The following is a 248,551-nucleotide window of genomic DNA, read 5'->3' on the forward strand; positions in this document are numbered from 1 at the left end:
ATTTGTAATGCGAAGATGTCGTTCTCTCCATGAAAAATACAATGAAATATGTATAGCAATCAAATATTTTGCCCGTGACGAGATGAAGAAGAAGACGACTATTTCGCCATTCTCGTAGTTTTCACTCTTTCGACCGTAGAAGCTAAACGTTTACTTTATTAAACAATTTTATGGTTCGTTGCTAAAGTCAACTCAACAATGAGTAATACAATTATTGACAAGACCACACCCACCTCTCTCTATACATGGCTACGACACGACCCTGTGGAGCTTCGGCAGAATTTCATACAAATTCTACCTTTTTTGCGCCGATAGTAGAGTTTTGGTGGGTGAATTTATTTTATGGATTATAATACATTAACGAAAAGTAGCAGTTTACCTCTTCATCGAAATAAAACGATTGAAATTTGAAATTGCATTATACGCATCAGTTTACGCAACAATCAAATTTAAAATTGTTTTAACGACAGCTTTTCTTTCGGTCGGTGATAATTTGTTTCGATCCACCAAGTGCGGCCCTATATTGACAAAATACGATAATTATGATTGCGCTGTGCAACCGATGAATGACGAAGACAAAATGCATACGAACAAGAGTAGGTGAATAAAGAAAGTCTTCCAATTATCCGACTAGGGGGGAACGTATGATCAAATGTATCATAAAGGAAATCATAAAAGTGCACGTGGACAAAGATATTGGCAAAAGAACGCTTCGTATGAGACATACTTATCAACATATTAAGCATCTAGAATAAATGCGTGCGTGAGAAGACTGACAGGAAAATGGAGAGGAGAGCTGCGTCAAACTCATCCCAAGATTTTTCACCAAAAATGATGATGACACCAGATTTATTAATTTACTGAAAACTATTATTAAATAAGAAACAAAATTCCATAAACAAAAATTTACCAGAGGATTAACCTCGGGAAGGCAACTAATTGCCTTAATCGGTTCCTGAGGAGCCGATGGCCTCTTCGCTCCTTAGTCGCTACATACCCCTCAAATCACCCAGCTGTTATTCCGTCTCTTCTTTCAGAACTCTATCTCTTGCTTCATCCCTAAGTTACGATTTAAAAGACTTAAAACCATTTGAAGCGGGCTTAAGAAGTGTTAAAATCAGTTGAAATACACCCGGTAAAACGCCCCATACAATCGCATTTCTACTGTTCCCATGGTTCCTATTTCGGCAGATGACTATTACAGATAGCAGCAGCAGCTGTAGTGGTTGCCGTGGTTGCTGTCGCAGACGGAAAGTAGTCAACTTCAATACCTTATTTCGAAAAATTATTTTTATATTCGTTGAGAAAAGTATTAATCTTCTGATAAATTTAAAAAATATACGAATTTATCTCATGTATCAAATTCTCTCGCTCTTGGAGAGGATAAAGGTCAATATAGAATATTGACATTCCAAGTTACACGTCGAACACATGACTATTTTTTCCGGTTTTTCTGGACTTGATACATAAACGAAATACGTGGAAAGCCGGTGTAGTTGGTTGCTGACAAGGTAAAGTTTTTTGCCTGTCACCATTCACTGGTTATCATGGGTGAGTAAACTCTGTGTTTTTGGTTAAACTTACTTTGGGATCGGTCGTAGAATTGCATTTAGCCTATTAATCCCTTGCGTGACCAAACGGCGTTAGCAACTTGCTGTTCACTATCTTTTACATGTCATTTATAACCTGCAGGTGGATTACTGAGCTATTTTAGAAGCCTTATCGGCAGTAGGGAGATGAGAATTTTGATTCTAGGATTGGACGGGGCTGGGAAAACTACTATTCTGTACAGGTTTGTGCAACTTTTTAAGTTCTATGCTTTAAGCCTTTGAATCTTGTCACGATTCAAGTACTTAAGATTGCTTAAATTTCTGCAGGTTACAGGTTGGAGAAGTGGTCACAACCATTCCTACTATAGGATTTAACGTTGAGCAAGTTACCTACAAAAACTTAAAATTTCAAGTTTGGGATCTTGGGGGTCAAACCAGCATAAGGTAATAAAGTTGTTGCTTTCACGACTGCCATTTTGCCTCAAATCTTAGTGGGGGACTAATTTTGCTTTTATTTCTCTTTAAGGCCGTACTGGAGGTGCTATTATTCAAACACTGATGCAATTATATATGTAGTGGACTCAGCAGACAAAGATCGGATAGGTATTTCAAAAGATGAACTAGTGTACATGTTGGAGGTAAGTCACTGAATTTCTTAATGTGGAAATTAGTTATTTGTTAATTTTTACCCAAAGATTGAAACGAAGTCCATCATTGGTATCCCTGTCATGGATAACTGGTGTTAAATTTGTGCCTCTTGTTTGTTGGGGAAAAGTCTTCGATGTAGGGAATTGTTTTTTTTTTTCATTTTGGCTTTCGTTCTGCCATAGTAAATTCGCATTTTAGGATTCTACGTTTAGTCGATGAAATATCACACCCGCTGTCATTGTGAAAGTGATGAATAATCTGGGAATTAAGAAGTTATTCTGAGTCATTTGGTGCAATGGTGCTACTGTGGTTCTCATTGATCCAGTTATGATTATGGCTGTAGAGAAAGTATCCTAGGTTTAGTAGCTAACCGTTAATTCACTATTTGGATGTGTTATCGTAAAATTCGGATGGAAAGGAGTGTAGTATGTCCGTGAAGGGCCAGTGCTCACTATGCTTATAGATGATTCGATTGAAAAAGCACTAATGTCTCTGAAATTAGCGTATTTGAGTGGTGACTTTTCCGATTGCTTAAGCTTATATCTTATGGACAGAGTACTTTATGAAAATAGCATTGTGTGTCTGGGCACCGTGTAATCGATCATGATGGTCGCCAATTCAGGAGTGAATTAAACTGCTCCATGTAGAATAGAAGGTGAAATGAGAAGGAGTATGTTGGTTTATGTGGTGTTGCTATCATGATTTCTGTTGCGTGTCCAGTTGTTTGTTTTGGTTGCAAGGTAATGGTGAGAGCTGGTGAATAAGTATTCATTTTTTCTGTCATAAAGACACTTTGGTACTCGATTGGGCCATCAGCTTTAGTTTTAATTAGATATCACTCCATATAAGGAAGCTCATGAATACTCATTTATAGACTAAGGTATAGAAAATAATCAAATAAGATGGAGAAATTAGTCTGTTTGTATGCATCGCTGGAATGTTATGGATTTCTGATGGACAGGTGCTAAACTGTAGTTTTATGTCGGAGCGATCGTGGATGAGTTATTTCAGCAAAAAAATGGAGGTATCTGAGGAGAATCTGTGCTTGAACCTTTCAATTATGAATGGAGGAAACACTGTTAATTCCAATTTAAAACTTCTCCTCAGACTGTGCACTTCAGCAACATTATCAAGCATTGCCTTAGGTCTCGTGTCTGCCCACTTTAAGCGTCAGTATTTGGGGAAGAGGAGGGGGTTGTGCTGTGGTGAGGCAAGGGAGGAAAGACGAGAGCTTAAGAGTGTAGGCGGAGCAGAATTTTCATGTGTGAAAACTTGATTTATTTGAATCTTATGAAATAGTTAATCGTCTGATGGAGGCACCAATTTCTCTCCCACAAGTAGGGTGCCACAACAATTTTCCCACTACTAATAAGAGTTTTAAATGTTGAGGTGGAGGTTTTATCTAAATGAAAAAAAGCTGATTGCATTTGCTCATTTTTATTTGACAATGATATTACTTTGTCTGTCGTCTTTGTTCAAATCATGGTCCCATTTGTTTATTCGTTTGATTAACTCTCTTCGATGGTTGTCTCATTCATAATGCCTCTTCCTTGCATTGTTTCCAGATCTCTAGCACCCTCTCTTTTTGTGCTGTGAATAGGACTGTTTAAGTGGTTCGCAATGTCATGTTATCTTGCCATCAGCAATAAACAAGTGGAATGCATCGTTGTCTCATAAATACTGCCTCTCAAATTGAAAGCACAGGCATGGCCACCTAACAGAAAACTAAGAAACAAAAATATGTTATGGACACGCCCACCAGAGCATTGAACGTACTAAATCCAGCAATGTAATTGCCTTAAATAGTAGTTGAAATCTTCTTCATTTTATAATACATATATCCCCTCCAACACCTTTCATCATTTCTGTCCGCCTCTAAATCCCCAAAGAATTTTCTTTTGCAATCCTTTACCCCTTTACTACTAGCCACAGGACAATGGACAAGCAGATCTCACAGACAGACAAACACCCGAGGACTCATCTGCAAGGATACAGCTCTCAAAACCAAATTCCTTCATTGAAGAGATTCTTCCCCCCCCCCCCTCTTATCATTTACCTCACCCTTCCAATAGACCTCGTGTTCAAGTAATTGACTCACGTCTGTATTCGTCACTTTATCCCAAAAACCTTTCATAAGCCTTACCCCCTTCCTCCATTCCCATCAAAACCTTTTTCTCTCACTCCTGTAGATATATAACCACACCAATAGGTACTTGCTGTCAGTCAATTAGTGAACCATGAGTATGGCACTTATTTGTTGAAACCGCCATTGGTATTTGGACTAAAGTGTGGAGTATTGCAAAGTATCGTCATTTCATAATGAATATCTTCCACAAATGTAAGTCAGAAAGAATCTCTTCAATGAAGGAATTTGGTTTTGAGAGCTGTCAGTGGCGCAGCGAGGGGGGGGGGTTTTGGGGGATAAAACCCCCCCCCCCCAGAGCTCACAGAAATTTTTAAGTTAAATCAATTTTACTTAATTGGATTAATATTACTTTTAGAAAGTGTGAGGATTAATAAAATATCCCCCAAAAGGCCGTAAAAATCACCATTTTGAACTTCTTCGCCTTGAAGGCCTTCGCACCTCCCGCTTACCCTGGGGGGTATGCAATACCCTAAGCACCCCAGTATTAGTTGCACGTGAAACTCCCCCTAGCCTTAATTCCTGGCTGCGCCCCTGAGAGCTGTATCCTTGCAGATGAGTCCTCGGGTGTTTGTCTGTCTGTGAGATCTGCTTGTCCGTTGTCCTGTGGCTAGTAGTAAGTGGGAAAAGAGGAATACATTGAGGGCTAACAGGACAACTTCACTGTAAAAACTCCAAAGAAGAGGAATATTTGTATCCATATAAACATGTACGTTATGTATTGTAAACATGTATCTGGATATTGGTCCCCTTGGGTTTGTTGTCTGTATTTGGGCTCCAATTTGTTACTCGGGTGCGGGCTGTGTTTGGAAGTTCAGTAAGTGATCACCCACAATGAGTGAATAACGGCTCACTTCCACAGGAATGGTTCATTTTCGGTTGTTTCATAGTTGTGAGCAAGTCATTTGAAGATCCAATACGTCTCCTAATGTGGTCGTTTTCATTCGTAATCACACCCTGGCCCAGGGGAAGAGGGGGCCGGATTGTGGCCTCACCCGGGCCAGGTTAAATAAAACGAAAAGTCAAGTCAAGTCCCTCCCCGAGTGTGAGTGACGTCTCTTCGTCTTCTTTTTCTATTCCTTCTCTTGATATGCAACACTCTCTCCTCCATGCTTTCCGGCACATCTTCCTTATGTCATTTTCTTTGTTGCTGCAGTTACATATTCCATTATTTTTTGGCAATCTGCTTACCTCCTCCCTCGAGGTTCGTTCAATAAAGCCATAGAATTTCTGAGAGATTGCTCCCTTAGTATCAAAAATTAATTTTTCCCAGTAAGCAGTACTCTTGACTAGTCAGCTATATCTATCTCAGAGTTACATTGTCGTTACCAATTGTAGTGAACGATTTTCACTTATGTATAAAAATGGTTGGAAGTGAGTTTATTGCAATGGTCAAACACTTGTTTCTGAAAGGATTAATGCAGAAATAAATCAAAGCTAATTTGAATGAAGTTCATGAATGATCTGCCCCTGAGTTTGCACCTATTATTCATGAAAAATTGAATGTGAAAAAAATCTCGGCAAGATGGGTGCTCCGTTTACTCAGAGTGGAGAATGAATGCAATGGTATGGTCAACTCTGAGGCTGCTTTGGTGCTTTTCAGTTGCAATCCTGAGGACTTTCTGCATCGATTCATAACTGCTGATGAAATATGGATTCCACACTATGCTACAGAGACAAAAGAAAAGTCAAAACAAGGAATTGTGGGATTGAAAGTAGGCAATGATCGTGAAAAGGGCTGGCCATGTAATGGCAACAATCTCTTGGGATGCACTTGGAATAATCCGAATCGTTTGCTTGGAAAAGGGAAAAATAATGACAGGAGTATTATGCATTGCTATTTAGTCAGTTGACGGAAGTAATCCATAAAAGCATTCTCCTTTGAAACAGAAAAAGTTCCTCTTTCTACAAGGCAATGCACTGGTGCTCACGGGTGTAGTTGCGTTCATCAAATTTGCGGAATTAAAGTTCTAACTGTGACAAAATTTGCCGTATTCATCAGATTTGGCCCCCTGTGGCTTTTTCTTATTGACCATAACATGAAGAAATGGCTTGGTGGCAAAGGGTTATGCCTAATTAGGATTCCATCGCCCTAGCAAATGCCTATTTTGAGGAGATCCTAAAGTTCTACTTTTTGGATGACGACATGTTTGGAAAAATGCTTAAGTCTCCATTCAGCTAGATAAATTTTTCTAAGTCGAAAAAATAAAACTGACTCAATGTAATTTTTTTCCTCATTTTAGAGATAAAAGCCAAAGATTGATCTGCCTGTTATGTATGAGTGCATCTCTTATTCTTAGGAACTTAAAGTATTTTGTGCTCTTTAATTTTATGCAGCCCTAAGGCTTAAGGGAAAATTTCTGTACTTTGTCATGCGGTATTCGTTTTAGTTACACATTATATTATACAAAATATTTGTTGGCAAACATTTTTTGTCTTCTCTCCTTGTAGAAACTGAGTGTTAGAAGTAATTTAGTGATAAGAATTCATTGTCATTCATGGTGTTTGATTTCCATGAAATTTAATGAAGAAGCTCGGGAGATAATTAGTTCAACTTTTATTTTTAACATAACTTTGGCTTTAACAGAGGATTGTTGTGAGCCGGGGACAACCTGCATTATGATTGACCTACAAAAAATATTTGCTATTTCAAGTTCTTTTCTGTACTCCCTGAGTAATTCCTTACTTCCCTGAGAAGAGCTTACCTTTACAGAGTCACCTGTAATTGCAGACAGAGTGCAAAAATTCCACTGGAAAAATGATTTGTCTTGATTAGGATTCCATTCTGAATTCCCAGACTTCTTGCCTTGTTCTATACCACTTAGCTACCTAGGTATCTTATTCCTGTGCACTGGGGATCCATGTTGTAAGCACCGCTAAAGACAAATGATTTTTCGAAAGTAAAATTTTGCTGAATGTAAATTTGGAATGACATGGCATGTACTTCTTTCAACAATAATAAAATGTGTTGATTATAAATTATAGTCTCATTTAAATTTATTCTCCGAGGTCAATAAGAAAAGGCTGAGTGCAGGGCTAATAATTCCTTAGCATATGTATTTATGATTCTCATGGATTTCAGTGGGATGCATTTTCCAAGCTTTAACGCCACTTAAAAATTAAGGAGTAATAATTGTATCCATTTGGTGGCTAATTCCTTAACTTGTTTTTGATGTTTGTCTGGCAGGAAGAGGAGCTGCGAGGCGCCATCCTGGTGGTACTGGCCAACAAGCAGGACTTGGAGGGGGCGCTGAGTGTGGCCGAGGTGCATCGCCACCTGGGGCTCGACGCCCTCAAGAACCGTACATTCCAGATATTCAAAACGTCTGCGACCAAGGGGGAGGGGCTCGACCAGGCCATGGACTGGCTCTCCAACTCGCTGCAGAACAAGAAGTGAGGGGGTCCCGAAGGGAATGCGTCTCAGTTGCCACGGCAACGCCATCACAATCTCCTCCCTCCCTGAATACCTGCGCGCACAAGGGCTGTGGCAGGGTAATGTGCGCAACCAGGGCAAGGTAGAGGCCCTGAACTGTTGTGGAAGTGACCATCGCGTGCTGCCGTGCGCGTTTGCCCATTCATGTAATGCGAGTGAAGTGACTAAGTTGCGCGTTGCCAGCAGTGCACTTGACCCCCTTGCGCACTCATGTGTTTTATTGTGCTTGGGTGCGTATCCAGTTCACGGATAGAGAACGCATGGACACCCTGCTTAGACATCCCCTCCCCAGTAAACAAGGGCAGCCGCAAGATGATGGGGCCATGCGCAATGCAAGAGGGTCTCCCCCCCTCCTTGCCAGTGGAAGTGGTGGGCCCAGGCTGCGCAGCGTGCGCACTTCAAACTGTGGCAAATACATTTCTATTGTTTGCTATTATTTATTAGTACATGTGGTGCAAGTTTGTAATCTAAGAAAAATTCCCAGTTAGCAATTGAGGAATTCTAGTCTGTATCTTTAACTTTGGAAGATAAACCACACATATTCTTTATATTGCCATGTAGCAATTGAACAACATGTTGAAATTATTGTTTTTGACGGTCTCATTGAACAAACACACTCCAATGGCAGCCACATGTATCTCATTGGGCACTAATGATTTGAAATCTCATGTCAGAATTCACTAAAGATTGATTGTCCCATTGGCCTTCTTACCATACAGAACTATAAACTTCTAAATATAATTTTGAAAACTGTGTGTCATGGAATAAATTTATTTACTTGAATAAGTCTTTCAACTAGCAGTTTTTACAAACATTTGACAATATAGCTAGCTGTACAATTAAAAAAAATACTGGAAATATTTAAAAGTATCACAATTGAGTACCCCTTTTCGAGAACTAATGCAACCCACGTACTGGCCTCAAAGGTTGTGTCCTCCCTCAATCCGCTGATCAATCACAATGCAAACAAAATCTCCGCTACCAGCCAGGGTCACCGAAGCGTTGGATGACAGTGTCTTGGGATGCCAGATCCATTTGTACTTTCTTGCGCATGTAAAATATTGGGCAGTCTCGACTGTAAAAGGCAATAAAATATAAATTTTACACCATCCTTAGCTCTTCAGCAAATAAGGCTGAGAAAGCAAAATTACAGACAAAATCATTGGTGCAGCTGGCCAAGAGCATTTTAATTATGTAGTTATTATGGAGATGGTAGTACAAAGAGAAACCACAGTACATCATGGATCTAAAACATTAGAATGCATATACCGCAGACTACCATTTATCCGGGTTGTGGATTATTCATGCATGATTGTCACTCTCGCTCAATTTTTTCTGCGATCTTTATAAAAAAACAAAATCAGATGCAAAATCATGGGAATCACTGCATTAATGCGTGGATACACCGGGCTTATTATTTCCGTTAGAATCCCCCTTCGTAAAACGGAAGTGATGGTGTGCTAGTGCATTCCTGAAGCATTTGTGCAAACCACTTTACTGTATCCGTGATCACACAGCCACAGATGTGTGGTTTTCGAAACCAGGCCTTACATGGAGCATTAATAATACAAGTACAAACATGTTATCGCCGCTAAAAAGATAGCGAAATGGTGAAGAAAGCTCTCACTGAGTCCGGGAAGTACTCTTAAATAACAGAATAACTGCATAAATAATGATATATTGTTTGTTTTAGGTAAATTAATAACATTGCAAGACATTAAAGTGAAAGTTTGGGTCATTTGTGTTTTCCGATTATTAGTGCCGTCTCTCCCCCTCATTAGCCCATTACGAAAAACGGGAGTGTACTGTAATTTGAATGAAAGGCCTTGATTTGAAAAAAATTGATCTTTAGGTATTAAATGGTAATTGGGCAGTTTCCGACTTTTGGTAATCTTTCACAAAAGCTTACACATACATACATATCTGATGCAGCTGATTTATGAAATAGCTATTTTTTTTAGATCATTAAACAGTGAAAATTTCAATTGAATGATACGTGAAAGGCAATCTACTGCATCCCATTTTATCCCATGTCAACTGTAGCAAGGGAGGAATTGAGTATCTACAAAATAACATTGGGCGGAGTCGGAGAGAGTGAGAGCTCAGACCTTTCTCAGTCAGCATGGGAGCAGACGTAGCATATTCTCAGTCTTCCAAAAAGGATGGTACATACATATGTAGTGGCCTTTGAATCATCTAGCAACATAAAATCAGCCACCTAGAACAAACAGTTGTGCTCCCATTAATCACTGACAAGGGCTCAGGCAAGTATCAGCTCAAAAGACCCCTCCGAGAAATGACTGAGCCACTATAGGCGGTCACGCTCGAGGAAATTCCACAGCTGTTGTGGTAATTCTTTTGACCCCTCTTAATCACTTGTCCCCTCCAAAGTAAGAGCCAAGCTTCTCCTCCCCACTTGCTTGCTTACCATTTTTCGATTTCTTCATATTTACCCCATTTATACATAGAAAACCAAGCATGATATTTTTGAAATGTTCTTTTTTGTGGTTCTCTGCAGGCAACTGCATTATTCTTTCTAATTATCCCTCAGATGACTCACAAGTGATTTCAATTTCATAGATATGTACCAGGTCAAATTTTTCGGCAGCAATGCAAAACCCTCCAATTGGTGCAACACCAGCAGTAAGAGTTTCGAAGGTCAGATTTCACACATTTTGATCACGTGGCCATCTACCTTTGCCATGAAAATCATAGCTTTTGGATTGCCCTAGTAGAGTGATGATTCATATCGTCATCAAATTACCTCACACAGTTGTACATTTTATTGTGTTAATTCTCATCTTGAACCTTGCCGAGCTTCAGAAACAGCAGATGCAATAACAAACCCTCAAGCAGAAGAAGAGGACCAACAACAAGATGGAATAGGGTAGTTTCCTTCATCAAAGAAAACCAAAGGCATTGTTAGCGATTCGTTATCCACCATTAGTATATTCATAATATACAAATTATTTGGTTTTAGCATTCCCAGTTTAGACGAATGGCAATGGTCAATTTTAATTGCATTTCAAAAAGGCCAGATTGGCACCCATGCGATGCCACTCCACGTGACGTCACAGGGACCTAGTTTCTATACGAGTAGATAGGAGTTTTACATTGTCTGAGATTACCAATGCATGCATGAGGCACAGAGCTCAGGGAAACATGCCTTAATAATCACCTATTAAAACTGGCTAATGTCGGAAAGTTTTCTTCGTTTGATAAGGTATTAATAATCCTTATTTAAGCCAAGTGCTACCAGCTAGCAGGGTACTCTGCTACCTGCTAGCATCCTGCGTCTAATCAGCACTCAAAGCCTCGCCCCAAGGTCACCTCACTTGCGGCAGCGGGAACCAGAACGACGTCACACGGAGTTTTCCCGGCATTCATACTTAGCTGTCGCGTTTTCGTGCGCTTGAAAATTTTCACTTTTCATTTAATCGCGAAAAATTGACATCGTCATTCAAAAATCTAAAAGCGTGAAATATATACTCTAGGATTAATAATCTTTCAATTTAGGCAACAAAAAAATTACCTTATCTTCTAAGATATGGTATACACCTGCCTAAATACGTGGAAGACAGAGTGACATCCTTATTCCTTGCAGCAGGAAAAGATTTCCCAGATGTGGGAATCAAACCACAGACCTTAGGGTTTTGGGGCCAATGCTCCAAATGACCACAATGCAATTCAAAGCGTCTCAATTGCCATGATAGGTGAAAAATGAAAAAGCAGGATCAATTTCCACAATTTTTAAATTTAATAGTACTACCGGTTTTGCTTTTCAGCATCATCAAATAGCAAGTGCGCCACTTGATATTTTTGTACCTGATGATGCTGAAAAGCAAAACCGGTGGTACTATTAAATTAAAAAATGTGGAAATTGATCCTGCTTTTTCATTTTTCATTACGTCACGTTTCCACTCAATCTCGCCTGAAACCTCAGATTATAGCCATGATAGGTAATTACGAAATGGGATAATGTATGCCAGCACAGTGGCCCGGAAAGGCAGCAGTCCTTGGCTTGATTTCTTGTTCTTTTTCGCCTTGGCAATCAATCTAAATGTGTACTTGTGGTGTTACAAAGAAAGACTCTGAAGAGATTACATATTTTCAACATCCCTGAAATTGACAGGAAATTTTAAGCACTAAGCATAAATACAAAAAATACCATGGTGATTCACAGTATGGATGCCATGGTTGTCTTTTTTTCCAATAGGCCCACGTTACCTTGTGCAAAGAACCTCTTCATGCAGACTTCCCTGGCAACGCTGGCACTGAGTCCACAGCCGAGAGAAGCGCTCCTCCAGCGCTTGCATGCGCTCCAGTTCTGTCATGTAGATCTCAGCCTTGCGTGCAGTACAATGCACGCAAACTGGCCCCACGTGCTGTGCTGGGAGTACGGCCTTACAGCCAAGACAAGTCTCCCGACGCTGTGTGAACGCAGACAACGCACCCACCTTAGAAGTGACCACTGCCTTGGTGCGAGTGTGCTCACCACCTGTGGATTCAAGGAGTTTGCGCTCACATCCAAAAAATAGTCAAGATGCATTACGTGACATCAACTCAAATATAGGACTTAATTGTTTGCAGGCAAAGTTCTAACTTGGTATTTGAGCTTTGGGCACACTCAAGGGGGGGTTTCAGCCTCACTTCTCAAAATTTTTGTGTCCCCTTAGGTTGCCTGCCAGCTATGCATCTGCTAAAGAGACTGGTCAACCATCTATGCTCTGACACTCCACTTTTCACACATCATTTCATCAAGTCTGCCATGTAGCAATGACTCTTAGAAGAACCATCTATTATTGTAGCTCTAAATATGAAAGTTTTTTTAAAAAAATCAGGTGAGTTGCAATACCAAATGCCATTGGAGACCAACCCATTATAACTACGTGGTTTCTATAAAAAGCAGCAATGATAATAAACTTCAGCATTTTAAAACAAAATATATATATGTAATATATTTATGGCTTTTGATGTGTGCAAAATTACTATTACACCCATGTCTCGTATAGCGCAAGGGATGCGTTCCTTGGGGTCTTTGCGCTATACGAATTTGCGTTATACGAGAGCGTTTTAACATAGGGAAGATAGGGATGCGTTCCTGGTAGCATAGGTCTTTGGTATTGAATTTCCTCTAAAACATCTATATTCCCATAAAAAGCCTTAGAAAACATTATTTCTATTAATATTTATAGTTTAAAACATCTTTAAAGATAGTATTCACGCATTCAAAGACTTTTATTCACGTTAAAAAAAATTCTTACGTGCTTTCGAAATTCCATCCTGTCGTGCGGGTGGGCTAACATCTGCTATCTCAGGGGATCGTAATGCGTTGCCGGCAGTTGACGATTTTTCAAACTAGTCTAAAAATAACTGTTGTGTCACCCAGGCCCTTTTGTAGCTCATCGAAATGACAGGAAAATGCTACTTTAAATGCCATTTCATAGCTAGCGGAGTTTATGAATGATAAATCATTTTAATTTGAAGTCCTCCGAGTCATTAGCAGCTACGTGAAACAGTCTTTAAATGCCTTGAAACCTGACCCAGGTTTTCCTTCCCTGAAAATGAATGAACGAGAATGCATTCTTTTCCAAAAGAATATCGTCTCGTCAACACTAGATCTAGTTGAGGGGGAAAGGAGCCACTTTCAATAACAGCTTGGAGTTCATCAGAAAATGTTGTGGTGGCTGCGCTATCAACACTTGCAGATTCACCTGATATCGCCGCACTGAAAATACCTGCTTGCCGTTTAAATTCTGGAACCAACCGCTTTCACTAAATGTCTCGGAGCGATTACCACTCTCGTCTTTTTGTACTGAACTTTCCGTATGTGTAGACCGCGTGGTTGAAGTTGGTGCGGCTGAGGTCACTGATATTTTAGCTTCGTCTTTATTCAGAATAAGGCATCGTGAGTTTAAACTTCCACGCAATATCGCTTTGACGCTCTCCATTTTCAAAGCAATTGACCTCTCTCAAGTCCTCATCTAGGTTTATGGTTTTTCTTGATAAATTCTTGATTTTTCTACACGCATTCCTATTTTTTGCCATATTCTCTTGGTTTTTACTCTGTATGGCTCTATCTAAATCACCTTCTTCTGCTGAACTGTATTCCTGAGACGCAGAAGGCCTATGACTGCGGGGAGGGAACGAAGCCATTGTGTTTGAGACTCTATAGCGGACCCTTTTATGTGTTGATGCTATTCATGCGCAACTCGGCCACCGCTCCATTTCTCCCCCGTGAATACCGATGACCTTGAAGGCTTTAGCGTAGACTCTCTACCTGGAAGTCAATCGCCCGGTAACCTACGACGGGTAAAATACGTCTCAAACCGTATTGCTGAAAAAAAACTCATTTCCACTAGCCCCACGCTTAATTAACGATCTAAATTATTTATTATCATTCTGTTAAGGAGACGAGATAAATCTTCGGTAGGCCGGCTATCTGGACCCAATGACGAGTAATACTTTTGGCAATTGCACAGCAATGAATTTCGATTAATATATAAATAAAAAAGAAGATTTGAGGCAAGAAATAATATTAATATGCGTAAATTGATAGAAATTACGTGTGTACTTAGCGCAAGTTCACGTTTTATCACGAGAGCGTTTAAAATTTTTGATTAGGCTACACTGCGTTGCATTGTTTCCCCGAGGAACGAATTTGCGCTATATCGAAATTGCGCTAATCGAAATTGCGCTATACGAGACATGGGTGTATAGGCAATGTGCGTGCCATCAACAGCAAATTTCTGGCAATGTGCCGGCTAACGGAATTCTGCTTTGCCACCGGTTCCATCACAATTTCCCCTTGGCTGCCATTGACCATTGGTCAGGGTGAATGGTTAGCTAATAGGCATTAGCAGAGTATTTATTGCAAATATGGTTAATATACACTCTACAAACACCAAGAAACAAACCACGCTGATGAGATCTATTCAAGAGTGGGGGTTTAACAATGGTGGAAACCATCAGAGATGCAGAATACAAAAAAAAGAAAAGCTCTAGGAAAAGGATGTGGGCATAAGATTACATTAAGTTCAAAAAGTTTCAATCCAAATGAATCCGTTTCTGCAAATAAACTATGTAACTATCTTGGGTCCCAATCCTCATCGTTTATCCTAAATGCCATAGTTAAGTGAATAAAAATATTACCAGATGAGATATCCATTCATATAACATCATTGGCATTGTAACAAAGGTATGCAATTCACTGCGTGTATATCCTAAAGATAATGCACTAATAAAAGGTTAAAAAAGATTATTATTTCACCAATTCCTTAAAATTGAAGTTAATCATGGCAAACTGCAGGCAAAATATTTTAATTTTTTGCCAAATAAATGTTTAATTGAACAATGAACATCCTGGTGTAATTGGTTTTTCTGTGCCACTTTTCTTTATTTACCTTTTTACATCCTAAATTGAATGCACTTAATTTCTGTACCGACAGTGCAGATAAGTACTATGTAATATGTACTATAGTTCCCTTGACAAATGCTAGGATAAGGATCTCCAGGGGAAAGAAAACCACACACCCCAGAAAGCTAAGCCAAAGAACCTTCCACCAGGGCGCAGCACATGTGTGCAAAATGTGCACATGTGATGTGTACTTACGTAGGAGGATCGACTCTGCCTTGTTGTCTCCGAGGATGGGAGCGAATATTCGAAGCAGTGGTTTCGACAGCTGATTCTCGAGATAGTAGTTTGAGTCGATGGGTATGTTGTTCTCCAGCACATATATGGGATCCTGAAAAGCAAAACAAATATCATGACCACTTAGGCTGTCCCACATCTCTTGGATATTACAACTTTTTATTCCCGTTCTTTCACTAGTTCTCCAACATTTGAACAACAGTGCAGCCTTTTTAACCACAGCCGACATTTCACATAACCACCACAAAAAGTCATTATGATTAAAAACTTTTGGGCTATGTCGCCGCGTCAATTCTTGGGTGGCCCCAACGTTTCCCGACCGATGCTAGTCGCTTTTTCAAGGGATTCTGAAGAGATGGGAATTAAAGATCTTTTATATAGGTATCTGCGTCAGGTGGTGGGGGGAGGGGAGCCGGAGGTTGGGGGAGTGGGTTGCTGCTTGTTTTTTCTTATTACGGGTTGCCAAGTACGGCTAATTTTAATGCCGGTGTCTCTGTTTTAATTATTCTTATCTTCTTTGGATATTTCAATGGCTTCTCCGACGAGTCTCTGTTTAAAACCTTTAACTTTGGCGAGGATTTTGACTTCCTTGAGGACGATGATGTGGCCAAGCGCTGCGTATTGGGCTACCGCAGACTTTGTTGATTGCCAAGAATTGACTAGGCGACATAGCCCAAAAGTTTTTAATCATAATGACGAGCACCCACGAAAGTTTTAACGAAGAATTACACCACAAAAAGTGTTTCCCTCATTGATATTCCAAACTATGTATGTGCAGAGCTTATATTTAATACCTGGATCAATTAAAGAAATACCTAAATCGCCTATGCTATCATTTTACCAGCAGGTGGATTATTCAAATACAGGCTGATTCACTATTTTTCTCCTTTGCTTTTATTGAATACATAAAATGCAAAATTACATTGGAGCAGCAGATGCATTTCTTAATGAGTTTCATGTATTATAATGGGCAACTGGGGGTGAGATTACTAATAATGAAAATTTCCTGACTTAACCCTTTTGCTGCTTCAATAGATTTTTCATCGGTTCCATTATTTTGCCTATTATCCAGAAAAAAATGAATTGAATCATTCATTTGACGTCGCTGAATGTCGCCGCACAAATGGACGTAGTTCCGCTAGAATTTCGAGCAGATGACAGCACCTATGACCGAAGGGAGGGTTTTTCGAAAACGTAGATATTTACCTGCATGTCGTGTTGAAAGGAAAAGTTTTTTGAAAGTCGTAGAATATCCCCGCATGTCACAGGCAATAACCATAATGTTTTTTGCGGGTATTCCCGCTTGTAGCAGCGAAAGGGTTAAGAGGTAGACAAAATCAGTCGCTGGCCAACTCAACAATAGTGGCGTATTTATCGTTGACTTAGGGCTCTCCCAATCCCTGGTAAGCAACACCCTAGAGGCCAGCCCATCCTCAAGCATAAATCCTCAATTTGCAAGGTTGCCCAGGAAAAGAAAAATGCTCAGAAAGTTCACAAACCTGTGGCTTAGGGCTGTATTCCAGCATGTAACTCAAGTCTTGATCGTGACTCAATGGCCACGTTGCTATTACGAGACCTCGCTCAAGTCCCAAGTACTGACCAGACTACGGTCCCAACTCAAATTGAGTCACCAAGTTCCAAGTTGTACACCACCATCACCTCACGTTTTTCAAATGACATCCCTCATAAAAATATGTACTTCCACGCATGACTAACACTTTTTGATGAGCAGGAGATCATGAGGTACAAGAGTTAAGATGGACGAATGCTTTTACCACCGAATATTACCACAATTACACAGGTGCAAGTGAGTTGGGTTGAAGTCAAATTAAGGATCACGTACATCTGTTTTTCATTAGTTTCACTCTCCTTCCACGTTCTCCTCAATCTTTATGATAAATTACATCAGATACAAAAACACCAAATTAGAATTACCTTTGTAAACATAATTATTTTCTTTACTTGCTGACAAGGAATGTTTCAAGTTTACTTGGATGTCCACTCAATTATGTATAGACGATGAGCAACAGAAAAAAATGCCACTTGATCAATCCGAGAAGATTTCTTCAATGGACACCCAATGGCCAATGAAGAAAATTTTACTGACAATCTTAAAATGTATTAGTCACATTGCAAATGTGCATTTATTGCCACGGCCTCTCATGCAGTTGAATACAGCCCTAGGGAGCTGAATTTTATGTTGCGGTCAGGCATATTTACGTCGCGATTAGTCTAGGTCAAACATGGAGTAAGGGAATAGTGGAAATGGAATCATTGACAAAGGGAGTAGGGATGGTGCAGTTATGGCTAGGTGTTCGCCTGCATGGAGCGTTTGCAGGAGTGCATGGAGCAGTGGGAATATAGGTACGATGTTACAATGATATTATCACCACTAAAAAGATCAGCAGTCCGGTGAAGAAAGCTCTCAATGAGTCCTTGACACAATTTAAACAACAGACTATGAGCATAAATAATAATATATTTATTTTTTGACTCAACATAGCATTGCTGAGTGATCTTTTCCTTTTTCCCCATAACTTCCATTGCAACAGCAAAGGGTTGGGCCTGTTCGGACTCACCTCCGCCTTCATGTACGCGGGCGTTCCCTTGGCAGCAGCAATCAACACATACGGCACTCGATCACCCAGCTTGGGTGCTGCGGCTGGGTCTCTCTTGCGCATCTTGTTGGCCAGCTCTACGTGGGCCTGCTTTGCGGCATAATCTTGCTTTGCCAATTCCTTCGTCACCACCAGCTGTGAGATGTCGATCCTGTTGCACAGGAGGTCGGAAATCACCTGTTTGGCATATGCCACGGCACCCTCGGGATCCCTAGTTGGGAAAAAATAAACAATTTGAGGGCTCCAATCATAGTTAACATGCACAGGTAGTCCACAGGTTATGTTTGTGAGTCAGATTTGCACGTAACGGAGATAAGAAATGCAGAAATTTAATTCTTTCATGGGTTAAAGTTTTTTGGAATTCATTATCATCATTAGGAATATATCCTAGAAATGATTTGTAGGCAGTTGAGCACAAGACATTGAAAGAGGTTGCTACATTGGAGGTTAGCTGTTCTGGAAAGTGAAACGTTCAGTTCCCAAGGCGTAGTTTGACACAGCTAATTGAAAATTCTAAGACATCACACAAAAAAAGACATTTATGTATATTTTGGAGAATGGACTTCCTCCATTTGCAAATGCAAACCAGCATTCAATTATTCTTTGATGCTATTGCATAAAATAACAATTAAAATGTTCGATTTAGGCACTTAAGGCATATATAAATACGAAATACCAAAAATATACACGTGTGGATGAGGTTTATGCGGCAGGAACGGCATTTCGATCAGCATATGTGCAATCCAAATGTTCGCTTTTGATTACTAAAATGTAGCGATAACTCACCCGAGCTTTGGAGCAGATTATGTGAATGTCAACATTAGTTCGATTACTTTTACTTTGTTGCCTTGGATCACTACAAATGATTTATCATGGAATTTCCTAACTTAAATAGTACGTGCCCTGGTGTGTGACTCCACAAAGGTACATTACTGTCTACTCGATTGTTATTTCCTTGAATAACTTGGAAAAGAGAGTGATTCCATGGTTGATGACAGAAAAACCAATTGCCGTACCGAGAGATGTTTTTGTTCATAGGAATACAAATGACTTTGCAAATGAATTTGAGGTGGGAACGATCTGCTCTTTGCACAGTGGCTAATATGTAACAGCAAAATCCAAAGAGCATTTGTTTTCCACTGCAAGACATTACCTCTCGATGAGCAGCTTCTGAAGGCACGTGTTCATCATGTTGGCCACCAGGGGGCAGTTGTCACGCCTAACCGTTTCGATCCCTTTGCAATCCATTTTGTCGTATTTGTCTGGACGAGTGAAGTACAGTCCTGCATACCTCTTCTTGTTTATGAGGAGGTAAGGAAAGTAAACCTGAGAACAAACGAAAAATAATCATCATCAATGTTAAATGGCAAAAGTAGCTTTCAATGCAAATTCTCACTCAGTGTGATTAATTAGATAATAATAATAATAATAATAATAAGATATTCATTGGTACCACGAGATATGTAATACATATATAGGACCCGTCAAGAATATAAATAAAAGAAAAAAAAATATATACACATTTACAAAACACAAGAGATTCACAATTGGCTAAAAAAAAAGCACACACAAAAAAATGTATACATTCAGGAATTTAGATATTCATCAACAGAATAGAAAATATTACCTAAAAGGTACTGCTTCAATTTGGTTCTAAACTTGCTTGGTACTTTCTCATCTTTCAGAGCAGTTGGTAGTTTATTGTAAATCCTGCAACTCATAGTGGCAGGGCCAGTATTAAATATTGAGAGATTGTGATGTATGACCGCAAAATTATCTCGGCTTCTCGTACCGTAATCATGAATGTCGAGATTTTTGATAAGTGTCAGCTTGGATTTGTTATCTCTTATTAACATTACGGCACAAAAGATATATACGCAAGGAAGAGGAAGAATTTGAAGTTTTTTAAATAAATTACGACAGCTATCTCTTTTTCTGGCTTTGCAGATGATCCTAACAGCCCATTTTTGTAATTTGAAAACACAGAGGGCTTTAGGGGAGAGACCCCAAGCCAATATGCCATACCTCAGAATACTGTGAATATGAGCATAATAAATTGTCATAGCAGTTGGAATACTGGTTAATTGAATCATTCGTTTAATTATGTAGCATCCAGAGGCAATTGAGGAGGAAATATGGTTTATATGGGAATCCCAGGTGAGGTTTTCATTAATAATGAGCCCCAAAAACTCAGTATCATTGGCTCGTTGAAGACTGCAGTCAGAAAACTTGATGTAGAGACTATAATCAATTTTTTTTGCAAAGGATGGAAAAAAACATAAGCAGACTTGGCTTTATTTAAGGTAACTTTGTTGGAGGAGCACCAAGTTTCCATATCATTAACAGCATTTTGAGCAGTGACTGCTACATTTCCATCATGTTTAATTAGATGGTTTGTATCATCCGCACACATGAAAATACTTCCATTCAAAGATGAAGGCAGATCGTTTATGTACAGCAAAAAAAGTGGGGGCCCAATAATGGAGCCTTGAGGAACACCCTTAGTCACTTGTTGATATGATGATGTATGTTTAGCCATATTGTCATTTGTAACTGTTACTGCTTGGAATCTATTTGAAAGAAAAGATCTGATCAGGTTGTTAAAAATGCCCTGAATTCCGTAAAAGTGAATTTTTTTCAGAAGAATCTCTCAGTCAACTGAGTCAAAAGTCCTAGTAAACAAATTTCATGATGACTTCATGGCATTAGGTAAAAGGTTGAACTCCTCCAGAAAAGCCGGCCTTAGAGGGTTTCATAAACATTGCATCTTGGATAAATAAACGAAAAGAAGCTGAGCAAGGATTGGCTCCAACCATATGGACAAAATAATAATCCTACAAGTATTCCTTTTGTGTTTTTGTTCCCATGATTTTTTTGGCCCTCAATAACATGGTGTTGTGGTCTTATCGTTCTTCTTTGTAGATATTGTAGAGGACTCCACTCCAGGCTCGGTTATCTAAAATTGCCATGTTACACTCTTGCATAAATATCTTTCTTCAATTATCACAGATCCTCGACTGACGTTTAACATTATGTTCTTGATTTGTTACATGAAAATCTGGCTCTGCCACAACAACGAGCGGTGGAAATACATTTCCATTATCAGCTTCATACCATGCGATACATTGGTCACCTTTTCTTCACGCGCAAAATATCTTGTCAAGTAGAATGGTAATTCATGAAAATTTGTAAGAAATGGAATCGATCAATTAAAACAAAATTTATTGATTAACACATGACATACTTTGAAATTAACTTGTTCACATATTCATTACAAATTGTCGATTGCGACAAAGTCTGATGAAATGAATAGACCCATGTGTTTCTGTCTTAGGATCTGTGGCATAGTTCTAGTACTATTTGTCACGACTTTCCTCTGGCCGAGTGGGATAGTGCTCCTCCATTAACGCTCTCCTCCTCGCATCAGCCAATCAGTGGTTTACTGTGCTTCACACATTTGCAAACAATTCCTTCGTTCAACGAGCAATCCTCACTAAATTCAAAATTCATGAACTGAACACTAATCGCATCACAATCTCAAGGAGGGAGGAAGGGCATCGATTTTTGTGCTTTTCTAATTTTCTTAAGACTTGTCTCAGAATAGCACAATTACAACGATTTCAATTCATCGATACATACACATTTCCCTCCCAGCATACACACACCATCAACCAGTAAAGGACCACCCTTAAGCGGACGAGTGAAATAATGCTGCCTTGTCACCCATGGCAGTTCAGGGACAGCAATGATCCCCTCAACCCCAAGACAGAAAATTAACTCATTGCCTATCAGTACCAATGATCAACCACAATCGATAAGCACCATAATGAATTTCAGCATGGAGGACAGCTAGACACTCCAAAATGCACATAAGAGAGTTCTCTGACTGATTCTCAATTAGATTGGTAGTCCCAACTCACAGCATTGGCTCAAAGCTGGCTGGTACCAAGGCTCACCAATATAAATGGAACACTTAACCAAAAAAAATCACTTTGACTTGAAGATGATTGACATAATTATATATGACGCCCACCGACTGTCACCTAAGAAGAAATGCGCACTAAACAACACAACAATTACTCTCACCTTTTCAAATTCCAACTTGATTGGCTTCACAAACTTGGAGCTGACGTACTCAGCGGCCTCCCTTCCCAACGACATTGCCTCCTCCAATGACTTCACACCAAACTTCACCATCACGGAATCAGTGTCTCCATATATGACCTGAGGAGGAATGCAAAAAAAGGGAGTTCAGCTACATACACGCAAGGGACAGCTACACTGAGAGAAGATCTAAGTCACAGAAACCATGGTAAATGAAACAAACTTTCTACGAAGCTTTGTAAATACTCTGGCTCATGACTCAGCATCATTTTCAAGGGGTTGCCAGATGACAGATAGTTAAGCACAAGGCTTTCATGCATTTCCATGATGAGTGGGGGAAGGGGTCCAGCCGAGAGGGAGACGGATAGGGGGTGGGGTAGCCATTGATAAGCTTGAATATTAATACATAATGTTTCCTGCACATTTTGTAGCTGAGAGCACCCACACACTCACCGCAGGGGAGTTGGGTTCCATCGCAAAAGATGCTTCCTGCTCAGACAGTAAAATCATTTCTGAATGCTTTGCTCATTGACTCAAGCAGAAAATGGTTCCCAGATGAAATACACCCATGAACTTCGCAATTGGATGTGGAAAGAGAGGGAAAAGACTTACGAGGGCATCATGTGAATATCCCTGCGCCACGCAATACTTGGCCTCCACCTCCTGCTTTGTCTGCTCAATCATTGTACGCCCGTACGCCGTCACGCTCTGTGCAGGGAAGAAGACAAGATTGACACTCAACTCACCAAACACAAGCACTTAAATTCCACAACAGTGATTTCATTTCTCTTAGGATACTGAAAAATGTTCAATTGCGCTCTCATTTCAATTAATAAGCTTGAGTATTAATACATAATGTTTTGTGCACATTTTGTAGCTGAGGGCACCCACGCACTTACCCCGGATATTTCAAGGCATGGAAGCTTCCCCACTTGTGCACCAGTGAAACCATAAACGGAGTTTGCGCTGATCTTGAGCGCCAGCTGCCGCCCGTCCAGCACCTTTCTGCGCAAGGGGTCGGTTTCCTCCTTCAGGTCATTCTTGGCCTTCTTTCGTGCAGACAGCAAGTTCTCCAGGATCTCAGGCAAGAGGCCTTTTCGGACCGATTGACGAACAAAGTAGTTCCCAGCAGGGGTTTGGACGTACTCCTCAGCCGATAGACTGCGGACAAAAAGAAATATCTCCTTTGTTGCAAAAAATTGTTCCTATATGAATGGAAAGTAACTAGGGTTGAATAGTACGTTACCCATTATGTTGAAGATGTGACATTCAGTTAGCAAATGAAACAGGACAACAGGACATACAGGAGGATAAAAGTCTTCCGACTTAGAAGGATTACTCTCCTAAAGGCTGGGTCTACAAGTCATGGACTTTCCTACCCTGTATCCTAAAGATAAATTGGAGCTGGGCAGTGGTACAGACAGGAAAGAGACATTGTTGCAATGTGACTCTGGCTTAGAATAGGTTTGGATGAATTTTGTAAAGATGGAAGAATCTTGCACCCTCACAGAGGTGACTACATACATTAATAGGAAAAATCAAATTTAATGTTCCTAGCCAAAGTGAAGACAACCCTCCACAAGAATTTCCCTGAGATTTTCCTCTAGATCTCAGGACATATAGCGATCTGGTGAGAATGAATATTTGAAAATCACATTGATTGAAAGCATGAATCAGTGTTACACTCATGCAGTAATAAGTGACAAACTGCATGAATAGCCGGTGATATCGGAGATGACTAATTTCATTAGATCCACCACTGTAATTAAAACACTCAGTAAATTATTGAACATATAAAAATATGGGAAAATTTTGCAGTTGAAGGAAGAGAACATGGAGTAAAGAAACACCACTTACATTTATTTCACTGAAAAAGAAAGCAGTCGCCCGTAGTTTAATAGTCCCCAGTTTTACCATTAGCATTATCTGAACGAAGACAAAAGAAAGACAGCGTGGGAATGCATTCGAGTGCACAGCAAAACTATTTGAGTTGCACTTTCATTTGATTCAACTTTTTAAGTGAACGGAAAAAATATTGAAAAGACTTTAAATCGTCACATACATTTTGAAGCACACTCAATTATTTCGAAGAGAGCACAAAGTTTTCAACGATGTCATTCGCAATAGTCATAATATTAAAGTCTATCACAATTCCACTTTTCAGGCTGAAGTTCTATGCACAGATTTCCTAGGACATAGTATCATTGTGGAATTTATACCAACAAGTTAGATTTTTTCCCAATTTTTTAATGGATTATGGATTTTTTTGGCTATATCACGCATAGTGTATTGACTAAAATGCATACGCTTCAGTCAGTATAAATTTGAGGCCCAGAAATTGATTTTAGCCAGCATGAAAAACACACCTTCCTACTCATTTGTTTCACTTCATGCAATGCTTCCTCAACTGATTTCAACGATAAAATAGATACGATAAAAACGACAGAAGAGATTTCCTGGTTTGCAATATTCAACAATAATTCCTGGATTTCAAGGTTTCTAACACAGGTTGCGTGGCTGACACCCAGTTTTCACTCAGAATGGGGGCTACAAATGAATGCGCATAACTGGGCGCATTGTACTCACCCAAGCTTCTCCTTGGTGCCCGGCTGAAGGAGCGTAGTGTAGCACAAGTTATGCGCCATCATGATACTCGGGTACAGTGAGCTGAAATCCAGCGTTGCTATGGGGTCTGAGTAGTAGCCTCTAATTGGCTCAATCACAGTCGCACCTTCAAACTGCTCTTCCTGCCCAGTCCCTGAATACGTCGGGATCACAAAATCCTTCTCCTTGGCCTGCAATTACACACAGTTGGTGATGGTGAGGTTATTATGTAGACAGATGAGGAAAGAGGCTTTTAATGATTCTATTCAATGACTGCACGCCAGTGAAGTAAGTGGTGGAAAGTGAGAGGTTTGTGAGTTCTTTGTTAGGGTGACATTTCGGTCTATAGGATTTGTGAAGGATATACTTATGCAGAAGGTTGTCAGGATATCCTCAACAAAAAAGAGTCAGGGATATAGCAAATTCCATGGCCTCCTTGAATTTGACTGATGGCCTTGCTTGAACATTTTATGGCATTCTATGGCCTTTCTTATCCTAAATCTCCTCAGCCTCTGGTCATCATTCCAATCCCAAATTGTTCATTCCCCCTTGAGTAATGGTCGAAAATTTGAAACTACACGTGTGAGTGTTAATTTTATTTGTATCTTCTCTTGGCATTCATTCATGAATTTAAATTCTTTTAAAAACATGTTTCTATACAATGAACACAAAAAAGAACTATGCACAGGTAAAATTAAGCAACAAAAAAATCAAAATATTTTTGCAAAATTAAGTTGACACATCAAATGCAATGTCTTCACAAAGATCACACAAAAAACAGTAACTAGATTAACAACTCAAAATTACTTACATTCAAACAATGGAACTCGAAAACTTACTGAGAGCCAAAAGAAAGGCAAAATATGGTGTCAAAGTAAAATTTTTAGACCGGCTCACATTGCTGTGGTTTTTATGATTTGCTTGTCGTGACATAAACATTCCTCACATAATGGATTACCACGTACACAAACAACCATATCCTGGATAGGGACCACCTACCCAGGCAGGATTTGAACCCGCGACCTTTTGCTTGGCAGGCAACGACTTCACCCCTCCACAACTGATGCCACCAGGAAAGTTAAAGGAAAATTAATTTGTAATTGAATATTTCGATTGAAGAGATTTATTGAACTAGCCATTTGCAGTTCATGGTGATAATTTAAGTAACGTGCGAAAGATCCACAGAGAAAAAATCATTCGCCTTGACCGGGATTCGAACCCGGATCCCCCGATTTCCGGTCGAGTGCTTTAGCCAGTTAAGCTACTGAGGCGTCATTCTTCCCTGTGGACATTTGTGGACACTACCAGACACGGTTTGCGGGTGACTCCCGTAAAAGTTATCACCGCGGCTAGTCCTGGTATACTTTAAAATTTAAGCAACTTTTTCCAGAGTGACCATGTCATGAGGTTGACCTGATATTTTGCATCCTCTTAGGTTCCCTTGTTCTGAGATGCATAATTCCCTCGGAAATCACACACAAAGTGATTAATGCATTTTCTCATTCGAAATTCAGTAATTCTCTAGACTGGGTTAACATGATTTTCTTGAAGCATACTGGAGTCCATTTTTAATTAAATAGTAAAATTTTTATTAAATAATAAAAATTTAACAATTCAGAGTGCAAAAAGCTTGTGCACGCACCTTTCGCAGCAACTGGGAGACAACCTTGATTTGCTGTCCCCTGGTGAGCAGACATGAGAGGGGAACGCCAGTCACTCTCGCCATTTCCATGTAGTTGATGACACACATTAGCTTCTCCAAGAGACGCAAGGGCAAGTAGGCATCCTTCAGACAGTAAACAGCCAGCCTACAAAACGATGATGACCACGCATACCATGAAGGATCCTCCTTTCTCCCTCTTTCAGGCAATTTCAGCTCGACACAAAATTAGAGCTCACAATAATTAGCATATAAACAATCAAGCACAGTCAGAGGTTAACAAGATTTAATGTTTACATATGTACCGGTTTCCAGAATGGGATAAAAGTGAAATTACCACTGAAACAGAGAAATGCTTCCTAAGAAATACGCACAGGCAGGAGAGTAATTTGAAGAAATGAGAGAAAGAGGTTGATAGAGAAAAATGCTTCAGTCTGGAGGAGAAAAGAGAGTTCATCATAGGTTTCAAGGATCTGCGGACACTCAGAGATGGCAAATGTGACTCTTGGCTGAGAGCTGCCTTGCTGTACACTCGTTAGAGTGACTTAATTGAGTGGTTACAGAGTCGAGGTTGAGGGGGGAAAAAGGGTGGGGGGGAAGTTAAAAGGGATTACAGGGATGGGAGGGAGGGGTAATAGTGGATGAACAAACAAATTGGGAAGACATGGAAGGGAGGCAAATGCAAAGAGACCTGAGGAAAATATTCACAAGGAATACTTCACTACTTTTCCAGTTTAATAACAATTTATTGATCACTCTTACAAATTATCATTAAGGAACAAACACACCAAAGGATGAAGTAAAAAATATTTCACTCAGCCGGGATTCGAACCCGGATATCCCAATTGCTGGTCAGGCAGGTTAGCCACCACCAAGCCATTTTCTCAGAGCGAGCTTCATCCTTTGGTGCATTTAACTTTGCATCCATGCACGTGACTGTGTACAAAGTCACTTATTCCATGAAGTGCTTTAAAGAACAAAATCTGAGATGATATAGGTATCTCCAGAAAGTTTGATTTGCCTCTCAGGGATTTTTTGGCAACCTTTAAAAAAATAACATTCCCTAGTAACTTAACTCCCAAGACTAGACTCTCCCTAAGTGATAAACGTCCACCAAGGAGCGGTGCACGGAGGCGTGCAGCACAAAGACAGAGTCAGGGGAAGTAGGGGGAGTGGCAGCCAGAGGGAGTCTGAATCCTTCAACGAGAGTCACTCTTTTCTTTTTGCTGAGTCACACATTTGTGCTGACTGACTCGCAGTGTACTACTCTGGACACCTTATTTGATCCATCAGTGGAGATAAATGCTCAGAGGTCCATTATTACAAACAATATCAAAAAGCTGCTCCCACCAAATAATTTTTGCAGGAATAGACTTTTGAAAGATCGGGGTTGGGGCTTGATGCAACTGTGTCACACAGCAACATTTTTCCATTAGTTACAAGTCAACCTATGGCACCAGAGTTTAACGTCCCATTTGACGGACAGAGTGCTGAACTTGAAGTCTCCTCCACACAGCACCCAATCATAGATCAGGCTACCTATGAAAAATCTCTGCAACTGCCAGGAGGATTTGAACGGTGACCCAGGTGGAGGGCAGCCAATACCCCAAACCAATCCCCTCTACAAGCCCATTCTTAGTGCAAAGACATTTGTATCGTGCTCCTTTGCCTGCTGCTGATTGGAGCAGACCTCCTTGGCTTATTTTGTTTGCCTCTTGTTGGTGGTGAGCAGACGGAGAGGGCAGATGCTCATGAGCCTTTGTCAGGTAAACTTGTTATTTTCATATACATAAACAATACAGTAAACTAATTAACAATCAAGTTGATTTTTTCTTAGTTTTGCCTAATCCTCCGTTTTGAAAACACCAGCACCATGCAGAACAATATAAGATAAGTTTTATACAGAAGATCCAATATTGTAATTATGTATTAATAGTGTATTATTGCCATGAGCAAAATTCTCACCTTCTTCGTGTCTGCGAATTGCCATTTTGCAGATCAGTGATGATGGAATGCTGTACGTCCTCTTTCTGCTCACCTAGGAAATGATAACTCACCGCATTCAATGTGTATGACCTCAGCTTGTATTCCCTTAGAAGCACCTGAAAATTTTGAATGAACAGAGTAGCAGGAAGTGTTAAACTTCACCTCCAATCAAAGCTCATCACAAATGCTATACATTAGGAAATCTGACTGAGCAACTTGGATCTCACACATTGATGACTCAAGCATTCTGAAATATTTTTCCGTCCAGTACATTTTTTTAAATAAAGACCTCTTTCACTCAACATTTCCACAAAAAAACTGGAAAAATGAAGCATTAAATTTGATTAATAGTTTTCTCCATACTTGAAAGATTCATCAGCACAGTCATTATGACTATTTTCTTAAAAATAAATTAGATGGTTAGCTTCAAAAAGAAGCACCAGGCGATAACCAATTCAGAAGCTGTCTATCTTAGTAAAACTTATAGATTTCATCAAAGCCTCCGAGAGTCAATGGGTGAGGAAATATTGTGATGTATCAAGTATGGTGAATTGTATTTCACCATTATTTATAACATCTTGTTTTTGGGATATTCCCATCTGGCTAATGTAATGTTCAAAATCAAAATTCAAGAACAAAATTTAGTTGTTATAGACTGCCACTCTTTATGCACCCAGTCCCTTGTTTTTCTTGTGGGCTGAACGCTTTACTGATAACAGAAGTACAGAGGAATTCAGACAGAAAAGTGACAGAGGAAGAAATCCATCAGAAAGCCTCAAAAAGACAGAATAATTTGATTGGTCCCATCAAAGGACATGATTGAGGCCATCATCACAGGAGAGGCAGAAGACGGCAAGAACTGAAAAGAAACCTCTCAAATGATCCACTTGGAGGAAATACTCTCATCGTGGATGTTACAAGACTCAACGTGTCTTTTTCCATGCAGCTAGAATCCCTGGATGTCAACCCTAGTGAGTTGCTTTCAGATGACAGCACCAGCCAAATCCTTAGCTATCCAGTTTGGCTAATTATTTAGGTACTTCCTCTCACAGCTTATTTTCTTCAAAATACATTGCTACTGCTTACAGGGATGCCGACTTACAAAAAAATATTGGGGAGGCCCAAACCAGGGATCTTGCCCTGAGAAATTTAATAAGTAGTGAGTTTTAAGTTTTTTAAGCATTTTATAGAGTCACATGATCAACATTAGAACCCTGATAACTCGAATCTCAATATCAGGACCCTCTGGACACCCCTCAGGCCCCATGGAGTCGGCACCACTATTTACGTTCCTTAGTGGACATGTGCAGTTAAGTCTGAAAGCAGGCTTAAATCTCTACAGTGCTCGTACAAAGACTGTGCTGCTGACCAATGCAAGTACTGAGAGAAAAATCAATTTACATCTTATATAAAAGGAATATTATTTCTCTTGGACGAGTAACTTCCAGTATTCTTTGGTACCATTTCTCACATCACCTCAATAATAACTATCATCATATTCTCCCTTCCAAAAGCCATCCATCTGAGAAAGAGTCCCCCCACCATTATGTAACGGGGAATCTGACACCATGGAATTGATTTCCTATGCAGTTCAAAGCAATTAGGCAATTCTGCCAAAGGGTTGTCTTTACTTCCTCTAGGAACATTAAATCTGATTTTGCTAGCATTGGCTGTAGTCACCTCAATGTGAGTTCCAGGGGCAGATTCTTCAATCCGAAATCCATTTATTCTCTGCTAGAGTTCTTTGTGTAGGGTACTTCCAGAGCAACAATCTGTCTGTTGGATGGGACGTTATGCCGTGGTCCCCTTGGATCCTTTTGCTTAAAGCGGGCCAATGCCAATGCCGGGATTCTCTCTACCCTTACTCATTGGTCCATGCAAATGATAAAAGCAGTTGGTCACCTCCTCTATTTACCATTCCATACTACTAAACATATATTCCCTCTGTAGGTGAATTCTTTGTTTCCTTAATGTTCAATATGGTTCCAACAGCATAGGATGTCAATCCCACTCTTTCAGGTTCCCTGTTTCATGAATGTTTGAAACCCTTTCTGACATCTCATCTGAGAGTTGGATGGTTTTACAAGGTGTACCCTAGCCCTAAACCCACACTCAGTTAATCCTGCAGGTTGGTATTGATAGGTGAGGATGGAGCTCATCCCAGATTAAGCCACAGGTGTGTGAATATCACACATCGAGGGTTGGGGGTCAGTTCCTGTCCCTGGGCCGCTTTGCACTTTGAGGATTTTGTTATAGGGTGTCTGGAGGTTTCACCCCTAACTGTGAAATAAAATCCTTTCACTTGTAGTCCCAGACTCTGAAGCGTAACCTTGCAGGGAGAGAAGGCTCTGCGGACCAATGCAGCCCTAAAAATAAAGGCCATTTCACTCACCATGAGCAAATCAAAAGCCACCCTGCCTTCTGCGTTCATGGACTTGTTCTCCCTCCTTCCCATCTGCTTGTTCTGCATTATCTGCTCCTTGATCACAGACCTGTGAAAAGGACACACACGCATGAGACAAAGCAATAGAAACAGCAATCTCTAGAAGACTGGCAGGAGCAGGCCAAGACAGCACCATCAGATATGCCTCACAACAAAATGCAACATACTAACGATGCAAAGGCCAGGAAATACACACATCAATACTTCTCCAGTAAAGATCATTATTTCACAAAACTAAATACAGACACAATGCCCCACTAAGAGGCAAACATGTCTAACGATTATAAAGTTATAATTTAGTCAGTCTTTGAACAAGTAAATAAGCTAATCTTTTGATTTCTTTTGTACATACGTACCGTATATGTCTTTATATATTCCCCCCTTTTTTCCGAAAATGCCCATGGTAAAAGTAACGGGGGAGACTACCGTATAAGCGCGTGTAAGAGGTGCACCTTTTTTCCGAGACATTGCAGCCGAAAATGGGGGTGCGCCTCTTACACAAACTTCTTATCTTCCCCCTCCCCTTCCCCGGTCGCAAGTCCAAGGGGAACTGAGTGGCCTTGGTTTTCAGCGTGAGTCAGTCATCTGAAACCCTGGGTCAAAATCAAGCGGCAGACAGGGGAGTTTCTCCCTTAGTGACGTATTTTTAAAATGCTCCTGTTTGAATTTCTTGCAAGAATCGCGCCGTCACGTCGGTACCCCAGAGGTGAACATTGAAAAGATCGCTTCGGAGCGCACGCTAAATTTACTGCCACGAGGGGGCATCCCGCAGCATTTATACTTCATATAGAAATCGCTTGTCAAACGTATAGAAACGCGTAGTTTTGAAGGACATACCTGGTTAATAGTCAACATCTGTCTTGCCGAGCAATTTCTATTACGCTGAGCACCTGATTTTTCAAAAATTATCTTCAGACGCTTATATGAAGATTATTGCAACTGAAAATTATATTGGTGTCAAAACCTGCGGTTTAAAAAATTCGAACAAGTGTGATCATCGTTGGACTAAATTGTGAGCGCTGAAGGAGAGGTCGAGTGGAAGGAGCGCGCTCCCTCCCCTCCGTATTTCAAGCTGTGAGGCTATGAGCGAAGGAGCAAGGGAAGAACACGTCCGATCTTGCATGTGACGTCGTTGCCTTGAAAGCGAAGGGGCGAAGGCGCAGCAATGTGATATATGCAGTTCGCGTTGCCTCAAGTTTCTAGTCCGTCTCGTCTTGTTTGAATGCGCTTATGCTACGCTTGTTTCTTCCGAAATTGTGCTGTTTGGACTATGTTGAATATTAGTAGCCTTGTTTTAACTATAAATCTTTGCGTCAAACAATTAGAGCTTAAAAAATTTAAATTCTGTCAGATATACGTCGCGTTAGGTCTAATTCTTTTTAGAACCTCGTGCGTGTCATACAATTGCTGAAAGATATCGAGATATCTTCGATCTCAGAAGGTTACTCACCTAGCATTTGACCTCTAGAAACTCGGACAATTGAACCTGGTGGACTGAAAAAGGTCAGTTGGTGAGGTGGGGTAGGGATGAAACACGTTTCCATTGTTCCCCTGTAACTTGATATTTTCCTATTGAGTCTCGGAAAGGAAAAAAAGGGCAGAGGCATTGGCTGATGGAGGGCCGATTTTAGTTCCGTTAGGCCCCTTGCACACACACCGATTTTGGACGGCTGGTAAAATATCGACCGATATTTTACCGGCGAAGCGATGCTTGGACACACGCCGGATTTTTACCGGTCAAACGATAAGTTGCTATGTTTTTGAGCCGGCGCCGGCGATCCAGTGACAATGGCCGGCAGCTAACCGGCATTTTGCCGGTGCCGTCGCGTGTTCGGTACGTGTGCAAGCTCCAATGCTCTCCCATTGTTCACTATTGGAATGTGGACGGCCGATATTTTACCGGCCGTCCAAAATCGGTGTGTGTGCAATCTACGACGTGGTTATTATCCTACGGTGCTGAAATTGCCCGGATTGTTGTCCAATCTCTTGGGAAGGTTCATGCTATATGCCTGTCGTGTTTTGCCTTAAAATTTTCCACGGCTGCAATTCTATTGCAATACTCCTGCGAGAGCTTTTAAACAAAATTGTTCGTGAGTAGGACAAGCAACGTGGAGCGATGGCGTATGCGAAGAGAGGATCGGAACTCTTTCTACTCCCTCTTATGCCGCTATTACCGCCGCAGTTATCAAAATTTCCTCTTTCAAATAGTATTGAAAGAGGAAATTTCGATAACTGTCGAAATTCCAGGCATACGCCTGCAACACCGCACGATAGGATAAAAAAATGCTGCTAAATTTTTTTCTTCATAGCTTCGATGCTCAAAATAGGGGTGCGCCTCTTAAACGTGTGCGCCTCTTACACACGCATATACGGTATATTCAAATGCGTTTTTTCAACTTTTCTCGAAACTGAAGCCTCAAAATTAGGGGGGGGGGGGGGGGGGGACTATATTCGGAGAAACAATAATTTGTTTTTTTCCCTTTAAAAAACTTCTCAAGGAAATTATGGAGCCTTGTAGCCACTGTTGGGTCCTTCAAAGGCCAATGAAGAGAATGGCAGATTACATTAAAGCACGGCATTTATTTACTTGGTATTGCTAACCACGACCAACTATACAACTTCTTTCCTTCAACTGCCTGGTTGGTCAGCCCTGTATTTAGCAGCTCTGCCCTCCCCTCTACCTTACGAATATCAGAGACCCTAGGGGGTGGTCTCTCCCCCTACGCACAGCTCCATCTTCCATTCTCACCTCCAGAGGGCAGCACAAATCCGTCAACAGACCCATGTACTGGCCACCTCAACCTTAGAGCACAATACGTTACCACAATGACAGGGCAAACGCAAGGATGCCCTGTTATTGCTTAGAGTACACATTTGCAAAAGAAACCTGCAAAGCTAGGATTTGACATTTCATTGCCACACATTGCAATCCCAAGTAAGGTCAAAAAAGCTTGAATGATGGGCAATTTCACTTACAACTCCACCAGAGTGTCTCTGGAGGGGAAAGAACATTACATTGTGGTTAATTTTTCTTCAACCACAGTGACATTATCTAAGAATGGAGTTGGGGTGTAACATGGGGTAAATGAATGCTCTATTGAATTTCTACACACACTGATTTCAAGATTACCAGAAATAGAAAGGTTTTACTGAGAGTGTAGCATGGTTATTAATGGCCTAAAATCCTTCCAATTGCACAGATTTAAAAATTAAAATCAAATGAGAGAATGTAATTTTGAATGGAAACATACTGAAAAGTAATAAAAAAAAGTGTCTAAAACTTTCAACCTAACTCTTCTACTGTCTGTGCCCCTCTCCAGATAATCAGCACTCAACTGCATGCCAAATAGTGGAGACAGCATCAAGGAATATCTTCCGTGGTTTGCGAGTTAACCTCAAGTTCGTTAGTTTAAAGTATACCGGGACTAGCCGCGGTGATAACTTTTACGGGAGTCATCGACAATGCACAATCGTGCGAAAGATCCACAGAGAAAAAAATCATTCGCCTTGACTGGGATCCCGGTCAAGGCAAATGATTTTTCCTCTGTGGATCTTTCGCTCAAGTTCGTTGTTAAATACAAAGTTTATTCTATTTATTTATCCATGAAAAACAAGGAGTGCCCACCATCAGCCTGCAATAGCCATCTCCACTCAAAACAACACAATATGAATATTCATATTTTGAAGTAAATGTTTACAACTCACTTGATATTTTTTATCCTGCCGAGGTAATTGAAGTTCTTGGCATTCAAATGGTTGGCACGGTTAATGAGGTAGGGAAGATCAAAGTTGTTTATGTTGTAGCCAGTGAAAAGATCGGGATCAACCTCTCGGACAAATTCTGCCCATTTCTAGAAATAAAAGAAAACAAAAGGCCAAAGGCATTTGGATGACATTGTATACTATCAAAAAGAATGACTGAAGAAGTTACAGAGCAATTTAACACAGGATTGCAAGATTGAAATTCAATGCTAAATTATTTTAAATCAATGACTAATAAATAAAATAATCTTGCAACAAGGAAATACTAAGTTTTGGCAGCAGAGCACAGAAAGCCCAGCATGGGCCAACGTTTTTCTCCACATTAAAAAGTAGCTACGACATCAGGATATGAGTCACCAAATATTTTCTTCATCTCAAGGCAAATCATCCTCCTTCCATGGCAAAACAGAAACCCTAAAGCCATCTAGCAATACATACATGCAACAGTTTACAAGACAAATTGCAATTTTGTAAAACTAGAATTTGAAAAAAGCATGTTCACAGGGAATTAGGTAGAATTAAAATAAAATAAAGTACAATAAAAGTATGCATTCTCTTGTTCTCAAATTTATTAATTAAAGACCAATAAGGACATTAATAGTCACTGGACTGGGTTTCATTCATATTCAAAGTTGACACAAAAAATAACTAGTAATAAAATGTCTTTACAGTTTCCATGAGTGCCAAGAAAACCCTCGAAAATCTCTGCACAATATTTTCCATTCTGTATACATACACACTATTTATTCTGTTTCGTGTATTTTTTTAATGCTGTCATTTATTAGTTGATTTCTCTGTTCACCTAACTTTTACTGACATGTACTGACAAGAATGATATGGCACTTCACTTCCACATATCGTCGATCATTTGAGAAATAAAATTTATTTATTTAATCCAGTCCAAAAACAGCACGAGGCCAATTTCAGAGGACTACAATAACAGGATGTAAACAATTGTTGCCCACACCCCTTGCACCACTGGACCAACAGCTCCAAAGGACCCCTTCCAAATGCTCTCTCCTCATCGTGAGAAGGGGGGGGGGGGAAGGGAGATGCCTCAAGAGCATCATCAAACCACTCACCTCCAGCATTTCCCTCTCGTCCTTGAAGCTGAGCACTTGGCAGCCGACAATGGGAGCGCACGTGTCAAGAGTGAAGACGTTGCGAATGAAGGCGTCTGTTTGCCCCTGCCGGATCACCATGTTCGCTATCTGAATCACAGGGTCCTGGTTTGGCTCGGGAAATATTCCTGAAAGTGAAAAGAATGCATACTTTCAGGACACAAGTGCAGGATGCCCAGCAGATAACCTGTATTGGAGTCATCCCCGAGGGTGCTTGCAGAGCAAACATTCCATGGTGGAAATATTGCTCGCTGTGTATGTACTGAAAAAAGCAGGATTCCCAGAATTTACAGTAAAAATAATAATTACTGTATTTCTCTGAATATCAATATACAATACACGTGAGTCTTATTCCTAAATGTCCTGTCATGCAAGGCTGCTCTCAGAGACAACCGGTTCATTCCTCATCCAGGAGACTTGCTTTACCTCAGGTGTAGTCGATGGGGGTTACATTTTGGGTACCATTTAACCTTTTCCCTACCGTACACGTATATATACGTGTGGACGTTTCCTGACCCGGGAGACCACGGGCGTATACGTACGTGTGAGATTTTCCCGGTCAAGAAAACGAAACCCGTATATATACGTTTTCTAGCTCTCCCCCTTTCAGGACGGTCGTGGGTTTAGGTCGCCTTTGTCTCGGGACCCAACGCTTCGGGGTTTAGGATTAACCCTCCGAATCCGGGAGCAGGTACCCGGACCCTTCGCCTTTTATAACCCCTCTCAGCGGTAAGGGACAGCGGTCATACAATTGTTTATAGAGTCAATTTTCGAAATAAATATTTGTTCATTTCTCAAGAAATATAAACTAAGAATTGAATTGTTTGTCTTTTGAGCAGCGTTTAGAATTTTTAAACGAAATTCTACAACAAATATTAACTTATATCTTGAGTTATGTATAAACATCAACATGGAAATTGTTGCTGCGTTAAATGCTTTGATAATGGCCTTAGAACTTTGTTTAAAATTTGACAATGCTCAGATAAAAATTAGGAATTATATTCTATGTATGTAATTTACGTGCAAACAACAATTATCCATTTGCTAAATACATATAAGCAATACATAAGTTGACCGCGAACCAATGCTGCAGGTATGGTCGTAAACCCGGAAAGGAGGGAGCACAACTACTCTCGGAGTCCGAGATAATGCGGAGTCCCACCGTGGAGGGGTCGAAAAAGGTTCAGCGAGACCCTTCTTAACGAATGCCCTCCAAAAATGCTCCGTACCACGAGAAAGAAGAGTCTCTTGGGGCTCGGTACAGCAGTCAAGCTAAGACGAAAACTCCGCGGTCTCGAAAGAGTTAAGGAAGCTGCTGCTTACCGTGTATGTCTGAATATATTCCCTATATATATATATAAATGCCCAAGGTAAAAGTAAAAGGGGGGACTATATTCAAACGCATTTTTTTAACTTTTCCCAAAACTGAAGCCTCAAAATTAGGGGGGGGGGGGGGAACCAGCTTAAATACCTAAATGCCATTATGATGATAAAAAAAAGTCTCATGTCTATGCTTATCGCAATTAAAATTAATGAAAAAGTTAACGCCGTATGATCACAATGAAGACAACAAAATATACAGCCATCATGAAGCCTCGGACCCTGGCCCCCTGGGTGGTAGCCGTAAACGCTACCAATACGCCACCTGACCCATCTGCTGAAAGGTGCGATATCATGGAAGTATAACCGGCTTGTGAAAAGTACAGCATGAAAATTAATTAATTACAGCCAAACTAAGGCCCATTCAACGGAACCACTACTAGTTCAGGGATGTGTTCACCATTCCGAAGGCCAGAAAAATATGTCATTGAAAAAGATGGAGCAAGTTTCGTGGTCTCCCCTTGTTAGCATAAGACATTCATCCAGCATCGCCTGAGGCTGTGAAAAATATTTTCAACTAAGATTAATATAATTCTTAAAAATGTTAATAAATTAACTAAACTCACTGATTTATTAAACAAATTAATAGTTTAATAAATGTTGTTTGCATTATAAACATTCTTTAGTCTTCTTTCTATCATTTCAACGATTGTTTAAGCCCATGAAGGGGATAGTTTGTCTAATTGGGGCAAAGTGCACCTGTCCCGATGTGTCCCAATTAACCGGAATCTACTGTAAATCATTGGTAGACATTAAGAAATATAACTATGTTTATTAAGAAATGGAGTGTCTAATGATAGATTCTCCTGGGCTACTAGTCTCCTTAGCAGATGCATTGCAGGTAGTTGCCTGGAGAGAAAAATTCACCCCCACCCCCAGAATATGGGCACGTCAAGAAACTATTGGTACAAAAATTCTTTGCCAGGACGTAAAAAGAGAACAAAAAGAAAGTGATCATATTAATGTCCAAACCTTGACAATTTCTTCTATGAGCTAAAGAGAGAAATTACGTAGTATGGGGATAGAAGTAGCCAACACACACTGTAAGGCCATTATCAGTCTACTAGAAAATCAGCTTCTTTTCAGATGACATGTGGTTCTCAGGATATTTTCCTACAAGGGAAATAAAAACACATAGATGCAGACTTCAAGAGAAGCGATGGGCCCCACCATAGAGCAAAAGGAGGAATGAAGAAAAAAGAGATATATACAAACTTCAGAATTGTTGGCAAGTTAGTCGAATTGAACATTTGAAGACATCAAGCAAGAATTATGTAAAGTGCCACCATTCAGGAATTAGAGGAAACCTACTAATGCTGTGACTCTGAGTGAAGACAGGAAGACGACTGCACATGTTTATATTTCGTTGAACGGAGCCCATTCAGCCCCTCCAAAAACATTTTCCCTCATGGCAATTGCCTGTGATGGATGCACTGAGGAGACAGGGGCAGCAAGCGTGCCTCTATATGTAGTATGTGTGGTGAAGGAACGAAGAGGTCTGTCTACCTTTCCTGCCGGCACACTCAATGTCAAAGCTGAGGATGCGGAAAGGCGCCACCTTGGCCCACTCGCCCTCTGGGGCGTGTGCCACCATCTCCTCCCACGACACGTCCACTTCCAGCTGGCAACGCGACTGCGGCTGCTCCCCCTTCCCCTCCCTGCTGCGAATGCGCCACTTGCCCCTCGGCAACTCCACCCAACTGCACCCCACCAGGTTCGTGTCCACCATGAACCTACAGGAGAGAGCGAGAAGTACTTAATAAAGCATATTCAGAATTCATAACGCATGCATTATCACAGTTAGTTGTATTTTGTTCTCGGGAAAGTCCTTGCCCAATAAGTATATTGCGATGCTATACAGTTTTTTTTTACGTATCCTTCCACCACTCAATCAGTTTGTTGGGAGAAAAATGTTCACAAGCAGGTAGAATAAGATTTCTGAACTGTGTTCATCTATAATAGGGTGGTTTCCTATTATTTTTTTATTGCTTTAATCGAAAGATTATTACTCCTGGAGTACGTATTTCACACTTTTAGATTTTTAAATGACAACATCTATTTTTCGCGATTAAATGAAAAGTTAAAATTTTCAAGCGCGCGAAAACGCAACGCTTAAGTATGAATGCCGGGAAATATCTCCGTACGTCGTATTTCTGGTTCCCCCTCCCGCCCGGTGAGGTGACCTTGAGGCGAGGCTTAGCGCTGATACGTCGCAGGATGCTAGCGGATAGCTGAGTACCTTGCTGGATGGTAGCGCTTGGCTTAAAAAAGGTTTATTAATACCTTATCAAACGAAGAAAACTTTCCGAACTTAGCCAGTTTTAATAGGTGATTATTAAGACATGTTTCCCTGAGCTCTGTGCCTCAAGCATGCATTGGTAACCTCAGACGATGTATAACTCCTATCCTCTCGTGTAGAAACTAGGTCCCTGTGACGTCATGCGGAGTGGAATCGCATGGGTGCCAATCTGGCCTTTTTCAAATGAGGATAAAATTTGACCCTTGCCATTCGTCTAAACCGGTATTTCAAAAACCAAATAATTTGTGTATTATGAATACACTAATGGTGGGTAACGAATCGCAATCAATGCCTTTCGTTTTCTTTGATGAAGGAAACTACCCTATTGTTAATGTATCGCCACCAGGGCCTTACTCCCTGCCAAGGCTAAAACCATATAAAAGTCGGTTCCACAAATATTTATAACACTCAAGAAGAGAGATGTTACATGTCAACACAAAACCTTTCAGCATATAAAGCCGTTCGGGCTGCACGTGCAAGGATTCAAATAGATAAATGAGATTGAGCAAGAATTTGAAGAACATTGTGAATCTTGAGCAAAATCTGAGATCACGGAAGATTTGGGTCAACTGGAACAGCAACAGAGACAAATTTATCCACCGATGTTATATTTGCACAATTAGACGCTATATTTTCCCTTTGAAGTTCTGGCCACTTTTATTTCTCAACATATATCTAATAGCATATTTAATCATACATCCTTTAAATCATTCCGTACATACGCCATTTAAACATGGCATGAATTTTCCGACACATCTTATTCGGCAAGTTGCTAACAGGGATCTACGGTATGTTGCTTTTTTCCTTCTACTCTTCTGAAAGCCTGTTAGATGTGTCTCAGTCTGTTTAATTTTCAGTATTACTTCATTATGTTATGTTCACCTACCGAATATCAAAGTCAATGTTTGACTCAAAAGCTTGATATGAGTGAACCCCGAGTGCTCCGTAGATGACCTCCTTTTCTAGCAACCGCTTGGCTGCCGGAATGAGTTTGGGCAGCGCCAACGTGACCTTCACAAAGGGAACCTTCTTTCCACCGCGGTAACCAAAAATATTCTCCTTCAACTGGATCTCGACAGCCAACACAGCTTCCATCACATTGTCTTTGTTCCCCCTCATGTCAGCAATGAGTGCCTTGTTTAGTGCTTCCTTCAATGAAACAACAGAATAACAGAAATACAAGCACACAGCAAGCAGTGAGAAATATGTACTTATTACAGACAAGACGGACGCGCTTACTTTGAATGGGCCACAATGATCCTCGGTGAATGCCTCCGGAATTTGCACGAACAAGTAGGGAGAGAAGCCGTGAACATGGCAACAGACAGAATGCCCCTCCATCGTCACCCCATACATGCGCATCACAGGCACAGGACCAATTTGTGCACCGGGCATTCCTTTCAGAGGCTGACCTGAAAGGAAGAGCATAATTTGATGCTCCGACAATGTTACATCAATGCCATGAAGGTATACCACCATGAATATCAGCAATTATGAGAGCAACACGTAAAAAAATGAAAAGAACGTTAATGACAGAAACATGTTTGTATAGTCAACAGAATTATTATAGGTTGCAACGACTTGCGTCATTTTATATGTTACTTGTTTCAAGGTTCCATAAATTAACGCCACCATTAGATAAAGTAGAGTACACCCCATCTGAATTCAGCAACCAAGAGTTAAGCATAGCATAGCACAATCAGGTAAATCCTGCAGGGCAGAGCTTACATTGGGAAAAGTACCTTGAGAGTGTAACCACTAGAAATCTGGAGGTCAAGGTTAAGAAGTAGTGTATGGTACAGGAGAGGTTAATATCATAATGAGATATGATCATTGAAGAGTTCAATAATTATAATAATACATATCTAGCAGAGGTTAGCAGGATATACTCCGTTTGTGTCCATCGAGCAGACAATTTCCCTGGCATTGCAGGTGGCTTCTTCAGGGTGATGAAGATTCTGAGTGGTGGTGAGCATCCACCTTCTTTTATAAAAATTCAGCGGAGTCAGGTGTCTTCTCATTGGTCCATCTCCCCTGTTGCTTTTTTAATTCTTTTTCTCCTAAGTTGGCCTAAGCATTCTTTTCCACAAGTTGGATGGCCGCTATCTGTCTACCCTCTTTAAGTTACAAGAGACTATCTCCGGCTGCAAATCCTAAAATGACCCACCTGTGTCACCATCTGCACTACGCAAAGTAGGGGCACTACCTCACATTGTAAAATGTGAAAACACATGACACTTAATCTTGCGCCTCACTCATTAATTGACTCATGTTTTAATGTACAATTGTCAAAGCTACAATCAATAATCATTCATACGACTCACCCCTAATCTATTATCATGATATCATTAAGAAATTTTAAGTGTGTTCAGTGTTCCTTTTTTTTTAATGTATGTTTTTCTTATATTTCATTTCAACTGGCGACGGAAAACAATAAATGCTTATAATTATGGGGTATATTTCATTACATGCAACGATTCTTTTGATTAAGTTTATGAGCAATAGTTTGAGAATGTACAATTTGCCTGCAATAAAATATTAGTATAATAATCATAGCTATAAAAAATTACGACCGCTGATGTTAGTCAGGTTTAGATAACTGAACATCCAGCAAATCCCATCTATTTCTTGAATATTCAGGCTAATGCCTCCACACCATTCGCTTACGACAAGGGAAATTACTAAAAATCAGTTTCAGACTTACAATATGAAAGGAAGTCGGTATTGAAACGATTAAATATGAACAAAGATACGACATATCAATCCGAACATAGTATGTCCAACATGGAAAAACCTTAAGATTTAACTACTCTCAACCTTACAATTTCGACAAATTACTTATCAAATTCATACCAGTGTAATGATCCAAGTCTAACTGTTGGAAAATGAGATCTTCTTCCTCAGGATTTAGTTTAGGCAATGGTGGCCTGCTCCATTTTACCGACGTCTGCTGAGTTTCTGGACCCTACCAAAAGGATTTTAGAGTTTTGAAAATTATACACGTCCATAAAAAATTCCACTCCACTAATAGCTACGGCTCGTACCTCCGCTTGGGCATCATTTGCATCTGCTTCGGCTTCGTTCTCCATTAAATCCATGTACGCCAATTCGGCCTCAAAAGAACCAGGGACATCATCATCGTCATCTTCTGCAGCCCTACGAGCAGAGATCAATTGTCTTATACTAACACTTGTAACACATAAATTACATCATTCAGCCCATACGTGCGTAGCTACAGTACCTTGATTTCTTAAAATTAGGCCCCGTCGAAAAATTCTCCTTCCTTTTGCTAGCCATCCCTTAAGAGGTATAAAACAGTGCTCGATGGGTAAACGCCTCTAATTATCAACTGAAATCTAAATTCATTCAAATCCGATCACTGGGAAGCTGTCATGAGTAAACATACAAACGCGAGATTGGTACTTTCACCAAAACAACATTCCCTCCATTCCTTGTCCATTAATCGTTTGTCAGCTGTTACTTTATTTCGCGGGAAATCTTGTCCTTCCCAGGGAGTGCGTTTGGCAGCCAACAGATGACTCTAGTAGGATTATGTTAACCAAATTTGGCGGGCTTTCAAAATTATCAGCGGGCTTCCATTTTGTTGTTTTGTCAACTTGGAGATGCTTATTCATTTTCCTTTTTGAAAGACATTTTTTCTCCATCCTCATAATTTTCTATTTGTGATTACCTCAATAATTAATTTCCCTCATCTACTTGCCCTTATCCCTTTTCCTTGCAGTTCACCTTGTATCAATCATATGATGAGCATTCGCCTTTTTTCGGCATGAAAAATGCCCACTTTGATCGATTCATTAAATATCACTGTCATATTATACAGCTAGGTTCCAAATTACAAATTGGATATCTATCTTTTAATCTGCGTAGTTAATTAGAACACATTGCAAATGCTATTCTGCCGAATAATTTTTGAGTTAGCTTTTGGCAGAAGGGATATTTGGGGAGCTGATTCTGAGGTTAACAAGAATAAAAAAATTGTTAATTTTCGTTTTTGAATTTAGAAGTTTGAGATCTTGTCATGAAGAACTTCCTAATCCTAATATGAAAGTATTTTAACTTTCCTATAAATTTTACACCCTAGGCTTTAATCAAGGTGCATGGAAGACATCCCCTAAAAACTGTTCATCTGTGTTGCTATCACTTCTGCACAGCTTAGGGATAGTATTTGATTTCAATACACATTAGGGAACTACTGGCCAATGGATGAGCCTAAGTGACTCTTTGCACATACCCCTATATTGAATCAGTGGTGTAGCCAGGAATTTCGTTTGTGGGGGGAGGGTCCAAAACCAGGGAAAATGTTTTTTTAAAACATGGTACTAAGTAAGGGGCTTTAAACTAATTTTAACACTTATCATAGTCAAAAAAACTGCATCTGTTAAAAAATATTTTGAAATTCATGATTTTTATAAATATTTTGTTTTCTTTTATGAAGGAAAGTGCTTTTATATTTGGGGGGGGGGCGGAGGTTCCGGACCTACCCCGGCTATGCCTCTGGATTGAATTGATTCTGGTATGCCTTAGTGGAAATGCAGTTTCATAGTGAATGAATAAAAAAGAAATTATTTATATTCCACGCAATATTTCATAACGGACCCAGTTTTCAACTACATATGTACTCCATAAACATCATCAATAAAATGCCTACCGAGTAGATGAAACCTGGGTTGGTTATTACATTCATGAGGATTTTACAAAGTCTTTCTTTATGAATACCCTTAGGAGCAATAGATGGGCTGGCTAGAACTATAGGTTAGGAAGCATTAGGTACAATGTTTTTAATTTTCTTCTTTTCCTGAATTTGCATTAGCCCTCCTTAAATTATCCGAGATTCTTTTATCAAGTCTAGAGTATGTTCCACCTGTTTCTACCACTAGTTACCATTTGATAAGTGACTCATGGAAAATGTATCGCAGAGGATTTTTATGCAAGGAATGTGACATTGGAGGGAAGGTAGTGGAGTGAAGTGGTGATTGGAGATTCTGAGGGATTCTGCACCACAATCAATCCTTCATTATTAAGGTTGGCAGATACTCCTATTTCTAATTTCTTCCTAGGTCATTCTCGGTTTATGAATTCCTGAGATGACGAAGTTTGTAAGTCATTTTCCATCTGGTACAGCAGCAATTATCAAGGCTGGACACTGGAGAAACATCTGAGAAAAATACCCCACCCAAGGAAAGGAGTTCACTCATTTTTGAAGACAGAAGTCCGCAGTTAGTGAAGTTTTCTAAAATTTTATGCCTTAAGAAACTTGTTGATTTATTTGTGAGCAGTCAGTACCCGTAAAAATCATGGCACTATATATTACACCACAGTTTAAAAAAAAATATTTATTCTATTTCATAAGCAATTCGCCCATATGTGAGAGTGTTTTCTCTTTTCGAGTTGTTTCATTATGCTCAAGATCAGTCTAATTTAACTGTTCAGCTGCAGTCGGTAGATGGCTTACAGTCCGTGCAGGAAAATTTGACAAGGAGGCCAAAGACTTTTCTACTGGGAGGGACACAGCAGCTCAGTGACCCTAATAATCTCATCCCGATCCTATTCCAGAGGGCTCAAAGGGAAGAGCCCACCCACTACACGATGGTTTTGTGGAATATCAAATTCAATAGTGAAATTATTTCACTAATGGCCAAAATTTACAAAACAAATACTATTTCACAGTTTGTTCATAATGTACATTGTTTAATTTTATACAAACACCGAGGAAATCAGTTGATGTTAATCCATATTAGTTTACAATTATAAATTTGGGCATCCAGTCCCCATTGCACATTGAGAGGATAATGGAGGGACAGGCTAGCACTGTAAGGGAATTGAATGTAGCCGATAACAATCAAGAGAGGGAATAGTTTGGTTAAGAAGGGAGGGTTGGCAGTCATCCCATTCATGAAAGAAAGAGTCAAGGGCTGCAGAGATACGAAAGGCCGTGGGAGAGCGGACAAGGAAAAATGTTCACAATTTCCTGCATGATATTTAGCAGTCACTAGTACACTCTTACATTTACCCTCCCCGCAGTTGAAGGATTAGCAAAGTGCTTCTTCTTTTAGACATGCAATTAACCCCCATACCTCAATCTTGTGAGGTTATTCAAGGAACATCTCCTTGTGGACTCCTCTCACCAACAGATACCTCTGTCTTAGATATGGTTATGAATTCCACAGCATAAGGATATTCCTTCATACAAGGATCAAAACTCTCAATATGGAATATCCAACGTAAGGGAATTGACATGTTTTGTGGCATTTAATTTGCTTCTATGGACTCAATTCAAGGAGGACAAAGTTTTCTGATTCTTCTCTCAATATTGAAATGTTGTTTTCTCTAAAAGTAAAATTTAGGAATAATTTTGGGAATAAGACAGCAAAAATGATCAATGCAGCAAATATAAATGACAAACAGGGGGAAAATGAATGAAGGGTCTTAGGCGGCATTCTTAGACAAACACAAGAACAAGTGAAGGGAGTCTCCTGACTCATAATCTTGGTGAAGACCTCAGCAGTTGCTCACGAAAAGAAATGAGCAAGCCTCAATCGATGAATTTTAATGCCTGATTGACATTTGTGAATAATAATGGAGAGATCATCTGTTACATTTGATAATTATTTACTATTGGAGGCACCTAAATACATCCATGCCTCGCTTTGCACAATTTCGATTACAACCTACTTTCGGTACTTTTCTACAATTTGTTTTGGTTTTTCAGATTTGATTGTGGCAGTAACAGCGTTTTCTTCAACATGAAGACAAAGAACACACGGTACTCTAGAGGATGAGCACTATCATTGAAGTGAGCATAAGTTAACAGCACAAGGGAAGTGTTATGGAAAGTACGTCACATAGTGCATAGTAGCCATGGTAAAGGACAACAATTCTTGGCCTCACACATTCTTTCACCTTCCCCACTGTCCCCTCTCCTGTCATACTTGACACCTGATGAGCTGCCGCAGGTCACTACCTTGGTATGCTTGTCAATGAAAGGAGATTGCATTGTAATCTATAGTTTGACCTAGTTTCCACATCGTCAGGGAACACAGGCAGAGATGCCAGTCAAAAACACTCGGAAATATGTATTCATCACACGCAGTTGTATACTTACATTCAGTTTTCTCCTCCTTTGCATTTCTTCGCACTGGCCCATGCAGGAGCCAAACTGGATTCCACCTTTGGCTGTTTCCTTGAGGAACAGAAGTTCAATGTTCATGGATTTATGGCCTCTCCAGGAGCAAATGAATGATATGAAGTATGGAAATAGGTATAATTTTTCCTGAGCTGTTCAATGTGTGTACGCCAAAGAGATGGGAGGTGTGAGGTATATGAGGAGCTAGATGCTGGATCATCATCGTAAGTAAGATCATTGATTTTTAAGTCAGTGAGGTTTGCAGATGATCAGACGTAGATTCGCCACTCACTAACAGGCTTGCACAAGTAGGTGGGTGCAAGAGATAAACAGTGCAAGGAATATGGCAAGATGACAAATGACAAGAAGAACAAAGTCATGCGGTTTTGCTAAACATTCAAAGCAGGGAGCAGCCACTAACTGGATGAACAATTAAACTATTCGAGGAGCACATCAGAGGAAAACAGAGACATGGGTATTGGGAAGAGTATACATAGTACCTATTACAAAAGGAGGAATCTGTAATTAGGAGAGAGTAGACGACTGGAGCATAGCATAAGAGTGTAAAGAAAAGGCTAGCACAAAATCTGATGAGGAGCTTAGTTTTTTACAAAGAGGAAATGTCAGAGCTGAAGTTAGCTGATGATTCTGGAGATGGAGAGATTGCAGATGTTGGTGTGGAGGACAAAGTGGAATGGTTGGAGAGTAAAAGAGACTAAAAGCACTCAGCATGGTGGGTGGGGAGAGGAAACTTAAAAGAGATGAGGAGGGTTTGGATGGCTGCATACTGAGAGCAGGGGGGGGGGGGGGGACACTCCACAAGAGAGACTGTGAGTCAAGCAGGCAATAGGGGGGATATGATTTATGAATACGCAGAATGAAAGGGAGTAGATATCACTGCGAATCTGCAGTCTTTTGCTGCTGTTCAATCTCCGAAAGCCTTCTCCTGACATGCGGCAAAAAGGTTAAAATGCGTTTCGTGGGCCCATGAAGCAGGAACTTCAATAATGGGCGTGGTACACCCTCCAAAGGGTCGCTAATCCGGGACCTTATCCTCGACGAGCTCATCCACGCAGGACCGTCTCATCAATCCTACCAGCCTTTGGGGGGCCTCCCTCCCGAAAAGTGACCGCTCGGATTGTAATTTGAAAATCAATCCGATCATCAAAAAATGATTGTTTGCATCGCACTCCTGCCATTCAAGCAATCAAGTACGTCTTTGAACCCTCTATCTGCGATTAAAAATAATGATTTTGTTAACTTTGCTAAAAATGTGGCTGCGGACCACGGGAAAATGGCCATTTTAGCAAAGTTAATAAAATCGTTGCAGAAACAGGGTTCAAAGACGTATGTACTTGATTGCTTGATTGGCAGGAGTGCGATGCAAACAATCATTTTTTGATGATCGGATTGATTTTCAAATTGAAGTCCGAGCGGTCACTTTTTGGGAGGGTCGATGAGACGGTCCTGCGTGGGTGAGCTCGTCGAGGAAAGGGTCCCTTAGGGATTAGGGGCCCTTCGAAGTGCTTTTGCATGGCAGGGGGGAAGAAAAAGAAATACAAACACAGCAGTCTGCCGTGCGAACGTACGTTCACAGCAGTGAAAGGGTTAAAGACGGAATTTGCTATGTGGGAGGGGAAAGAGACAGGGTGATGCACAGAATGCTCCATAAAAACCCTCCCACACTGGTAGAATACGTATAAAAAAGTGATGTTGTGATATGAACACTGTTGGACATTGCCGCAATGTTGTTTGGTAGGTCCTCTGTATATTTGACGGATATCCACACAATGCTATTGGGATTAACATGGATATTACACGTATATCATACGTTAATGTTGTAGGGGCATTGATTGTTGCTTCAGTTGCATACCTTAGTGGGCCCAGGCTTTTGGAGAGGATTGGGACTCTGGGATTGAACAACTTCCACTCAGCATCCAAAGGCTACATAACCAGTGGAATTCCAACAACAAATTGACCCAAGTTCTAAGATCATAAACGTAACTGACACAAAAATTACTCTCAATTTTATATAATGACCAGATCTTTTTGCATAATGGGAAGATAGATGGTCATTGTTTGGTTGGAACAGGAAGAAAGTTGTGAATCCCAACATTGTGGGAGCAAAGCTTGCCCAATACATCATCATCACCTTCAACAATTCATGGACCACTTGTCAAACTAGAAGCACCTGTGATTTGGAATAAATTACTCAGGGGAATGAATGATGTCTGGAATCAAGAAACCATGAAATTCCACATGTGGCAAAATGCCATTCAATGTCATTAACAGCACACATACATTTATTTGCATCGCAATGAAGCACGTCTGTCACGGAAAACGCCACATTGGCAACATGTTCATGAGTCAGCACACTGTTTGACCTTGGTAGCACACAAAATGTACACTTCTCCATGAATTCACCTGTATCACCCAGGAGTCAAAGCGCACAGCCACAAGGAGCAGCACCAGCCAGCCAGCACCATTCCACACATACACACACTCACGCACACACGCTCGAAACACACGCTCACGCAACTCAGTCACTCTTGTCCACCCTGTGACGCATAAGTGCACTCTCTCTTTCCACCAGGTGGCAGCACCGGCAGTGGTGCATAATCTGTGCATACACAAGTCCAGCTTGCGCATGCCTAGCAGCCCACGCCATCCAGTGGCGGGCTCCGGTACTTGGCACGGATGTGCAGGTAGGACGAGGAGCACGCATCGTCCGCAGTGCCAGAGTCCTCGCCCTTCCTGGAGACAACGCGCACAGCGCATGGGTCGTGGCGCACCAGAAAGTGTTCGAGGGTGTCCCACCCTCCACCCACACGCACCATCATGTGGCGCCCTTTGAGCAACTGTGGATAAAAAAGAGAAACTCATCAAGATCACATTCATTGGAGGCTATACGACCCAAACCACATATTTGTCATAACATCAGACCATTTGGATCGAGTATCATGTATGTGTGTACATAAATTGTAACATCCATGATACACAAACCTGAGCCATAGGCAAATTAATTCTTCGCAAGCAATGTTTTCCTAGGCCAACGATATAAGTAGCTGAGATTGGCTAGCTTAACCTTTTCATGCCTACAAGGATACAAGTTCACATTGGCAAAACATCACCCGTCTGAACAATCCATTTTTTAAAGATCTCTATTAACATAGAAATCAAAGATAAAAGTAGGTACATACTTAATCCTAACATCTACAGAGTTAAAATTATTAACAGGTGATGGTTGTTTGGGCCCTATGGTATAGTTTCAGGGAAAACATGCAGCCCATGGAATTGCAATAATTGCCTCAGATCAATGCGATGAAAATATTGAATGGATAGGTGACTGAAGTAATTAAATTATTACAATTCGCACATTCCACACTTCTTTATCATAAAATCCACCTGCAGTTTAAATAACAAAGTGTCATAGACATGATCTGAATTATTATGCTATTCCTTGGACTCTATTTGTTACCTCAGAGCCTTGGCTTGAGCTATTCCAAGCCTCAAGGGAGTGATTTACTGATGCTCATCCTCAGTCCATAACTGCAATGAATTCTCCTAAATCACAACATGACAAACTGGAAATACATAACAACACATTCCCAGCCTTTGAGCTTAAATAAAGTGGTGGTCCTGTTAATAATGAATTGCAAAAAGCATCACCTCCACACAATTATATGGATGTTGAGTGTACGAAGGTCAGAGATTTGAACACAAAAATGGAGTAAAAGGTACCAATCAGCAATGTAATAAATTGTGTGAAAGTCAAAGTGTTCAAAAGTCTAAACTGTCTGCATTCATCTGTGCGGATAACATTGAGAAAGCACACATTGCTGTGTGTGTGCGCTCACCCTGATGAAGACATTTCGGCCAGCGATGCTGTACTTGCCCTCTCCCAGTTTCTTCACCTTGAGTCGGCTGCACTTGCCCGCTGGGCACTGGCAACGCCGCTCCGACATTCTCGCCACCTGTTGCACCTGCAGCAAGATCTGTTGACGGAGAAACCTTCTCATCAGCATCCCGTGTGAAGAAATAAGTCAACAACCTTTTTCTATTTAAATTACATCCGTGGGTACCAGTTGCATAACTATGGGGGGGGGGGAATAATCCCCCCCCAAAGGCTCAAAGAAAAAAAAATATTATAAAACTATTGCCTAGTTTTGATATATAATTATTGCATCTACTCAAAGTTAAATTTTAAGTACCAAAATGAAGTACAATGCATATCCAGGAATGTCATTTTTTTTTTTTTTTCTCAGACCCTGATTGCTTGGGGGGGGGGGGGGAGGGAAGGAGTCACCCTGTAGCCCCCCCCCCCCCCCCCCCAAAGCATATTTCTAGTTATGCCACTGGTGGGTACATATGCATTATCTAAAAGAAACACATCAAGCGAGTGCATACATATAAAGACAATATGTATTATCAAATTAAATCCTTACTTGAAAACCAATAAACCTAGCATGTGAACACTCCATAATGAAACCTAATTTCCCCAAGTGGGAGGCCTCCCTGACACATTGTCCATGCAAAATATACCATACTGATATGCATGCATAATTAATTAATGTGAAGTAATTATAGAGAATATTAATTTCTTATATCATAATTTTCCATGCTATATTCTTGGTTACATTTATTAACTAAATTTTAACAAGAGAAATCAATTTAAATAGGTATTTTTCGCAGAATATACAAGAGGATTGTTGGAAGAAGCTTTCCCCTTGGTCATACATATTTATATCAGTCAACACAAATTAAATACACTTGTTGATGTTGTTGGTTATTACATTTGTAACCATGAGGAGATGCATTAAGGCCGTTTTACACGGGGCACGAACTTGCACAATCTGACGTGTGTACAAAGACGTAGTCAAAATTGCGTCATGTAAAGCGGTGAAATGCCACAACACATGCGAGAATGTGTGGACGTGAGACAGCAAAATAGCCCCTGTTCTAATTTCATTCATGCATTCGTGCAAATACACGCCATTTTATAAATTAATGCAGTTCTAACCTGCACAATTCTGTGCCCCGTGTAAAGCGGTCTTTAGACCGTAACTAAAACATAACTCTCAGGTGACACTTTAGAATATACTGAATTTTTTAGAAATTTATAACCACTCCATTTTTGTTCCAGATAAGCAGTTGATACAAACAGCATTTATTACACAGATGTACAACCAGTGACATAACTGTGGGGGGGATGAGGGGATAGCTCCCCCCAAAAGCCTCCCCAAATAAAAAATCATTTAGTCTAGTCTTGACATTTGTTACTGCATTTGCTTAAAGTCAGGGTTACAAAAAATATTGGGGGACCCAAACCGGGGATCTTGCCCCGGAAAATTTTATAAGTAGTGAGTTTTTAGTTTTTTAAGCATTTTAGAGAAGTCATATGATCAACATTAGAACCCTGATAACTCCAATCTCAATATATGGACACTCCGGGGAAAATCGAAATGCCTGACACATTTTTTCCTCGCACCCATAACAAATTTTTGAGGGGGCTCGGGCCCCCTCAGGCCCCATGGAGTTGGCGCCACTGCTTAAAGTTAAAGATCATTCATTAATATCATGCAGCCAGACGAGTCACAGAATACTCACTGGTGACTAAAGAAACTTTTTGAGGTGATCTGGACCTCCTGTTGCCTGGGGTTGGGGGTGCGGTTTCCCCCCAAAGAATATTCCTAGTTATGTCACTGTGTACATCTATGAAGTTGTTGATGAAGCAATGCATTTTCTGTAAATGAAATCATAGTATCGAAGTTCTGCAGTGCCAAATACGTGCTTTCCTCTAACACATTCAAAAATGAATTATTTATCCAATCAGCTAGAGATAAAGAATTGTAAATTTGTGATGTAAAATTTAAATGTTGCTAAAACCATTACATTATTGTGCAAGAAGTCCAATTATTTTTGCATCCTTTGAGATGTGACTCACCCTTCGGTCTAGTTCGGTGATCTCCTGTTTGGGGGCGCACAGGTCCAGCCCCCGGGCTCCCACTGCCACCCCCGCCACAGACGAGGCCTCGCTGCCTCCGACCGACGAAGACCAGTCCTCCTCCGCCCCCGCCGCAATGGCCGAACCGCCGCCGCCCCCTCGCCCCCCGCCCTCGCTCTTGGCACGACGCAGGCGCCCGCTGCTGGATTGGCGGTGGCCGGAGGTGGCGCCACCCTCGGAGGACGCCCCGGGCGTCGTGGCGAGGCTGCGACGGTCGGCGGAGCGGGGCCTGCCCGGGGCGCGGGGCCCTGGGCTGCTGCTCGCGCTCCCGCCCCACCTGGTTCGACCCCCGCCGCCCGAGGAAGACGCCGCCGACAGTGCAGACGACGAACTGCAACGGAGGGAAGGCACGCGGTCACGTGGCACGCTTGCGTCACTCTGCCAACATGGCGACCGGCGCAATAGACCAAGTGACGAGCTCCGCGGTGAAATTGAATGGAAGCCGTCAACAATATGCCAAGAGAACATCAGGGAGATAGTGCCAGGGGTTTTAATCAGGATTCCCTGAGGGAAGTAACGGGATAAAATCATCTAAATGCGTCACAGCGTAGACCCAACATGGCGGCCAACGTAAAGACCGACGCGCGCGTCATATGACGTATACCACCTTGCACACACAGTGGGAATATTAAAAGGCAACCGACAATAAGCGACTAAAAGGATCACAGTGACGCAATGTACCAAATGATATTGACGGCGCTTCAAGGAGATGGTAGATAACCACCGCGAAATAAATATTTGCGAGGAGCAAAGATGGCGGACGGCACGAACGACCACGTGTCACGTTCCTGAGGGGAATTTAATGGAATCCGGCAAGAATAGTAGAAGAGAGCGACATTAAGATACTCCCAGAGATGATATTTTGGTTGCCTAGGGAGGCATGAGGATTACCCCCGTAAAATACGTCACAGCGCGAGCCTACCCGGCCGCCTGCCTGGAAGACCGAAGTAAAACACGTGATACACTTGGAAGAGTAATTGAACGGAAGCCGGTAACAAGGGACTCAATGAACAACCGAGAATCGAGGACTACAAGATGCACTGAAGTCTAAAAGCACTGCTTATTGGTAAAATTTAATTGTTCAAAACCAAGTTTTTGGGTTGAAGCGATAAAAAATTAATCATAAATGCCTAAGGGAGAGAGAGCTTCAGACCTGCTGTGTCGCATCTTGTTGGCAGGCCTGGGTGCGGGCGGCACGACGGCGATGCTGTGTCTCCAGTTGTTGTTGGTGTTGGCCTCGCGCTCCTCCTGCTGAGCTATCTCCCGCTCCAACTGGACGAGGCCCGGCGGCTCGAGGTCGAAGCGGGCCGCCAGTCTGGACACCTCCAGCAGACACAGCACCACGTTTCGGGGCTGACTGTGGAGCACTGCAACGCAATACCAGACCATGCAATGTAACACACATAATGCGCACACGACACGAAGATGCAACCCGACACCTTCTAAATGAGGGCTTCGCGAAAACAGAAAAATGTCTTCACTCCAGCAGTAGACGCAAGTATTCGCTAAGTGGGCAAGTATGCGCCAGGGGAAATGCTGGCAAGAGTGTGAATGAACTTACAGTTAAGCCAACAAAATTCGAGGCAGTCTGTTGTAGACGACTGGCCTAACCTAGACTCTACAACCAAAAGCCTATTGATGCATTAATGTGGTAGGAATCACTGAGCATATGGAATTCTCACTCAAAACGATGAAATAATGATGACCTCTACCCGACTTAAGTCACGAAACTACGAATCATCACGTCTTGAGAAGGACCTCGAGCATTGAGCGTCAATGAAATGCATCTCAAATAATGTAACTCTGATGCACAAAGGTTAAGAAAACACTTAGCTGTTTCACAAAATAAAATATATTGCGACCGGTTTCGATACAGCGTATCATCATCTGAGCATGATGATACGCTGTATCGAAACCGGTCGCAATATATTTTATTTTGTGAAACAGCTAAGTGTTTTCTTAACCTTTGTGCATCATGAAGGAGTTTCACCATGTTACGCCAACCACCATCGCATTTAATGTAACTCTGATCAATTTATTTCTCGGCTCCTATGATTTGGATCAAACAGTGGTTTGTGCTACCAAACATTGTGGCGTTAAACTACAACTGTAAACTACAAAGCACCATCTTCGCATTCGAACTGGAACTGCTAGTGCTACGGGCACACTATTCTGTAATTGATGACTATTGTCTTTTACAGACAAAAGGAAGGGAAGAACGGCCAAGGGAAGCCTAGGGAGAGATATATGGAGCAGGTAATTGAGGATGTAAAACTGAAGAATTAAGATAGCGAGAAAATATCAACCGAGATTTGAGAGTAGAGGACCAGGCCAATCTTCGGAGTGCTAAATCATGAATTCACGGTTCACTACCGCGGAGAAAAGCGTCGCTACCTGAGGCCAGAATCAGGCTCTTCCTTGGAAGAATCAGCTTTTCGTATTTAAGATAAATGTTGACCAGTGTACACTATATACTATGAAATTTCAATACAATAGCATTACGTTTGAACAAGCAATAAGTCACGAAATACCGCTGAAAAAGAGGTGATGCGTCGAGCGATCCCCAACCAAATAAAAGGAAAGAAAATTTTAGCGCCGTGTCAAAGTTACGCTCAGGAAAAAATCGTAATGAATACCATTTACGTCTAAAGAGCTAAAAAATTTCTTCTGTTTTCAGGAATGTTTTCAGTTCATAATCAGCTTCACCTGTTCGTAAGTATTCCTGGAAGAAATTTTGCCTACGACACTTATCCATTTCCCAGTTTAAAAATTCTTACGTAGTATTCATTAGTTAATAAAATGAATAAAATAATTCATTAACAACCATTATTAGTGTATTACTGTGTACTCTCTGCCATTTCTTTATCTTTTACATTAATACACGTGTTCTGATTGATTCAATCGCTCATCAGTCCAAAATACTCAACCAACGGCGACAAACGTAAGCCAACTCGTACCCCTCCTCCCCCATTGGGTGTACTTGCAAAACTTGAACGTACCATAATTAATTTTATGCTGGAATGTACATATCCCTGAACGTATGCAACACGCGTTGATAAGGTGTTGATCAGAGAGCAGTGATTCAGGGGCACCATACCACCAAATCGAGCCAACAGCAACCTAAGTGGGCCATTTCACTAAAATTACCACGCTAAACCATTACTATTTCATGTGTTCGTATTTTTATGGAGAAAATTTCCTTTTGAGAAAGGATATGCTCCCGTATTTTAGTGTAAACTGCATTGTAACCGTTTACTATTTACGCACGTTCAAACTCGGTAAATGTTTATTTTCGGTACGGACAATTTCCACCACAGTTCCCACGGCAAAATATGCTCGACATGACAGCTTGAAAAGGGACCAAGCGAACCCTAGGGCCAATAGAAAAATAAAGGCACACACTTTCCACACTTATTTTAATGATCGGCCATCGGTTTCGACGTATTCTACGTCATTCTCAAGCGCAACTGCCGTTTAACTTTAGTTTAACATGTTGAAAGTATTCAAATAAGTGTGGAAAGTACAAAACGCCTTTATTTTACCATTCATAACGTCCACAAAGTTAATTCACCCACTATCAACGTCACTAGGGCCGATAGCTGAGCCCATTCACCACATCATCCCCTGGCGACGTTGTCACACACGGCGGCCGCATTACTTTCCCTCTTAAGTTGCTTAACCCATTTACGGCCAACGTTGCGAAAACGCAACATTATTGAGAAATGCAAAAAAAAATGTTTCAATCGAATTTTATTAATTTAGAATTCGCTTTTTTCGATTAAAATTTATTTAAACTGATTTTTAGTGAGATTATAATGACATTTAAAAAATATTTCGATATTTATAAAAATACTCAAAATGCGTCAATTTTCTAGTCTCTGGTTAAGCAAGATAAATAATATTTCCTAAGAGTAACTATTACCTTTATTAAGTTTTTTATTCGTCCATGTGGACGTAGAAATTTCAATTAATAGATATTACAGCTTATATTTCGTCAGGTAGTCAACATTAAGCGAAAATCAGATCCGGAAAATAATGTTGCGTTTTCGCAACGTTGGCCGAATCCGGTATCTATAGGCAGTTATGCAACCCGCATTACCACATATTTCCGTCTCATAGGAATATGCCGTTTTTACTGTCGGATATAATCCTACGCCTTTTTATGACTCGTATTTGACAGATATCGTCATATTTGATAATTAAAATTCTTAGATATTATGTTTCCAATGAGATGCTGCATTATTTAACCTAAATCCAATATAAAATAGAGATGCATTACGGCTTGAAAGAAATTAGTCAAAGTGAATATTTTTACAGAAGATAACGTATTTTCCAGTTTTTAATTGATATTTTTATCACAGCAGATTGAATTACAACTAATAATGACTATTTATGAATTACATGAAAGCATTTCGGTGCAATGGAACACAAAACTTTGTACATTCAATCCGATCCATTCAATCAGTCCTTCCTTACTTCACGATTCAGCGATATCACCGACTTCCACAACAGGATATTGGGTGAATGCAGACGATAAGGCGTAGATTTGGTTCGGAAATGATTGAACCAAAACATATAAATAAATATATAGATAAATAGAACATATAAAACATATAGATAAATAAAAAATAATCTCCACTTTTCAGATAATTCCTGTCTGGACAAAAATGACAGATTTGTAAATTATGACCTCAATTTGACGACTTGAAATAAAAATTATTACAATACGGAATATTTACGCATAAATTTTGAAATAATGAGCAAGTGGTACCTTACTTTGGTCACTGCAGTGCATAAATGTTCTTTTAAAACAAGCTTTTCAGATTTTGCTTTTAACTTTGATGCTTATGTTATTCGGACGGTTTTAGGGTTCAACCAGGTGATAGAAAATTACTTCCATCGAAATTTAGGCTTGGAATCAAGTGTTATTCTGGAATTTCTCAAGGTTATCCCTGATCCCTCGAATCATCGTATGTTTTTCGATAACTTCTTTTCATCTTGAAGACTATTTATTGTTTTGAAAGAAAAAGGAATATTTGTCACTGGAGCCATCCGTGTAAATATAACGGAGGAGTGCCTAATAGAATATAATAAAACCATCGACATGAAACCGAGAGGAACATGAAAACAAACATTTGATAAAGCCGAAGGTCTTATTATTGTTCGATGGAATGATAACTAGATTGTCCCTGTAGACAGAAATACAAGTTTTTCGCTTCTATTGGGCATAGGGAAAAGTTTCAGCAGGAAAAAGAAAATACTATTTCACATACTTTTCTATTTTAATAAAATAAAATACTATTCGTGTTATTGGGGAGTATGATAAATACATGGGAGGTGTGGGCCTACTTGATAATGCAAATGCAAATTACCGCATTAGAATTTAGGGGAAAAAAGGTCCTAGCTTATCAACAGTGTTTGCACTAACGCCAGGAGATTGTACAGGTTATGCAACGGAAGTAAATTTCACTGGTAGACTTCAAATCGTATCTAGCAGGGACGCATCTAAAAAGTGAAGTGAATCAGTCAGTAGATGACGTACTCCTATACAATTCGCGTCCATAAACATCGAAAAAGTTAGGCCATGTAATTCATCGCGGACTCGTGAAGCATGAAAGGACGAATTTGGCAAAAAAATCCAGTAGTTGCCGAAACAGTGTAAAAGCCAAACTATGTATGAATGTTCGAAATTTTATGTTCCATTGCACCCAAAATGCTTGAGTATTTCATAATTAGCCATTAATTGTTGTAATTTAATCTGCAATGATAAAATTAAAGTCAATGAAAAAATGTGAAATGCATGCTCTTCAGAGAAAATTTTCGCTTTGACTATTTCTTTCAAACCGTAAAGCATGTCTATTTTATAGTGGATTTAGTTCAAATGACAAAAACATCTCCCTGGAAAGATAATATCTAAGGATTTTATTTATCCAATATGACAATATTTGTCATGCACGTGGCATAAAAAGGTATAGGATTATATCCGACAGTAATAACAGCATATTCCTATGAGACGGCAATGTAATGTATTGCGGGTTGCATAACTGCCTATAGATACCGGATTCGGCCAACGTTGCGAAAACGCAACATTTTTTTTTTACCATAAGCAAATTTTTTTGAAGGCCCATATTTTCAATATACCTTATTTAGCATGTTATTAGGTAAATTGAAGAGAAAAAATTATATATTTTCAAGTATTTCTTTACTCGGCCGGTAATGGGTTAATGAGTTACGGTGTGTGCGCGCACGTGTTCTTAGACAAGATATCTGGGTGACATGCGATGCCTCCACACCCTTCCTGCACAGTGCTAGCAGTCATCGGACTTCATTCGCCATAGAGTGGCTCTGTTGTTCACACTCTTGTGAGCAATTCCTTCCTCCAATGAGCAATTCTCTCGGAACGAGTTAATCGGCCGAAACTCTTTTGACGTCACCAACTCATTAGCGGTGGGCGGAAACTATAGATTATTTTTCATTTTAAAATTATGAGAGGAAGGCTTAAAGAAGAAGATTTTTTTCGTCGTGATTTATCTTACCTTTTGATCTAAGTTTGAGTCAGATATTCTGTTGATGAATTGCAATTTCGGGACTGAGTGAACGAATACATCATCCTTCACATTTGCCATCCTTTCAGATCATATCTTAGGGGATAAATCCATCAGTTACAGAGTACGAGAAAAAAACTTCCATACACAAGTTAAATGTTCAGTTTGCATCAATTAGTTGACAGTAGTACCCCTAATACAACGAATTCAGTGACTCGCAATACAAATTCGCATCATTCTCTATTTCTGTTTTTAATGACGCGACGAAAGAGTTTTTTCTGTAGCAGTTGTTAATTGGAAATTTAAAAAAAGGTATATCGATGCACAAATAATTTCAGCTAGGGAAAAAATTGCGATAAAAAATGCTTAGGAATAAAATTCTTTTTGCGAGTGGTATAGGAGGTGCATGTTTTGCTTTCCAACCGATGTTGTGATGAACGAGGTTTCCCGTTCGTGGCAGATGTATGGCAGGGAGTGCTCACCGAGGTCATCGCTCTCGAACAAGAGATTCTCGTGGACGCCCAGCTTCCGGCAGAACTTGATGAAGTTCTCCATGTTGTCCCGACAGAAGAAACTGCGCCGAGCCGCGTGTTCCCAGAAGCGAGGCCGAATGGTCGGAGCAGGCTGCAAAATAAAACAAAGAAGAAGCGATTCGAACGAGCACTTACTTAATCACTTACTTCTCTACCCAGCACTAGAGAGAAAATTCCCTTTTGGGCCGCACTGGATAATGCTTTTTATACTGGGGGAATTTTTTACTACGAAATAAACATCCTAATTCGCTGGTAAATGGAAAAATAACGAAAAATTACTTTAAACACCTAATGACATTATTATTCCAAAATTGCTGAGAGCGGACAGATATCATTACACAACTTTCATACGGATTAGATCGGTCTCCGCCAAATTGGCGTAATAGTAAATAAAGTTCTAAGCGGTGGGAATTCATCAAAAGCTGCTGCAGTCGAACGGAGGGCATTGCACAACTTTTCTACGGATTAGATCGGTAGCCGCTAGATACTTGGAGGTCACGAGCTAGGCTCATTCTACATGAGCAATTAAGAGAATATTTCTCTCACGGTAACATGGAAAACATCACAATAAAACCAAACTGTGTCACCAGGAACGACATAAAAGTTTAACGTTTTGCCCTCGAACAAAATACGACTCTAATCAATCCACTGCCTGGTCGAACTAAGGAAATTAAATCTCTGAAATTTAAAAGTGTATCTCCTAAAGCCAATTACAGTAGGAACACATGCATTCGAAAACGATTCGGTTTTTCAGGTGGCTGCGCAAACATTAACGGGGAGGCACATGCATGCACGCTTATAAATGTTTTCTTTTCAGCTTTATAATAACCACGTGGTAGAGTCGTCGCAGCCCGCCTTTGTTGGGCACATCGCTAATGGCGGACCGTGCTGAAGCAAAGGCGTCGGGACGTGTGGAGTTTGTTTATCTTCAAATTTCCGATAGAAAGTTAACAGAAATAGACAATTCGTCAGCAAAAAAATCCATTAACTCCATGAACGACTATCACTTTTTTCCGCCTATCCTGTTGTTATCACTTTTCAAATGCTCGCAGTTTGTTTCTTACATGCTCCGGAAAACATCTCCACTCGCCTTGAGTGCCCGACGGTCTTCATACGTTCATTGAATCTAAAAAAACATGGAATCTGTCAATTTCCCCATATGACGATAGGGGGAAATTCCCCCGCCTACCAATGGCGGACACCGCCTTTCCCGTAATGGACGCGTATTCATTAATTTATATTAGTCTGACCGAAAACATCATCATTGCTTATTCATTTAAATAGTAGGGCAACAACAAATAACAATGGAATATCACAAAAACACTAGCCCTGAATAGGGGTAACCAACCCAGGCGGGCCTAAAAACCCGCGGACTTCAGTTTAGCAGACGAGGGCTGTACCCCAAGGTCGGCGTAGGCGTCGACTCGAAATAGTGTTAAGAGTGCAATCTAGAGATTTCAGACAACTAGCAACTTTTAATTGGTCAAATCTCTCACAACCCGACCCTAAATTTGTAGTATCCTCTTAAAGCTATACGGGTCAAACATGATAGGTGATCAGTCATTCTACTCTATTCATTCATTCGTCACTGGTGGTTCGCAGGTGATTAGATGACCTTTGGTTCAGACAGACGCTTACCCCAGGGAACCTTCCCGCCTCGACGGCCAGTTGCGCCTTCTCCTGGATGACCTGCGCCAGGCGACACACCACCATGCCGTTGTCCAGCGCATCCAAAAAGTTCTCCGCAGTTATGTAGTCAATTTCTGGGAAGCAAGAGGTTGGAACGATCTCTATAACAAATAACGAGTCTGATACCCTTATTATCAATGTCCATCACAATGATTGCATATACATTTAGCATTAAATTGGTGCATTGGATGAAATTTGAATTAACTCTCATTTGTCCGCTTGCACAACTTTGCTTTTGCAATTGATACGAAAGAATTTCCGAGGAAGCCATTAAAAATAAATGATATGTCAGTAAAAGATTTTTTTTGTGATTCAGAAGTTTAGTGCGATTTGCATCCAGAGTTTTTGGAATTCGGCAGGTTAATTTGAAGCAGAGAAGTTTTCATTTTTTGACTGGTATTTTTCATATATTTATTCAGGTGATGTGATTTTATCTGGCTGGGTGGGTATGATCGACGTCGTGGGCCACGCACCGAGCGTTTTGTTGAGCCACTCGGCGAGGTCTTCTTTGAGCGGGTACAGCTGCATCTCCTGCGAGGAAAGGATGCGCTCCTGGTAATACTCCACGTACTCCTCCTCGGTCTCCGGGGCCCCGGGCGGCAGCACCAGCCCCGTCGAGTACTCCTGCTGCTGAAGGAACAGCCGCTGCCCGGGGCTGGACACGCCCACCTCCTGCCCCGGGCCCGCCACCGCCGACCACGTGGCCGACGCGGGCCGCGGACGACCCGAGCGCCACGACGTCATCGCCCTGAAACACGCAAACACGTGCTCACTGAAGCAGGGAGATCCTCACGTCACACAACAATCAAAGCCAGTGGCGGATACAGAAAAAACTCAAGGGGGGGGGGGGGCGCAACATATCTTGAGTTGTCTTTATTTTTATCGTAATAAGAGATGATCAAGTCACAGGCAAAGTATAAGACAATTTTATTTAAAGTGATTATAAACATGTAAAAGACAATGCCATCTTATGATATAAAAAAGTTACAATTGTGGTTTTGCAATGTTCGGCAATACAGCCGGACCCGCAAGGGGGGGGGGGCGCGCGCCCCCCTGCACCCCCCATCTGTATCCGCCACTGATCAAAGCCGGACCATAAAAGAAAAATAACAATAATGGGGTGCTCTCATAAAATTAAAAAGGTAATTTTTTTACATGTAACCTAGGTAAGTAAGTTAAATTTATTAACGTACGCGAAATATGACTTCACAATTCCCAATATTATTATTTCTAGAGAGCTTCAAAGTTCGAAAAAATTACTAAATTCTTTCGCGCTACAAGAACGCCCTGTGACGTCAGAAGGCGAGTTAGCAGACTCGCTCCATGGCAATAACAAAACAATAACGACAATAACAAACATCTACGATGATAATGATTCATAACTTGAAGGGTGCGTGAAAAAAGTTGTGAAAATGAAAAGGAGACTTCGTTGATTTCCACAGATTTATGTCGTCCGTACGACATGTTTCGACCATAGAGGTCATTATCAAGTACGCTACAAGAACCCTACAAGTACTTGATAATGAACTCTATGGTCGAAACATGTCGTACGGACGAAATAAATCTGTGGAAATCAAAGAAGTCTCCTTTTCATTTTCGTGTATTAATTTCCACATAGTTGAGCCTAATACAATTGAACGAAAAAAGTTGTGAATAGTTTAATGGTTTTACGGTGCGTGTATTGCGCAATGGTTGACTCCGACTTCGAAAAGACGCATTCTGGGAACATTCTGAAGGTAGATTAACATAGTCATTTTCTAATACTGTGGAAATCGCCGTAGATAAGGGTGATGCGCTATTTGTCAAGACTGTGCTGCATCTTTCAGCATGCATACATTCTTTAAACCTGTCAATTCAGGATATCAAATATTCAGGATAAATATTTCACATAACTGATGATGAAATTAACATATAAAAAGTAAATTGTACAGAGAGATACATAGGTTTTTCTAAAACTGGGACAAATAGTCCACTCTCTACTGGCACCACGTAAACGTATTGTTTACTGGACTCTGACGTTACGATCAGCCAACATGAGATGGATCGTTTGGAGCGCAAGATTCAAAGACAATTTTCAAATTGGAATTTTACGAATAATGCGCAGGTTAGAGAAGAACTGCTTTCACTGTAATTTTCAGCAAGAAGGATATTTTTCTAATCGCATAATCATCCATTTTCAGTGGAATTCCCCATTAAATCAACCTTAAGGAGTGTGAGATTCCAGCACTTTCAGGATTAATAAAATTAAAGGCATCATTCGCTAGGACAACTCATTACATCTTTATCTTTTTTCATTGCTCTAACCTTGCAACGGTAAATCTATTTACAAAAAAGAATGTATGTTTGTCGGTCCGCTATGCATTTCCATACGGAAGCCCAGAACGCAACCAAAATTGGTACGTAGGGGCATCTCATGATCATAAAGCCCGTAGTGCTACTTCTGGTTGTGTCCGACGCGTCCTTTGCGTTTTTTTCTCACTACCGGTTGTTACGTCACGTCATACAACTTCTGTGGTTGGACATCCTGCCGTGTAGGCACACCTCTTGACACGCTCAAATGAAAAATAAAGCTCGAAAGGTTCTATACCTCACTATTAATCCTCTTTGTGCAAACCTAATTGCTGGGGTATACGACCTCTTTGGTCTACGCATCCATATGCACACGGAGTGGAGAAAAAGTTCCGGAAATGGCAACAACGCAGCTATAGTCTATTCACTTTATGTCTGCGGGTGAGATTTCGTGAGAGCCCGGACACTCTCGGATGGCTTCGCTGATAGGGGAGGGTTAGACCCAAGACAGAGAGGAGGAGCGAACATAACGTTGCCAAATGTACATAGCCACCCTACTTTGTCACTGAAAACATGTGAGTCATAGGTGGCCACAGGTTTTTTTAACCCGGCGCCGGGACAATAACCTACTCATTTGGAAGTCATTGGGGATAATCCTTTCACAGAAGCCCATGACATTGTCAGCTACCGCGCTGAATGAGGCACCGTTGGTGGAAGGCATACTTATTGTTAGTCACATACAAGGAGAACGCGTGAGGTTTGGCAACACTGCTCCACGAGCAGATTCACGATGTTCACTCGGCGGAGGTCTGAGAGCGACTCACTGAGGCCACGCTTACTGTTTGCTGATTGCCAAAGGCAAAGTCGCATGTCGATAAACTTTCCCTCCCCTCATCTCCACTTGCTTTGGCCACACCAGCTCGCCCGCAGAGATAAAAGGAACAGAGTATAAGTAGCCATGCACTCAACTCATTAGTAACTATTTGTGAGTAGCAACTAGAGCGAGTGCGGTGGTTTGCTGTTAGTCCATACATGAATGATAGATGGCGTCCACTGCGGCGTGACCATTTTTCATAAACGGCCCGGGGATGATCGCGTCTTTCCTCTTCCTTATTAGCAGATGTGACATATGGGTGTCTGCCGGTATTTGCCTTAGTTTGGTGCAAGATTTTACTCTTCCGTCGAATGAATTAGACTTCAATCTAACTGATAAAAAGTGACAATGAGTGTAAATATTTCAGGGAAGGGATACGTACATTCATTATAACAAATACTAAAATTTCCAGCGGGGGAAGCCGCGCAAACACCTGCACTACAACTTACAGTTAGTCCCTTAGTACAGTGACGGCAGGGCGAAATTTTTAAGCCGATTCCCGAAAGGAAAGGAAACTCACCCATTGCAGATGAGACTAAAACTTTAGTGAAAATGTCATAAATACTTGTATAAACCAAAAATCCATCAAATAGATGCATACGATAAAATAATAAGCTCAACTAATGCAAAGGAATAATATTATAAATGAATAAAAACCCACGAAACGAACGAAATCTTTTCGATATTCTTCCACTAGAAGAACGAAATTTGAAATATTTTGCAAATACCTCCGCAAAAGTAGGATGTGGAGTACAAAAGAAGGTATTTTCTATGCTTATATCTTATATGTGCACATTTTTGATGAATGATGGAGTCATAATTGGCTAAAATACGAAAGAAAAGAGGTTCAAGAGAGAGAGAAAAATCCCATACGAAAAGTAAATGCGATACTTTGTGGTAAATCACAAGTAATCTTCAAAATTCACTACTTTTTTAAATATTTATATTTTACGCTCACATTGAAATCTTAAATAACGCATGCAATGATTTGGGCTCGCCGTTATCTTCCCATTTGTTTATGTAAATAAAAGAAAAGACATCTTTTGCAATCCTCAATGTAGAGATTCACTTATGAGCCCAACTTAAAATCCATATTAAAATAATCAAAATTCTTCACGTAGTAAATGACATGAATTTTAGTTACTTCTAAGCTGTCCATTGATCGCCCCCCTTGAATACCACTTTACAAATTTATATTCGCCAGAAAAACAGCAATTCCTAATGGATCATTTCCTTCACATAAATTAATGAAATTTTGTGCATTCATTCATTGTTTTCCCAACTGCCTTCCATGGCATCCCACATGAACCTATTTCCAAGCAACTACAAGTAAGTTTTTATCTCGATATTGAAAAGCATAGGATGAGCACTAAATGCTACATTACCCACTTTGGATTCTCCGCCAATGTTTACCATTGAGCTGGTCAAATGTATGATTACAGAGAAACCAGGGAAAGATTAATTAAATTAAGATTTAAAAGCTTATGGAAAAAAGTTAATATAGATTTCCGAGCTCCACTCTAAACATAGTTTAATCTGTGCATAAAATACTTGTCAAATCTCATGACAAACACTTCGAACGTTTATTTTGATATTCGACATTCATATTTCAAGATCCCGGTAAATTCCACGTAACTTTAGGACTCCCAAATCCAGATTTCATTCCCATTCCATTGTTTGCAACGGGAAGCTAACAGAGGATGCTCTGAACAATGAGGCCACCGGGTAATTACAGCCCGTTGTGCCTGTCATTGTGCAAAAACAGGAAAAATAAAATATTGGTCTCTGTTCCTCGCTCTTGCCTTGGGCGCACAAATTTGAGGTTCTTTCTGTTGGATTGCCTCCAGTATTCAAGGACGGAATAAAAACATTCTTGCCAGAGAAATGGTCCACTTCTTATTCGACGCGCCTGGAAGGCATTCAACTACTACTTGCACTGACATTCCACGTTTATGTGGACCAATTTTTCTTTATCTCGAGAATTTTGGGGAATCGCTGGCACCCGTGCCATATAAAGTAAAGCCTGAATCATACAATATTGGGACGAGTATTAGTAACATTAAACAAGGACTTCTGCAAGGTCAAGTACCGGGCGATCCCGAATTAGCAGGCTGGAATGAAATCCTGCATCATTGCTGGCATCCTATCGGGGCATTGTGTCATTACTGGCATCTAATCTAGGCTATTCGGGAATATCACCAAAGGTGAAATTTAGTCATCAATTTCCAAATTTTGGATGTTTGACGTTATAAAATGTCACTAAAATTTCGCCCCCGTATACACTTCGTTCACTGACCGGCTAGAATGTCAACAAAACCGCAGTTCATTGTCTCCCGCAAGAAAAAGTTGGCGCTGGCGACGCGTCGTGGCCTCACGCCCCGCCTCCGCGGCTGGTTTTAGCATCGCTTTACGTTGGTGTTTTGTTGACATTTAAAGTGTTGCCATGGCATTATCACGTTATTTCGCGACATTCGAGAATAGAACCTCTATTTCAATTAATAACGAATGTGCACTTTGAACTCGTTCATATATTTTCTCAAAGTACGGTATTCCATTAGGGGTGAAATTTCGAAAGAGGCATAGCGGAATCAATCTTTACTCTAATTACTTATTTTCGAAATTTTACCGCAAAGCAGCAAAATCTTTAATGTCCACATGTAAGGAATTAATCTTGTGGGGCTTGAGTCGGACCCATCATTTTTCGGAATAGGTATTGTACGGAATGGAATGGCAATGGAATGATTATGCATGTGCACAGCAAAAATATAAATATTTTACGTCCACGAAACAATGATGGTTTTTTTCCACTGATCGCCCGAATTTTCGTTGTGGCATACACCGAATTTTCCATCTAATAATTACATAATGAATAAATACCGTTGCATGTGCTGGATACTGCATATTTCTATCATTATAACGACCAATTCGCGGATTTATGGGCAAGGAATCAACGCTTAAACTCTCCGCCGTCCCATGAATTCTCTTTTCCTAATCACATTATTTTAGCTTTATAATCTCATCGTAATCTTAGGGTCCGATTTTTGAAATACCTCCATTTACTACAAAATCATAGAAGGGCCACGTAGCGGATGACATTGAACGGTATACAAAACTGAGCCAACAGCCCAAAAAACAGGGTCTTTTTACCTTTCATTGAGCAGCTCAATGAATGAACTTCAAATTTCCGTCGTTCATGAGAAAGGTGGCATTTCCGAATGGCCCGAGGTAGGCTAATTCTCATCATTGGTGCGCGGCCGTAGTAACATTTTAGCTCCCAGTTGGACCAAGCAGCCGTCCACCCGGCGATTTATACTAGGTTGCTCTCTTTCAAGCTTGAATTGAACCTGTAAACTGTTTACATCAACGTTTTCATTCCATTCTAGGAAAAGCACAGCTTCCCATCGCAACATAACTACAAAACCAAGCGAACCTCGAGAAATTCCAAGTATCGTTATTACGTGTGATTCCTTAAACGATGGTTTCAAGCATTACCGGTATAGTATTGAAAAATGTTGCCTTGCCAAAATTCCCTCGCATTGGCACGGCCAAGTACTGTGCGAAATTCAGGTTTAAGCAAGTGGTGGTACATACCTTGGCCAGTGGGTCACTTGGATGCATTCTACGAGGCACAATCATCGTTAAAATTCATTTCGATCCTCTGCATTTCCTCGTCATTATCGTCTCAAGATCGCGACAGTTTTCCTCGTGAAATTCCTCACTCCTTAAGCCCACACGAAGATAGCGAGACTGACAATCTCCAAGGAGACGATGATAAACAGGCGAAGAGCAGCGCGCCACTACAGTCAACGATAAGGAATACGTCACGCCGCGACAATACTCCAAAGGCAGCCACAGTAAACAATGGAAGAGGCGACACCGAAAATTAAAGTACATCTATGCTATTTTCATACCGAGTCCATTATCTATTTGCATGGCCGAGTCTTCCAAAATCTTTGCCGTTGTAATTCGAAGGAATTATCGTTGGTCCATTTCCCCACAGGATTGATCTCTGAAAGGCCGGAGGCACGCTTCTCATAATTAAGGGATTTTTCATTGTGTTATAAATAATAACAAATCAATCCAAATACTACAATAATATACTATTCTATTATTATTTTTTAGCCAAAAACGAACCAACACAGCTAGCTGAAAATTGATCCTTTTTAACGCAAGTAAATGCGTCCAACTATCTTATTATCCGTCGTATTCTTTTTTAGCTATTTACTAATTTTAAAGCACATTTATTCCTATTATACTAATTTATAACCACAATGTATAATAACTAGAGTTTTCCTTTTCAGTCTCATCATAATCGGCCAATTTAGAAATTAAATCATATCTTAAATTTACTCCAAGCCGTTTCTTCTAATACGCATTCAAATAAGGGACCAAGCAAACACTTCCGATAGCATATAGATCTATAACGAATTGTATTTCGTTGAGGCGATGAAGATTTTATCAGCGAATGCATTTCGATCCTCAACCATCGAAGAAACTTCGGTGAATCTACCTTTCCACGTTAATTTCGTCTTCTATGCGGAGAATGATAATTTATTTTTTATTAAATAACCTCTCATCAAAGATTCCATTGGCTTCGACAGCAGCGTGAGTCACCGATTATTGTTGTTTTTCTTTCGAGGCGGTATCAAGAGGAGAGGTCGAGTGGGGTAGCCAGGATTTTGAAATGGGGGGTTTACCGGGGATTTGGGGGCCCTTCCGGGGTGTACGGAAAACATCACAGGGCAAAGGGGGGTGCAGGGAAATTTTGAGATTTTTTGATGTTTAAAAACGTGATTTTTAGGACTCAAAAACTGCAATTTTGTAGGAGTAATTATTAAAACAAAGTACATAAAGTTTTTTTTCCGCCTCTTTGAAAAGCTCAAGGGAGGGGTCTGTACCCAGGAAACCTCCCCCCTCCGTGGCTTCGCCGCTGATCAAGGGGTTAAAATCCCCCCTCCTGCATTTTATTGTATGTACTGTCCAGAGTCCTATAGATTGCCTTGTACATTAACTGCGAAGTGGAGTCATTGCGGGCCACTATTATCTCACACAAATCACTAATGGCGGACTGTGTCGAAGAATAGTCGACGATACGTATGGAGTTCGTTTATTTTCAAAATTTCAATTGGAAATTATGAAATTATGAGAAATGGACAGTCGTCAGCAGTACCAACGTATTTATAACTGCATGCATCATTTTCACATTTTTTCCATCAAACCCATTGTTGTCACCCTTCAAATGTTTCTACTTTGGTTACAGCTTCCGGAAAACATCTAAACTCTTGATGAATTCCGCACGATCTTCATACATTCAATAAACCTATAAAAAGAAACAATATGATATCCGTCCATTTCCTCTCATAAGACTCTAATAAGTGTTATGCCTGATAATGGCAGACACGACTTGATGACTGAGTAGTGTTGAGGATGGAATATAGAGGACTCTTGCAGTGCCTTAGTACCCCCTCCAAGTGAATCCCCCCGAATTCATCGCCTTTTTCAAGTAAACCCCCTCGAGAACTTATTCTGCCCTTGCTCTCTTCGGAGATGATGACCACAATTCCCTCACCGATCGTCGTGCACTGCAATCAATACGATCTGACACTAGATCCTCATTCAATATAATCTATTTTTCCGCGTACGTTTTTTCCGTAGTACCTACTGTACCTCAAACAGATAAGGAAGTTGGAACTCTACATAACAATCATTCAAGTTTTTTTCGACGACGATAACCAGTATCACATGCTTTCAAGTGTATTCATATGAGTAGCGATATTATAATAAGATCATTCACTCAGATCCGAATAAGCAAACCACCAGAAGAATTTGATTGATTGAAATCTTCATTTCCCATTCACCTATTCTCGCGTTGGTTTGATGTTAGAAATGAGTCACCGCTCACTTTCAATGAGTTAGTGACGTCACTCTTGTTCATTTACTCGTTCGCGGAGAATCTTTCGGGAGAGGAATCACTCACTCGAGTGTGAACAGCAACGAAACATGGAAGGGGTAGCTAGGAAGCGGCGATCCGCTCCACAAGAGCTCGTTACGTCATCAACTTCATAAACATATTACCCACTTTCAGGCTTCACTTCGTGGAACCGCATATCTATGATCCAAGGAAATAAAATGACTTTGTAAAACTCTGTAGAAATTTATTTCACCGAAAGGTTCCAGCTTAATCAATCACTTTCCTTTATAATATTCATCTTCTATGCGAAAAAGCTTAAGGCAGTGAGTTGTCCTCGCTAATAGCGGGAGAATTAGGCTACGGATGGAAAAGCGAAAATGTGCGGGTGTCTTTATTTTTTAAACTCCATCACAATCGACTGTGAGGTCTTTCACCCACACCCCAAATCGCAATTTAACAAGATAATTTGGTAAACACATTGTAGAGATTATTTAGGACAAAAAAGTCTTCGTCCTACAGCCATTGTTCATAACGTGAAAATAAGAAAATGAAAAAGTTGCCGCCCCTGTTTTATGAGTTAGTAACGTCATTAAAGTTCTGGTTCATTAAGTCGTTCATAGAGATCCGATCATAGACGGAAAGTATCGCTCATTAGAATGTAAATTACAAGGAACCGCGTGAGGCAGTTGCGCGAGGCCGAGGAGCAGCGGAGGAGCGGTGACCCGGTGGCAATAGTCGGTGACGTCATGAAGTTAATTTGAATTAATAAAGACAGCGAAAGGGATATGACCGTCGATTTTTCATCGCGAAGAGCACGAGTGGTAAGAGAAGAGCCGAAACACGTAAAAATACGATGTATTTATTAGTGCGTTTCACAAGCGTGTTATGTTCGTTCTAACCGTAAATCTAGGAAGAAGACACATCGAATTGAAAAAAACGTGGATATTTTAACATGGAATTGAGAAGTTAAGTCCGGAAAAGAGATCGATGAGGCTAAGAAACAACTCAACTCCATTCCAAAACATATCGTGCGGCTGAGTGCTGTCATAGTTCTGCAGATGAATCATAGAAGACGTCCAGTATACGGTAATATTTTCCATGAACGCCCTATGCAGCTGTGAAGCTAATGTTTTCATTAATAGTAATTTATATTTTATACAATTCTATTCTAAAATCCGGCCTATACTTCGAAACTAAGGACGTTTAAATAAAGTTTTTTTTGCGTGGAACAACTAAGTAAGAATTTTCATTTACACGGGGAGGGAGAAGGCATTTAATCAACACAATAAAACCATCAGCGACATGTACTAAACGGGAAATTCACGGTAGAGAAATAACTCGATGAGGAAGACCAATTTGATTTCAGTAGAAACAGGAGAATCAATATTTGTCCTAAGGCTGCTCGTAGGGAAGAGAATGGAGAAGAACAAACCGACATTCATCGCACTGTTGTGGACTCAGAGAAGGCATTCAATAGGATCGCAATGCTTGCGATCGCGGAATAATTCGCCGTGTTCCACCATGACCGGAGTATTATCCACAATGTCTACAAAGACTAAGTTGTGATAACAGCCGCGAAGAAGCGGGAAGAAAGATGAAAAGCTTTGCTCTCCAATCCACGTAACGCTCGCGATACCTCAAACCTGCACTCGAGTAAATATGTCTATATTCGTCTACTAATCCGTGTGCAACGGCAAGCGGCGGAAATCTACCAAGCACCCTCGACGTTTGTAATCCTGAGAGAGAACGGAGCCACTACAGTGACCGGAAAAGTATCCACTTATCCACAAAAAGCAAGGAGTAGTGATTTAATCTGAGCCCAGTGCTAAAGAAGCAAGAGCAAGGAAAGTAGTGAGACAAGGTTTTTGCACTACCTCTAATAATTTTCAATGTATTCACCAGGAAAACTATAAATGAAATGAAGGAGGAAGCGTTAGGAGTGAATATTCACCATAAAGAGAATATCCAAAGAGAAGGATCTGAAGAAAGTTATATTTAAATCGTAAAGAACGATGACTAAGTAGATACAATATGAAAATCAACACGATGGAAACGAAAACAGAAGTCTGCCAGTCGGAATTTGTGCGGTTGACGACATTTTCCCCAGTGATTCGCTAATGTCGTCTTCAAGTGGAGAGAAGAATGACGGGGTGTTAAAAGATTAGCTGATACGAGAATTGGAGAATGGAGAGCTGCTTCAAACCTTTCTTCGGACTGTTGACTTTCGATGATGATGATACGGTGATGATAAAACTTAACATTCATTAAATCCGCATAATTTATGTTCACAACAAAATAACGTTAAAATGAATCAGCATATAACTTTGTGATTGCTAAAAGAAATCTTGCGTGTTCCATCAAAATGTATTGACTGACACTCCGAGTTGCAAATAAATCATAGGGGTTTGCTTGGTGACTTTTATCTTGCCCACACCATCCCAACCCATTTTTGGGTCAAGCGGAAAAATCGAAAAGTTGTCTTCTTCAAACCATTCCAAGAAGACTCCACCCATTCCACTGTCTTCTAATCACCCCCCCCCCTTCTCTGCTTCCATCGCCAGGGAGACCTCATTATTCACACACCCACACAATTGGGATATGCCCCACATCACAGCCGCTCATCTCCCTGACCCAATGCTAACAATAAAAACTGCCCATTGTCATAAATAGACAGAAAGAAATGAGCATAGGCACACTTGGAGATGACGTCAAAGTACATCTACATGATACCCCGCAAGCCGCCTCAATAGGCGTGTGGCAGGGGGTGTAAGGTACACAGCCGTCAGCAAATAAAAAGGATATACTCTCTTATCAAGTTCCGCTTAGAATTGATTGAAGTCATTTATTGTTCGAAGCAAAAATGAATGCCCATACATCGGCAAAATATCTCTCTTAATTTATCGCTTCCGTCGGACCTGGAAATGTAGTGGGATGATGTTCTCCTTGTCACTCTTAAAGGTATCCATTCTACATTTGTCAAGTAAATTAAGCCCAGCGCGCAGCTTTCCTTTGGATTTTATCAAGTTCACGGATGCAGTCTTTCTGCGCTGGAGACCATATGCTCGTATGTAGTGCCAGTTAATAAGTTGAGTGGACCTTGCGAGATTTCCTTTATTTGTAACGGATAGGTGCCAAAACATCTCACTTAAAACTATCGATTTCATTCGTACCGTTGTGATACTAATACTTCATGATAATCAGGGTTATATCCTCCTCTTTGGCAACTATGGCGGCCCTCCAAAACTTCATTGCAGACTTAATTACTAGAATTCGCGAAAGATAAAGATCTTGAGGTTCTTTGTACGAGACAGAGGACTGTTTCTTCGTATTTAACTTGATATATTTACGTCTCCTCTGATTTTCGGAGAAATGCACTTAAAGTTCGTTTTATTATTATTCACTTCATCATGGAGAAATCAACAATTGTGGTCCAGGAGGCTGGGGCTAAGTCCGTTGCTACGATGCATACTTCGCAGTTTTCCAGTTCAAGCCTTTATGCCACCACTTCCACATGCAATGCTTGCGCATTATGAGTCTCTATTTTTTTAAATGAGGTGACAATTTTCATTTGATGCGAAGTATCGCATCGCCGCGAAAACAAACAGGACGATTTTAATCCCTCCCTGTTGTGGTATGAAGGGGTCAACCGATGAGAGAGCGAAAATGCTGCTCTATGTATGGGATGCTACTCCCAGGAACTGGATGAATGTATGTACACGCGAAACTGGCCATAAACATATCACTCACCGTATGCACATTTTTAGTCATATGCCCATCATTTTCCGCACTAACAAGACTTTTAACCGCATACGGCTTCCAGAAATGTCGATTGAATGCTGAATAATTGTTATTCCTGGCAAATTAAGGGCAAAAGAGCAAATCTTGGAACATTAAATAAATCATTCCGGCCTATCTACTATCTCACTTTCAATCGCGCGTCCTTCAAATCTGCCTACTCACACAACTGGAATCAATAACGGATAAAGATAATAAGTAAAGAGACTAATGCACTGTCAACAATCTCACATTTAGACCAGTCACTGAAGCTATTCTCATTCGAATTCTAAGACTTTTGCCTGAAAATCGATTAACACTTTGCGTGCCATGGACGTAATATTACGTACTGTTAATCTTTCTGCTGATTGCCATGGACGTAATATTTCGTCTTTCTATTTAATTGGCTTTGTTTGCGTGAAGCCGTAATATTTCGCCCGTGGTACTTTTCCAGTTTACTGCTTAGTGGTTCTGTTTTTTCAAAAATCAACTGCTCGATGGAAAAAGAGTTCACTTTATGTCTTGAGGACGAGAAGTCCTCTGTAGCTACCGGCATCCTTATCTTAGGCCACTTTGGGCGAAAATTCTTTGGGCCAATGAAGCGTTCGTTGAGGGTGCAGTGACCCTTTTTGTCATCCAGGATTTATAATGCTTTGCTGGTAACAATGCTTTTTTATGGTTTACATGCTTTAAATAGTTCAAATTGAGCGTAATAAAAAATTATTATGCATGTTATGGCGGTATATCATATGTTGCACCTTTTTTTATTTATCAGAAACAGTAGGTTTTCGTTCTTAAATTATGTATTTAAAATTACAAAAGTAGTTAGTCGGTTAGAAACGAAAAATAATTTATTGAGAGCAAAGTTTAACACCTAGGTGCTGTATTATTCTGGGCACAAAATAAATTCACACACTCATAATATCTATCGGCGCAGCGGCAATCTCTCGAGAAACTATCCTAATAATTACCCTAATACGATTATATACGAAATATTAATCACTGATACGAATTAATAATTATCCTAATACGATGACGATGAAACGCATCGAAATAAAAGAAATACTTTGGACAGTGCAATTCCCTTGTTATTTTTCATCATACCAAGCGGTTCCACATTTCATCGACTGATACCGTTGACTGACTGAATGAATACGTTAAAATCACCATCATGCGAACATATGTGAAAATTTTTGGCAGGAAAAACTGATATCCGAAAAATAATGGCCGAACCCTAGCATCTAAAGACGAGTCATAAATCTGTCTCTCGTTTTGAAGCTTTTCAACAATTTCTCGGAGCGAATACAACTGGTACAGATATTTAAGATATTATTTTTTTATTGATCCATGCCTTTCGTCACGATTTTTTACATTAACTGTCGAAATTTTGACATAAAATAACAAAATCGAGCTTAAAATTTTTCAGCCAGGAGACCATAAAACAGCGTCGACTATACGGTGTCCCACACATAGTCATAAACTACTACTGCAGCCAAACCACACACTCATCTCATTTTCTCTTTTTTTCAGATCGGTTTGAACTGATTGTAAGACGAAAAGTGTAAACAAACCGCCATGTTGTTTGTTTAAATAAATAAATTAAAATTAATAATCGTAGTGAGGAGGCAATAATGGTAGTGAGGAACGCGGAAAGAAAAACTAATAGAGTCGTGTATGGAGAGAACTAAGAGATAGACGTGTTCTAAAAAGATCGGGAGAAAAGCTAACATAGTATAGTGTATTGAGAGAGCTGAGAGAGAGACGTGTTCTAAAAAGATGGGGAGAAAGAAGAAAAGGACGCAAAGAAAAGGGAGGCGCCTACGAGAGAGAAAGAGAGCGGAGGAAGAGATACGGCAGAACTCAAGTCAGTTCGTATGAATCTTTCGCCTTTTACCAAAGATTTCCGTGGCGGGAGCTCAGTTGTATGTATAGACAATTTTGATTGTGCACATTAGAACAGAAAGGGAAATTACGCAATACATTTGTATAATATCAGATTGTAAATTGGGCCCAATTAGTCTTCTTTACGACATTTTGAATATAATTTGTAAAAACTGATTTTGGGGCATGCTATTTCTTAATTAAGTGTATTTCTGTACCCCGGGGTAACACAAAATAAGAAGTGGAAGGTGAGTTCCGTTACAAAAGAGAGAAAGTGAGTCGACAACGCGACATTTACTAACACGGATCCATCCACACATATCCATCCTGCAGCGACCCGTGTGTTTACGTTTCGCAGCACGTCTCCTCATCACGTCTAGTTAATTTATAGAGTCTTAGACGCGATGGCATCAATGTTTCATCGTCATAAACACACACTATTAATGGAAAATTTAAACCGATATCGGATATTAGTGACTCGACAGTGAAAGGAGCGGCTTTAGACATTATTAGCTATATTGACTTATTAGCTATATAAGTAGGTTGACCTCTTTCCCTTTGCCCTTGCTTGACCTTGCCTCCCTCCGACCACTCATAATGGATTAGCCCAAATTTCCTCTCGCCAACATCCTTTTGGCTTATATATGTATAAGGATAGCCGTAATTCGAAATCAATGCGAGCCAGTTAAGGTTTCGCTCAATATAGGAACCCAATTCGAAATTGATTTGAAGTAGACCCGTAGATGGAAAGAAAAGATTAGCTATGACGGAAAAGGAACCTGCCACGTACAGGCCAGCTTTCATAGTGATTAAAAAGGAAAGAATGCGGAAGTTGGCGCCCTCTTTTCATGAGTTGGTGACGTCGTTAGAGGTCAGGTTGATTTATTTGTTCAGGGAGGCCTTTTCGTTGAGAAAAGGAATCGCTCAAGAGAGTGAGTGCGAGGGACAAGGAACCCTTCGTTACCAAGGAGACCGAGGAGGAGCCGAGGGGCGGAGGCTGACGTTGATTTTTCGCCACGAATGGCTGGCGAAGCACGGATTTCTTCACTTTCGAAAGTGAATAAAATTGGAGAGTGAGCATAAATAGGAGAGCAAGTCCATTAGGAAGGCGGGAGCGTCTCTTCCGATCTTTCAACCCGTTTGCTTCCCCAGCGAGCGAACCACGAGGAAGACCTACAAGTACGCCTCCACGAGGTGAGGGTCCGATCTGCCGCCGCGGCCCCCCTCCGCCCGCCCCTCACGCATAGCACACTCGGGCAGACACGGCAGCTCGCCCGATCAAGAGGAAATCTTAACATCGCCTATTGGACCCATTGGACCATCCGTGATTCAAATGGCAAAGACCGAGATCACGTGATGGCTCTGAATGGCCGATTACGACACAAGTGCTTCTTCCATGGAGTAGGCTGCATAAAAATTAACCAAATTCCCTGGGATTTCCAGGTTTTCAAGGGGAATGGCTTTATTTTCCAGAGGGTTATCCAGTCTTACAGTGTATAAATTTTGGAGAAAATATTACCTATTAGGAATAATTACTGACCACAGGAATGTATTCGTTAATCACCATCACTGGTCAAGAATCCTAAGATTGGTTTGACTCAGCAGCTCCCCGCTCGGATCTCCAGCCAGCTAATCTTTTCACACCTACGTATTTCTTCTCTGGAGTTCAGCCCTGTTCGAGTTCCCCGTTAACATATTTCTTTACGTGTTCCAAATATTTCGTTCGAAGTCTTTCTCTTTCGTTATTGCCATCTACTTATCCCTCGATGATTGTCTTCATCAGGCCATGATGTCTTCTCTTATGGCCAATTAAGTTATTCCGTCTTCTTATCAAGGTTTTCACGCGGCTTCTCATCTCTCCTATTCTTCTTACGACTTCCACATTACCTACTCGGTCGATCCATTTCATCGTCATAACTTGTCTGTTGCACCGAATATTTCGAGATTCCATACCCTTAACCCTTGATTTCTCCGTAGTTGCTAAGTCATTATAAATCCGTGCGTAACATGTTGAGATAATAGATATTTAGCAGCACAAGCAAGTCATCCCAATTCGATGAGATTCAGTAAACGATTCATAAAACTTCAGCTGCCGTATTAAACCAGGAGAAGCACAGGGAGTACTACAGTATCCTGACATTTGAATAGATTACCATAGAGAGAATTATTCTTTCCAACGTGACAGTGAATTTAACACCTAGAAGCACCTCTGATGGAAACTACAGTAACATGGAGCTCAAGTACTGAGCACAAACAGTTCTGGTAAAAAGGTTTCCAAACATGAGCTGTAAGATTGTGAAGAATAGCGGGATAACAGGAACTTTTTGCATTTGGCTCGTGTTTGGATATGGAGTCCTTTTCATCCTTTCAAACATTCTTTAAATTCAAAGAGAAGGTTTACGGAAAAATAAGAACAGAAATCTGACGGAAAATATTTTATTTTTTGATTTATTTATGGCATGAATTTAGTCAAAATCACGTAATTAAAATCGAATTTTGTGCCGGAGTGGCCATTTATAAGGTGATTTCAACGTGATGAGGATTTTTTAATGAATAACTTATACTTTGTTTTTCCACGGATTTTTTTGTAAAACACTACCGTGGTTTCTACGATTAACGTCATCTGGATCACAAGATGAAGTTAACCGTCAAAACCATAGTCGTGTTTTAATAAAAAAACTCCAGAGGAAAAACAAAGTGTAAGTTATTCATTCAAACTGCTCAGCAAATTCCACAAACTATTGCCACCAACAGTAATGAGGAAGATGATGGCTCTTTGGGAATTATTGGCCTTTTTTATGCTACTCGCATGCGCAAAAGCCGATGATCGCTCTTGTTTACAGTTGCTCAGTGGAGCCACCAGCCAGTCAGTCAGCACAACTGTGTGGAAAATACTACGGTTTCCATGGATATGCTCCCTCTTGTAGATACGGTATCTAATGCAAAGAAGGATTTTGCATAGGCATGGTATATCATATCTATTGCGAGGGAGCGTTTCTATGGAAACCACACTATATTTATCGCGTATAATATTCCATGTGTTAGCTGGGCATGCAACCCTTCTCCCAACTCTCTTCGGCGACAACCCCCCTCCCCACCCCCGCGGCGATCACGAAAGAAAAGAAGGGGTTGATAGATAGACAGATGTCTCCCTTCCAATCTCACTCGATGGGCAAACATCTGAGGAGCGGCAAGCAATATGCAATTTTCTTTTTGGACAGCAAAAGAAGTTCACGTACTCATGATATATCTATCGCTACTCCTACCAAGTCTCTCGGAAAAAACATCTGCCAGAGTGACACAAGTTAGCAAATACCCGCAGGACAGAAACCGTGTACGTAAGTAGTGCAAAATTGGCAGTATGAATTTCAGTCACCGAATGGCTATCAAAAGAAGTCTCCGCTATAAACTGGATATGAGAGGGAGAGTCATTCAGCTGGAAATCTCGTTGATATCTATGTGATTTGAGCTCTCATGAAGGAACTCGGAAAAGCCATCGGCATTTCTGCCCGAATGCCTATCACAATCACTATCTGCCAAAAACAAACGCATCAGCAAAGAGGAAACGAAGGGCGCAATGTAAAAGACCGTTGTGAGAGCAGACCTAACATATGTAGAAGGGACAAGGCTAGCTAGGACTAGCCAGGATGCCGACTCCAAAACCAGGAGGTTACATGAAACCACGGAGATGAACACTTTACGGATTTCTGACAAAACGTTGCTGAATAGAGAATGGGAGTGTGAAGCACCGTTGGGGAGTAAAATCAGTAAAAGTAATTGAGATACCGGTGGCGGTTACATTTCATTTACTTATAACTTGATATCTACTCATTGTTTTCTGAAAGTAATAGTTACTTATCGGCACACGCGCTACCGTAGCACGTGATTCAAAAAGCCCGCTCCGTGTGAGCGAGTGCATGTCAACGCGCCCAACGTTGCCAAGTTACGATAATAGGCGTAACAGTCAATATCCAAACGGCAAGAGGAAATGAGAAACTGGATATTTAGTCATTGGGACCACCAGTACTCCACGCTGAAATTTCGCTGCTTTTATTGGGTCTCAAGTTCCCAGCTGTTTTGGCTGTTTACTGAGAGTTTCTTGGCTATTTGTGGTTTCAGGCGTTTAACATTCTCGGTGTGATCATGGCATAGATTCTACGGCTTGATTAAGTGGGGGAGGGAATATGGGAAGGGATAAGGGCAGTTTTGGGGATTTGTGTTTAGCGTTTGCAGATTGGATATAATCCCAAAGAGTTTTCAGTAGTTCATTCCGTGTCGCTGCGAAGGATTTTTCAAACCGGGGGAGGTATGATTTTAAGACGGAGAGGAGTTATTTTCAGATCTTTCCTGATATTCTCGTTTGACACGAACCAGGGTGCCCCAACAATTTTTCTTACGATGACGTTTTCGGTAGATTGAATGCGTTTTAGATGGGTCGCAGCAGCGTGGAGCCAGGCCGGGGATGCATAAGACAGGAGAGGCTTGATGCAGCTGTTGTACGGGAGCAGTTTGGTTTTAAGGCTCAGCGGCGAGGTAGATATTAATAGAGGTCGTAGTGCTACGCGGATTCCTTTCGCCTTATTTATTGAAGATTTGATATGTTCGTGCCAGGTTAAACGTTTGTCCATGTGGACGCCTAGGAATTTTGTAGATTGTTGTTTTGGGATTCTTTGGTTTCCGTAGTAGAGCCGGTCTCCTGCCTTCGGTCGTCGGGATGAGACGACGTGGGTGCATTTTGATGCTTTCACGCTGAGCTTCCAGTCGGCCGCCCATTCTTCATATTCGTCGAGGGGGTCTTGAGCGAGATCAGCCGTTCGCTCCGGGTCGGAACCCTGGGCAAGGATGGTGGTGTCGTCGGCATAAAGGAAATGGAATTCGGAAGGTATTCGGAAGGGAGGGGGAATCGTTCACGTAAAGGTTGAACAGTACTGGGGACAGGATGGCGCCTTGTGGAACGCCGGAGGAAATTGGATAATGGGATGAGATTGCAGAATTTACGGTTACAAAGAAGGAGCGGTCCGAGATGAAGGATTGGACAATTTTCAGGAGATAGGAAGGAATGTTTAGTAGGGAAAGTTTATGGATAAGGCCCAGGGTCCAGTCGCGATCGAAGGCTGCCTCAAGATGTAGGAATACGGCATGGGATATCAGGCGCTGGTTGAATCCAGATGTTATGGCCTCGGTTAAACGGACTATTTGGTTAACGGTCGAGGCTCTTCGGCGGAATCCGGTTTGCTCAGGACGGATGATGATTTCTGCCAGGAGAACTTGGATGAGCCTGTGATGCATAAGTTTCTCGAGGAGCTTTGACAGAGTGTTGAGAAGGCTAATTGGCCGATACGAAGAGGGAAGGGTGGGGATTTTACCGGATTTGGGTATCGTGATGATTTTAGCCATTTCCAGGATGTGGGAAAGTAGGAAGTTGACAGAAGGAAGTTGAAAAGGCGGTGCAGGAAGAGAATTGTCGGGTTAGTTAGGTTTTTAAGGAGCCTGTTTGGGATATCATCCGGTCAGGGAGCTGATTTAGGTTTGAGGGTGCGGATGGTGGCCTCTATTTCTTTAGGAGTGATGGAATCTGGTTCGGAGATCGGGCAGTAATAAAGGCTCAGCCAAGTTTCTTCATGGGAAGACTGCAGATCGTTTGTGAAGCGCGTCTCGAGCATGGGGGCGAAGAGTTCGGCTTTTTCGGAATCTGTAGTGGCTCTTCCTTGTGGTGAATTATAAGGACGGGGGATCTCGCCTGGGGTTTTTGAGGGCCTATGTGATTGGCCAGATGGAGCCGTCGGGGCCACGCAGCGATTTAAGTTTGGAGTCCCATAAACTTTTGCCGCAGTTCCTTGAGTAGCCTTTGGACGAGGTTTCGTACTGCGTTGTACTTCATCTTGTCCTCGCGCTGTCGCGTTTGTTGCCACACTTTTCTAGCTGCATTGCGATGTTTGATGGTGGGACCACCAATAAAGAATAACGCTTGTCTATTTATAGCAACGTTTACTGCCTCTCCTATCTCATACTATGGGAACGAATGCAAATAAATATTTTTCCAAGCTCCACCCAGTTCCTCTTATTGTTAGCCGTACGTTAGACGTCTCATATTTTTTATAATGCTCTCCAGTAAATGTCAAGGAAAGAGTTTTATATTTTATTTTAACAAAACTCGTCCGATTGTAGTCTATAGGCCTCGCGTGACTCTTAAAAATATTCGGAAAAGTAACTGTAGGTATAGTTGTGGCTGTAACTAGTTACTTTTTAAAATTGTAACTGGTAGTCGTAACTGATTTTTTAAAATAACTGTTACTGGGCCCAGTTAAATCTCGTTGGTAATTTAATCATCTATGATAAGATGAGAGCGCGGCTTGGAAGATATTGTTCGTCGGAGGAGGGTGGAATGAAATGAGCAGACAGACAGAATAGATGAACAGAGGTTAGAGCACGTGGTAATGTTTCAACGGGGAAATGAGGTGCGGGTCGACCATGAGATGGAAAGGTAGAAGGATAATATGTCCACTATTGGAGATGTAGTACCTACTCTAGGAAACAGGCAATAGCCTCGGAAGAAAGGTGGAAAAAAAGAAGGATTCCGGTACATTTACGCAATATCCTGACACTCCTCGTAAGCCGTGTCAGTAGGTGTATGGCGGGGGGTGTCAGAACTCCACCCGTTGGCAAATAAAAAGGAAATGATCTATCGAGGTTCCGCCTATCATTCGTTAAAGTCTATTATTTTTCGGGAAAAATGAATTCCCATACCTATCCGCCCGGAAAAAAATCTCTCTTAATGTATCGTTTCTGTTGTACCTGGAAATAATAATGTCGTTTATTTTCGTTGGCACTGGGGTCCATGAGAAAAAAATGTACAGCTTTCTACATTTCAAGCATTGGTAGAAAAAAAGAAGAAAAGAAGTAAATAAATAGAATTACAGACAAATGCAACCAGTTGTGCAATCGCCAAGAGCATGAAAAAAAATTCAGCAAAACAATATTTTCAACCAAAAAAATAATTAATCGCACTTAGATATAACAGACTAATTACAAAAATTTAAGGTGATAATTCGTTATGACAATTATGTCAAACAAACAATTGAAACAAACAAACGAAATGGAGTGGGTTTTAATAGGATGTTCTCCGTATTCCTCCTAAATATATCTTTTATCAATTGATCAATCAATCTTTGCCTAGCACGCAACCTCCGAGTCTCTCCTCTCTCTCTGCCAGTAAAATTCGTTTAACGTGTGAGCACAACAACTTTCTGTGCAACCGTGGCAGTTTACGACGAATCGCGCAACTTTCCTTAATATTTTATTAAGTATGCACGGATTAAGTCTTACAGCGCCGTATCGTAGGCGCTCACTCCATAATCAAGGTGCGGTCGGACGAGAGTCTTCTCTTTTACTTTCTCGTCCGAAAATCTTCCCACAAAATGTGAAATCTTCCCGCAACATCTTCGCACAGTAATGGAAGCGAGGGTAGCGGGTAGAGTGCTAGGATAATGACCGGAGGATCCTCGGTTCAATGCCTTGGTGAAGCCTTTAAACATCCCCAACGTAAATCCCCGAAGAGAAAGAGCAAAGACTCTGGGAAAGCAAAAGCCCCACCACTACACCTATATAGAATGTGAAACATTTACACACCTGTAGCGTAATATGGCGTCAATTCCAATCTCACGTATAAACAAATATTCGGATTGAACCACTGAATTCAAGGGATTGCAAGAGAAATGTTTTTTTTTCCGCTGAACACCTATTTCCTATATTTCCACATGTCAAATTTCAAAGAAAAGAAATGACAAATAGGGTGGTTTCCTATTATCTTTTTATTGCCTAAATCGAAAGATTATTACTCCTGGAATGCGCATTTCACGCTCTTAGATTTTTGAATGACGATATCCATTTTTCGCGATTAAATGAAAAGTGAAAATTTTCAAGCGCGCGAAAACGCGACGGCTAAGTAGGAATGATGGGAAAAGTCCGTGTGACGTGGTTCCATTTCTGGTTCCAGCTGTCAGCGTGTGAGGTGACCTTGGGGCGAGGCTTGAGCGCTGATACGATGCAAGCTGCTAGCAGGTAGCGCTTGGCTTAAATAAGGATTATTAATCCCCTATCAAACGAAGGAAACTTTCCGAACTTAGGTATTTTTAATGTGTGATTATTAAGAGACGCTTCCCTGAGCTCTGTGCCTCATGCATGCATTAGTAATCACAGACAATGTAAAACTCCTATCTAATCGTATAGAAACTAGGTCCCTGTGACGTCACGTGGAGTGGCATCGCATGGGCGCCAATCGGGCCTTTTTCAAATGCGGTTAAAATTGACCATTGCCATTCGTCTAAACTGGGATTTCTAAAAACAAAATAATTTGTATATCGTGAATACACTAATGGTGGGTAAGGAATCGCAATCAATGCCTTTCGTTTTCTTAGATGAAGGAAACTACGCTACTGTACTATTCTAAAAATATTTTCTCCGGCTTCATTGAAATCATTTATCCCTTTAGTTGCGGGGCAGCTTAGTTTTCCACTGCGTCCGAAGACTCAGGCAATGAGGGCCAGGGAAGTCCTTTTTATCCCATTCAAACCCTTTTCTCGAGATTCAACGGGATTAGGGTACCTGACAGGTTAGCGAAACGTCTAATCATCGGATCCATTTTTTAAACATGCGTATATTTATAAAACATATATTTTATTCAGTTTTTTTTCCGCAAGATACTGACTGATTCGATATCAAACGCTCAGGAAATGAGATCAAGTTGGGCGACACCGGAGATTTTAAAGTATAATTGGAAGAAATGTTCGTGACCTCGTTTGTAGCTAACGGCGGAGGAATTGTAAGTGGCCTCCATTGCGCACAGGAGGGACCAGAGTCCTCTAGAGAGCCATCTAATGATTAAAGAGCGGAGTCGCCGCGGTCCATCGTTAATTAATTGGCTCATCATCAATGGCGGACTGTTTTGAACCAATGGCCTCCACACATTCGGAGTTCGCTTGCTTTCGATGTTTCAATTGAAAATTACGTGAAATGTACAATCACCAGCGATAAACATTTCTAATAACTCCAAAAATGAGTTTCAGGGTTTTCATTTAAGTTTCGCAGATCCCATAATAATACCTCTTACTGAATAACCGACGACCTTCGTACGCAATAAAAATTTCTATCTCCATACATCAGTTTCACTTTTTTCCACCAATGGCATTGTTGCCACGCTTCATATGTTTATAGTTTAGAGTACCCATTGTCGTGGCAAACAAATTTCTTCATACTGTATGAAGTCTGGCAAGTCGATTAACTAGATTATATTATACCATGAGAGATGAAGCAGATATTTCAGCTGAATCAACAAAGGCGCCATTTTTTGGAAAAATTATCTGATATCCTGGAGTAAGAGGCTTCGGAAAATATCTCAACTCATCTTTAATTCCCGACGATCTTCATATGTTCAATAATATTGTTGAAAAATAAAAGCATGATATCTGCCCATTTCCCTACAAGACTCAAGGAGGCGTTTGGCTTAATAGTGGCGGACATCGCATTTCTCATATTGGAAGCGCATGCGAACATTCGACTTGTTGACGAAGCAGTGTTGACTCTGGGAGCGACCAGTTTGTGCAAGATGGAAGAGTTGCGTGTAGAAGGAGGGAGGAAGAGCCACGGCCATGAAGATGAGGAGGGGCTGAGGGGAAAAGGTAGAGAAGGGTCGGACGAATAATCGAAAGGGGTCAGACCCTTTCACAATGAAGAGCATAGCAGTTAGAAGACCCTTTTAATCCCGAAAGGCTCTATTCCCTGGGGTTCCGCAGCTGTGAAGGGCATCTTCAAATGGCTGACTGGGTCAATTATTTCAAACCTCAATGTAACAGTCATTACGTAGAGCTGCTTTATTTTTCGTAAGATGCAGAGTGATTCGATACCATACGCCAAATAAATATGTGAACTACAAGTGAGAGCAACAGATGGCGTAAGGGCTCCTTTTCAATTTTTTTAGTTTCAGTTGAGAATAATGGAAAGAGACCCATATTTTTCCGCTCATTGATCCGCTGCCTGCTTCTCGAGCTATTCGCGGCGACAAACCCATGACATTGACCCCTTCGAGGATAAGTTGATGGCGTCAAGGAGTCCTGCCGATCTAGTCACCGCTTATTAGCTACTCCCCCTTCACCATCATCGGTTTCGCTTGGCTCATTGCAGTTGACACTGAGCAATGCTCTCTCTTAATGAGCGGTCCTCCCTCGACGAGTTAATTCACAGGACCCCCTGATGACGTCACCAACTCATAAAAAGTGGGCTGCAACTTTTCCGCTCTTTTGGCTTAAACTGAAAAGAGAGTGGCTGAATGAGGAAGACTTGTTATTCGTCCTCACTTATCTTTCTTTTCCATTTGCCGAAACCTTTTCATGGATCGCGTGTTCAGATTTGAGTGATAGACCTCATTGGAGGAAAGGTTGCTTGGCAACGGAATATGACCCCTAGACGGGGGTCTAGGAGGGGAGGGGCTAGTTTGGGTTTAATAATGGGGGAGGGTTGCCAATTGTCCCTATTAAGAGAGAAATAGAACGCGCCATAAAGATAAGAAGGGGCTGGGGAAGCGGTTAAGGAGAGAACGTAAAGTACTCCTTGATCCCGCAGTTACTCGCACTTAGGAACATGGACTTACCCGCAAGGGTTACAGAGAAGCCGTGGGACGCAAGTTCAGAAAGCGATGCACAGATATCAAAAGAATTAGGCTGGAATTAGGAATTAGAGAACCGCTAGAGACTCGGAGGCTGTGCGCTTGGCTGAGATTGCTTGAGCAACTGAGAATAGATATCTTTAGGAGCGACACGGAGAACATCATATCAGAACCCCAAACATATTTCCAGGTCCGACGGAAACGATGAATAACGAGAGATATTTTGCCGAATGGATAGATATGGTAATTAATTTTTCTCCCGAACAATAAAGGACTTGAATAAATGCTTGACGGAACTATTTTGGAGCATTTCATTTTTATTTTCCAACAGCTGGTGTCCTAACACCCCTTACCATGGGCGTACCCAGCGTGGGGCAGGAGGGGGCAACTGCCCCCCTCCCCCCAGAAGCAAAAATCGCAAATGCCTACAAGGATAATAATGTTTTTCAAGCAAATAATTTTAAAAACTAATAAAGAGCTGTTAAAGTTTCCTTAAAATGTTGATTTCATTCACCTTTTCCATGCTTAAATCTTACCTACAACTTGAACAACCATGGCTTGTCCACCCCCCCTAGTTTTGATCCTAGGTACGTCCTTGCCCCTGCCACACGCCTGATAAAGCGTAGGGATTAAGGGATTGCGGGGTAGTATGTGGATGTAGATGAAGATTAACTCTTCAATAAAAAGGACCTGGGAGAATGAGCAGTGCGAGGGAATTGGAAGAACATTCGGGACAAAAACGAAAAGGCTTTGAAGAGCGTTCGACAATGATAAGTCAACAGTATACGGCGAATGATGTTCAGGAACTGTTCCGGGGTTTTCAGCCGGGTGAATATCTCTAAGGTCTCCAACGTTTCGGCTCCCGACTCGGGAACTGTCGTCGGGGAAATATCTCAGCCAATCACGTGGCACCAGTCTAAGACGAGGAGCTATAAATACCGGCCGGTAATTCACTCTCGAACCTTCTTCCCTGAAGACGGTGCCCGAGTCAAGAGACGACACTTTGGAAGTCATGGAGATGTTGACGCGGCAGGACGCCCGGGAAAATTTATTGAAAATCATTCGCTGGGAAAGCACCAAGTGGCAATGAAGACTGAGACTTGTGTAACTGGGGAGGAGATTGGTAGTGGAAGAGAGCATTTAGAAAAGAACATTTATGGGCCGGAAGGAAAGTGCTGCAGCTGCAACACCACAGGATAAATAGGTACTTAAGCATACTCCACAAGATATCTTGTAAATTTTCGCTGCTCATGATGACATCTGGTGATCCCTCGAGCACAGGTAGAATTTTTTGAACAATTATTTGAGACAGTGTCGCCATGCACTGCTACGGGCTTCGTGAGGCATTTAGCAAACACCAATGAATCATTATAGAAAATGTAACAATTTTCGGTTGTTCCCGCGGCGGTTACTGTGGCGAAGACAACAATTTCGTTGGCAGCAGTGCCAACCGAACCGAAAATAAAGAATTTCATCGCACACCGCGGATATCTCCTATCCTGATTCACCCCAAAAACACATGCCCACTTAACTCCCACACGGCCTATAGAATGCATTTCAAAAATCACCCAAAATTTGCTGTCTCTCATGGCATTGCACCTCCAGCACATGATATTTACGGTTTCATCTCTCCTTATTCAATTTACTCTTATCCTCCATAAACACGTAGTGAACTATATTCAATGAGTTCTCCAGATCATCCTCTCTATCAGCTTCCACAGTGATATCATCAGCGAAGTGCAGCATGTTGATATAATCTCCGATCACCTTTATTCCACGTTTAACTTTTCCGTCACCGCTACCTTCATGTACATTGAAGAGTGTTGAAGATTTCTTCCTTCTTCTATGCGAGTGAAGTGTGCCCCGCTGGTTCCGACACAGCTGGTAGCACTTCCTCCGCCATTGATTTCAGCAATAGTATTGCCTCCTAAGCATAGTATTGCTGTTTTTTTGGGGGGTCCATTACTTTCAGCGGCGCCTCGTAGGAATTGGAATGTATCATTATGCTATCGATAATGCGTCAGAGGACTGATATTTGCAGGCAAGTGTCTTTTACCTTAAGGCATTCATCAATTACTTTTTTACATTGTATTATAAGATGGTGAAATTAAAACATTCAATGGAGATTGACATCTTTTCAATTATTCGAGAAGTTACTGGGTTTGGGGGTGCCAATCCTCTTATTCTGTCACTACTCCCATACATTCCTATTCGTTCTAAACCAAAATGGTTTTCTGAGAACTTCGGTGCGATTTTTCCGACTATTATCCGAATAAGGATTGCTTCTGGAGGTGCGTGGCACTCTTCGCATTTCTGAGTCCTTTCCTTCTTTGGTAGAGTCTTCACCATCATGCTCAAATTTAAGTCTTCTAGTAACTTGCCGGTTTCCTATAAAAATTGTTTATTCCATAAATTGCGCCTTGCTTTCTCAAATTCGCTCCTCAGTACATCTACGTCATGGATGCCAGCCTATAATTGGTCCTGGTCGTCCGTTAAATGCTTCTCCTATATGTATCGGTCCTGTCTACAGATCTTCAACCCACTGTTTCCATCATCATCAGCACTAGTCAACAATTATTCTGAGATTGGTTCGACCTATGTCTCCACTCAATCCTCCAATCTTTTCACATCAACGGGCGGAGGCCCTGGCGATAGCAACGAGGGCCCACAAGGTCCACTTGAAGGGACCTGAACACTCAATCCATAATAGGCACAACACACACACAAAACAAAAAGCAACACTCAAACAAATCATGAATAAAATGTAAAGTAAAATATGGTAAATTAAAATATTGATTAGGGTTGCGTGCTGAAAATGAGCACACACCACGAGTCCTGAGTCAGGGGAACTGTGGATGGAATGAAGATTGATTTCGCTTCCGAGTATCGACAGCCGCGGTAATGTAATGAAAAATAATTGATTTGGCAACCGATCCATAAAGATTGTTTTCTGAAAAAAACATCATTGCGTAAGATTTTTTGACTAGGGTGAGGCACCCGTTAAAATTCTAAGGATATTAAAGGCTAAAATTTGGCATTACTACTCTAAAATAAGTGTATAGTTTACTGCTTAAAGTGTGTTTTAAGTAAAAGAAAAACTAACCTACGCTACGGCAACATATATTGCCTACCGTATGCACTGAGGCACATTCTTGAAATCACCACATCCATCACATTATTGGTTTTTACTTCCTCTTGTCTTCTCACCTAATCAGCATCTGTCCATCAACATGGATTTTGAGAATCCCTCGCCCTTCTGAGCTGCTTCAATAATTAATTAGCTCCACCAATTTCTCATTCCTTTCAAAAGAATTATTCCATGCGACCCATTTCCAGTAATTCGTCGCTCGTTTTTTTCTGATCCACATCTTAATTGATTCCTAATTCGACTAAGCCTAATCTTGGTCGCCTGTTCTCATCTGAATTTCTCCCTGTTTACAAAAACTGCCGCCGCCCGCGACCCGCCGTACAATTGGGAATGGTTGAGTGCATGGCTGCACATACGAGGGTCCCCGTTTCGAATCCCGAGCGAAGCTGGCTAGGATACTACTGCAGATACAAAATTCACGAGATGGAAGTTTGCAATGAAAGGGAAAGGGACAGTTTGTTCCCCCACCCACTGTGAAATTCACACGCCCTTCACTCATTCCGGAGTAGAATCTACCCTAACCTAAACAAACATACCTTCATGGTGAATCTCTGAATCAGCGAGTGAGCTGCGCCTTCAAAAAATAAGAAACGTTTGATAAGAAAGGGAACTATAGAGCTCCTTCTCTCACAAGGCCATTCGTGTTGTTGCAGCCTCCACTTCCATCAGTCTCGCTCTTCGGCGTTCATTTAATTGGAGGAAGGAAGTCCAATGAATTTCCAACGCCTATCTTGTCTCCCTTGTCCTCTGTATTCTGCACAGAATTTTCCTCACCTAAATATTTGGACTAAGTTGTCATACCTAATTAAATGTCCGATGAGCTTTAATAAGCCAACATTCCCTTTATACTCCGTGTTGTGCAATCTAGCTGTTAGGTAATGACTAAGATTGCATTTGGTATCTATAGAAAGAAAATACAGAAAATTCTTCTGAGGCATTGGAGATTTCAAATAGGCAGGTGTAGTCAGTAAGAAGATGAAACAACCTAATATGCCATTGATACATGATGGCCTGATGAAGACAATCATCGTGGGACAAGTAGACGGCAAGAACGGAAAGGAAGACCTCCAATTCAGATATATTGAACAGTTAATGAAGGATGTTAAAGAGAAGAATTACTCAGCTTGGACAAGATTAGATAATGTTGAGCGGAGAGCAGCGTCAGAGCAATCTTAGGATTAGAGTTGACCACTGACGATGTGTGTCATTGCGAGGGGTGGAGGGTATCCCAAATGGCTCATACCAATATCGCATGAGGGCCCACGTGCCACGCGAATAGATCGATCATGGCCCCGGGGCCGCATGTGGTCGGCCGGCCCAATTCCCCCGGCGGCTATGCGCCAGGTCGATAACTCACTCAGTGAGTGAGCGCGGAGGGGTCCATTCATGCCGCTCCGTGATCCGATTGGACACGTGGGGGGCCCTCAAAGGGGGCCGCGAGATAGCAAGGGCCCCCGATCACGCGACACGAACACGTCACCTCGAAGTAAACAGACACGCCCCACTCCCTGTACATGCATACCCTGAACATCATAGTGGCATTTCGTCCCAACATCCACCCGAAGCACAGCAGGCTCACAGTTGTATTTATTTAGTTGCCACCGGTGAATAACATTCGCCATTCTCGTCAAAGACTACTTCTTACATTTTAATGCTTTAAATATTGTCAATATTGTAATTCTTCGACTTGATTCCCATCCCCTATCTTGTTATTTACCTACTAGATAGGAAATGCCTTGATAGTTCGATATAAATGAGGAGCAACCAGCAAAGATACGAATGACATTGGTAGATGTCGACATTAATGAAGATATGACAAGAAATGTTAATGAGAGTACATAGTGATTGCATAAACGTAATACCTCATGCACCTCCTCATTGGAGAAGATACTACTTGAGGAAAACAAGCGACATGGTTGGTCTGGTGCGAACTGGAAAACGATTTCCGAGTTCCTCACGGACCCATGCAAGGAGCAATGCGTTTGCCTTAGCAACGCCGCTCCCATGATCGAAGCAAATCAACAGCAACAATGAGACTCGGATCGATCGATAGTTGACTCACCCGCGAGGCAGCAGCACCGCTCCTCCCGCCGTCCGATCCGCGCCATACCCTGCACTCTCACCCGGATGGTGCGTCACTCAGCAGCAGCAGCAGCACCATGGTGAGTGAACCCGCGCACCGCCGGACAACACTCACTTCTGCCGCATCTTGTGAGGAAGAGACGCCCCGCGGGAGGCCCTCGTCGTCGTCGTGTCCCCTGCCTCCGTCCCTCTCTGCGTGGGGCGATCACGGGAGAGGGAGACAGACACGTGCGCCGACGAGACAGAGCGGCGGCGGCAGCAGCGGGAAAGAGAGAGAGGACTCATTTGAGGAGGGGGGGGGGTCGGGAGGGGAGGGGCACTGCGGCGTCGCCCCCCCTTTATATGTGTGCCGCCGCCGCAGTCTCTTTCCCCTCCGCCGCCTCACCCTCTGTCCCCTTTATCGGCCAGGGTCTGGGGGAGGGGTCAGGGATAAGGGACATGCGCAAGGGACGGGCTCAGCGCCGCGCCGCGGACGCCGCCGAAAACCATTTGCATACAAAAGTCATCTTCTTTCTCCTTCCTATTTCCCTGATTTCTAGAACATTTTTTTAAATTTCCCTTAATCTATAGCAATGGAAAGCAGTTGTATGAGAGACTTTGCAGAGAAATAGGAAAGTATGCTGTTGAATAAAATTTTTTTTTTCCAGTAATGTAACTTATTCCGGTCAAAATACATGCAAACTCTAAGCAGTCTATTCTTAAAAATCTGAGATTTTTTATTTAAAAAATATTTAAAAATCATTAAAACATTCCACTTATCCTAGACTTGCCTACTTATTTAAAATTACTTTACCTAAACTTAAATTTATCTTGCCCCCTAAAAAAATATGCTACATACACTACTGCTACAATATGTGTCTTTCTCTTAAGTTTTAGCCCAAAGTGATTAGTCAAGTTATCCCTCTAGTGATGTTTCTTTATATCAATTACATTTTAAAATATTGAAATTCATTGCCTTCTGCGGAGGTTGGAATTTTAACCATGCTAACATGCGGTGCAAAACTTCATGCAATGCAGAGTTACTTCATTTTAGAACTATTTTTTTCCTAGGAATAACTTTTACACAATATGTTAAAGTAGTTAACCCTTAGGCTGCAGGAGTTCACGATTTTATCTGCCAGCCAGTGTAGAAGAGACCCCTTTTGCAGGAGGCACCCCCTGCCACAAGGGCTGGTAGGACATAGAGTTAAGCCCCTTAGCGATCCTTATACAGCGAGGGAAAGTGCCCCAGTGCAAGATATCCAAGTAGCAATAAAAATTTTGGGTAAATGCAATTTTGAGTCAGCGCACAAAACGTATAAAAACGTTCCCACACACTAAGGATCAAAACGCAAAGAAGCCAACACGTGAATTCAATGGATTCGGCTTTTACTTTGTGAAAATCCATGTTGAAATGAAAATACACAACCCTGGTAACTTTACACTGGAAAATTAATTTATTTGCACTAGGTACTAGGTATAGGTACCAATAAATAATTTTCCAGAGAAAAGTTACCTGGGTTGTGTATTTTCATTTCAAGCCAATACCTACATTTTTCCCAATGTCAGCAGAGAGATAAACAGGTTCAAATCCCAGCGGTGACAGAGAATTTTCAGAGAATACCCGATCCCTGCTTTAATGTGGTGTGGAGGACATTTCAAGCGTAACACTCCGTCCGTTGGATGGGACGTTAAGCCATGGTCCCCTTGGAGCCTTTCGTTAAGAGCAGGCTAATGCTGACGCCAGGTTTCTCTCCATCCTTCCCACCATATTCCTTCCTTTGTGGTGCAAGTGACCTCAGCTGTCAGACACCTCCTCCAAATACCATACCAAACCATATGATAACCAGACTACCTAATCACTCTTGGCCAAAACTCAGCAGAAAGATGTATTATTATTATTTATAATAATACCACAAAGATGTGTGGAAAGGCACTCAAAACAAATTGTTGGGAATAACACCTGAGGAATGTATTAATGAAGCAAGCATATTAGCTTTTGTCTTTCCTTGCCAGTACAGTCAAATCAGCCAGCCCTTGTCCAGGCATGCATGCCTTCACGATTCAACTTCAGGGATTTACCGTATATGTCTGAATATAGTCCCCCCTTTTTTTCCAAAAATGCCCATGGCAAAAGTTAAGGGGGGGACTATATTCAAATGCATTTTTTTAACTTTTCCTGAAACTGAAGCCTCAAAATTAGGGGGGGGGGGGACTATATTCGGAGTAATACGGTACTGTCCATGAATGCCACACAATTCCACCGCAGATGGTTTTCAGGCCATCATAGAAACTCTGGGAAGAAAACCTTTTGTCTATTCATATATTTATGGCAACACCTTTAATTCTTCGCATACATTCACTGACTTTGGCATGAGTTACGGCTATCTCTTGCAGGGAATTCTGACAATCGTTACTCTACTACGTAAAAATATAGCATAGGCCAAAGTGTGGGTCTAGACTCTCCACTTTCATCTTTGCTGTTAACCAAGTATACAACGAGGATGGTAAAAGAGGCGGCGAAAGAAATGTAGCCGACTCAACCTGAGTAAATTGATGTTTATACCACTGAGGTTTGCGTACGATATGCCATTGATTTGGCAGGGGTCAAAAGGTCTTCATGCATTGGAGGATGCACAAAATGAACAATGTCATGAACACCACAAGAAGATGAAAACAACAAAGTCACATTTTTTTTAAAACTAAGAGAACATGGAACTTGAGACTCATCCATAGGTAAGGATTTATTCTTGGAGGTTCCAAGCATGCTCATGAGCCCCCATCACATACAAATTTAGTGTGAATCGAATGAATTAAGCCCCCTGATGTATTACAAGGTTTGGAAGTTATGGCTTTTGCATACTGCTTATCTTGGATTATTAGGATTAAAATTTATTGTAAGGCCATTCAGTGGCATAGCCAAGGGGGCCTGGGAGTCCGGACCCCCCTGAAATATAAAAACACAATTATTTTTCTTCATAAAAGAAAACAAAGAATGGAAAAATCATGAATTTAAAGATATTTCTTTAAAAAATGAAGTTTTTTGATTATGAAAAGTGTTAAAATTAGTTTATAACCGTCCACTTAGTACCCTGTTTTTCAAAAATTTCCCCCCTGTTTTTGGACCCCTCCCTCCCCCAAAGGAAATTCCTGGCTAAGCCACTGAGGCCATTCAAATTCATGCATAAGCGTGGTGTTGGTTATTTTCTATCTTGAACTTCCAAAAAAAAGAGTTGCTATTAAACGAAGTGGAAAATAAAGAAAAATTTTTTTAGCCTAAAAAGCTAAAGCTAAGTTATATATGTAGTTTGTTCGCTTCATCCAGGGGATCGGGTTGGTGTGGTGGCTGGAGTGTTGGCTTCCCATCCCGTGGGCTCGGGTTCAAATCCCGGCAGTGGCAGAGAATTTTCAGAGACTGCCCGATCCCTGCTTGAATACCGTGTGGAGGACATTTCAAGCGCAACACTCCGTCCGTCGGATGGGACATTAAGCCGTGGTCCCCTTGGCGCCTTTCGTTAAGAGCACGCTAATGCCGAGGCCGGGTTTCTCTCCACCCATCCTTCCCTCACGGCACAAATGACCTAAGCTGTCGGTCGCCTCCTCCAAACACCATACCATACCATTGCTTCATCCACCTAAATTCCATTAAGATACAAGATCCAAAAAATTGTTGATGTAATATTTTACAAAAATTAATTAGATTCCCAAATCTTACAATTTGTCAAGAAATTACTTGTCCTGTCACACAAGTGTGCAGAGAAAGACAATTTTCTGCAGGGAATAATATTGCAATATAAAGACGTCAAAACCTGCTGCCTGAGCATGTAGATGAAATGGTTTTTGTGCATGAGAATTTGAAAGGGTCCGATGGTGCCATGGTACGAAGGTGCCCGATGTTACATGATTCATTTACGTATAAAATATTTATTACAACTTTACAAATACCTTTACTCAGGGCTCTTCCTGGCAGATTGGATACATTTAATAATTAAATTATCGACATATTACTAGAGATTAACACATTTCAATTGTGCTTATGGAACTGTTTAAGACAGATTAATTTCCATTCATCTCCTACTTCTTACATAATTACCATCAATGTTCCTTATTATTTTTCCTTTTTGCGTCAGGCTTAGTATTCAGAATGGAAAATTCACTAGGGCATAGTGAAATTAGAATATGTTGGTGTATGCATTGTTGTATTGCCTGCTCTAGAAATTATCATACTCAACTCGAGTCGACTTGATACTTGCGAGTAGTTTTCAACTCAACTTCATACTTGACTCAAGATCAAAAAGTGCTACTTGCACACCCCCAGCACCTTTCATTAAGAGCAGGCGATTGTCGACTCTGAGTTTCTCTCCTTCCTCAACCCTACCTAATGGTGTAAATGATCTTAGCCATCGGTCGCCTTCTCCAGACACCATACCATTTCATATAGGCAACCTGCATAGCACCCACAAACCCCCAAACCAAATTTCTGGCTATGTGCGTGATGGAAGACATGAGTTGATGCTTTGAAAAACCAAAGAAGGAGGCAACAGAAACAGGTAAGAGGGGAGATCAGGGAAATGATGGGTTTGATTGAGATGAACAAACGTACAAGTAAAGCACAAAGCAGTTAATTCATAGTAAACATTGCAATCCTCAGATTGGTATGTACTACATCTATTGTAAACCTCCATTTCTCCTCATCTTTCCCATGCCAGTCCTTTCACCTCCCTGAGGTTCTTATCCTTCTTCATCTGTCTTCTTCTCAAGTCTTCCTCTAAGGACTTCTCCATCAATTTTCCCTTCCATAACATTTCTCTTGTGTCTGCTGGTGTATACTTCTCTGAGTTCACTCACCAGTGCCATCAAATATCTGGTGGCGGTCTTCTCTTCTTTTCTCTCGCGTAAAGTTAGGGGCTGTTGCTTCCAAAGGCCCTCAGTGGTGGACGGAGTGTGCCTTCTGGGCAGGGAGGCCACCACTTGTATTGCTGACCATGGGCTACTCCACTAGGGGTTATTCCGAAGTTGAGTGATAGGCGGTAAATTCCTACTTATGGAAGGCGGGCCCACGCACTTTGAATTTTGAGAAAAAATGGGAAGTGGAGGTGCTAGAAACTGTTCTTGGAATCAGTAACCAGTGGCAGCTCGTTAGTCAAATGCTCGGGGGGGCACACTTCAAAGGGGGACAATTGAATATTTTGTGAATTTTAGTTAGTTTTTAAGGCTATTTAGGAATTAAATTTGCTTAATTAACCCTTTCGAGACCGCGGAGTTTTCGTCTTAGCTTGACTGCTGTACCGCTCCCTAAGAGACTCTTCTTTCTCGTGGTACGGAGCATTTTTGGAGGGCATTCATTAAGAAGGGTCTCGCTGAACCTTTTTCGACCCCTCCACGGTGGGACTCCGTATTATCTCGGACTCCAAGAGTAGTTGTGCTCCCTCCTTTCTGGGTTTACGACCATACCTGCGGCATTGGTTCGCGGTCAACTTATGTATTGCTTATATGTATTTAGCAAATGGATAATTGTTGCTTGCACGTAAATTACAGACATTGAATATAATTCCTCATTTTTATCTGAGCATTGTCAAATTTTAAACGAAGTTCTAAGGCCATTATCAAATCATTTAACGCAGCAACAATTTCCATGTTGATGTTTATACATAACTCAAGATATAAGTTAATATTTGTCGTAGAATTTCGTTTAAAAATTGTAAACGCTGCTCAAAAGACAAACAATTCAATTCTTAGTTTATATTTCTTGAGAAATGAACAAATATTTATTTCGAAAATTGACTCTATAAACAATTGTATGACCGCAGTCCCTTACCGCTGAGAGAGGTTATAAAAGACGAAGGGTCCGGGTACCTGCTCCCGGATTCGGAGGGTTAATCCTAAACCCCGAAGCGTTGGGTCCCGAGACAAAGGCGACCTAAACCCACGACCATCCTGAAAGGGGGAGAGCTCGAAAACGTATATATACGGGTTTCGTTTTCTTGACCGGGAAAATCTCACACGTATACGCCCGTGGTCTCCCGGGTCAGGAAACGTCCACACGTATATATAAGTGTACGGTAGGGAAAAGGTTAAAAATAACATAATGTAAATATTTATAATGATAAAATTTAAACCAAAGCAAGGTATTCTGCAACACTGCAGCACCTAGTAGATGCCAGATTATAAGATTATATAAGATTATTATAGATTATTTGTCATACTCCTCTCTAACCCCATCCTCAGTTTTCCCAAGCCCCGTGACTGTACACCCTCCCTCCATCCCCTTCCCCCGCCCTACCGCCCACCACCCCCTCCTACCTTCCTATTTAAGCACAGCGCACTTGATATTTTTGTACCTGATGATGCTGAAAAGCGAAACCGGTCGTATTAATAAATGTAAAATTGTGGAAATTGCTCCTGCTTTTTCATTATCATTACTGACTTTTTGGTCAATCTCTCTCCCCTAATCCACACAAAAAAACACCTTATTTCAACGACAAACACAGTCTATTGATCAAAGGCTGCACCATAGGAAGCAGATTCAGCCCCTTGTATGCAATTTTATTTCTGCCTCCTGGAAGAATCTCTCATTTCCTCCTACCCACTTGCACGCTTAATTAGGCTCCACTTCATTGATGATATCTTCCTTCCCTGTCCTCATGGAGCAAACTCACTAGAGGACTCATTCATTTCAGCACTCTATCACTTCTCTGAACTATCCTTCACCTCCCATTAATCCTTCTCCCGAAAGACATTTACAGATGATTCAGCTTCCTTAGAAAATCAAAAATTCAACTCTTCAGTCCATATTAAACCCACCAATAAACAGCAATACTTGTACTACATTAGCAGTCATCCGCCACACACTATATAAGCTCTAACCTCCTCTATCTATTAGAGGCCATAGAATCTGCTACAACCCTAACTACCTACAATTTTTTCTTAAAAACCTACACCAATCTCTTCTTCATCAACCTGCCAGTGGGAGCCTGCACCCCCCCTCCTCTCCCCAGCTTAAATGGTATGTAGGTACCTACTTTGTCTGATAAAAGTATGTAACCTTTAAATTCAAGTACAATGAAAACAGAAACATCAAGAGCTTAAATACATTTTAGTCTTAGATTTAAAATGCTGTTTTAGAGGCTAATTTAAACATATTTTCTAGGGGAGGGCCCTTGGTAACCCCCATATCACTGGAGGATATTCCATAGTCCCTACACCCCCGGCAGGATTGCTGCCCTTCCCCCAACATAAAACTGTAAACTCTGCTCATGCTTGTACAACAATACATAGATAACATGCTTGTACAAGCATCGTGCTACACGGGGCTAACAAGAAGGCACTGGAGGACACTGTCTTGGGCCCATTGGCGCCCCAGCCATCCACACCGAGGCGACTCCAGGTCGCCCACAAAGCAGACAAGACCTCTGGAGCCATCTCCTCTTCACCCATCTTGTGGCCATTCCTGTCAAAAAGGTCAAGGCTTTTGGGCATTGAAGATGCAATGAATCGTAGTGCAGCCACTGCGACACTATTATAGATATGCCAGGGTTTGCGTTTACGTCATATACATTGTAATGCCTGGATGACTAAGGCTGCAGACCCAGTTCCTCCATCATCATCTCACCCAGAATAAGGGGTAGGTATTTTGAGTATGTGATGTGCTGTATCTCGGCTCCAACGATCCTCCTCGCCTCATGGAAAAGCGTCCTTCCAGTGCAGGCTGATCTTGGCCAACTCCTTACCAACGCGGTTTGGCTCTCCCATGAACAGTGTGCGCAGAACAATGAGGACACATTGTTCATTGGCTAAATTAAAATTAAAATGGATGACGAAGAATTCTTTACTTGTGCAACTACACTGAGTTATATCATCTTAGTATCATTTACCTGTATTTAAAAATGAGATAACGCTGTCATAATAATAATGTTTGAGTTAGACCCCGAGGGTTGGATTGCATAATGATAATGATCAAAACCCCACAAAAGAACTGTTCAGTGAACACCATAATATCAACAATCTGAGAATGGACGATAATACTTCTGACTATGTCCAAGTGCACTAGGTGGCCATTTCGTCAATAATAATATGAATATCCTCAAATTCAGTATACATAGCTATCTCATCAACTTCTTTTATAAGAGGTAATGCAAACCTATTAAATTTTATATAAGAAATATATTATGCACGATGACCTATTATACAATATTAAAGGTCTTTGTCGACTAACCTTCGTAAAAGATGTTTTTTACAATAATTTAGTGTAATACAGATCAATATAGACCTTAGGTTTTAGGTGTACTTTTTCTTTTTCCATCACAGCACCTTTCCTAAGCAGGATATTGCTTGCTATTGAAGTATTGAAGTAGAGAGTTTTCACAGCGTGTTCTAACACCAAAGACGATAAATTTAGTTTATGAAAGCGAAATTCTCTTCATCGCATGTATATACTTATGGATGAGCTGCATTTACAGATTTGTATTCCTTCTATCAAGCTAGTTCCGCCCGCCGCCGTTGGGAGCGTGCGCGTTTTCGAATCGCGAATCTCGCTAAAGGTGGATGGAGTACTGATATGTCTGGGTTGGTGTTGGCTCGCCTCGATAGGTAGTTGCCGAAGTGTCCCTTTGTTGTTGCATTTTCTGTGTGTTGTGGTGTAGTCGGGTGGATTGGGTATTTTTATAAACAGCTCACTTTTGCGGAGTGTTTTATCACCATGCATTCCATTTTAACAAGAGGGAATGCGATACTGGCGTACACGTTGACTGTGTTAGCCGGGCTGACATTTTGCTGCTTTATATCAACTGTATTTATCGACTATCGGACGAAAACAACTATGGATACCGTTAAAGTACTTGTGTACGTTATTGAATTATTTGAAATGCCTCTTAGAGAATCATTACTTACTTAAGATACTGTGTAACAGATGCCAATTTTGTGCTACGGTCTAATGTTTTGTTTCATCTTATTTAATTTTATATTTTTCAGGAAGAATGTTCCAGATTACAGTGCATCCAGAGAGAAAAACGACTTGGGATACTTAACGTTCGATTTACGAACAGATATCCTTTCTAAAATTTTGTGGATATACTTTACAATTGAAACTGTTCTTTGCCACGTTCAAGTTTTAGAAGGTGTTGGGCATAGTGATGGATGCTTATGCTTTCTTTGTTGAAATACTTGTATTACCTTAATTCAAAGCCTGCCGTGATAGCTTGATTTGCAGTAAGTGGAATCGTTCAGCGTATGATATGAAATTATAGTAGATTTAATCTTCATCTGGCCCTGCGACCTGCAATCATAGCAATACGATAACAGTAATGGATATACAATTACATAGGAACGGAAGTAGTAAATATTTTATACATTTTTTACAGATTAGTTATAATATTGTTCATCCTCACAGTAATACATTTCTCTTGTTAAAATTGCACATATCGTACCTGAATCGTGTAAAAATTAGATTTCAGAGAGCTTGGTATTTTGGGGCCTTGATAAAGCGCTTCGATCCTAAATTATTGTTAATTGTGACCAATCTGATAAACTGTTATCTACCACATGTCATTTTTTTCATGCTACTGTTTGATCGGAGCAGAAAAAGATTATTTTTACTAAAAAAATAACACACTGAATGCTCTAGGACTGAAACATCAAAATAAGCTTTGACTGACGTTTTTGTTACAAGAGAGCCTTATCAGCTCCCAGTGGAAACCTGATAAAATAAATTCTGTCCTCCATAAGGGGGTGGAAATAGTTGACTAAGAGCTAATGCTTTCCCGGCAAATATAGTTGAAGAAGGCTATTTGGACTTCTATGGAGTTATCTCACTCCATAGAGGGCTATAAAATCCAAATAGCCTTGTTTGATTGGTATATTTCATCATTTTTAGTGTTGTAATAGTTGTGGTTGGTTTTCCGGAAGCTCTGTGAAGCCCATAAAAAATAGTAATTAATCTTGAATAGCCTGAGCAAGTAAATTTTGTCTTATTTGAATCAAATGAAGTTACATGAATTTCTTGATAAATCAACTCTACCATTAGGGGTAAATACATTGTTTAAACGTGTCTTAACATCTGCTGGGGTATTCCTTGCAGTGTGGACGTGCATATTAAATACCAAACAATTCCATTATCTATTTACACTATGAGCATTGTGTGTGTTCTTACTGCACTTGAAAATTCTGAAAATTATACCTTCATGCTTTATCGCATAATTAAGGAAGGAATTATTTATTGCTACCAACAGTTACGCCATGTCATCTCCTTTTCCCTTTAAATGCTTGATTAGCTGAGATGGGCCCTGGATTTAAGCTTTCCTTTGTACCTGGTCCTGTGTGGGCATGAGAAAATTGAAGGGCTGGAATAATGGCTGGCATGTAAGGGCGAGTATTGAGCATTTAAATCTAGTGGGTTACATTTAAACTTGCTATTCTAGTTCAAAAAGCATTTAATCTCCAGTTATCTTGTGATTGAACTGCTGATTGGATAGCTCTTGAAATTATAATGCATATGTTATTGCATCTAACCCCTCTATCCAATAAATTGTCTCGTTCACTGTTTTTGCTGTCACTTTAAATGTTGAAACTGTGTGAATCACTGAAGAAACTAAATCTGTTCACTGCTGTAGCATTCATACTAAAAATAGGCCTGGGTCAGAACTGATAGCCGAGGGAAAATTATTTTCTTAGCAAGTTCGTCTATCTCCTTCCCATTGAAGACGATGTCCAACTGAGGATGTGAAGGAGACTACCAAAGGATAGGTATTTTCACTGTTGTGAGCTAGTTCCTAGTCAAGCCAGAGGTGCTCTACACTTTTTTCTCCACTATAGTTAATTTCTCATGGACTGAACCCATTCATTTTCTAGATATATCACTTTTCATCTAGCATTAGACTCCCAACAGTCTCCTCTTGGGGCTTTTCCACTAATGTTTCCTTCCATAACATTTCCCTCGTGCCTGATGTATTCCTCTTATGAGATCACTACATGGTGGCATCTAAAATTTGGTGGCTGTCTTCTTCTCATCTTTTCACTGGGGTCAAATTAGGGCTCTAAACCTTCTTCCTTTCTTAACAAAGGCCCTCTGTGTCGGAGGGAGTGTGCCCTCTGGGCAGGGAGGCTGCCGCTTGGATTAGGCACTGGCCATGGGCCACTCACTCCACTGAGGGTTATTCTGGAGTTGATTGGGGGGTAGGCAGTGAATTACCGTTCATGGAAGGGGAGCACACGACTTTGAATTTTGAGAGAATATGGGAAGGGGTGGTGGTAGAAACTATTCCAGTTCCTACAGAGCCCCCTCTTCCCATTCTTCCTGCAGCAAGGAAACTAAGTCTACTAAGCTGGCTTGATAATTCAACATCCTAATCTCCATGGCTATGACATGAGATCCCAAAGCCCTCCAGTTGCATTTTAATGATACCTAGGTGGCTTAGTTAGGTTTTGGCCCTTGAGGTGTGGTAACAGATATTACGAAGCACTACTATAGCACTGCATGAAGTATTGGTTTTTAAGTAAGCTACTGGTTATCCAGCAATATGATCGGTGTTGTGGATTATTATTTGATTTGCATGTATTTCACTACATCTAGATTGTCGCGTTTTAATGCAAGGATATACAAGGCTTATTGTTTTCATTAGAATGGGGAACTTGCATGAATTTTTTTTATTTCATAGGCGGACAGAAAATTATTTTCTGAATACAACAAAGAAAACCTCATGTAAATCTGAGTTTTCCTTCGCGAGATATTTAATGATAAATATAACGAATTTTAAAGCGCGGGAAAAACTCCCTCACCCCCCAAGCCACTGCCGACGAAGCCTCGATGACGTCAAAGGTGCCTAAACATCACGCGAAGCTATTGTTGTGATTGTTTGTAATAGTTGCCAGCAGTTGTGAGAGCTTCGTTTGTTAGACGTGTTGATTATTTTATATTTAAAGATAAATATCCGACGATAGAGGCTTAGAAGCCCTCGCATTTTGCATTATTTATAATATTAATATCTGAGTAAGGGCATAAAATATAAAACTGGAGCAGTTAAACCAAAAATTTGATAATACCTAAATAACATCGTTGTAGGAGTCTGAGCCACGGCCATTGGAAGGGGGATACGTTAATTGTAAGTTTATGTTATCGACGGCATATGATTCATTTAAGTATGTAATTAGAACGATTTTGATGTTTACTAATGTCCGCTTAGCTTTTATACACAATAAATTCATCCGTTTATTCGTAGGTACCGGAGAATTCGTCGTTTAGGACTGTCTGTGCTTGTATTATAGGGTGAATTCCAGTCAATGCAACTTTTGCTCGCTGATTGGAGACATCTTGGAACATTTTTGTGCCAAAATAGTGTTATTTTCAACGTGACATCTCCCGTTAAGCTACTGCTAATAATCACAGTGCCAGTGGTTGTAATGCACAAAGTTTGACAAGGTTGAAAAATATCGGCCAAGAGTTATCAGTGTTCCATCGTGATTGAATTGTAAAAAGTGCTATTACGCTATCGATAAATGTCTAACAGTAGTGTAAAAATTGTCAGTGGCGTGCTAATCTCCGTTGTTCACCGTAGATATGACATTTCACGATCACGCTATTGAAATAAAAACTGGGTGTGAAGTTTGTTATTCCATTATTTCAACGAATAGTAGTGAGAAATGTCACTTGTGTGGGCTAATTTAAGGGTTTAAATCAGTGAATAAATAGTTGTATTCATCATAACGAGTTCTGTTATTGTAAGTTGTACCTACGTGATGAATATAAGAATGTGATAGTGACATCCAGTTTTTGATAAGAGTATTTGCCTATTTCCCACTATATTTTAATGGTATATGCTAGTATATTGTTTATGGATTTACCTATATCATTGAAATAGGTTGTAGCTTGTGTGTGTGTTGGCAGCGGAACCGATTCGTGATCTCACATGTGGATTGTGTGCAGACTGTTTTGCTGTGAATTCGTACCGTAGGACGGATAGGACTACCTTCTCCGTTAATCCGGCGTTGCCAAATTCAACAGCACAGCTTACTCTAATGTCAACAGCACAGCTTACGATCGTTATCCTCCAGTATTACAAGTTTCTTTTACAACTCGATTTGCCGCCGACGTATAGCAATAATTTGTCTCAACAAATTCCATGAGGGTCGTGGCATCAATTTTTGGTGTCCTAAAAAAAGGCTGGTGTCCTAACACCCCATGCCACACGCCTTTTAGGCGGCTTGCGGGGTATTATGTAGACGTAGATGAATTTCAGGTGTACTATTGAGTGGCAACGTTATCATCCATTTTTCTGATAACCAAAACACACGAAGTGAAACGCTTGTACTTCATCATCCCGATGCCGCATTATTAATATCCCAAGTAATAATCTAGGCACAACAGCAATAGGAAAACTTGCCCAAGAATAACAGAACAAAATAAAGTGACGATGAGCGGCTAAATACTCCCTCAAAACAAATTTTACACCATGCGCTCAGCGTATTTCCCTACTCCCTACGGTTGTTTAGGCACCTATGACGTCACGCCTGGCCTCGGCAACGCTCGGGTGTCTTCGCGCAGTGGTCGGCTCAGAGAAATTTTTCTCGATTTTAAATGCAATTTTTTTATTTCCTTTGATGTTGAATGGAGAAACTGAAGGTATTTTTGCGAGCTAATGTATCCATTTGACTTATTCAAAATAGTTTTTAGAGCAATCTACGACCCATGCAAGTTCCTCATTCCCCTCGTAAAATTAATTACATACCTACTTTCTTTGCTTGTCTACAAGGAATGTTTCTAGTCTAGTCAAGGAATGTCTGCTCAAATATTGCTAAAGGGGATGAGTGGTAGAAAAAAACTGGATTAATTTTGTAAGATTTCTTCAATGAATAAACAATTTTAAATTAAGAAAATGATGTCTACGATCTGTAGATGAATTTTCCATAATGCAAATGCTCAATTATTGCCGCGGCCATGCATACAGCTGAAGGGAACTGGAGATTTTGTTGCTCTCAGCCATGGTTACGGTTGAATGGGAGAGGAACTAAGTATTGAATGTGAAGGCAGGCTCTGGGTGGAAGTGGAAGCAGCGATGAAGGGAGTAACGATGAGTCTTAGGCAGGTGCTCGCATGTGAAGGCAGTTTGCTGGGGGATTTGGAGCTGTGGAAATATAAGTACAATGACATTTTCACCAATAAAAAGATCCTCTGTCCGTTAGTTACAGCTATCAATGGGTCTTTGAAGCTATCTTAAATAGTAGACTATGTGCATTAATAATTATAAATTGTTTCATTGGAATTATGAACAGAAATATAAGTTAAAGTTTGGATTATTCATGGTCTCTCTCCCCATCATTAGCCTGTGTAATCAGGAGTTTAAATACTTAATGAGGTAGCTGGGATAATCCACTTCAAATTCCAGAAGAGTAAGTCTGTAGCTCATAGAAAGGTGGGTTTATTGGAGCAGGTGAAGAGGGCCTGTTTCACGTGACTTATACAGCTTTAAAAACCGGCAGCTGGTTTCTGGGTGGTTAGCAGATTATTTAAATTTCTCAAAGGAAAGGATTTAGGTGATTTAGGTACATTTAAGATTTACTGTTTCACTGGATGTTTTTTTTTTTGGCAATTTGACAATTAGGATGTGAGCCACTTTTTAAATATTGTTTAGCTTGAGATGTTCTGATAGTTGATTATTTTTTAGTTGTTGCTATTCCAGAGCTTAGGATTATGAGTGTTAGAGTTGACAAAAAGTGTTGGGGAGTAAAGATTGTTTCATGTTTTTTCATGTGGTTTTATTTCCCATTCCTTGGTCAGAATCAGAGCCATCTCTACCATTTCTTCAGAGTCCCCTTCCACTGGCTTTTCATTCCCTTGCTCTCAACTTTTTTTTGGAAACCCATTCTTTTTTTACTTATCTAGTTCCATACTTGGGCTTTCTGAATTTTTTAAAGTACTTTCCTTAGCTGTCTTACATCTATCTCATCTTTTCAACTGGAATGTGAAGCAACTATTTTTATATTTAACCGCTGAGTACTCAACTGCCAACAATAAATTAAATCAGGTAATTCAAGCATATTAATCACTGCTATGTTGCTGGTGGTTATTGATGAGGAGTTCACTAAGTTTGTTATTCTCGATGCAATTTCAGGTTGTTCTGTGGGACAAGATCATACAGAGAGGAGAGAATGCTGTTCTTGATTTCAAGAATATCAATACCAAGTATTATTTTTGGGATGACGGAAACGGATTGAGGTGAGATTAATCACTTTATACGATGAACTCAGCTTCATTTTTTATTCTTTTTTCTTCCCACAATAATGCATTCATTTTGAAATGAAATATTTCTGAAACAAGGGTCTTAAAAGCTGACAACATATTCTAGGCATATTCAACGAGACCAGTGCAAAGTTTAACCCTTTGAGTGCGGATGGCATAGCGTTGATGCCCAGCGTAGGTCCTGCCAACGGGCGGGTGGCATCACATTGATGCCACACCACTCTATGTCCTTCAATCGCTCCCTACGCTCCTCCACTCTGTTCTTTCTACTCTCATGATGGTTTCCCGCACACGCAGTGGATTAGGCTACCTGGATATGACTTCCGTTTTTGAAAAAAGTTTATATTTTTTTAATACTTTTTTTTACATTTATGGAGTACTTTTTAATTTGTAAGATTTTTCGCCATTACAAAAAAATTTAAATGTGATATTTTCTTTACTCTTCTGAATATTTGTACTAAATATTGCCACATTTGAATATTATTATTCTCGTTTTAGTCCTTTTAAAGTTTTTGTAAACGATATTTAGTCATAATCTTCCTTCCACCTCATCGACGAAAAATATTTTCGTATTTCAAAATACGGTCACTATACACACGCTAAACACAGTTGAATAATCTACTGCTGTTTTTATTAATGTTTAAACTTAATATTTACATAATGCCGTTATAACTCATAACATCTTCCATAGTATATTTGCAACTCATTTCCTGAACGATCCTTTCAATAGAGGTGTGGTTATATTGTTTACGGAAAAAGAAATAGATTTTTTCGACTTTTTCTCATTTATTTCGTTTGAGTTTGTTAAAGTTACTAGGTGGGAATAATTACGACCACCAATTCGTTAATCACGGGAAATAATGAAGGTTCTAGGAAAACTTTTATATTTTTTTCATTCTGAATGAGAAATTAGAATTGGGGAAATCCTTGGGTAAATAATCGAATTTCGGGGCTCAAATAAAAGAGTCGTTTTATGTCACCGCGGAACAGACTACAAATCGCTCTGTGTCGCCTGTTATCTCTATTTTTAGAAGTATTTTTGCCATTCTTATTATTAATGCATCAAAGTATTCTGTTTTGTGCATGTCGTGGAGAAGGTCAGCTCTTCCTTCTCAGTTTTTGTGACTCTCGCCATTAGTGCAGTCTTTCCTTCGGACTTCTTTCGATTGCGTGCATTTTCACTCCTCTATAGAGATTTTATTTTTTCTAATATTACCGTACGGCCTTTTTCTATTAGATATTTCAGTATTTTACATACATTTAGCCACTTACGTGGAATATGGGAGAAACCTTTATTTTTAATTTTATTCCTATTTTCAAACCCCAAGGACCGTATAGGTATGTATCAGCTTTTGGTGAACTAGGCTTAGAATATCTCCTCGCAATAAAACTACTTCTGGTACAATTTACTCAAGTGTGTACATGAAACACTGCATTGGGTCTTCTACGCCAAGGTTTTTTTTAACTTTGAAGCAATTTGCGTATTTTACTTCGACCAAATAGAGCTATTATAATCAGAAAAGAAAGTCTCCAAGACTGTTATGTTAAGACATGTATTTAGTCCATTTCTTAACATTTTTATGGTAAAGAAATTTCTATGCGCAAAGAAAAAATTATTTTTGGATTATTATACATTTCCATTTTATCTGGAACATACACGTTTAGATATTTCTTGTACGTCGGTTCTAAATGCTAACGCTTACATCTCTTTCGGAAACCCATAACCCCCCCTCCCGTGACTACCCTACTGAGTTTATACATGGAAATTATAATAATCTGTTCAAATATCTATTGAGTTACTCAAAAGAGACGCTCACACCACTGAAACTCTAAGGACAAACATAAGAAATAACTCTCCTCCTCACGTCCTAAGAACGACTAAGAAGTGGCGAATAAGTATACCTCTGATGGTGTATGATGTGCAGAAGTTCAAGGACTGTGTTTGAACACTTTTTTCAAAGAATTTCACAATTATTAGTTAATTTTTGCAGATTCAACGCAAAAGAAAATGTCAAAAAGCTAAAAATAATTTTCATATGTTTGCATGCAAATCTAAGTTACTTGTAAATTTAAAAATTTAGAAATGTGAAAATTAAAATTCGAAAACTTTATTTACCCAAAACTTGATGCATGGATAGTGGATGACATCTGAAAAAATATTAGTCTTATTTTATAATTCAATTCCGCCATCATTTCAGAAATTATTTCAAACTTCTTAGTTGCTACATAAAAATATGTTGCCCGTCGTTCCGAATTTTTGTGTAACGGGTTGCATAAATATCCGGAGCATTTATCATATGGGTGCGGATGGCATCACTGTGATGCCATAAACAAATTGTTTAATAAATGAATGCAATGGCAAATGAATATAAAAATCCTTTTTTTATTGTAATTGTTTTCATATTTTCGAAAAATAAAGTGAATGCAGTGAAAAAAAATTCTCCGCCTATGTGAAACAACTCTGAGAAAATGTTACGCAATGAAAGGGTTAACCTCATTTTCACTTATTTTCTCATTTTTGGACATGCCCACTGCATGGTTAATTAGTTACAGTTCTTCTGAGCTCTTCAATTTAAGCTTCATTCATGGCAGACAGGGTGGAAGTGTTGAGAGTGAAACACCCTCTGCAAAATATTTCCTTTTTAAGTTATTGAATATGGTTTATATGTATCACCCATTTGTATGGCTTCTTATCCCAGTCAGCACAAAAGATATTTTACCCCATTACTACCCTAATTTTACACGGGTAGAATGGAGGTAAAAGATGGGTAACCTGCGTGTTAACGGGTAAAATATCTGTAAATTTAAGTGGTAAAATTTGGGTAATTTCATGGTAAAACACTGGTAAAATTCATACTTTTTCCGGGTAAAACTTCCCAATGCGACATCAGAACCATCTGTGGAGCTTTAAAATAAACGTGATGACACTCACTCTATCGGTGCTGTTGTGAACTAACAGTACATAGCTTTAATGCGCTATAGGCGTTCATATGCACAATAAATGAACGAAATCGACATAGATATTAAAGAATGACTGTTTATTGAACGACGAAAAGTTACTAAATATACAAATACGACATTTATATTAGGATATAACCACTTGGTGAAAGAGAAATAATAACAAAAATAAAATCCACATTCATGAGGACGTACGTGCTCGAAGAAAGAGAAATGACCAAAATAAATAACAGTTATGTTTCAAGAGTAATTGCAGATTTGATTTCTTTTAAAACATAAATAATTTTCTTCCGTTGGAACTTCTTGGAACTAATTTTCTTCCGTTGAGCACTTGGTGACAACAGCTTCCACACCGAACTCTTGAGAGCATGATTACGAGGAAACAAATTCGCCCAAGTGAGAATCCTAAAAACTGCTTTTCCAAAGTTTTTCACCTGAAATTTTCAATGAAATCACTGTAAATAAAGAGCGCTATACTTAAGCAGAGGTTGAGGGAACCAAATTTCAGTTACATTGGTTATTAAAAGGTATATTGTCTCACCATGACGTCACAACAAAAAGTGATGCAACTCTGTGATTAAATTTTCCGCTGCATTATATTTTACTATTTTCAGCATTGTATCCGGTAACTTAGTTTAGTTACTTCATGATCCAGTAATAGCTATAAATTATAATTGCCAGGCATGTTACTTCTTACAGTTGCGTTCATGTTCTTCCTTCATTGTTTATTTGTCCACTCGTAGCCAACATTACGGTCCACTAGTCGCAAATCGCAGTTGAGGATCCTAAATAGCCAACCGTCAAGATGTGAATTCGATCTTTCATACAATTATTTTAACAAAAATAATTATCTTTATAATGAAAATTAGTACTCTTCTCTATTTATTTACGAAAATAATCAGGTAATTTTTAAGTACTTGAATTTTTGTTAATGACCATAGCCTTTCATTGATAGCATGTATATAATGTGGAACTATTTGCGAAATGAAATCAAAATTAATTTGAAAAATATGACTACCTTTTCGCTGTGGATATATTGAACTTTACTTTTCTACTTTAAACTTTTCTCAAACTCATACAATTAAATAAATATGCCTCACTTTTTATTTTTTATGCTTCACTGTTGGCAATTCTGCATGCGAGTAATTAGGTACATGGTGAAGAAAGTGTAAAGGTTGCCAGGGTAAATTTGCCCCAAATTACCTAAATAATTTCCGTCTAAATTATCTTTTGTGCTGACTGGGGTAATAGTGTCTACCAATGCTGATCAATCATTGAGTGACCAAGCTCAGTCAGTTTCCAATGCAATCAGTAGATAGTCACAGGATAACTTTTTAACTATCAACCCTAACAAAAGCAAATTGATGCACTTTAAAACTAGTGGCCCACCATCTGAGAACATTAAGTGTAAGTCTGAATAGGAAACCTTTTGAGCAGGTGGAATTCCTAGGAATATCTCTGGATTACAGAATGTCCTGGAATGAGCATATTGCATACAACAGCAGCAAACTCAGTTCTACATGTTACTTACTAAGGCAGCTCAGTTCCACTGTGGAAAGAAAAAGTATTACAGTGACTTCTACTCTCATGTCACCTACAGTGTAATTTTTTGAGGATCAACTCATCATTTTATCAAAATATTTCATTTACAAAAACGTGGCATGAGAATCATTGCACATAAAGGTTACAAATCTCCCAGCAGACCAATCTTTAATGACATTCTTATCCTTATGATTCTGTGTGTATATATATTGTTAACTATTAAATCCCTTAATTGCCTCACACTCTTTCCCCTCCCCCATTTGGACCCTACCTCCCCACTATTTCCCCCTCCCTCAGCTATCTTTCATCCTTAACCTACAGTCTCCTACCTAACTCTGAGGAAGGTGGATGTATACCACCGAAAATGTATTACTTTGAGTGTTTTTCATCTTTGAGTCTTTTCATCTCATTCTTTTTAAAATATTTATGCTTTGAATAATAATGTGCACAGTCATTATACAAATACTTGTGAGTGATGATGCTTTTGCAGTGACGCCCCAAGCAGTGTGGTGGATAAAGCTGCCATTTGTGGAAGAATTTTGCTTTCAATGGGCTAGTCTACTCGGATACAAAATGAAAGTTCAGTGAACGAATTCTAAGTTTGGAAGGGAAAAGTAAAATGTGATAAAATATTTTGCTCATCCCACCATGCTCCCATAAGTTTAAAATAAAGCAAAAACACTACAGTTGCTGCTCATTTTTTATGATTTGGTGGCGTACTTAAAGAGTCTTGGTGCATTAACTGTTCAAGGAGAACCTTTCATTGCAAGGGAAAAGAGTGTAAATAATATTGAATTACTTGAGGCCCATAAACAAGACTGAGGAGTAGAAAAAATTATGGTGGCACGAAAGACACGAGTTCATGGCTAAATCAACGTAGGTATTTGCAAAAGGGTCAAGGCCACTGCTTTTTCTCTGTGAACACGTCAAGAATTATGCGATGGATTGAAAAATGGGAAAGTACATATATGTGTGTTTATTTTTCGCACTCTGACTGTCAATAGTGAAAGTAAGTCTGTGAACGAGCGCATTAAGGAGTATGTGAGATGCATGCACTTACTGCATGGCCACCTCTTAGGCTGTCCTAGACGGAGTGGTTCATCACAGGAATTCGCTCATTTATGCGCTCTTGAAAGAGTAAATGCTATACCTGGAGTGAAATGCATAAATGTAAAAAGACTCATTCAGAATGGAAGTCAGTGCTCCCCCTATAATAAAACACATAATTTGTCATGACTCCATGTATTTATTGTACTATTGGGGTGGCTGCCAGAGTTTGCTGTTGGATAGGTTAGGGTATTGCTCACCCCAGACTAAGCTATGGGTTTGTGATAGCACACATTCAGGATCAGGTTGGCCAGTTCCTTTCCCTATGCCATCTCTCTCTTCTCTTTGAAGATTTTTGTTTGGGGGTGTCTAAAAACTATGTCTGGGATGTGAACCCAAGACCCCCCTATAATCAGTAGCGAGTGAGGCCACCTTCTTGGCTACCACACTCTCTCTTATATATACACTACACTCACGATTATCCTAATGGCTAACGATGGGGAGAGACGGCACGAATAATCGGAAAACACAGATAACCCAAACTTTTACTTTTATGTCTTGCAATGTTCATAATTTACCTAAAACAAACAATATATTATTATTTATGCAGATATTCTGTTAATTTAGAGAGCTTCCTGGACTCAATGAGAGCTTTCTTCCCCAGCTTTGCGATCTTTTTAGCGGAGCGCAGTCGCACACTGCGAGGCTTGGAAAAGAGGAACACGGTGCTCCCGTGAATGCAGCTATTGGGCGATCGCTTCCGTTTTACGCAGGGGATTCTAATGGGAATAATAAGCCCGGTGTATCGTAGCATTAATGCAGTAATTCCGATGATTTTGCATCCGATTTTATTTTTTTATAAAGATCGTGGAAAAAATTGAGCGAGAGTAAAAGTCATGCACGGATAATCCGCAACCCGGACAAACCACAGCCGGATAATTGGAAGTCTGCTGTGTGTATATATGTCGTATCAATGGCTGGAATTCAACACTTTCCCAAACCATTTGCTTTGACAGTTTTCCAGGCTATTTGATGATGTGTATTTTACTAAGTACTTATTCATATTTATAGGAGATTCAAATTTCATTTTGTGCAGGGAAGTATTTACCTTAATTTAAGATATACTGCAGTATAAAGGTGAAATTTTTCAATGTATTGTGGACACCACCTGTGTAAGATTTTTGGCAATGTTGAAATATCAAACATGTCACTTAAAGATGTGGGGTGGTTGGACATTTTTACATTCCTGTGCCCATATTCCTGTTACACCTGCACATACAGTACACCGAAAATAAATAAGGTGATCTTTACAAGATTTTATCAGGAATATGTAATCACTGTAAGGCTGGACTCGTAAATGCATCAGGTCATGCTGGTGTGGCTGTCTCTGTGGATGTGGGCATTCAGGGCTTTCCTGGGCATGCCTGGGTTTTATGCATATGCATGTATCCGTGGCTGCAGTTGGTAGCATCAGCAAGCATAAAAGCCAGCCTGGGGTTGGACTTCAAGTGTAATTTGATTGAGTATAAAATACTAGAAAAGCATATTAGAGTGGGAAAAGATTTTTTAATAAATTGATTGTCTACCCTCGTGAGATTCAAGTGCTTGTTCAAAATGTATCAATACTTATTGCGTTGCGTTTGTTGTGCTATTTTGCAGGGGTCATCCCAACATCACGCTGACACTCTCGTGGAACATGATCCCAAATGCAGGATTGTTGCCCAACATCTTTGCCATCGGGAAGCACTCCTTCCCCTTCCCGTCAGAGTACACAACGTCACGTGTCTAATAACTTTGTGATGTGAAGGTTGTGCAAAGTGCAGTAATGTTTTCACAGTAGTGGTGCACCGCTTCACCTCATGTGGTGTCAGGTGTGGTCATGCTGGGAGTCGTTGCTGAACTCCATTTCAAAGGCGAGTGAGGGACAGTCGGTGCTGGACAGGTCTATTTGGCCTTCCTCTGTTGCCGAATGTCATTGGCCTCTATTCGTCAAGAGTTGAATGCCTCAGTGCATTGAAACTCATTACCAACAGTTCAAATGTTTAATTATTTGGTGTCCAGAATATTGCTCCTTGGTGATAGCAGATTGAAGATTGGCAGTAAAGCCTCATTGAAATAAGTATCTTTTATTCCATACGAATTCCTTTCCCTGTTCTTATCGTTCACAAGGTGTGTGAAATTATTGTTTGGTGATTGTTTTGGCTAATTTTTGTATGTATATATGAGTTTCATGCAGTGCATGTGGTAGGTGAGAAATTAAAAAAAAAAAATATTTTGATGGTATCCATGGGATGATGAAATGTGATTGCTAAATATTAGCTCCCATATGCCAACCTGCTGCATAAATAATTGCAATTTAGTGTGAGTGAAAAATGTAATTACATATTTAGACTTGATATGTGGTTAAGGTTTATGCATTATCTTCAAAGGTTGGAACAACTGATATGACAATTTAGGTGGTCCTTACTCATCAGTCTCAATGCCTTTCCGAAGATCTGTAAATCAGTGAAATGTATGAGAGTTCAATGGTAATTTGGAGTTAATGATTACCCACAGTATAGTACATACGTGCACAAATTCATGATGTCCCTTTCTCACAACAGCTGTATGCATTTGTAAGTAGGTTCAAGTTGCTGTTCCAGCTAGTGCCCTGGAAAAATATTTGTAATAAGAGTTCACAGTAAAGATTTAAAAAAGAACTTCATGCAGTATTGTAGGCACAAAGCCAGCCAGTTATTTATTTTGGGGCCTCAGCCTACTACAATTCAATTTCCCCTTCATGTGCCAAAAGTGAACAAATTCTATTGGCATACAGACCATTTTATTGCGACATTTATGAAGAACTGTAGAAATAAAGCACTATTTAACACAGTTATTGTAAAAACTACAATTTTTTACAAACGTTATGAACTTAAGCGTTGCCCAAAAAAAAGTATCATAGCATTTTGAGAAAGCTGATTAAATTTTGGTAAAACCGTTATAGCATTCCAAGATAAAATAGGGCAGGAAAGCCCCTGATCGTACTTCTAAAAAATCAACAACATTTTATAAACACTTTTGTATTATGGCTTAATAAAATTGTATGAGCACTTGGAATAGAATGATAACTGAAAATGAAAAACTTTGTGTATGTCCACAGTATTTATTATTGTACAACGCGTTTCAGCGAATCACCTTTGCTGAAGCACGTAGTACAATAATAAATACTGTGGACATACACAAAGTTTTTCATTTTCAGTTATCATTGTAATATGTTCCTCAACATCTCGCCGAACACCATTGAATACAACTTGGAATAGAAGTTAACTGATTTTGAATGTTCATTGGTCTTGAAGTGAGTGGCTGCTTTGGCGGCATCTTCAAGTATGGAATGGACACAATGCTGCCTAACCCTGAATCACGCAATTGTTTATTCATCCCTCAGAGTGATTGCTTGAGCGATAGTTCTTCAGGGACCGAAAGAGTTGTGGCATTTTTTAGTGTTCCCAACCCCCCAAAATTCCTGGTACCCCCCCAGAAATTCCTCCGAACTTATCCGCAGAACTTCTCCCGCTAAGGACTTTTCGCGCAAAGGCTTTTTCGACTCAAAGGCTCGGAGACTCTAAGTCTCGGAAACTCCTGTCTCCGGGAAATCCTGTCTCCGGAAACAGCACCGAACCAGCCTACCTGCTATGCAAGACTTATATAGGACTACTGCGGAGGAGTACTTACTCCTTGGCAATCAAGGGGAAATGGGTGGTGAGTCCCTAGTATGCAGTTTGGAGTGAGAAGTATTACCATAGTCCTATCACAACTCTCTCTCCCTCCAACACCTCACCCCACTATGTCTCTCCCTTCCTTGTGTTCCAATGAATATCCCTCTGATTCGACTGATGTCTCCAACCCAGAAGTTTGAGGGGAAAATTCTGGCTTGTATGCTGTTCACTCCAACCCAGGGATGATGTTTTGCGGAGCAGCCTGTCAACAGGGGCAGTGACGCAGCTGATAGAACATCGCCCTCACTACCCCTCCGCTCCTTGGAAAAACCCCTCCCCTCAATCCTGTCTCGTGGTGGAATAGCCAAGCTCTCTTCTGCTTGGGCGCTCTTGTTGGACAGACGGCTAGTGGGACATGGCCGATTTTAGAAAAATTATACTGCTGGTATTTAGTTTGGTAATGTTTCCTATGGGATCATTAGTTATCATCGTTGTTTTCTGTAATAGTTCTGATTTTGAATACTCTACTTTCGAATAGATATTGAACAAAAATAACTTAAATTATTTTTGGCAATTTTTTTCTGGTGTGCTGATTTCTTGTTTGTGGAGTTTTTCCCTGATCCAGCTTGTGACCGACGGTTGGAGTTTCCCTATGTCTGGGCTTACGTCAACAATCTCCTAGATTAATGAACTATTGCCCCTGAGTGATCACTCGAACTATCATTTTCTGAATCATGCCGTCATTCTGCAGTACCTTTTCCCACTTCTTTTTCTCAAGTGCCGACTGTTCACAGCTGTCATTCCATCCAAAGCCTCGCGTGGCATTTCAGTCAATATCAGTGGCCGTGGGTTCTGATTGGCTGAAAGATTGTGCCAGGGATGATTTCAGAGATGGAAAAAGGGATTTGCCAAGTGATGGAGCCATCACAAAAGATAATCGTGAGCAATGGTCATTTTTATGACATCATTGGAGAGATCACTAGAGCTGTCTCACCAAAGGAATAGAAAAAAATGGAAATGGTGTGATTGAGGCTTTTATGAAGCAGAAACCTCCATTGCAGTCATTTTAAACAGCACAGTGACTCATATCAATGGTATGTGAGTTCAAATGGTGGTAATTAATCCTATTAAAAAGAGGGACAGCTAGATAATTTCCCCCACTATATTATTCACTCTACCAGTCTCACATCATTTATAAGAGTTGTTTATATAGCCAAATGAATGAAAGTGGGTTGGGGATTGATTTAGGTACTGACACTGTTGCCAAACCATTCTAAATCAATGGGCAGTATGGTGCAGGAACCAATGACGTCAGTCAACTAATGACATTCCCTGCTGTGGAATATACTGTGGCCATTGCGTGCCAAGCGCTGCAGTAGTGGCAGTAAGCATGCAAGAAGCGATAAAATTTTTAATCGGCAGTGTATTTTGTTAAGTTTTTGTGCTCTTGATGTTGAAGGTGCAACTTATAATAAATGAACCTGGTGAGAATTGCCTCATCACTACCACTAAAGAAGAAGTGGAAAAGGCATTGAAAGGTTTGTTAAGAATAATAATTAATATTAGAATAACTAATAGTATTAGAATATCTACTATTTAAAAGTCGATATTGATTATAGACTATTTAGCAACTGGTAATTATTATTTTCTTTGGGGCTGATGGTCAGTTGGCCAGCTTTGTCATCTTCTCTATGAATCACTGGTCCAGTCAAAGTTAATATATATTCCATTACTACTTAATGAATTCTGTTTACAGTGTGAAATAGATCTACATGTGACCATAATGTCTTCACTTTGACAATGCCAATTCAGCTCCTGAATTACTCCTACTAATCTTTTAAAGCCTAAAGAAATATGATTTTTTGTGACAAAGCATTAAAAGAACAGGAAATTGTGAATCTCTAGTTGACATTGTGCTTGAAATTGAAAATTTAAATGAAAAATTGCCATGAGAATGAAGGCTCAGCTCGCTTGAGAAAAGTCTATTGCTGAGGCAAAGAGCTCATAGACCCACATAAATTTTCAGTGAGATATTGGTTATTCAGGAGATAAAGATCTTTATCATAGTCCAGGTCCTTCAGAAAATGATCTTCCTCACAAGAGGAGTCATATGACTCCTCTTGTGAGGAAGTAATATTATCGGTAGAACAAAATAATTTTGCTAGTCTCCAACCATAAAATAAATATCAAGTCAACTCAACCACATAAATATCTCACCTGGGAGTAACCATTGCCTATTATGCTCAACACTCAGAAACTGAATGATAGCAATTAGTAATGGTTGATGGAGTAACAAATTAATTTCGTGCATATCATCGTTTATGTGGGATCTAATTGTCAAAAGCTACTTCCCGTTAAGTATAGAGAGAGGGATCTTTAAACATTAACTTTAGATACATCATTTATTCTATTTTCCAAGAAGGTGTAGGCTTATGTGTACACCAGTGGCGCCGACTCCATGGGGCCTGAGGGGGCCCGAGCCCCCTCAAAGATTCGTTTTGGGGGGCGGAGCCCCCTCAATAATTCAAGAAAATAATTAAGTTATATTATGCTTTGTGAAATCACAAAAATATATTCGTAATTTTTATTTCCCATGTTTGACGATAGTTACCTATTTAACAATGAGTGTTGAAACAAATAATTATAAGGTTAAGTAGGTTAACTGAATGAAGTGGTGTGAATCATGGTAATGTTTTGGTGCTGCGACACACTTTGAATTTAACCTCTTCCCGGGGAAAGACCTCCGATATGGGCCCCCCCAATATTTTTTATAAGTCGGCGCCCCTGGTGTACACTGGTATGAATAACTACATTGATTCAGTAATTCAAATAGGATACTCAATAAATTCATACATTCATTTCGGATGTGTATGGTTCCAACCATCTTTGGCTTGCTTTCATCATTTTTTTTATATTCTTTTTATAGATGGGAAACTTTTCTTTTGAAACCATTTTGCCAGTGGCATTTCTGTGTGTGCTTATATTTTTATTTCTTTTGGAAGATAGCGATCTTAAAATTTATATAAGTAAATCTTTTCCACAATTTCATGCATTATTCCATCAATTTCAAGTTTTCTGGAATACTTCTGGTTCATTCACTTGACTTCGAAAGTCATTGTTGCAATTACCATGTCATGGCCGACAGCAGCTGGTTGCTCACTCCAGATATACTGCTTTAGCTTCAGTGGCAGAACTGTATGTCGTTCCGATGCATGGCAGTGCAGTCAGCACTGCCAGTGAATTTTGAAGTGTGCACCAAGAAGGAAGGATTGGGGCTTCAAGAATCTGTTCTAGATGGGTGAGGTACTTGGGCAGAAAGAAAGCATTTGTCATCTGCAGCTCATATTTCACAAGATTTTCACCATACATTTTATGCGATTCCCCAAATTTGAGTTTCAAGAAAGGCCATTCTGGCATCGTCACCAACTATGTGTAAAATATGAAAATATAAATCAGATGAATGTTTACAATTATGCAAAGGTGAATATGATGTCAAACTCTAAAAATTATTTTTTATGTTCAATTATTTTAAATAATATTTCTTCCCAGTTATGTACAGTATAAAGATAATTGCAGTTATTTGAATTGCATTTCAAGAGGTATCCTCGATTTTTTCTTTGTCATTGATGCAATATTTAGAATTATTAGAATAATCCCTTGCAGTGACCTACAGGCTGCACCTACCTGTACTTCAAGTATATTTTCTATGAGTACTTACCTGAGTAGATTTTGCAGTACATGTACTACAAGTATGCAGTCATTTATCACAAAATGAAAGCAGGCCTCTAGCGGAGGGGGTATTGCACATATCACGGTCACGTCTCTCCCAACTTTGATGCTGAATCCGTCCCTGGATGTGGGGGAGGATGAGGAGCTGGATGCGCTTCAAGGTGGGGTGCAAAAGAGGTCATCCACATCTTCGAGGTACCGTGCAAGCCACCACCAGGGTGTGTGGCACAGGGTGATGGCACACCTGGCATTCACACAGCACTCATCCCTGCCTTAATCGGAATTACTTGCCAGGCATGCAGTCTAGAAACTAGGAGAGTGCTAAGGTCGAAGTGTAGTTTTATTTCAGAAAGTCCACCAGTGATTAATGACGAATTCAACTTTCAGCAAACAAAATAAATAGCTGAGTCAATGGAATCCATGGTTTTCAGCTGCGTGCGAATGGACAACACAATGTCAGAGAAGAGGCCGGCAAAAGGAATTTTCTTGCTACAAGCGAGAGAGCCCAGGGTAGGGTGATAAACGTAAGAATGTATTAGGAGGCCAACGGGACCACGGAGCAGCTGATTAAAAGGAAACGGATTGGTCCATGGTTGGGAGAAGAGCAAAGAGCGTAGGTGAGAGAAACAGCATTCGGAAGGGTGTGAGCCATAGTGAATAGAAAAAAGCCGCCTGCTATCTTGGTGGATCCACGGAGAAGTGACTTATTAGGGGGAGGTAGTAGCATCTAGAAGACTGTAAAAAATGGCAATCATTAATATATCACCTAAAACAAAAGATTCCTCCTTTGGGTCCTTAACATTCGTCGTCCCTTCTGGCTTCTTTCTTAAGGGAACCCTTTTGACATGTGACGACGTGGGCGTTTCCCTTTCTTACATGGCAACCTTGCCCCCTACACCAAAGGGTGAGGGATATGGAGAGGGTCTTTGAGTGGCCTAGTGGGGCCAAGGAATCTAGGGGACGCACAGTAGGGTGGTGCGAAAAAACTCAAGTTACAAATTTCGTGTCGTAATAGCGCGGAAAAGTTGCGATACGTTAGTACAAGAAAAACAAAAAAAGAATTATTAAAATCGGACGTCATCTTCCGATCCCGCAAAGCACCTGAAAAAATGACAAAAATGAAAGAAATTGTTTTTTTTTTGTTGTAAAAAAATGAAATAAAATTAATATCTTTTAACGCAACAACAAAAAATGGTTACAAATAGCATAGTTTATTATTAATATATGCATATTTATGGTTTTAAACTGTTATTACTGATCACACCAGATCATTAAAAATGTATAAATTTTGCAATTTTGCCGGTTTTTCAGAGTTTTGTAATAATTACTTGAGGATAATTTTTGCGAAGTTTTAAATAGTCCTTTAGATCAAAATGACAATAAAACTGGCCACTAGAATTGAAAGGCAAAATTGCACCTTAAAAAGGCAGCATGTTAACCCTATTGAAACCGAAAGTGAAGATGTTGAGGTTTTAAATGACGCAACGCAAAGTTCAACAATCAAGGAGAAATTTGTTGACCAGGAAGATCACATGCCTAGTACACCCAAAAAAATATAAATCACCATGGCAAATTAGGGTAAATTTATAAACTACAGCTTTTCATTGTGATCAATACGGGGTATCTCACCGTGCAGCTGCTGCTATAGCATCAAGTGTATTTGTAGACAATGGTGTTATAACTGAAGAATATACTTCTAAGTTCATTGACTGATGTAGAATTAGAAGGGAAAAGAGAAATATTATTAGCGATATACAGCAAATCCATCTTGATCTAGGTGAGCTACATAGTCTATACTTTGACGGAAGGATATACAATACCATAGTAATAGAAATGATTGAATTGAAAGAGTACTGCCGGACAGTTAAAGCGGATCACCAGTCTCTAATAAAAGAACCGGATTTTGTGTATTTGAGTCATGTTTCTCCAAGCTCCGGGTCTGCTAAAGATATAGTGGTCTCCATATTATCTTATCTCTCTGATCAAGGAGTATCATTAGAGTACTTAGGGTTAGTTTGCTGTGATGGCACGAACATCAACATTAGATGGAAAGGTGCACTATCAGAAAGCTCGTAGGAAACATTGGACCTTCGCTGCAGTGGGCAGTTGGTTTACTTCATTTCATTGAATTACTTTTGTTATATTTTTCAGTATTTAGATGGTGAAACAAGTGGCCAAAAATCATTTAGTGGGCCAATTGGACTAATCTGAATGGTTATGGAAAGCTTCCAATTCTGCATTTCCAAGCAATTCAATGTGAAATTCTACAAGTTGATAGATAAATTTTGAGCAAGGACAAAAGATACCTTATTGACATTAGACAAGCAATCACAAGTGCTGAATTTCCAAATGACTTACCAAACCATGATCCTGGACCAATTTCACATGCTCGATGACTCGTGTGGACAGAGCAATGGAAACCTGCTCTCGATACATACCTGAATATTAAAAGAAAGTAGTTTTCCCTGTAATTGAATGGAACTCTAAATTTGACCACGCAGAGAACGTATTGATGGCGATGGTTTTTGATTACAGAAGGCACATTAGAGAGCTAGGGCTAAAAAGAGTATTTAAGGCCAGACAGACTTAACTAAAAGCAAACCTATCGTAAACTTCATTACTCCTGCCATGAACTTCGAAATAAATGACTGTATAGAATTGATTGCCTGGAATAGGTGCTTTCCATTCATTGACACAAGTCGACTTGGGTCGCGGTTTTCGTGTTCCATTCTGTGTGTGTCGCCGACTGTTGTGACACAAGTCAACAAACGGTAACGCACAGGAATAGGAGAGTTTTAAACAGTTTCCGTGAGTCGACACAAGTCGACTCGTGAGTCACATGAATGGAAAGCACCCAATGTAGTCAAACTATCTACTCAACTTCTTCTTATGAGAATAATTGCTAATGAAGAAATAGCTTCCTTCATTGAATCTGGTGATAAACAAGATTGGGATATTATAACTTCCTACATCACGTACAGGCAAGCAATGGAGCCGTGTGTGAAATTGGTAACAGAGGCATCCCTTAAGCTTTGTGGCTATCGATCCAGAGATGGATTTATTAGGGCTATATTCAAATCAAGGTCCATTATGCCCGACTTCACCACAAAATCGCAGTACAAAGTAGTTTTCACAAGCTAAAATTTAAAAGAAGGACAAAAAATTTTAATATTATAAATAGCAGTAACCCTCATTAGTTGGATGGATGGAGGGTGTGGGTAGAACTCAAAGTGCAGCCACCTATCCGCGGTGAGTTCTGGATTGTTTAAATATAATTAAATCATATATAAACAAAGGAAGAGCTGCATAATCAAATATGTATTTTAGCCTAAAATATTACCTTAAGTAATTATTACACAACTCTGAAAAACCGGCAAAATTGCAAAATTTATACATTTTTAATGATCTGGTGCGATCGGTAATAACAGTTAAAAACCATAAATATGCATATATTAATAATAACCTATGCTGTTTGTAACCATTTTTTGCTGTGGCGTTAAAAGATATTAATTTTATTTCATTTTTTTACAACGAAAAAAAAAACATTTTTTTTTCATTTTCGTCATTTTTTCAGGTGCTTTGCGGGATCGGAAGATGACGTCCGATTTTATTAATTCTTTTTTTGTTTTTCTTGTACTAACGTATCGCAACTTTTCCGCGCTATTACGACACGAAATTTGTAACTTGAGTTTTTTCGCACCAGCCTAACGCACAGTGGGTGGAAATCAGAAATGGTGGCCAAAATTACAAAATGGCTTTTTTTGAGTTATAAATTTGAAATTTCGCATGTTAACTTGAAAATGATTGAAATTTATGAAAATGGACCTGAATTGATATTATTCTTGCCTGTTATTGATACAGAGTCTCAAATACGAGCAAATTTCAATAAAAACGCCTGCTTTCGATTTTCTCTTAAAATCTTCCAACTGAAGTAGACGGTGACAGGGGCGCAGCTAGGAATTAAGGCTGGGGGGGTTTAGATGCGACTAATACTGGGGTGTGTGGGGGTATGAAATACCCACCAGGATAAGCAGTAGCTGCGAGATTAATAAACTGCGGAATTTTAAGATAAACGGTTCAAAATGGAGAGTTTTACGGCTTTATAAGGGATATTTTATTAATCCTTACACTATTCCATTAGTAATATGAATCCAATGAACTAAAATGGATTAAACTTAAAAATTTCTCTGAGTGTTGGGGGGGGGGGGTGGTTTATCCCCCAAACCCCCCCCTCGGTACACCACTGGACGGTGAAGTTAATTGTGGATTCTTAAGGAATAAAAAACTATAAGCTGTTATTGTGGTATTTTTTTCTTTTAATTTCCGTAATATTAACGAATATCTTCGATAAAATCTTACTGTGCAGTTACAAAATGGCGTACACTGCGTCTGTGGCGTAATTGGCCCTGAGCTGTCCTACAGAGAGAGCTATATTGACTCTTGGTCAACTCAGAGGAAACATTATCAATGACAGTGCCTCCTCCACTGCCATCTCAGCGTGGACCTTTTTACTTATCTTCCTCTTGGAAAGAACTCTCTTAGCCCGATTAGGGGTCTTCGTTGTTATTTCTCTCTCTAAGCAGTGCTGTTGAAGTATCTCCCTTCAGGGGCGCAGCTAAGAATTAAGGCTGGGGGAGGTTTAAGTGCAACTAATACCGGGGTGTGTGGGGTATGGTATACCCACCAGGATAAGTGGTAGGTGCGAGATTAGTAAATTGCGGAATTTTAAGATAAATGGTTCAAAACGGTGAGTTTTACGGCTTTCTGAGGGGTATTTTATTACTCCCTACGCTATTCTATTGGTAATATCAAATCAATTAAGCAAAATGGATTAAACTTAAAAAAATCTCTGAACTCGGGGGGGGGGGGGGGTTTATCCCCCAAACCCCCCCCCCCACCCTCGCTGCGCCACTGTCTCCCTTCTCTTTAAAACTCACAGATGCCGCGAGAGCAAGCTCAGTCGTAAAAAAAGAAGTTTTTAAAGTTTTAATTTTTCTTCTACGTGATGTAACACTTGAGCTGGGCCGCCGGGACACCGTGACGTATCCCGGTGCGCCCTGGAAATATTCGTCGCCCTCCGGAATATCCGTCCCTGTATAGTGCTGGCGCCCTCTGGCCACGGCCGTCCACCGCCCTAAGAGGGGGTCCAACACGGGCCTGCATTTGAAGGGTGCGATAGGGAAGTTTTTTTATTGCCTAAATTGAAAGATTATTACTCCTGGAGTACGTATTTCACGCTTTTAGAGTTTTAAATGATGATACCTATTTTTCGCGATTTAATGAAAAGTGAAAATTTTCAAACGCGCGAAAACACGACGGCTAAGCATTTATGCTGGGAAAAGCCCGTGTGACGTCTGGCTGCTGCTGTGTGAGACAACCTGGTTGCGAGGCTATGAACGCCGCTACGATGCAGGCTGCTTGCTGCCCAGCATGGCGGTCAATGGCGGTAGCGTAGAGTACCCTGCTAGCAGGTAGCACTTGGCTTAAATAATGATTATTAATACCCATCAAACGAAGGAAGCTTTGCGACCATGGGCAATTTAATAGGTAATTATTAAGAAATTTTTCCCTGAGCTCTGTGCCTCATGCATGCATTGGTAATCTCAGACGATTTAAAACTCCCATCTACTCGGTCCCTAGGTCCCTGTGCCGACACGTGGTGTGGCATCGCATGGGCGCCAATCTGGCCGTTTTCAAATGAGGTTAAAATTGACTACATATTAACATTCGTCTAAACTGGGATATCTAAAACCAAATAATTTATACATTATGGATACACTAATGGTGGGTAACGAATCGAAATCGAATCGAAAAATAGGGTGGCTTCCTATTATTTTTTTATTGCCTAAATCGAAAGATTATTACCCCTGGAGTACGTATTTCACGAATTTAGATTTTTAAATGACGATATCTATTTTTCGCGATTTAATGAAAACTGAACATTTTCAAGCGCGCGAAAACGCGACGGCTAAGTATGAATGCCGGGAAATCTCCGTGTGACGTCGTTCTGGTTCCCGCTGCCGCAAGCGAGGTGACCTTGGGGCGAGCCTTTGAGCGCTGATACGACGCAGGATGCTAGTACGTAGCAGAGTACCATGCTAGCTGGTAGCGCTTGGCTTAAATAAGGATTATTAATACCTTATCAAACGAAGGAAACTTTCCGACCTTGGCCAGTTTTAATAGGTGATTATTAAGGCATGTTTCCCTGAGCTCTGTGCCTCATGCATGCATTGGTAATCTCAGACGATGTAAAAATCCTATCTACTCGTGTAGAAACTAGGTCCCTGTGACGTCACTTCGAGTGGTATCGCATGGGCGCCAATGTGGCCTTTTTCAAATGAGGATAAAATTGACCGTTAACATTCGTTTAAAGTGGGATTTCTAAAACCAAATAATTTGTATATCATGAAAGCACTAATTGTGGGTAACGGATCGCAATCAATGCCTTTCGTTTTCTTTGATGAAGGAAACTACCCTTTTCTTTTCTTGGCCACTCGAGAGTGCCTGGCTAATGAAATATAAATATTGTATATACATATAGGGCTAAAGGTAGGATAGTAATGAATCAATCAATTTGAAAAGAATACAATTTTACAAAAATGCAAACCGGCTCCTGTAGAAGTACCGGGAGACTACTGAAAGACAGATTCCGGAAATTTTAAGATGTGTGCGAGCCAATTTTTGTAGCGACAAAAAAATCCTTAATTGCTTCGGGATATCTCTGCCTATTTCTTAAGGTATGGCAATTTGGTTGCGTTTTGTCAGGAAATCACTAAGATATTTCGGAGCGTCTGGGTTGTGTCTTAAGTTCAGTCTCCTAGATAAATAATCTAGCAATTTTTCTCGGGGTCAATGATTTTTTCTCCGATTTCCATAGGTTATGCACGTCTTGACGTGTAACCAAGTGAGGAGGCAATTTTTATAGGATGACTTAAGGAGTCTATATAAAATTAAAAAATAGATTTCAAATTGATAGAAGCCGAGGTTAGCTAATGTCCTACTAAGTGCACGGGGAAGAACGCGTATCATAGGAATGAGTTATCTAATAAATATCTTTCGCAGCACGAGTAGAAATATTGGTAAAAAACAGACGTGGCGATGAAAATGTTGAAAAAAGTAAACGCTTGGCATACCTCATAGAATGGTCAGGCGTGCAGCCAAAATAAATTACCGCTGACGAACGCCAGTTAATGACGGAAAAATCATTTGCACCCTTCACCATTGGCGCAGCGAAGGGGGGGAATAAACCCCCCCCCCCCAGAGCTCAGAGAAATTTTTAAGTTTAATCCATTTTACTTTATTGGATTGATATTACTAATAGAATAGTGTAATGATTAATAACATATCCCCTCAGAAAGCCGTAAAACTCACTATTTTGAACCATTTATCTTAAAATTCGGTAATTTATTAATCTCGCACCTACCGCTTATCCTGGTGGGTATTCCATACCCCCCACACACCCCGGTATTAGTTGCACCTAAACCCTCCCCTTCCAACATTAATTCCTTGCTGCACCCCTGCTGTTCACAAGCTAATTTAAAACACTTCAACAAATTCTGAGCACTCAAGGGAACTCAACTTTCCATCACTATAGCCCAAGTAGAACTGAGAGGATGATGTACGTTTTGAATAAGTCAGAAGAAGTCCCCCTGGAAATACTCCTTTAAGCCTGTTAAAGGTTTTCTCACCGCGGTGTCATATAACTCCTGTTTTCGCACTAGAATCCTGGGGGTTAGGTATGGGAGAGTAAAGAAGGTACACAGATCTCAGCTGGTATCTTTTTAGGGGGTCTCTTTGTAAGAGACAATTTTGGCCGGCTTTTTCCGATTTCCGTCGACGGTGGGTCGATTAGTCAGGATTAAGGAGCATAGATTGGGTCGAGGGTCGTAGCCTGTCAGGAATCCTATGTCTTTAGCCTAGGAAAGTGTGAGAATCCTATGAATGGGCAAATGGCCTAGGGAGACCATAGAGAAAAAAAAGGGGTGGAGGGTAACTGTCCAAGGCCAGGATGAGAAGGCAAATGGACAGGGTGGAGCCTAGGATGTCCTATCAGATAGAATAGCCCCAAACCCAACGTGGGGAGCACTCATGTGAAATATTAGTGCCAGTGCCGTGAAGAAGCCAGTATTCGTCTAGCACGTTGTTGGAAGGTCCTCGGGGAAAAGGTGAATTATAAGTGCTACTTTTCACTCGTCCGGCCATTACATGGTGAGCATTTAGGATCCGGTGAAGATAGACTTAATCTATGAGATTGATAAATAGAAATTATGGCGGCGCGTTTCGTACCAAACGGAACATTAAAAATTCCCCTTCCAAGTGCTATTTATAGTGCTATATTTAGAAAAAATGCCTGTTTTTTAAGCGTAAAATTGATTACCCTACTTTAGGTTTAATAAAGCATCTCCTTTAGTTTTGGATTTAAAACTTAAAGTATGTACTTATTGATTCTTATTTTTCTCCATAGATTTATTTTATCATAAGTGGTGCGACAAACGTGGAAAGCATGATCGTATTTCGCCAAAAAGAAAAAGTTGCAGCTCTAAAGTGGATCACATGAGACCGATGCGCCAGGATAAGGGGTGACTGAGAAGCGGTGACCCTCAAGGCAGGTGTGCGTGACGTCAGAAAATTATCTTCGATGGATAATTTTTTGACGTAGACTTGATTTTTCTACGCGAAATAATAATTTATTTAGTTAACAATGAACCCTAAATGAGTTTTAAAAGTAAAACTAAACTTAGGCAAGAGGAAATGTTGGTTAACATTTTACCAAATCCTCAAAACTTAGATAAAAGGGAAGTCAAAGGAAGAGTCATTAAAATAAATCATTCTAAAATTTCGTGTTTCACACTGTCTTAAAAGAACAATTTGAGAAATCTTTTGAACCACTTAAATAAAAAACTTCTTAAACTTTTCATGTGACTTGATTATATTTTATTACGAGAAAAGTAAAGGTAACTCAAGGAATCTTTTGCGGCCCCCCTCCCTGAGTTTTTTCGGTATCTGCTACTGTCACAGTGAATCACGGTGAATCACTCCGACTTCAATTCATTTTTGTTTACCGAACCGGGATTCGACTGCCTTTCCAGGGCCTCAAAATGGCATTGAAACTTGGGTCGGGCGATATTAAGAATGGAGGATTTCCACTGCGTCTCAGTATATCTCTAAGCGCTTGGAATAGTGCCTGCCTCATGACTGCCGATCTCTTAGTTTTTAACAAAATCTGCGGAGTACGAATGCAACGCTGGAATCTGCCTTCCCCCCCTTCCATGGCTGTAAATGTTTTCAGGGGCGTTCATTTCGAGAGGGAGTGAATTTTGAGGGGGTTCATTATTGGGGTGGGGGGACACTTGTGAACGATTTACAAAAAAAAATCAATGGGGGTTTGGACACCATCACTACTCCCAATAAGTCTTGATCTCCGTTAGACGACGGAAATACGTTTTTTTTCAAGTTATCTACATCTACATGTCCATAATACCCTGCGGGCCACCTCTAGGGTGTTTGGCAGGGGGTGATCAATCACCAGCTTGCAGCATGCAATTTGACTCCCACATGCACACCACACGGTCCATAAAACGTCACGCATACTAACAAATTATATTACCATATGCTGTTAGAAATAATAATAAAATTAAGAAACATGCATTAAGTTTTACAGAAGTTAGTAGGCCACGCTACTAGTCATCTGATCTATTTATGTGTTATATCGCTGCCGTTATAATTTCTTACGAGCGTGCTTCCCCCGCTCCCAGCGGGCTTCCCCCGCTCTTTTCAATGCAGGTCCACAGAGGGATAGGCGTTTTTCTAATTTTAAAATGTAGAAAAAAAGGCAGGGTCTTATGCACAAATTTAATTGGAATGTACAAATTGAGGTCAGACGACCTCTTTAAACACAACATTGTAAGTATATTTACACCATCCTCTGTTAAACGCACATGATGACTCATACTTACGTAGGTATCAACAGGAGACTTGAATGCAAATGAACAAATGTATCAGTTTGTGTGCCGTTAACGTCAGGAATATGTACAGTTTTTTAAAATTATTTTCTGATAATTATTATGTTTTTCTCTGATAAATTCTGTGAATTTTGGTACCTCATTTGTAGATGTTTGGTTGCGTATAAGTTTAGAAAAAGGTATCTATACTATATATATATATATATATATATAAATAATGTAAAGGAACTTCTTCTTGCCCTAGGGTGGGCACACAAAAAAACTTAGAAATTGACAGAAAAACGAAAAATAAAATAAAAGTGAGGAACTTACGGGGAAAGGTTGTTTTTACAAATTTTCGATGGGACGCAGCCCATCTTTCTCAAGTGAGAAGAGGAGTATATATATATATATTTAGAAATAATATGGAAGATAGGTTGATGGTGGAAAAAAGACATTCTGAACCTGTCTGTTCTACAGTCTATTCCTCTTATTCTATTTATATGATCTGATCTTCCGTTGTATGTTGGCGTCCTTAAGATATGGCTAACTTCGTTAGAAAAGACACCTCTCTTGGATTTATCTAAAAGGTTTAGTATATTTTTCAATCTACGGTCTGACAGAGAGTCCCATCCGAGTTTATCTAAGAGGTCAGTTACACTAACAAGACTATCGTAACGGCCTTTCACACACCTGGCAGCTCCTCTTTGCACGTTGACCTGTGGTCTGTGTGGTGGTCTGTATTTTGACCTGTGGACAGGGAATGTTTTGACCTGTGGTGGTGTTTAGAAAGGCTGTCTGGAAACAGTAAATGGGTGCTTTCGGGGGTAGATAGCGCTTACAGCGCTGCCAAAATGATAGCTGCGGAACTACCCTGAGTGAGCACAGCGGCACAGTACCGTGTGAGCACACGACTCATTTCTCGGAGCGGTCTATTCGAACGTTATTTGCCAGAGCACTCTTCGCTGATTGGTGGGAGTTCAAACAGTAGTCCCAGGCGACCACTGGTATGTTCCTACATGATTGAAAAGGCCCTACGTACCCAGATTTCTCCCCATTTCCATTTTTCCGTGGTGAGCAATAACTCAGAGCGCTGACTCCCACTGAATGCGACCCAGTGACGTAGCCAGGGGGGGGAGGGTCAAGGGGGTCCCTCTTCGAAACATAAAAACACAATTATTTTCCTTCATAAGAGAAAACAAAATATCGAAAAATCATGAATTTACAAAATAATTCTTTAACAAATGAAGTTTTTCGATTATGGAAAGTGTTAAAATTAGTTTAAAACCCGTTCTTTAGTACCTCGTTTTAAAAAAAGTTTCCCCCCTGGATTTGGACCCCCCCCCCACCAAACGAAATTCCTGGCTACGCCACTAATGCGACCAATTTGTACAATATGCAAGAGCGTTTCAGGTAGACACGTAAAGTAATCAAAAGCTGACGTGAGACCAACGTTGAAATCCTATTGGTGGCCTATCCAGCGCAGTGTTATTATGCGAAGTGGAAATAGCAAATGGTATTATTTATGGATAATTTATTGTTAAATAAAGATATTTATCCTAATTCGTGAGCAGTACATTTAATGAATTGGAGAATTTCCCATCGAAATTTGGCAGCAAACTCTACCGTGGTAGTAGAAAATGAGGCCCAACAGGCCATCACAATGCCATCACTTATTCTCGCTCGGATTTTGTCATTTGGTCCCTGCGCTCTTGAAAGCGGGCATTCAGTTTAGGGGAGGGGGCGAGAGGGGTCAAGCCGATTCTCACCCTATCTCAGGAAGGGCAGGGGGGGGTCCTGGTAAGTCTCACGCAATTTTTTACCGAAGGAAACAGTTTAAAATTACTATCTTACAAATCTTAAATCCTAGTCTTAACTAATGTTAAATAAAAATAATTAAACAGTAAATAACAAAGCCAACGCAATGAAGCATGGATTAACGCATTCACACTGAAAATACGCATTTCGAACAATCTCAAGTGAGATTAGAGAGAGAGGGGGTCGAGCCAAATCTCACGATATCTCAACAATGGGGGGAGGGCAACAATCGCCAAAATCACCTAATCACGTATTTAATGGGCACACCAAAAGCAGAAAATCGCTCTTATCTATGTCCTTTATGTCCTAAACCTTTCGCCGTCCGTGGCTGTCCAGCGGTGTCGCTGTCGGGTTAGTTGCCGCGACAAGTATTGAAATTCCAACGTTCGTCCCGAATGCAGAGGATCTCCTCAGGACTAATGTTGTGGCTTTATTGCTCATGGAGTGTGTATCATCTTGGGGGTGTGAGGGGTTGAGGGCTGGTTTGGGGCTTTCTGGGAGTTTCTTTCTTTTCTGGGGTGTTGGTTTGGGGCTTTCCTTATCTCCAACGCCCCTCTCAATAATCTGGTTTTAAAATGTACGAGGATACTGGAACAAAGCACAACCATTCGGTAGGGACAACTTCAAAACATCAGCAGTCGCAGAACACACTGATTTGGGCCAGGACGTCGACGCGACGAACGCATAATTCCTAGCTAAGGTCAAAGGTCAACGTGTCGCATAAATATGTATGAGGGAAGTCTTTCCAGTCTTCGAGGCCTTTTCGCTTCTTGCTTTTCCTTTGTCCACTCCGAACGTTTGTGTGTGTCCACGGTCTCTTGTGCGTGCGTGTGCCCCTTCGTCGTGTGGCCGGGCGAATTTTTGCGCGTCCGGTCACAGATTGCGTCACACACTCACTCACCAAAGCACTCGGTGTGGGGGTCAGCGGCCGCCCCGCGCTGCGTTTCGCCCTTGTTTCTTTCGCGTCCCCCCTCTCCCCTTCCTCTCCTGCAGAGCGCGACCCCCACCCCCGCCAGACTAGTTCCGCGCGCCCGCCACCGCCTCGCGCGCCACCGCCTCCTCCTCCGTCGCCGACGACTCTTCCTCTATTCTTCAGATCTCAATCGGCGGCCCGACATCATCCCGCCGATCGCTCTGTGTCCTTGTGGTCTCGTGCCTGCCAGACTACCATTGTTGTCAGGCGGGAATATCAACAACAGCTTCATCCGTTAGTGTGTATTTGTTGTTGTTGGGGCTGTGTTGCCGTTTGTGCGTGTGAGTTCTTTGTTGTGTGAGTGTGTTTATTGTTGCGTTGCCTGCCGTGTTGCCGTGTGTTCTTCTGCCGCGAGGTCGCCTGTACTCGGAGGAGTCTCAAGGTGAGTGGGCGGTGTTGCGCTTCGCATACCACACTCCCATTGTGTGCCTCGGCCGTGCCGTGTGCACGAATTCGTGCCTTCCTGCGACCGTTATCAATGTACCATCTCCATTTGTGTTGCTATTGCTGTTGCCTGAGTGCGGAACGTAAGATGCATCCGTCGGGCGCCGTATAAATTGGCATTGCAACTCCTTTAGGAATCACGTACCGAAATCTGCTATTAGTTTCGTGTGGGATTAATTAATGTAATCTATTTTTAAATTTACGTACATTAATATATAATCCGTTTTGCCGCCTACAGAGTTTAAGACTTCAGTCGAGGGTGGCGGAAGTTTTAAGTGATACCTAGGCCGTGTGATCACCGGTAGGTAGGTAGAGGGTGTGTCTACGGCTGAAGAAGTTCGCGTCGCTCGGTGACAGCCGGTCGCTGCGGCATTGTCGGACCCGGTTTTTCCACCTTCCAACAATGGAAATTGTCGGACAGTGAATCGTAATCTGTCCGGTAACTTCCGTTGTTGGGTGGTGGAAAGAGCGGGATTGATTGTGGCAACTGGCAGTTTTGCGGTTATTGCTTGGGAAGGTAAATAAAGAAAGTTTCATTTCGGACACTCTGACCTCCAGCAAATGGAAAGAGGCACTTGGAGAGATACGTCGGATTGACAGATTCTTAAGTTAAATCAGCCAAAGCGAAGCATTATACACGGAACAAATCGCATCATAAGATGTCATGTGTTCACGTGTGAATGCATGCATTTCGAAGGATTCGTCGTGGAGAAACTACTAGACCGAGAGTCGAATATTTCGCTCCTAGTGTAGGTCACGTCACGCGTGGTTCCCACTCGTCGCCACCAAACCGTATTCTTCCGAAGCGATTCGGGTTCAGATCTCGTTCAAGTCAATTGAAATCCCACTAATTGGAGCAGTGGTGGAGGCACATTGACTCCATGGGGCAAAAATTCGTTATGGGTGTGAGGAAAAAATGTGTCAGACTTTTCGATTTTCCCCGGAGTGTCCAGATATCGAGATTCGAGTTATCAAGGTTCTAATGTTGATCATGTGACTATTCTAAAATGCTTAAAAAACTTAAAATTCACTACTTAAAAACTTTATAGTGGCAAGATCCCCGGTTTGCCCCCTCATTTTTTGTAAGTCGGCATCCCTGCATTGGCAGTAATGTCATCCAGGTGTGCTCACTGAAATAAACTTTTAATGCGGAATGTGAATTAATTCCATTGGCGGTGAGACCACTCATGTTAGTTAAAGATTTTGGCAAAGCTGTAGAAATAGACATTCATAAGCAAAACAAATCTTCGTATAAGTTTTCGTCCGCAAACTGACATTGTATTTATGCCGGTCGTATTCTGTAGTTTTGTGATTGCCGAATATGTTTAGAGGGGTGCTTTAGCACTTTTATTAGCTCCGTATCTGGCTGCATGAAAACATGGAAAATGCGTTGTATGAATTCATTTTACACTTAGGTTGGATTTAATCCCCTATTAGGCGAAATGTGAGAGTTGAATATTCATTCAGAATGAGGCTCGTAGTAAGTATAAGTATATTTTAGGGAAAGTATAATTGCAATTTCTGCTTACGTTTAGCGAAGAAAAATAATTGAAATGTGAAAGGCCAATGCATTTTCAGGAAATTGAGGACATAAATGAGACAATTAAATATTCCTCGCGGGCAGGTTGATCGAATGTAGGACAGTGGGGGAAAAGAGGGCATATGGCCGGCTGCGAGCCACACACGGAGCACCTGTGGCTCTTTCCATCGGGGAAACGTGCACCATCTATTGAGGCACTCGGATGTCGCTAAGGTAACATCGTAATTTATTTGTTTAGTAAAGCACGCGCTCACGTTTCTTATGTCAGTACCTACAGTATTTGTAGCTAATGGCATAAGGAAAATTTTAAATGCATAAAAATATTAATTAAGCTTCCATTTCGCGTTGAATAAGAAAGCAGAGCCAGATAACAGAGTATTCAGAAATTAATTTTGGAGAATATGCAAGTAATAGAATATATAGAGTGCAGAATGCATCATGACTGTAATTAAAAATTTTTTTAATAATGGCAGATTTTTAATTTTTTTAGGAAATTATCATCCATATGGGCCTAGAACCTTGTACCATGATCCCCGGTCTCTGGCTATGGGAATTCAGTAACATGAGTACTTAACGTAGTTGACTGCGCAGCGGCCCTGGTAGCCAATGGCCCGCGGTTCGATTCCCGGTTTGGGGGAATTTTTTTTTCGTGGCAATTCATGTATGCTAGCCCTATGTTTGAATTTGTTAAATTTTCCTACAATTCACATGTATGGGAAGAGTGTAGTGAACGGAAGTCATTCTATCTTGTTCCTGTATTTTTACTTGCCAAACTTCTCGTTCAAAACTAATTTAATCACCTTGAAGTTTTTATATTTGGGATGAATGCAAATATTAGTTAGGGCTTACTTTATACAGCATGAAAATATCCTGATTAAACACTAGTTCTTTAAGCCATGTGTTAATCCCATTGATTGTCCCGGCGTTGGCAAACTTTCCGTCTTGTAATACATGCACATAATACTTCAACTATAAATACAACCACAGATATTCGTGGCCTATGATTGATAAAAACTACCGAGACGGTATACGAACCCATGATTGGCGGACGAGGTCGTCACCCTTGCGACCACCGATATCAATGATCGTAAACGGAAATCCACGAATAAGTTGACCGGATGATTTCTCGGGCTTTCAGCCGGGCTAGACGGTCGTCATCGCCCATCAGTGGCGGATACAGATGGGGGGCCCAGGGAGCGCGCGCCCCCCTCCTTGTGGGGCCCCCTTTATTGCCAAACATTGCAGAACCACAATTTTAACTTTTTTATATCATAAGATGGCATTGTCTTGTACTTTTACATAATCAATTTAATTAAAACCTTCGTAAACTTTGAATGTGGCTTGATTATTTTTTATTACGATAAAAGTAGAGGTAACTCAAGGTACCTTTTGCGCCCCCCCCCTTGAGTTTTTTCTCTATCCGCTGCTGTCGCCCATCCCACCCGAATTAAAACTCCGTAGGAATTTGTCTTGTTAATTGCAAAGGAACGTTCCTGTTTTGAAAGTCAGCCAATTCGAATCGCGTGCGACAAAAGCCGTTCTCTTTACCTGTGACATACGAGTAAGCTGCATGCTCTGGTGAAGATGTCAATATTAAGAGGACGCATCACTCATGCTTGGCTGGTCGCATCTTGTCGTTTTTTTCATCATGTATTGTTTGTTTAAAACTTAAACTTAATGTATAATTTGTTTAAAAGCAATTTGTTTGAAATTTTTATTTTTTATTAAATAAAAACCATTGTCTACGTTTTCCTGCACATCAAATTTAAAAATTTCACCTCTGAGAAAATCATGGGTTAAAATGTTTTGGACTGGTATGCATGTAAATGTTGACTCTATAGTTCCTGGAAATTGTAAGATGATAGCTTAAATTTTGTACATCGTCGTTAAAAGGAACGGTGGTGAGGGGGAATAGTGCGCCTTCTCAAATGTACGTCCCTTGCAATTCCACTCTTTCGTATTATCAGGGATAATGATCGCAAATGGACGGAAGTGGAGAAAAACCACCTGCCATTTTGCTTTTTGCTTTGGGGGGTTGGCAATTCGCTTTAAAGCGGATTCCCGGAGCTATAAATAGCGTTTTCCCTCTCCCCGTCCGAGTCGTGCGCATGCTGCAGAACACGCTGCGTGTGTTACGTCTGGCGTGAATTAAAAAAAAAACCTCCCGGGCAGTTTCTTCTTCTAAACATTACCATTTGTGCATTATGAAAAATATAAATGTGTTACTTTCCCAAATTGTCGCCATTGCAACACATATTGTTTTAAGGCCGTTTTACACGGGGCACGGATTGCGCAGGTTAGAACTGCATTAATTTCTAAAATGGCGTGGAATTGCGCGAATGCATGAACGAAATTAGAACAGGGGCTATTTTGCCATCTCACGTCCACGCATTCTCGCATGTGTTCTAGCAATTCAGCGCTTTACAAGACGCAATTTTGACTGCGCCTTCGTACACACGTCAGATTGTGCAATTACGTGCCCCATGTAAAACGGCCTTTAAATACTGCGGAGCAGCAAATCAAGAATGAGAAGTACATAATAATAGAATGGGCGTACCCAGCGGGGGACAGATTAAAAGCAAAAGTAAATTTAGATCAAAACGATTGTTTTGAAAAAGATTTCTTTAAATCCAGTGATATTAGTATGAGACAGGCGATAGAAATAAAACTATTTTCGAACTAATTCTTTTAAAAGCTAATGTAGCGCTGTTATACTTTTCTTGAAATTTTGGTTTCCTTAACTTTATCTGAGTGTCAAGGTGAACGAACACGGCTTGTAGTCTTAAGGCCCCTATAGTTTAAATCCTGGCTACGCCCTTGAATTGTAGGAATGCCGGTCATGGGCAGGAGGGGGCAGCTCACCCCTCCCTATAAACAAAAATCGCAAATGTATTTAAGGAAAATAGTATTTTTTCAAGAAAATAATTTTAAAAACTAATAAAGAGCTATTACAGTTTCGTTAAATTGTTTATTTCATTCACCTTTTCCATGCTTAAATCTTGAACTTGAACAACCATGGCTTCCCTCCCCCCCTAATTTTCACCCTGGGTACGTCCTCGGTGCCGGTATAGATTGAGACCCATTTGGGTAATCTTTGTCACTTGCTGTTGCGTGAAAAAGAACAAGATCGCTCTTGGCCAATCGGAATTCACCGTATAGGTCGACGAAAATACGGCCCTGTGTGAATGGCTTTCCCATGTAATGTTCTGGATTACTGGACACAAGAAGTACTAGATAATTATTCCACTTGGATTTCACGCTGGCGGCTATTTCCATGGGAGAAATTGTGACTGTTCTAGTCTATACTTCCAATATAATTTACGAATGGTTATAATGTGTAAAATAAGAAATGCCCGCCCTCAGCCATGCCCGTTCCCAACCGTGCCGTCCTCAGCCGGTCCGAAACCATTATACATAAGCGTCCTTCGAGAATTTCGTCTCCTCTCGTGACGACAGCTCCTTCAATTTTACTGCCAACGGGGGTTCATTGCGACAGAAAAACTAGGCGTCATTTTGAACTCTATTTTTCATAAGATTATTATCATGACATCTGCAGAGTATTGTGAGGAAGAGTTTTCATTGCGCTCGGAAGAATATATTTAATTTAAAGTTGACAGTAAAACCGGGATATTATCGTAATTTCCTGAAGATGCATATAATGAGCCATTGCATTTCTATTGATTCATCCTTAGTTTAGTGATCGATATGTATCTCACAATTAGAATTTATGTAGCCGAGTTGTCTAATTAAATATATTTATCGCGATTTAAAGCTGTACCGGTGAGCCTTGACTCACTCCAACCAGCCAGTTACAATGACCAATTTAAAAACGGCGCACGTGTTCTGTGGTGGGTGTACTGTGTTGTTCGTGTGGAAGTCTAAAGGGACCAGTGTAACATTTCTAGTGTCAGTGAAGGAGAATTATAAAAACAGGCTTCTAGTGAGCGCGTGCAAAAGCACACTAAAATTAAGAAGACTAAACCTAGCCGACATCGGAAATCGGGAACGGCCCTGATTGGCCCAAAACATGTGATAATTAGAAGTACAATTTCTTTGATAGATTTTTCTCGATTTTATCACTTTTCGATGCATTAGTATGCATTTTGTTCATTTTATAAGTTTTTTTGCAGTTCTTTTTTTTTCATTTCATAATTTTTTTCTTATTGAACAATTTTATATATTTTTTGCTTGTGCAGTATTTTTCTTTTTCTTTTCAAACAACAGTAGGTATTACAATTGATTAATTCCGGCAAAGGCTGGCGGCCAATGCCTGGATAAGGAAGTACATTGATGACAGAATAAAACGATAATAATGAAAGCAAAGACATAGGAAAGAATTCGGCATTAGCGAATTAATATTTATTTTGTAAGTCTGTAGCCGTGCTTTGACAGAATCTTCTAAGCATATATATCGTCAACTGACGTCAGGTCGTATTATCAACATGGCCTCGCGTTTTCAATATTAGTGGAAAGTCCTCTTGCCAGAGTAGTTCGCGACAGCGTTGAATAATGTCTATATTGCTATTCTGTAAATTGAAAATTTGGACCAATAATGGCGGCCGCGCGCACGATGACCGTATTTAATAATTCAAACGGGCCCGCTCAAAAGCGCCACCGAATGCGCAATGAATGTGAATTTAAAAAACTCGGAATTTGGAACGACAAGGCGTGTGGAGTTGTGGTTCTTGATGTGAGGTTCAAGACGGTTTCATTTGCGGGGAGGGGCACGGGGCGACCTCTACGCGTGCATGCACGTGCCGCACGCTATGCTATGCGATGCACCGATAGTCGGAGATAGCCAGCGTCCAAAATACCTCGACATACTGCCGCGCAATAATGGCCTCCCCGATTGCCATGCGACGGGGGGGAGTTTTGGGACACCATCCTTTGACAAACCGGTCACTTACTGGTCTCGCCTAAGGCGCGTCGATATTTACATTACCGGTGGGTCAACCTCACCTCAACCAGTCACACAGAATTACAATGATACAGGTGACGTGCGCATACATATGTTCTGTTGTTGCTTGAAGTGTTGTTTGTGTGAAGAGGAAACTTAAGCACTAAATAATAGTGCAATTGCAAGAGATAGTGATACAATATAGCTTATTTATTATTTCTTTTTATTTATTTATATTTTTTATTTTTAATATTTTTTCATTTGTATATTATTGCTTTTTTTAATTTTTTCCTTTTGAACAATTGTTCTGTAAATAACAATTGATTTTTTTATTTTTATGGATTTTTTTACTCTTGCCATTGCATTGATATTTTTACTTATATTTTTGTTTTTATGCGTCAAGTTTACAATAAAGAAAAATAAACAAATGATTTGACAATACATTACAGATGGCTCTGTGATTTGAAGAAGTAAAAGACGTAGAAAAGGCTCATAGACCAGTGATTTGGTGAGGCAGTGTATATGTTGTTTAGAGACTTGGGTCGTAGTCCCATAAGTCTGAAACTACTTAGTGTATTACCTGTGGCCTTCAGCCTTTGACAAAAAAATAAGCAAAATAGAAAAGTAAAAATTTGCATTTCCATATACGAAGTTCCACTGAGCACTTATCAAAGTCCATCTTTGCTCGGGGTACATAAGAATTCGTATGACTATCTGTTCGGCAAAATATATTTCTTAATTTATCGTTTCTGTCCGACCTGGAAATGTATTGGGATTTTATATGCTGTTCTCCTTGTCCTTCTGAAAGATATCTATTCCAGATTACGAAAGGAATCTAAGCCTAGTACAAGTCTCTTGCGGCTCCCGACCTAATTCATATAAAAGCTCGTGGCGGGTTTTGACGAATCGAGCTGCTTTTCTTTCTATTCTTTGGAATTTACGGATTACGTCTTTCTGCGTCGGATATCACATTCTCGCTCGGTATGATAACTCACACAGGAGGAAATCATTCCTGATTGGTCTCCGGCGAAGCTGATACACGGATTAACAGCGGCAGTACCGGACTCGAATGAAGCAGAATATTATGGTAGGAAGTAGAATATTATGGTAGACGACGAATAAAGCAGAATATTATGGTAGGTTCCACGGCACTTGTGTTAGTTTCATGCTATTCCGTAACCACAAGCGAGCGTATTTTTTGAACATAAAGTACAGACAAAGGAGGCGAATTCGGTGGTCAGAGGGAGATCGGGTTGATGTGCTGGATTCACACCCCGTGGTCCCGGGCTCAAAGCCGGGCGGTGGTAGAGAATGCTTGGGTGTTGTGTTTCAAGTGCGGCATTAGTCCGTCGGATGGGACGTTAGGCCGTGGTCCTCTTGGCGCATTTCGTTGAGAGCAGGTAAATGCCGGGTGCGTCTCATCACCCTCCCTTCCTTTATCAACACTTCCTAATGTGCAAATGACGTCATAAACTGTCCCTGGCCCCCTCCTCCTCCTCCTCCTCCCTAGATCTCCTCCCCCCTCCATCATACATCTCTCCTGCCCAATACGATGTAGCGTCCCCACCAAACCACTCGAATCGATTAAATTATACATTATGTGAAAATATAAAGTTTACCATTTCAACCCACCTCTAGGCTCAGGTCAAACTCGTGAGTTTTGTGTTCAATTTTCCCCTCTATAATATCCCACAAGTCATTGCCTAGTCTTTTATGACATGGCCTATGTCCACCTATCTATGAATTTTCTCTTTCGTATGTTGCTCATTATCTCTCTTTCTTCTTATTATTCGCGACACCTCCTTAGTTATCACCTCTCAATACTCAGCTAATCTTGTCTCACCAACTTATTTCTTGTATGATCTTAGGTTTTCCCGGCGTATCAGTTGCAGAAAAGTTTCTCGGGTTTTCCAAGAGAGACATGGCCGACATCAACCGGTGGAAAACCCGAGAAACTTTTCTGCAACTTATTTCTTCCTTTTCATATCTTTCTTTATCTGTTCCATGTATTTGATTCGAGGTCTTCCTTTTCCGTTCTTGCCATCCAGTTGTCCCTTGACAATCGTCTTCATCGGGCATTCATGTCTCATGGCCTATAATGTTGCTCCGTCTTCATGTTAGGGTTTCCACGAGGCTTCTCTCCTGATGTGAGGACTCACTCATTTCTCATTCGGTCGATCCATTTGTTCCTCATCATTCTTCTGAAGCGCCACAATCCGAAGTTATCCACTCTCGACTTCTCCGCTGCCCATGTCATTGTTTATGCCTCACTTCCGTATAGGAGCATACTCGAAATGTAGATTCTTGTGAACTGTTTCTTTACTTCCACATTTAAGTCTCCCGCTTTAATTTTCCGACTTACATCCAGTCTAAATATTCTGTGTTATGTCTGCCTGTTGCGTGGTATCCCATAGTATTTGTAAACAGTCGTCCTCTCGCTTCTCGCTGAGATATCCGTTTCTTAGAGACATATCTATATAATAACGCACCTCAATTATTGAAGGAGAATGAGCTGTCGCATCATGAAATTTGGGATGCTTATTTCTCGTAGACTGTGCGAAGGATATAATATAATAAGGAAGGATAAATACCGATTTATCAATTTGAGATGATTGTTACTAATTTTATCGTGAATGCTTTTGTTTTTTAACGTGGGCAATTATAAACAAATACTTAGTTGAAATTCGCACAATTTACACATTCGCAAATTCACACATGTCATTTAAAAGCTCTTTGTGGACGACATCCATTGTGCTTTAAAAGCAAAATGAGGGTCCAGGAAACGTGGGCATTTCAATTCTATTATTTTGAATCTAACTTTTATTCCAGATACGGTCATTGTGTCATTTTCGTGCAACAAACATGATGTGACTTCAATTAAAACATTTATTGGCTAATATTTCTAAAATTAGTCCGATAGTGACCCTATGTTTGGCTTGATTTATACGATGAACCCAACATTGTATCAGTTTTTTGTCGAGACCATGTATATATTTTGGCATTATTCATTATTCTTTTATTTATTATGAAATATGTCGGCTGTCGGCTGGTAATATAAAGCGCATAGAGTCCAAAATAAAGTGAAAAAAATGTGTCGAAGAAAGCAAATATTTTCTCAGGGTATTAATTCAACTGTTGCTGGTTTAAAAGAGCATGCATGATGGTGGCTTGTTATAGTAACCAAAAGCTGTGTCCAAAAGCCAAACCTCAACTTCAGTATTATTGTGGGAATTATTTCGAAATGTACATAATAAGATAAATAGATATTTATTAAAATTCTGAAATTTTTTATTCATATCGAGTGTTAGTTTATTTTATGTTAGCTAAAATTTCCAATAGAAATGAAATAATACATTCAGAATAAAGGCTGTCATCGTAGACATTCAATCGGGCCTATTAGATTCGTCACGTGATGTGTGCAATCGCTGATTGCATTGAGTCCATTGCGCAGAAGCCGATTCTCACCCCCGCCATGTATATCTGTGGCGGTCTCACTTTGTGCAGTATTACCGTTTTCGTGTCGGTCGAAGAGTTAAAGTAAGTTTTATTAGTTTTTTGAGATTCGCAGAATGGACACATTCAAGGCGCCCGCGAACCGGGAAGACACAGGGAAACGTCTGGGATCTCGGAATCTTTCGTGGAAATGTGGGAATTGGTAATTAGTGATTGCCATGTCGTGGCGTGCAGCGCGCGCAGTGTGTTGCCTCCCCCCCCCCCCCCACGGCTCGGCCCCCCTCCCTCACTCTCTTCATCTGAAAATATTTAGAAGACGAAGAAAGGAAAATCTTTGCTTTATTTCAGTGAAATATGCTGGTGTATTGTGGTCATTTAATGTTAGACGGCAATACTATTACACAAAATTCATTATTGTTTAATTAGTTTTGTTCGATCTTCAAGTTAGAGGATCTATTGCTATGTTTATTTATCTTTCTGTCCATATTGTTTAATTTTTTTAAAGAAGACTTCCAGCGAATATACTGGGAAATAATTTACCATTACAATCTTACAACATAATCTTCTACAATTTAGCCAAATTAATGGATACCCCAGAGGACCAACACCTTAATTGGGATTATCATTGCAATTAATCTAACAAGGGGAATACACGACCTTCGCATCGCCGATCGAGCTCAAATTTTGCGAATCGGTAGTTTATGGGTACAAATGTAATATGCCGAAGCGAGACGACGCTTTTCTCGTAAAATTCCGAGAAAAAAGCAATTAAAAATCGTTAAAAATGAAGGTACGCTATATAAGCTGTTTTGAACGCCCGCGTTAAGTAATAGGGCGACAGCCCAGTGGATACGGTGTCCGACTGTGGAGACGAAGGTAGAGAGATCTATGCTCGCTCAGGGAACTATTTTTTTGTGTTAATTTTTAAGAATTTTATTGTTTAAATTTTTAAAGTTCGTTTTCTTATCTTCGTTACTACTATGGAATATATTTTTAAAAGAGTTTTTTAAAATATTTAAATCAGGAATGGATCAGCTTGGGATTAGGAACTGGGGATGAAGGGTGGATAGAAACCCGGCGTCGGCATTAGCCTGCTCTTAACGAAAGGCGCCAAGGGGACCACGGCTTAACGTCCCATCCGACGGACGGTGTACTGCAAAACTAGTGTAATCCACATTACACGCAGGGATTGAATTTAGGAATGCCCCTTAATTCTTTACCGAGATATGGATGTGGAAGGCCAGTGCACTGCCTCACCACTCCAGTTAATCCTTTATTTGCAATTTTGAGGATGGAACTCATCATAAAGACATGTAAAGCAAAGTGATTTGCGGCATTTTTGCTTATCGAAAGTGACAAAGGCAGTGCCAGGACAATGCATGCGGGTGCGGTGAGCTATGAAACTCGAATGGAGGCCATTTACGAAGGGATGGTGAGCAGATTCGGACTTGAGATGGCTGATTTACTCACGTGACGGCAAACCCTAGATAAACTCATTAATATAACGAAACGAAAAGTGTCGAGCAAGGAATGACGTCATCACCGAAACCAAATAAATTCTGCAATCAGCAGAAATTCTCGTTCAGATGTCTTGAAATACCATCTTCGCCCTGCAATCAGGTGTAATGGTCGAGGACTCACGACTTCGAGAGTATTACTAATAACATGGCAACGCCCCACAGTGGGCGGAAATCGAAAAAAGCTGGCCTAAACCACAATTTTTCACTTTTTTTCAATCCAAAAGTTGTGTCGTATTGTTCTAGAATAACTATACACCAAAATACGTTAAATTTTATTTATTTATGTTTATTAGACGTATAATATCCTTTGAAAAGTGATAAAAATCGCGAAATTCCAAATCTACGTTTCTTTTTCAAAAAATCTCTGTTTGTTACCCTGGTGTGCTAACAAAACATACATATTGTTCTATTCGCGAAAACACAACGGTAATGTATATATTTTACACATTTCACATATTCCCTTTAATCATTTTATGGGCTATTCCCAGCTACTGTGTTTAAATCCTTTCCTAGAACTCCGCAGTGTCCAGACCCTGCCCGCGGTTCACCCAGACCAGGTTCAATAAATAGCCCTTATCACTGTCCCTTGCCGTCTTTTGTCTACAGCGTTAACTGGTTCCTTAGTGCGATAGCTTAAGGGACACGTGCTAGGAGTATTGGTCATAAATTGCCTTTTCCTAAAATTGTTTCCTCGCTATTGGTTGAAGATATTCCACTATGTCGTGTATAATGAACAATCTAAATAAAATGAAAAAAAATGAAGGCCAACGAATCCAAATATTCCTTTGGACTCTCGGTACTTCATTCGTACGATACATTACATTTTTTTATTTCCTGTTGCAAATTTCTTACCGATTGAAAATTAAAAAATGGAAAGTGAGGAAAGCATGAACATTTTCCTCAACACATGTGATAAAACTGTGTAAAAAAGTGTTTTTATGAAAACTCCAACCTTACCCTCGCTAAAATCTTTCAACTTATTCATAGACGAAATCGAGTGATAGAAGTACACAGATTATGGTAAATAGAAAAAAATATTTTACAAAACGCATTCCATAGCAGGATGGGACTTATAGTTGACCACCCGAAGCCAGGTTATGGAACGACAAATGACGGTAACACCGCAAAGCGTTTTTGGCAGTCCTGAGTTATCCGCAGAAATATCAGGTGAATAGGAATAAGGGGTAATAAATTGAATAGAATATCCTAAAGTGTGAAAAGGGCCTACGTTCAGGAATTTTTTAAACCACACATTTGATGAATTCCCCTCATCAAAAATTTTCTTTTGGTATAACTAAAAAAATGCATACTTCAACTGAAAATTTCAAGCTAGTTCTTTCTGTTGATTATACTAATGATTGATTTTATAAATACGCTTCAAAACCTTTTGAATATTGCAAACTAATCACGTTTTCTTAAAATTTTTATTTGAGGCATTGATAAGCCCGCCCGCTCCGTTTTACGGTTCAGGCTATCCAGGATATCAATTTTCAATGCCGTATAAACATTGAAATTTACTACACTTCGCTCTAGGTGAATTTCAAGCTGACGAAGAGGTGATAACCTCAGAGCACGTGTGGTTACGTCTACATCCATATAATACCGTGCGAGCCACCTCTAAGGTTTTTGGCAGTGGGTGAACAATCACCAGCATATGAACAATTACGTACACAATTAAAAGATTTCTTCGAACGAGGAATCGTCTGTGCATTTCAAAAATGTAAGTTAACTTATATTGAATGCCTGGAGGCTATGTAGAATAATGATATGATAAAGTTTTTCCTTAAGTTGCAAGAGTTACGTGATGATTGTGATGGCAGCGATAACGTACACGGAAAAAAAGTTTAGTTAGAACTATCGATTTCTGATGAAATTTATCAAACTTTTGGGTTCATATGGCACATTGAAAAATTCAGTAATAATTAATAAACAGGTTTGGTAAATTCTATCAAACTGATTTGGTAATTGTTACCGAAATGGCCACAGCAGTTCGATAAAAACTATCAAAATGGAAAGGATAATAAAAACAATTTAGCGTGCACATGTGAAAGATTTTCAACCCAGAAAACACTATTCTGATTGAAAATCATAAAATTATAAGTTTAACGCAAGTTTCTACAAAAGAAATACAAACAAAAAGTGGAAAAATGATACGCCTGCATGAGCGTTTTTTCATGCATTTTGAAATCTCATCTGGGTATTTGAGTGGACAATCTAGTGTATCTCTCATGGAGGGGCCTATTGTTGTATTTACTAGATACATTATTCCAACACTTTCATTATATTCTAGTGGTTCCATTGCAGTAAAATTATCGATGTGTTAATTTTCGACTTCGTTGAGTTGAATCGATTAGAGCTCGTGATCTTCCGTGCAGCTGTTCAACAACGAGAGGTATAAAATTTGAAATTGAGCCCTTAGTTGTACAGAAAAGATTAAATCACCTTTATTGTGCTCATAGTAATAAATTTAAGGGCAATGCGGATCATTACGTTCTTTCCAGCCGTATTTTTCATTACCGTGTAAATCATCAATATATGTTCAAAATGCTCGTCTGGAAGTCATTACATCCAGGTAAGCCTTTGCAATTTATCCAGAGAGAAAAGTACCATCAGACGTATTAAATTTCAAATTTATTACACGTCAATCATGTCAAGTTGTTCACTTTCATGCTAATTTCTCTATATCTTTCATTTCAATCATGGATTCAATTTATTACGGGACGGAATCTTATTTCTGCTATCGTTTCAAAACTTTCAAAGTAGGTTTTATTCATCATCATGGTGGTGGTTTTATGACATCATCAGAATTTATGGAATATGTTATTATCACCCAAATATGCAATTCGGCATTGCGTAAGCGGTAAAATGTACCACGAGCCTTCTTGCGTGAGAGAAATTGCAGATGAGTTGCTGAGGTAACAAAATGAAATGGGCCCATCAGCAAGAGATTCAATCCTCAGTTGGGTCACACCTTTTCATCCATTGTTTTTTATTTTAATTTTATGTTAGTGTTGTTAAAATAAGATAGTATAGTTATAGCTTCTTCATTTTTGAGTTCTGGTCATTTTATTATAAGTTCTATTCTTAGCTAAATGTTCGATAAATTTATTTATCATCTCCAGGGCTAAAACATCATTATAGCAACATTAACAAGTGATAAAGGTTGATGACAGTGATGTATTTGCGTTATAAATTATCCTTTTTTTATGTGTGACAACATATTTTGAATATAATAACGATGATGACCTTGGGATTTTATATGAACATTGGAAATAAGAACAATCCTTTCGTAAATCTCAATAAAATAACGTATGAAAAAATAAAATGACAAAAATCCGCCAATAGCTACGTATCCATTTTGATTTATTTTGGTAAACCTACAAAAAATTGTCAATGTGTGTTCTAAAATTACATGTATTTGTATTTTTTTCTACTGGGTATCATTTATTTGAAAATTATTATGTAGTAAATTTATGTCACGATCTAAAATCTTGGTATTTATGAATGAAATCGAAGATCATTACTGATAGCACTATCGCCTAAGGCTTCTGTATTTCTTCCCTGGTTAATTTATCGAGACGTTGGAGAAGAATTGAACTTATTATGCAGTGGTCAGAACTCAAAAAAGAAGAATCTATGACAACTAATACGGCGATAGCGTTTGTTTCATTATATGGATTGTAAATTTAATTCCTATTAAATTTCATGCTCGTGAAGAAATAAAAAGTTTGAATGAATTCCAAGGCAATATATTAATCGGTAGCTGTTTACTTTGCCGATGGTTCCCAAGTGCTTTAATAATATGGAAGTCGGAGTTTCTATGGTAACCTCGGCTTTTGTTTACTTATCAGCTAACTTCAGTGCTCTTTCTTGTGTTACCTAGGAGTTTGCTTGAAGTTTATTTTTATTGATTATTTTATTACCGTTTAATTTAAATGCCACGCGGTATCAATGAATTTATTTATTTGAATGAATCACTCCTCCCTCGAAGTCATTTACAGTCGGTCAAGAAATTAATAACGCCTCATGAGATCAGCAATGAATTAAGAAAACATGCGTGTCCGGACCGTGGTGCATAAACACGGCGTCTTTAAGAAGCGACTCAGCAAAAGCGAAGATCATGATTCGCGTTAGTGCTGTTCTGTGGAGTCGTTCGTCGAAAAGTGACGAGCTTTCACGTTCTTCTGAAGATGATGATGACTAATTCGTCATTTGGTCGCGACTGACGATGGCACTCGAAGGGAAGACGACTGAATTCCTTCTGAACGACATCCGAATGTCGCTTCTCTGAATTCGTTAAAGTGCTCTCGGGTTTCCAACCGGGTGAGAGAGTCCATTTAGAGATACGTTGGCGTACCTATCTTGAAATGCTGATGTAGACGCATCTCATGATGCTGGTTCCTTGGTATTGTCCTGTACTTTGCGCAACTTTCTTCTCATTGGATGGAGTTTCCCGGGAGCCTGCTAGCCTATTTCGAGGGCATTCTGTGCTATTCGCACTGAGTTGCTTGGCGCGAATCCGGTGTCTCGGGCAATTGAAACGTCGCACAGTGGGCTAGAATCGAAAAAAGTGAATGAGACCATATTGCAGCCACACGCTCTGCCGCGTCGCCGTAATCTCCGCCGTCGCCAGCCAGAATCGGAGTCGACCGCACGCTCGAAAAAACGATTTAAAATTCGGGGTTGCAAGTCGGTGCAAGGTTTTACTTTAGATCCACAATGTAGAAGCTTCATAGAACGACGTGGTATCAGTCACTTGGCGGAACTCCGGGGTAATATCTACTTTTTCTCTACGTTTATGTAAAAAAAACGGGCTGAAAACAGGCTCCGCCATTTTGTTATATATCTATGGTTTTTGATGAAACAAAATCTTTAAAAACCCTTCAAATGAAAGAAAAAGAAGTATCAATTAAGATGGTATAACAGTTTTGTCGATAAAACTATTCATGAAACCACTGCACGAGGATAAAGTTGGCAATTTTCAGAAAAAATCGAGGGTAGTCGTTTTTCGCTAAATTTGTTCAACTTTGACCTCACATATTTTGTTAATGTGAAAACACAGGAAATAAATAATCTGGAAACTTATGCACAATTCATTTGAGAATATGAATGCGAGGTTTCAACTTCCTAACTCAAGAAAATCGTTTTTGAGGTTTTGGCCAGCTATTTTCGATTCTAGCCCACTGAGCGACGCGACGTCGAAACATCGCCTCTTCAATCGCATTTCCATTGTCTCCGCGGAAATCCTGTCTCAAATGGCTTGAGGTGCGACAGAATATTTCTGCTTTGTCTATTCGAATTTCTGAAATACTCCGCAGTGGTCTGCTTCAGACGTCAGACATAAGTAATGGACTCTTCTCATCCATTTGGAAACGTGAGAGAATTTATTCCAGTCAATTCGCCTGGAAAGCACCTGATTATCCTGGTGCACTGAAGCGCTCCAATTACCCCTATCCAGATCCATTCGGCTCCCACTCAAAACATATACTTCTCGTTAAAATTATTTTAAAACTATATTTTTCCATCATAAAAGACCCCTATCGAAGTTAAAAAGGGCACTCAGAAATTTGTTGCTTTAATCCTTGTTTTTAATTCGACACGAAAAATTTTCCACCTTTAATAGGCGACCGTAGCGACATTATCATATGATTATCGCTGTTTGACCTCATCAATAGCCTAAAGTTGCGAATACCCAAAAATTAACGTGGTCATTACCCTTTTTACCATTAATATTATGGTATAAGGAACGTTATATCGATTTTTTTGCTAAAATGATGTCTATTCTGTTAGTAATCAATGTTTTTCGTATGCGTAGACAAGTGTCGCCATTTATCACTACAGAAATATTTGTGGAAAATTTCGTCTCTTATAATTTAAGCACAATCTCACGCCTGGGGATAATTGCTTAGTTTGTTTCTCACTCGATTGTTGCCGAATAAAGCTTCCGGTCGTCATGGGTGCACCTGTCGAGGGGTGGGGGATCAACGGCTGTCTGCATTGAAAGCCACCCGCTGATTGGCTTGACGCGCCTCGCTGCTTAGAGACAAGGGGGGGGGGGGGGGAGCATGTCGTTAAGGAGGGAACAGTATAGGGGTTGGACGAGAACCTGCGGGTATGCATGAAATATTCCGTTTCCGTGATACTATATAACAATCGTGTATATCTCGTGTTTATTATACTGTGGGTCCTCAAGTCTTGGGGAAATCCTCTCTTTAACTTCAATGTAAGGGAAATTGAGCTCAGCTTCGGAGAATATGGCATTATATCTTAGGTTTTGACGAAATTTTCAATTAACTGGGTAGGATAGTACTGCAATGGATTTGCTGAAATGATATGCTCGTCCCAAGTGTTAGCCTTACATTAGGGGTCGAATTATTCTATCCACATTGCCAGGAATATTCTCTGGAGTGAGCGTGGAATTTGTGCGGGTGGTTTTGCCTCTATTAGTAATTTGTTGTCGATTATCGAGCATCGGAAGACCATAATTTTCATTAATTCACCGATATTTATGGTGTATAGCGATTTCGTTTGCCTGGTGCTGTAAGTTAAATTCATAGTTAGCTTTTTGCAGTCGTAATTCAATGTAATAATATAAAAAAATTGTAGTGTTAAACGATAGATGCCCTTCTGCTGGTTTGTACATGTATCGCGGGTAGTCACCTCAAGGGAAAAATTTCGGAGGGGGGTGATGATGCCCAAAAGAGCCCCCCACCTGTTACGTGCCTGAATACAGCAAAGGACTGTGTCTTCGATGCCACGTAGCTACGATGTTCCCATACGGTAATACTCTCCTTGTATTGTTTATAAGTAATAGCATGCCTAACTATTTTATGGACTTACCGCCTGTTATTTTATTTCTGCGTACTCTTGCATGTATCAAATTATCAATTCTGATATACGAAAAACAAAGCGTCCCTTGTTAACCTAGCAACAAACCCAAAGAAGTCGTTTAAAATCATATTAAAATCATACAAGTCATACGCCAAAAATTACATTATCAATGAAATAGTCCACATTTCGCGAAGTATTTCTCTAATTTATGCACCACCCCGGTTTTATCATCCTTCGCTGCCATCACGAACCGGATTGGAAAGCTGAAATTGTCATCAGTTATCAATTTGGAGAATTTACGTTTAAGTATCACTCACTTTTCCCTCTTTGAATACATAATTTAAAGCTTCATATTGATTACCGTCATCAACAAATTGTAGGGTTCCGTAATGTGCAGCCCCTATCATCCAGCCCTTTAACTGTTTAGGGACAATGTGTAACTGCAAACTGAGGTGCAAACGACACAAAAAACATGTGCGCATTTTAGCATAATTAACTCAGTAATTTTCATCACATTTAGGCGGAATTACCATCTTCAAATAATGGCTACCATCCGAGGCTTACGGTGCTGTCGAAATACGGATCCTAACAAGTGGTTATATCCCATAGAAGGTTTTATATAGGAATATAAAATTTTCTTACAGGGAAAGTCCCTTAGGTGTCACCACTGGATCTCGTTCAAATTTCGCTTGGTGATAGAAAATGGATACCCATCAGATTTAGTGATGTTTTGTTTCAACCGCCAACGCTCAATACTTTTCGAGATATTCGCGACAAAAAGTGTGTACCAGGAATACGCTTCCATTTATGCCACCCAAAGAGCAACAGTAGACCCTTATACTCCGTTGCTAGGACGAAGAGTATGAGCCTTGACGATGAATTGTTGTGCTGCGTATCGCACACATTTAGGTGTTTACCTTGTACTTTCCGTCGCAAATATCTCGAAAAGTATTGAGCGTTGGAAGCTGAAACTATAACTACATCTCATGAGTATCCATTTCCTATATTTTTTTCATAATTTGAAAGAGATCTGGTGGTAACACTTGAGGGACTTGTTAGCATTAGTAGTTCACTGAAATTGTCTAGAAGATGATGTATCCATTGGCTACGAAGCTCAGGTTTTATGTCAACACAAGTTGCCTCTTCGAAACAGTATTTCTGTTTATTCAAATGCAAGTCGTGTTCTTTGTCACTCCGTTGGAGGGAGGAGATAGAACGAAAACAAAATTCTACATTCAGCCAAAAAAAAACGCACTAGTTGCCGACCGCTTTTCATAAGTTGTTGACGTCATTGGAGTTTTTTCATTCATACCTTTGAGGAAAATCCGTCATTGAGGGAAGGAAATGCTCACAAGAGTTAACAACAAAAAAAGCGCACAACAATCTTGATGAAGAAGGCGAGAAGACAGTGGCATGCATCATAGTCACCGTAATAGATATTTGATACTTACCAGGTATATTTTCTCATTCCGGTATTTAACTCTCAATTCTGATATTCGCTGTACGCGCTCCAGTGAGGTCATTTCTGAATTTACAAATCATTTTCTCTCAACTACGACCACGAAATCTTCATTTCGCCAAAATCGCATCCGCGGTGTCATCTTCAGCACAAAATTCGTTTTTGACGACGTGATTTATACGTAATGTCGCTGCATTGGTTTGATGCAGCTGTTACATCGACCGCGTCAGTATGGATAGAAATAATTTCGACCTTTTGAAAATGTTTTTACAAAGCATTAAAATCAATATTTTTTTAATTAATTTATTTTAGTGCTAGTTCCTGATTAAAGTAAGAATTTTATATCATAAAAATGGTTCTAATTTCTTTCGAGTTCCTTTTACTATTATGATTTGTAATGCAAAGAAGAAATCCATCTACAGATACCCGTGCATCGGATGTAGATGCATGCAGAGCTTGATCTTGCGATATTCATATAATAATCAATCGAGTCAGGTGTTCCTCACTCCAATGACTCCAACTCAAAACTCCAGAGGTCACTTATAATGACTAACCCTCTTAAAGACTGCCAAAGCCTTAAATCTTTACTAACTCAGCTTTGTTCAGGGTGGAGTCGCGAGGGCCAGCGAAATAGTTTTCGTACCTCACCAGGTGGCCGTTGCGGCGCTAGAGTAATTGTCCACTGCCCGTTGCTTAGAGCTATCACAGTACGTCCCATTCATTACTATTAATAGCATCAAACTTCCTTTTGTTTTTTTAAAATTCAAGTTTATTTTAACCCTACCTGTTCTAAACATCTTTCTGGGGCACTGACGAGAAATGGTGAGGGAGATTTCATAAAAAGTGACACTGCTGAAATAAAACATTAATCCAATTTTTTGCTTCGATATGATTCGATTCGATTATGGTTCGATTTATGCTTCTTATTTTTCATGCTCCGATGTGAGCATTTTTTTCATTATTTATGTTTAACCAGTGAGTGATGATTATTTGTTTCATTACCTTTAAAAGATAATATAATTATATCAGTACTAATCAATTTAAGAGCATATTCTCGCGGTGAGCCAAAATATTGAACTTTTGCCGAAGATATGTACCATCATTATGGCCAGCCGCATAAAGAGAATTTTGTGTGAATATCGTGGGGAGTCCTTAATTATGGTGAGGTGTGATATAAATTACCTCACCTAACGTTTAATCGATCTTGCCACTTCAAAGATCCTCGCCTCTGTAATAGTGTGTGTGTGTTTACCTGCTTATAATGCTAGATATGATGATGTCATCGTTGGCACTTTCGAAAGCGGCCTCTTTACTCGAAGGGAGTTGTCTGCAGCCGTGTGTCGAGCACATTTTTACGTACCAATAGTGTAGTGTTCACTTTGAATCGGCTTCGACTGCTTTCGCTGTCCATATCGTCGCATCGCGAGGACTGCCTCGCGTAACGGTGCATTCGCTGGATATGGCTGCCGCTGCGTGTCATTGACCTTTGCCGCCCCCCTCCCTCCCCCTTCCCTCCCGCCAATCACACAATAACTAAGCGCCTCTTTTCGCCATTTTAATGCGAATGGCTCCCGAGAAAAATCAACTCTATCGCCACCTCATTTGCGATCATCATCAATTTCATCGATATCTGTTTGATAGCAACCAAACAATCGAGGAAATCGTCGAGGAGTTGTATCTGGCACATCGGAGAGAACGCGGCTTGAATATTTTAAGAGAAGGCGACCTCAGAGACGCTGAGAGAATTTGGACTTATCATACGACGCGAACCTCAAGGAATATAACCGTTGAATAAAACTGTTTTTGCTCTATCGACCACTTCTTCATTCATCTTCTTTTTATGACGATTGTTTCAGGTTTAAGATTTACAAAAATACTTTTCCAAAGCTTAGCATATAATTTTTTTCTCAATTTTGATATCTCGTACTTATATGTTTTCAGCTTAGTTACGGAAGTACATTGATATTTGCCGTTCTCGGTGGCGCTGGGGTAAAGTCCCAGACTGCTAACCTTTAGGTCGCGGGTTCGTATCCCGCCTGGATGGCTTGGCCACCATCCAGCGCATGGATGTTTGTGATTGTCAATCAAGTTAATTGTAAGAGAGGACAATGTTGACCTAAATTCGCTTGAAAACTAAAGACGAAGTTATTATTATTATTAAATATTAATTTCTTTTGTTCTCATAGATGTTGTTGTAAAATGAAATAAGAATGTGTCAATAACCCTTTGTTGGTGTGTTGAATATTTTTTTATGATATTTTAAAACTAAATGCTTAAAAGAATGGTATGTTGATTAAAGTTTTATATTTCGTATTTTTTTGGTTTGTCTGATTGCTAATTTGTAATTTCTGAGCGCTGATGCTTTCAAAATAAAACGAAGCCTATTCGAGGAAGTGTTTTTCTTAATTTTTGCCGAATCCTTAAAATTTAATTAAATATAATAATAAGAGGGAATATTAAATATTTTGAAATTTTGTCATGGGCTTACTTCCCATGCACATCTGGAAATGGATAATTGCATCTGAACCATTCAAATGCTGAGAGAGCAAGTATATAGCTGATCTGTATACTTGCGCCATTCTCTGTATTGTTTCACTTGTCTTCAAATGTATAATTGATTATCGTTTCCAACCGCTAGGCGGAAGCGGTTATTTTGACTCCCCCTCCTGGCCGTCTGCTTTCACCGGCAGCCGCCGCCGTGCGGTTAAACCCGATATGGTGATATCTTAGCCTCGGGCGATAGACGCGCTCAGGTTGGCGCGATATTTTTGGACTTCCCGAAGCGCACTCGATAAAGGTCCGCGTCGATGGAAATGTTGGAAGCGCATGGAATACCACGAGATGGGTCTGATCACTTTCATAACGATCTTGAACATTGGATTGCTTTCCATGGAGCTAGTATGGACACTGTATACGTTAACTCAAATTTACCGCAAGGAAGTCTTATAGGACTGCTTTTGTTCTTAATTCGAATTAATGGAGTTATTACTGATGTTGTTTCCGTTAGGAGAATATTAGAAAATGACGCTGCCGTAAGCATTGAAATCCTTTCCAGGAAAACTATATCTTCCCAAGTGGAAGCGATACTATTGACGGAGTTCAACTAACCGATGCCGAGTTTCTGAAATACTTTGAAATTCTTGAAAACCCTCGTAAGTGAAAACACGGAGGTGTAATCTGCGATAAAGACAGCTGAAAGTTGGGATTCGTGGTTAAAATTCCCATGAAAATGCAATTGAGAGGGGATGAGATTAGCCAGCTGTATCTACTTCGCAAGACTTTACTTGACTGAAATTTATTTTACCTTGGTTGGGTGAGGCCAGATGGCCCCACGTTCCTTTAGCACAGGGCTCTCACAACAGAGTTTTAGTCGTAAAATATGGCATACCAAAATATGGCTCGCAGGCAGGTAAAACATCTTGATTGCAAAATTTTTGCTTTGTTCGGATTGCCCGTAGGTCCTCCGGCGATTTGCAGTTTTACATTTCGGGATGGCAAGGATTATGTTGATAGCGTCTCGCGAGGTGGAATTCGTGGCAGAAATAGCGCTGATATACTTAGAGAGCATACAGCGCCGAGTGGCCAGATTCGTGATTGACTACTACGATATTTCGAGCTGAGGTTTCTGGGTACGATAACTGTATTCTTGAAAAGGTGTGTATCGTGAAGAAATGGCAATAGCCGAAGTCTAGTTTCAGGCCAAAATCTTAATATAAACTTCACATTGATATGTTTTATCATTTTCTTGAGTTTTTATGCATACTTTCTTCTCCAGAAAACCATAATTTTCTTCTTATGCCCCAAAGGCTTTAAGATTTCTGCGGGTGAAAATATTATATTTTCCATCCATGCGATAATCGCGAGTGGAGGGCATTTTCAAAGCCTATATTAGTGATCGTGCGCGGATAGACATCACAAATAGATTTAAAAAAACAAACGGCACCATCTATTGAGGAAAGGATAATAAACACAAAATACACACTCCGAAACAGCTGACAAACACTGTGAAATAATCTCCTCTGCATCCGGGTATTGGAAGTTCATGAACCCACACCGCGTAACCTTAAGTCCCCTCCATGAGAAGTTTACCAAAATTGAATTGTAAGGGTTCTTTTCCTTTTTGTATGCCTACCACGTTTAGGGCAAATTTTTATATATACTTTGCCCCAATATGTGATTTTCGGTTGAAATTTCAAGCATGAACTTGGGCAAAACAAAATCATGTTGCCCTCCAACCGAATGGTAGACTCGTAACAATATTTTTAATAATAGTAATAAAATCCTAACTTAACGAATTACCTCCCGGTGATCTCATGTGAGATAACTTAAAAGTGATCAGATTTCGTAATTATCTGTTTCGTAAGTATCTGTTTCTCTGATATCCACATGAAATAAAAGTAAATGGCTTTAAATTAATTGATGTTCTGCAGTGGCGGACTAAGGGGGTTATAGCCCCCCCTTGGACTTTCAACTTGCACTAGATAGAATGGCAGTTTTTGTTCGGACCCACAATACATCTGGGACTTTACTCCATACTCAGCCCCCCTTTGTCCCCATCCTGGATCCGATACTGGTGTTCTACAAGCTTTCGCCTTAAATATGTTAATTTTTAAGCTCAATCTCATGTGAGATCAGCGAGAGGCAATGGATTAAATAACGTCTCCTCTATCGTGTGGCCCGAATTTTTAAAATTTTTAAATATTAATTATCCATACATATGTAAATGCATGAAATTGTTACTAAATTATAGAACAGGCTTTCTGAATCTGGATGGCAATAATTAAACTTGAATATATGAGTTATAAAATTAAAAAAATAAATAAATACTGGGCTTATGCCAGGTGGGCCAATCTGCCCCCACATCGGGGTAAGTTGGCCCATCGGTTGGAGCGCCGTCGTCGCTGGGCCAACCTGCCCCATCGCCGTTTCTACAATAAATTCTGTTCGTTACAAAACCCACTGAATAAATTTAGATTGAATGCAACACAGAAATTATCCTTAAACTATGACCTTTAATTATAGTACTTACCTATTGCGCGCAAATTGAACAAAACTTATAAACACGCATTTAACCTGGGAGTAGAATTTTACTGAAACACGCGCAAATACAATTAATTTTGTCTGAAGCTACAACTTGTCTAAAACTGTTCCGCTAGTCATAATGGTCTTGTGGAGAAAGGGTAAGTGTGCTACCAACCCTCTGATTGATTCCTAGCACAATTCAGTGTCTATTGTATGAATTATCTCGACTGGGCCATCCTGCCTCTATGGCCAACGTCTCCCCTACTCCCTGCCATTGGTCGCCCGCTTCGTGTGCGCACATACCTCTCGTGTCATCTCAATTGCTTCTCCCCTCATGTCTTGCGGTTGCGGGATCATGATGATGACCATGTCTCGTGGTTAATTGGCGCTCATTCCTGACCCCCCCTCCCCGGGTCATTCAATCACTGGCGCGCGCCCACTGCAATGCCCTCTGCTCTTTCGACCTTCCTTTCTAAAATTTCGGTCGTGATATTTTGAAAAATTAAAAGAGACCATTAATCTGGTGTTACGCGTCGTGTTTCGTAGTTGACTGACGAAGCAGTCGGCTGTTAGTATCGATTCATACGTTCGGACAGCGACTGCGAAGAGAGCGTAAATCGATTGATGTCTTGATTCGATCCAATCGAGCGAAGTTGACGCAATCCAACTTTGAACGCTGTGGGAGTCGATGACGATGGATATTATATCGCAAGCGGAAGTTAAGAAATTAAACTACTCAGACAGAGAATATAAATACATATTATCATTTTTTCAGTCTCTTACATCATTAGGGATGAAGATAAGCCAATATTTGATTTAATTTTCTCGCAAAGAGGAGAAGATGATACTTCTTCGAGAATTATTCGCGGCGACAAATAGACATTTTTCGCTGATAAGTATATGACGTCATAAGCTCCTCCCCAGCGGGTTACCGCTACCCCTCAACCTCCTTGTGCTTGGGCCGTCGTTTACACTGTTGGCAGAGATTCCTTCTCTCAATTAGCGGTCCTCCCGGAACGAGTTCTAATGACATGATGACGTCATCAGCGCGTGAGAAGTGGGCAGTAACTTTCCCGTCTTCCTAAATTAAACTATCGAGAGGATGAGTAAACTCTTTGAACTTTGCAAATGCTGACCTTTTGCTTAAGTTTCACCGTGAAGAGCTTGTTTCTATTTGATATAGGTTACTCCATTGAATATTTCTTAGTTGTATGTAAATATTTTCTCGAAATTGTGTGGGCGGTAATTGTTTTGCGGCACTCTTTCTATCTTGTGAGATTAGTGAAAGAAATTGTTCAAACATATATCGTTTATAAATTATTCATTGTTATCTGTGATTCCAGACCTAAAAGTTTTCGTTTTAGATGTTATCCTCTTCGTCTTAGCGTGAAGTCAGTTTCTTCCGCCAATGAATGTGTATGATTTAAAGTTTTTTAAGGTTTTCTAATTTAGGTTTTTGGTGCAGATACAGGTGACAGTTTCGACACGATTTCATTGCTAAGAGGGGGCAAATTCAGTTTAAGGCGGTATACATCTAATATTTGAAATATTAATGTAACAAGGTTTTTATAAACTTGCTTTGCTGTTTATCGTCTTGTCCGAATAAAACCTTCCAACTGTATTTTAACCCACCATCATATTAGCTTTCAACCTGAAATTTTCAGGATAACCCAGAAACAAATGACAATGCAATATTCTAACATTTTGATAATGATTTTAACTGTATCTCGATTTTTATTCAGAATTTAATAATAATAATAACTTAGTTTAAAAAATTGCTACCAAAATCCGATGGTGGCGTTTCGATCATTAAAAGGAAGGTGAATTCTTGAAAGTGATACATAAAAATTTTTTTACTCTAAAGGTTATTGAATAGTTGATTGAAATAAAATTTTAAAAAAGGAAGGAAATTAACAATGTTAGTTTTGGAAAGTCAAACTCTTGATGACTCTATTACATTGTATGAAAATCCCAAATCAGTTACGATGAAAAATTTCTTTTTTCCTTGTCTAATGTTTGTGTTTTTTTATACGTGTTCTCCACGTATATGTTCCCCGCCGAGAAATACGCGATTGCTTATGAGTAGCTAACACTGCACTTAGCCTCTGTTTCTCACCTACCAACCTCAGCCTCCGTTTGTGGGCCTGGTACTCCAATGAACATTGGAAACCAGTGAGGAATAGCTACGTATATATTTTTTAATATTTCCATAAAATATATTAAATCTGACAGCAAAATTAAATTTGAATTTGGTGAAATAAACCAGAAAAGGAAATAGTTTCATTTCATTTTTCACTTCGAAAGTTCTGCTTTTATATACAAAAGACAGATCACTGCATTGTACTTTGCAAGTTTTAGTCTAAATCTAAAAAGAAGAAATATAAAATTGCAATATAGAATTAAGTTTTTATTAAGCACCTTTTTCTCGCGAACTATAAAGGAGAAAATTGATTTTCTTTGGGCGTGACTGGGTATCGAAATAAATTGCTTCATATTCAATGAAAAAGGTGAGGCGCATGTTCCCCGTATAACACCCATTTTGCACTGAACATCATAAAATAATAAAACTACGAAATACAGCAAACTACAGTTTATTGCATTTTAATTTATGTTAAGTGTAAATTGAGCGTTTCATTGGATCATTTTGGCACCGCACGTTTTTCGTTGTATACGAAGAAATTTATTTAGAGACCCAGTCAGGCTTAGAGAACATTTATTTGATTCTTTTTTGTTCGCGAGAAAATCGTTTTTTTGATAAACATTATTTTTTTTGTAATGAATCGCTGCACAATAAAGGGAATTATTTGGCATTTTCATCACATGGTTACTTTTTTACTACTATACTATCGAACAATGTGACCCGTACTTGCTCTAAAAGTTTGATTTGCACGTAGATTGTCGTGAATGCCTATTTAGTTAAAACATTCACCAAGTAAATAAAATTACTTACAATGCCAATTTGGATCCTTACATGCTACCCAACTCAGTTGCTTTAGATTTCGTATATGCGTGAATTCGAAGGGCTTGCATGAATGTTAATTTCGTGAATCTATGAATACGAAGGGCTTCGAATGTTCCCTGGAATCAGGGGCGGCTCCAGGATTTCCTTGAGACGGGGGGCGCGACGGGCTGCTTATCCCTCCCCCCACTCTCTCTCTCTCTCTCTCTCTCATGATGTGGCATACAAGCGTCAAAATAAGATAAAAGTTTCGGGATTATAGTTGAGAAAGAATGTAGGAATTGGTACAAATTGTTTGGTTTTAATGAGCGAATTGCACCGAATACACCGAGAAAATTGCAAACGCCCGTGTTATTTTATGGAGAAAGTTGCAAAGTAATTTCCGATTTACGTGTGGAATTTCAAACGATATGTATATTTTTAGTTCCAAGCGGGAGACACAAGCTTTGAATAGACGTTCGAATCGTAGATTTCGATGGAGAGTTGAGGGAAATAGGGCGAGAAAATAAAAAAAAACGCTGTGCAATCTTATGGGAAAATTGTGAGTATAATTTATGACTCATGTATTATTTATGCGCTTTCAATTATGGTCAAATCATGAAAACAGAGAATCCACACGAAATGCAGCAAACCCCATCCCTGTAGATCAAAAGTTGAGAGAGAAAAAGAAGACATAAGCCTAAAATTAAAAAATAGAGGGTAGTCTACGGTACGTCATGCGAATTCGCATTTTATACCCCTTGACAAAAGTGCTTAGCGGGCGAAATGAAGTTTTCTCTTCAATATATTAAATTCCAATTTTACCCATAAGTATTTAACTTTTGGATTTCAGGAACTACTGTATGATTGATCAAGAAAATACAACTGAAGTCGACAGTAAAATCATTTGCCGCATTTCATTTGAATATCTTGGAAAATATTTTTGAGAAGTTATTATAGAGATTATTATCAAGTATTTATAAATACAATCATGTGCACACACAAATTTCCATGGCAGTTTTCATTGTTTTCATGTCATTAAATTCCGGAATTTTTTTTCAAAGAAGTTATCTCATTATCTAATCCCGTTAACATTGTACTTTTATTTTTCGCTTCACAAATTGATACTTGGTTGCACAATGGGTGACGAGCCATTATTTCATTCTCGCCTTTCCTGGCATAGGTAAGAGGAGATTGCAAGCAGCAAAAAAATTCCGTCAGTAACCGCCCAGGGGGGGGCGCGCGCCCCCCGCGCCCCCTGGCTGGAGCCGCCCCTGCCTGGAATGCGTCAAAACCGTATGGAATGAGAGGATTGAAAAATAAGCTGCGTCGCGTGCCATAGAAATCTCTTCGGAAAGCACCCTTGAATTTGCATTATTCTTACTTAATTTTTCGTTCAATCGTTGAGCGTGATATCTTCAGAAAATGGAAATTGACTGTTTCCGAGAGCATGTGAAGTGTTTACACTGATTTTCTTAAGTAGCAACGTATTTTATTGAAGCGAAGGGAAGGTGTTTATGCATGCCTGCACAAAAATATTTCATCTACAGAAAACGTTCGTACCATGTCAGTAGCTCAAGCGTGGCGCTTAGCCTCCGAGTCTTTGGCGGCTCCCAACAATATTTCGCTACGATTTGAAGGGGATGATTGTTCTCCTCGTACGATTTACATGCATGTCACAGCAACATAAGAATGCGCCCATAGTATTGGAGTGTTATTCTGTTATAGCGGACTCCTTCGACGCGAAAATCCAATTTCATTTAGTTTATTTTCAATATTTCAAACTGAAAATAATAAATCCGTATTTTCGTAAAGTAAAAATCTGTATCTACAAATCTAAAGTTCGTTCGTTTTTTAAAGCAATATAATTATATTGAGTCTTTGTTTGTAAAAAAATGAAATAAACTTGGGCAATGCTGTAAGGGACGATTTTTGATGAAATATCCCTGAGTATGTGTTACTCGCATTGGGAAATAAGCAGTGAAGCCGATTCCTTTGGGGATATTGATACAAAATGTGTTTTTGTGGACAATTTTTTTATGTCAGTTCCCTTCGTGAACAAACTTTACCAAATGGGAACATATATTACCGGAACTATTACAAATAAACGAAAATTTCTGCCCGTATTTTTCAAAAAGAAGTTCACCATCGGGGAAAAAATGTTTTGCCGTTCCGGGTGTATTATAGCCAGTGCATTTAGGGAAAAAAATTCTCAATGAGGACCTGTGATCCATCTTTCAAGCAAGGCGACTACAAAGCATAGTGAAGTGACAAAATTGAGACAAGGCTGCGAGAAAAAAACTGTGAAAACTGAAGTAATTTTGGAATATAACAAGTATATGGGAGGTATGGACTCTTCAGACTTGATGCTCTATGTATATTTAGATGAAAGGAAAAGAATAAGGAGAAAGAATAAGGAAACTGGGTGGGACATTAGAATACAGATGCTGTGTCTGCAGCACAAAGGAACAAAGAAGAAGATCCAGAACAGTGTGCGTCAGATACAACAGGGGTTTGCATGGGGAGCGTTTGCATAAGCATAAGTGCTGAAAGAGTGACTGTGAACAAAAGGAAAAATTTATTCCTACGTGATATTTTTATAAACTAATCAAAAGTGTACCTATGTACTTATTACATAAATAACTTGAACAAATAATGAAAAATCCTCCGTGAAACAATTTTCATCATATATGTTATCCTTCGTTTTTATAGAAAAAGCATTGCATATATAAGTCATTCATATGTATAAATAAATGCAATGTTAAAATTTAAACAATTCCTTTAGCTATAATTTAAACTAACAATAATTTGTATTAATTAAGGCCTATACATATGACTATATACATATTTCATTGTTTTTTACAGAAGACTGGCTTAGGCACTGGTCGAAAGTGATTAAGAAAGATTTAAACAATTAAATTTTTATGGCAACATTTTTTCTGTTTATGCATAAAAAATTATGTAGATCTGTCATAAACTAAATTCTTAATTAAATACAGTTTTCAATAATTGCAAAATAAAAACAATACTATGAATAAATAAGCCATAAAGTTGTGTTTTTCGTAAACATTTTTAAAAGTATTAAGTTTATAAATTTATTATTGCAAAACTGAAAATTATATATAATGATAATTAACATTTCTGAACACATCATTTATTTCTACATATGTGTGATTTTTTTCATGTCTATAAAGCCTAAAATAAATCCATAAGAATTTTTACAAAAAGTACTAACAATTTCATAAAAAAACCCTTGGGAATTTTGGGTATGGATATTGAAAAATGCTTGGGAGTGAAAGGGTTAAAATAATTTGAATTAATATGTAAGTAGAGGATATTTTTCGAATCGCCTCTAATTTTTCAATTTGTCATTTATTTGAAATTTTACTTTTGTAATTAAAATAAGTGCGTGTCTTGGCTAATGAAAAAACATTTCTCTGGCAATCCCTTTCATTCGGTGCTTCAATTCGAAGGTTTTTAGCACCTACCTACGTGAGATTGGAATTTACGCCATAGGTATTACGCCATAGGTGTGTAAGTATTTCACATTCTTGGTGGGGCTTTTGCTTTCCCAGAGTCTTTGCTCTTTCTCTTCGTGGATTTACGTTGGGGATGTTTAAAGGCTTCACCAAGGCATTGAACCCAGGATCGTCCGGTCATTATCCTAGTGCTCCACCCGCTACCCTCGCTTCCATTGCTGTGCGAAGATGTCCGGATGTGGAGGGAAGATTTCACATTTTGTGAGAATATTTTCGGACGAGAAAGTAAAAGAGAAATGCTATTTCGCACCCTTCCGGCCACACTTGCGATTATATGGGATTTCGGCGCAGAAATACTCAATCCGTGAACTCAATAAAAAACAGAGGGAAGCTGCGAGATTAGTTAAAACTGATGAGGGCGCATATAAAGCGTTTCACAGTTGTTGAACAAATTAGGCTGGGATCCACTATAGACTCGGAGGCTGCGCGCTATGCTTAGATTGCTTGAACTATTAAGAATATATATATCTTCCAGAATGTCACGGAGAACCTTAATGTATATCCACGTCCGACAGAAGCAATGGATTAAGAGAGATATTTTGCCAAATGGATTGGTATGGGAACTCGATTATCCCCCCAATAGTAAAGGCCTTCAACAATTGCGTGGCGTATTTCCATAGGAGCATTTCCTTTTCATCTGTTCGCGGCTGGTGTCCTAGCGACCCCCGCTACTCGCCTTTTCGGGCGTCTTGCGATGTAACAGGTAGATGTATTCCCAATCGCCTCAATGCGTGTGTGCGGGCGCAGTGCAGACACGGCGGTGACCTCATCGGTGGCTTTCGATCGGCTCACGTGTGGGAGGCGACACCACTTTCGTATCCACCGTCATTCTTATTATGAGGAGATGCCGCCCAGGTGACGTCACCGTTGCCATGACGCGCTCTCGCTATAAACAGACTGGAGAGGAATGCTGACCGGCCACTCGCCCATTCAGCATAGGAGAGCAATCGGTCGAGGACGAATGCTTACGTCATCTAATGCGAGGCACCCACACGACATGACGAAAGGCCTCGGTCGATCGTGATAAAAGCCTGTGATAAAAGGTTACGGAAAGGTTGCTATCATCTACATCTACGCCGATATAATTCCTTTTGAGCCATCTCGAAGGTGTGGGAGTGAGTGTACACCAAAATGCAGCATGCAGAGTCTTAGTAGTCATCGAAAAGAAAGGCAATAATACATTCTCACGCCAGGAGAAGGTGTGAGATCATGCATTGCTCCATGCACCTACCATGGACAAAATACAAAAGTATTAGGTGCATAGAACTTGTCCGATGCCGAATAGGGAAACAAGGGCCAAAAAACCGAAACGAGAAAAGGAAAAAAATTAACTATGGCTGCTGACGTTCGTTGATCTTCATTGCTCATTGGTCCACTGCTGTCGCATGATTTGCTGTTAATTCATCGTAATCAACAGTTAGGTATCTGAAGATTGGTTGGATGCAGCTCTCCGCTCAAGTCTCCTGTCATATATGTCCTCCTTTTGATACTGCAGTTATAATCCCGTTTCACATCCTTCATCATCTGGTCTCTGCATCTCGTCCAAGGCCTTCCCATGCCGTTTTCCCCTTTCACCTTTCCTTGGAACGATTATTTCCATCGCACTATATCGCGTCTCATGATGCGTCCGATCAAGTTGTCCATTCCTCTCCCTAAGGTTTTCAAAACAATACTCTTCCCTCCTTCTCTTCGTAAAACCTTCTCGTCGCTCACGCTAACCGTCCATTTGAATGAAACACTTATAAATCGATTTCATTGAAATCGTAATGCTTCTTATTCCTGAGTTATAAATTTAGTGGAAATAAAAGTTCCAATCGAAGTAAACAACTCGGAGCCAAACGATATTGTCGTAGTCAGCCAATCGGATCCACCAGCTCCATCACGTGACGCAAATTTTTGTCACTTTAGGTCGTGTTCGTAAGGGCCAACAATCATTTTTAATGCTAAAGACTTCGATACCATGGATACTGTTGGAAATTCGATGATCGTGTTTTTTTAACTCGGAGATGACCCCTAAGTGTCTTCATTGTTGGAAATACGTAATTCGTCATTTGAGATCGTTGTCCTTCGCCATCTATTGGACTCGAAATCAAGTTAAATCGATGAAATGTCGGCGCTTTCGAAAAAGCCCTCTAGTCATTTGCGCCATGCGGGCTGGATGTGGAATAATGGGTGGAGATAAGAATCCAGCTCTTGACGGCTTCTTCATTTCTCATCCGTCGAACGGAGTGCTTGCTCTTCTTAAAGTTCCCTCAAAAAGGGCGGTCTCCAAAAAATGTCTGCCATCACTGGGATTCGAACCCGCTCCTAAGGGATGAGAGTCTAGCCTTTACTCGTACCCGATTTCCTTTTTTTTTTTTTTGATCAGCTGGCTTAAATAAAGTTTCAAATTTGCCAAATGATGCTTAACGACCATGCGAAAAACTATGCAAATGAATTTTTAAAGATCAGCTCCATTCCGTCATTGTAAACTAAAAACCATGGATTCAGATGAAAAGAGAAAAAGATTTTCAATATTATTTAAATGGGAGTGTGGAAAGAGTAATTTATCATAAAATAAATGTTCGGTGTTGAGGTGCATTGCGTTGCTCTGCTGTTACTTTCACTCGCAATACAGAGATACAGTTTTCAAAAGCATACTGTTGATGTCCCAATATTTGCATTCAATTCCCATCGATGGTAATAAATATTACAAAACTTCCATTGCCCCACCCGTGATCCCGGGTATATTAAACCCTTCCGGTCAGACCAAGTGCCTTTACCCGATCAGAAATGATTTTAAGCTCTTGAATCCCATATAAGCTTAAAAAAGGGGTAAAAACTCAATGTGGAATGCTATGTGAAAATAGGCACTGATTCTAGTGGAAGTGGTGCAGTCAATCCCGTACTATAACTAATAACTTCAGGCTTTACTTTGTGAAACCTCTCCATATTGGAAATAAAGAAATAAAAACTTTGTAAGGCTCACTGTTATATAATTATGGGCACGACCCGGGTTTCGTAACTTGGTTACATCGTCAGGTGACTGATATGATATGTAATAAAATTAAATAAATATATGATGCATGCAAGATCAGTCACCTGACGATGTAACCAAGTTACGAAACCCGGGTCGTGCCCATAATTAAATAACAGTTAACATTACAAAGTTTTTATTTCATTATTTTCAATTCCATACGCTTTAAAAAAGGGTAAAAATGCGAAAGTGTGAAAAAATAATTTTCGAGAAATGTCGCCTGTGCGAGTTCAAGGAAAGCATTTTCCATTCCAAGGTTTGCAGAATTATCGTCAAAACATGCGATGACTGCAAGTGATAAAAAGTATTCACGATTCTTTTTGTGTGATTGCTATAAATGAAGGAAATGTTTTTTAACGCTGATAAGAGACGAGCTTCCTTCCATTGGGTTTATCGCAGAGGTCCTCCGTCACAAAAAGTGAACTGTAGATGATGGAAAACAGTTTGCTTTTGCAGCTTCCTCATACATAGAAGATCGGGGTAAGAATTAAAATATTTTATGAAAAGAGTTAAATTTTAAAAATGTACCTTGCTAAGATCTTTGCTTTTAAGTTTTGATTCCATTTTCTTCCCCGGGATTCTGAGGTTTTTATCTCAGCTTTAGCATAGAGCTATGCCAAGCTTTATTATTTGTTTTTGATTACGCAATAGCGACATATCTTTCCTTATAATTTCATTAATTCCGCTGAGAATCAACGTGCTCAGCAGAAAGTTTAAGGCATTGATATTGGCGTTGTATTGCGTCGGTTTGCATGAAGTTTTAACGGCTGGTGTTATAGATTGCGTTACGGAGAAATAGATATGAGTAGAAGAAAAAAGGAAAATAAACGATTTATCTTGGTGTTCTACGAAACTACAAAACTAACTGAAAGAAAAATAGTACAGCTTTTTCAGCTTTTCGAAAAACAAGATCAAGTAAGTGTTTTTCGTAAATACCGTCTAGTTTTGTGCTAAATAAGTAGTTCGGAAGAAATCATATTTTTCTTCGATGTCTTTTTTTGCTGTAGGCTGAAAATTATAAGATGGGTGCAAAAATAATGGTTGACTCGTTGCCATAAGTACGTGTGAAAGTAGTGGATATGTACACGTAAATGGATTCGTTGACGGTTACTGAAGGCGTCATGTTACTTGAGAATTGCTAGCCCTAATTTTGACTGGAGTGATAGCTAAGTACGGTTAGTTAAGTGAACATAATCTTCAATTAAGCCTTACTTAGCACTTCCCTGTCAACAGTTACCCTGGCGAACCTACAGGTAACCATCTAGTTTCAGGAAAAGCATTGTCACAGAGTATTTTTAGTAACTATTTGGCAATTTATTTTGAGATACTTCAAATTCGGCTAAAATTTAACTTATTTCGAAGATGGCCGCCAGGCGAAATTCCCATTAGAAGATTATAATGGTGATTCCTCTTTGTCTCTCCTCTGTATTTCCTCACTCCGTGGGTTGGCGTGGTGTTTACAATGCAGTTTCCGGCGTCGCGCAGCGATTTTTACGCATCCTTGCGAACATTTTTTTTTCCTGAATTCGTGATCACGCTGCCGCTCAGCCACGGATGCGTGCTTCTGGGAAACCAGGTTTTTTTTAAATGTATACTCACGAATCATTTAGCGGGGCTTAGGAAAAGGTCTTGACTGGGATGTGACTTCAAGTTCGTTTGTTTAGCTAATGGAATTCCCTTTCGCCCCTGGCTCCGCTTTTGGCATCTATTTACGCACCAGAGATATAAATTCGATGTGAAAAAATCGCTTGGTAGAGGTTCAAACCGGAATGCGTAGTGGCCCACGAATATTAGTTTCGCCTCAAGCCATCGTGGAGACTCCACTTTGAGAGTCCTCTCGCTGAAATTTCTAAGCTGAAGTTTTCTATCGGTGGCCTTTCCTTTGCCGTTTTTTCCATCCAAAGTATGAAGATGCTCTTCCCTTACGGGTGAGCTGTGTCTTTCATTCAGGTATGGGTTTCATGGGGGACCCTCTCTTTGGCCATCGATCGGGGATCATCATCACTTCTATCTCCAGACGAGGACCCTCGCGCATTGCTTCGGAGACCCTGGTTCAACTGTTTTTCTTGAAATAGATACTAGATGCGAGAGCGCACATTTGGCTTTCGTTCCGTGTCTTTCTCTGGTCGCTGCGTATCGCACCGACAGAATCCGGGATTAAGGGAAGAGCAACCTCCCCCACTTGATACATAACCACGCCCCCTTACCCGGGAGGATATCTGGAACCTAATACATTGTACCAATCGGCATCTAGAAAAAAATCTTTGCGCCAAACTCTCATAGGGTGTTCTTTTTTCTTTTTCTCTTGGAACAGCAAATTCGCTAGTGGTAGGCGTGATAGCCTTCCCCTTGGGATACAATCTTGTCGTGGTGGAAAGGCTTACGCGTTTACCACTAGAGCTGCACTGGTGGGATTACTTCTCAATAGAGTGGTTTCCTATTATTTTTTATTGCCTAAATCGAAAGATTATTACTCCTGGAGTACGAATTTCACACTTTTAGATTTTTAACTGACGATATCTATTTTTTTGCGTTTAAATGAAAACTGAAAATTTTGAAGCGCGCGAAAACGCGACGGTTAAGTATGAATGCTGGGAAAACCCCGTGTGACGTCATTCTGGTTCCCGCTGCCGCAAGTGAGGTGACCTTGGGGCGAGGCTTTGAGCGTTGATACGACGCAGGATGCTAGCAGGTAGCAGAGTACCCTGCTAGCAGGCAGCACGTGGCTTAAATAAGGATTATTAATGCCTTATCAAACGAAGGAAACTTTCCGACCATACGCAATTTTAATAGGTCATTATTAAGAAATGTTTCCCTGAGCTCTGTGCCTCATGCATGCATTGATAATCTCAGACGATGTAAAAATCCTATCTACTCGTATGGAAACTAGGTCCCTGTCACGTCACGTGGAGTGGCATCATATGGGCGCCAATCTGGCCTTTTTCAAATGCGGTTAAAATTGACCATTAACATTCGTCTAAACTATGATTTCTGAAATCAAATAATTTGTATATTATGAATACACTAATGGTGGGTAACGTATCGTAATCAATGCCTTTCGTTTTCTTGGATGAAGGGAACTACCCTATTACTCCCGGTAGGGCCACCCATGCCAAATAGGTTGAAGGATAGGAGCCAGACGAATGCTAGTCCGCACGATAGCGTCACGTAAAAAACAGTCGGAATGGAAGTGGGAAACCCTACCAACTCTACACCCTTACGGGTGAGCTGTGTCTTTCATTCAGGTATGGGTTTCATGGGGGACCCTTTCTTTGGCCATCGATCGGGGATTATCCTAACTTCTCTCCAAATAAGGACCCTCGCGCACTGCTTCGGAGACCCTGGTTCAACTGTCTTTCTTGGAAACATGGAGTACAGTCATGGAGAGGGTGAAGTGGACTGAGAGGAGGAGGAACGACGAAGTATTGCATATGGTGGGTGAGGAGAGACAGCGCACAGTGGGCGGAAATCGGAAAAAGCCGGACAAAATTACAAAATGGCTTTTTTTGAGTTATAAACTTGAAACTTCGCAGGTATACTCAGAAATGATTGAAATTTATGGATATGTACTTCATTTGACATAGATCCTACCCGTTACTGAGATACAGAGGCTCAAACGTGAGCAAATTTCCATAAAAACGCCCGTCTTCAATTTTCTCTGAAAATCTTCCAAAGTAAGTGGATGGTGAAGTTATGGGTGGATTCTTGCGAAATAAAAAACCACATAATCTGTTGGCATGGTGTTTTTTCTTTAATTTTCCGTAATCTTAAAGAATACCGTCCAGAAATTCTTACCGTGCAGTAACAAAATGGCGGATACTGTTTTTCGACAAAGTTTTACATTTAGGTAGAGTTTCAAATAGGTTTTCGGCAAGGTCGCGCGGAGTAACTTATATGAGAGCATTTGTTGAAGATTTCTTAAGGTTTTTATGCAACTTTCTTTGAAATAAGTTTGCGTCGCCGGAAATGACATTGATTTTTCGACCGCGCGGCAGGGTTCGTCTCCGCGCGTCGGGAGTTGGATTAGCCGCGACGCGGTAAGGTTATTGAAGCTGTACGGGTTTTAACGCTCACCATTTTACCGTTTTTATGTTTTTCTTCAAGACACCGATTCTCAAATGGTCTATGGTGAAGACAGTGGAGGTTTTTCATGCGATGTAATTGCACGTTTCATCGAAGTTGATTTCGTTTTCTTTGGATACGATCGAAGACCATACTTCTATTAAAAGCGTTCAGACCTCGAAAAAGTTAGTTGTTTTCCTGGGACTCATACAAAAAGACCTACCAGAAAGGTACCAGCTGAGACCCTTATACCTTCTTCACTCTCCGATCCCTGACCCTCAGGATTCTACTTCGAAAACGGTCGTTTTATGACACCGCGGAGCCTTTGACCGTCTTAACGGGGGTATTTCCACGGGAACTTCTAGCTTTTTTAAAATGTGTATCATACCCTCAGTTCTACTTTATATCCATAAAATGTTTTCTTCTTGAGAAGAAGAGAATAATGTTCATAAATATGGCTAATAATGCAGTGTTCAGTGACTTAACATAACTACTAATCATGAAGCTAGGGCATAACATCTGATGGCAACTAAATAATCTAAATTTTATGGACGAAAATTATGGATCGCGTGACAATCTCATGTTCGGCACCTACAGTAAGCACTAGAAAGTTGTTGAAGCAGATACGATGAAGATAGGGTAGTTTAGGTAGACAATTCATCGAAACTTCTAGCTTTTTTAAAACGTGTGTCATACCCTCAGTTCTACTTTGACTGTGGTGTAGGAAAGTTAAGTTCTCTTGAGTGCGCAGAATTTGTGAAAGTGACTTTAATTTGTTTGTGGAGCGTAGAAATTTCAAACTTCCACTTGCCTGTAAGTACGTTTTTGAATAAATCCCCGAACATCTTTTTCAAAATAGTTATTTTAATTTATATTACTAATTTTTGCTGAAAATTTCTTAGCATTCCTTTCCTAACTAAAATAAATTAAAGCTTAAATTATCAAATGACACTGTTTAAATTCCAATCGATACGACATATGCAATATGTTGGAAGTAAGGGAATAAAACTTTGTCGGGTTCACTGTTATTTAATTATGGGCACGACCCGGGTTTCGTAACTTGGTTACATCGTCAGGTTGACGATGACCTGACGATGTAACCAAGTTACGAAACCCGGGTCGTGCCCATAATTAAATAACAGTGAACCTTACAAAGTTTTATTTCCTTACTTCCAATGTGGAGAGGTTTCACAAAGTAAAGCCTGAAGTTATTAGTTATATACAATATGCATTCAGAAAATCGTATATGGCAGTGCAGCGTACACAAACCAACAGAATATTTATCGATATCAGGTGTACGATATTTTACATCTCCTAAGTTATTCATACCCGACGCTCTTGCTCCGCAGATTTAGAACCTCATGATTCAGCTGTCCGTCAGTGTGTTGCAAACTAAAAACTATCGCTTTTCTTAATTTCGAAATGACTATACTTTCCTGTAGGATAATAAATTATATGGGTTTTAAGATTAAGAAAAAATTAGGAAAGTAAGGTGAGCAATATAAGCATTACCTTTCCGTTGATCATTGTCAGTAGTAAACAGAACTTGATCGCGTTAATTCCTGATCATTAACGCCATCCACTTGCCTTTCAATATAGGTAATGTCTCTGATTTTGTAACTTCTTTCGTCTCTTTTTTTCACCTAAAGCGGATGAGATGACAAAATCGTGTCGACGTCGGCCGTGGATTTTCCCAGATAGTGTCACCTAAAATTGTAGAGCCCAGATGTGAGAAGTGCCTCTGGTGGAAGTTAAATTTAAAAAAAAAAGTTTAGAGATAAATGTAATTAACCAAGAGAAAGTGGAAATAAGACTTGAGTCGTTACCTGTAGCGTCGTTAATCAAACTAAGAGATACAAGGGAACTCATGAATAGGAATTCGTCTACAGCATCCACTTGTCGCCACATTTGTTTATATTGAGAGTGGCCCAAACTTCCATCAAAACCGTACTTAGAGATTAATGTGTAGTTCACCACACATTTTAATTCTTGAGAGGTGGAAGTGGTGGCTAAGCAGGCTATTGTTCCCGATATGGTGTGGGTCAGTGGTGCTTGAAGGTTTACTTCGCACATGGTCTCGGTTATTTCAATTCCTTCGTTATAAAAGTCCTTTTTTTGTTAGCGCTATTCTGTCGTATCTGGGATACAAATCGTGTCCATGGCTCAGAGCTGTCCAACGGAAAGACCGATATTGACTCTTGGTCAACTCAGACGCAATCATCAATGACAGTGCCTCTTCCACTGTCATCTCAGTGTGGACCTTTTCACTTGTCCTCCACTTTGAAAGAACTCTCATGGCCCGAGTAGGGATCGTAGTTGTTATTTCTGCAATTAGGTGAGCTGCTGCAGTGTCTCCCCTCTCTCTCAAACTCACAGATGCCGCGAGAGCAAGCCCAGCAGTAGTAGCAGTAGTGTTTAAAGTTTGAATTTTCTTCTGCGTGATATTATACATGAGGTGCGGCATTTTTTGGGCCGCCCGGGAATGCATAGCAAATATAATATGAATTTTGTAACATGAAGCTACAGAGGGAATTTTATTTAATTCAATCAATTTGAGAGGAATAGATTTTTAGAAAAATACAATACCAACCGGCTGTCGTTGAAGTATCGGGAAAGTGATGCATAACAAATTCTGGAAATGTTATGGATTCAGCAAGCCAACTTTTGTATGTCAGGAAGTCATTGAGAAATTTCAGAGCATCAGGGTCTTGTCTTAAATTCAGCCTCCGCGATAAATAATGCAGCAAATATTTTTTTTCCGAGTGAATAATTTTTTCCCAATTCCAATATTATTTCATTACTTCATTGGCATTTTCTATTGAGTGGCGGATGGAGCCTATGTAAAATTTAGAAAGAATAAATTTGTCGAACCTATGGTTATCCAATGTCCTAATGAGTACACGGGGAAGAACGTATGGTAAATGTGTAAAAGACATGGTAATCTATAATCAAAGTAGAACTGAGGGTATGATACACATTTTAAAAAAGCTAGAAGTTCCCGTGGAAATACCCCCGTTAAGACGGTCAAAGGCTCCGCGGTGTCATAAAACGACCGTTTTCGAAGTAGAATCCTGAGGGTCAGGGATCGGAGAGTGAAGAAGGTATAAGGGTCTCAGCTGGTACCTTTCTGGTAGGTCTTTTTGTATGAGTCCCAGGAAAACAACTAACTTTTTCGAGGTCTGAACGCTTTTAATAGAAGTATGGTCTTCGATCGTATCCAAAGAAAACGAAATCAACTTCGATGAAACGTGCAATTACATCGCATGAAAAACCTCCACTGTCTTCACCATAGACCATTTGAGAATCGGTGTCTTGAAGAAAAACATAAAAACGGTAAAATGGTGAGCGTTAAAACCCGTACAGCTTCAATAACCTTACCGCGTCGCGGCTAATCCAACTCCCGACGCGCGGAGACGAACCCTGCCGCGCGGTCGAAAAATCAATGTCATTTCCGGCGACGCAAACTTATTTCAAAGAAAGTTGCATAAAAACCTTAAGAAATCTTCAACAAATGCTCTCATATAAGTTACTCCGCGCGACCTTGCCGAAAACCTATTTGAAACTCTACCTAAATGTAAAACTTTGTCGAAAAACAGTATCCGCCATTTTGTTACTGCACGGTAAGAATTTCTGGACGGTATTCTTTAAGATTACGGAAAATTAAAGAAAAAACACCATGCCAACAGATTATGTGGTTTTTTATTTCGCAAGAATCCACCCATAACTTCACCATCCACTTACTTTGGAAGATTTTCAGAGAAAATTGAAGACGGGCGTTTTTATGGAAATTTGCTCACGTTTGAGCCTCTGTATCTCAGTAACGGGTAGGATCTATGTCAAATGAAGTACATATCCATAAATTTCAATCATTTCTGAGTATACCTGCGAAGTTTCAAGTTTATAACTCAAAAAAAGCCATTTTGTAATTTTGTCCGGCTTTTTCCGATTTCCGCCCACTGTGCAGCGTTTCGATGAGATACGGAGGAAACAGAAGGTATGGATGGAGCGAGTACTTAGCGGGGAGGGGATGTTGAAAACTGTGTTCATGATGATAGAATGTTGGGTAAACGAGGGAGAGTTCCCCTTTTCTCATCTTGCGGTGCGGGGCGTAAGTCTTTCCGCTCTTTGGACCCCGCGAGAGCGCCAATCCCTTCGATGGCCAGGTATGCAATGCATTCGAGCTCCTTGTCTGGTTGACCCGCGCAGAAGTGTTGGTGGTGTTATTGATGACTCACCAGATCTACGCAGCGGGTGTTTCGGAAATCTTAATTTGTAACTCGGCTGATTCAGCTTATTTTTTCCTCAGACAAGCATCTAGCGGGCCAATATCAGCCTGGAAAGAAAATCTAGAACGAGTATATCAAACCCAACGTACCTACTACAGGAGATTGGACGATGAAAGCAAAATTAGAGAAATAGATTCGAGAGTGAAGAGATAGGAATTCCCGAGAGCGATAAGTGACCGAAGCAGAATTCGCAGCCATATCGAAACTGTCCTTTCGTTAAATAACTTCGTTCTTTTCTATGTAATATATAATTGCAGGACTTGGCGATCATTTAATAGTGGTCCATATTTTCGTCGATTTTCTTACATGACTCAATTTATTGATGCATGTTCATTTGGGAGTAATGGTGAGTGAGTACCAACTGTCGGGGATGGCGGAACGAGATCTGAGAGCAAAACCCATCCACGCTATTATGCGTGCAGTTGTGGTGGAATCATCCAACATTAGAAATAAACCCCCCTTCCGGCTTATGTGGCTCGCAGGTTGTCAAGCAGATGCATGCACTGTCGATTAAATATACTCTATGTGGTATTTATACTGTATTTTTTAATATCAGAAAATAAGATTTTGACGATTTCATCGCTAAAAACTTTCCTTTCATAATATTTTTTGCAATCTGTAACGACTACCATGTTTGTAGGTATACATAGTCGATCGAATACAGTTTAAAATTGTCCTTTTTCCTTTTTTACTTAGGAAATTTGTTTTTATCTATTTTATCTCGTAAAAAAAACTTATTTTTTATTACTTTTTGATCTGCATCGTATATATTTGCATGGTTATGGCTTCACCATCGAACATTGTCAATGTCGTCCTGTACTGAATGCTTGTTTCTACTCTGAGACGGCTTTTGTGCGGTGGTCCATCTATCTGATATTCTATCGACTCTTTCCCCTTCCTCATTCTCTCGCAGTTATATCGGCGGCACGTGAATCAGACTCCATTAATACCTCCCTGGTCTACATTGACCGTGGTTGCATATTCGATAATCGCGAGTGCCTGTTTATGTTTACTGTATACTTTGTCGTTTCCTTAGCCTGAAGCACTTCCTAGCGTGTCGATAACAAGGCCGTATTTCGTCCGCTGCTGCTGATAATTCAAGACGGACATTACGTGATCCGTGGTGAGGCCGAAATCGCAGTCTCTGGGGAGAGAGACTTTTCATGCGTGTGTCTCATGGTTGACCTCAATCCGGATCGGCGATCCCTCCGCTATCGCCTTGAGAGTCACGCAGCCTTTCGGGGGGAAATCAAATTCACTTCAATACGCACAATTTATGAACGCCAAAAATGCTTTCCACCCTCATCTCATTCATTATTACATTATTTGCATTTTTCCACTATGTATTAATTAGCGGTAAAATATACGATTTAATTTTTTCGTGGTGAATAATATGAAGGAATTCTTCTTTTCGGGTTATTGGCTTCATTTCCCCAATTTGAGTATTTTTCACAGAGCGTAGCACTCTCTATTGTGAAAAACCAAGCTCAAAAGTTTAATAAGCTGTCTCCCAACTCGTTAGGCATCAGGAAGCATGGATTAGGGTGCCTAGAATTTCGTTGGCTGACCCAAAAGGGAGAATGATGGATTGTGGCATCTGTTGAGATCGAAACCTTTGCCGTCTGTTGAGATCGAAACCGATGAAAAACAAGAGAACGCGAGAAAGAAAATTTTCACCAGTGAAGGCCCCTCTCCCGGATGAGGGGGGTGAGTATTCCGTGCTTCCCGGACCCAGGTCATGAAGTCAAATTTCAAATTTGATGCGAAATCCGCCCATGAGTATTGTTATATCATCCTGAGAGTGGCGTGCAGCTCCCGCGAATTCTCTTTTTCCCAAGCCAGCTCACTCATGCAAGCATATGAATACGTACTTCCTCGTTGAGTCCATCTCTTTATCTGCTCCGAGAACTTATCTCTGAGTCTTCCTCGGCAGAAGACTTTTCCTTAGAATTCTCACTCCATCATTTCTCACGCTATGACCTGGCCTATATCCACATATAGACCAGGTCATTCCGAACAACATATCGATGGCTAAGTTCGAACAACACGTATCTCAAAAATAGCAGATTTTCAGGAGAGCAAAAAAACGATTAATATTTGTTAGTTGCACACTGAAATTAAAAACCAAAAGTTCATGAAATTGAAAAAGAAGCATTCATTTGAAAACAACAAAGAGTTGTTTTTTGCTTGTATTTTATTTTTTAATGTTATTACACCCTGTTTAAGATGCCTGTTTCAAACCGGCCGAATTTGAGATACGTGTTGTTAGAACTTAGCCACCGATATGGCTCCTTCTCTCGTGTAATGTAACCCATAATGTTGTACATACTGCCCTTTCTTCTCCTATTCTTCCTTTCTTTCTGACCCTATCCTTTACCATCCGAACCACATATTTTTAATGTTTTCTGATGTGGTTTCCCAATGATGCATGTTTTCGATCGAGTGTACTGCCCACGGGAATTTTTACGTGCTCTTTCCAATCCAATGCTTTTGGGGCAGACTATCGCCCTTTTTATTATCATGAATGCCACCTTAGCTACTGCTAAGCTGCAATTTATGCTCTGCTGTTCTTCTCCTCTCGTAGGCAACAACAGATATTATAACGTATCTGGTAATATAATTATTTCATCAGTCATTACAAAGCATTTTCCCACTTACAATGGGAGGCTACGAAAGATGAAACAGCGATTTTATGTCGTATGTTTTGTTTGGTGCAGAAGGCAAGCAGTTCTTTATTAGTTATTCCCTCCAACTCCTCATACTTTTAATCTCCGAACCTCCGAACAAACATACTAAAGCAATATTTCAAAAGATTTTCCATCGATTATGATTTTTGTATGTACCTGACTAATTTAAAATATTTATATTTTTTACCAGGGTGTTAACTAGCAATGGCGGGGTAGGCAATGACAATCGGTAGGCTGATTTAAAGATTTTAAATGTGTAATTTATACCAATGAAAGTATGAGGATCAAAGTGGACCGATTGACGAATAAACAACCATTTCTATTTGCCTTCTGCACCAATCAAATCACACGGCATTCAAAGCGCGGGGTCATATTTCGTAGCCGCTCCTTGCCTGTCACTAATGCTGTTGAAGAGAAAGCGACTCTCTTGAATCAGAACCTCCACTGAGGATGAAAAAAATGCCTCGCGTGAAAGATAGTACGTTAACACACACTGTGTACGGCGATTTTCAGTATTAGATAGTCTTCCATCGTCTTTTCCAAGGTCTTGAAAACTTTTCACTGCTCTTATACTATATGTTGAAATAATTACTGCCTGAACTCACCTCAAAATCGAGAAATGTGTTTATTTTGCAATAATAATTTCACTTACTTGGATGAGCCGAAGCTAATATATTTGGCATCAGCGGTTCCGTGTTCCCTCGCATAGAAGCCAATTCTCGACTGAGCGCAGTGATCATATGTATACGCAAGACCTTACAGTTAATAAAAACAAGGAGCGATTTTCGGCTTTTGCGCATTCGCCCAGGATAGGAATGGCAATATCTGAAAACACGTGATAGTTGCTGATTGGCTGATTCCGATAATATCTTTTGTTTTGCGTGTAGTTCATTTCGTTTTGAAATTAAATTTCTATTTAGTTTATCCCACACAAAGAAGGAGGAGAGTGTTAGACAGGATTTCAATGAAATCTGTTTTAAAGTATTTTATTTAGTAAATTTATCCATTTAATTGGATGCGCATATGGTCGTGTTCTAAATCAGTTGATTGAGGTCGCTAAAAATAAGCAGTGATCAAGCATTTAAGGTATTTGTGTTGGCGTATTTTTGTATAGGATTGCAAGCATTTTTTAAATATCGGTGATATTGGTTGTCCTACGGGGAAATGGACGAATATAATAAAAGAAGTATGTGAAGCGGTTTAGCATGGTGTTCTGCAATTGAATGTAAAAATAGTTCCGGGGTGAAAGACAGCCTTTTCGGCTACTTAGAAAGATCCAGCCAGGTCAGTGCTTTTCGTAAGCACTAGCTAGTGTTACTATGAATTAATAAGTGTCATATTCCTCCGCAAGGCGGAGAATAGTCGACAATGCAGCCGGCGATAGCGCAAAATCGTGGTCTGCTGTCTTGTAAGATGCTTGTGTCTTTTGTCGTGATCTTGTCGTCCCCATTGGCGTGCTTCCCACCTGAGCGCCAGCCGCAGTAGGAATGTGTGTCCAGTCTGTTCCCACGTCCACGTGTTTGCACAGCGGAACGGCTGCCTCGCGGCTGACCAGTGGACTGCGAAGGTCCAGACCACGCGATGCCACTCGCGGACAGATATAACATTACCACTAACTCTCCCAACGCCTCTCAACGGAGGGAAGTTATGCACTGTACAGTGTGTGGACGACTTGGTTTTGGCTATAAAGCTCAATCATCATCCAAACAGTCTTCAAAGAGATTGCCTACTCAGTGTCGGGCGCCCCCTACATCCAGCAATGGAAGAACTGTAATTAAACTAGCAACTACAATTTAATGTGTCGTTTTTATAACAAAATGGGTGTATTACTTCCAACAACTTAAAGAAAATTGATTATTGAATGCAAAAATAATTACTGAATACAAAAGACGGATGTTTTTCCTAATTTTTGTTATTACCTGCGTTAAAATTGCCTACAGGATGAAAACCAAAAGTTGCCCTTGAACAGAGCGAAAGACGAATGGTGTTCAGAATATAAAATGTTTGCGTAGAATCCCCAATTGACAATGTCATCATATGGGAACACAATTATGTTAATGTCTAGTGCGAAAATGAAGTTTTCGGGAATGCTTGTAAACGTGGCGGATGATGCTGGTGAACTCCTGTCGCGTTTCTGAACTCGGGGAACAAATATTTACTATCTCTTACCCACTCCCAGTTTTTCGAGATACGTACTGCACCGAGACCAGTCAATGGCGGCAGAGCCGGACTGGGACCTCTAAAAGGGCGCTGCCTTCAACTTAAGAAAGGGCGCAGTCCGAGGGTCGGGCTGTGGGATATTGCTTTGAAATTTAAAAAGTAAATTTTGAAAAAATAGGGTATTTTTTGCAATGGTTTCAAAAAAGTTATTTGACTATTACATCACGTATGCGATAGAAGGTACGCTAATTTAACAAGCGAATACTCCAAATGATCATGTGTAATTGGCTTCTACTTAACATGGATATATTCTAAATATTTTATATTTTAATATTTTCAAAGATATTCATTATTTATATTACAAATTACACTACAGCCACTATTTACAATGTTTGAATAATGGAAAAGATAAAACTTGTAAGTAAGATTAAGGCTATAAATGGGTTTTATTTATGTATACATTTATGCAATCCAAATCGTATATGAAACAAGAGACGTATTCAACTGTTTTATGAAATAAAACTAATACAAAATGAAACATATCTTTGTATAAATACAAAACAGCCTCTGAAAACTGAAGTTATCACTATTTATTGTGAAGGCCACTTTTTTGGAGCCCACTTTAATTATCAGAAGGAAAGTAGGCGCTTCATTTCCTTGCTTCGGAAACAGAGTTCATCTATAATGTTTTCATTGCTAATCTTTGTGACTAATTCTCGTTCCGACTGCATCAAGAGGAGAGCTTCCAAATTCTCATTGCTCATGGATGAACGAATTCTCGATTTTATGAGCTTGAGCTTTGAAAATGCACGTTCGCAGCTCACTTGGGTCATCGGTATTGTTAAAAGGAACTTGTAAGCCTTATGGAGTTGCGGATACATTAATGAGTACATATTGTACTGATAAAATATCTTGTATGCACATTTAATACAGGAGTGGCATTTGTTGTTGCTTTTAGACCAAATTATTTCTTCATCTTCTGATTTAGAACTTAAATTCACATCAATGTCACTGGAGTCCTTCAGAAAGTGATCTTGTAAATTCATATTAAAGATTGGCCATTGCTCAATAAATCATTCCAGTTCTTCCTGGAGCTTGCCTTTGTCAATGTTGGGGATCACAGAGCATATTTTTTCCAATGCATGTTCTGGTATTCCATTTGTTCTTAACTCAGAGAATCTTACAGGATCAAAGCATGAAAGATCTTGATAAACCCGATTTTGATCAGAAAACCTTGCTTCCATACTGGCGTTGATTTGGTCAACAACCACATAGAACACATTAACTTTAAAACTCTCGTCACTGCTGAATGGAGTTTCTACGACCTCATCACTTGTTTCATCTGGCATTTTTTTCCGTTTTTTCTGTCTTCTGGCTGGCAATTCACTCTCTATGCTGATGTTGTTGGAATATTGATCCAAAATTGGATTTTCTTCGATTTTATTAATCGGACTTTTTGACATGAACTTGACAAAGTTTTTTGCAGCATGGACAATGCCTGAAAACTCTTCTCTTATTCTCTTAAGGGCCCCCGCGCACTGGCAACTTTTACAAAGCAACTATTTAGTTGCTTTGAGGAAGTCCCTATGGAACACACGGCAGTTTCGGCAACTAAAAAGTTGCCCGTGCGCGGGGCCACAGTCAATTTCGTGTGTTTCATTTGAATATCCACAGAGCAACTAAATAGTTGCTTTGTAAAAGTTGCCAGTGCGCGGGAGCCCTAAGACTGTCTTGAGCTGATGTAATCAAATTCCAAGCCTGCGCATAACCTAAATTTTTTGTTTGAAGATAGTCCGACAAAGGCGTTGTTGATTTGAAAATAATCAAGAACATCATAACAGTTAGGATTGTTTCAAACGACAAAAACTTTTGAAGAAGACTGTTTGCTTCATTTCTTGTTTTGGAACTGAATTCTTGGGTATTTGCCACGATAGAAAGAGAAATGATCAACTCTATGTACACAGTTTTAGGTTGTTTTCCTTCATCTTCCGCCAATTTCATCCAGTTATGGAAATAGCCAAAGATCTTGGAAGTGGCGTCACTCTTTGATCTCCATCTAGTTGCACCAATAGCACCCAACCTGTAACTTGGATGTTGCTCCAAATAAATATCTAGTCTCTTGTGAGATTCCCTTACAAACACTTGAGTTTGCTGCAGTAAACCAAGAAACGAAATCGAAGCCGTCACAACTTGTGATGTGTCTACCATAACCAAGTTTAGGGAATGGGAATATCACCACGTAAGACAGAGGTTTAGGAATAGTGTGAAAAACTCGCGCAGCTTCCCTGCAGCGGATGCGGATTCGGACCACAATCTAGTGCTCATGAAATGCAACGTAAGATTCAAAAGACTTATAAGAGTTAGGAAGACGAAGAAATGAAACGTAGAAGCCCTGAAAGGGAGTATGAGGAGAGAATATCAGGAACTAGTGGACATTAGTATGCGGGACATTGACAGCACCAAGACTGTTGAGGAAAGATGGGATAATATTAAAACGGGAATAGTCAAAGCGGCGGAGAAGTCAATTGGCTACGTGGACAGTGGAAGGATAAAGAAGCCGTGGATAACAGAGGCAATGGTAAAAGAAATGGAGGAGAGAAGGAAGTGGAAGAACGTGGACACAGAACAGGGCAAAAGAATGTATAGGGAATTGAATAATCGATTACGACGTGAAAATAAGAAGGCAAGGGAGGCTTGGTGGGAAAGACAGTGCGAGGAAATGGAAAACCCTGTCGAAAAGGAAGCGTTCGGGGAAGTGTCCGGGTAGTGTTGCGGGAGTGTTCAGGAAGCGTTTAACGGTACGTGAACGCTTCCCGGCAGCTTCCCGAACACTTCCTCAACACTACCTGACTGTCGACCCTTCGCTTGCCGAACACTTCCTCGCCACTTCGTGGTTGAAACACTTCCCGGACGTTTCCCCGACACTCCCGGAACGCTTCCGAAGCGTGGGAAACACTTCCTCGACGCTCGCTGGACGTTTCCCCGACACTCGACTGCGACCGTTGTCGACACTCCCCGAACGCTTCCGAAACACTTCCGCGGAAGCGTTCCAAGTGGGCCATAATCTGCTTCCCGAACACTTCCGCGACACCTCCTCAACGCTACCCCAACACTTGCCCGCCACTTCCCGAACACTCCGTCCGACGCTTCCCCAACACTTCCTCAACACTTCCGTTTCGCCTGGGAAGTTCCAGAAGGATGGAGAAGTAGGCGCGTTGTACGCCAAAGTTAAGTCGCTATCGGGCGACAAAAGAGGACAAGCCATGTCTAAAATTAAGGCTAAAGATGGGAGGATGCTAACCGAGCGAGAAGAGGTACAGAGTAGATGGAAGGAATACGTGGAGGACCTGTATGACGGAATGAACAGACCAGAGAGATTGACTCTAGAGGAGGAAAGTGCAGTGGAGGAGGATAATCTTGGGCCGGGGATATTAGATTCGGAAATAGAGAGAGCACTTCGTGATATGAAGGCTAGGAAAGCAGTAGGCGTGGACAATATCCCGTGTGAGCTTCTGAAGAATCTAGGGAAGGAAGGTAAGAAAAGGTTTTTCGAACTAGTGCGCAGGATCTACGAGGAGGGATGTTGGCCGGAAGATTTCGTGAAGACGGTTTTAATTCCGCTTCCGAAAAAGAAGAAAGCTGTGGAATGAGGAGATTATAGGACTATCAACCTAATATCGCATGCGTCGAAAGTGGTACTGAGGATATTGAACAGACGAATGGAGGCGAGGGCAAACAAATATTTGGGCGAAGATCAGTTTGGTTTCAGAAAAGGGAAGTCAACTCGTGATGCAATAGCAATAATGAGGTCCATCGTGGAGAGGAGGCTAGAATATGACCAGGACGTATATGCGTGTTTTGTGGATTTTGAAAAAGCGTTTGATAGGGTGAACTGGGTGAAGTTAATGGATATTCTCAAGAGAATGGGTGTAGATTGGAGGGATAGACGACTGATTCGTAATCTGTATATGGCCCAGACTGCGCAAGTGAGGATAGCGGATGGAGAATCTGGGTGGGCAAGCATTGGCCGAGGTGTGAGGCAAGGCTGTCCTCTATCGCCGCTACTCTTTAACGTGTACGCTGAAGAGATGGTAAGGGAAGCGTGGGATGAGTTAGAAGCTGGAATAAAAGTGGGAGGAATGATGTTCAAATCAGTGAGATTCGCGGATGACCAAGCGTTGATCAGCCAGTCAACGAGGGGGCTTCAGGCTCTAGTGGATGCGTTATACGAACGTTGCGAGAAGTATGGGATGAGGATTAATCACATGAAAACTAAGGTTATGCGGTTTTGTAAAGCATCACGAGCGAGGAATGTGAGACTCAAGATAAAGGTGGGTGGTGAAAAACTTGAGCAGGTTGAGCAATTCAACTATTTAGGCAGTACGTTAGAGGAAAACGGATACAGTAGTAAGGACATCAGGAAGAGAATAGCATTAGCGAAGGAGGCGTTCATGAACAGGAAGGAGCTTCTGAGAGGTTCGTTGTGTAAGAGTTTAAAGAAAAGGCTGGTGAAGAGTTTGATTTGGAGTGTTGCTCTCTACGGTGCCGAAACGTGGACACTGAGGAAAGAAGACGAGAGAAGATTGGAGGCATTCGAGATGTGGGTATGGAGAAGAATGGAGAGGGTGAAATGGACGGAGAGGAAAAGGAACGACGAAGTGCTGTATATGGTTGGCGAGGAGAGGCGGCTTTTAGATGAGATACGCAGGAGACAGAAGGTATGGATGGAGTTAGTGCTTAGTGGTGAGGGGATGCTGAAAATGGTGTTGGAGGGTAGAATGTTAGGTAAACGAGGGAGGGGAAGGAAAAGAATAGGATTTTTAGATAGATTGAAAGAGAGTAGGCCTTACAGTGAATTAAAGAAGGCAGTGCTGGAAGGAAAGGGAGGCTCCCAGATCGCTTCTCGAATACTCCATGGAAACCTACCTTAATCGGTAGAATACTAATAATAATAATGAATGTGGTGTGGGATCTGCTCTTGCAGCCTGGCTGAAACGCCCTTATATTGACCACTCATGTTTGCAGCTCCATCAAATGAGTTGGCAATGCAGTTGTTGATATCAAGTCCTGCTTCCCTTATTACTTCGGTAAATGTCTTGAATAAACTTTCTCCTGTTGACGACGACTGCACGTTCTGTAAGCCAATAATTCTTTCTTCTACTTCCGTTCCCAACACGTATCGTAAAACAATGACACATTGGTCAAAACCAGAGACATCTGTAGTTGAGTCCATTAAAACAGAGTACGACATAGCTTGCTTTACTTCATGAGTGATAATTGATTTGATCAAACATTTTATAATGCTCATTATTTTATTAACGGTGGTTTTACTCAGAAATGTCACCTGGCCTCCCCTTCCTCTGGCTTTAGAAATATCATCGTCTGCTGATTTTAACGCAGCTTTACTCGTTTGAATAATTGTTTGCACATGATTTTCTAAGTTTCTGTCATAATTGCAGAGAAGAAGGATCATATCTAAAAAATTTCCATGGTTCAATGAATGGTTATCAAGGGAATGGGCACTTTCTTCTGATGCCCTATAAGCAAGGCCTTGTTTTCCAATAAGTTTTATAACATCTATAAAGCAGACACCACTTGCCTTCGATCAAATACTTCTTTTTGTCTTTTTGCAAGCTGTTTTTCAAAAATTTGCCTGTCGATGGTCGATCCCCTGTCATGCGCCACCTTAGCCTTAACTGATTCTTTGTGCGATACTGAAGCCTCATGTTCAAGTACAGTTTGTGTCAAATGTCTGTAACGGTCAAACTCCTGGCAGAAAACTGATGAATAATCCGTAAAAGCTAAGCATATACTGCAAAACAACTTTTTTGAACTAGTGTTGTAAGTAAGCCAGCTGCGTTTAAATTTTTCGCCATCAATATCTACCGTGAAAATGCTTTCACTAAAAGGCAGTCGTTTGGCGTTTCTGTCACACTGAACAGGATGAAACTGGAAAAACGAAGCAATGTCCAAGTCTGTCCGATTTGGCTTTTTATAGTACTTGTCATTTTCACTGCCCAACATTAACTCTTCATTTGTTTGACTCTGTACTGTCAGTGAAACTTCATTGTCTGTTTTGTCTGTCGCTGCTGCCGGTTCACTTGGCTGTACTACTTTCACTTCGGAAACTAACAAATCCACTTGAATATCACTCCCCGTCAAGTAAATAAAAAAAATCAAGTAAATCAAAATATAGAGATGGGTCGAAAAGCAGATTTCTCAAACTCGAATATCGAATTCGAATATTAAATCATTGCTCGAATACCTCGTATTTCGAATATCTCGAATACTAAACGAAGAATGCGAGAATTTTTGACTCAGTTGCCTATTCAGCAGTAAACACTAGATTTTGGGGAGTAATTGTAATTTCCTTTAAAGGATTCGAACAGGAATTAAGCTGATTAATTGAATATTTTAATTTTATAGAAACAATTGTGCATACAGTTCATTCAACTAACATCTCTTTCAAATATTCTAAGGGGACACACCACCTCGCGAAAAAAGATTTCATGCCGTCTAGGCATTTACACTGCAACGATGGATTTCTGTCTGATGTATACATTCTTATCTACCAAACGCCATTTCAGCGGTACGCCCATTTGATACTCAGCTTCCTCCAACTACTTATTTTCAACAGGTGATGCGGCCTGCGAGCGACCAGCTCGCCGTCAGGGGTGTAACGCGCTGCTGTAGCTCGCGGAAAAGTAATGTATTCCTGGAAAACTGTTGAGCGGACGTTAAAATGGAGCGAATTTTGTTTCTAAACATCTGCAAAATCGTGCGTTACCCCTGAAAATGATGTTACTTCAAAAAATCGGGAAAATTTAATGTTATTGTATTTATGTTCTTTGAGCGACCTCTAAATGTTAAACAATTGAGCTGAAATTTTTAGGATATCCATTCTGCACCCCAGAGCATATTTTAAGAGGTAGAAATTAAAAATCAGAGAAAATATAAAAAATAGGCAACACCCTACCGAGCAATCCCTAATAGCCGCTGGAAAAACTCGAAGAACAATCGCCTCTCGTTTGGCGCCATGTCGTCTGCATCATAGGTCTGCATTCAGCGCCGCCACAGCTGTCAACGTTGTCTCGTAACGCGCAAACCTTAGCAATGGCGCAGCGTGTCATTGCAATCATGGCATGCCGCTGTCGTCTTAGTTACTGTATTATCAGTATAAGTTGTTTTTGTATACAAGTGTTGGGTTTTTAATTGACTGGAGCACCTTTTAGAAAAGACGTACTTGCGCCTTGCGGGCGCAGGAACGCATTTTTCTAAGGGCGCACCCTTAGACCACGTTGGTCTAAGGGCGCACCGGCCCACGGGCCGATGGGCCGGCGGGCCAGTCCGGGCCTGAATGGCGGGCGTATTTAGGGCCTTCCTTTGAGGTGGCAATCGCGTAACTTTTTAATTTTTTTCTTTGTTGATAAAGTACGGATGAGATTTCGAGAAAATGATGATGAATTACTTGGAACCCTTGCGGCAGTTTTTTAAACCCCAAAATGCACTTTTTTCCGCGAGTATTAAAAAATAGGATGCTCAAGTTGGCCTCTACTGTTTGTAAAAAAAAGCAACATACCCGACTTTGAGGAGCTCTAGCGTCTAAATGAAGCAATCAATTTCAATGCAACAAAAAGCATACGAAAGAGAATTTATTTCTTCGTTGTACTATGTACTTTAAAAAATCTTCGGCTCAATAGTATTTCCTGTACCACAAAAAAGTACCAGTTTTTTTGCGAGTAAAATCGAGTTGCCCAACTTTGAGCGATTGGCATTCCCGTAGTTTTCGTTTCTATAACTTGCGATTTTGATATTAAGAAGCCAGATATTCCTAATGACGTGAACTGTGTGAATTTAATAAATTTTTATGTCATTCCCCGCAATTACCAATATTGGAAAACTGTGGATCGCAGCGGACATTTTTGAAAACAGAGTAGAAAGCGAAAACGAAATGGAATGGGCCTCTTCCCTGCAGTCCACATGATTCTTTCTGAGGCACCTGACCAAATATGACCAACAGGCAGCCATGTTTGGTGGGCTTCAATTTCTCCCGTGGTGCTTAGCGACCATCATTCCATTGTTTAGAGTTCAGTAAATAAGCTCATTCTTTTCTGCCAAATGGCGAACGTGGGTGGTGTATCAACGAGCTAGTAATACAAATCTTGAATGCATGATACTTATTTTAATGAAACAGCTGTGAGATGCTAACCTCGTGATTCTCTGTGATTGGCGCGTATGTAGTTGGGAGCAGTGGAGGGAATTGTGGCTTCATATTGAGCGGCCGGATGTGTGTGGAAATCACGGCCCCCGCTGATTATGTCACGCTGATGTCATTCATTTGTATTTTTATCCGTGAGGCTCCCCATCCCACCGCCACAGATTACGCGGCGTTCAACACGAATATTCGCTGCGGACGACTGATAAGTAATTATAATTATAACATACGCGAGAGTTTTCGATAGTGGCTCTTGGAATTTGATATTGTCGCCCTCCAGCGGCTCAAGGACAGCGAAATTCAAAATGCAATTGCAAACTTCCTTCTCATCTACGTTTTCATTTCGGCTTATACGTTTGGTATGACATCTTAGATCAACTATAAGTATCGAAAATATGATGCACAATGGGCAGTTTCTTGATATATCTTTCAATTCGCACTTTTTCCTGCAGTTAGAGTGGCCTGTAGCTCTGTTTTCCCTCATCGTCGTCTTAAGTCAACAATCCGAAGATTGGTCTGACGCAGCTCTCCTCTCGGCTGACCTTTTCATTATTGCGTATTTATTCTCGTTTGCATATTAAAAACCACTGTTATGTAAATTATTCGACTGGGCCTTCTTTGCCTTTCTCCCCATCCACTCGTACATTGACGATTGTCTTCATAAAGCAGTCTTGCCTCATAATGTGGCCGATGATCAATTTGTCCCGTCAACTTCTCACGGTTCATAGAAGACTTCCTTTTCCTCCGCCTCTTCTTAGGACTTCCTCATGTTGATCACTCGGTCGATTAAATTTAATGATCGCCGCACTTGTTTTATGGCAATACATTTCAAATGCTCTGTTGTTAATGCATAAGCGTAAGTTGACTCCGTTTGCAGCTTCCGATGGCTAATAAATTTAATAACTATTCAATTTTAATTTTGTGCCATTCTTCCACGCTTATACGAGAATCGCAGTATGCGGTTTATTCAATGTAACAGCTTTGAAATATAATTCTTTGAAGAAAAGGTTTTAACGTTACTTGGTAGACAGTGAGAAGGACATGTTTCAAATATGTTTTTCGAAAATGGCGGTTACATCTTATCCCGGTGAAACCTTTAGTACGTCGTTGCCGGAATAATTGAGGTGGCAATTGGCGAAAGTGCAAAAGATGGGGAATCCAAACAAATTAAAATTTGACGAAAAATATTTTCGAAGCAGTTTTTTGATTGTCTTAGCCAATCATCTCTAGGGAGTATTAAAGGCGTTAATCCGCAACGATGGATTAATGTTTTTCCCTCCAGCTTAAATCGTTTTATGAATTACCTTTCTTCAGACTTATTTACCGCCGGGAATCTTAAGATTAGCGATTTATAAATTTAACCATTACATCTGTTAAAACCTGCTTTCATTCGCAACGCCCAAGCGAAGTGATTGTTTTGAGTTCAAACTTGGTTTCTCGTCGAGTTTTCGTTATTTCGTCGCCATGATGATTCAAAAATGCGCCAACCGTAAACAGCAACCGTTGTCTGTCGCACTTTTTCCCCTCCACAATATAGCAAATCTTTACTTTCGCAAGTAACACCCTTTCACATTGGAACCCGTTGCGCTTGGGCCCATAACCTACTGCAGCTTTCAACTGTTTTTCGACTCATGGAGAAAAGTGACGACCACACAAAACCACACGGCTTTACCGCCAAAAATGAACTGATTTATTTGAAAAAGGAACAAAAAGAACTCTGAAATAGAGGGCGACACTTCGTGTATTACGAACGGCAGCTTATGGTGCCAGGTTGCCACTAGCGCGAAAAAAGAAAACAGTAAAATTGAAGACATGCGTGCAAGAACAAAAGAAAAATCAAAGGCGAAGTTTCGAGAAAAATGAGAAACAGATAATGGTTTTGCTCGCAGAGAATGGAACGTAATTTTTCGACATGGATCGTATTGGGAACTTACAGTTGAAAATGACAATGTCTGGTGGTAAAGGGGAGGAGTCATAGCGCCAAAGGCCTTGCCTTCACTATGCATGCAGATTGCAAAATACTGCATAATCATGTCGAAGCAATTGTTGGTAATGCATTTTTTACTGATGACGTGATTTTGGAAATCATTCACTCAGTGATTTACCCCGGAGGTAGGTAGGTGAAGGTAGAGCTCACACCCGACTAAGCCTCGTGTGAAATCTCAGATTTAGGGCGCGGCAGTTTCTTCCCAATGGCCTCCTCGCATTTCGAGTATTTTTTGTTTTGTGGTGTCTGAAGGTTTCAACCGGAATTTACGACAGAGAAGGGACTCACTCCAGACGTTTCAGTGCAGAAAATCCACTTCCTATTGTCAGGGAGAAATGTGTGTTTGTATAGAGGAAATGTGATCCGACAATTTGAAAAGAAAAATCTTTGCTTTCAATTCTCAGATAATTTTGTTTGACTCAATAATTTTATAAGTATTAAAAGAAAATAGAAATGGAACTTTTCCACAGGTTTATTTAAAGTACGACGCGTTTTAACCGTTAGGTCATTATCAAGTACAACCTAAACCTAACGGTTGAAACGCGTCGTACTCTAAATAAACCTGTGGAAAAGTGCCACCTCCATTTACTTTTAATGTCATTCCACGACATTTCGCCTGATTCTGTTACTTTCATTCAATGATAACACGTAACTTCCGCATCTCCTCGGCGATAGAATCATATTGTTGTATTTCTAATGATTGTTGTATTCAACGTTTTGTTGTTATTGGGTCGTAATGAGCCGTACACCAAGTGGGAACTCAAAGCAATCACTTCGCTTGGAATCAGTGAGTGGTCTCACCACTACACCACCGTGCACTTATTTAGTGATCATTCAATAGTATACATATATGTGGGTAAGCAAAGAATATCAAGGGTTGAATGAAAGGGAGGGGGTCAAGACGGACCGTTCAACAACCCCCCTCCTCCAAATAAGGATCTGCTTACGTCACTGGTTACGTGGGATACTCACATTGTATCGATATTCTTATTTTATGCATGCACTAAGCGTTTATTAATGTTTTCCTTCTATGGGTATTTGTAAAGACAATGCTCTAGATTGCACGAGTTGTTAAAATTTTAAAATGGGCATGAAGTGCGCTTGAGTCGTATTGCAAGCGGGCGATCGCGAAACATCTTTGGGCTGACTCGCATGGTATCGTGTTTACCCTTTAAGACCCACATGTCCCCAATTTTTTTAAATTCTCTCAAAATTAAATAAGAAGGTGTACGATTGTAAGAATCGGTTCTATTGAAGAATAGACTATTATTGGCCTCTAGTTTTATATTCTTTTTTTTATATCCTTGAGGCACTGTAGTTTCCACATCGATAAAAAGTTTCACTCGAAATGCTGTTTACGAAGTGGAAATTTGATATTTTTTAAGACAGCAATGTGATGATCAATCATAACAGGACTTTCGGTTCATCCTTTATGTGTGGAGTAGGTACGAAAAAATCCGCATTTGTTCTCTTATTTTCACAAAATTAATGTTTAGTCATGTCTTTAGTCATCACGTGACACATGAATGAATTTATTACTCCAACCATAAATGTACACTTTTTTTAACGACACAAAATTAATGGAGCTTTAGGTAACTTCAATGGTGAAAATAAGAAACCAGCATGGAAGCTACTATCTTCGAAATTAAATTCAATGCAGGCCAGAAAACAAAAGAAAGTGTATATAATTTTTTTGAAACATTATCCTAATGAAACTTATATGTGACAATGACTTACAATAAACAAGAACAAAGTATAATATATGGGCAAAATAAAATATATTTCTTTTGTCTCCTTTCACAAAAATATAAAAATGATTTATGAAAAAAATAATATATAATGATATCTATGTATTCACAAGCACATCAAAAAAGAACATTTATATTGTCATGGGATAGCAACCAATCTTTAGCATTTTTACAAAATTTATTTATACTCTTTAACTCTTTGATCGAACAAGGTAATTTATTAAAAATCATGGGCCCCAAATAAAGAAACGATCTTTTAAATAAAGAAAGATTAGGCTTAGGAACATACGTTAAACAACAACAGGCTTAGGCTTAGGAACAATAGGCTTTCTCATAAATAGTTTTGGAATCTACGCACTAATATTAGCCTATAAACGTATTTTGTTACGAAATCTAATGGCTGCAATCTTTATGGACCTTAGAGGGTCGATGTGCATCCCAACCAGTACAGGCGAAAACTCTCCGTCGAGAGCACGCTGCAATGAGAGACTACTTAGGTATGTATAGCGAGGATAGTGAAGAATGAACATGCGCTTATCTACAAAGTGTTTTCAAACCATCCGCACGCAATTATTCGGCGCTTCTTCACTCGCGACCCGGAATCGCAATTCATTGAAAGAATTCGACGGATAGGTTATGGCGACGGAATAATAAAAATATTCCCCTTTCAGCCATTCCTTCTCACCTACAAAGTATGAATAGTTGAAAGCTGCCGACCATTTACGTGAGTCGGTGACGTCATTAGATTCGTGTTAATTTCACTCGTTCAGGGACGAATGCTAATTGAGGGAAAGAATCGCTCAAAAGAGTGTAAAGCCTGAACCACACGATCATTTTTTTTCGTCGCGAAAGTTATCACTATCGCGATCACTAGGCGAAATGATCGTCGCCGGCAATTGTTTTTCGCGATCGCGATGAGGATTCCCATCACTAGTTTTCATCACTCGTCCGGTCGCTTTTTCCGTCGCTAAAACCCTCCCTAAAACCCTATATCAGCCAATCAGAACGCATTACCGTATGGTGTGATTGCAGCGCAGCGTTTGACAATTGTGGGAACGACATAGATAAACAAACACGCTATGTATTTTCGTGATGCGGGTCCTATGACAACGAGCTGTGATATCGGAAGTGATGCGAAAGGCGACGGCGGGAGTGACCTTGTGATTCAGAAAATAAATCACTTGAGCGATCGCTTTTCGCGACGGGAAAAGTGATCGCGATAGTGATCACTTTCGCGATGAAAAAAATGATCGTGTGATTCAAACAAGAAAGAACCACGCGAGGCCCATGCCGAGGGATGGCTGAGAACCCGCTCGCCATGAGTTCGCAATGAGCCTCACTTCATTTGCCAATTCAATTTCATTAAAGGTATTTATGCACTGGGGAAGGCACTAGCATCATTGAAGACGGAATTTTACGCAAATATTGCCAGAAAAAAGTTTTGTCGCTTCCTACAATTATCTTTTGGCTGAGTTCGAGAAAAATAAACTACCATATATATTCGGACGGATTTTTTGTGCACTGCTTCTCTTGCATTTAAATCATCCATGCGTTATTGCACCCTAGGTAAAAAAAATAAACAGACACGTGGTAAATAATAAAAATTATAATCAACGTGTTTCATTAAAGGAAGTGCTAATATTATATGGCTGATAAAATGATTGATCAGAAAAAACGCTTCGTGAACTATCATTGGGATTACTTGATAATTATTACATGGACATTTACGGTACTGTAAGCTATTAAGGTATATGTGTTAGCCACCAAAATAGTGTTACGTAAGAAAATTTCAATGGTATCCCCAAAAGGACGCGTACAAAAGCAGGTGACTATAGAAATCCGGATATTCCGGCCCGGGAATTTAAAACAACGTTGAATTGTAACTAAAGGCCTGGTTACACGGTACATTAACACGTACAAGTTAATGTACGTTTGCGTGAATGATTTTTGTAGATGTAAACGGAACATGTACGAATGCATGAACCAAATTAGAACAGGTTCTATTTTCCGTTCATGCATTCGCACAAGTTGGGTGGTTACACGGTGCATTTTCGTATTCATTCACGCGTGCATACATTTAGACATTAACCCGTACGTGTTAATGTATCGTGTAACCAGGCCTTAAGAGATTTCCATGGTGAATGTGTGTAACTTCCACAAATTGTCTCCGGAATTAATTGCATGCCTTAAGAATCTGCGTAAATTAGCCTCGCACTGATTTATCGGAACCGCATGAATTGATTTGCATACGTCCGAGTATGGTCGCGCCTTTAACCGCTCTGTCGGATGCATTGTGCATGCGAGGCATCGCATTTGCAGCAGCGAGGAGTAAGCCAGTTAGTGGGGAAGCCCCTCGTATCGGTTCACGCGAGCCAAGAGTCGTTAGATGTTTTCCCGAAGCCACCGAGTCGCTTTTAGCTCTATTCCATGCAGGAGGGAGGCTCCTAACAGGGCCCAACACTCACATCAATCAATCAAAAAATGCCTTTATAATAACTCGCGCAAAATTTAAGCTATCGTCTTGATATTTTCTGGTCATAAATTGACAATTTCAATAACACAACATTCTTTATAGAACAAAGTATTAAAGGTAAAAATGTCAGAAACGACAGACTTTTTAAAAGATCAGTGTTTAATAATAAATTGTTTGGAAATTTTGATTACATTCGCATTGGTTATGATTGTGAAAGTTACATTCTATTAATTCAAAGAATGTAGCTTTATAATAAGTCCTCAAACATCTGTTCGCGTTGATTACGTCACAAAAAATGCGATGTCGACAATTTCTCGTTCGCGTAAAAACACCGTTTTGAAAAACAAACCGTTATGCAGCCGTTTTTTCGATATTTGAAAAATTCTCAACATGCTATTTCTTATTTGAACAGTCCAATAGTATACCATTTTTTATCAGTCGGGGAGGGTTTAAGGGTATACTCCAGTCTGATTTGGTCTAGAATAAACCAAAATATACAAATTGAGTAGACTACTATCAACATATACCCGAAGCTTAAGTATGAAAATATTTATCAAATATAAAAAATATCTGAGTCTGAGATACAGGTAATTTTTAATGAGGCATTTCTCAATGATACGCGATAATTCCAAGATGAATGTGAAAGTTTTAAAGAAGGTGCAGGGGAAGGTGTTAAGAGGGCGCATCACTCAAGTTCATTCGGTCGCCTTTTGTCTTTTTCCGTGGAAAATTAAGCCTCGTTCACAACAACTTAACTTAGCGTGACATGACTTAATACCCCTTAGTCCTAATGGTGAAACATTCCACCAATCACAGCACAGAATGTGTACTCATTGTGAAATACATCTGAGATAAGTTTCGATCGGTCATGTGGTTGACGATAGACGTTAATACCATCCCCATTATCATTATACATGTGTTTCGCCGCAAGCGCGTTCATAAGCTGTCCCAGAAATCCATCTTAAACCAACCAGCCAGATTACAATACTATAATTTTGGTGCGCATTTGTCTTTATTTTGTGAGTGGTGTGATGTTTGTGTTAACAGGAGTTTGTTAAAAATTAAACATTCAGCACACGAATCAAAAAGTTTTTATGACAGTTGTATATACATGTTAATCATAAAGTAAATATTTTTTATTATACTATTTTATCTTTTTTATTACTTCTTGTTATTATATTTATTACTTTTTGTTGCGAGTAGCATTTTTGCATCTTATCATCTTTTCTATATTTCATATTTTAAATGCAATAAACATATTCTGCAAGTGAAAAGAGTGCAATTATAAGGAGTAAAGACATATGAAAGACTTATAGAAGAGTCTGCTACTGGCTACTTTTAAGAAACTCTTGTGTTTTTTCCCCTGATGGCTATTTCAATTCGTGTTAAGCCGCTTTAAGTTGTTGCGAACCAGTACGCCAGTCTTCTCAAGTTTTCAACTCTTGAGTTACGCCGATTTAAGTTGTGGTGAACGAAGCGCTACTCGTTAGAAACTTAGAACCATGAAATTTTCTGGGTATGTAGGATAGAACTTTCTCAATATCTTTGTCTTTATATCTATTGTATAAATTTTACATTCGAGAAAATAATTCATAAAATTTTCTAATTTGAGGCAAGGGTCGTCTCTATTTTTAGGTAAAATTTGAAGATTATTCCATACATTTGAGGGAGCGATTCTTTGTAAAAACTTTGGCGATAAACAGTGATAAATATAGCATTCAAGGTTATATCGACGAATTTCAAAGTTTATCTGTAGAATTTTAAGGTTTTACGATGAGTGAGGATGGTCGACAAATATTGAGCGTATGCAACCCGCGTGCCACCCAAAGTGTCTGCCTGGGGTGGCGCGCGCTCACTCTTGGGGCCTTTTCTCGGGAACCACTGATCACAATCGGAAAATATATTAGGCGCAGCATGTAAAACGTCCAATGTATCGTTGGCTACCATATAATATTAGTTGAAAAATACCAGCGCCTACTTATCGCCATTCATATCCGAAAAACGGCCAAAAATGCCAAAATTTCTCAACTTTGAGTGCGATCCGGCACGTCTTCCCTTTATTCAATTGCAATAATATTTCATAGAATATGTGTTTACACTAATTGATATAAAATGAGGGGGTGTCCCGAAATAAATTCGAAAAATCGAAAAATAAGGACCACCCTACCGTAACACTTTCCGCGCGATGCCTCAGCGCAGCTATAATAAGATTCACGGCTACTGCGGAAGCCCAATAGTAAGGACGCTGTTCCTTCTCAGCCCACTCGTTTTCCCGATAGATGTCAGTGTTATCATGCTCAGCATATCACTTTTTACTCGAAAAATACAAAGCATTATTATCGCAGAGGTAACTTAGCGAATTACACTTCTATTACATATCGACCTAGTATTAATAAGTAGATCATAGTACTCTGCTACTGTTTACCAGCTTATGGAATGCTGCTACTTTAATAAATAGCTGTAAAATAGCTGTAAATGTACAATAAAATTGTCGTGAAAATTCGCAGAGATGTTTATGTGGTAATGGCAACATCTATCAATAAAATACTTTTAATGATAAAGTATTGATTCCCATTATTTTCATCCATGTCGCACGTGTTCATCAAATGTGCTTCTCTGTCTGAGCAATTCGATGGAACATTGAACCCTGTTTAAAAAAAGTTAAAATATGAAGATCTCCTAATTTTTAGTTTCTATGACCCATGAAACATCTCAGATAAAATTTGTAGCTTTGCAGTAAAATCGGATAAAATCGCTTTGCAGTAAAATCCGATTTTACTCGTCGTCGTTGACTGCCATAGCTTTAGGCTGTTATTCGCATGTGTGGACAGTGACTGCGGAGAATCACGAATCGATCTATGCGAGCGAAGTTGAAACTGTGAAACGCAGTAGAAGTCGATGGTTAAAGATATATCGTAATCTGCAATTGTATATTTAACCAAGCATAAATACAATAATAGATTCCTTTTATTCTATTTAATTCTTATGATATATTAATGGTAAGACAGTATTTTATTTAATATTTTCGCAAATAAGATGAGATGAAATTATTTCTCCGTTGCTACTGACACTTCTTTTGTTTTTTCTAATTATGCCCTCAGGAGACGTATTGATACTCTTGGGACATTGCTGTGTTGATTACAGTCGTAAAATATTGTAGAAGTGAGTCAACTTCTACGTGTAAAGCATGATTTCGGCGCAAAACATTCGACCTATAAAAGCATCGGAGTTCGTAGTTTTTTACGATGAATATTATAAGCGTGATGAGTAGTGGAGCTCTGCAGATCGTCGCCTCCTTGAACTAGCGGCTGCACTGCGTATCACGAATGAGTTGAGGGAAAGTGTACCCGCAAGGATGAATGCAGCTCAGTCGAGAGCGATCGTACCCAGTGATATTCTAAGCTGCCGTTCTGAACTCTGGATATTACCTTTCTGTAACTGTAGAAACTTTCTGCCACTGTATAAAACACGCTCCACATGAAAAATTTTATTTATAGCGATAATTAACTTTTTAGACTTAACTTTAAGTATGCATTGTTTTTATAAGAACCAGATGAAGTAACTTTACAAAAAAATTGCAAAAGAAATTGTTTATAGAAATCCTTCGGTTTATTTCTTTTTTCAAATAAAAGGAATTACTTGATTGTGTGACCTGGTTGTTTTTTTAATGCGCGCGTCGTCTCCTGCTTTTATGCTTTCGAAAACTTTGTCCCTTTGACGCTTAGCCCTGTGTGGCGCTTTTGCGATCTGCACCTACATTTTACCACCGAGTGAATTACTCCAGTTCGTCGTCGTTTGGATTACCGACTCGGTAATTATCATTAGATCAAGTCATGAGGATGGTATACCGTTTTGGCGTACCACGGTGGGCGACTCGAGAAAAGTTTTTCTCTGTCGTCATTCTGTTTGTGTTCCGCAATCACCTGCTATAGTTGCATATTTCTTCTGCAGGGAGCCGCTGGAGGAGGTGGAGGACTTGATGTGGATCTCAGGGGGAGCGGCGCTCGCTTCAGAGTCCCTTCAGACACCGTCCAGTCCGTCCTCTTGAGGGGCCATCTGAAGCGGAGTGACATCTGGCGAAGATCGTGTGAACTGCAGGAAGAAAGATGGCTGTCGCGAACGTCAAGATGGTTCCCTTGAACGTCTTCCTCTTCTGCTTCTTCGGAGGTGAGGTTGCAGCGAAAAAAACCCAAATTTGTGCAACAGCATGCAAGGTAGCTGTGACCTTTAACTGACCGTAACATTGGGGCCTTAAGTTCAGTGTTGCTATGGAAAGTGAAAAAAGTTATCAAAATATATATTAAAAGTAGATTCATTAAAATTCTGAGAGTTCCTCTTCTTCATGAGAGTTCATTTTAGCGGAAATATACAACATCGAGCAAACGCTTCTTCGGAATCATTCAATGGGAGCCACCAGATTAATCACGTGATCAAAATTTTTATTGTTTATTAATAAACGGTAAAACCATTTAATTATTGAAACAATGATTTTATTAAAACTTCTGATTTTCATGGAATTTTATGAAAAATAACCCGCCAAACATCTTCCGATCGATTCCTTCTCAAGAAACGTGGCGTGGAATAATATTTCGTGCTCGCGGAAAACCGCCATTTCGGAAATTATCATTGTTCAGCTGTTCTGCACAGTGGCGGATCTAAGAGGGCTATAGTCACCCCCCCCCTTTGGTACAACAGATAGAATGGCAATTTTCTTCGTACCCCAACTACTGCTGGGAGGTTACCCCCTACTTACCCCCCCCCCCTTGTCCCTATCCGCCACTTGTTCTGCATAGATTTTCGCAAAATGCATCAATGATATTTTTCACTCAAATAGAGAGTTTCATGCGTGCTGCTTTTTCGTCAAAATCTGAGAGTTCCGCAGTCCGTTTAATTTAATTTTAACAATCGCTTCGTTCGTTTGCGCAGCGTTGGCGTGTCTCATTCCGTTCCTGCCGCTGCACATGAGGTCTGCGGGTCTGTCTGTCGATGAGGCCCGCATCGTGTCCATGGTGGCTCCGGCCGTGTCCTTGTTGGGGCCCCTGGCTGTGGGCCCACTCATCGACAGGATCACCTCTGGACTCTGGGGCCATTCCGGGACCAAAGGGGGCAAGGACAGCGACTTCAAGGACTACGGAGGTACGTACGTGCTACTCATTTCACGTGCTACACATACACATGGTACTCGCTTTAATCTCTTTTTTATAGCCTCCTAATGTCTGCGAATTGGTGCAAATTTCATGTTGTTCTTCATTGAATATCTGGGGAAACATTTATGCTATTAATGGAGATCGGATTGGTGTGTTGGCTGGAGTATTAGCTTCACATCCCGTGGGTCAGGTTTCAAATCTCGGCTGTGGCAGAGTTAATTCTGAGACTGCCCGATTCCTCCTTGAGTGCTTTAAGGAGGACACCTCAAGTGCAACACTCCGTCCGTCGGATGGGACGTTAAGCCGTGGTCTTCTTGGCGCCTTTCGTTAAGAGCAGGCCAATGCCGACGTCGGGTTTCTCTCCACCCTTCCTCCTTACTCTTCCCTAATGGCGCAAATGACCTCTACTGTCGGTAATCCCCTCCAAATACCATATCATACCAATTTTTTCCGACTCTCTGATTTATAGGAAATGGATCTCAAAACAGTAGAATTACGAGTTGCGCTAATGCGATATTCTTTCTTGCCGAACCCTCCGAGTAGCCTAACAGCTGTTAGCTCTTTTGCGGAAAAGAATCACAAATCATTAGTAATATAAATATTCTCAGTTATAATAATTAATTGGGGACCACTTCCAATCTTACGATATTCAATGAAGTAGCTATAGGCGATCATAAAATGAATATTAATTATAAGGTATTTTATGTTGAGAAGTTGTTTCGCACTATGAACGGCAAGGTTCCACGATACGTTGGGAAGCAAATGTGTTCAAAAATAACAGATACACTTCTTACAATCGGCTTTACTAATGTTCATGTACAGAAGCAACGAAGATACTTATATTAATGTTATTTTTAAGTCATGAACTCGTGGCACCTGATCTATGTTCTGTTGTGGGCTAATGTTTGCTAAGGTCTGCTCACTGCCTTTGTCACAGCGCACTTCCGTTCGTCAAAGTTCATTCTTTTTCGTACATTTAATACTATTTCCAGACTGTTTAATTTTGACCAAACGTCGTCTCCTAAAATTTTGTGAGTTTTGGCTATATTATCGTTGTCGCCCACTCCTTGATAATATCTTTCTGTCCGCTTCTTTATAATTTCTTTCATCGGCTTCACCTTGCTTATATTAGTCAATCTAAAATTACAACTTATTGTTGCCTAATCCTTGATCGATTTTGAAAATGGACCTGAGATGTCTTCCAACCAATTCCTCTATTTCTTACATTCTACCTTTTGTTAGTAAACCACAACACACCGATAAAATAAAATAGATCGCATGTGCGACTTGTAAATTTGTGTGTTTAACCACTCCTTCCACTAGCAAAATAATAAATGAAATCGCGTTTTTGAAAATTTTATCATGGTTTTAAGTATTTTTTCCCAATTTTTATGAAAAAAATTTGTTTTCAAGTCGTACATATCTTATCGGGAAACCATAAATTGATGTCTAGCAGCTAAATCTACGTACCTACTATTGATCGTAAAAATAATCTCTTCAAAACAATTTGACCGGTAAAACTCACTGATGGCTGAGATGTACTGTACACTACGCATCCCTGTTGACCGTTTATCGAGTTAGCTGCACAAATTCCCGTCAATTCGCTCAGTCTACACTATTTTAAGTAAATATGAGTTGCAAGTTACGGCTTGGAACTTTCGAACGACCGAAATGAATATAATGAAGCATTAATATACGCATCAATTAATCGTTTTTCGTCATCATAGTTACCATGCATATTAAATTTCGTTATATTGATCATTGTGTTGTCGCTTCACCCGAAATATCTTCCAGCCCTGGTGCCTGCGGGTATTTTGAACGTCGGAATACTTCCCGCTCATATCACATCAAGCCGTTCCGAATCACGCATCAGCATCAGCGCGTCAATGCCTTGATGCAATTTCGGAACGGCTGCATCAAGGTCATGTGTTGATGCGTGATTGGGAACGCACCCTTCGTCAAACTGAGAGTGGCTTTTCGAATTGGGCTTAAGCTTGCACTCTACATACTTCCCCATTCAATCCACATTCGAGGTGATTGTTGAAACTCGCGTATTCACGTACTAATGCGTGGTTCGCAGGTCGCACGCGGAGCCACCGTCGGCTGAGGGCGCTGCTGGCGGTGTTGCTGGTGCTGGGTGCCGTGGCGTACTGTCTGCTGCTGCTTGTGGTGCCCGTGGTGAGTCGCCGTGACGCCCGCACCCCCCGGGTGGCCTTCAAATGCAGTGCCTATCCCCCGGCCTCTGGAGGCGTCATCGTGCAGGAGCGCTGTGGCGACCAGTGCCACGATTGGGGCGGACAAAGGGTGAGCATATACCTCATTATATTATATACCTCATGCCTTACTACACTGTAAATGGACGGAGACACCTCAAGAGGATGATATGGAACGGGTATTTCCCCTCCAAGACAGCGCAAGGGATACGAGACCGGAGATAGAATTGGATAATGGATATAGGATTAAAGAGTGTTGCCAATTGTTCACCAACTTTTCTTTGTTTTCGATTGTGATAGAGTGTGGATGAAGACTGAAGAGAGCCATATTTTTCCGTTTTCCGATCCGTCACCCACTTCTCGAGGCACTCGACCCTTTTGCAGATAATTTGACGATGTCACTGACCCCCTGCCAAGTGCGTTACCGCGTCTCTGCCACTCAATGGTCTTACTAGTCGTTTCTTTGTTGTTTACATTCTTGAGAGGGATTCATTTCTTGAATGCGCTGTTTTCTACGATCAAGTCGAATGATGTCAGTAACTATGTAAGACGATGCTGCATGTAATTTAGACATTCCATTCAATGATGAACCGACGAAGTAAATAACCATTCAGCGCGATGGCATAGCTGAACAGCTACAATCGATAAAAAAAGTAAATCTCAGGGTTCTGAGGGAATACCAGCGCTTGTCCTCAAGGAGTTAGCGCCACCGTTCTTAGAGATAACATTCAAGCAGCCATTGTCTGATGGAAAGCTACCCGTAAACTGGAAAATTGCATGTTAACCTTACTCTGATATTTGAAAAGGGAAACAGACATGACCCAGGGAACTGTCGACCAATTTCATTAACATCGATTATAGGCAAGATACTCGAAGCTATCGTCGATAGAAATATCATGACATTCAAGGACAGTCGTAACTTCTTCCATGGCTGCCAGCACGGCTTCCAGAAAGGTAGATCATGCAAAACACAGCTCGCGATCTTTCTTCTGACGACTTTCTCAAATCAGGTGAATCGATAAGACAAGCTGATGCATTAATTTTTAGATTTTAAGAAAGCCATGTGGGCAAAACGAAGCAGTAGTAAATTGGATACGCGACTTTCTCAGTGATTTTAAGCAAAAAGTAGTTCTTGACGGCATTAGCTTTGATGAAGGTGAAGTGACATCAGGTGCCCCACAAGGAAGCAGAATCGGACCCCTTTTGTTCATTATGTACATGAATGGCCTATGCTGTCGAATTAGGAATAAAATACGTTTATTTTTTGACGACGCTGTCATCTATCGCAAAATTAGTGATCACTCTGACTTTGACAATATTCCGTCGTCCGATGTAACCCATTATTTCCGAGACTGTAAAGAGGTCTTTAAACTTCGGTTGATTTTCCGATTTATTTTGGCCAAATTAAGAAGAATTTCTGGAAAAATGTTATATTAATGGTATTACAGTCGGATCCGGATTTAACGTCTTCGCATTTAACGTTTTTCCGCATTTAGCGTTTATTTTTTGGGGTCCCGATTCATTCCCTATTATTACAATGTAAAAATAATCCGTATTTAGTGTTTCCGCATTTTGCGTTTTTCCGCATTTTCGCAGGTCGTAAAAAATTTTCCCGCACAAGATTTTTTTGCCCGATTTAACGTTTTTTCATGACGGTTCATGCAAATGATTATCCAAATCTTCGAATTTCTGCTCATCAACAAGAAGAGTCCCGTAAACGTTTACCAAGAGTCGATAGAATCTACCGGGGGACGCTTATTCAACTGCTTTCTTCCGCGAATGCGGCGCTGGGACCTTCAACTCGCAAGCTGGGTGATTTGTCTTCTCGTAATGTTTCGTTCCCCTTCTGATCCAGACACCAGGCACTTTTTGAATCAGATGCGATCTAATGGAGCTAAGTCATCCCTTAATAACCTCTAACTACTATATCCTTCATTTCTTGAACTTGACTTCGATGATACGTGACGACTGATGACACAAGTTATTCTCCGAGGGCCGCTACAATGACGGTTTTCTCCTAATGTTTTCAATTGATGGCTTATGCCCCTTTCAACTCTACTCCATACAGGCAGTCCATTGTCAGCTCAATATTTTTCGGCTACTTTCTCTTTTCAAAAGAGGAGGCCCAATATCATTTGCGCAGTTCACAAGAAGATTCTTTCTATAATCCATTCCAAGGTCAGTCTCCACGGAGGAAGAGCGAAAGAACCGAGGAAGTGTTTCCATTGTCATGATCGTGAGCATTCTTTCCCTACGGAACAACATCATTTTACATCGTGATTTAGATATCCCGGAGCCCATTTACCGACATGCGGTTGGTTGATATCGCTGTCGATTCTAAGATATTTATCTGGGGCTATTTTAAGTCAAAAGAGAATGACAATCGGAGTTTTGACGAACTATCACGGTCCATGACTCTAAATAAATCGCTCATGCCGGGAAAAATCACCGCATAATCACCGTAAAAAAAGATCGCGGATAGAGCGCGGAAAAATACGAAAATGCAGCAGGAATCCCTTGGTGTTTGACTTCGACATCATAACTCGGACGAAGTTGCCAAACTCCAGAGGCAATGACAATTTGTCAATGAAATCCAGTTCTATTGAAGATTAAAACTTTTCACTTAACAGAGTTTAGCTAATCGCTATTCAAGGTCCAACCAAATTTTATTAAAAGCTGCCGAGAAACAAGGTGTCAAGGTGATCAGCGCGCCGCGTAAGCGACTCCTCCCGGATCCATTCGACCTGCATAAGGCCGCAGATATATGACAACGAATCTGGTGTTATCATCCAGTTGAATCACCATCGACTTGTAGGCATACTAGAAATAAGATTCTCCTTTTTTGTATGACCTCGAAATCCAAAATGTGCGCACAGGAGGCTTTTTAAAGGCTCATAAATCCCTCATATCGCCGAGGCAACAGAAAACGTTAAGTTGGCAAAATTCCAGAAAACCTCCCTTTTACTAGAAATTCGGTAGTTTAGAATTCGAGATTAGCGATCGTCTGCTGTCCCTTTATTTCACTCATCTTTATTGATGCAATGACGATTTTTCGAGTACTTACTTACACCTTTTCTTATTATATTAGAAATGCTCTGGTCACCTACATGTCACTTTTACAGAAAAAAATTTAAAATTTCATCGAGACCACTAAAATATGCGTAAAAATACAATCACTAATGTCCATAATAATATTCCTTGTGGGAGTGCTATTAAGTTGCGTATCTTATAATTTTCTTAATATATTTCATTAAAACAATTGTCATCCTCTCATTACTTATTTTTACTACCCATTTTTTTAGCTGATTCCTGAAAAGTATAATCCAACCGTCATTGGGCAGAGAACATTTAATCAATGAATTTGTTGCTGCATGCAGCACCTTTTAGTTACTTAAAATAATATTTTTTATTCATAAAAAGCCATTCCAATCATTACAGACCCTGAAACCTGAAAAAAATGGCAGGTCCTCATTTAGTGTTTTAAATTTTGTCCCCCCTGAAAAACCTTAAATCAGGATTCTACTGTATATGATTTTCACAATGCTGCGTGTACAGAACGCTGGGAAAACTCCAGTAAATAAATATAAGAAAAGTAATTCTTTAAATATTAGGTTACATCTTTATTGTTTTAATTGATTTGTGCACACGACATCTTTCCCGGGAATTATCAGTATTCCTTTGGAGGAAATGCCCCATTCTGCTTTTCAACGGACATGCTGGGGTATGTCTTTCTCCCTAGAGTGTCTCGTATGTGTGCATCGATTTTTATGCCAAACACCATCAGTGATAGAAATACAACTATATATAAATGAAAATGTTGGTGGAAATGACAAAATTAGAACTAGAGATACTTAAAAGAAGTCAGTAAATCGAATAAAAAGTTATTTTCAAGTAGAAACTTGTTCTGAGAATTAGGATTCCATAATGTTGCGTTTACGCAACGCTGGGGATTAATGGGTTAAACAACGTTCATGTGTGGGATCAATAGTGGAGACTCGAACTTAATCAGAGCAAATGCATGGAAGTAGAAGAGAGATGCTATTTCGCAGCCTCGACTACCTCAGATGCCCATAGTACTTGAGGGATCTTAACCTTTGTTAATTATGCGGGTTGGAGAAATTTTTTTCTTCGCTTTCTGTATTTTTAACTGGCATAAACTCCTGAAAAATTGAGAATCTCGTCTTAGGACCTGAAATTCGACCTGCCATGCAAATATCCTACGGTATATGCAACAGAAGTGGCAAAATTATGAAAAAAAATTCTTCTCCCAATTCTGACGCAAATTAGAAAATTTTCTCAAATGCTGCCGATGGGAGGTGGTCCCGGGGAACAATATTGGATACCCCGATATTCCTCTTCCTTCAAATTATTATAAATGCGTTCGCTCCGGTTTATCCATGCATATTTCCGATCGACCACCTCTGAAGACAGGGGTCGTCGATTCGATCGCGATGTTTTTTTATTTTATGACGCTGCGTGTCCCGTTACCTCACATAGCAAAACTGCCGAGGCCTGACAACGCAGTTGTCGTGGGAGTTGTAAGTGATGGAGACGTCTATTGAGTCTAGTTGGAGTCTAGCAAGCGAGAATTCACGTAAAGTGTGCCAATCAAATTGGAATTGAGCATATGGTGAGTGCACTGAGCTCAAATCAATGGAATGCTGGTCGCTATGCACCATGGGAGCAGTTGATACCTGGTTTAAGACCGTCCACGCCCTCCAAATATGGATGATTCTCATATATTATTAAGTGGGAAAATTTTCAAAATTTGGTGTATTGAAAAGTGAGAAAACTGTCATATAAGATGCAAGTAATTTTTCTTCGCTGTTGCAATCCCTCCCACGTTTAATGAGCTGAGAAAGAAAATTTCAAAGATGCATCATTTCCCATGCATTTTAACAGAGTACAATTCTAGAGGTCATTGTCAAGATTGTCAGATCTCATAGCTTCACTTGGGTAGGGGCGTCAGCATCCCATTATTTAGAGCTCATTGTCATGACTATTGCCGCCTTTGACGTTGCAGGGGGGCTCGCTGGTTCTCAGAGACTGCCGCTACGACTGCGATGAGGAAGATGAGTACGAGTCTTCACTGCTGGAAGGCAAGAGCATGACAACTGCTATGACGACGGAGGATGCCATCGAGTTGACCACTGCCATGACGACATCGCCACCATATGTGCCCCCGTTGGAGGCGGACGAAGGGGGGGAAGAGGATGAGGAGGAGGAGGAGGAGGGGGGGGTGGGTGAATATGAGTCGAGTGAGGGGACGGAGCCTGCGTCAGACAAGCCGACTGCTGCTGCCCTGCATGGCAGTCCAACGCACTTGTGCTTCTCGGATGTGGATCAGGAGAGACCAACGGCCAACTGCCACGCCTTCCACAGCCCCAGCAACAGCCTGGCCATCAACGCCACCCTGGACGGCTCTTTTGTCGAGTGAGTTTGGGAGAATTGGTTTCCCTAGCCTTAACACATTCAATGCATTAAAATCTTCAATATCGGACGTGAAAATGAGAAAGAAAAATAGAGGGAGGTTTGCACGCCATAACTTCCATTCAAATACTGCAAAAGTGCCAATAAAAACAAAGTATACTGAAGACATTCAATGTTGTCAGACTACGGCAGTAATAAAATTGAATATGACTTAGCTCCTGCTCCTCAAGTTTGATTATGCTGAAATATCTTTTTTGTGAGATAAACATAAAATTATAATTATAATAATTTTTCAATCCTTCTATCACATTACATGATATGGGAGACATTACTTGATGACCAACGTTACTGTCAGTCATGATACTAAATACTAGAAATTACCATGGTTATATATTTAAAGATTCTTCAACAGTGTAAAAACCACTGGCCAATAGATACAGTTTAAAAGAATTCTTAAAACTTACGGAAGAGTCACATGTTTTAATTTTCCATGGTGAAGCATTTCTGGGAATCGCCCACTGCCTGGCATCATAGCATTACTGTGCCATATGATGACGATGTGGTCAAGAGAGGATAGTTGGAAGAATGTCGTGCAAGGCAGCCTCACCAAATGTTGCCATGCGTGAATTCATGCAGTGCGACCAGTGAACTTAACGCAGGGCTTTTAATTAAATAAAGTGGGTGAAAAATACCATACCATGGGTAGCTTATTATCTCTCCTCTCCTTTTTCGTGTGCTCATTTCAAGTGACCATTGTCATTTCTTGCAACATTGTATCGGATCAAGGCATTCTATCCCCGTGAATTCAATGTATTATATGATATATGTAACTTCATTTTATGTATTTATATGGTAGAGGTGTTCTATAATGTACTGTTCAATGAATTGTAATACATATTCCCCTTTTATTAAACAGTTAGAAGAGGAGACTGTTACGTTGCACTGTGTCATTTGGTGAGCTCAGTCTTGTGAATTTATGCACAACATATCTGTGGAGTGGTGAGCAGTGGGGTTAGACAGAGACAAATTTAAGGTGGGAGTGGGTATTTTTGAGGTTAATGGAAGGGAAGGGCGGTTAGTTTTGAGGTTAATGGTGAGCCATAGAGACAGACACTGGACACTGTATTCGACATATCTTTCATTCCAATTCATTGCATGTGGTCATCCTAATTGCTCTTTCCAGACTGGAGAGGATGTGTGTCTACCCCATATCGTCCTTCCGGCTGGACGACAAGGTCTTCTCACAGCTCTCGTGTCGTCCCTCGGCCGTGGACCGATGCCACGTCCTCTGTTCCATCCACCAGCCCTACGATGAGATCAATTCGGGCCCCAGCCTCTTGGGTCCAAGCGGGTCCTGCCCCTCACTCCTTGGGGACCCCAGGCTCACGTTCTGGTCCTACCTGATCGTGCGCTCCGTTGCCGACTGCTTTCCCGCCGCCAGCCTCGCTGTCCTGGATGCCGGGCTCCTCCTCCCCTCCCCCCACTCCTCCCCCGGCAGGCACTTGACCTCCGGAGCACTTGGCATTGCCATAGCGAGTCCCTTGGCAGCCGTCTTCCTCTCGATCCAGCAGCAGCCGGACGATGGTGCATTGAGTGCATTCAACTACATGCCGTATCCGTGGCCTCCGTTTGTTGCCTTCTCTCTACTGGTGCTGGTGGCCGTTGTACTCTTGCTGACTCCTCAGGTATGCAAGTAGTATTAATACCTAATCTCAATAGCTTTATTTGTCCAATGGGTGGGTACACGATGAATAGATATGAGACACATCAAAACTACATTGAGCTAAGAATTACATGCTTTTTACACACAAAATTAATTACAAAATAATGAATTTTGAAAAGTTACAATCTATTGCAAATTCAGATTCAGGAATATAAGTATCAGCAAGTACCTTTCATTTCATAAGAATATTGTTCAAAACACAGAGAAAAATCATCAGTTTCCATTAGGAGCTCTTTACATAGATAAAACTGTAAGTTTGTGGATTGACTTTCAATATACCTGCATCTAAAACATAGATTATGTGTGTGGGTAGCATAAATGTATGTTTTGAACCAGATCTTCTAGTGGATTATGATTTAAATTTTAATTAATAAAAGTAATTAATGAATGACATAGTATATATATTTCATTCTCTAAATAAATTACTGAATGATTAGCATTCAAGAATCAACTATCATGCCCTTTCAAAGGATGTCCCCCTACTGATCAAATTAGATTTTGACATGGGAATTTTTTAATACTGTTATCATTTTCTCATACATATTTTGCATTAACAATTATGGTGTATTCCCAAGTGATGTTAAACATCTCCTCAAAATAATTTTGTTAAATTATGAACAACCATTCTTAACAAATAAACATTTAAAATTATGCACAGCTTGTAAAAATGTGCACAAAAAACTGTGCCTTTTCTAACACCTTTGATTTTCTAATGGTTCAGTAATTTCATATGAAGTCCAATTAGAAAGATATTTGCACGTTACTGGGCTCATTTCTGCAATTGTGGGTGCAGGCAGATTACTTCTCAACATGTTGAGATCAGATGCCGGTCCATATCCCTGTAGAAAAAATGGCGTTGTATGCACAATACATTGACTCAATGGTTGATTGTTAAGGAGGTATCAGCAGAAAGTCTGCATTGTTGCCGCAACAGTTGTGTCAGCAGACAATGAGTTCAAGGAGTAGCAATGAGTTCCTCCCTGAGTGTGAAGTGTGGTGTTGCAGGTGTCCATCCTGTTGGGTGAGGAGACGGGTGGAGAGGCTAAGGGCAGCCTCGTTGCCCTTGGAGACCCCCCTTGCACTCGCAAGCCACGACCCAGACTCGGCCCGTACCCTCCGTCCCACCTGAGGACCCACCTGTGCGAAGCGGTCGCCTTGCTGCTCGTTCTAATTCTGCTTGGAATGTTCTGGGGTGGACTGGACTCATTCTCCTCATGGTGAGCCTTAGCGGATAGCTCCTTTTTCTTCTCCAGCTTCAACAGTCTATGTACAATATGTATAGTGCTAGTGACAATTTGGTGCAGAAAGTTGATGAAAAAGAATAGCACCCACAGATCTATTTCTTTTTGACACTCTGTGCATTAGCAATGGAGGAACCATCTTGAAGGTCAGCCAAAATGGTCTGTGATGTCAGAATACAAAGTGTGTTTTTTTTCATTTGGTAAGTGCCTCAATATTGGGGACAATAATTATTTTGAAAAATAGATGAAAGTATTGACTTGCATGTAAAATAAAATCATCACAAAATGTTCACTTTTTACTGACGCATATCATAATAGAATTTCATGAAAAAATATACCTTGTATTCAGTCACGATAGACCATATTTGTTGCTGATTTGGCAACTACGAGATTGCAAAAAACTCGGAAAAGAGCAAGCACTGAGGATTTTAAATAGCAAGCTGGGAATGTCTAGAATTTTCCAGATTGTGTCTGCTAGCCCTAGTTATTTTTAAAATTTTGATGGTAATTTATTATTGTGATGACTCATGTGAATATTTATACTGTGTGCTTGCTTTGCTTTGTGTCTTGAATGATAATTTGTGTCTATGTAAAAATTGTCTCTTTTTTGCCAATAATTTATATTTATATGCTCATTATTACAGATGGTTACATTAAAATACATCTGGTACAAATTATGCGAAAGTGGAATTTTTCTTAAATTATATTCCAAGGGACTTTGTTTTTGGAATAATAATGCTATGTATTTCTATTTGTGTTATGATAAAATGTCTAGTGAACTATCATTATGTGTGTCCTTCTAACAACTTCCTTTAGGTACTTGTCTGACATGATGGCTCTTGGCGGTGAGATTGATTCGCAGAACATGACGAACGAGAGCCTGTCGGCGGAAGAGGCTGTCTTTGACGGCTGGTTCCCCTCACCCCATCCACTCTCGTCCCTCCTCATGCTCGTCGGTGTCATAATGACGGTTGCGGCACTGCCAGCCATACCACTTCTGTGGCACATTGAGAAGATAATTGAGATATGCGGACATGCCAATCTCCTTATCATTGCCTTTACCCTATACATTGTTCGCTATGCAGGTGGGTTATATTGTTTCATCTCTCAATCATTGTCTTTTCTTACATGTTATAATGTTTACCTGTTATGTCACTTGTAAAAGCCTTCATTTTTTTAATTTCCGTCATGTCCCTTCTCTCAGTCATACAACTCAAAGGTTGATTTGGAATGGTGAGGCTAGAGCTCACCCCAGACTTAGTCGCAAGCTTGTGAATGTCACGCATTTAGGGGGGGCCAGTTCCTTTCTCTGGGCCACCTCTCACGTGGAAGATTTTTGTCTGTGGGAGTCCGAAGGCTTAGACAGGGGTAGTGTGTGTAGTGCTTGGCTGCAGATAAAAGGGAATTGAGTGAAGCCTTCAGACCCCACCCACGAATAAAAAATCGTTGAAGTGCGAGGTGGCCCTGGGCACCCTCCTCCCCTACCCTGAATAAGTGAACCCAGTGGCTAAGTCCGGGGTGAGCTCTACCCTAGCCAATCAAATCCAAGCAACTGGCTACTATTTTTTAAAGTTTCAGAAAACCTTATTATTGGGATTGATTTTTTAAAATGTTTAATTACAACTCTTGTGTATTTTTCAGTTTTCTCGTTTGTTGATGACGGATGGTGGGTCCTGATCTCGGAGGCCATTGGAGCGCCTGTGGCTGTGGGACTTGCGTGGGCAACCTCTGTGCATTACGCACACCTCTTGTTCCCTCCCAGGTTCTCAGGGATGGCTCAGGCGGCTGCTGTCATGGCCCACTTTTGTATCGGTGAGTACAGTGCTTGCCAAATTTATTTATTTGTTCAAAGAGCCTTTTATTATTGCAGCACTTTGTTATTCCTCCCTACACATGAAGATTTGTTCATTAAGTGTGTCATGTTAAGCATTCGTGGTACTATACGCTACACTTTGGGCTGCATTGATAACTTTTTTTTTCCAGTAATGCAAGGGTTATACAAAAAGTAAGGTTCCCATATTTTTTACAAATAGAAAACTTTGTTAATTGTTATTAATTTTCACGACATTGAAAAGCTTACACTTTTACCTATTTTTCAACATAGTCTCCATTTTTTTCGACACACTTTTGAAGACGGTGCTCTAGCTTTTGTATCCCCAAGTTGAAGAAGTTTCCCGCCAACTCATTGAGGAAGTGTGTGACCTCTGCTCGGACTTCATCGTCGCTCTTGAAGTGTTTGCCAACTAAGTGTTTTGTTTTGGGGTTGTAATGGAACACCCATGTTTCATCTCCGGTGACAATAGACTCCATCAACTTCTCCTTGTTGCCTCCCCCCTCTCTTTGTTGAAGAAATTTGCGAACACAGTCAAGGCGTTGCTCCTTGTGTCCATCAGTCAGCATCTGGGAGACCCAGCAAGCACACATCTTGTGATAACCTAATGTTTCTGTTAAAGTTCTTTCAATTGTGCTGTGGGAAGCTTCAGAAATGCATTCAACAAATTCACAGATAGTGACCCTCCGCTCTTTGAGCAGCTCACCATTGATCTTCTGGACAATTGCATCCGAAACCGGCGGTCTTCCACTCTGTTCTTCATTGTGAACTTCCGTACGACCCTCAGCAAAAGCCCTGCACCATTTGCAGCCGTGCTGAATGGACATGCACTCTTCACCATAAACCTCAATCAATTGCCCATGAATCTCTACGGGCGGTAACTTCCTTGCGTGGAGAAATCGGATTACTGCTCGATCCTCACACTTGGCGGGAATGGCGATGAACACTTTCATTGCTGACAGTTGCAAAGCCAATAATGAGCGACACAGTGAATCGTGGACTGGCAGACTCTTGAGCAGGGGAACCACTGAGCACGGCACAGTTGTGGAATTTAGCCTAGCATCTTCGCTCAACATTGTAGCTCATTGGGAACCTTACTTTTGGTACAATGCTCGTCATAACTAATTTGATTTTTGAAATCAATTCTCTAACGGCAGATATCTATGACGCGATTGAGTCGATTCCACTTTTTTTTAAATTTCGATTCCAATTGCGATTCTTTCAAATCAATTCCCAATTCTTGATTCTGATTCCATTAGATTCGTAGGTGCTAACAGGTGGGATATTGATTTATCTGTAGCATTGCTGTCATTATAATTTAAGGATCAAATGGAATAAAATAACAAAGACCATTAAGTGGCCCAAAAAGTATGTTTAATAAAAATAGTGAAATATTATTTTAGTTATATATGCTCAGTTGAAATTAAATAAAAGGAATTTTAACTGTTTCAGAAATAAATTGTGAACTTATTAATGTTCAGTGCACAATGTAATTATTGTTAAATGACTCTATCCAGCATTACTTATGCTGTTCTGATGTTTAGCATAAAACATTAGAAATTAAAGTAGTATATTACTTAACCACCAAAGTAATTTGCTTACTTGATTAATTAATGTATGTATAGTGCGTTACATTGTGTGTGAATTTCGAGTGTCCTTAAACTTGAATCACTTTCTCGTAGGTCGCTGTCTGGGCTCTGTGATTGGTGCATTTGTGTGGGGTGGGAGCAGTCTGAAGGTGTTCCTGCAAGGAGGCGCTCTCATGTCTGCGTTGGTGGCGTCGCTTTACTTCCTCATTTACCACTTGTTCCTCAAGGCCCGTTGCATCGGAGGAGGCAGCAGCTCACGGTCTGGTGGGCCCAATGCCAAGGGCCCTGCATGGGCTGGACCAGGCCCCGAAGCAGGCCAAGAAGGTGATTTCTTATTCTTATTTTTCTATTACCTGGTGCAAGCCGAGGTCTTATTAACCAATGTCGGATGTGCCAAATTCTCTCCCATGAGTGGGAGGGCACATAGCAGCTCTCCTGCAAATTTAAATTGCATCCTCATCGTTAAAATGGGTGTCTTTTATGAAGTTAAAATTCATAAATGTCAGATTGTGTGGACCTTGAATGAATTCATATTGTTTAATGCACGCAGCATCTAAGTTTTTCTAAAGAATTACATTTTAAATTGGTACCTATGCCTTACATCATTATCTGACTAAGTGGTTAGCGCAGCTGATGAGTTGTAGGTAACAAGATCGATTCTCCCTGTTGTTATTTTTTTCTTTCCTCCATGAGGAAAAGTATTTATATTATGCTTTGCATCTTCACCAGCAAGTTGCTTGCAGTTGTTAACTTTTTTTTCAATTTACAATAAAATCTATTATCATTTGTTCAGCTGTTATAAAGACTCACTGAATTTCACTGGTAGGCTTTAAATTCATGGCAGACAAATCTCTTATAGTAGTGTAGCATGTGTAGTACGCTGTTCTGCTGCCTTTGGTGCTCATCCTACCGAAGCTACGTATGTTAACCTGAGGATATTTTAAGGCATTCCTTACCTATTCTTCCCTAAAATCTTATCCTTGCCTTTTATTAGTGTCTTAGCTTACGACAAGCTGTTTATCATGTTTTTCCATTTCAAAACCAAAAGAAACCGATAACTCTCTTACTTTGTGCTATCTGGATAGTTATGTAATTAGGTGAAAACTTATTTTTCATCCCCACAAATGTTGATGGTTTTCAACCCTTTCCACTGCCAAGAAGAATCTTTTTCTTCATCTATGTATCTCTATGGACTCCACTTCAGTGCTGTGCAAACTGGGGAGTGAGAGAAAAATTTGCAGTGGCTGACATCTAAATCAGCTTTTCTTTCCTCTCACAGGGCCAACTACTAATGGGAACTACACGCCTCTTCGTGTTTACCACAATGGCAAAGGGGACGACAGGAAAAGCAGGTACTGAGACGTTGGAATGCATGTGTGCATCTGTGTGTAAGATGAGAAGAATACTCGATCCCCAACGTGTGCAGCAAAGCATGAACTGTTGCGATAATGGTTGTCATGTTGCACTGACTGGCCAATTTCTGTGGCGGTCAAAAAATTTTATGTGATTGGAAGAATGTTGTGAAAAATTGTTGAATATTTTTTCACGAGTATTTTTGTGTGATCCTCATTCTCTCCTGATCAGTGGCGAGAGTTAATTTGCTCTCTCTCATACAAATAAATTTCTGAATAAGATCAGAGAGAAAAGGAAGAATATTGATTTCAGCTTGAAGAAAAGACTCATGGTTTCTTATTTACATTAGACTATATGCATCGAAACTCTGCATTTTGATATGCTTTACGTGAATCATGTACTTGCTGTAATTGAAAGGTAGCATAAATTAACATTTGCAAGATTTTACTCTTCATATTAATATTTTATTTTAGCAGCAAAACCTCTAGATCTCATAACTTTATGTATGTTTTTTTGATTTTTTCAATATTAAGTTATCTGTAAAAATCTTAATTGTATTTTTCTGCCTCTTGCAAATGTGATCAATTTTTTATGTATGAATCAAATGAGGTTTGTTTTTATATGATATTTATTTGCTTCTTGAATATGTGATCAAATGTATTTTTCCAGCTTGATTGACAGTCTTTATACTTTTGAAATTACCTTAAGTGAAAAACTGTGGCAAAATGCTTTCATGTCTACATATTTAGGTAGCTGTTTATGTATGGTTTCCTGTGTGTTTTTTTTATTTTTTTACTCATGGAATTCTGAATACATTTGCATATTTTCTCTCTTTCAAGATAAATGTAAGAGAAAGTATGGACTTAAAGAGTAGCTACTCGAGCTAAGTGAGGACCATGGTATATTTTTGTACATCTTGGTGTGAGATGTGGTGATTTGAATTTTTCATTGAGAGGACGCATCACTCCTGCTCAACTTGTCTTTTTTTACTTCAAATTTCTCATTTAAAATCTATGTTTTCAACATCAAATTGTCAAAGCATATAGAAGAGACCATTGGCAATGGATGAGTGTATTTCAAATTTGAAATTAATTTAATCTCGGTATAATTTCAGAGATAAATTCTTCATGTTAGATGTTGGATGTCAGATACAGACAAATACAGACAAAGTTCTTCTCTTTAAATCTCAAAAGGTTTAAAATGATAGGCCGAGGTTTAAATGAGCAATTTGTTATGAAAAATGGCAAAAGCAACATCAGCAAAAACGTCACATACCGAATGCAAACACCGATTAAGGTGTTTGGAAGGCTCTGGGTTCAATTCCCAGTCAGGTCACTTTTTAACCCTTTAAATTTATACTTGTACCATTCTTCATATCACCGTTGCCTCATTCATTTTATGTTATTGCCCCTTTTTGTGTTATTGTAATCAAATTGAATTGATTTATAGGAAGAAATAATGTGCCTAATTGCCAGTGATATTTATAATGCTCTAACATTTATTCTAAGGTAAAAATGCTGGTGTTTATGGGTTTTATTCAGGGAAAAGCTTGATTAAGGATGTCTGACCTGTTAACCATAAGTTTGGAGGAATGTTATGTAATTTTGTCATTTTTATAGTTGAAGAAATCATCTGAATTTTGATGTGAAGTTGCTTTAATAAAAATGTTGATTTTGATGAATTTTATGGCTCGTTAAAGTGTTGATGCTTTTTTGAGCCCTGTAATGATGTTGATAAATAAACCTCATATTTCATAATAGTTGTTTCCATCTCTCATACTGCCATCCGCATTAGTCTAACATCTAGCGTCATGAGCCTCAGAAAAATTAACTCGGTAATCAATGAACACAGATAGCAAAGAAAGCAAATGTCTGCAGAGGAATATTTATGCTGCATTTGAACTTTAACTCATATGTTTGGAAAATACATTGTGTGTGTCAGGGGATACAAAGTTAATTTCTCAGTGAATATAATTATTAACAGTTAACTGTACTTCCAACTCTATCCTGGGAACAGAGGTGAAATTCAATGCATAATAATAATAAACTTTATTGTTCCACTGGTCATGTGACATATAACTCGTCAAATTGGAAACATACATATTGTATACAATACTAATACAATTTACAAATTTACAATATATGCAATACACAAAAAATCAATAGGAGAATATCTTCCAGGTATTCAGTCAAGTTGTAATACCGTTTGTTTCAAAGAATTTTACATAATCTGCTTTTGAAAATGGCCTGAGAAGAGACAGGCTTTAAAGAAATTGGGAGCTTATTGTAGTATATTTGGGAAGCTGGGTGGAAAGGACCTCGCCTCAAATGCTCTAAATTGTGCCCAAATGCATGTATATTGCCTCTACCACGTGTATTGCCTGAATGGTAGTCACTGTTTGGAGGGAATAGAGAAGGATTGTTTTTAACCAACATAGAGCATTGCAGAATATATATACAGGGGAGTGTAAGAATGCCAAGAGCTTCAAATATTGGCCTACCTGGAGTCCTAATGGACACACCTAAAATGGCTTTGATAGCTTGTTTTTGTAATGAGAAAGCTTTAGCAGCTGCTGTCGTGTTCCCCCAAAAAATTAGGCCGTACATCAAGTGAGAATAGACATTGGCATAGTACACCATTTTTAGTGTGGTAGCGGAGGTAGTTGGTCTAAGTTTCCTAATCATATAAATGCCAGTATAGTAGCTTTTTGGATAGATGTTCAACATGAGTAGACCAGTCAAGATCCTCTGTTAAGTGGAGGCCCAAGAATTTAATTGAATATGAACGTTGAACTATGCTGTTGTTTAGAGTTAGCCGTGGACTACTTGTAGGAGGAGATATTTTGCAGTGAAACTGCATGAAGGATGTTTTATTGAAACATATTAAGGGACAGATTGTTTTCATGACACCATTGAGACATATGTATGTATTATTGAGGTTTTTGTGTTCGAGAAAAGAACTTCTGGAGTAACTGCTGAATTCAGGGAGGAAGTATCATCTGCATACAATACCACATCACTGTTTGGTAGAAAGAGGGGTAGGTCATTGATGAAAATTATAAATAGTAGAACCCTGGGGAACTCCGCAACTAACTGCAAGTGGTGTATATCTAAAGCTTTTTATTCCCATTTCGGATTTACTTTTCCATTGAACAATTTGTTGGCGATTTGACAGATATGACATTAGCCAAGAATGAGCTATACCAGAGATACCCATACCAAGTAATTTGTGAGATAGTATAGAATGGTCAATGTTGTCAATCAAATCAAAATCATAAAAGGTACCGATAACCTGATGGTGGTTGTTTATTGATTGGCAAATGCTTTGAATTAGTTGGAAAGCAGCTGAAGTTGTCAATCGACCTTCACGGGAACCATGTTGATTTGGATGCAGGAGGTTATAATGTTGCAAGTAATTTACAATACGGTTAAACATCAATTTCTCAAATATCTATTTTAGAGAAGGTTGAAAGAATGGAAATCGGTCTATAGTTTTCTGAGACGTACTGTGGACCTCTTTGTATGTATGGGAGAAACAAATTGCTGTTTTCAGCCAGGATGGAAAATGACCATGAGAAATGGATAAGTTAAAGATATCAGATAATGAAAGATAAGTGAAACATGTTTCTCCTGTCAAGCACAGCTTAAGTCTAAGCAATTATATTCATTGCAGCTACGTAAATGGCAAAAAGTAGCACATAAGTCCTTATGTTATTTGTTCAAAAAAAAAAAAAAAAAAAGAAGACAGGGTCTGCATTTTTAGCATGAGATCAAATATGTACTTTATTATCTTAAATAATAACAATAATACCTGATAATCTCTCAGTCCTATTGGCTATATAAGCATACAACCAGTGGCGGATACAGAAAATACTCAAGGGGGGGGCGCAAAAGATATCTTGAGCTACCTATACTTTTATCGTGATAAGAAATTAATCAATCCACATGCGAAGTTGAAGAAAGTTTTATTTAAACTCATTATACGCGTATATAAGTCAATATATTACGATAAAAAAAAGTTACAACTGTGTTTCTACAATGTTCGGCTATGTGAGCGGCCCCACAAAGGGGGGGCGCGCGCCCCCTGCGCCCCCCATCTGTATCCGCCTCTGCATACAACTTATGACATGGTCAGAGTAAGAGATATAAGGATGTATAAATAAGGAGACAAATATAGTAACGTAAGAGTCTACAAAAATCAAATCTTCAAATGCTGTAGTAATACTTGAGAAAAGGCAGTTCTTTGTATATGTCTTTGAAGAAATTTTGGCTGCATTAATTTTTAATTGAAATATTATTGGAATTGGAATCTTAATATTGATCAAGAAGCTTAAAGATACCTGTTAATAAAGACCTCTATTACTCATGCTTAGTGGCATGCAATCTCAGAGTAAGGTTACAATTGCCGCCGAAATATCAAATTTTACCATTCGATTGATATCGATCATTCGAGTCAAGTCGATGTTGCACCATTTATTTCGATTGATTAAAATCGAACTTTTAAAAGTTGAAGCTCGCATCGCGCCTAGGAACATGCTGTTTTCAAAAATATGTAAACACGTGAATGAAAAGAAGAGATGTGAAAATTTTACGTAAAATATTGTTTCGTAGCAGTAAAATATAATTTCAACCAGCTTTTAAAAAGTTCGACCCTTTTGTGTCTGCAATAACGCTGGGAAATGCCTCACAGTGAGTGTTACAGTTTTTATATATTTGTTCATTACGCCTGTTTATCAAATTTTCTTATATTTTCCCAACTGATCTTTTTGTGTTCAGGAGGAAAGAAAGTCCGTAGGAGGAAGGTCATAAAAAGCAAAACCCAGCCATCTTCTGCTCCGAAATTCAAAGCGAAGAAAGATAATATAACTCTCAAGGAACTTAAAGCATCGAAAGAGAGCCAGGACTTCATCCCTTTAAGTACTATTGGCAACAAGGTGCCAAAAAAGATTAAAGATGAACCAATTGAAAAGGAAGTGGAGGAAAATGACGCAGTGAGGCCACGGAGTAAATCTGGGAGGATAATAATTCGAAATTTACCATTTAAGGTTAGTGCATGTATGTATTTAAGCCCCTAGTGTGCATGTAATTACCGAGACCTTAAGTCGAGCGGGAAATATTTCTTTACGGGATGTTATGTATGATCTCTGTGTGCACACTGGAGATTACCTTTACGAGTTTTCACGGATATAAGGCTCTCGCAGTTATAAATTTATTGCCCGGTTATATAAAAGTTATGTTGTATGTTTCTAGGTTACCGAAGAAAATTTGCGGGAACATTTGAAAAGTTATGGAACCATAGAAGAAGTTAATCTGTTGTACAAACCCGATGGAAAACTAGTGGGCTGTGGATTCGTGCAATTTTCCAGCAAGTCTAGCGCTGCGAAAGCCATCGAGGATTGCAACGCTAAACCGTTTTTAGGTAACTACCCAATAATTAGTACCGCTATTGATATTTTAGAGGTACGAAGGTACAGAGAAATAAGAAAGCCGTGCATTCCAGTCAGACAAAAATACCCAGATAGCCCAATACGCACCTATCGAACCTTTTTATTTATGTTGGAAACGTCTCAATAAATAGATAGAACTGTATGCATTCCAACACTCCACCTCAACTCCAGCAATGTCCAAAAAAACGAAAAGAAAACAAGCATTCAAATGTGGAAACACACATGACTCAAATTCTTTTAAATGTATTCTCTAGAACATATATATATTTCTTTCAGAAAAAAAAGAAAAACAACAATAAATATAAACAATTTAAACGAGTTCTAGTTCAAACTATTTGCTTCACACCCAAACCAGTGCGATGATTGAGAAAAGATCCAATCACTAGTCCTTTAGTTAATACATATGTCTGCCTTCTGTTGAGCAGTTTGTATATATTTTCTTCTCGACTAAGTCTCTCACATAGTGATACTTAACATTCATATGCTTAAGTCTTTTGTGTTCCCACTTTGTTAAACAGGCAATACATGAACTATTACCCTCATAAACAGTAGTTGGGTCGTCTACCCTTACACCCAAATCATCAAGAAGATACTTCAACCACAAAAATTCTGTACATGCCATTGCAAGAGCTACATACTCGGCCTCAGTTGTGGAAATGGCTACAGTGATTTGTTTACGAGTGCCCCAGCTTGTAGTTGCTCCAAACACCTGGAACAAATAGGCAGATGTAGACTTGGAGTCTGTAGTGTCTTTAGCCCAATCTGAGTCTGCATATCCTACTAATATTGGTGTGGAGCTTCGTTAAAAAACAAGGCCATAGTCCATGGTTCCCTTTAAGTAACGTAGGATTCGCTCCAAAGTCCCACCCATTGGGCCTCTGTGGCTGTAGTTTGATACCTGCTAAACACATTGACACAAGCACTAAGATCCTGCTGTATGGTGTACATCCAATACATAAGACATCCTACAAGCTCTTTGTATGCCTTCTCATTAATTATACAGGGACCTTCCAAAGTTGTTACAAATCTGGCTTCCATAGGAAACTTGATTGGATGACAATCTTCCATACCAAAATGCTGCAGCAGATTGTTGATATAGGACTGCTGGCTGAGGATGATTCTGTCACTGTATCTGTCAATCTTTGTGTTTAGGAAACATCTCAAAGGACCTAGAGCAGTCATTTTAAATTCATTCTTGAGTTTCTCTTTGAAGATTTGAAGATCCCCTTGAAGACTGGCTGCAACAATAATGTCATCAACATAACATAAAACATATACGTATTACTCTATTAACATTACCTTTAATATACAAACACCTAGGGATGAGTCAATTCCACTTTTTTTCGATTCCAATTCCGATTCCTTCAAATTGATTCCCGATTCTCGATTCCGATTCCATCGATTCTTACTCCTTCTAACTGGTGGGATATTGATTTATCTGTAGCATTGCTGTCATTAAAATTTAGAATTGAATGGAATGAAATAACTAGGGATGGACGGATCCAGGATTTTTTTCGGATCGAATCCTTGATTTTCGGAGCTGGATCTCTCGGATCGGATATTTTTGGATCCAAATGCATTTTCAAATTCCTGCTATTGAATGAAGTACAGTAGAACCTTGGATTAAGACCACATTCCATAAAGCTGGTCGTTATCTGAAATGTTTGCTTTTTTTTTCCCAATTAGAAATAAAGGAAATAGGAATAATTGGTTTCTAGCTCCTATTGACCTGCTATTATATGAAAATTACAGGCTATATAGGATTTTAAATGAGAATAGTTATAATACTGTACAAATTGAGTTAAATGTAAATAAAAACATTAAAGAAAGCATTTAAGCATAAGGAAACATAAGAAAACTAACCGTTTTTACTGCCATGTGATGGCGTGAGTGGGTGGAGGTAATACTTCGTATCCATCTGGGATCTGCATCGCCGAACAAAAACATGTCCGCTACACATCTATTCACTAACCGAAATTTTGTTCGCTATTCGAGGCAAATTTTTTGTGGAATTTTTGGTCGTTATCCGAATTGTTCGTTATGAGAGGCATTCGCTAACCAAGGTTTCACTGTAATTGTTCAAGTTTATTCTGGGTACATACATTCAAAGGAATGCTTTTTAGATTTTTATACACAATTAATATTTTTATAATTTTTTTTAAACATATTTTTTTTTTAATTCTGCTACGTAACCTCTGCGAGAGCTTTCAAACAAAACGGTTAATGAGTAGGACAAGAATTGCATGCGACAGCGCATTTGAAGAGAGAATCAGAACTCTTTCCACCCTTATTCACTGAAGCTATTATTTAAAATTTTGGATCCAGATCCGATGTCTTCCGCGACTTTGGATCCGATCCGACCATCCCTAAAAATGACAATAGCCGCGGTGGCTACATTGTCGTTTGGCCGCGGTGGCTAAACAATAATGTAGCGTTCATTGCATCCATACATACCAGAGCAGCCTGGCGGGTGTGCGGTGGCGGCCGTATGCAAGCTGTTGAGTCCGCCCAGAGGCTGCGGCAGCTTATGCCAAGCAAGTACCAACTGTTTCAAGGGTTGCATTGATGAAACTGGGCTATAAAAACACGAATGTGTCTAAATTTTTATTATTGACGCAGACCCGTTTTAGTAAAAAGTTATACAAAAAACCCGCTCTCTGCGCGTATTTATAAGAATTTTTTTCGATTTTCCGTGACCAGCGGTTAATAAAAGAACGAAAAATGCATGTATTGCTTCCCGATCCCGTGGTTTCCAATTTTTTTTTCTCTGAGAGTTGCTCATGAACACGTGCCATTTCAGGGTTCGTCGGTTTGTCGCTCTTGCCGACATTTTCATGTTTCCGAGGCCTCTTAGGCATGTTCCTCGCAGCACCCACGTGCCGGGCGTATCCTCCACGCGGGCAAGGCTGACACCGTGTCTGCTTACATGTGTAGTGGCCTTTATGCCCCATGCTTATAGGCTATTCTCAAAACATTTATCTTCTGGAATCGATGGAATCGGAATCAACTTTAGGCGATCGATTCTCGATTCCGATTCAGTGCCCGAGAATCGATTGGAATCTAGAATCGACATTTGGAATCGACTCATCCCTACAAACACCAATCATGTTGGGAGTGAGTGAAGCCCAGTCGTTTTATGAAGGAATCAAACTTCTTGTTCCATTCTCGTGGAGCTTGTTTGAGACCATATTATAGGCTTTTTTTAAGTTTGCAGACTAGCTTTAAATTGCCTTCAATATAGCCTTCTGGTTGTTTCATATAAATATCGTCACTGAGGTTCCCAGGAAGAAATGCACTCTTGACATCCAGTTGCTTTGCATGGCGTCCATCTTGATTTCATTTTGCCAGCAGGATTCATAAAGTTACAAGGCTTGTTACTGGTGAATAGGTTTCTTTGTAATCATACCCCTTGCGCTGAGCACATCCTTTCGCAACAAGACGAGCCTTGTAGCGATCGACATCCCCATTTTCACTCCGCTTTACTTTGAAAACCCACTTGCAGTCAATTGCTTTGCTTGCAGGGAGTAGTGTAGTTAAACGCCAAGTTTCATTTTCTTCAAGAGCCTTCATTTCTTCATTAACTGCATTGTACTACTTGTCTTGATCCTCTTTCCCTTTGATACTCGATAATACTCGACAGGTACATCATCAAGAAATGCTTCAGCACTCATAGCACAAGCTATTCCATATCCTGTATCATAATCTTCTAGATAAGTAGGTCTTTTCCTTTCTCTGAATGACCTTCTGACTTGATCATCTACTTCCCATTCTCCACCTAAATTCTTGTCTCCACCTGAATTCTGCTCTCCACCTGAATTTCGAACTCTCTCTGCTGGGTAGTACTCTTCATTTTCACCTTGATTTCCTTGATTTTCATTCCAGTATCCTAATTCCCTCATAGCTTAGAACATTTTTGCGTCAAAAATTACATCTCTTCCTCTGACTATCTTTTTTAGTTCTGGATCCCAAAGTCTGTACCCATTAGTGCAGTACCCTACAAAAATGTACTTCTTATATCTGGGATCTAGCTTACCACTGATTAATTGTTTAGGAGTGTGCAGGTAGGCTGTACATCCAAAACTTTTCATTTTATTTAGATTTGGTATTTTTTGCATACCAGAGATGAGCTGGAACTTCATTTTCCAGGGCTTTTGTGGGAGTCCTGTTGATTAAATATACAGCAGTAAGTACTGCTTCTGTCCACAAAGCTTTTGATAAACCAGAGCTGTGTATCAAACATCTTGCTTTTTCAAGCATTGTACGATTCATTCGTTCCACCACCCCATTTTGCTGTGGTGTGTATTGTAATTTGAACTCAAATTGTATTCCTCGTTCTTCAAAGTAGGCCTTAATTTTCATTGGTAACATACTTCCTGCCATTATCACACCTGAAATGACTTATTTTTGTACTCAAATGAGTTGTTGCCATTTTCTCATAAATCTTCAGATAATGAAAGGCCTCTGACTTTGTTTTAAAGAAATACACATCTGTAAAATGGGTATAATCATCCACAAATGTCATTATATACTTCATCCCATCATACGACATTGGAAATACTGGTCCAAGCAGATCACTATGCACAAGTTCTAATGGACGTTTTGCTCGAGTCTTTCGTGTAAGTGTGGTAGTTTTGTTTGTTTTCCAGTGACGCAATGCTCACGAATACTCTTGAACTTATCTTCTTTAATTCCATCCACAAGTGTGGTTAATTTCTTTGAACCATCTTTGGAGATGTGCCTTAGTCTTTGGTGCCACAAATATTCTGCTTCCATTGAAAGCCAAGCTGTGTGTGCTCTCCGAAAAATAATCTTTTGTAATTTTCCATAGCGCCTGGCAACTGCTGTTTGACCACCTGATGATGATTGTTTCCGCCATGTTTTTATAGGGTTTAGGGCTGGTTTGGGGGGTACCCTACAATAAGTAGGGCGCATTTAGTTCCAAAAACGGCCATATGTAGGGCTTTATGTGGCGTGTGTAGGGCGAGATCAGTTTATGTAGGAGCTGATGACGTATCCAGGGTTAGGCCCACATCCTTAGTTGGCCCCATGGGGTCGACTAAGAATACGGGCCTAAAAGCACGGAAAATATTTTTTTTAAGGTGGTTTAATGCACAGTCACACAGTTATAGCACAGTCAGTCAGTAGTCAACTGGCCAATAGCAAGCATTTATAATATGCAAGGTCACATAAACTGACATCTAATCTTCAATGATGCTAAACATGGTTTAGCCGTTCCAGCAGAAAACATGCTTGGAAGGCATGGTAAATGGATTCAGAATTAGAAACACAAATATGAAAAATAAATCATCTAGACTTCTTATGCCTCAGTACCAGGAAGCAGCATATAACACTCTTTGTGTATCTTTCAGTGAAATCAAATAAGTTCACCCTGTTTCTGTTCTGACATCAACCTTTGTAACATTGTCCTTCTTGTCCACAGTAAGATGCAAGGTTTCTCAGGGTATACATATGAAGTTAAATGAATGCAACAAAAGCTTTTAATTTGTCTCCAAGGTTTTCCAGAAAGTCTTCCACGGATTATACACATGTCTCGAGAGTTGTTCTATCTGGCAACTTGTTTGATTTGACGTACAGTGAACTTAATATGCATGTTCATAGAACAAACACTTGAGATGAATCTATGAATCATTCACTCATTAAACCGGCATGACTGAACAACAAAGTTTATGCCTCGCAAACCTTCCTATAGTTCAATACTTAATGTAACACTCATGCATAAGAGCGCGGAAAACAATATTCTAATGATATTTCCTTGAATTTACTTATTTACCACTGGAGTATTGCGAGACTTTATTCAAGGCACCATGATCAGGCAAATCATTCAAAGTTAGCAGACCAAATATTTCATAAAGTTACTCAGACATTAATTTTCACACAACTTGTTATTTTCACTCCCGATACTTATTTTTAAGTAGAAATTAGGGGCATTTTTGCTCAGTTCACGAACACACGTCAGATTGTGCAATGACGTGCCCTGTGTAAAACAGCCTTTATAAATATTTTCATGATATTTGGTTTCCCCCACAAAGGTTTCGATTTTTGAGTAACCGAGAGCTTCCCTATTTATGTATGTATTGTTCTAATTATTGTACATGCTTGGGAGCATTAAAATATTATTTCTATGTAATTAAATATGAATATAATATCAGTTTCTCGTCACATTGACATACATATGTATAAATGTTAGTTTTTGTCTTCATATACTTCTATCCAGAGTAGCATCAATATAAGAGTAAGTTAAAACTTGTGTATGATTTTTCAATGTATTTTCCAGAATATTTAGTGTGAAAAGTCCAATTTTTCATTTTTAGTTGATGAAGAATAATACATATACATATTTTGGAATTTTCATTAAAATCACATTTCCTTTGTTTATCAGTCGAACCATTGGACAGAATTTTCTTTAGGGCTGCTTTAAACTCAAGTTCTCGTATCTAAGCAATTCCTTACATGTACATCTTCATATGTTAATTGGTAATCATTATTACTTTACTTCTCTGGTGCATGATAAGTTTTTCATATGTATTTTTTCAGGGAGGATCATTATTCTTGATTGGGCTGTTCCCAAAGATGTTTTTAAGAAAAAATATCACCCTCCCAATCATGACTCAAACGAGATTGGTGTAAAATCTGAAGCAGATGAAGTGGATGAGCAAGAGTCTGAAGTTGTGCCTCAAGATGAGGTGTTTGATGTTCATGACAGTGATGAGGGGGAGGAAGAGGACCAAGGAGATGAAGATGACCAATCTGACCACGGAGAATTGGAAGAGGACAGTGAAGAAGAGCTGGACGAGAAGTATGTATGCCAATGGTTTTTTTTTATTCTAGCCATTGTTATTTTGTGATTGTAAGTGGAAAGAGTTGATGACAGGATCTCATGTTAAAAGGAAGAGTGTAATACGTTCAAGAGTGTTTAGCTTTAGCAGTGCAGATTCCTCTGGAAACACCCTGTATCTGTTTGTAGCGATGTGAAGCCATAATTCCCTTGGTGCTTAAGTTAAAGGGCAGGCTAATGCTTGGGTTTGATTCTCTGCTTTGGTGGAGATTTTTCAAGATTGCCTGATCCCTGCTTGAGTGTAAGAGTACAAAAAATCGAGCAATTAATTTGTCGGATTTGACGTATAGCAGGAATCAACTTGGTGCCTTTGCCTTATTTCTCTGTGGCCTTTCCTTATGTAACTGTGAGAAGGGTGAGAGCGATGTCGTTGCTAGGGGCAACACGATTCCCACGACGGAAGGTGATAGCAGCGATTATGAAACCGTGATCGCACTCTTTATCACGCTGCGAGCGTCATCGGCCTATCACGTTCGAAACAGATGGTGACAAGCATATGCTGACATAAAAACGAGCACTAAATGCAAATATTAGCAAAAAATAATTGTTTATTTAATTTAAAAATTCCCTATAATCGATTAAAAACCAATAATATTCGTAATTATTTCTACTGAAGTGCTCTCTTGACATTACTAGTTGTCCACTTTGTTCAATTGTTATATGCGCACGGTAGTGAATTCGATTGAGCTGCTTTATTTCCACACAACAAAATGGAAAGTACTGCTAATTGAAGTACATCCGTGATTCAAACGTCAATTACTTTATATCGAAGTTTAATTATCAACATTTGCCAAGTGCGTTCTCCAACATATCAACATCGTTAAACTCAACTGATTTGGGCGTTACTTGTTGGAACGATGAAATGTTCATGGTGAAACAAAACTCAGAAGTATTCCACAAACTTTTATTTTAACAGTCAGGTTAGTCTTGATAATGACGGTATAAACGTCGAAACTAGTAAACTGTTAAAATAAAAGTTTGTGGAATAGTACTGAGTTTTGTTTCACCATGAACATCGTTAAACTCCTTTTCGATTTTTTAATCATCATAAATCAACTATTAACTACTTACGTTCAAATCGCTAGCGCGATTACACTTCCATTATCATTTCAACATTAATTAGTTTCAATCCAAGATCATGACTTTTCGGCCATTCTCTACGATATTGTAAATATAATGACTGCAGCATCTCCCGGCGAGCATTAGCATACTGGATTACGTTATCACGCATCGAAAAGTAATACTACACTTTCCCCTTAACTTTACCATAATACGAGTACTTTATCATAATATTATCTATTGGCGAAGCGAAGCACTTAGCTTTGAACTGCATCCATTTTAAGTTTTCGTTGTTTGTTATTGTTATTTCAAAGACTCCGCAGACGACGCATGTTTGGAAAGAGATGTGTCGAAGGACTTCATTGGCTCTTCAGATTTCTCAATGATACCAACCTCAAGGGCTCGTGCCTATACGATACGCGCGATGACGGTGGCTTACATGATCGCGGGATACAGCGGAACGTGATAGGAGAACGTGATGGTCATCTATCGCCGTCGTCGCTGTCACATTTACATAATCGAGGTGCTGTCTTCAGTTCAGATGACTTACGGTCACCTCCTCTAAATATATACCAGCCTACATAATTATTTGGTTGAATTATTTGAAAATATTATGGTCGTTTCATTATATTTTGGTAGAATTATATGGAAAACAGAAAAAAGTACTTGGTGGTAATCAATGAGGAAATTTGATTCATGTAAGAAATTAATACTGGAAAAGAAGTTTCTTAAAATTTTAAAAGTTATTATTTATATTAATACTAGGTCTGTAACTACTATTACCTTTACATGTTTGCATTTTATGACCTATACATATATGTACACATTTCTGAGGCATAGTCCACTCAACAGAAATATGAAAATGTCTATTAATGAAAAAAATGCATGTATAAGTTGCCACCAAATGTTATTTTGGGAATATTACAGTGAATGTGTATAAATTGCAAGAACAACCTTTTGCCAATAATGAGATGTCATTGATTGTCAATTTCTTATGCAATATAAGTTTACTTTAGTTAGAAATAGAATAAAACTCATCTAGTAATTTGAAGAATTAGCTTTGAATTGAACCTGCAATATCACATAAATGAGATGATATTGGAAATGTTAATTGCTTGATTTTTAGGTAAAAATGTGGAAAAATTAAAATAGGCATGAATTTCATAAAATATTTCTTTTCCAAAAAATGTCTAGTTATGTGTAATTTGAAGATCTTGTACATCATCCATATTTCTGTGTGTTGAATGGAGGTAGAGTGATATGCATAGTTTGTGCCTTGTATGTTTCTGTCATTTGTATTCTTAGATTGGAATATTTATTGGTACACTTGTTCTTTCTCATCCATAAACATTTGCTATTATTAAATTAAATTCATTGAGCAATTTTCTTCTCAGGCCTCGAGGCAAAGGCAGTCAAAAGTCTCGAAAATTTGAAGAGGAAGAAGAACCACCAAAGAGGCCACCACCCAACGTCTTGGACCGAGACTGTACTGTGTTTTTGAGGAATGTTTCATTCCAAACAACATCTGAGGAACTGAAGGAATTCATGGAAAAGTTTGGGCCCGTGACTTATGCTCTAATCTGTGTCGACCGTGTCACCGACCATTCCAAAGGCACAGCATTTGTCAAGTTTAAGGTAGATTAAGTCATTAAATACTTTTTAGTGAATGGAAACCCTGCAATATTAGTGTAAAATCTTTCCTGTGGATATATTTTATTTTAAAAACAGTCAAGAAAGCAAAACTGGTGCATATTTGGGCATTTTTGACTCCTCCCCTGAAACCATGTAAATAAATTAAGCATTTGTTGAACCTCTCCATCCACTTGAGTACACATTTTTTTATTTTCTTACTAAGAAGAAAACAAAGTATTGAATGAGTACTATTTTGGAAGTGTTTCATTGACAATTTCACAAACTTACTGTAAAAAAAGCATACTATTTAAGTGTATGAATATTTACTAAATGTATTACTTAGTCATAAAGTACTTAATTAGCATATTTTAGTAAATTAAATTTAGTTAAGTGTTAAATCATAATTAGTGTGTTGAATACTTTACACTACCTTGGTGTTTTGTGTGGGTGGAAAAAATTTACTTTGAGGGTAAAACTAACCAAATCTATTCAACCACTTCTCCTTTTAAATTGATTGTTTGAGACGTAACTTGGTGAAAGCGATTCATAATTAACATTAAAAAGAAGAACTTTGTGCTTTCACATAAATATTTATTCACGACCATGGTTTCAACGTTAGACGTCATCATCAGGTGAACTCTACAGAGGTCCATCACATCCTTTTATACCAGGCTAGGAGGGGGAGGGAGGAAGGTAACTAGGTTGAATGGATTGGTCAACAGAGAAGAGGTAGAGGTCTGTAGAGTTCACCTGATGATGACGTCTAACGTTGAAACCATGGTCGTGAATAAATATTAATGTGAAAGCGCAAAGTTCTTCTTTTTCATGTTAATCACTTCTCCTTTGTTCACAGAGAAGGGAGAACTTTCTATCTTACGTACCCATTTGTTTTGATTCGCCATACGGTTTGATTCCCCACCTATTTTAAGCTAAAGTAAGCAAACTAATATCCCCATACCTGGTACTGGTAACATAATACAGGTATCCCCCAAGTTACGTAAGAGATGCGTTCCGGCAGACTCTGCTTAAGTCGAAATTTACGTAAGGCAAACCTTTGTGTTAGTGCTTCAGAGATTTCGATCAGCGTGGTGAAATTCTCAGCCAAGAAATGCGCGGTAAATTCTCGGTGAAGTTTCATTCAATTCACTGCGATATTCATGAACTCTACGGCATATTCTTACGTTATTAGATACAGAATCGATAAACATTAATATAGTCTGAGAGTTGCATCTCGAGCATTGCCAATCAAAATGTGCAAAATGCTCAGAGTTGACCGATCGCGTGGATTCGGGAAAGTACGGTATCTCAACGCTACATTACTAAACTGAATACTTAAATTGATTCATTATGTTATACTGCAATCTAAGGGCCCAAAGAATGGATTGTCTACCTACCTATAATCATTATATCTTCTGCCTTTTATATATTACGTTGATCGATGAATCTGGTGGTTTCACTGTCACAGTTAATACACGTAGGAGTAGTGTCTAGGATTACGAGCAAATAATACACAAAAAAATACCAGTAAATTACTATATTCTTAGATACATTCACATGCACATACACTCAATCTTTCACTCACGGAAACATACTTTCATTCTCTCATATCTCAATAAATAACGTGAAAATATCATCATTTGAATATTTACTTCGCTGGAAACATGGAAGAGTATTTCCAAAGCACGAAGCTAATTAAAAGTGAGCTTTTATCCAGCCAAATCCGTCATTAACGTGCAACAAAGCTAGTGGGGAAAAGCTTTCAATGACGCAATATTCATTTACAGTTGCACACAATATGAGAGAATGAGAAAATGCAGCTTCATAAAATTTTCCGCCAGAAACATGTAAACAATTACGCAATTAATATCGTGTGTCAACTTTTTCTTAACTTTTTCGCGGCGTTCATTGCCAACACTCAAAATTTTAATGCCACTACGTGGGTACTAAACAATTCTTTTCCGCAATAAAGATTTCTGCCTGAAATTCATTTTCTTTTAATTCCCCAGATGGAAATGTCCAAACTTAAGGATACAATTTTTAAATAGTTGAAAGTCGGAGTTCGGGTGTGTATGCTGTATAACAAGTTGTATCGTACAGGAATGAGCGCAACCACATCCATCGCTAGAACTGCAAATTTCACATTGATTGCTGACTTGGGATTATAAGTGATTTTTCTACAGAAATTAATGAAAATTCCTTCGAGGAATGACAAATATGGGTCACTTTGTTATTTTTAGCACGTAAAAAACTCTATAACTACGTATTCGATATTTTTTCTACCATAGGTTGTACGAGCGAATATCTACTTCTTCGCGCTCGCATTCGAAAATTAACGTAATCATTTGAAATACGGTTATCACTTACGTAAGTACGGATTTACGTAAGTCGAGACATACGTAATTCGGGGGATGCCTGTACTTGAACGTCCCATGACCCCTTGCTTTTTGGTTTTACCTATTTTGAGGTTTCTGTGATTAATTATGATTTTGGTGGTAACTAGAGATTTGTTTGAATCTCTTTATTATCACCCACCAAACGTAGGGCACAACACCTGAAAGAAAGTGACATGTACAACTAGATTCAACGCAAACAGCCTAAAGATCTACCACCACAACAATGTTAAGCTTTTTAGTCCTCTAAAGCAATGTCTTTTCTAAAATATTTATAAAAATATTGCTTAATTCATTTATATTTTAGATAGGGGCTTATTGTTATTGTGTTTTTTTAAATAGATCCCATAGCCATCTAGTTGTTTTGCTTTATACATATATTGTTCTGATTGCCCATTTCTGTGAGTTTAAAAATTCAGATTTATGGGAGTTTCCCTAAGTTGAAATTCCCTACTTCAACATACTCTAGAATTGTGTACTATAGAAGCTAATGACTTTTTCCATGTATGTCAAGTTAATCATTCTCTTTGTCATTATGAATGTTGACATTTTTTTTGAAATGGTATTCAGTGTTGAACTTTTGTGTTGCTATAGAACAGTGAAGGTGCTAAAGCATGCTTAGCTGCTGACAGTGATGAGCTGACGTTGGACTGCTCCAAAATTGTTGCTGCTCCTGCAGTTAGCCGTGAAGAGGCAAGGCAAAAGATTGATGAGCAAAAGCAGAAAACTCCAAAAGACGGTCGTAATTTATATTTGGTGAAAGAGGGAGGTACGACATGAACTCAAATGCTTCCTGAATTTTAATTTCAAGTCCTAATGTGGTAAGGTGTCACATGTATGTGCATGTTTGCTCAATATTTTGAACCATGTCGCTGGTGTAACTGTAAGGCTGAGGAAGAGGTGAAGGAAAGTTAAAATGGTGAGAGATGGGTAAATTTGAAGCTTGTCTTGTGGGCACTTCCTCTGAGGAGCCAATAATTTGGATTCTTACTCTTGGCTGAATTGATTTTCATCTATGTGGAACTTAATCTGATATTGACGATTGGTCTCATTCCATCTTGATCATGCTAATCATGTTTCTTTGATCATGGTCAAACTGTATCATTCAATGATAGATCGAATATATTATAAGACTTATTTCATCAGTCAACCCTTTTACTGTAAACCTTCTTACTGGGATACTAGCTAGATATTATGAGGAAAATTTGATGTGTTGCAGGAATTAACCTTACCTTATATTGGTCTCAACCCCCTTGTTATTTTGATCCTTGTTACTGCCAAGCAGTAGATGTGGAGATTTGTGCATGAGATTGAGAGAGGCAAGCCCAAAGGACTGAATTTGACTAATATTCCAGAAGTGTTGTGACTGGCACAGTTGCCTCTTGTCACTAAGTTTGTGCTCTTACTCTGAATGAAAGCCTAACCAATGTTGCAAATGACAGTCCCATCAGGGTTAAATATGGTAGGGGGACCCCAATCCCTCTGAAATGAGTATCTTAACTCTTCCTGTTTTATAAACCTTCTGAAAGGAATGCAATGGAACAGCGTTTAAGCGAGAACGGGCTATTGCGAGACCCCCACCGTTACAAGAGATAGCCGAAGCACCATCAATTGACCCTATGTTAAGCATGTAAAAAATTCGTTTTTACGAGGCCCTTTTGGTGTTGGCATTCGCTGTAGTGAGAGTTTCTATCACTGGAAAGCCATCACCAAGGGTCCCTAATCTCTGTAATTGTTGGCAATCTGTTAGAAATGAAGTTAACATGGAGTGTAATTAATAGTAGCGGGCGTAACTTGGTGGAAATCCATAATCGCAGGAATAGAAGGATCAACAACTTTGCTATTTCCACATTGTAATTTATTGACACCGACCATGGTTTCATTACAGAGTAATATTATCAAGGTGATGATGTTGATAATGATACTCTGTAACGAAACCAAGGTTGGTCTCAATAAATAACCGTATGGAAATAGCAAAGTTGTTGATCTTTCTATTCCTGTAACATGGAGTGCTCAGTCTCAAACTCATGTGGTAAACTGTCATTTGATAAATGAGTATGTAGTTCATTTTGGTGAAAATATTGTGGCAATAACATCCGCGAATGCTTGATCTTCTTTTGTTCCTCGCATGGCAGAAAGCAGTCGACAGCATACCCGCACATCCATGAGTTGCGTGAGTAGAGAGCATTTGAAGGTAGACATCATGGCCAAAAATTGCAAAACACGTATAAGCGAGAAAATGAAAATAATTGAGCAATAGGAGAGTGGTATACTTAATTTATCTTCGTATTTGCTCTTCACAATTTAACCCTTAGAGTGCGGGAATGTTTTTATACATTTTGTGAGCTGACTGCAGCATTCACCCAAAACTTTTATTGCTACTTGGACATCTTGCACTTGGGCACTTTCCCTCACCTCAAGGATCGCTAATGGCCTTAACTCAGAGCAGCCCTCGTGGCGGGGGGTGCGCCTCCTGCAAAAGGGGTCTCTTCTGCACTGGCAGCTGGTAGCTAAAATCAATAACTCCCACAGCCCAAGGTTAAAAAACAAAGGGAAGATTAGGTGTGTCGTGGTGTGGGAGGGCAAACTATCATAACAAAATCACCCGAGGAATGCAGAATATGAAGAGTTAGAAGGAGCCTTGCTCAGGAGGTTTAGCCCTCTTCAATCTGCGGGAACTAATGAGAAAGGGGCTATGCTTAAGGCTAAAGCAGAGTATTTCAGTGATTGAAAATCGAGACCTTGTGTGTGGGAGTGTGCGGAAAGTTGGTTGTACTAATTCAAAGCACGAAAGCGTTATCTCCAACCATAATTGCTCGTGATGCCTGCGGCATAAACCCGAAGACATGGAAGAAAGGACTCAGAATCTAGCAGAATATCTTTAGAAGTATTTCCTGCGTGATAAAACACAGAGGAAATGGAACTCTTATACAACCTACAAAGTTCCATGTACATATAAAAAACGGCATTAAGGTGGATATAAACTACGCTAAGTTTTAATAATCACGCCACGTTTAAGTTCTTCTCATGTACTGTGCCCAACAGCGTAATTATGCTTCTTTACTCAGTTTACAAGCAACATCATATATGTAGTAAGCTTCATTCCTGTGGAGTCATGGTGACCCACTAATAACCGCTCATAAATTGGATGTACAGGTAGTCATTTGATTTACGAAGTTTCAGGGATATGAGCTTTCAAAAATGTCAAATTTTGAATTTGGTGCCTTTCGATTTGACCAATGCTACATGGTGCGGCGTAGAATAACTCGTACGTTGGGCATGATCTGAACTAAGTATCGTTGAATCTGGTGTGATTTAGGAACTGTTCAGCGTTTCGCCCATTCTTCCTTACTGCGGGGAGCTATTTTTGTTGCTCCGGATGCGTCTCACGCCTAGCTAGATCAGTTCGTAATATCGTGAGTTAGAGCGCGATTGTGATGCTGTGTTGCATTCTGCAGGATAACCTTACTCCTCGATTCTTTGCATACAGTTTGGCCAGCGAGAGTTGTCCAATGTTGTAATCACATCATTATGCATGCTTAGCAGACTTTTTAGTGTAGATAATGAAGATATTACATTGGATGATGGAAAAAGTCATCCGAGGCTGTATTGTTCTACGGGCTTCCACCGTCTTCGTCTGCAGAAACAAATGTGATACGTCATTTCACATGACTTACACGAAATGTATGGGAACAATAAACAAACACCAATGGAAGTGTTTGAGGCATTTAGGTAATAACCGTGATACTATTTTATCAGTAATTGTTTGAATTTTTAGCAAAAAATAGCAAAGTTACAGAATGATCACGTTAATACACTAAGTACAAAGAATAGTGACTTTGCTGGTGGTGCATTGGGATAATGATTGACAAAGCAATTCTTTACATGATTTTCAGTCAGTATGGCACTTATAAATTGAATGGCTTGTTTTTTTTATTAAGGTAAGGAAATTTATTGATGCAAAAACATCGCCTTTCGTCTGGATTTATGCTTAAGTTCATGGGATAGAAATATCTCTGTCGCCACACCAATCCTGTTCCTATATAAGTGTTGACAATAGGTTTATTGGCTATTATTTGTTCCACCCCCAGTAAAGCAACAATTCGCTATAGCCAGTGTTTATTTTAGCTCCATGAGGGTCTTGTTTTATTAAGGTTGCACCATAATAATCAATTAAAGGCATCTGCACTAATTGGGTTGTTCTCATTTTGGCACTGCTGGAAGCTCAACCATTGCATAACAAGTTTCTATTCTGCCAGTGGTTCTAATTGTCCAGGTTGATGTAGTAAGGGGGAAATAGTATCCTGATGAAGTTTGTGCTGCCACAATTGGTCTGTGAGAAAATATGTTTCCTCTCTAATGGTATGCTGTTCTTGGGCAAATTCCAATGTGGGAAATCTAAACATGCCACATCATTTTCTTCTACATAACCGTCCCAGCTGAAGACCTAGAACATGCAGCTGGCCTGGCCAGAGTGTAATTGGCAGAAGTTCCTGAGTGTGAAATGATTTAAATGTGTTAGGATACCAGCCATTAAAAAGAAAAGCCAGTAAAAAGAAAAGGATGAGAAGGTGGGCATTAGGCATATTTGACTGACTGCCCAGCATTTATTGAAAAATGTCTAATGTGTTGCATTTATTGGAATAATGTCTTATCCTAATCTTACCCTTTTGGCAAAATAATTCTCTTATTTTATGATTTCTGTTGGAATATGTGTCAGTGGTTCCTGTAAGTGTAAATGAATATACACCACTGCTTTTGTTGCTTTTAAATAGAAATTGGAAGCTATGCAATTGTGGGAGGGCTCCATAATAGGAATGAAGAGGCTTTGTGACTTTCACAGTTTATTTTACATGATGGTGTTCATCAGTGCACCCGAACATGGCTTAAGAGCCAAAACTTATTGTTCTGTGTTAAGTAAATTGTTAAACCGCAAAGTCTTGTCATTGTTGTTCTTTGCTATTTTTTCAGTGATAACTGCTGGAAGTAAATCAGCTAATGGTGTATCTGTGAGTGACATGACCAAAAGAGTGAAGCTGGATGAGTGGAAGACCAATATGTTGAGGAATTTAAACATGTTTGTATCCAGGTACAGACTGGCTGTGCATAATCTTCCAATGGAGTTCTCTGATCGTCAGCTCAGGAGGCTCTTTCAGAAGAATTCTGATCGCGAAGCAGTCATCAAGGAGGTAATATATTTGAAACATTGATCTTAACAGTTGCATGTACTGCAATCCTTAGAATTTTACTGCTGCAATTAAGTTTATAGTTGCAATGACATAGCATCGTAACCAGGTTTTGGGAAATTCGAGAGGTTGTAGTGCAGAGAAGATGATGATTAATTGTATAAGCTCAAGTAGTACATACGGCACTCGTCCCCATTTGCAGATATGGTAGATCAGTTTACAATGATATATTTTTATAGTGATAAATTAAAAAATTGACATTGCCTGTATTGAACAGAGATAATTTGGATGTATTTTTGTCAAGTTAGAACATAGGTTTCCGCGGCGATGGTTTGATCTCTGCATTTCTTCCGGGTTTCCTTCGGCGTCAGCTTGTTTGTAGACAACAGTTTTGCTGGCTATCCTGCCAGCATCTTCAGGTCGAAGGTCAATTTTAAACTTGGGCATTTTTGTCAATTTCAAACTTGGGCATGCATTGTCAACTGCATATATTTTTTCTCGGGGTAGTACAGTGCTACCCAAATTATTTAATTTTTTGTAATCATTGTTGAGATGTAATGTGTTTAATTTTGATTTTCCAGGCCAGAATAATGAGAAACCTCAAAGTTGTGGATGCCGATGGTGTTGGGCAATCAAAGGGCTATGGTTTTGTGTCGTTCACAAAACATGAGCATGCCTTGCAAGCATTGAGAAATATCAATAACAACCCTGACATCTTTACTTCTGAACAGGTGAGGAACCTCTTATCATGCAAATATATATGTTTGATTTTTAAGGTTGCATTCTTTTCTTAATTTCAATCTTCTCTGTTATGCTTCATTACATATTCTTGCATATCCTAGAAGTATAATTTGCGAATCATGATTCCTCTCAGTTGGTATTGAATGGACTACAGATTGATGGAAGATAGTCTGATGAAAGATGTTATAAGATTATAAAGATGTTACGGTGACAAGGGAATATATTTTGCCAAGTATTCATGAAAATTTACCCCAGGCCAAATTCCAATTTACTTTGGGGTATCCTAAACTTACTTAAATTTCCTGTTTAAGCAGGGATAAAGCTAACAGAGCTGTACCAGGCTTGCTAATGAAACATATGAACTTTTTGTTTGATCTTCTAATAGGCTACACTTTTGGGTTAAATGTGGTTTTTCAATATAATGCATTCATGTTTAAAATCCCCCACATTGAACACTTATCACCTTATTTTTGACCTGGTGAGTATCGATACCTCCACTGCATAAGTGCTCAACAATCGCCTACCGAATCAAATCCCCTCATCTAGTACACTATTAGGGCTATCTAGATGAGCGGATTTGATTCGATGGGCGTTTGTTGAGCGTTTATGCAGTGGAGGTATCGGTATGTTAACATCCAACATTTTAAACATTAAATGGTCTAATTTACAATTTTTTTTATTTTACATGAAGCAATTTCACCAAGTCACGCCTAAAACTTAATTTTATTAAATGTGCTATTTTGTTTGACTTCTTATATTGGTAAATGTCCACTACCAACTGGTCATTTATGATTGTGTTTCAAAGTTTAATTGGAAATTACCTCTTTTAGAACCAAATTATTTAATGCATTAATAATGGAAGCTAATTGCTTCCAAATTATTGCATAAGAAAGGAATTCTCATGCTTTGCACTAATCTGAGAATTATGGAATGAGGGGAGTGCTTACTTTCAAGCCCATTTTCCGACTTTTAAGTTGCACTTTCCAAAAAGATTCACTGCTGCACCAAACCCTCGCAAAAATACAATATTAAGGTGCTTGTAATTCAATCTTCATGTTTGTGTCCTAGAATAACATAAGTACTACAATAAAGAAAGACAAATGTCGTTTAGGAGCTGATGTGGCACCTCTACATTTTTGGAGATACTTTTTGGACCGATAATAAGTGCTGTCTGCGGTGTTATACTTGGGTTGGATTTCAGCCTTTGTTATTAGTCTAGCTTCCATGAACATATTTGCTAATTTGTATTCCTAATGATTACTTTGGCGATATGATAAATTTTTCCATTTTACATCCAATTCTTCCACCATCTAGAGACCGATAGTGGCATTCTCAATAGAAAACAGAGCTATCCTGAATGCCAGGCACAAGCGCCTGCTGAAAAGTCAAGCAATGAATCCGCTGTACCAAGGGAGTGCCAAAAAACTCTCATCCGGCAAAGGTGGTGCCGAGAAAGGTGGGCGTGGGCGCAAGAATTTCCAGGGAGCCACTGCCGAGGAACAGGCGGACGAAATGGTGCCCAAATATGGTGGGCTGACAGGCAAGCCGGGAGTCAGCTCGCTGAGGTCCAAGAAGAAACTGCAGGGCCAGTTGAAAACTCACGTGGAAAATGTGAAGAAGAACAAACAGAAGAAGAAGAAGGCTCAGCTGCAGCAGCCCAAACTGCGCAAAGTGTCTGATGCAAGGTCACAACCTAGTCTGGTATGTAAAATATCTAAGGAAAATGGTTATTCTTGTGTTGAGGAGGTTCTTGTGTGACTATATGGTTCTGAAAACAAATACACCCATGCCTCGTATAGCACAAGGGATGCATTCCTAGGGGTCTTTGCGCTTTACGAATTTGCGTTATACGAGAGCGTTATAACATTGGGAAGATAGGGATGCGTTCCTGGTAGCATAGGTCTTGGGTATTGAATTTCCTGTAAAACATATATATTCCCATAAATAGCCTTAGAAAACCTTATTTATATAAATGTTTATAGTGTAAATGTTTATGTTTAGATAGTAGGCATGCATTCAAAGACTTTTATTCATGTTAAAAAAATTCTTACGTTCTTTTGAAATTCCCTCCTGTCGTGCGGCATTGCTGGCAGTTGACTATTTTTCAAACCAGTCCAAAAACAATTAATGTGTCACCCAGTCCCTTTTGTCGCTCATCGAAATGATAGGCAAATGCTACTTGGAATGCCATTTCATAGCTAGCAGAGTTTATGAATGATAAATCATTTTAATTTGAAATCCTCCGAGGCATTAGCAGCTTTGTGAAACAGTCTCTAAATGCCTTGAAACCTGACCCAGGTTTTCCTTCCCTGAAAATGAATGAACGAAATTGCATTCTTTTCTAAAACAATATCATCTCATCAACACTAAAAACTAGTTGAGGGGGAAAGGAGATACTTTCAATCACAGCTTGGAGTTCATCAGAAAATGTTGAAGTGACTGCGCTATAAGCACTTGCAGATTCACCTGATATCGCCGCACTGAAAATACCTGCTTGCCATTAAAAATTCTTGAACCAACCGGAGCTTTCACTCAATGTCTCGGAGCGATTACCACCCTCGTCTTTTTGTACAGATTCATAATGAACTTTCCGTATGTCTTGACCGCTTGGTTGAAGTTAGTGCGGCTGAGGTAACTGATGTTTTAACTTAGTCTTTATTCAGAATCAGGCATCGTGAGTTTAAACTTCCACGCAATATCGCGTTGACGCTCTCCATTTTCAAAGCAATTGACCTCTTTCAATTTCTCTTTTAGGTTTATGGTTTTTCTTGATTTTTCTACCCGCATTCCTATTTTTTGCCATTGCTCTTGGTTTCTACTCTGTATGGCTCTATCGAAATTACCTACTAGTGCTGAACTGTATTCCTGAGACGCAGAGGGCCTACGACTACTGGGAGGGAATGAAGCCATTGTTTTTGTGACTCTATGGTGGACCCTTTTCTGTGTTGATGCTATTCATACGCAACTCGTCCACCACTCCATTTCTCCCCTTGAATACCGATGACCTTGAAGGCTTTAGCATTGACCCTCTACCTGGAATTCAGTCACCCGATAACCTATGACAGCAAAAATGATGTCTCAAACTGTATGTTAACCGTTAAGGAGATGAGATAAATTACTTCGGTAGGCCAGCTATCTGGACCCAATGACGAGTTATACTTTTGGCCATTGCACAGCAATTGATTTGGATTAATATAAAAACAAAAAAGCAATACTATTAATATGCGTGAAATGATAGCAATTTTGTGTGTATGTCGCCAGGGATGCCGACTTGCAAAAAATATTGGGGGGCCCAAACTGGGGGGGGGGGATCTTGCCCTGGGGAATTTTATAAGTATGAGTTTTAAGTTTTTTAAGCATTTTAGAAGAATCATATGATCAACATTAGAACCCTGATAACTCGAATCTCGATATCTGGACACTCCGGGGAAAATTGGAAAGCCTGACTCATTTTTTCCTCACACCCATAACGAATTTTTGAGGGGGCTCGGGCCCCCTCAGGCCCCATGGAGTCGGCGCCACTGTACATCGCGCAAGTTCACATTTTATCATGAGAGCGTTTAAGTTTTTTGATTAGGCTACACTGCGTTGCGATGTTTCCCCGAGGAACCAATTTGCGCTATATCGAAATTGTGCTAATCCAAATTGCACTATACGAGGCATGGGTGTATATCCTTTGACATGACAGCCTCACCTGCTTTGTTAATAAAGAACTTGCAATGTTTATCTACAGCCACTTCAACCCATACATCTTGTAGATAACCAATATTATGCCATTAATATTCTTTTCTTATAAACTAGGGATCTGTGTTTATTGTATTGAGCTGAATCAAAGACACTGCATGGTTTCAAACGCAGGTTTCTGCACGCCATTTTGGGAGACAGGTGTGTGACATCATTATACTGCTCAGTGGCTTAACCAAGGGGGATGAGGAAGATAGGTCCACCCCAATGCCTCAGAGAGTGAGAAGCAAATTTTATTGTATACTTACGTTCTTCCTATTGTGATGATTTCTGCAGAATTATGAGTGAAACCCAAATTTTAAGTGCCGAAGTGATGTCAAATGTATTTCAAGGCTTATAATTTTTTTAAACATTTTCCCAGGACCCTCTCTTGCCTGACATGACCCTCAAAATATCCTCCCAGAATCACATCAGTTTCTGTTGCATATACAGGGTGGGGCAGAATGGACTCCCTGATTTGACGGGTGAATTGTGAAAAAACTAACAAAGATAGTTTTAAAACGTTTATATTTCCCAAAACTGCATTCAATGCTATTTTATTTTTATTTGAATTTGAAAATTTTTTCATCTAGGTGACGACCTTGGCGAGCGATGCACATATTGAGTCGTTCAAAAAAGTTTTCGAAAACTCTTCTCAGCATATCTTCTGATATTCCAACGATGACATCTGTAATTGCCTCCTTAAGAGCTTCCAAGGTCCTTGGTCGAACTTTGTAAACCTCAGCTTTGACATATCCCCAAAGAAAAAAATCGCATGGACTCAAAACCGGGGAGCGAGGGGGCCACGGAACATCGCCTCGTAATGAGATCAGGCGGCCGGGAAACTGACTTTGCAGGACTTGGCGTGAACTAAGGGCGGTATGAGCCGTGGCACTGTCCTGTTGAAACCAGAAGGCTTATGTGTCATATTGCTGACCATACTCTTCCATTTTAGGTTGAAAAAAGTTCTCCAGCATTTCACAATAACGCTCAGAGATAACAGTAACAGTTAAACCTCGAGATTAAAAAAAGTGAGGCCCAATAATGCCTATGGAGGACACGGCGCACCAAACTGTCACTTTGGGGCTATGAAGATGTCTTTGGTGAAGTTCATGAGGATTTTCAGTCGCCCAGTACCGAAAATTTTGCTTATTAACTGTGCCGGAGAGGTGAAAATGCGCTTCATCGCTAGACCACAGAATAGCGTCGGGTTGCACAGAGGTTAAAATTGCATTGCAAGCATCCGTACGTTTCAGTCTTGTGGACTCAATTCTTGAACGACCATCATCTTGTAGGGGTGTAAGTGAAGGTCAGTGTCTAAAATTCGCCTTACTGTTCTGGACGATATTCCAAGGGCAGCAGCATGTTTCCGCGAAGAGCGCGATGGGTACTGCTCAATGGACGCTCTCACTGCCACGATGTTTTCAGGTGTCCTAACACTTTTAGGTCGCCCTGCTGGTTTTCTAGGAAGTGCAGATCCTGTCGCCCGTACACTAGTGATCCATTTCCTAGTGGTTTTTGCATCAGGAACCTTGTTATGACGAGGCAAACCAAACTGCCTACGAAAAGCCCTCTGCGTCGCCAATACACCATTCTTGTTTATAAAGAACGTTTCTATGACAAAGCCTTGATGCTCACCAGACCACTTCATGGCGATTACTAAAAAATGGCATCGCTTCCCAAACCAAACGACACTACTCCCACCCCGCTAACTCACCTGCGCACTCTACAGTGATTGTCTGAAACTAGGGAGTCCATTCTGCCCCACCCTGTATGTACCAGTAAAATGAGGAATCCTCAAATTTGTTCCGATCCCAGGGACCTCAATCAGGCCAGACTAAACCTGTCACCATGACATTATACATTTTAATTCCAATCGATTTTGTATATTTTTACAGGAAAAGAAGTTAAAACGAAAGCTGAGTACTGGAGATGAGGCTTTCACGCAACTTGTGAAGAAGTACAAGCAACAACTTACGTCTAATGTTCAAAAATGGTATGAGTGATTCTTTGAATCAAAAATGGACTGATGAGTCTTTGAGAGACATTATCTTGATCTGTGCACTGAAATCAATGAACTTGTTATTATTTTTGTTACTGAATGTTGTATGTGGGCAATCCTGTGAACTATAAATGAATTTTTTAAGAAATTTATCTCAGTATGTTTCAATATCTTTATTTACTCATTTTATTGTAACCAAACAAGTGCAAAACTATGACTGGCGTCATCAAAAAAACTTATTAATGTAATTTTATGATTGGGTTTGATTTCAGGAGGGATTGAATTGCTAAATGGGGAGATTTAAAAAAAAAACGTGAATTAATCATTCGTCTTCGGCATCAATTTGCTGACATTTAGACTTGCATTCATCAATACCAATATTTTTAGACAACCAATTTCAGAACCTAATATGTTATACCCAATACATATACTGTAAACCCTTGCTTTATGATATTACATAATCTGTTCCAGAGGATGCGAATGGTATTGTATGTTGAATCGGCATTTTTTTCCATACAAGGAAACAGTTTTGAGAGCATGAGGGCATGCAAGCTTAAATATGTTTAAGAATGTGTTTCATTTTTAAATTAGGTGTAGAATTACATAAATGATAGCATATTATGTGAATGGAATAAAAATCAGTCAAATTGGAATAGCACACGTAAAATCAACTTAGATTGTATGTCGAATCTATTGCTAGTCAAACTCATTGTAAAGCAGGAGTCTATTGCATACATATACACACCAATCCTTGCCAAGGGACTAACATAAGCCAATTTTGCTCTCCTTTCTTTGCAAAATTAATAAACCAAAAGATGCTTACTCCCTAGTATCTTGTGATGTCCTGAAATTATTCAATTATAATACACACATCTTGCAAAATCATCTTAATCAGGAATACACAATGTGAAATTATATAATATAAATCACGACGTGAGTGTATCTGTCCTCATTAGCAAGTATGATTTTATTCTCTGAGAACCTGCATTAGCACTAAATAGATGGAATCAGATAGCTGAAAGCAATTAAAAATATGTGGTGGCATTTTGATTTGCCTGTTTTGTGTTATTGTTTGGGGTATGGATTCTACTATGTACTCTTATGTCTCAAAACAGGATGATATGCAGTGGGTAATCCAGTTGGAAATATGTTGAGAAATACATTTTTGTCTTTTTGTTCCTGGAGAGAACCTTATCATCTCTCTTTACTTTTTCTACCATGGTATATATGCTGTACATACTTATCAAGACTTGTCCATCAAAATGTCTGTAGGTAAAAATGGAGAGGGGAGGATCTAGTGGCAAACCTGAAATTAATTATGATACCTCAATGCCTTCAAAATTTCCCATATCATACCTCCAATGATTGTTCTCATTTCCTGATTCCCTGGCTACTGTTTACAGTGAGTGCAAAGAAACATAGGGCAACATTCATTGCGTGACCTATAGTAATGATGACAAATGTGACTCCTTTATGAGAGCTGCCTTGCTTCACACAGCACTCTCCTATATGCAACTCCCCAGTTATGGATTCAGGAATGAGTAAAGGGGGGTGGAAGGGAGGGTTTATGGATAGAGGGGACAAGGGAGTGGGGATGCAAGGCAGAAGAAATAGCTCAGAGCAAACTATGGACATGGAGTACATATTTAAATAGTTTTTCAGTTAAATTAAGACTAATTGAAGCGTTGAAATGGGAAAGGAAGTAAGTCAGAAAAAATCAAAATTTCGTCTTTTCATAGAGAGGGTGGTACATGGTAACATGCATGTACAAGGTGGTTGTGGCAATGGCATGGACAAGGTAGAAAGTTAATTGGTACAATATATCACTTGCACTAATTGATGAAGTGTGTACACTAATATGAGCTTCACAATGTTGGCAAACCTTTCTTTCGTCTCCTGTACAATTTGCATTTAGTTGACTTACTACCTGTGGCATTTTTTTAAGTGTTGCCCCCCCCCAAAAATTTCTGGTACCCCCCCCAGAAATTCCTCGAACTTCCTCCGAACTTATCCGCAGAACTTCTCCCGCCAAGAACTTTTCGCGCAAAGGATTTTTCGCGCAAATGGACCCTGTAGCAAAATCCTGTCTCTGCAAAATCCTGTCTCTGCAAAATCCTGTCTCTGGAAAATCCTGTCTCTGAAAACCCTGCCTCTGGAAACTCTGCCTCTGGAATCAGCCCCTGAAACAGCCCCGAAACAACCCCGAACCAACCTACCTGCAATGCAAGACTTACCTAATTAGGACTACTGCGGAGAAATACTTACTCCTTGGCAAGCAAGGGGAAATCGGTGCTAAGGCTTTAGTATTGCACTTGGAGGGAGAATGCGTGCGAAAAATCCACAGAGGAAAAATCATTCGCCTTGACCGGGATTCGAACCCGGATCCCTCGATTTCCGGTTAAGCTACCGAGGCGTCATTCTCCCCTGTGGAAATGATGCCTCGGTAGCTTAACTGGCTAAAGCACTCGGCCGGAAATCGAGGGATCCGGGTTCGAATCCCGGTCAAGGCGAATGATTTTTCCTCTGTGGATTTTTCGCACTATTTGTGCATTGCGGGTGACTCCGTAAAAAGTTATCACCGTGGCTAGTCCCGGTATACTTTCATTGGAGGGAGAAGTTTTACCATTGTCCTATCACAACTCTCTCTCCCTCCAACACCTCACCCCAGTATCTCCTTCCCCTCCATGTGTTCCAATGAATATCCCTCTGATTCAACTGATGTCTCCAACCCAGAAGTTGAGGGGAAAATTCTGGCTGGTATGCTGTTGTCTCAAAACCAGGGAATGGTGTTTTGCGGAGCGGCCGTTTCTGCAGGGGCAGTGAGGCATCAGTGGGCAGTAGTTGAATTCGCCTGGCTACCCCTCCACTCCCTGGAAGAATCCCTCCCCTCAAATCCTGTCTCGCCTTGCATGGGCAACCTTTCTTCTGCTCGTGGGCCGGTCGGGGACACATGTCTAGTGAGACATGGCAAATTTTGAGCAATTATTCTGCTGGTATTTAGCTGGTAATGTTTTCTTTGGGATCATGAATTACTATCATTGCTTTCTGTAATACTTGTGATTTTGACTCTACTTTTGAATAGATATCGAATGGTAATAACTCATAAATTATTTTTGGCTACCTTTTTCTTGTGAGCTGTTTTTCTTGTTTGTGGAGTTTTTCCCTGATCCAGCATGTGACTGACGGTTGGAGTATTTCCCTTGTCTGGACTCACGTGAAAAATCAACTAGATTTACGACGTAACGTCACACTATGTCCAAGTCATTATCGAGGAACAATATTGTTTTTATTTAGATTAAAAAAGTTTTCCTCTAAAATAGTAAATCATAAGTATTTTATCCAAGGACTTACAAAAAATATTGGGGAATCTGGACTGGGAATCAATCAATCAATCCAAACTGGAAATCCTGCCCCGGAAAATTTTTTAAGTATGTAGTGAGTTTTAAGTTTTTTAAGCATTTTAGAAGAGTCGTATGATCAACTTTAGAACCCTGATAACTCGAATCTGGATATTTGGACACTCCGGGGAAAATCGACAAGCCTGACACATTTTTTCCTCACACCAATAACGAATTTTTGAGGGGGCTCGGGCTCCAAGGAGGAGAGTTGCACATAGGAGGGGCACACAAAGACATGTTGGGTGAAGAGCAAATCACACTCTCAGAGGGGGAGTCATGGCATTAGTCATTGTGAGATGCAATTTTTATTTGCCTGGAAATCTCATGTCATGATTATTTTCTCTTTGAAAAACTCTTGTTGATGCCATCTATTCTCCAAAGTTAAAACGTATCTGTTCCAAAGGAATCCTTTTTTGACTCCTTGTTGAATTCTTGGTGAAAAATCAAATTCAGCTAATAAGAGACAT

General features: G+C 39.9%; 6 protein-coding genes and 1 pseudogene across 9 annotated transcripts; 5 read left to right on the forward strand and 2 right to left on the reverse strand.

Annotated features, from left to right (window-relative positions):
- The first annotated feature begins 1,209 nt into the window (after positions 1 to 1,209).
- On the forward strand, positions 1,210 to 8,527 carry LOC124161928 (ADP-ribosylation factor-like protein 1). The gene is made up of 5 exons (XM_046538194.1): positions 1,210 to 1,551; positions 1,693 to 1,792; positions 1,878 to 1,994; positions 2,077 to 2,188; positions 7,529 to 8,527. Exons 1-5 carry the CDS (start codon positions 1,548 to 1,550, stop codon positions 7,736 to 7,738), a joined length of 543 nt encoding a protein of 180 aa, XP_046394150.1. The 5' UTR covers positions 1,210 to 1,547; the 3' UTR covers positions 7,739 to 8,527.
- A 2-nt stretch (positions 8,528 to 8,529) lies between these two features.
- Positions 8,530 to 42,853, reverse strand: LOC124161927 (DNA polymerase delta catalytic subunit). Its single transcript, XM_046538193.1, has 20 exons — positions 42,644 to 42,853; positions 42,447 to 42,558; positions 42,256 to 42,367; positions 40,642 to 40,814; positions 40,289 to 40,551; positions 38,610 to 38,836; positions 35,685 to 35,851; positions 34,546 to 34,691; positions 30,790 to 30,889; positions 28,377 to 28,513; positions 26,394 to 26,559; positions 24,734 to 24,942; positions 23,047 to 23,308; positions 22,760 to 22,855; positions 22,130 to 22,267; positions 19,197 to 19,369; positions 18,005 to 18,254; positions 15,387 to 15,519; positions 12,002 to 12,272; positions 8,530 to 8,849 (listed from the first exon to the last, which is right to left on the reverse strand). Exons 1-20 carry the CDS (start codon positions 42,697 to 42,699, stop codon positions 8,753 to 8,755), a joined length of 3,288 nt encoding a protein of 1,095 aa, XP_046394149.1. The 5' UTR covers positions 42,700 to 42,853; the 3' UTR covers positions 8,530 to 8,752.
- Positions 42,854 to 49,113: 6,260 nt separating this feature from the next.
- On the reverse strand, positions 49,114 to 100,225 carry LOC124161925 (growth arrest-specific protein 2-like). Of its 4 annotated transcripts, XM_046538190.1 has the most exons (9): positions 100,185 to 100,225; positions 91,917 to 92,128; positions 61,791 to 62,065; positions 61,267 to 61,418; positions 59,578 to 59,719; positions 53,704 to 53,917; positions 52,491 to 52,881; positions 50,404 to 50,541; positions 49,114 to 49,404 (listed from the first exon to the last, which is right to left on the reverse strand). In XM_046538190.1, the coding sequence occupies exons 3-9, from the start codon at positions 62,059 to 62,061 to the stop codon at positions 49,198 to 49,200; spliced, it is 1,515 nt and encodes a 504-aa protein (XP_046394146.1). In that variant the 5' UTR covers positions 62,062 to 62,065; positions 91,917 to 92,128; positions 100,185 to 100,225; the 3' UTR covers positions 49,114 to 49,197. The 4 variants fall into 4 exon arrangements, with proteins under 4 accessions (XP_046394146.1, XP_046394143.1, XP_046394147.1 ...); XM_046538187.1 differs by lacking the exon at positions 100,185 to 100,225 and having other exon boundaries at positions 91,917 to 92,190; XM_046538191.1 differs by lacking the exon at positions 100,185 to 100,225 and having other exon boundaries at positions 61,267 to 61,391; positions 91,917 to 92,187.
- Positions 76,015 to 76,126, forward strand: LOC124163108 (annotated as a pseudogene).
- Positions 100,226 to 100,448: 223 nt separating the features above from the next.
- On the forward strand, positions 100,449 to 114,807 carry LOC124161926 (signal peptidase complex subunit 3). Its single transcript, XM_046538192.1, has 5 exons — positions 100,449 to 100,756; positions 100,886 to 100,959; positions 106,841 to 106,929; positions 107,017 to 107,120; positions 114,351 to 114,807. The coding sequence occupies exons 1-5, from the start codon at positions 100,614 to 100,616 to the stop codon at positions 114,478 to 114,480; spliced, it is 540 nt and encodes a 179-aa protein (XP_046394148.1). The 5' UTR covers positions 100,449 to 100,613; the 3' UTR covers positions 114,481 to 114,807.
- An 18,152-nt stretch (positions 114,808 to 132,959) lies between these two features.
- LOC124162002 lies at positions 132,960 to 217,410 on the forward strand. The gene is made up of 11 exons (XM_046538310.1): positions 132,960 to 133,229; positions 199,076 to 199,291; positions 200,051 to 200,260; positions 202,352 to 202,575; positions 207,508 to 207,917; positions 209,098 to 209,599; positions 210,643 to 210,854; positions 211,695 to 211,963; positions 212,520 to 212,690; positions 214,392 to 214,622; positions 215,578 to 217,410. Exons 2-11 carry the CDS (start codon positions 199,231 to 199,233, stop codon positions 215,655 to 215,657), a joined length of 2,370 nt encoding a protein of 789 aa, XP_046394266.1. The 5' UTR covers positions 132,960 to 133,229; positions 199,076 to 199,230; the 3' UTR covers positions 215,658 to 217,410.
- Positions 217,411 to 220,140: 2,730 nt separating this feature from the next.
- On the forward strand, positions 220,141 to 244,838 carry LOC124162283 (RNA-binding protein 28). Its single transcript, XM_046538761.1, has 10 exons — positions 220,141 to 220,339; positions 220,427 to 220,695; positions 220,901 to 221,069; positions 227,653 to 227,914; positions 230,407 to 230,647; positions 233,629 to 233,803; positions 238,006 to 238,223; positions 238,802 to 238,951; positions 240,276 to 240,662; positions 244,583 to 244,838. The coding sequence occupies exons 1-10, from the start codon at positions 220,330 to 220,332 to the stop codon at positions 244,688 to 244,690; spliced, it is 1,989 nt and encodes a 662-aa protein (XP_046394717.1). The 5' UTR covers positions 220,141 to 220,329; the 3' UTR covers positions 244,691 to 244,838.
- The last annotated feature ends 3,713 nt before the right edge of the window (positions 244,839 to 248,551 follow it).

Source organism: Ischnura elegans, chromosome 7 (genome assembly GCF_921293095.1).
Source record: "Ischnura elegans chromosome 7, ioIscEleg1.1, whole genome shotgun sequence".
Lineage (NCBI taxonomy): Eukaryota > Metazoa > Arthropoda > Insecta > Odonata > Coenagrionidae > Ischnura > Ischnura elegans.

Coding starts and splice junctions, on each gene's coding strand:
- LOC124161928 (XM_046538194.1), top strand. Junction 1,793..1,877: donor AAAACTACTATTCTGTACAG/GTTTGTGCAACT, acceptor AAATTTCTGCAG/GTTACAGGTTGGAGAAGTGG. Junction 2,189..7,528: donor AACTAGTGTACATGTTGGAG/GTAAGTCACTGA, acceptor TTTGTCTGGCAG/GAAGAGGAGCTGCGAGGCGC.
- LOC124161927 (XM_046538193.1), bottom strand. CDS start 42,699: ATGGCTAGCAAAAGGAAGGAGAATTTTTCGACGGGGCCTAATTTTAAG. Junction 40,815..42,255: donor AGACTTGGATCATTACACTG/GTATGAATTTGA, acceptor TCTTCCTTTCAG/GTCAGCCTCTGAAAGGAATG. Junction 38,837..40,288: donor AACATTGACTTTGATATTCG/GTAGGTGAACAT, acceptor TCTCTCCTGTAG/GTTCATGGTGGACACGAACC.
- LOC124161925 (XM_046538190.1), bottom strand. CDS start 62,061: ATGACGTCGTGGCGCTCGGGTCGTCCGCGGCCCGCGTCGGCCACGTGG. Junction 53,918..59,577: donor GTTCGAGAGCGATGACCTCG/GTGAGCACTCCC, acceptor ATTGCGTTGCAG/TGCTCCACAGTCAGCCCCGA. Junction 49,405..50,403: donor GCCGAAATGTCTTCATCAGG/GTGAGCGCACAC, acceptor TTTTATCCACAG/TTGCTCAAAGGGCGCCACAT.
- LOC124161926 (XM_046538192.1), top strand. CDS start 100,614: ATGCATTCCATTTTAACAAGAGGGAATGCGATACTGGCGTACACGTTG. Junction 106,930..107,016: donor CCAACAATAAATTAAATCAG/GTAATTCAAGCA, acceptor ATGCAATTTCAG/GTTGTTCTGTGGGACAAGAT. Junction 107,121..114,350: donor GATGACGGAAACGGATTGAG/GTGAGATTAATC, acceptor GCTATTTTGCAG/GGGTCATCCCAACATCACGC.
- LOC124162002 (XM_046538310.1), top strand. CDS start 199,231: ATGGCTGTCGCGAACGTCAAGATGGTTCCCTTGAACGTCTTCCTCTTC. Junction 212,691..214,391: donor CATGGCCCACTTTTGTATCG/GTGAGTACAGTG, acceptor ACTTTCTCGTAG/GTCGCTGTCTGGGCTCTGTG. Junction 214,623..215,577: donor CCCCGAAGCAGGCCAAGAAG/GTGATTTCTTAT, acceptor TTCCTCTCACAG/GGCCAACTACTAATGGGAAC.
- LOC124162283 (XM_046538761.1), top strand. Junction 221,070..227,652: donor CAACGCTAAACCGTTTTTAG/GTAACTACCCAA, acceptor GTATTTTTTCAG/GGAGGATCATTATTCTTGAT. Junction 230,648..233,628: donor CAGCATTTGTCAAGTTTAAG/GTAGATTAAGTC, acceptor GTGTTGCTATAG/AACAGTGAAGGTGCTAAAGC.